The sequence below is a fragment of the Prenolepis imparis genome, unplaced genomic scaffold, assembly GCF_030444845.1.
Source record: "Prenolepis imparis isolate NDT839.2.m4 unplaced genomic scaffold, iyPreImpa1.0 SCAF_14, whole genome shotgun sequence".
Taxonomy (NCBI): Eukaryota; Metazoa; Arthropoda; class Insecta; order Hymenoptera; family Formicidae; genus Prenolepis; species Prenolepis imparis.
In genome coordinates, this window is record NW_028141172.1 from 6,973,597 (window position 1) to 7,225,103 (window position 251,507).

General features: G+C 31.0%; 10 protein-coding genes, 7 non-coding genes and 4 pseudogenes across 25 annotated transcripts in view; 16 read left to right on the forward strand and 5 right to left on the reverse strand.

The window, feature by feature from the left end:
* The first annotated feature begins 43,689 nt into the window (after positions 1 to 43,689).
* Positions 43,690 to 45,357, forward strand: LOC145945599 (uncharacterized; annotated as a pseudogene).
* A 17-nt stretch (positions 45,358 to 45,374) lies between these two features.
* On the forward strand, positions 45,375 to 46,163 carry LOC145945412 (uncharacterized; annotated as a pseudogene).
* Positions 46,164 to 47,087: 924 nt separating this feature from the next.
* Positions 47,088 to 47,207, forward strand: LOC145945754 (5S ribosomal RNA). The gene has a single exon (XR_014426919.1). It is a non-coding gene; the product is annotated as a 5S ribosomal RNA (ribosomal RNA).
* A 655-nt stretch (positions 47,208 to 47,862) lies between these two features.
* Positions 47,863 to 47,982, forward strand: LOC145945761 (5S ribosomal RNA). The gene has a single exon (XR_014426920.1). It is a non-coding gene; the product is annotated as a 5S ribosomal RNA (ribosomal RNA).
* Positions 47,983 to 48,636: 654 nt separating this feature from the next.
* Positions 48,637 to 48,756, forward strand: LOC145945738 (5S ribosomal RNA; annotated as a pseudogene).
* Positions 48,757 to 49,412: 656 nt separating this feature from the next.
* LOC145945767 (5S ribosomal RNA) lies at positions 49,413 to 49,532 on the forward strand. Its single transcript, XR_014426922.1, has one exon. It is a non-coding gene; the product is annotated as a 5S ribosomal RNA (ribosomal RNA).
* A 656-nt stretch (positions 49,533 to 50,188) lies between these two features.
* Positions 50,189 to 50,308, forward strand: LOC145945734 (5S ribosomal RNA). Its single transcript, XR_014426902.1, has one exon. It is a non-coding gene; the product is annotated as a 5S ribosomal RNA (ribosomal RNA).
* Positions 50,309 to 50,964: 656 nt separating this feature from the next.
* Positions 50,965 to 51,084, forward strand: LOC145945737 (5S ribosomal RNA). Its single transcript, XR_014426905.1, has one exon. It is a non-coding gene; the product is annotated as a 5S ribosomal RNA (ribosomal RNA).
* Positions 51,085 to 51,738: 654 nt separating this feature from the next.
* On the forward strand, positions 51,739 to 51,858 carry LOC145945735 (5S ribosomal RNA). The gene has a single exon (XR_014426903.1). It is a non-coding gene; the product is annotated as a 5S ribosomal RNA (ribosomal RNA).
* Positions 51,859 to 52,909: 1,051 nt separating this feature from the next.
* Positions 52,910 to 54,780, forward strand: LOC145945411 (uncharacterized; annotated as a pseudogene). The gene is made up of 4 exons (XR_014426848.1): positions 52,910 to 53,231; positions 53,455 to 53,618; positions 53,683 to 53,965; positions 54,067 to 54,780. The product of XR_014426848.1 is annotated as an uncharacterized LOC145945411 (transcript).
* Positions 54,781 to 56,294: 1,514 nt separating this feature from the next.
* Vha100-1 (V-type ATPase subunit a family protein Vha100-1) lies at positions 56,295 to 75,070 on the forward strand. Of its 5 annotated transcripts, none has more exons than XM_083054364.1 (8): positions 56,295 to 56,636; positions 57,412 to 57,717; positions 60,899 to 61,011; positions 71,251 to 71,377; positions 71,964 to 72,140; positions 72,323 to 72,535; positions 72,609 to 73,990; positions 74,141 to 75,070. In XM_083054364.1, exons 1-8 carry the CDS (start codon positions 56,520 to 56,522, stop codon positions 74,241 to 74,243), a joined length of 2,538 nt encoding a protein of 845 aa, XP_082910490.1. In that variant the 5' UTR covers positions 56,295 to 56,519; the 3' UTR covers positions 74,244 to 75,070. The 5 variants fall into 5 exon arrangements, with proteins under 5 accessions (XP_082910490.1, XP_082910492.1, XP_082910494.1 ...); XM_083054366.1 differs by having other exon boundaries at positions 60,926 to 61,011; XM_083054368.1 differs by lacking the exon at positions 60,899 to 61,011 and adding an exon at positions 65,599 to 65,651.
* A 1,997-nt stretch (positions 75,071 to 77,067) lies between these two features.
* On the forward strand, positions 77,068 to 88,211 carry Gpdh1 (Glycerol-3-phosphate dehydrogenase 1). The gene is made up of 8 exons (XM_083054390.1): positions 77,068 to 77,219; positions 79,466 to 79,643; positions 83,669 to 83,809; positions 84,029 to 84,170; positions 84,526 to 84,638; positions 85,398 to 85,628; positions 86,074 to 86,273; positions 87,514 to 88,211. Exons 1-8 carry the CDS (start codon positions 77,185 to 77,187, stop codon positions 87,557 to 87,559), a joined length of 1,086 nt encoding a protein of 361 aa, XP_082910516.1. The 5' UTR covers positions 77,068 to 77,184; the 3' UTR covers positions 87,560 to 88,211.
* Positions 88,212 to 88,857: 646 nt separating this feature from the next.
* On the forward strand, positions 88,858 to 102,209 carry LOC145945410 (glycerol-3-phosphate dehydrogenase [NAD(+)], cytoplasmic). 2 transcript variants are annotated; one of them, XM_083054400.1, is made up of 9 exons: positions 88,893 to 89,011; positions 89,126 to 89,192; positions 90,346 to 90,526; positions 99,159 to 99,299; positions 99,383 to 99,524; positions 99,674 to 99,786; positions 99,981 to 100,211; positions 101,345 to 101,544; positions 102,036 to 102,209. In XM_083054400.1, exons 2-9 carry the CDS (start codon positions 89,149 to 89,151, stop codon positions 102,061 to 102,063), a joined length of 1,080 nt encoding a protein of 359 aa, XP_082910526.1. In that variant the 5' UTR covers positions 88,893 to 89,011; positions 89,126 to 89,148; the 3' UTR covers positions 102,064 to 102,209. The 2 variants fall into 2 exon arrangements, with proteins under 2 accessions (XP_082910525.1, XP_082910526.1); XM_083054399.1 differs by lacking the exon at positions 89,126 to 89,192 and having other exon boundaries at positions 88,858 to 89,011.
* Tpx-4 (thioredoxin peroxidase 4) lies at positions 91,520 to 98,791 on the reverse strand. The gene is made up of 5 exons (XM_083054401.1): positions 98,610 to 98,791; positions 94,889 to 95,045; positions 94,212 to 94,429; positions 91,957 to 92,032; positions 91,520 to 91,832 (listed from the first exon to the last, which is right to left on the reverse strand). The coding sequence occupies exons 1-5, from the start codon at positions 98,690 to 98,692 to the stop codon at positions 91,704 to 91,706; spliced, it is 663 nt and encodes a 220-aa protein (XP_082910527.1). The 5' UTR covers positions 98,693 to 98,791; the 3' UTR covers positions 91,520 to 91,703.
* On the reverse strand, positions 102,153 to 103,983 carry LOC145945416 (complex III assembly factor LYRM7). 2 transcript variants are annotated; one of them, XM_083054404.1, is made up of 6 exons: positions 103,812 to 103,983; positions 103,203 to 103,275; positions 103,066 to 103,136; positions 102,619 to 102,700; positions 102,392 to 102,532; positions 102,153 to 102,181 (listed from the first exon to the last, which is right to left on the reverse strand). In XM_083054404.1, exons 1-5 carry the CDS (start codon positions 103,833 to 103,835, stop codon positions 102,402 to 102,404), a joined length of 381 nt encoding a protein of 126 aa, XP_082910530.1. In that variant the 5' UTR covers positions 103,836 to 103,983; the 3' UTR covers positions 102,153 to 102,181; positions 102,392 to 102,401. The 2 variants fall into 2 exon arrangements, with proteins under 2 accessions (XP_082910530.1, XP_082910529.1); XM_083054403.1 differs by having other exon boundaries at positions 103,806 to 103,983.
* Positions 103,984 to 106,809: 2,826 nt separating this feature from the next.
* On the forward strand, positions 106,810 to 112,821 carry Eif3b (eukaryotic translation initiation factor 3 subunit B). The gene is made up of 11 exons (XM_083054370.1): positions 106,810 to 106,998; positions 107,863 to 108,061; positions 108,162 to 108,474; positions 108,842 to 109,198; positions 109,330 to 109,472; positions 109,552 to 109,687; positions 109,922 to 110,117; positions 110,707 to 110,887; positions 111,079 to 111,319; positions 111,965 to 112,073; positions 112,243 to 112,821. The coding sequence occupies exons 1-11, from the start codon at positions 106,863 to 106,865 to the stop codon at positions 112,341 to 112,343; spliced, it is 2,112 nt and encodes a 703-aa protein (XP_082910496.1). The 5' UTR covers positions 106,810 to 106,862; the 3' UTR covers positions 112,344 to 112,821.
* A 151-nt stretch (positions 112,822 to 112,972) lies between these two features.
* On the reverse strand, positions 112,973 to 117,475 carry Pgs1 (Phosphatidylglycerophosphate synthase 1). Of its 2 annotated transcripts, none has more exons than XM_083054373.1 (8): positions 117,170 to 117,475; positions 116,496 to 116,697; positions 116,303 to 116,425; positions 115,830 to 116,107; positions 115,207 to 115,481; positions 114,799 to 115,023; positions 114,332 to 114,541; positions 112,973 to 114,065 (listed from the first exon to the last, which is right to left on the reverse strand). In XM_083054373.1, exons 1-8 carry the CDS (start codon positions 117,199 to 117,201, stop codon positions 113,854 to 113,856), a joined length of 1,557 nt encoding a protein of 518 aa, XP_082910499.1. In that variant the 5' UTR covers positions 117,202 to 117,475; the 3' UTR covers positions 112,973 to 113,853. The 2 variants fall into 2 exon arrangements, with proteins under 2 accessions (XP_082910499.1, XP_082910500.1); XM_083054374.1 differs by having other exon boundaries at positions 112,973 to 114,056; positions 117,170 to 117,201.
* Positions 117,476 to 120,364: 2,889 nt separating this feature from the next.
* Oseg2 (intraflagellar transport protein Oseg2) lies at positions 120,365 to 129,712 on the forward strand. Its single transcript, XM_083054361.1, has 14 exons — positions 120,365 to 120,512; positions 120,738 to 120,881; positions 121,041 to 121,153; positions 121,243 to 121,437; positions 121,868 to 122,338; positions 122,578 to 123,189; positions 123,460 to 123,898; positions 123,980 to 124,693; positions 124,798 to 125,254; positions 125,970 to 126,076; positions 126,160 to 126,603; positions 126,677 to 127,000; positions 127,222 to 127,652; positions 128,885 to 129,712. The coding sequence occupies exons 1-14, from the start codon at positions 120,474 to 120,476 to the stop codon at positions 129,606 to 129,608; spliced, it is 5,214 nt and encodes a 1,737-aa protein (XP_082910487.1). The 5' UTR covers positions 120,365 to 120,473; the 3' UTR covers positions 129,609 to 129,712.
* Positions 129,713 to 132,689: 2,977 nt separating this feature from the next.
* On the reverse strand, positions 132,690 to 243,520 carry Irsp53 (Insulin receptor substrate 53 kDa). The gene is made up of 14 exons (XM_083054362.1): positions 243,415 to 243,520; positions 231,980 to 232,187; positions 208,036 to 208,111; positions 184,254 to 184,346; positions 156,892 to 156,953; positions 150,254 to 150,325; positions 149,941 to 150,144; positions 149,559 to 149,750; positions 148,115 to 148,355; positions 145,502 to 145,687; positions 144,622 to 144,724; positions 143,479 to 143,725; positions 141,934 to 142,109; positions 132,690 to 138,009 (listed from the first exon to the last, which is right to left on the reverse strand). Exons 2-14 carry the CDS (start codon positions 232,022 to 232,024, stop codon positions 135,603 to 135,605), a joined length of 4,104 nt encoding a protein of 1,367 aa, XP_082910488.1. The 5' UTR covers positions 232,025 to 232,187; positions 243,415 to 243,520; the 3' UTR covers positions 132,690 to 135,602.
* Positions 204,532 to 204,605, reverse strand: Trnaa-ggc (transfer RNA alanine (anticodon GGC)). The gene has a single exon. It is a non-coding gene; the product is annotated as a tRNA-Ala (tRNA).
* Positions 243,521 to 250,700: 7,180 nt separating the features above from the next.
* Positions 250,701 to 251,507, forward strand: part of LOC145945600 (fatty acid synthase-like) — a 55,760-nt gene continuing 54,953 nt past the window's right edge. Inside the window, 1 exon segment of the mRNA XM_083054657.1 lies at positions 250,701 to 250,770. Coding sequence (XP_082910783.1) covers positions 250,701 to 250,770 — 70 coding nt within the window.

A 251,507-nucleotide genomic window follows, 5' to 3' on the forward strand; every position in this document is an offset into this window, starting at 1 on the left:
TTAGACACCACACATATATAATAAGTTTTAAAAGTAATATTGAAAATTGAATATTATATATAATTTTTTTTAACTATTCACAGATATGCACAGGATCAAGATGTAACATGATATATGTATAATGGGATTAGGTCAATTTTTCTTTGAATCACTGACACTTAGTGCAAGTAAAATATTTTATATGCACGATATACATATAACAAAAATTTTTAACAAATATAACATTTACTATCTTTGTAAAATTGTCGTATTTACGAGTCTCAATGATATTAATCGCTTTTTTTTAGTTTCGATTAAAGTAAAGCAACTATTTCCTATTTATATATTGTGATGCAACGTAGGATAGTATATAAAAAACGAATTAAATACATATCTGAAATGTCGATTGTCGATGCTAATAATATCTTTTGAAATACTACTTTATGCATACATAAATAATATACATATATGTATATATAATATATAATATAATATATAAATATATATATGTAAATCAAGAATATATCTCATAAAATATTTTAAATTGTTAATATATTTATACATGACAATAAAATATTATTGATGAAATAATTAACAACAAATCTCAAAATATATTAAACATACATATGTACGCATATGTACATACATACATATATGTGTGTGTGTGTGTGTATTATCTAGAATATTTTGAAATGAAATTTTAGCACACGTTAAATATAAATTATCGATACGATTATTAACTGACTTGATTAGATATTTATGAAATTACGTGTAACAATTCTCTAAGCGTGAATGTTAACAATATAATTTTTTATTTTTAAATTCAACTTTTAAATGAATTATTTGATCGAAATTTTGACGCATTATTATTGTATATATACTAATTGTAAACGCTGATTCAATGCCAAATAAGTGAAAAAAAAGATACATTTCCATAAAAATAAAAAAATTAATATGTGTCACTTAGCGACTCTTCTAGTTAAATTTATTTATTTTCTCAATATAATACTAGAAATTTAAAAAAATGAGAGAAAAAATTAATTTAAATATATCTGCATTTTCTTATAGTTTATTTTGTAAGTACACTATTTATTCATTTTAATTCTCTTTTCTTCATTTTATAAAGAGCTTCTTACTAGCATTCGAATAATCTAAAATACTGTGTAACTACTGTGTATAATACTGTGTATTATATCTTCTAAAAAAATATTAATTTGAAAATTTTTAATATTTATATCTATATAAGTAATTCGTAAGTGATGAACAACATCTGAATATAAAACTTGCCATATGTTTCTCTGAAGTACTGTATGCAAACAAGTGCTTAATATGAAAGTCACTGCCAAATATCATAAATGTCGCTGCCCAACGTCAATCGCCCCAATTTAATTAATTGAATGAAAAATACGATGTCGCAATTGCATCTGAAATAAACATAATTAAATATAGCGCTCTTTATTGAAAGTGACATGATAATAAGCAGTAAAATATCCGCCTAGAAAAATATAAATATATCTCCATAACTAACAATTGAATTTCCAAAAAATGTAGGTACATCGTTAAAGTATATTGATATATTTGTACAAAAAATGTAAAAACTTGTTTATATTAGTACTTAGGGTAGAACGGGGTCGAAAGTAACAATTTGACTTTAGAACTCGATTATGGAAAAACTGATACAGTAAAAAAAAAACTGTTGATACCCCAAGCTAACATTCATTTCATTTTATGGAAATCATAACATTTTAACCTTGTGATAAATAAAATCAAAATTATCAATCAAAAATGAAAACGGGAGAAAATGTTATAATCGCCCCCGACTACGGGTCGGTTGTAACACTATAGAAACAATTTGAAATAATCAAAATCAAAAGTATTTATTCAACAAAATTAAAATAATTTGTCTTATATTAGCAAAAGTAAACTAAAATATTCTTATACAAATATAAAAAAAAAAAGGAAAATAAAGTCAATCTTTTAAAATTCATAAAAATTTTTTCATATTAATTCTAGAAAATATTGTAGAACAAAACAATTATAAAACAACTTTGTTAATTCAAATTATAACAAAATATAAACATTTTTTAAAATAGAGATTACTCTGAATCACAGTTGTGATAAATATATAAGTCATTTAACTCAAATTATAACAAAATTAAACTTTTTTAAATAAAAATTACTCTGAATCACAGTTATAACTTATTAATACTTATATCTACACGCATTTGACATATGATAAAGTTATGAAACAAGTTTACGTGTAAATGTCAACAATAAAATTATTTTATTTTTAAAATCTACATTTAAATGAAATATTTGATCAAAAAGTTAACGCATTACTATTGAGTAGGAACCGAGCGCCGATGCAATGCCAAATAAGCAGAAGAAGGGATACATTTCTTTATAATAATAGAAAAAAAAATATGTGTCATATAGCGCGACGTTTACTCTTCTAGTTAAATTTATTTTTTTTTCGAATATAATACTGAGAACCTTGAATTCAGTCGATATCTGATATTGTGCTTCAGTCATCGTTTGTATACAAGAAAAGACATAAGAAAAGACATCCGTTACATCCATTTCTCTCGCTGCGAGGAAAAGTTTATCTAAACATATTTGCTTTTTATTATCGTTTATTTTGTAAGTACACTATTCTAATTCTCTTCCTTTTTTAAAATTTTGTAAAGAACCTTTTACTATAGCATTTAAATAATGCAAAATGCAGTGTAATTCATTATTATTTAATAGATAATTTTTATTATTATTGAACTTTTATATTTAAATCAGGGTTTGAAAAAACCCGGGTTTTTTTTTAAAAAGCCCAGCCCAGTGGGTTTTTTTTTAAACCGGGTTTTTTGGGGTTTATTGGGTTTTTTGGGTTTTATTGAGTTTTTTGGGATTTTGTTGGGTTTTTTAATTTTTTTAATTTTATTTTTTATAATTCGCTAATGATTAAGAAAATTGGCTATTTAATTGGCACAATTCCTTATTATAAATTAATTTTTATTTAATTTTTTTTATTTATTAATGTAATAGACCTTCTATTACATTAATAAATAAGAAAAATTAAATAAAAATTAATTAATATTAAATACTTCATTTATAATATTATTAAATTTTTAGCATTTTTGGATGGGTTTTATAAATGGGTTTTTAAGTAAGTTTTTTAAAGTTGGTTTAACTCAATAAAACCCGGTGGGTTTTATTGGGTTGGGCCTACTTAGTCAAACCCTGATTTAAATACATATAATAACTTTTATAAGTACCTTTATATATAAATTACATATTATACAAACACAGTAGCTTAAAACTTAGGAGGATGAAAATCGCAAAAATAATTTCGCAATCTTGCAATGATGCAACTTTCATTCAGTACATATTTATATGTATTTATTTCTCTGTTTTTTGCTTTTCTTTGTAAGTTGTACTACGTATACAATAATAACGAGAATAACGAAAATATCGAAAATTATAGAAATGGATAGACATACAATGAGAGCAGAAATTGCGGCACATCTCGACTTAAGTGATACACTCGAAACAGCTGCAAAAGAAGTTTTAAAAAATGAGTTATCTGAAAGGAAAGCAGCAATAAAACATGAAGTCAATTACTTAGATTTACGTAAAAAAATAATAAATGTGAGATATAAAAACGAATTTTATAAAGAAAAACCAAAAGTCGAGGCAGCAGTAAGAGAAGCTTTAGGAGAACGTTTCTACATCAGCGACATTGCTAAAAATTATGGAATTTCACAAAAAAAGGTATCGAGTGAAACAGAGAAAGCTTGTGCTATAGGGCTTAAAAATTACAAATATGACAGAAAAATAAATTATTCAAATCAATCATTTAACGCATTGACATACTTGGATGAGAAATCACTTTTGAATGATTTGATAAAATGGTGTAAAGATGAAATAGGGAAAATTTGTACTTGCCAAATTTGCGCATTAGAAAAACTAGCAACACTTGTTTTTGAATATGTTCAAAGTAGAGGAATATCACGTCCACCGTCCTGGAATGAATATAAGCGTGCGGATAATAATTGGTTGAAAGAATTCGAAATGAGATACACCGATGATATGTATATCTGGTTCGAGCCTTGTTGTTGGATGGATGAGATAAATTAGTAGTTCTGAGATTTTGCAGCGAACAAATATTAATTTGCTTCAATCTTGTATCGTTAAATAAATGACCATATAAAATCTCAGAATGTAAAAGATATTTTTAATTCTATGGGTTTATAGAAACATCTTTTGTATAGAAGGTAATTCTTAATCAATAATTGAAATTTAACAAACAATGTACATACATATATATATTTGTTTATAAAGAATTCCTACATATAAATATAAAAAAATTATCATGTCTGGACGATCGAAATGATTATAATACGACAATAGATTTAAGACTATTTTGACGAAAATCTTTGGTTAATATTTTAAAAGACATCTTTCTTAAACTATTTTTTATTATTAAAAGGCATAATTTTAACGACGGATTTTTATTCCGTGAAATTAATCGTAGATTAAGCGAATATATAGTAAAAATTATACACGTAAAATAAAGTAACTTTGTGGAAAGTAACTTTTTTCTGCACAAACATATACATACACAAACACTCTTCATATAAAAAATGTTAGAGATTGTAATTATTTATACATCACTTAATGTCAGACTTATTTCATTTACAGATAAAAAATATGATACTAAATTTTCGTTGCTATTATAATTTTTAAACGTTCTAACACGTTACGTCATAGCAAAACAAAATTTTAAACAAGAATATTTATTTTTAATATTAATTAATTTATGTATATACATATATAACGTTAATTCGTGTAAAATAATATATTAATAATAATACCATAACAATAGTAATAATAATAATAATAATAATATATTATATATTTTATATTTAATTACATATTACATTATATTATATAATTATATATTATATTATTATATTATTATTATTTTATTTTAATATTACGATATATTCTACCAGAAATTAAGTTACATAAAAATTTTTCGAACGCTACAACTAAAACTGTCAAAATAATTATATGTATAAAATTGTCATAGAAGAAAAATAAGATCAAGAAATAAAAATGTTTTATAATAAATTAATAAATTTATTTAAAATTTATATTAATTAATTATTATTAAAAATTAAAAATAATTTTTTAATTATAACCATAATTAAATTTAATAATACTGATTTGTACATTTTTAAAAATGGTTTTATTTATGAAATATATATGATATTCTGACAGATGCTTATAATACTTAGACTCTTAGGTATATGCAGTTCTATTATAATGTTAATTTCTTTTAACAAAATATGTGTTAACATTATTATTACCACATATTAATTATCGAATGTATATTAATAAATTAATTGTCACAATTAATTTTTTAATGTAGATGCAAAATTAGAATATTGAGAATTAAAATTAGAATATCGAGAATTAAATTATTGTTAGAAAATATTTTTGTTATTATGGGACGTTTCGCTGTTATGTTCGAATACGTAAAATAATCTGATTGACTCATTTACTTTAACAATCTTCTTTAAAAATTACTGTAATTTGGACATTTTATAATATAAGAATTTAATTGCTAAAAATATCTAAAAATATCAAAACATCTTAAAATATATTACATAATATCGCTAAAATTTCAAAACACCACACATATACATATAATAAGTTTTAAAAATAATGTCACAAACTGCTTATTACATATAAATTTTTTTTACTATTTACAGTCATAATATCTACATATTTTTGTATAAAGATAGAAATTTTTTGTGATTCTGGCTATAATTTTATTCTTCAATAACGTCAATCCAAATAAATGATCGTTTGATATATACTATATATTATATTTATATTATACAATATTATATATTATATATTCTGTTTTAATTATGTTAAATGAGAATGTTTCTTTGATTTGATGAAATGTGATGTTTAATTAGTTTGATTATGTAACAATCAAACATTTGCCAACAATAAATATACTATTAACATAATTTGTACAAAGCTTTCAATGGTTATGCATAAATAACTGAAACATACATGAAGAAAACATGTGCTTTCTTTCGATTGATTTTCCTAATATACAAATTATATGAGAGAACGAGCTAGTTTTATTAAGGTAATTAAGTTTCGACGGAATTATATATAAGTTTACTAACCTGCAATAAAGTAACGCATTAAATTGTTTTCCTAAGAATGACATTTATATTTATAATGGAAGTAATTTATTTTAAATGGAGATCGAACGTAAATTAATATTTTATACACACAAATGTTTAGACTTTCTTGTAATTTCATTTAAACTTTATTTTATAATTGTAAAAGAAAAGTACGCTCTGTAAAAATTATGTAATATAAAGAATGACTGACATTTTAATTACGTTGCAATTATTCAAATGCAAACTATTATTTTATTTTTTCATATGTACTATAAAAATCAAAATCTTTATTCTTCAAATTTGCATGTAACTATATGTATTCCAATTAATAAAATTATTTTAAAAACTTGACAAAATTTAATTTATATATTTTTTTAATTCATATCTCAACTGACTGTTTCTGCAATCCGAATGTAGCACGTATCTATTTGCAGATTTTTCATATTTACTATATGTTTTATTTTGCAGCAGAAATTTATTTATTCTATTACAAGTTTACTATTTAATCCTTATCAAAACTGGATTTCGGTAAAATTGGTTGGCTTTTATCATATGTCGTAGCTTGTGACCTGCTAAATAAAAGATATAATAGCTTCAAAGCTAAATAATGGACAGTTACTGAGTTATTATATATTAAATTAATTATTATATTAAAATAAAAAAACGGATGTTTTCAATATTTTCTGAAATAATTTAAAAGCTTGAGAATATGTTGAGAAACAATATGTTGTTCGGAAAACTAGCTACGTAATATTGTAAATATATAGTATTTTATGAATACTATACAATATTCTAAAAATTAAAACGGAATAAAAAAATAACACATCATATCTTTCGTATCCGAAGTACAGACTATTAGTTTTCTTTATAAAAAAAACTGTATTCTTTCATTCGTTAAAGAGTTCTAATCATTAGCAACGTTAAATAATTTTTTCTTAATTTTAACTTTGCTGGTATAAAGTAAAAACTTAAAGATTTTATATATATATATATATATATATATATGTATTTATGTACTTATATGTATGTACATAAATAAAAATATATATATACGTAAATATGTATATACATATATCAACGACTTTACCGAAATTTAGCATCTACTTACTAAGAGACAATAATATCAGCGTTCTTTAATTTTAGTAATTCTTCTCTTCAGTCAATTAATAACATAAAAAATTATAAAACAACGAAATTCAAATCGGGACAAAATTAATGAGAATTGAGTCTACATTTTCAAAAAGAAAAGAATACGAGATTTTTCTTTTCATCTTCCGAAAATTTATAAATTTACCCAATCATACCTTAAATTTTAATGATCTAAAAATTAATTTATTTTATGCGTTTTTGAATTTTTAACAGAAGTTGCTCGTAAAATTATATCGTGCACGAAATATAATACTAATCTTAACTCAAATAGACAAAACATTGAGTCGCGTAGAAGGGAAATATAATACTATCTTAACTCAAATATAGACTAAAAATTGAGACGCGTAGAAGCGAAAAAACTTTATATAATTAAATTTAAGAAATATTTTATAAAATTATATATAATTTTGCAATAATTACAGATCACTTATATCAATCGTTTTAAAATGTGTGTCCGACTCATGTACTCATGTACTTCTCAATTCATTTTATACGGCCGTCTCTTGAGGAGGGCGAACGGATTCGGCAAATTTATTGAAAACTCCGATAAAGAGGATATTTCGACTCGTTTTATGATAGATCAGCCAGACAGACGGATAATTGCAATTCACGTCGACTTGCTTGAGGTTTGGAGAGGACTCTTGTCCGGTGTAAAACATGGTGATTGCACTCGCGAGGGTGCGTTTTTCCTTGACATTGACATAAGTACGATGGACGGCATTACCGAGGTACACGAAAGATATGTCATCAGCACCTTCTATTTCGTGAATCGCGTTGAATGATATTAATTTCTCGAGACCTAGAGCTAGCAGCAGCTCACGGATTTTCAAATTTTTCTCCACTCGAAAAATCGGCCGCTTCGAGAAGTTTGTATATTCTTGCGATGTCGCATCATGATGTAACAGATGGCGCAATTTGCACATACCATCCTTGGTCGACAATCGTTCGACCATATTGGAAATGTCAGTGTCGGTAGCATCTTTCTTGATCCTGCAGTCACCTGATTGTGAGTCTATTGAAGCAGGTAACAAGATAAACAATGACATGTTATCATTCTGGTAGGAAAACTCGCTCACGTGCATACTTAATTCCTTACAATTGGCTAAAAAAAAAAAAAAAAAAAGAAGTTGAGAATATTATATAGAAAAAAAGTGATCAAGATTGATAAATCAATGAATTCGGAAATATATTCGTCTGATTGCATATAAAATATTGTGCATTGTTGAAAATTCCTACAATACTTGACATTTTAAAAAATTGAAAACCATTTGTGTAAACATATTTTCAACAAATGTTGGAAAATTGAAAGTAAAATGAGTGGCAAATTAATAAAAATCGGAATCTTGTTTTTCAACACTTTCAAAAACATTTAACAACAATTTTTATTATTCTAAAATTTAAACCTTCTGTCAATGCATATTTATTATTTATTATTTTTTATTAACGTCCAGGTACCAATTTCCTGTTTTTTGTTCTGTGACATTTCTTTAGCAGCTGCTGAATATTCTTTTTCGTTATATTTTAGAGGGTTATTTTTAAATACAAAGCTAATTGTATTTTGCTTGGTATAAGAAAAAGTTCGACATGTTTAACATTTAAAGTTGCTTTGGATATTTGGATTTCCGTTCCTTGACAGAAGGGTTAAAACGTTGAGTGCTTTAGAATATAAAATATGTTTACAAAATATGTTTCGTTAAACAGCTTTCAATTAGTTTCGTTAAATATGATACAATTAATTCAAAAAATGCAATTATAAAAAGCTTTACATATACATATATATTTTATAAAAACAGATGAAATTACAAGATGATATTTTATGACATATATCAATGAAAGAGAAATTGTCTGTATTTTTCATGGAATTAGTCAGTATCCAAGATCGATACGAAATAGAAATATAATAACTAACAATTGTTCTCAAACGATTGTTAATAAAAACGTCAAGGTCAAGCAAAGCTTATATTTCTTTTTCCAAGAAAACCATAACAACAACGATATCAACGCATGAGCATTGCGAACAATTGTTAGCCACTTATTTTCTTTCCGCCATCGATTTTGGACACAGGCTCGATGATCAATACTCTTTCCATTAATAAATGGTTTAAAGATTATATTCTCTAAGCTTTCGTTTGTCAGGAATTATCGATTCACTTGGAGCGTCAAATTGACAGGCCGTTGAAATTTGGAACTTTTGCAACTTAAAACGGAAGATGTGCATCAAAATAAATTCCATATCTTTTCTGGCTACGCTCAATTTCATAGGATGAATCATGTAATTCATTAAGTTATATTTTATAGTTCTATTTATGTAATTTATTCCCTGGATAGGAGAATCGATACAATTGAATTTTTCTAAATATTCGTTCATAATATGATAACGCGATGATATTAAGAAATTATCCTCCCTAAGCCAAAGTTTAATATAATCATTTTGGAAGGGGTAAACCACATTACCTTCATTCCGTAACTGAAAATATCAAAGAAAATATTAGTAAGATTTTCACTTATTTCTTGATAAAAGACTTCTGTCATTTTTAAATCTCGTTATTCAAATTTTTATATTAGCAGCCAAAATCGTTTAAGTGCGCGTGTTATGCTCTTTTAAATCTAAAATTAACTCCAAATTGCGCTAAATTACTTTGATTAAATTAATCAAAATGAAAAGTCAAAATTATAAAAATATTTTGATAAGTAAACTTTCTGAAATTTATTAAAGGCTCTATAATTAAATATTCGAACAGTGACAAATGTAAGATGTATCCAAGCTTCAAATATTTTAATTATAATTAAAAATATATTCTCTTTTTTTTTGTAGCCGCTATTAATCTTTCTGAGTGGCAAAGTTTTTGTTGATAGATTGTTTTTACATTTCAATAGATAAAAAGTCTGCTATACAAATTTTGACACTTTTCTTATTGTTTACATTGTTTAGTACAAAAATGATTTATAATTATTTACTTGTAATAAAAATTTATAGTTTAATTTTAATTTGTAGTATTGTAACAACTCATCTTTCGATAAATTTGTTAAATCAAGAATATCTTTTAGCTGCTCCTCGGTGTTACCATGGATTATTAAATAAATCATCATAAGTCCACCATATATGCAAAACGGACTAAAGGCTAAATTTTTCTTGGGGTTGATTTGCATGACTTTATGCAAACCATTGATCGCGAACCCAAAACGCTTCTCCGCCAATGTAGCCTCTGGCAAATAAAAAATACGAGTAAGAAAACAATTAAGCAAAATATAGGAGAAAAAAGTATTGCAATTAAATAGTTACAATAAATTATAATTGAAAATAATAAATTGATCATAACAATTAATAACATATATAATTAAAAATATGTTAATAAATGTATATTGTATTAAAACTTGTTCGAAAATTATTTTGTATGTTGAATATTTTTATTTATTACAACTCAAATTTAATTCTAGAATCGAAATACAGTATAATAAACTATATATAATATATAACAAATTGACGAAAAAAAAAAAAATTAACGAATGTATTCTCATCTATGTTTACTAACATGATTATATATTCAAACTTTGTTTAATATGTAAAAAATATGAAAAACGGTACTTTATTTGTATTACCATTAATTAGAATTAGCACAAAATTCAAATTTACAGAATAATTATTAATATAAATTAATAATGATATTTATTAATACTGACAATGAGAAACCCATTATACAAAAGTTCTATTTATACTTTACTCAAATGTAATTTCTGTCGTTTTTACGCTGACGAAATTACACCTTAAAATTAATCTTATTTTGTGTATATTTAAAACGCGAATCTGTTCGTAAAAATATATTAATGCTGATTTCGAGCAAATTTTGAGAAAAAGTACTAGAATTTAGCTTATTAAAATTTAACAAATGGCAAAATTCTTCAAGTCATGGCTTCTAAATTACAAAGAACTGTATATACATTTGACATTAATATATAAAATTATTCCAGATTATTATCTCTTCAACAAAAAAACTAGAAAAATTATATGGATTTATGCAAGAATATTTTAACTTACCAATTTGTGATATCTGTTCTCGATTCATTTCTATTTATAAAATAGTAAGAGCAGGAACAAACGTGTGGCCTAGATAAAACGCACAAGTCTTATATTTATTAAATATTTCTTTGATCGCAATATTATTTAGCAGCTTTAGTCTCGCTCGCAAATTGTTGTAATTGGCGTTATTATCGGATAAAATTGTTGCATAGCTAGTTGAACCGAGTTTGAAATAGCTTTGTCCTCCCCATATACATTCGTTTCTAATTCTGTTGAACAACTTTTAAATCTGAAGCCGTTCTCTAGCTTTATACAACCTTGACGGAAAAAAAATATTTCTGTCAGAATCAAAGCATGCGCAAATAAATACACACACACACAGTGGTACATATATCAAAACATATTATTTGATTTTAATGTCAAAAATTTACAATTAATTTATAAAAATATTTATACAAATATGCGTTATCTCATACATCTTGACACACTTATGAAAATAAGTAGATATATATACATATATATAATAAATCAAATGAAAAAAGGAGTCAAAAATTTCTCATTAATTCTGTTAATATTTGAAACATGAAGAGAATCATAAATAGAAAATTTGAATATTTGTTTAAAAAATTAAAATTAATACTATCGGCTATAGCAATATCACAGCAAATTTATAAAATAGTGAAGCACATTGCATGGTTATTCATATTTGAGATAGAAGAATATTTTAGTCTTTTTTCTCATATATATTACTACCGTGCAATTAAACTATTTTATAAATTTTGTAAAAATTATTTAAATATGTATGTACACAATAATATACAAATTATAATTTTTGACATTGTTAACTCGTCGAATGTTTTTAAAGTTTTTGAAAAAAATAATTTTATGCCATTTATAGCAGCTATATATTATACATATACATACAAACATGCATATACATATATATGTATATATACAAATAAATTAATGTGCAAATATGTATCAGGGATCCGGACCAAAACAGAATTAGGGTTTGGTTTCGTTTACGGTTACTAAAATATTTAACAACTATTCCGGTTCCAATTTCGGTTTTTTTATTTAAATAAATTTAAATAAAGAAAACCGAAACCGTTTAAATTACGATTTCTTCGGTTACGTTTTCGGTTTTTTTTAATTTTTACTTTTCATTTTTCTAATCAAATTAATTTCTAAATTATATTACTTTAAAAAATTATTATTAATTTTTATGACATATAAATAAACAACACTTCATATTATACATGAAAATATATTTAGTTATAGGTATATGTAATATAGAATATATATAAATATATTTTGTGTATTTATGTAGAATGAAGTATTCATGTATATGAAGTGTTGTTTATTTATGTCATAAAAATTAATAAGTTTTTTAAAGTAATATAATTTATATATATATACTTTTATAAATAATTTATATATATATATATATATATATATGTATATATAAACGGGAAACATAATATCCTCACAGCTATAATTATTGCGATGATACAAGCTTTTCTGAACGTTTAAAAAATAATTATCAGATTTTATGACCGTCATTTCCGTTATTTGCGCAATAAGAGAAAAAAATATTGAAAAGAACCGTAAAACGAAAATAAATTAACGGTCCGGTTATGCTTCCGGTGTTATAAATTCAATAGAATTTCAAAAGGTTAACAGTTTCAGTTCTACTAAAAAAAACGATTGTGGAACGGTTATCGGTTTTGGTTCCGTTTTGATCCGGGTCCCTGATATGTATATATGAATATATGTATATATAAATATATGTATTTATGTACTTATATGTATGTACATAAATAAAAATATATATATACGTATGTACATATTTTAACGACTTTACCGAAATTTAGCATCTATTTACTAAGAGACAATAATATCAGCGTTCTTTAATTTTAGTAATTCTTCTCTTCAGTCAATTAATAACATAAAAAATTATAAAACAATGAAATTCAAATCGGGACAAAATTAATGAGAATTGAGTCTACATTTTCAAAAAAAAAGAATACGAGATTTTTCTTTTCATCTTCCGAAAATTTATAAATTTACCCAATCATACCTTAAATTTTAATGATCTAAAAAATTAATTTATTTTATGCGTTTTTGAATTTTTAACAGAAGTTGCTCGTAAAATAATATCGTGCACGAAATATAATACTAATCTTAACTCAAATAGACAAAAGATTGAGTCGCGTAGAAGGGAAAAAACTTTATATAATTACATAAAACTTTATATAATTATATAATTACATATAATTTTGCAATAATTACAAATCACTTATATCAATCGTTTCAAAATGTGTCCGACTCATGTACCTTTCAATTTATTCTATACGACCGTCTAACTTGAGGCAAGTTTATTGAAAGCTCCGACAAAGAGGATATATCGACGCAATTTATCATAGATCAGCCAGACGAACGGATAATTGCAATTCACGTCGACTACTTTGGTGCCTGGAGAGGACTCTTGTCCGGTATAGATCAAGGTGGCCGCACCCGCGACGGTGTTCTCTTCCGTGACATTGACATAAGTACGATGCACAGCATTACCGAGGTGCAGGAAAGATATGTTATTAAAAACTTGAATTTTGTGAATCGCGTCGAATGATATTAATTCCTCGAGATCTAGAGCTTGAAGCAGTTCACGGATATTCAAATTTCTCTCTACTCGAAAAGTCGGCAACTTTGAAGAACTTGTATCTTCTTTCAATAGCTTATTATTATCTAGCAGATCGCGCAATATGCTCTTTCCATTTTCGGTCGACAATCGTTTGATCATATTGGAAATGTCAGTGTCGGTAGCATCTTTCTTGATGCTCCAATAACCATAGTCCATTAGTGAAGCAGGTAACAAGATGAACAACGATATGTTACCATTTTCGTAGGGAAACTCGCTCACGTGCATTCTTAATTCCTTACAAAAGCCTAAAAAAAAAAGAAGAAATTGAGAATATTATATAGAAAAAAAGTGATTAAGATTTTATATGAATCAACGAAATCGGAAATACATTCGTATAATTGCGTAAAATATATTGTGCATTGTTGAAAATTCCTACAATACTTTACATATTTAAAAATTAAAAAGCATTTGTGTAAACATATTTTAATCAAATGTTGGAAAATTGAAAATAAAATAAGCGGCAAATTAGTAAAAATCGGCATCTTGTTTCCAACAATGTCAAACATTTAAAGCAACAATTTTTATTATTCTAAAATTTGAACCTTCTGTCAATGCCTAATTACTAATTTTATTATTTTTTATTAATGTCCAGGTACCAATTGCGTGTTTTTTGTTCTGTGATATTTCTTTAGCTGCTGAATATTCTTTTCCGTTATATTTTAGAGGGTTATTTTTAAATACAAAGCTGATTGTATTTTGCTTGGTACAAAGAAAAGTTCGACATGTTTAACATTTAAAGTTGCTTTAGGTATTTGGATTCCCGTTCATTTACAGAAAGTTTAAAGCGCTGAGTGCTTTAGAAGATAAAATATGTGTACAAAATATGTTTCGTTAAACAGCTTTCAATTAGTTCCTTTAAATATGTTACAATTAATTGAAAAAATGTAATTATAAAAAGTTTTACATATATGTTATGTAAAAACAGATGAAATTAAAAGATGATATCTTATAACATACATCAATGAAAGGGAAATTGTCTGTATCCTTCGTGGAACTAGCCTGTGTCCAAGATCGATAGAAAAGAATAATATAATAACTAACAATTGTTCTCAAACGATTGTTAATAAAAACGTCAAGCTCAAGCAAAGCTTACAATTCCATTGCCAACCAAAAAAACCATTACAACAATGATATCAACGCATGCGCATTGCGAACAATTGTTAGCCACTAACTTATTTCTTTTCGGCATCGATTTTGGACACAGGCTCGATGATCAATTCCTTTTATAAATGGTTTAAATATTACTTGCCCCATCTTCTACGCCTTATTTGTTTGTCAGGAATTGTCGATACACTTGGTGCGTCAGATTGGCTGGCTATTGAAATTTGGAATTCTTGCTCATGAAAACAGAGCACGGACATCAAAATACATTCCATATTTTTTCTGACTACGCTTAATTGCGCAGGATGAATCATGTGATCCTCTTGCTCATTTTTTATTGTTTCATTTATTGTATTTATTGTCTCGATAGGAAAATTGTCGAAATCATAATTGGTATAACTGTCTACTCTTAATTCACCGTTCAAATAACGAAAACGCACTAACCTTAAGTGTTGATTCCACTTTAACCAAAGTTTAATATAATCATCGTAATCAGAGTTAACCACATATGCATTATTGTAGAACTGAAAATATCAAAGAAAATGTTTGTAAGATTTTCACTTATTTCTAGATAAAAGACTTCTGTCATTTTTAAATCTTTGTATTCAAATTTTTATTCTAGCAGGCAAAATCGTTTAAGTGTTATACTTTTAAATCTAAAATTAACTCCAAATTGCGCCAAATTATTATATTATAATTAAATTTAAAAATGAAAAAAGAGTCAAAATTATAAAAATGTTTCGATATGTAAACTTTCTGAACTTTATTAAAGGCTCTATTAATAAAATATCGAACAGTGACAAATGTAAGATATATCCAAGCTTTAAATATTTTAATTTTATTAAAAATATATTTCTTTTGTAGCCGTTATTACCACTAATTAGTCTTTATCAGTGGCAAAATTTTTGTTTAATAATTGTTTTTACATTTCAATATATAAAAAGTTTGCAATACAAATTTTGACACTTTCTTATTGTTTCCATTCTTTAGTGCAAAAATGCGTTGTAATTATTTTCTTGTGATCGTACGTGATGGTGTAAGTTGAATGTGCGTCGTATCATGTCACGTTTAAAGTTAAAATCATTTGATAAATGAAGGATAACTTTTAGCTGTTCCTCGGTGTTACCATGGACTATTAAATAAATCATCAAAAGTCCCTCATATATGCAATACGGACTAAAGGCAAAATTTTTCTTCGGTTTGATTTGTATAACATTATGCAGGCAATTAATCGCAAACTGAAAATGCGCCTCCATTAATGTTTCATCTGATGAATAGAAAATACAAGTAAACAAAATATAAAGCAAAATATAAAAGAAAAAATTATACCAATTAAAAAGTTACAATAAATTATAATGGAAATTAATAAATTGATCCTAACAATTAATAATATAAATATAATAAAAATTAATATAAAATATAATAAAAAATATGTTTATTGTATTTTGTATTGAAAATTATTCGAAAATTATTTCGTATGTTGAAAATATTTTTTTATTACAACTCAAATTTAATTCTAGAATCGAAATACAATAAAATAAATTATTATATATATACGTGTCCGGTAATAGTCGCATCAACCGTCGTGTGCAGGTAGAGCTAGTTAAACCGAGTAGAAAAGTTCTCTACCATTTTGCGATATTCTCAATAATAAGAGAGAAATAAATTAAAGAAAATCAGCCAATTCGCGCGATGATAAGCGTGCGGCGAGAAGAGACAGCCCACTCGGGGGTCCAGAGTTAGCGCTACTCGTATGGAGTTACTGTCTTTTGTAAAGCGCTCCTCCCCGCTTCATCGCGCGCTTAGCAACCGTGTAACATTATACTGTTTCTTTTCGCCGCATGCTTAGTAACGACATAAAACTGGGCTGTCTCTTCTCGCCGTCGTCACGCGAATTGGCCGATCTTTATTAATTAATATCTCTCTTATTATTGAGAATATCGCAAAATGGTAGAGGACTTTTCTACTCGGTTTAACTAGTATATGTATACCTATATATATATATATTGACAATCTGAAGAGAAAAAGAAAAAGAAAAAGATTCACGAATGTATTCTCATCTATGTTTACTAACATGATTATATATTCAAACTTTGTTTAATTTGTAAAAAATTCGAAAAACGGTATTTTTTATTTGTGTTAACAGTACATAGAATAATCATAAAATTTAAATTCGATGAATAATTGTTGATATAAATTAATAATGATTATTATCAATAATGACAATGAAGAAATTACCCCCATTTCACAATTATTTTATTTATTTATACTTTACTCAAGTATATTTTCTGTCGTCTACGCTGACGAAGTCACACCTTAAAATTAAACTTATTTTGTGTATATTTTTAAAACGCGAAACACAATTTGCTAAAATATAGTTAACGCTGATTTCGAGCAGATTTTGAAAAATAGTACTGGAATTTAAAGTAATAAATTTAGAGTAATAAATAAAAGTATAAAATCTATCAAATAGCAAGATTTTCTTTAAGTTATGGCCACTAAATTACATCGAACTATAAATACTTTTGACATTAATATATAAATTACAGATCATTATCCTTTCGATAAAACAACTCAAGAAATTACATAGTTTTATACAAGAATATTTTAACTTACCAATTTGTTGGAATCTTATCGGTCTTCGATTCATTTCTATTTATAAAATAGCAAGAGCAGGAACAAACGCGTGGCCTAGATGAAGCGCACAAGTCTTATATTTATTAAATATTGTTTTGATCGCAATATTATTTAGCAGCGTTTAGTCTCGCTCGTGTATTGTTGTAGTTGGCGTTATTATCGGATGAAATTGTTGCACAGATAGTTGAACCGAGTGTGAAATAGCTTTGTCCTCTCGATATACATTTAAATTCTATCGAACAATATTTAAATCTGAAGCCGTTCTCTAGCTTTATACAACCTTGACGGAAAAAAAACATTTCTGTCAGAATCAAAGCATGCGCAAATAAATACACACCAATACACACATAGATACACACACACACGCACTCACAGATATTTAAGAAACACAATAAAACACTTTATTTTATATTTATGTCAAAAATTTAAAATTTATGTGTTACTATATAAATATTCTCATATATAGTAAAACAATTACGAAAATTGTAAAAAGAAGATATATTTAGCGTAGGCGTCAAATGAAAGAAAAATCAAAATTCTATCATCGATTTTTAATAATATTCGACACATGGAGAAAATCATAAAAAAAGGATTTAGATAATATATTGTCGAAAAAATATAAGTTTGAATTGCTAATAATTATGGCATAATTAATGGTAAAATTAATAATAAAAGTAATAACAAATTTAAAATAGAGTTAAGTACATGGTATTATGACATATTTGAAAAAGAATGATAGTTCAATATCTGTCCTATAATATTGCCACCAAAAAATTAATACATTTACAAAACTTGTAAGCATTATTTTATTATAATATAAATATGTACACAATATAATACACGGGAAAAATATATTAACTACAATAATGTAAACTTTTTACACATAGATGTCTCTATATATTACATCGAAATTTAATTAATTTTGGCTATGGTATCTAATATTTTTAAGCTTCATTTTAACTTTAACGGGAAGTTTTCCATTGAATTATAGTTACAAATATTAGCCACGAAAGCTAAAATTTAGACATTGTAATTAAATTTCAGGTGCAATATAAAAATACCTATCTGCAAAATTTAAATTATTATAGTTAGTATTTAGTTTCCGCGTTTAAATGTTGAATTTCGGCAGCGAATCGATATTCGCTTCCACATGTTTCTTCAATAGAATTCAAAAAAGTTGAATTAATAATGTTTATTCAAATAAAGAGATATATTGTAAAAACATACATGTAAAAATATTCATTGCACTATCGGAATTTTAAATATTATAAGATAAAAATATCTAATGCTTTCTAATGTAAGTAATGTTTTATCTCCTCCTTAGAGTAAATAATAGAAAAATAAGAAATTATAAAACAATGAAATTTAAATGCTAAAATTAATTAATGAAAATCAAGTATCCCTCCATTATTATATTTTTGAATCAATTTAGAAGAAAACGAGTCTTTTTTACTCGAGATTTCAAAAATTTATAAAATGCAAGCACACATTAAATTTAATTAGTCAAAAAATTATTACATTGATATTCGAATTTTTAACAATTATTGCTTATATAGAAATCGCTTCTCTCGCTTAATTCTTCGTAGACTGAAAATAACCGTTCTATCGGAATTATAACGTGCCGATATACATACGAATACAAACACACTTATAGATACATATAAACAAAATATTCAAATATACCATGTGATATTAATGTCAAAAATTCAAAATTTATTTATAATTATATAATTATATAATTTATCTTATGCATCGTAATACAATTATAAAAATATTCAGAAATAGATAGACACTTATTTATATAGCGTACGTCAAATGAAATAGGAATCAAAATTCATTGATTTTGTTAATGTTGGACCATAAAAAATGAGGATATAAATATAATATATTATATTATATTTATATCCTCATTTTTTATGGTCCAACATTAACAAAAGTAACTAGTGTTTATAAGCTTTGATTTAAGTTTAACGGGAAATTCTCCGTTAAATTATAGTTATAAACATTAGTTATCACAGTTAAAATTTGGACATTGTAACTAAATATCAAATAATATAATATAATGTATTAATAGAAAGGCATCTATCTTGTAAAGGAGTTTGTTATAAAGTAGCCGATTTTTGTTATATTTTAAATATATTATAATATATATATATATATATATATATATATATAATTATTATATTAATATTTAATATATAATATTATTTTTTATATTATATTATATTATATTATATTATATGATATAATATAATATTATATTATTTTGTTTTATATTACATTATATTATATTATATTATTTATAATTATCACATTTGTGAAGTTATCACTCATATTATGCTTATACTTTGATAGCAAACGATTGGCAAAAGTACTTCATCCTACGGCCAAAAACTAAAAAATTATGGAAATTTGTTGGCTTGGGAGCAAAATTCAGCCATATTTACATTCTCTTTTAAATTATGGTAACTAATATTCATATTCTGCGTATAAATGTTGACTTACAGCAGCCAATCAATATCTCACTTGTACATATTTCTTCAATAAAATCCAAAAAAATTGAATTAATAATTTATATTCAAATCTAGAGATATTGTATAATCATATATGTATGTATATGTGTGCATGTACACACACAAATGCACACTCGTATATACATATATGTGTGTATATATGTATATATACTGCTTTATCAAAATTTAAAACACATATCGTCAAATAATAACATCAACGCTTTCTAATGTAAGTTATGTTTTATATCTTTCTTGGTATAAATTAGAAAGGCAAAATATTATAATACAATCAAATAAGGTAAAAGTACCAATGCTTGGACATGCATCTATATCTGAACGTTTTTTTTGGTCTTTAAATGCAGATATCTAAACTTTTAGCCGTAAACATATGTACGTACATTTAATATATATATACATTCCATATTAGAAGTTTAGATATCCATATTAAAAAATTAAAAAAATACCAATGTCCAGATATGCATGTCCAAGCATTGATACTTTTACCTTACAAATGCTAGAATAAATTAATGAAAATTGAGTAATCTACTATATTTATGAAACAACTTCAAAGAATACAAAATTTTCTTTTTTTCTAGAAATTTCAAAAATTTATAAATTTAATGCAAACACACATTAAATTTAAATTAGACCAAAAGATTATTTAATTGGCCCCCGAATTTTTAACAGAAGTTGCTCATTAAAATATATCGCCCACGAAATATATAAATAATGCATGTTAGCTCAAATTGTCAAAAGATTGAATCGCGCGTATAAGATGGAAAAAAAGCTTCTACAATTACATATTATTATGCAATAACTACAGATCTTATCCCAATCGTGTCAAAGTGTCTTTCCGACTCGAGTATTTCTAAACTTAATTTGTATCCGATCGTCTAATTTGCGAAAACAGGCTCTGCGAATTTATTGAAAGCGCCGACAAAGAGAATTTCTCGATGTAATTTCTCATAGATCAGCCAGACGAATGGAAAGTTGTAATTTACGACGACTTTTTTGGTGCTCGGAAAGGACTCTTGTCCGGTGTAGATGACATTGATGGCACCCCCGAGGATGTCCTCTTCCCTTACCTTGATTCGAGTACGATGCACGACATTGCCGATGTGCACACTGCTGCTGGTGCTCTTTTCCATAGTTTCCAGCTCAATTGCTTCGGGCATCAATAATTCTTCGGCACCTAGTACTTGCAGCAGCTCACGGATATTCAAATTTCTCTCCACCTCAAAGATCGGCCATGTCGAGAGGACGTCATCTTCTAATGATGATGCAGTCCTCTCATTATCTAGCAGATTCCACAATTTGGAGATTCCTTTTTTGGTCGTCCATCGTTGAATCAAATCGCAAATGTCAGTACTGGTAGAGTCCTTTTTCATCTTCCATTCACCTGATTGTGAGGTAAATGAACCAGGTAGGAACACAAACAGAGAGGTTTTATCGTCGTAGATGAACTCGCTCACGTGCATGCTTAGATCTGGACAGAAGACTAAAAAACCATTAAGAATATAGCAAAGAACCGAAAGTGGTCAAGATAGATGAATGAAATCCAGAAATATACATTCGTCCTATCCGTATTGTTTTGAGAATCCATATTTTACATTCTCAAGAATGAAAAATCATTTGCGTAAACACATTTTGATCACATGTTGGACAATAAAAAATTAAATAATTTGTAAAGCGGTGAAAATCAGAGTATTTTTTTTCAAAAATTTTAAAAACATTTAACTGCAATTTTTACTAGTCTAAAATTTGACCTTTGAATGCATATTTATTCGCCTTTTCATTAATGTATGGGTACCTGGATACCAATTGTGTTTTTCGTTATATTTTAATAAGTTGTTTTCGTATAACAAAGCTCTGTATATTTTGTTTAAGAAAAATATTCCATCAAATTTTTAATATTTAAAATTTCTTTGGATACCCAGGTACACGTTTACTAGAAATAAAATTTACGCGTTGTGTCTTTTACAAGAAAAAATGTGATTACAAAATATTTTTTTGTTTAGTTTAAGATTAATTGAAAAGATTATAATATAAAAAAATTTATGTAAGTCAGATAAAATAAAGAGATGCTCACAACTATTACGCTTTCGTTTGTCAGGAATAGTCGATACTTTTCGTACGTTAGATGTACGAGTCGTTGGAACTTTCACTTTTTGAACATATATACGCAACGAGGTCATCAAAATAAATTCCATATCTTTCTTGACTACGGCTAATTTCACGGGATCAAGAATGTGATAATCTATCGCTTTCTTTAATATTTTATTGATGTCATTTAATTTCTTCACAGAATTGCTGGATACATCTTTTTTGAGTATTTTGTCCAAAATAGAAAGTAATAGACTAGATAAATATATTTGACGTTTAATCCAACATTTAAACATATAGTGATGGTGGTAATCGCAGAAAGCCACAAATGTATCATTCTAAAACCGAAAATATTGAACCAATATTTGTAAGATTCTTCCTAGATTACAGATTCCTTTACTTTTCAAATTGCTTCATTCAAGTTTTGATTCTAGCAGGCATTATTTTTATGTGTGTTTGCTGTATTTTTTAAAAATTGTGATTACTTCATTTCTGAATGTAAATAGAGTCAAAATTGTAGAGATATTTCGATAGAAGTTGTTTCTGACATTTATTAAAAGATTTATCATCTTAAAAAAATCCTCACTGACAAATTTAACATATGTGTCAAAGCTTCGCGAATCTTTTTTCGATAATATATATTTCTTTATTGTTACCCCTTTATGAAGGTTGTAATCTGACAGAACTTTTCTTACATAATATGTTTTCATATGTTATTTTATACAGTCTGGCATGCAAATTTTGACTCTTTTACCATTATAGAATCTGTCATTTAATGTAAAAATGCAACAGGAATATTTACCTTGTTTATATGGCAGTAATTTATCAAATTAAATTTGCTGATCCTCGATAAATGAAGAATCTGTCTTAGGCGCTTCTCAATTGTACTTTTGACCATTAAACATAATATAAAAAGTCCATTATATATGCAATACGGATTGAAGGAAAAATTTGTTTTTGGCTTAATCTGCATAGTTTCATGCAGACATTTGATCGCAAACTGGAAACCCTTTCTTTATTATATTTTCTAGCGAATGAAAAACATAAAAAAATTAAATTTGAAAAGAAGAATATTAGAAATAAATAGTAATTTAATTATAATAAATTACAATTTGAATTAATATATAGCTTAAATGAATCTTAACAACAAACAATATATATAATCAAGCATATCTTAAAAAATCAGAGCATATTGTATGAAATTGAAATTTATATGGTATATGTATATATATTCGACAATTATTTTAAATCCGTAAAGTTAAATTTTATATAGGTATTACATCTCATATTTAATTTTAAAACCAAAATACGGTTAAATCAATAACATACATATAAAAACAATCGAACCAAACGAAAATAACTGATGTATTGTTGCCAATGTTTAATAACATGACTACGTTTAAACATCATTTAATATACGAATTCAAAAACGATATTTTATTTTTATATTTAGAAAAATAGAATTAATGCAAAATTTCGATATCAATGTATTATATTATTATTGATAAAACTTAAAAGTAATATTTAATCTTTAACAATAAAGAAATTATATTCTGCGATGACTATCTAATTCTAACGTTTTTTGACGTACACTATTTCCCGTGAAAGCTGAGGAAGTAATACTTAAAAATTGAATTTATTATGTATATGTTAAAGGCGAAAAAATTCACTAAAATATAGAAAAGCTTACAAGCTTTCGACAAAATGTACGCGAGTCTATAGTATTTCAATCCAATCTTGCAAGACTTGCCATGCGATGGCCATTAAATTACATAGAAATATAAACTCACTTAACAACAATATATAAAATAATAACACAAAAAAAATATTTGCGTAACTAGATATATTTTATCATTATTTATTCAATAAATAGACTGACAATGAGAAATTACATAATTTTATACAATAATCGCTTTGCACTTACTAATTCGTCTTGTCTCTCGATCTTGATTTAATACCATTTTATTTATAAAATAGCAAGAGCAAGGCCAAACGTGTGGTTTACGTGAAATTTGCAAGTTTTTTCATTTAGTAGCAGCTTTAATAGCAATATTATTTAGCAATTGTAATCTCACTCGCGTATTGTTAATTAACGTTCCTATGTAATGTAAATTTTGCGCTGGTAGTTGAGCCGAATGTGAATTTAATTTGTCTTTTTGGTATAACTTCGTCTAAAATTCTTTTGTATAATTTTTAAATGTTTCACTCGCTTGATTCTTTGTAGACTGAAAATAACTCTTTTATCAGAATTATAACATGCAGTTATACATACAAATACACACACACACACACACGCACACAAATATATATTTAAAAAAACATCAAAACATTTTATATTATTATGATGTTCAAAAATTCAAAATTTATTTATAATTATATAAGTATTCGTTATCTCATACATCGTGATACAATTATAAATATATAAAGATATATAGACACCTATTTATATACATAGCGTACGACAAGTAAAATAATCAAACATCCATCGATTCTGTTAATGTTGGTCTATAAAGAAAGGATTTAGATATATAATATTTTATCAAAAAAATTAAGTATGCTAAAAATTAAGTATGCTAAAAATTAAGTGCTATTTGCTACAATATTATAATAAAATTTAAAGAAATTTTAATACATTGCATAATTACAAACATTTTTAAGAAGATAATTTTTTTCCAATTACAATGCCACCGCACAATTAATATATTTAAAAATTTTATATGCATATAATGAATTCGCTGCTTTATCCAAATATAAAATTGACATATCGTCAGACAATAATATCGCTTACTAATGTAAATTACGTTTTATGTCTTTCTTAATAAAATAAAAGGCAGGAAATTATAAAACAATGAAATTCAAATGCTATAATAAATGAATGAGAATTAAGTAACTAATTATATTTTTAAAGAATACGAGCCTTTTTCGAAATTTTAAAAATTTAAAAATTTAATACGAGCAAACATTAAATTTAAATAACCAAATGATTAATTCGTTGGCCTCCGAAATTTAAGAGAAATTGCTCATAGAGTATATCGCGCACGAAATATAATGCATATCAACTCAAATCGTCAAAGGTTGAATCGCTTAAAAAAGAAAGAAAGCTTCGATAATTACATGTCATTTTTCAATAACTACAGATCCGTTATATCAATCGTTTCAAAGTGTATAACCGACTCGTGTATCTCTGAACTAAATCTGTATCCGATTGCGTCTACTTTGAACCGGAAAGAGGATTGGCGTATTTATTAAAAGCGCCGACGAAGAGGATTTCTTGACGTAGTTTGTCATAAATCAGCCAGACGAACGGATAATGATAATTTACGTCGACTACTTTGGTGCCTGGAGAGGACTCTTGTTCGGTATGGATCAAGGTCATCGCACTTACCAAGATATCCTTCTTTGTGACCTTGACTCGAGAACGGTGCATGACATTGCCGATGTGCACGCTAGGGCAGTTCTCGCTCCTGATGGAAAAACCATGCACATCGATCGCGTCCGGCATCAACAATCGTTCGGCGCCTAGTGCTCGGAGCAGCTCACGGATTTTTAGATTTTTCTCCACATCAAAGACTATGGGAAAAATGAAAAGGCTGTATTGATCTCGTCTGATAATGATATTCTTCTGTTTAGCAGTAGGCGCAACTCGCCGATTCCCTCGCTGCTCGACAATCGTTTGATCAAATCACAAATGTCAGTGTTAGCATCCTTTCTAACCGTCCATTTTCCTGAGATTCGCGAAGCAGGTCTGAACACGAACAGCGACCTTACCGATTTGATAAGGGAATTCGTTCACGTGCATGCTTAATTCGTAATCGAAGTCTAGAAAAGAAATTTAAGAATATAGAAAAACTACAGAAAGTGGTCAAGATAGATGGAATCAAAAATACATTTGTCCTTTCCATATAAAACATTATGAATTTTTGAAAATCTATAATATTTCACATTCTTATGAATGAAACATCTTTTACACGTAAACATGTTTTGATCAAATGTTGGACGATTAAAAACTGAAATAATTTTTAAAGCAATGAAAATCAAAATTATCTCTTTAACAATTTTAAAAGAACATTTAATTATAATTTCATTTATTCTAAAATTTAACTTTTCTGTCATATTTAATTCTTTAAGTCATATTTATTCACTTTTTCCTTAATGTATGGATTCCCGGGTACCAAATGAGTGAGTTTTTGACAAACAGCATCACGACAAATGTCTTATAGCAACTGCTAACGAACATCTTTTCCGTTATATGTTAATACATTATTTTTAAGTACAGAACCCTTGACATTTTGTTTAAGGCAGAAAAATTTTCCAATATATATTTTTATTATATTTTTTAAAACTTTCATCGAGTACCCGGACACAGATTAAAAATAAAATTTACGTATTTCCTTTACAAAAAATATGTTTTATTTAGGACTAATTAAAAACATTATATCATCAAAAGATGTATATTATGTAAGTCAGGTGAAATGAAAATGCTTACAGCTAGTATTTTGTTGGTCAATAAGAGTCGACATATTCGGTGTGTCAGCTTCACCGGCCGCTGAATATTGAAATTTTTTAAATTTGCCACAGATAGTTGTCATCAAAATTAATTCGATATCTTGTCCGACTACGGCTAAGCTCGCGGGATCACGAATGTATCCTTCTACCGCTTTCTTCAATACTCCATTATTAATGTAATTTATTAGCTTCTCAGAATTACTGGACTTACTATCTAGCGATACGACTGGTGAGTGCAATAAATGAAGTAGTGCATCATTTAAACGTATATCATCTTTAATAAAACATTTAACGTCATAATGGTAATGGTAGGAATAAACCACCGATGCATTCTGGAATCAAAAATATCAAATTAATGTTTGTCAAATATTCATTCCTTCCTAGACCAATTATTTATAAATAGCTTCATTAAAATTTTTATTTTTGCAATCATTATATTTATGTGGAGCTATATTCTCAAAATTCGCCAGGTTATTTCATTTTAATTAATCAAAATGAAAAGGAATCAAAATAGTAGACATATTTTGATAAAGAAGATTTCTGAATTTTATTGAAGAATCTATATCATTAAGAAACCGCGCTCACTGATAAATTTAAGAAGTGACAAAGCATTGAATTTTAATATCGCTAAAAAATATCTTTCTTTTTTATAAACGCATCTAACCCTTTATTAATCTCTCAGACTGCCGGAATTCTCGTTACATAATTATATTTACATGTTATTTTAAACACAAAACTGCTATTTTAAAAACTGTTATTTTAAACACAAATTTTGACTTCTTTCCATTATAGAATATATCATCTAATGCAAAAATGCGTCAGGAAAATTTACCTGCGAGTATAATTTATGACGGCCGTAATTTCAAATCAAATCTAATTTGTTGATGTTTGTTAAACAAAGAATATGTCTTAGGCGCTCTTCAATTTCACCTCTCAACATTAAATAAATTATTAAAAGTCCTTTATATATGCAAGGCGGACTAAAGGCAACATTTTCCTTCGACTTGATTTTCATAACATCATCCAGACATTTAATCGCAAACTGGAAACGCCCCTCCTTTATTGTATTTTCTAGCAAATAAAATAGATAAATAAGTAAAAATCGAACTCAAAAGAAAGGAATGTTAAGCATAGATAGTAATTTAATTATAATAAATTACGATTAAAATTTATATATAAAATTCATCAATTAAAAAAACATATTAATATATTAAATCAAAAAGCATAATGTATTGATATATTCGAAAATTATTTTAAGCGCGTAAAGTAAAATTTTATTTAAACTCATATTTAATTTTAAAATCAAAATACGACACAATCAGTAATATACAAATAAAAAAATTGAAACAGGAAAAAAGTAAAAAAAAAAGAAATAAACTGATGTACTGTTATCAAAGTTCAACAACATGACTACGTTTAAACATTGTTTAATACATAACAAATTCAAGAAACAATATTTCACTTACATGTAAAAAAATGGAATTTTGCAAAACTTGACATCGATAGATTTTATTATTGATAAAACTTAAAAGTAATATTTAAAAAATATGTAAAGCACTAAAAAAATTACATTCTGCAATGATTACACATAAATTCTAACGTTCTTTTTTTCCACCGTGAAAATTGACAATGTCAACCTTTAAATTCACAAACTTATTTTGTACATATATATATATATATATATTTTTTCTAAATCTGCATCAACTATAATTTAGCTACTGGTACTGTGTTTTATATATATATATATATATACTGGTACTGTGTTTTATATATATATATATATATATATATATATATATATATATATAAAACACAGTACCAGTAGCTAAATTATAGTTGATGCAGATTTAGAAAAAAAATTAGTCAATCGAATTGCAATACTTGTCACGTCTTAGTCATTAAATTACATCGAAATATAAATTTTTTGAAAAACAATATATAAAATAATAAATAAAACAAAAATTATTTTTATAGCAAAGTATGTTTTAGATTAGATTATCATCTTTCAGATAAATCAACAATTACAACTCAATAATTACATAATTTTATACAATAATCTTTGAACTTACCAATGTATTTTGCCTTTTCCTGACTCATTCTGTTTTCCATTCAGATTTAGTTATAAAATTGCAAAAGTAGACACAAAAATGTGTATCCTACGAAGTTTGCATTTATTTTATTTAACAGCTTTGATCGCAATATTATTTAGCGATTACAGTATTGTTCGCGTATGATAATTAGAATTGATAAAGAATGTAATATTTGCGATGGTAGTTAAGAATGTAAAATTATTTTCTTCTTCTTGATATATCTTCTCTTTCGTCTGTGATTCTTTTGTATGAATTTCAAATCTGAAACCGTCCTTTCGTTCGATTTTTCGTAGACTAAAGATAACTGTTCTATCAAAATCATAACATATACACACAAATACAAACACACTCACTCACAGAAACACAGCAAAACATCGAAATATATAATTTAATATTAATGTCAAAAATTCATAATTTATTTATAATTATATAAAAATATGTCATCTTACATTTCGTGATATTCGTAATTATGAAAATATTAAAAAATAGATAGACACATACATATTTACATATATATATATGTATATATATATAGCGTACGCCAAGTAAAAAAAAAATCACACATTTAATAATTCTGTTAATGTTGGACCATGATAAAATAGATGAAATATTAAATAAAAAATAAATTACATTCCAATTAACATTATTATAGTAAAATTGATATAATGATAAAGACATTGCATAGTTACACATATTTAAGTGAGAAATATACATCTATTTTCCTATTACATTACGATAGTACAAGTAACATTATTTTTACAAATTTTGTGAACATTATTTAAATATATAGACAATAATGTGCAATGTAGTGTTTCAACTACGAATCATCTTTTCGTTTGCAAATATTTTTTCCATAGAATACAAAAAAAATTTATTATTATTTATGACAGAAATACACATACATACATATCCATATGTATATATACATATAAATATGTATACGTATTTATATATGTATATGAATTATATGTATTCAAATGTATGTATATGCATGTAAATGTATATGTATATGTATATTTTCACTGGTTTATCGAAATTTATTAAATATACATATCATTAAATGATAATATAAATGCTTTTCAATGTAAGTGTTGTTTTATATCCTTATCTGTAGATTAAAAGAAAAGTTTATAAAACAATAATGACTTTCATATAATATATAAAATAAATTAGTGAAAATTATGTACCCACCACGCTATATATATTTATAAATATTTTCAAAGCAACAGTAAAAAATAAGCTTTTCATTCAATTTCAAAAATTCGTATATTTAAAAATTTATATATTAGTACATGCACACATTAAATTGAAATGACTATTTCACGATATACGATTATTTCATTGGCCTCTGAATTTTTAACCGAAGTTATACTCATATATCGCGCACAAAATATAATGCATGTCAACTCAAATCGTCAAAAGGTTGAATCGTGTAAGAGAAAATGCTTCGATAATTACATATCATAACGCAACTACAGATCTATTACATCAATCGTTTCATAATGTATAACTAATTTGTGTACTTTTAAACTTATTGTTAATCTCTATCAGGTATATCAAACTCGATTTGCATAATGAAATGGGCCACATGAGAAATTTTGCATTAAATTAAAGATCGCATATTTTTAATATTCTAGAAATTAATAAAATATCTTTTTTTTTTTAAGACTTATTTTTTCAAATCCTGTCTTTTCAAAAGATTTTTTAAAAGTCTCGGCGAGCCGTAGCTTTTACGTTTGACATTACGGCTTGTTTGACTTGCCTGATTTATATCAATGTCCATCGGTACTGTTTGAGAAACGGGCTCGGCGAATTGATTAAAAACGCCAACAAAGAGGATTTCTCGTTGCAGTTTGCCGATGTGCACACTAGGAATGTCCTCTTCCGCGGTGTAAGAATCATCCAGATATATCGCATCAGGCATCAACAATTGTTTGGCATATAATGGTTCCAGCTCACGGATTGTTAAATTTCTCTCTGCATCGAAAATCGGAATAATTGAGAAAAGTGCATTTTTTAACTCAATTGTTCTACTATTTGCGAGCATATTGCGCAATTTACTGATTCCCTTGCTAGTCGACAATCCTTCGATTAAATAAAAAAGGTTCGCGTCGTTAATGTTATCATTAATCATCCATCTACCTTAGACTAACGAAGCAGGTACGAACACAAACAGCGACATGTGTCCATTCTGGTAGGGTATGTCGCTCGCGTACATTCTTAATTTTTGATGATATATAGTTTAAATAGAAACATTAACAATATACATTTGAAAAAATAGAATTTATGCAAAATTTGAGATCGGTGGACTTCATTATTGATGAAATTGAAAATGATATTTAATGTCAAAGAATTCAAAAAATTACATTCTCCAATGATTATATCTAAAATTCTAATGTTCTTTCTTTCTGTCTTCAAAGCTGACGAAATCATACTTTAAATTTAAACTTAATATATAAAACGCTATACAATTGGCTAAATTATAATTAATGCATATTTAAAAAAAAAAAATAAATCAACCTTATTGCAAGACTTGTCGAATCATTGCCATTAAATAACATTAAAATATAAATTTTTTAGGCAACAAGATATAAAACAAATAAACATAAATACAATTATATAATTTTATATAATAATCTTTGAACTTACCAATGTCTCTTGCCTTTTTCTGACTCATCCTGTTTTCCATTCTAATTTAGTTATAAAATTGCAAAAACAGACACAAAAATGTGTATTCTACGTAATTCGCAAATATTTTATTTAATAGCTTTGATCGCAATATTATTTAGTAATTACAGTATCGCTCGCGTATTGTTAATTACCGTTGCTATAGAATGCAATATTTGCGATGGTAATTGAGACAAATGTGAAATTATTTTGTTCTTTTTGGTATATATTCTCTCTCGCGTGAGATTCTTTTGCTTATAACTTTCAAATCGATTCTTCGTAGACTGAAGATAACCATTCTATCAGAATCATGACATATACACACGGATACAAACACACTCCCTCCAGATACACATAATTAAGAGACATCAAAACATATCATTTAATATTAATGTCAAAAATTCATTTATAAATTTATTTATAATTATATAAATATATGTCATCTCACATTTCGTGATACAATTATGAAAATATACAGAAATAGATAGACACACACATATATATATATATATATATATATATATATATATGCATATATAGCGTACGTCGAATGTGAAAAAGTTAAAAATTTATCGATGTTGTTAATGTTGGACAATATAAAAGAAGATTTAAATTACATATTTTATCAGAGAGAAAAATATATTATAATGCAATGAGCTGCAGCAACATTATAATAAAGTTAAAATAAAATTAAAAACATCGCATTGTTGCATATATGTTTGAAATAAAAAGATGTATTAATATTTTTTCTATTAAATTTTGATAGTAGAATTATCATCGCTGTTTGTGTTTGCACCTGCTTTGTTAAGTCAGGTAGATGGATGATTAATGAGAATATTAGCCACACTGACCTTAAAAGTTTGACTGAACGATTGTCGAGCGACAATGGAAGATTTAAATTGCGCAATCTGCTAAGAGATAGCAGAACAACATACCAAAAATTTCCTTCAGATGACTATCTTTTTACGCCTTTTGAAATGGAGAAAAATCTGGCAATCCGCGAGTTGCTGGAAGCATTAGGTCCCGAAGGATATTTCACATCCGATAACTATCAAGTTGGACGTGCACTGTAAAAAAATTTAGTAAATTTACACAAATAATAGGTGTAAAAATTACATGATTAGTCTTGTAAATATAAGAAATCATGTAATTATACAGAAATTATGTAATTCCACAAAATTATGTAGATTTGTCTTTTATTATGTAAATATATCTTCTTTTATATGGAAACTTACGAAATAATATGATATTTTAAAGATTTTATGTAATTATCTAAATTTTTGTAATATTACTCAATACAACAGTAATATTCTATATATCGTGTTTAATAATATGTATAATAATAATATGTTTAATAATATATTGTGTTTAATAATATGTTTAATAATACAATTATAAAAAATATTTTTACATTATCGTTTTATAATTTTACATACATATTGTAAATTTATTTTTGCAATCAGCTTAATTACAAATGAAATTAATTTTACTTGTATATACTGCAAATTTACAAACGCGTGGAAATTTACAACTATTATAGTGGGTCATAAAATTACCCACTATAATAGTTGTAATTTTACACAAAATTTTTTTACAGTGTAGATATGAACGTGCGGATAATAGTTGGTTGAAAGAATTCGAAATGAGATACACCGATGATATGTATATCTGGTTCGAGCCTTGTTGCTGGATGGATGAGTAGTTTTAGATTAGTAGTTCTGAAATTTTGTACCGATCAAATATTAATTTGCTTTAGTCTTTCATCGTTAAATAAATGACTATATAAAATCTCAGAATGTAAAAGATATCTTTAATTCTATGATTTTAGAAACATTTTTAGAAAAGGAGATAATCCTTAATCAATAATTGAAATTTGACAGACACAATGTGTATATATATATATATATATATATATATATATATATATATATTTATAAAAGTTTATAAAAGATTTTTACATTATAAATATTGTCTCATGTCTATGCGATCGAAATGATTATAACACGACAAAAGTTTTAAGGCTATTATGACGGAAATCTTTGGTAAATAAAAAAAAATGATTTTATTTATGACACATGTATGATATTTTTGACAGTTAGATGTTTATAATGCTTAAATTCATATATGCTGTCTTAATGTTAATTTCTTTTAATAAAATATGTGTTAATATTATTATTACCACAGATTAACTATCGAATGCATATTAACAAATTAATTGCTTCAATTATTTTCTTAATGTAGATGCAAAATTAAAACATATCAAGAATTAAATTATTATTAGAAATTATTTTTGTTACTATGGGACGTTTCTCGATTATGTTCAAATACGTATGAATTTGAAATAATCTGAGCGAGAGATTGACTCTAAATAACACAAATAATCTTTAAAAATTACTGTAATTTTGACATATTATAATGTAGAAATTTAATTTCTAAACAATCTAAATATATATTGTATCGTTGAAATTTTGAAAACCACACATATATAATAAGTTTTAAAAGTAATGTCGCAAACTGATTATTATTTATAATTTTTATTATTTACAGTTATAATATGTATATATTTTTGTATAGAGATGAAAATGTTTTGTGATTTTGATGATAATTTTATTCTTCAATAATGTCAATTGAAAGAAATCAACGTTCTGTACATACTATATTATATTATGTTTCAATTTAGTTTCTTCGATTTGTGATGAAATGTGATGCTTAATTAGTTTGATTATGTAACAATCAAACATTTGACAACAATAAATATATTATATTAACATCATTTGTACGAAGTTTTAAATGTTTATGCATAGATAACTGAAACATATATGAAAAAGAAAATGTACTTTCTTTCGATTGATTTTTTAAGACATAGATTGAGAAAAAATGAGCTTGTTTCACTAAGCTAATTAAGATCGACGAAATTATTCGTTTATTAACCTGCAATAAAGTAACGCATTAAATTGTTCTCCTAAGAATGACATTTATATTTATGAAAGTAATTTACCTTAAATACAGATCGAACATAAGTTAATATTTTATACAAATGAGAGATATTTAGATTTTCTTGCAATTTCATTTAAACTTTTTTTTATAGTTGTAAAAAAAGTATGCTCTGTAAAAATTATGTAATATAAAGAATGACTGATATTTTAATTAGGCGTTGCAATTATTTAAATACAAACTATTATTTTACTTTTTCATATCTATATATATAAATGTACTATATAAGAATCAAAATCTTTATTCTTCAAATTTGCATGTAACTATGTACTCCAATTAAAAAATTATTAACAATACTTGGCAAAATTTAATTTATATATTTATTTAAATTTATATTTCAACTGACACTGTTTCTGCAATCCAAATATAGCACATATCTGTTTGCAGAATTTTTATATTTACTATATATATATATATATAATTTTGAACCAGAAATTTATTCATTCTATTACAGGTTTACTAATGCTCATGAAAACTGGATTTCGATAAAATTGGTTGGTTTTTTTCATATGTCGTAACCTGTGACTTGCTGAACAAAAGATGTAATAACTTTAAAACTAAATAATGGATAGTTACTGAATTACAATAAATTAAATTTATTATTATTAAAATAAAAATGGATGTTTGTAATATTTTCTAAAATAATTTAAAAGCTTAAGAATATGTTGAGAAGCAATATGTTGATCGTAAAACTGGCTACTTAGTATCGTAAATATATAATATTGTGAACATTATACAATATTTTAATAATTAAAACGAAATAAAATATAACACATCATGATTTCGGTAATCAAAGTATATATTATCAGTTTTTTTACAGTACAAATCGTATTCTTTCATTCGTTAAAGAGTTCTAATCATTAGTAGTATTATTTAATTTTTTTTTTAATGGGAACTTTGCCGGTATAAAGTTGTAACTTCAGAATTTTTACATATATTTTCAGAATTTCGATTTTCGAAAGTAAATGGAAGTCTATTCTATTAGAATTTTCCTATAATTTAAACATATTCTTTCGCGTTATAAAAAGTTTTAATTAATTCAAGTGTTGATTAATTTCTTTCTAATTATTTTATTATCTCCTGGTTGAAGGTATAATGTCAGAATTTTAACTTTTTTTTCGAGATGATGCTTTCTAATATTGGAAGAAAAGTCTTCATTCAAAATTGTTGATTTACTATATGCAATACTCTTCAAAATTTGTTAATGACGATAAAAACTTTCGAGATTTATTAGGATCCAGTTTCTTATCTCATTTTTCTGTATGATTTCTCACATTTATGGAGCCATTCTTATTAAAGCCATTTTTAAATTACGTAAAACTTTTGTTTATAACAATTTTCGACCATCCCCCACCACCCACATAAATAATCATAAGATTTTTTGTGATCCCTTCTTCCTTTTAGGTATTTTACGGTACTACTAATAAAGTGTCTTTAATTTTTTAACCTATTAACATAGAGATAAATAATTGTTTAAACGTGCGTGATACAAAATTTGAATACATTTATTTTACATGAAAGTAAAATAAAAATGATACTTTATAATTTATAAATTTATTCAATTTTGAAAAGTAAAAATTCTTTTCTTTACAATCGGGTGACTAATGCGGTCGAAAAATACGACGAATAACAGCGAGCTTGGAATAAAATAGCCAGTCCTTAATCGTAAGAGTATAGTTCTTTCGTATTAATTATCTTTGTTTACTATATTCTGCTATAATATAATATATACTATTATTATTATTTTTTAATAATCCTACATATGTACAGTATTGTGCTTAGATGATTTTAAAATTAGCTAGATAAAGATGAGATAAAAATATGTAAATTCATCTTAGATAAGATGAAGATGATTTTGTTTTAAATATGTCTAGATAAAAGATAAAATTATATGACGATTCATCTAGATAACTTCCAGATAATATTATTTATAAAATCGCTTATGTAAACAGTTAAAAAATATAAATAAATAAAAATGTAATGTAAAATTTAAAAAATGGAAATTATAAAAGAGATATAAAAATATATTCATAGTTTTTTATTTATAAGTTTTTATCGTTTACTGCTCAAGTTCTACTATACTTAAAATATTTTCATGTGCTATGAAACTCTAAATCAAATTATCTGAATATTATTTTAGATAATTTAGTAAAGATAATACTTTTTTTTATCTAAGATGCAGATATAGATAATACATTTTTTAATTATCTATATAAAGATAAGATAATGCCAAAATTTCATCTAGATGATCATCTATATAATTTTATTTAGATAACAGCAAACACTGCGTAAATACCTATGTTCATCTACGTGCATTTGAAATATGATTTTGAAAACTGTATGTCGTGTATACGTCTTATTATGCTTTCTCGATAAACTTTCTTATTGATGTATTGATAAGATAAAAATCAATTTTTAAAGATAATAACTTAGGATAGTATTTTACACTTTTCACGAAAACTTTGCGTTGTTTTGGATGTTCCAAAAGTTGTTTCTGCGCACATTAATAAAATTAAAATTTCTTATTACATAACATTACCAAAATATTTATAAAAATATATTTATAAAATTATGCATAACTATTGTATATATGTATATGCGTTTGTCGATACATATATGCTCGGAAGCTTAACGTTACGTGATTATCACATATATATAAATTACCGACAAGAACATCAACTAATTTGATGTACTAATTATTTATAGAACTACGTGTAACAATTTTACGCGTAAATGTCAACAATAAAATTTTTTTATTTTTAAAATCTACATTTAAATGAATTATTTGATCAAAAATTTAACGCATCATTATCTGAATAGGAACTCGCCAATGCAATTCTAAATAAACGGAAGACGGGATACATTTCTTTAAAAATAGAGAAAAAAATATATGCCGTTTAACGAAATTTACTCTCTCCGAATTAAACTTGTTTATCTTCCGAATATAATACTGGGAACCTTGAATTTTGACGATATCTGACATTGTGCTTCAGTAATCGTTCAAATACAGAGTATTGGTTACATCCATCTCTTTCGCCGAAAGAAAAATTTTATTTAACGATATTTGCATTTTATTATAGTTTATTTTGTAAGTATTCTGTACACTATTCTGATTCTCTTTTTTTTAAATTTTGTAATAAACTTTTTACTAAAGCATTCAAATATGCAAAATACAGTGTAACAGTCATTATTATTTATTATTTAAGAGATAATTTTCGATATTATTGAACTTGTATATATAAATACATATAATAACCTTTATAAAAACTTTTGTATAAATACATATACATATATACATATAATAGAAATAGTTTAAAACACAGCAAGAGGAAAATCGCAAAAATAATTTTACAATCTTGCGATGGTACAACATTCAAAAACATATTCAAGTATTAATTTCCGGTTTTTTTTTTTTTTTTTTGCTTTTCTTCGCAGGTTATACTACGTATATATTATAATATCGAAAATGAAAATAACGAAAATTATAGAAATGAATGATTTAGAAAAAATGATGAAAAAAATAACGAGAACAGTAATTAAGGCACACCTCGAATTAAGTGGTAAACTGGAAAAAGCTGCAAAAGAAGTTTTTGAAAAAAAGTCAACTACTCATGAAGCAGCAAGAACTAATGGACTCAGTTACTCTGATTTACGTACAAAAATAGAAAATATAAAAAATAAAAAAGAGTTTTATGAAGAAAAACCAAAATATAAGGCAGCAGTAAAAGAAGCTTGAAAAAAACGTTCCAGATACATCGACGTTGCAACAAAATATGGAATTACAAAACATAATCTATTGCGTGAGGTAGCGAAAGCCCGTGCTATAGGGTTTAAAAAATATTCATATAACAGAAATGTAAATCGTTATACCCCACTTATTAATTTATTGACATATGAGGATGAGGAATCACTTTTGGATAAGTTGGCAGACTGGATTAGAAGTGCATCAGGGCAAACTTGTACTTGCCAAATTTGCGGCTTGGAAAAACTATCAACACTTGCTTATGATCATATTAAACATAACAAAATACAATGTCCTTTAGACTGGATTAGATATAAACGGGCGGATGATAATTGGTTGAAAGAATTCGAAATGAGACATAGCGATGATATTGACGAATGCGATCCTATTGACAGATGTTGGTTTAAACATGAATAAACTAAAGCAAACTACAACTTTTGTCGATGTTTAAGGAGCGGCTTCTAAATTTCAAAATTGTTCTAAGATATTGCAGCGACCAAATATCGATCTGCTTCAAATTTGTATTTTAATTAAATAACCATATAAAGTATCACAATTATTTGTTACAGATTATATATTTAATTGGAATTCTATGAGTTTAAAAATATCTTTGGAATGGAAAGTAAGTTTTAATCAATAATATTGAAATTTAACAGGCAATATGTATAATATATACTCGTATATATATATATTTACGCCTTTAAATAAGAGTTCTTTTAATACTTATAAATCTTATTCTAAATGACTGATTCTATTATATACGAAATTGATACACACACATATATATTTATACACGCCTTTAAATATAAGAGTTTTTCTAATATTTATAGATCTTATTCTAAATGACCTATTATACCTATACGAAATTTGATTATTAATTATAGAATAAACATATATTATTAATTATATTAAAAAACAAAAATTTCTAGAATAAAGGAAATGGTATCCTTAATCCTCTTCTTTCATATAATTTTTAAAAGTTGAATATTTTAGCTATTTATAAAATAAAAACCGTTTTTACTCATTCTTAGCGCTAATCGTTCAGCAAAATGGATCGATTTTGTCATTGTGTATATGTTTAGAAAAAAATTAAATGAGTAGCATTAGTGCATTGGTTCCATTATATACTTTTTTATCGATTTGATAAATGAGCCGTGTACTGGCTAAATGAAGTTCGTAGAAATATACAGCGTCAGTTTGTTTGAAACCGCGAAAGTGATGTAATTATGACAATTACCATAGAACAAGCTTTACATCCTTTGCTTTTGACTTTTTCCGTTCTTGGTTTTGGTGTTTACTTTCCAAAGAAAGCTTACTTAAATATTTTTTATGATCTTTCAATTTGGATCATTTATGTTTGTCTTTATTATTATCTAGTAATCGAGTTAAAAGTAAAAAAAAGGATCTTTGGAACCTTTACTAGAATCAATACACTGATTTCTATTTTCGTAATCATCATATCTGTTATCATGAATATTTATAATAACAAGGTATATATATATTTTTTTTTCAATGCTGAGTTTAATTAATAATAATAATATAATAATTAATAATAATAAAAATAATCGAATATATATAAATATACATATATATATATATATGTATATATATACTTTATAACGTAAAAACTATAGAGATTTTACAATAAAAATTTTTTATGTAATCTTTGTGTACAGTTATGTTTTACATTATAGAAAAAATAAGCACATCCTGAATTGTTGTTTAATATTATTTAGAGATTTCAAATATTTATAAAAAGGCTTGCTGCTGTAGACAATACGTTGGAAAAACTAGGTACTCCAAAAATATATCGTAAACTACACATGTATGTGAAATGTATATTAATCGGATGGTTGGTGTTCATGAACATAATAAATATAATTGATATGTCATGGTGGAAGGGAATAAAAGATCGTCAGAGTTTGATTCCATTCTATATTTATATCTTAAATCATCATTTTCACGTCAATCTGTTTACGGATTTATTACTTGTGACTCTTCTGTGGTAAGTATTATATCTACAAAATATGGAAGTGCATTTTACATTTGTTGATATTAAAAATTATTATTGCCTTAATTAATATACATATATGTATATTATGAAATGATTGGTGTTGATAGAATATTCTTTTTAGAGACAAATATTTAATATTTTATAGTAAAAATAATTAGAAGTCACAAACTAATATATAATTAATTTGTATAAAAACTTAATTAAACACTCACCATACTAAGTATGCGATTAATATTTAGTTTAATTTTTATGTTTTATATATTTTGAGATTTTGTAAGTGCTTTTCTAACACAGGTACATTGGTACTAGATTTGATAAAGTAAACGAATATGTGAGATGTCTATTGGTAAAAGAGGAAAATGAATTACGATGTACGTGGAAAAAAACTGTATTGACCATTTATAGAAATATTATGTGTACTTACTATTACAAACGTGTGCTGTGGACATCAATGTAAATCGATTTACTAATTTGATCAAAAGAATCTTTTTAATTTCTGAAGATTTAATAATAAAACTAATTTAGATTTAATAGTAAAGGTAGTGCAGTTAAAAGTTGATAGAAATTTATGTGAATATTACTTGATAGTTCTTATTTCTTCATACATATACGCGTTTTTCTATGTTCTCTTATTAATAAATCTTATTTCTTAATAGGCATCTTCATTCAGAATTGTGTCAATTATCTCGCGAATTTAACAGAATGTACGGAATACATATGACTATGGAAATGATAAATTATATGATATATTTGATAAGATATTGCAGGTACTTTTACATAAACTCACATGCAAAATTATACTTAGAATACTCGCCATTAAATTGGCTTGACATTCTAATGTGGTTGCTCTCATATGGAACTAGGCTTTTTTGTTTAAATTATGTTTGCGAGAGTGTCAGCTATAAGGTAAATGATAAATTCTTCTATAAATTTTAATAAATATATGTATATATTGATAATTATAAATAAATATATACGAGTATATATAATATATTTATTGATTATTATTATTATTAATAATAAATCATTATTATTTTCTTTAGGCTAATGAAATGGAAAGAATTATTCATCAACTTACAGATTTTCTTCGATATGCTGATGTTCGTCAGGAGGTAAAATAAATTTATATAGCAAAAGGCAAATATTTTAAATAAATTGTTAAAATAATAATTCTGTATGTGTAGATTTATCAGTTTACGTTGCAACTTATATTTCATCCACTAAAATTTACTGGATTGGGCTTCTTCTATTTTGGCAATGGCCTTCTGCGAAGAGTTAGTTTCTCTATATATTTATCTCTTTATATACTTATATATTTTGAGTTTAGAAGTTATGATACTATAAATTATCACAAATTATAGATTTTATATCTTTTTACCACATGTTACATAATATTATTTTTATTTTATTCAATTATTGTATACAAAATTTACCAAAAATTTATATCTTACAAAGGAGGAGGGTCAATAAGGGCGTTTTTGTGCCCCCTCTGGATTTTCATAAAACAATTTTTTTTGTCTTGTATGATCATTAGGAATGTCAAAAATAATCATTAGGTGAGAAAAAAATTCGATCCATATAGCCAAAATTAATCATTAGTTTAGGTGTACCACTATGATATCTAAGTCCTTTTTATGACTAATAAGTAAACTAATGAAATATTTTCGGTCATTATACTGCTTTGCCATAATATTTATGTCATTTTAGACTACAATATGCATTGCCTCATCTTAAGGCAATGCATGTTATAGTTTAAAATGACATAAAAATTATGGCAAAGCATTATAATGACCGAAAATATTTCATTAGTTTACTTATTAGTCATAAAAAGGGCTTAGATACCATAGTGGTACACCTAAACTAATAATTAATTTTGGCTTTATGGATCGAATTTTTTTCTCACCTAATGATTATTTTTGACATTCCTAATGATCATACAAGACAAAAAAAATTGTTTTATGAAAATCCAGAGGGGGCACAAAAACGCCCTTATTGACCCTCCTCCTTTATATTCAGAAATATTGAACTGCTCTCTCTTTTTTTTTTCTTTCCGAATTAATTCTATAATTTATTTATAATATTTACTGAAGTTTCTATGAAATAATTTACCTTATATAATTTTTTCCAGTTTATTATGATATTTGTAACATTTGCGATCTTCATAATACAGATGGTCTCGCTATCAGAGATATACGAATACGCAAGAGAAAGGAACCGAACTATATCGAGCTAAATTGCTAAAACAGATAAAAGAATCGTTGGTTATAAGACAAGAATATATATTTATCATTTTCATTTCTTATATATATATATATATATATATATATATATATACAATTTGAATAAAAAGTTAAATTTTTAACTATATTTATGATTAAAAGTTTTATTAATTTTATTACCGCTAATATTGTGTAGAGAAATCGATCGACTTTATACTACTTTGTGTGTATATGTTCGACTGTATGTGTGTCGAAAGACATTAAATGATTAGCGTTAATGCATTGGTTCCATTATGTATTATTATATCATTTTAATAAATGAGACGTACATACATTAGGTAAATGAAGTTCGTAGAAATATGCAATGTCAGTTTGTTTCAGAAAACGTGGAAGTGATCTAATTATGGCGATTACTATAGAACAAGATTTACATCCTTTACTTCTGACATTTTCCGTTCTCGGTTTTGGTGTTTACTTTCCAGAGAAAGCTTATTTAAATATTTTTTATGATCTGTCAATGTGGATTGTTTATATTTGTTTTTATTATTACCTAATAATCGAATTTGAAGCAGAGAAATGGCTGTTTGATACCTTAAGCATAATCAATACATTGATTTCTATTTTCGTCATTATCATATCTGTTATCATGAATTTTTATTATAACAAGGTGTATATATACATATTCTCAATACTGATAATAGAGAGTGTGGCACACTTTACACTAAAAATTTTCCATGTATATAGTCTTTATGCACAATAATGTTATATATTACAGAAAAATAAGTATATTTTGAATTGTTGTTTAATGTTATTTAGCGGTTTCAAAAATTTATAAAAAGGCTTGCTGCTGTAGACAATACGTTGGAAGAACTAGGCACTCCAAAGATATATGGCAAACTAAACACGTATGTAAAACGGATGTTAATTGGATGGTTATTGTTTATAAATATAGTAAACATTAGTGATATGCCACGGTGAATCGTAATGAAAGATCGTTGGAGCTGGATTTTATTCTTTATTTATATTACAAATTATCATTTTCATGTCAACATATTTATGGATTTGTTACTTGTGACTATTTTGAGGTTGGTATTATATCCAATATATGTAAATACATTTATGATGTTTCTGATAATTATAATATTTTGCTTTAGTTAATATATGTATTATGAAATAATTGGTATTGATAATATATAAAATTATCGTATTATTATTTAGTATTGATAATATAAAATTATATATTATTATATTATATATATAATATAAAACATAATATAAAATTCTTTGTTATACATTATTAGACAAACATTTATTATTTTTTGATAAAAATAATTTTATGAGAGAACTATATAATTCACTTAATTTGGAAATTAAAATATATTTTCTCATAGACTATTTCTTTAATTTTTAATATCAAACTATATAATCAAGTTAAATAAAAACTTAATTATATATTGACTTTATATTTTTAATTTTAAATATATATTTTGAAATTGTATAAGTATTTTTCTAACACAGGTACATTGGTACCAGATTTGATAAAATAAATGAGCACATAAGATGTCTTTTGATAAAAGAGGAATATGGATTGCGATGTACATGGAAAAAAACTGTATTGACCCCATTCATAGAAATATTATGTGTACTAATTATTACAAACGTGTGCTATGGACATCAATGTAAATCGATACGAAAATTTGATTGAAGAATTCTCTTTGATTTCTGAAAATTTAATAATAAAATAATAAAACTAATTTAGATTTAAGTAAAACTAGTGCAGTTGAAAGTTTGATAAAAATTTATGCGATGTTACATGATAGAGATTTCTTTTTATATATACATATTTATACGTTTTTCTCTTGTTCTCTTGTTAATAAATTTTATTTTTTAATTAAGGCATTTACATTTAGAATTGTGTCAAGTAGCTCGTGAAATAAACGGAATATATAGAGTACAGATGACTATAAATATGATAAATTATGTGATATATTTGATAACATGCTGTAGATTTGTTTACATACAGGCACAAACAAAATTTACATTATCGTCATTACAATGGCTTGATATTCAAATGTGGTTTCTTTTATATGGAACTAGACTCTTTTGTTTAAATTACGCATGTGAGAGTGTCAGCGCTAAGGTAAATTTATTTATAAATTATAATAAGTATATACGAGGGTAAGTCAAAAAGTAAAGGGACAAATAAAGAAAAACACATTTATTTTAACCTATGTGGAAAATTTACATATCATTTTTCGACATAATCCCCACCAACATCGATACATTTGATCCACTACTTAATAAGCTTCTGTATTTCATCCTGGAAGAAAGATTTGAGTTGGCGTAGCCAGTTATGCACCACTGCAATGACCTTCTCATCCGAAGAAAAATTTTTTCCTCGTAGTGCTTCTTTTAATAAACCGAAAAGATGAAAAGAAAAAAGAAAAGAAAAGAAAAGAAATACTACGAGAAAAAAAATTTTAGGTGAATGTGGTGGTCAATTTAGAGCAGCTGCGAGGTTGTGGCAAGAACGATACCCAGATCGCACTCCCCATTCGCACAATGTTTTTTCTCGTTTGTCTAAGCGAATTACTAATAAAAGTATTATTCAACCTGATCATAATAAAGGTAGACAAATTCGACGTCTTGACGTCTAACTTGTTAGGGACGAAAGGACGCCAGAGATTCTTGCATTCGCTCAATTGCATCCCCATGAATCCTTAAAGCGTGTAGAACAAGAATCTGGTGTTAGTCGTAGTACAATTTGGCGAATTTATCAGGAAAACAAGCTGCATTCGTACAGAATGACTCTGCATCAAGCATTGACGATTGCCGATTTTAGAAACAGACTCGAATTTTGCAACTGGATACGCCAACAACCGCGAAACTTTCATCAGAAAATTTTATTTTCTGATGAAAGCACATTTACGAGTGACGGCTCTGTAAATACTTGGAACTGTCGTTACTGGGCACAAGAGAATCCTCATTGGTTTCGAGAAATAGACCATCAACATATTTGGAAAATCAACGTTTTTGGTGCGGAATTGTTGAAAAACATATTGTTGGACCGTTTATCTTTGAAGGAAATCTAAACGGTGTTTGGTACGCTAATTTCCTTGAAAATGATCTTCCACCTTTATTTGAAGATATTCCTCTACAATTACGCCTAAACATGTTTTTTCAGCAAGATGGGTGCCCAGCGCATACATCTAGAGTTGCCCGTGAACGACTAAACGACATGTTTCCAGATAAATGGATAGGCAAATATGGCCCACATAATTAGCCACCACGATCACCGGATCTAACTGTTCTCGACTACTATTTGTGGGGAAGAGTAAAAGATCTGGTATACCGCGAACGCCCTACGACAAGAGATGATATGATTCGTAGAATACGTGACGCTATTGGTTCTCCAGACACTGATGAAATTTTTCATGCTACAAATGATTTCGAAAAGAGAGTACTTAATTGCATTGAAGCAAACGGTGGACATTTTGAACATCAGGCCTAATCACATCTAGCCATATCAGCGCACGCACACACCCACTCACCCACCCACCCACCCACACACACACACACACGCGCGCGCGCGTGCGCGTGCGCGCACCGTAGGGAGGGTTTGGAGTCGTTAACTACTGTGGAAGCGACGAACCACAGGGTTCTTATCCCTACGGGGTGCGCACGCGCACGCACACACCCACACACAAACACACACACCTACACACGGGGTCTGATATCTGCCACGTCCTCGTCGTAGATCCTGGGTTATGCCGAGAGCAGATAATGCAAAAACGTTATTTTCGCCAACACACATTTTGAAGGTTGTTTGAAGGACATAAATGACATTTTCCGAAAAAATGTTTGGTACAAAAGTTTCATATTTTTTCGCATAAAATCCGAATCTGCAATAAAAAATACCATGTTCCATTTTAAAAAATGCACTTTCGGTCTAAATCGCCTATTTCCGGCCGGAACCAGAAGTTGAAAATATCACCATTCGATAGAGCGCACCCGATTTATAAAGAAAATGTTTTTACTTTTATGAAATAACCACTTCTCTAGTTTTTAAATGGGTGGTACGGGTGGTCTGAAACCCTGTATATACATTCAAACCTAAAATAATATTAAACGTAGCAGAAAATGACTTTATGTGTGCAATATATACATGGATTTCTAATACATGTTTGATCTGGGATGATTGATAAATGAAATTTAAAATGTCAGTTATTATTCCTCGATAGTCAGTCGGTAATTACCGATATTTTTAATTGCAAAATGAGAGCGTTACTATTTTGTCGGAGTTCGCCGTTCGCTGAAGGATCCCCTTAATAATAATATATAATTTTTGTTTCAAATGTATACTTAAATTATAATGACGATAAAAACTATTTTATTTACAATTGTCTTAAAATTCTCAAGTTATTATTTCTTCAACAACTGAAGATATTACCATCGTCAACGGTCAAACCACGTTGTAACGCACCAGTTCTCGTCCGATCACTGAAGTTAAGCAACATTGGGCATGGTCAGTACTTAGATGGGTGACCGCTTGGGAACACCATGTACTGTTGGCACAATCTTCTTTTTTTTTTTTGCTAATTTAAATCTTAAGGGGACCCTAAAGCCATCTGTTTTACTGATAAGGATATAAACACACGAACTTGCATAGGCGCATAAACGTATGCATAAGAAATTCGATTGGTTTATTTTCTTACGTATACGTTTATGGACTAAACAATTTTCTTATGTATATGTTTATGCGCTATACAAGTTTGTGTTTATACCCTAAAACGCAAAATTGAATTCGACCTCTAATCTTTTCATTGACTACTGATTAAAAAATCCTTTTCCACAATTAAAGTACTAATAAAGTTTTCTATAGTCATTATAATTTAACTATACATACTTTAATTATTCATTTGAAACAAAAAAGAATATCATTATTAAGGAGATCCTAAAGCCGTCCGTTTTACCGATAAAACGCAAAGTTGAATTTGACCACTTGAACACAAGAACAAACTATGGACGCTATTATTTTATGTAAAAAACCAAAAAAATGAAAAAATTACATTTTCTATCAGCCTTCTTTTAACCTTTACGATTTTTTTTACAAAAAATTATAGCATCCGTAGTTTGTTTTAAATTATAATGACAATAAAAAAACTTTATTTACAACTGTCTTAAAATTCTCAAGTTACTATTTCTTCAACAACTGAAGGTATTACCATCGTCAACGGTCAAACCACGTTGTAACGCACCAGTTCTCGTCCGATCACTGAAGTTAAGCAACATTGGGCATGGTCAGTACTTAGATGGGTGACCGCTTGGGAACACCATGTACTGTTGGCACAATCTTCTTTTTTTTTTGCTAATTTAAATCTTAAGGGGATCCTAAAGTCATCTGTTTTATTGATAAGAATATAAACACACGAACTTGCATAGGCGCATAAGCGTATGCATAAGAAATTCGATTGGTTTATTTTCTTACGTATACGTTTATGGACTAATCAATTTTCTTATGTATATGTTTATGCGCTATACAAGTTTGTGTTTATACCCTAAAACGCAAAATTGAATTCGACCTCTAATCTTTTTATTGACTACTGATTAAAAAATCCTTTTCCACAATTAAAGTACTAATAAAGTTTTTTTATAGTCATTATAATTTAACTATACATACTTTAATTATTTATTTGAAACAAAAAAAAATATCATTATTAAGGAGATCCTAAAGCCGTCCGTTTTACCGATAAAACGCAAAGTTGAATTTGACCACTTGAACACAAGAACAAACTGTGGACGCTATTATTTTGTGTAAAAAACCAAAAAAATGAAAAAATTACATTTTCTATCAGCCTTCTTTTAACCTTTACGGTTTTTTTTACATGAAATTATAGCATCCGTAGTTTGTTTTAAATTATAATGACAATAAAAAAACTTTATTTACAACTGTCTTAAAATTCTCAAGTTATTATTTCTTCAACAACTGAAGGTATTACCATCGTCAACGGTCAAACCACGTTGTAACGCACCAGTTCTCGTCCGATCACTGAAGTTAAGCAACATTGGGCATGGTCAGTACTTAGATGGGTGACCGCTTGGGAACACTATGTACTGTTGGCACAATCTTCTTTTTTTTTTTTTGCTAATTTAAATCTTAAGGGGACCCTAAAGCCATCTGTTTTACTGATAAGAATATAAACACACGAACTTGCATATGCGCATAAGCGTATGCATAAGAAATTCGATTGGTTTATTTTCTTACGTATACGTTTATGGACTCATCAATTTTCTTATGTATATGTTTATGCGCTATACAAGTTTGTGTTTATACCCTAAAACGCAAAATTGAATTCGACCTCTAATCTTTTTATTGACTACTGATTAAAAAATCCTTTTCCACAATTAAAGAACTAATAAAGTTTTTTATAGTCATTATAATTTAACTATACATACTTTAATTATTTATTTGAAACAAAAAAGAATTTCATTATTAAGGAGATCCTAAAGCCGTCCGTTTTACCGATAAAACGCAAAGTTGAATTTGACCACTTGAACACAAGAACAAACTGTGGACGCTATTATTTTGTGTAAAAAACCAAAAAAATGAAAAAATTACATTTTTTATCAGCCTTCTTTTAACCTTTACGGTTTTTTTTACATGAAATTATAGCATCCGTAGTTTGTTTTAAATTATAATGACAATAAAAAAACTTTATTTACAACTGTCTTAAAATTCTCAAGTTATTATTTCTTCAACAACTGAAGGTATTACCATCGTCAACGGTCAAACCACGTTGTAACGCACCAGTTCTCGTCCGATCACTGAAGTTAAGCAACATTGGGCATGGTCAGTACTTAGATGGGTGACCGCTTGGGAACACCATGTACTGTTGGCACAATCTTCTTTTTTTTTTTTTGCTAATTTAAATCTTAAGGGGACCCTAAAGCCATCTGTTTTACTGATAAGAATATAAACACACGAACTTGCATATGCGCATAAGCGTATGCATAAGAAATTCGATTGGTTTATTTTCTTACGTATACGTTTATGGACTAATCAATTTTCTTATGTATATGTTTATGCGCTATACAAGTTTGTGTTTATACCCTAAAACGCAAAATTGAATTCGACCTCTAATCTTTTTATTGACTACTGATTAAAAAATCCTTTTCCACAATTAAAGTACTAATAAAGTTTTCTATAGTCATTATAATTTAACTATACATACTTTAATTATTTATTTGAAACAAAAAAGAATTTCATTATTAAGGAGATCCTAAAGCCGTCCGTTTTACCGATAAAACGCAAAGTTGAATTTGACCACTTGAACACAAGAACAAACTGTGGACGCTATTATTTTGTGTAAAAAACCAAAAAAATGAAAAAATTACATTTTCTATCAGCCTTCTTTTAACCTTTACGGTTTTTTTTACATGAAATTATAGCATCCGTAGTTTGTTTTAAATTATAATGACAATAAAAAAACTTTATTTACAACTGTCTTAAAATTCTCAAGTTATTATTTCTTCAACAACTGAAGGTATTACCATCGTCAACGGTCAAACCACGTTGTAACGCACCAGTTCTCGTCCGATCACTGAAGTTAAGCAACATTGGGCATGGTCAGTACTTAGATGGGTGACCGCTTGGGAACACCATGTACTGTTGGCACAATCTTCTTTTTTTTTTTTGCTAATTTAAATCTTAAGGGGACCCTAAAGCCATCTGTTTTACTGATAAGAATATAAACACATGAACTTGCATATGCGCATAAGCGTATGCATAAGAAATTCGATTGGTTTATTTTCTTACGTATACGTTTATGGACTAATCAATTTTCTTATGTATATGTTTATGCGCTATACAAGTTTGTGTTTATACCCTAAAACGCAAAATTGAATTCGACCTCTAATCTTTTTATTGACTACTGATTAAAAAATCCTTTTCCACAATTAAAGTACTAATAAAGTTTTTTTATAGTCATTATAATTTAACTATACATACTTTAATTATTTATTTGAAACAAAAAAAAATATCATTATTAAGGAGATCCTAAAGCCGTCCGTTTTACCGATAAAACGCAAAGTTGAATTTGACCACTTGAACACAAGAACAAACTTTGGACGCTATTATTTTGTGTAAAAAACCAAAAAAATGAAAAAATTACATTTTCTATCAGCCTTCTTTTAACCTTTACGGTTTTTTTTACATGAAATTATAGCATCCGTAGTTTGTTTTAAATTATAATGACAATAAAAAAACTTTATTTACAACTGTCTTAAAATTCTCAAGTTATTATTTCTTCAACAACTGAAGGTATTACCATCGTCAACGGTCAAACCACGTTGTAACGCACCAGTTCTCGTCTGATCACTGAAGTTAAGCAACATTGGGCATGGTCAGTACTTAGATGGGTGACCGCTTGGGAACACCATGTACTGTTGGCACAATCTTCTTTTTTTTTTTTGCTAATTTAAATCTTAAGGGGACCCTAAAGCCATCTGTTTTACTGATAAGAATATAAACACACGAACTTGCATATGCGCATAAGCGTATGCATAAGAAATTCGATTGGTTTATTTTCTTACGTATACGTTTATGGACTAATCAATTTTCTTATGTATATGTTTATGCGCTATACAAGTTTGTGTTTATACCCTAAAACGCAAAATTGAATTCGACCTCTAATCTTTTTATTGACTACTGATTAAAAAATCCTTTTCCACAATTAAAGTACTAATAAAGTTTTTTATAGTCATTATAATTTAACTATACATACTTTAATTATTTATTTGAAACAAAAAAGAATTTCATTATTAAGGAGATCCTAAAGCCGTCCGTTTTACCGATAAAACGCAAAGTTGAATTTGACCACTTGAACACAAGAACAAACTGTGGACGCTATTATTTTGTGTAAAAAACCAAAAAAATGAAAAAATTACATTTTTTATCAGCCTTCTTTTAATCTTTATGATTTTTTTACATGAAATTATAGCATCCGTAGTTTGTTTTAAATTATAATGACAATAAAAAAACTTTATTTACAACTGTCTTAAAATTTTCAAGTTTTAATTTTTTCAGCAACTGAAAGTATCACCATTGTCAACGATCATACCACGTTGTAACGCACCAGTTCTCGTCCGATCACTGAAGTTAAGCAACATTGGGCATGGTCAGTACTTAGATGGGTGACCGCTTGGGAACACTATGTATCGTTGGCACTATCTTCTTTTTTTGCTAATTAAATTCTTAACAATAACATATTTTTTGTTTTAAATATATACTTAGGCTATGTTCCAAAACGTCACCCAGATGCACTCCTTCTCTCTATATATCACTTCTCTCTGAATGATCACTCGACTGTAATTAGCCAATTTCTTATGGCTCAGAGCTTAAATCACTTATTGTGGACCAGACCTTAAATATATGATGAGATTATAAATACTGGTCTATGTATATACGTCAGGCATGTTCCAATGCACTGCCAGTACTGAAAATCTATAGTTTACGTTATGTATATAATAAATTTTCAGTACTGGCAGTGTATATCGGAACATGCCTGTCGTTGCCTTTATAAGAAACTTATGACGTATCTTGTATGAGTTACTCATGAGTTACAAAAGTGAAGAAATTCACAAGAGTATCTATGATTTTATTTGTCAAAAAATCTAGCAAATCTGCTTACTTTTATCATTTTCATTTCATCGTGAGCCACGGACTTACGAATAGAGAGACAGAATCTGAAGTTTTAGTTTAGGAGAGGGGCATGGGCAAAGCCAGGATTTTATCTAGGGGGGGGCAAAAATTTATCAAATAAAATCTAATAACATTTTTTATTATTTTAACTAAACTTTTTATTTATTTTTGTATAAGAATTTATATAAAAATAAATTTAATAATTATGTTAAAGCCAGTCTTCGCTGATCTTCGGAAAATCTTTTTAATATCTCTTCTTCCAGTTTCTTTTTGTTTATACAGAACATATATACTCATTGTCAAACTCTTTATTTGTTGAATTTTGTAAATTGTATTACAGACATCAGATACATTTCTTTACTTTTTTAAAATTACTTCTCTGTGTCAGGGTGTCAGGGGGGGGCAAATGTCCCCCCCTGCCCCACCCTGGCTACGCCCATGGAAAGGGAGGTGTTATTTAAGGCATGCGGAGAGAATCGCTCTCCGCTATATTCTTTCCCATTATCTTACACATAGATATGTACATGGATACGCCTTCTGTGTATCTTACACGCCACTGTGTGAAGTCTTGTATTCACGATACTAGAATTCGGTCCGAGAAGTTTGTAGCCAATAAAATTGCCGCTTTTCCGTAAAAGCTGCAAATTAATTGGCTACAAACTTCTCGGTCCAAGAACTCGGACCAAGTTCTAGCATCGTGGACACAAGGCTTGAGTGCAGTGAAATAGAAGGTTAGATTAGGATGCGAATATTTATGTTTCACTATTTATTTTTGTATATTAATAAAAATGGTGAAATGCATAGTGCCAGGATGTCCAATTACAGATTCTGTAGCGAATAAACATAAAAATATATTACAAAAAACATTGGAACAAAATATTAAAATAAGTTTGCATAGGTAAAAAGTTATGGTAATCTTATTAATATGTAATATATTTTATTTTTCCGAGTATTCTTCTTAATGTGGAAAAGTACTTTTTGTTTTTTGTATGTTTTTGTTGATATCACACCATCAACATCTTTTAATTATTATTGATTTAAAACAGTAAAATATAAAGAAAATTAAATTAAAATTATATATATATATATATATATATATCAATATTTCTTATTATCAACAGGTTACCAAAAAATATAAATAGAAGAAAATTGTGGCTTAACAATATTGGATTAGATACAAATATCAACCTAAAAAAATGCATCAATTTGTTCCTTACATTTTAAAGAAGAAGATATAAACAGAACATTAGACAAAATTTATTTACGTGAAAATGCTGTGCCTTATGTATGAAGTATATTCTACTTTAGTTAATATTATTTTTGCTTTTTAATTAATAATTTTTTTTTAGGCAAATGCATTTGTTGATAGTACACACATTAAACAAGAAAATATTAAAAATCAACAGAATTGTTTAATCTCATCTTTTTCTTCTGTTGATTGTAATTCAGATAACGAATTTTCATATTTAGAAACATCATTTTCGTCAATTGATACACATTGTAAAAAAAAATTAAATACAGGAAATCAAAATGACCATAATTATCAAAAAAGTATATCCATGACTGATGAACAAATGCTTCTTGATGAATGCACTGGAGAATTAATTATAAAAACAGAACCTTTATCAACCGGTTAGTTGAAATTTTTATATAATTATCTTATTTTATTTATATGTATAATATTTATTGCACATTTGAAAATTTTTTGAGCATTGATATGCAATACTTTTCAGATCAAATTCAACAAGATTGTACTATGGTACTCAATGAAAAAAGTTTCACTGACAGGTGTACTTCTCCAATAAATTTGCCTGAAAATTCAAATTTCAAAGTTCATCATTCAACATCTGTCAGTCCTCAACATTTTCAAAATGACCAAGATGACACTATCAAATATTTAAAAGCTTCTTTGGAAGAATATAAACAAAAATCTCAGCAAACAATAAAACGTTTAAAACGCAAAATAAAACAAACTAAAACCTAAAGCAATTTTGATATTGTTATGGTATCTTTAAAGTCAAAATTAAATAAGAATAACCTAGATATTTTAAAGCAAATAGGTAAAAATTTAATAAAAAACTTTTGAAATGTAAAAAAACTATTAATAAATACAGTCCCGAATTAAGGTTATTTGCATTAACATTGCACTACTATAGTCCGAAAACTTATAATTACGTGTAAAAGAAAAATTTGAATGCGTTTTACCTCATCAAAAGCTTTATCTAAAAGATACACTTCTGTAGATAGAAATCCAGGTTTCAATTTGGAAGCTGTTAATTATAAAATAGATAATCAAAATTATTGTGCAAAAATTAAGTGCTGTTTCTGTGATTTTATTTCTACAGGATATTCGGCCAAAAATTCTAAAAGTGGAAGAAAATGGATATTATCCAATTTTAATAAACACATTTTGACTCATGAAAAATACTAAAAACAAAAAACATAAAAAAAATTATAATCCTAATAATACTTTACTTTCATTTATAAAAATACCTCAAAAAATACAAAAATCTAATGACAATTCACTTCCAAGTTCACTTCAAAGTGAGGACGAAATTCAAAACAATTTTTTAAATATTTCAACTGAAATTACATCTGATACTAGTTTGGCCAATACTATTCAGGATGCAGAAATTTATATTTCACCAAATATAGATTCTACAGAATTAAAAGAATGTTTTGCAACCAGCTCGACAAATTCACAACCATTGTGTCAAATACAAGATGAAACCTACTGCGGCGAAATTTCAAGTTTATTAGAATCGGATTTTTATGAACGCAGAATTGTTGAAGAGGCTAACAATTCTGCGACACTAAACAATGAGCCTCAAATTAAAACAAATGCGAAAATAGAGACTGTAACGAGGCTACAACGAAAACAAAAAGAATTTGAAAGATTTGACAAACAATCCCAAACTAAAACAAAATATAATTTTAGAAAAATATGTATTAGTAATAAAAAAAAGATAATACACTAGAAATACTTTATAATACTGCGGCAGTATCGGCAATACTGACAATAAAATAAGAATATTAGGAATAAATCAGCATTATTAACAATACGAAAGCAATACTAACAATACGAAAGCAATACTAAAACAATACGAAAGCAATACTAACAATACAATAGCAATGCTAGCAATAAAATGTTGTATTGCCTAGAAGTGGCAATCACTGTACATTTTTTAGTATAGTGGTTGACCCCTCGGGATTTCTATTAGAGATCTATCCGACATCCACCGTAGAGATGTCATGCTCTGTGTGGCTTACTTTATAAAAAAACACTAAAAAATTTACATGTAAAAAGCATTCTACAATTTTAAACTTTATTATTCTAACTGTTCTTTTTAGACAGAGACAAACAGTAAATAAATTTTAAGCTAACGTTAAAGCTACACGACGTCGATCTGAACGTTTTATTTCACATATACAGGTTCCACAGGTTCTATGTGTGCGAGGTTGGAACAAGTATGGCAGCACCCCTCTCTCCCCTCCGCGAAAGTACCTAACCCCTTCAGCTTATGCGGCTTATGCTCATAATATATAAGTCTGTGCTTATGCTCTGTTCCTCTATTCTCTATTCCTAAAAGGGCCATCACACACAAATTGACATAGCTGCATATGCATAACATAAGACTGTCTGGATCAATGAGCATATTATGTAAATCAATATGGCGATTTTATGCAACTTTATGTTCGATGCTTATTGGTCCAGACAGTCTTACGTTATGCATATGCAGCTATGTCAATTTGTGTGTGATGGTCCTAACAATTAACAAGTCCGTGTCGTGACTCGTGAGCAAACTCACCCAAGATACGTAATAATAGACCTCTAGGCTGCGTTCGGAAACGTCACCCGAGTGCATTCCCTCTCTTTCTATATCGCTGAGAGAGAAATGATATAGAAAGAGAAGGAATGCACTCGGGTGACGTTTCCGAACGCAGCCCTAGTAGCAACCTTGACGTGACTCAACGCGCATGCGCGCGCGCGTTACCACATGATCTGCAGTCTCGTACCGTCGTACCTCGTGACTGTATGGATATCGATTATTATTTGCCTGCCACGATCGCAGTTCCAGGAAAAGGACGTCAAACAAAGGGAAAGTCTTGGCGGAATCCGCAACTTTTGGACGGCCGATAACATCGACGCGATTGTCTTTTTGGCAGATTAATTCCAACATTAAAGATGGGCTCGCTCTTCCGCAGCGAGGAGATGACTTTGTGTCAGCTGTTCCTCCAAAGCGAAGCTGCTTACGCCTGTGTCTCCGAACTCGGCGAGCTCGGGCTGGTACAGTTTCGCGATGTAAGTGTCATATACGTATAATTATCATTAAATCTCATCTCGTTTCTTAATATAGGACGTCTGCTCCCTAAGAGATCCGGGAAAATTGGGAATTGTCAGGAATTTTTTTTTTCTTTACCTTGAAAAATCCGGGAATTCTCGTAGAATTTTATTGATACTCCGAAAATTTTTTTAAAAAATTTATAATTTTATTCTTATTTAGAATTTAAAAAACTTATTTAACATATCTTTGCAATATTTAAGTTTATGTGATCATTTACTGATGACAATTTTTTTAGAATCAAGATCTGTAAGTTTCATAGAAAGTTGTCAAGACGTTTATAATAAATTATTTTTTTGTTTTATATTTTTATTTTATATTTTTGCACATATCTTTAGTGTTTAGATACTGTGATATATTGTTTTTGTCATATTGTCCAAATTAATACGATTAATAAATCAATATTTACTAGAAAAACTACATTCTTGAATCTTTCTTTGCAATCTTTTGAATAAGAAACATTAGAAAACATATACAATAAAGAAACTTATTTTAGAAAGCAGCTTATTTTATTTGGAATTTTGAACGAAAATACTTGGAAGATCGGGAAATTTTTGTTTACAAGATTTGAGTAGACATTTTATAGTAACTGATAATAATTTTCTTCATCATTTTTCATAGCTTAAATTTTTTACTAGTTATCAGATATTAGTCCAATATTTTAAATTTCTATATGTCTGTACTGTCTTAACGGCCTTGTCATTATGTAATATTAATATATTTGTCTCATTTTAGTTAAATCCTGATGTCAATGCCTTCCAACGGAAGTTTGTCAATGAGGTACGTCGTTGTGATGAGATGGAACGGAAGCTGCGTTATCTGGAGAAGGAAATCAAGAAGGATGGCATTCCGATGCTGGACACTGGTGAGAATCCAGAGGCACCGCAGCCTCGAGAGATGATTGATCTGGAAGCCACTTTCGAGAAGCTGGAGAATGAGTTGAGGGAAGTGAATCAGAATGCTGAAGCGCTTAAACGCAACTTTTTGGAGCTAACTGAGCTCAAACATATCCTACGAAAGACTCAGGTCTTCTTTGACGAGGTAAGTCACTAAATTAGAAGTTCTTATTCCGTTGGTCTAATAATCTGGGCGTATGAATCAGAGATGAAGCTACTTGTATTTATGAATTGTCGAGGAATTTGGAAATCTATTTTACCCAAAAAAAAAAAAGATGTGTAATGAAGAATGATTTGAATGAAATTGTAAAAAGGGGTGTTTCGTTCTGAATCTGTTGATTGTTCTTGAATGTAAATCTCAGGGGAAAACTTTTGCAACGGGCTGTAAATATCAGCAATGGTGCTGTCACTTATCTCGAATGAATCGAATACTTTATACTATAAAACGCAATCATTTAGTTTGGCTTTCAAGACTTTTATTTACTGAGCAAGAAACTCTTTTGTTTGCTACAATGTAAATTTTTGCACAGAAAAATAAGATATTGTATTGTAAAAAATATTGTCGCAATTCACGGCCTTATATTTATTTATTTGAGTTACATTTCTGTAAATTAATTAATGTATGAACTCTGCGAGAGTTGAATTATTTTTCGATAAATTAGAAATTGTAATATATGCTTTAGAGAGAGAAAGAGAGAAAGAATTTGAAACATTTATCACTTTAATAAGATTTCTTTCTAAGCTTGCTTAATATTTTCAAGTCTTTAATATATAACATATATTAATTAAAAAATAATATTTATTATTTAAAAATGTCTTTTAATAATATATATTTAAAAAATTGATTTTAGGATTATTAATGTTATTTATTAAAGGATATATATTATTAAAGAATTTGTTGTATTTTTCTAAAGAAAAAGATTGAAGAACACACGCGAGTAAATCTTGTTGAAGTGACTGCAACTTTGCAATGTTTTGTTGAAGAGAAAAATTATTAATCGAAGCATTTAACTACGCTAAAGAAGCAATGAGTTAGTCTATCTCAGCTGGGCCAAATTTTTTCTGGTGCATGAAAAGCTAAAGAATATGCGAATTAGACATATACAAAAGCCTGTTTATGCGCTTGTGCAACTTTAAGCGATTGCAAAGTTACTTGGAGAAAAAATGAGGATGAGATAGGACTGTTTATGAGAGGCACAGTGGGGCTCCACTTTTTTATGAGCTGTCAGACATCAGAATGTCCTTATTGTATGTTACTAATCATATATTGTTGAGTGATTTTAGGATTATTAATGTGTTAGTGTTGCCAACTAACCAAAAGCCATCACTGCAAAGGACACAAGTCATTCGCTCCGCTCTATCTCCCTTTATGTCCCTTGAGAGTTGTCCAGTCCGGTCGTAATTTCGTATAAAGTCATTGTATTCAATTATATTTAATCAATTGTATAATATTAATCTATCTCTAATTACATATAGCATAAAAGAATTTTTTTTAGAGAAAAGTTTACAATGTTTGCATTGTTGTGTTCTCCTTGCGTAGACAATGTTTCAGCACTTCTGCACATGAACTGAGAACTGTTATACGGATTTGTTTGTAAATGTATTTCTTAAAAAGGCAGCCTTTATATACTGTTAATTTTATATGTTTAATAATATTTTAAAATTTTAAATCTTTTTAAATTTAATATTTAATACATTTTCAATATAGTCTTTAATATATAGTCAGTGTTTAATATAGTTTATAATATCTACTTACATCTTTTTTTCCATGGCAAATATCTGACGTTTTTATTTTTCTATTTTACCCCTCTATTTTATTCCATTATTAATCATTTTATTTTTTCCCTTTTTTGCATAAATAAATTTATCGTAATTTGAGAAATATGCATGTTAAAGGACAAATAGTTGCACGTATCGTATTTAATGAAATATTTGCATATAATTATTCAATAATTTAATATTAAAGCAATTTTGCGATAATTCTGTTTGGCAATAACTGTTTAAACATTTTAAGTCACTTTTCTGAATAGAAAATAATATTTTTAATACTAAATAAAATAATAATGCTATAAGAGTTAATAATAATAATAAGTAATGAACGTAATAAATATTAATAAGCTGTAAACTAATGACATGTTGTCATTGAAAATAATATAAAAGATCACCAAAGATGATTATGGATGCGATATGCAGCATGATATCTTTGTAATAAATAATAATAAATTAATGGTAACTTGCATGAACATTGCACTAACATCTGTAACATTAAGCAAATTTGCTAAATGTATATATATATTATTTAAAAAATGTATAATATTATACAAACTAATTCTTTGAAGGCCGCTCTTTTTAATTCATACTTTGCATGGAATATATTTGTTCGAAAATCTTATGCAGCTTCAAATTTTAGAAAATTTCTCTATATAATTAATTTTTTTCTAAAAAGTTATTAAAAAATCCGTGCAGTTATATCAATTATTTTTACTATTTTTATATTATCGATTTTTTTGCAGATAAATTTTATAGAATTTGAATTTTTAATATGATTTATTAGAAATATATAGAGATGCATTGAGAAAATATATATATATAATCGTGACCTTTATTGGATTGTTGAATGGAACTCTTTGCATGTGCAGAGCATGTGTGTATAGCATGTTAGCAAGACTGTAATTCTGTATATGTGATGTATGTTACATCAATTCAATTAATTTATTATAGTTATTAAAGTCGTTATTAATATTTTAATTATTAATTAGAGAATCAAAGGAATCAAAATTGCATGAATATTATAGAATTCATGATGCTTATTTCTTGAAGTAAGTGCCTGGAATCTATGAATATTTTTTTTAACAATGTGCTTCAATTTTTAAACGCTAATTCGATTTTATGAATTCAAACTTTTAGATTCTACAGAATTTTAATATGTAGACATTAAATTTATATTTTTTATTCATATAAAATTAGGAATATTTAGTATTTTCTAATATATAGCATAGTGTATTTTTAAATATATAGTATATATAGTATTTTGAATATATTTACAAAATTAGTTTCATAAAATTTTGTATTTTTAAATGTTAAATCGTTAAAATTAAATTTTTTTACAACATTTTACTTCTTTATTACTTTTTATATTACTAAGCATCATGAATATTTAGACACGGACCAAGCAATGAACAAAACTACGCGAAAATTAAGAGAAGATTGCTTTTTTTTTACATCGATAAGTTGAAGAAAATTTTAAAACAAACAAAAAGAGATTCTGCTACGGCAAATGGAGCGGGAGGTAGGGCGAAAGAGGGGTGACCTGTGTCTGTTGCCAGGCTGAGCATGGAGGTGTCGTGTCGCAGATGGCAGACCCCAGCCGTGAGGAAGAACAAGTCACTTTGTTGGGTGAAGAGGGCCTCCGCGCCGGCGGCCAGGCTCTCAAACTCGGGTAATTAATGTGTGACGTACATCCGTTTGATGCAGAGCATGGCGATTTCTGAGAGACTTCTCAAAGACAGATACTACCACATTTCGATTGATTCTGAAATCGTTAAAATTAAATTTTTGATGCATAACATTTTAAAACTTCTGGCTCCTCACCGACCATGTTGACATTGTGACGTCACAGGCGAGAAAACACACGCCAAAAATTCTTAAATGCCATTTCGAAATAAAAAGATATTTCGATGAAACAGCACTTCAGATGGCTGTAGCATACTCTTAAAATACCTCGAAAACTATCCTTTTCCCTTTATAATCAATCAACAGCTGTAAAATGACTCTAATATGAGGTCCAGTCCGTCTGGTCTTTGCACATGCGCAGTCATTCCGCATGACAAAGTCTGATATCACGATCATTTGACGGTTGTTTTTTGATTGACTGTCAAGGGAAAAGAATAGTTTTCGAGGTATTTTAAAAGTGTGCTAAAGTCATTTGAAGTAGTGTTTCATCGAAATATCTTTTCATTTAAAAATGGCATCTCTAAGAATTTTCAGCGTGTGCTTTCTCGCCTCTAACGTCACAATCTAACATGGCCGCGGCGAAGACCCAGGAGCCTTTTTCGGTCCATTTTTTAATAATCTTCAGCATTACATTAAAAAAAATATTAAGTAGAGAGAAAAAAAATCCTAAAATAAAATATAACATTTTCCAATCTCTGAATTATAAGTTCTTTGATTTTTAAACGCTTGGTTCTAAAAAAAAATTTCGATTAGATCTTTCAAAAATTTCCCTGATAGTTAACAACTATTGGTTTCTATATTTTTTGAAAATAATATATCAATTTTATATATATAGAATTTATTTAATTTTATTTTATAAATCTTCCATATATAGATGTTTTTATTGAAATTTTAAATCTAGATTCTCTTTTTTTCTTTCTCCTAATCCAAGTCCATTCCTAATCTCCATGCTCTGCATTTTTTTAATCTCCACCTGACCGAGAATAATCTTCAGTACGTCATTGCATGCCCACAGTTTGTGTTGTAAAGTAAACATACTGCTGCACTTGCTGCAGCGGCGCATCCATCACTAATGTCAATCTTTGGATTGCCAACACGAAATACAAATATGTGCAGATTTTTCTTTAACAAATTTTGTTAACAACAAATATTTTTATCTTTCTCTTTACATATCTTACATTATCTTATAATATGTCTTATATTATTTATTATTGAAATATTTTATATCTTATTATTTGTATATGTATTTTACATATTTTTCTTTTATAATTTATTTACTATATTTACTATTAAAAATAGAAAAATAATTTGTCGAAATTTAAATGGACTCTATTTTATTGATCGGTAATCCAGGGATTAAAAATGATTTGGAAAATATACAATCAAATAAACGAAACTCGGCAAATATTTTTATATGTATTCTCGGTTGCAATTTTGTAGTACAGGATAGGATATGTCGTAGAATTTCGAAAATAAATCGAGCTTATAACGTACACACATACACATGCAACACGCTGTTTTATATAACATGATTAAAATTCTAAAATTTTTAATTATTGAGAAATCAAATTTTGGAATTTTGAATTTTCAAGATTTTGAGTATTTCTAAAACTCAGATACTTGAAATTTTCAACAAATTTTAATCTTTCCTTTTTAGAACTTTGAATAATCAATCACATAACACTAATTACACAACAACTTTTGTGTATAAAACTATATTTATAATATATATATCTAACATTACTATTTATATCTATTATTAAAAAAATGGTATAACGTTTTACTCTGATTTATATATTATGTTCGAAACTCGGTTTAAATTTTACCCTGCAAAGATTAGAATTGTGCCCAGCATGAAGCTATACATACATAAGGCTCTATATAAAGTGTCCACAATGAAAATGAGGTATAAAACACTTGATCGAGAAATATCGTTCTTTTGAATTCCTTTTACGAGGAATACTTTTTTTTTCTTTTTCTTTTCAGACACATTATATAATTGCTTTATTCTAAAATCATCGAAATCGAGCATTTTCTCTATTCTAAAAATTTCGCCACGTTTATTCAAATAATATTATATACAAAATAAAAATGTTGCAGCGAAATACCGAGTGAAAGGCAGATGATATTTATAAATATATTGTGAACTATATACATATAACACCTCGATATCATAATTATTAGCTGAGTTATAAATTCTTGAACTTTCACAATTTTTTACTTTTACTTTTTAAATGTACTGGTTTTTTTTTGGCCGAGTATTATATATTGGCCTGTATATATATTTTTTTTATTTATTTTAATTATTTATAGCTTTCAAACACAAAAACAATAAGCAACAGACATACTCTATTAAAAGTTACTGAGGATTATGTCTTAACAACGTACAGTCAAACTTCGCTAATTCGGAATTGAAGGGAAGAGAAAAATTCTTCGAATTGTGGGGGGTTTTGTTTTATAGAGTATACATATATAATATATAATGTCAGATATGTCAATATTAACAGTTTGTTTCGAATTATATAGAGGCTTTGTCTTTGAAAATTTACAGACTCTTTGTTTCTGAAGATTTGAATTACAGAAGTCAAACGCCGCTCCAAAAATTTCGAGTTAATCTCGTATTTTTTTTCGACTTACAGAGGTTTTCTCAGGGTAAACGAACATTGTTTTGATTTGTAAAGGTTTTCGAATTAGCGAGGTTCCACTGTATATCAATATCAAAATCATTAGAGATTGGATCATTTAAAATAAATGTAAACTCTATAATAAGTAAAAGAATTGCCGATGCTTCCCAGTGAGCAATATGTTATCAAAAGAAATTCATAAAGTACTCAAGTTTAAGAGTCGGACTTCCGATAACTCCATCAAAATGATAATATTATGATATCAATAAGTCCTCCAATGCGTCGATTTTAGAGGAAAGAAAGACATCACATAAACGACATCTAAAAGAATTCCACAATCTGACTTCTTTTAAATATCAAAAAAAGGTTACCGTTGAGAATTGCTATTTGTAGTATTATATTTTTACATATTTTTATATTTAAAAAAAATATAAATCTTAGTATACATTTCTTTTATAACATTTTATTAAAATTAAAACAGGTTTCAAAATGCCCATAGACTTTGAATAAAAAAAACTTTATGATTGCAACGTGCTTTTTGCAGACATAACCCAACTTCTTTGGTTGGATATAGAGGCAACATAGAACAAATAACAAAAATATATATGAAAATATATAATCTCTATTTTATGCTCAAATACATATTTAATAATATTTATAATTTAAGAAAGAAAGATTAAACGTTAATATTGAAGAACGTAAATGCTATCTCCTTGAAATTCAATTCAGAGCACGCAGTTCACACACGTATTATGTGGCTTGCCCATGTGCGGCGTTCGTAAAATAGCACGCTTGCTAGAGACTCTACAGACATCTATGAATAGACAACATAAAGAGCTCTTCTGAAAGATATCTTACAAAAAGATAACTTACTGATATCATTTTTAAGAGAAATTAATAAGGTCTTCAAAAGTTCTCTTAAAGAGCTCTTCTGAAAGATATCTTACAAAAAGATAACTTACTAATATCATTTTTGAGAAAAATTAATGAAGTTTTCAAAAAGTTCTCTTAAAGAGCTCTTCCTCTCAATAATGCTCACTGGGTTATAATGATATATCTCAATAACCAGAAACAGTCCTCATATGGTTCAAAGAGAGTAGAAATCACTCAGAATTTCACTCAGCAAAATATATCTTAAAACGAAAATAATAAGTGTGGTGTTACTTTTAGGTATTTTTTATTTTTATGTTTTGAAGTGCAAGAAGTAAACATAGTGGAGCAGTAGCGCAATTTTTGCGCAGATTAGTTAAGAATACGGAGATTAAAAGATTACCAATACAAAATCGACATTAATGATACAAAAGTGTTAGACCTATCGCATAATACAAAAGTACAGGCAATAGGAACAGAGAATAGAAGATATCCACAGATAATAGAAACAGGAAATAGATAATATACCCTGCACCTATTTGGTGATATCTTCTATTTCTTGTTCCTATTGCCTATACTTTTAAATTTTGCTATGGATCTTATTGATGCTACAATACTCTTTCATCACGCATAAGGAAATCAACCAATCAGAGTCTTTTCTTTTTATCCTGAGAATAGAAATGAAGGAATTTGATTGGTTGATTTCCTTGTGTGTTATACAAAAGTCTATGCTCCGTCCCAAAGATTGATTGCAGTGAAAGAAGATGACAATATTTAGATTAGGCAGGCAAAAAGGAAAATACTTAGGTTAGGGTTAGGTTAGGGTTAGGTTGAAAGACAATAGGTTTGTACTTTTCAGCTGAACTGGCTGCACTAGTTCAGAGTTTATCTTTTTCCTTCCAATGCGTGGAGTAAAAAAGATAAACTCTGAACTGCAGTTTAGTTGAAATGAATAGACCTAATAATGGAGAAAAATTTAGAATAGAGGATTTCAATTGTACGTATTATAGTCGGTATATATCAAAGGTCAGGTCTATTATAGTAGAGGCAACTTCAGTGTATTCTGTGATGGTTTACAGCATCTATATACTGCGGCAGACACCGTAGGAGCGCATTATAGGAACCCGCTCAGGCAAGCTGTTATCAACGGTTATTTTGCGAAATCTTGTAGTTTGCAAAAATTGTTTGCCTCGATTGTTGTTGCCTAATATGTTTATCTTAGTCCTTTATCGCTCCACGAGCGAAATCGCATCCTATGCGTTGCTGGAGCATCCTTCATGAAGACAATTTTTTTCGAATTTTTTTTTAGAATGAAAAAATCTTTTACTCCTTGAATATCTGTTTTACTCTTCTAATTCTAAGAAATTTGTATATTCTTACAATTTTGTCTTTTTTCTATTCCAATTTTTAATTTAAATCATCTTACATTGAAATGTAAGACTTCTACTGAACTGTAGACTTCTAGAGCCTTAAATTTTCTTATGTCTTCTAAATCTAAATATCCCTAATTATTGCTAAATTTTTGATTCATTGAATTCCAAAATCTAGTGACGTATTTAGGATTTTATTTTAAAACAAAATTCATATTTAACATTAAGCAATGGAGTTTTATTTGTTTAATAAAACAATGTTTTATAAGGACGAAAATGGTGATAATGAAGATAGATCTCGAATTATGAGGAAGGGAGGGGAGAGAGAACGTAGCAATCTTTCTCCTTCCCTGAATACGTTACTATTTAGAGCCACTGATTTCAAAGTAATGTTTTCTTTAGTAATAATAATCAATTTAATATTAAATTTTCAACGTGTATCATCTCCAAACCACATCATCTCAAAATCATGTCCAGTATTTATTTTATATAGCTTTTAGATTCATCAAATTTTCAATAATATTTGAGTAAGATTTTTTTACGTTCTTCGTCTTCGGGGATGCCTCTGCAACTAAAAATACACTTGAAAAACAGACGTAACTGTTCGCTTTTATGAATAACCACCCATTGTTTATTGATCGATTGCAAAAAAAAAAGAAATGGGGGAAAAATCGGCGAGAAATCACGCCGACCAATAACAGTTGATACAGTTTGATACGGTTTGTCACCTTTTTTTTTTTTTTTTTTTTTTATATACCGCTAAAGCAGAAAAATTCAAACTGTATCGAGTATCTTCGATTTATGTAAAAACGAAATGAAATGTCTCACTCGCGCGAGTGAAAAATGTAATAATTTTTCGTAGTGACGCAACGTTGTAAATAACAATAAATGATGATGGTGTGGCCATGGGTATGTATAACAATGTTCTCACTCCTTAACAAAGGATTGTCTGTTTGTCTGTGTTTTTTTAAGCATATATATATATATTGCTTACTCGCATGCTTTTGCACTTGTCCTTATTGTTCTTTGTTACGTTAATCAAGATTAGTATGGATTATTAAATCGTTAAAGACGCCTTGTGTTGGATTCTGCTTTAGAATTTCTTGAAAGGATTTAAAGAAATGAAATATTATAAACACTTGATTTTTTATCAAGGATTTAAAATTCTAATTAAAATTTTTAAATACAAATTTTGAAAGACGTAGTCGTAAAATTTAAGCTTGATTAAGATTTTATAAAAGATACAAAATAAATGGTTCCATAAAATGCTTCATTTAACATTTTAATATCAATATCTTCACGGATTTATATCTCGGATCGATTAAAATTTTCTATAAGATCAGATTCTTGAGGTTTTCTAAATTCTAAAAATAGAAATTTCGAAGATTTTTTTTTAAATATCGAAATTTCGTTTTGACACAAACAGAAACCAACAAAAATACTTTAACGATCTAACGGCTTGGCTTGTGATATGCTTGATTTAAATAAATTGTTTCTATTTCTTATTTCGCATCGTCTGCCAATAATGATCTTAACTTGATCAACTTTCGATTAATTGGGCAAAATTATGAAAATTAGATGAATTTATTAGCATTGTTGATTCTAAAACGATTTGATCGATTGTTCTTTCGAGAAAGTCCTTACAGTATGTATTAAAGATCATTGGACAGAATAATAATGCTTAAATTTTTTTCAGATTCAATAAATAAGAATATTACTATATGTATCTTTTCTAGTATTTATTTCAGCTGAGATCTAATGTTTTGTGACATTATTTAAAATACCTAGTAGGCACGACTGATTAATTAAAATTAATAAACTAAAAATTTTATTAATATTATTATAATAATATTATTATAATAATTTATATAATAATTTATTATAATAATATTATTATAATAATTATTTTTCTATAAATATATGTATTTATATATCTATAATATATATGCAATTTTATTTTTTATTCTATCTTATTTTTTAAACATACAAGTTTTTATATTTAAACTTAAACTATATGTTGTGGAGACATTTATTTGCCATATAATTATATATTTATTTTTTTTAATTATATGTATTATATACGTTTTATATATTCAGGGTATCTGTTAATAATCACCTTTCGCTCTACTTACATACTATGCAATTATTACCGGATAAACTGTTAAAATATTTAGAAATGTATAAAGAATTATATTTCTTTTTATATATATTTGTCTTTAATATAAATTACATAAGCATCTATCGTATGGTCGTGCCTCTGATTTGTCATTAATCATTCTCAGCAACTATTTATTTTTTATTAAATATATTATCAATCGTTATCGTTATTACATACATTTTGAAAATTCATATTTATCTCAATAATATGACGAACTTGAGATATATCGGCGAAATAAATAATTTTCAATGATTTTGAACTGCTTCTAAAATTTGCACATTTTGCAATACAATTTCTAGAATCAAAATTTGAAATTGACAGGAATTCTGTAAGGATTCAATTAGGGATAAAGAAGATATATTCAAAGAAGCTCGAAAATTCTCGAAACATTTAAAAATTCCTAAAAAAACTTTTTTATAAAGATAAAAACTTTAAATAAAAAATACATATATATTTTACAAAATTGCTTGATATGTCAAATATGCATATATGACTTGAAATTTTTGATATTTTATATTTTATTATACGACGATTACACCTCGATCTCTAAATCAATCTATCAATATCTTATTAGTCGCACTTGGAAGATCCATATGAATATTATTAAAAAAGTGCTATTATATAAATTTCTTATCACTATGTTAGTTTCTGAGAGATTTTATCTCTCACGTTAGGGGGAAGAGGGTTAAATTACAAAGATGATCAATTCCATCATCATCATCATATTTTCATTCCTCTCACGAGCATCTTTACTTTGCACTTTACTTTGCATGGAAAATCTTGAGATTACTTACAATTAATTACTCGTAATTGATCTTATTTGCGTTAACGAAGAATATCTCAAGTTCGTTCAAGACAATTAAAATAAACGAGTGAGAGAGAGAGGCGGGGAAGAAAATCCGTGCAAAATAAAAAAAAAACGAGAAAAACACAGAGTAGCGAGTTAGAGCATTGTGGTCGTTTCTGGTGTGGCTAATGTGGTTGTGTCTTGTCTGTTGTATCGTCAGCAAGAGCACGCGGGCTTGAACCCCACCGAGTCCATGACACGCGCGTTGATTAGCGATGATAATATCGCCCGCCAGTCCGCCCTCGGCCCTGTCCAGTTGGGGTACGTACTCCCATTACAACTAATTACTCCCTTCGTCCTGTCGCGCTAGGAATCCAAAGAGTCGAATGTAAATCCAGAATCACTAGAAAATTGACGGAATATTTATTATTTTTTTTTTTTAATAATTAATTTGTTATCATCTAGATAAAGATATTTAGATAATTTAGATAATCTAGATAAGTTTATCTAGATAATCTAGATAAGTTTATCTAGATAATCTAGATAAGGTTATCTACATAATTATTTAGATGAAGCAAATGTATTATCTCATATTTATCTAGATAATAGGATGTATTATCTACATCTTTATCTTAGATGGAAAAATATATAATTTGTCTTAAATTATCTAAAATAATGGCTGCATTTAAATACATAATTTTAATAGATAACACAGCGCCAGTTAAGCGTTTTTTAGTTGTGGACAATATATGTGCCACATAGAAATCGTTTGTCAGATAACACGTTTAAAAAGCTTCTATTTTTAAGAAATGAAAAATTTATAAATACGATTATAAGGTTTTCATTTTTTTCTTAATTTTTTTTAAATCAATGTTATCTTAATATTATTTAAATAGAATGCTTTATAATTTCTCATCTATTATCTCGATAAACTTGAAATAAATTATTTTTATCTTATCTAATAAGAAAATTTTATGTCTTTATCTAGATGATTCCAATATTATCTATGCAAAACTATGATAATAATAAATCTAATTATAAATGCGATCTAAAAATGCGACGTCGGGAGATACAAAAATTCGAGAATCTATAGATCATTTATCTAATGAAAAGTTGAAAACTAATCTTGCCTTTAGGAAGTTTAAGAATTTTATATTGAATTTTTTTTCTTAAGGAATTTTTCTTTTCTTATTTTTCAAGAAATTTCAAGATTATTTTTTGAAATTACATATAATTCGATAATAGAGAATTATCTTCTACGAATTTCAATATTCACAACGTCAGATCCTCGGAGATTTGAATTCTCGGAATTTTCGATTCTTTGGATATACTTGAAATCTTACTATTCCGATATTTTAATTCCTTAGAATCCTAGATCTTTGAAATTTTTTGATCCTTAGAGGTTTGACAATGTTATAAACATTTGGAATTTTGATACACTATATTGAATTTTAAGATTTGCACGCAATCTCTCACATTTAACACTAAATATGGTCGTTTTTATTCATTCAGAGTTTTATTTTTCGTGTGAAGATACATAACCATTGCAAAACCTTTCAGGATTAAAAGATCTCAAAACTTAGAAAAATGCACCGAACAATGTTCAAAAAAAATATAAGAGCTTGCTGCAGATTTTATCCATAAATATAGGAAGATATTTTTATTAGATTGTTGTATATCTCTCAAATTTGTTTATTTCCTCTAATAGAGAGAGACAATTTTTAAGCAAAATTAAATTACATATTTGCGATATTAATTTTAATTTTATTTTAATGAAATTTTCTTAAATTAAAAATAATTCAAAAATCATAATTTATATATATATTTATTTATTTCATTATATATTTTAATTTTATGGAATATAACCTTCGACTATGCATTTTAAAAGCTTAAAACGATTAAAATGCGAATAAAAATATACATACACCAATCTAATAAAAGTATGTATATTTTTCTATGCGTACTTTGCATAATTATGATCCAATGTATGAGCATACCCCGATTTGTTCCTGTGACACACGTATGTTATTTGTTGGAGTTTGTCGTTCAAAGAGTGTGTTTCAAGGAGGATCTCATTGACAGAAGTGCTCGTAAGGTATGTAGACAAAAAAAAGAAAAATAAAGGGAGAAGGACCATGGCTACAGAAATCATCATTTTCTTCTATTTGACTAGCGACTTTTCCGCACAAAAATTCCGCACGAGTCGTTGACCGATACAGATTGAAGATTTTCGTTTTATAACGCTATAAAAAAATGGTCATTACGACGCTTTATTCGAATTTTATCAAGAAGAAATCATAATCATGGCGTAGTTTCCATGCAGTAGTTTGCACATAGACACCTTTTAAGCATCTGATCTTTAACTAAATGTTGGTTATTGTTTATTAATACGATGTTTATGTCGTCATACGAGCAGCTTCGTCGCGGGAGTCATCCTGAGAGAACGCATCCCCGCGTTCGAGCGTATGCTGTGGCGAGCCTGCCGCGGAAATGTCTTTCTACGCCAGGCGGAAATCGAGACACCTTTGGAGGATCCTTCGACGGTGAGTGGATAATGCGTATTTAAGTCGAGAAGGACTTTAAAGGCTCCTGACTCCTCGCCGACCATGTTGGAATTGTGACGTCAGAGACGAGAAAACACATTAAAAATTCTTAGCCATTTCAAAATAAAAAGATATTTCGATGAAACAGCACTTCAGATAGCTTTAGCACACTCTTAAAATATCTCGAAAACTATCCTTTTCCCATTATAATCAATCAACAGCTGTAAAATGATTGTAATATGAGGCCCAATCCGTCTGGTCTTTGCACATGCGCAGTCATTCCGCATGACAAAGAGTCTGATATCACGATTATTTTGCGGTTGTTGATTAATTGTCAAGGAAAAAGAATAGTTTTCGAGGTATTTTAAAAGTGTGCTAAAGCCATCTGAAAAGTAGTCTTTTATCGAAATATCTTTTCATTTAAAAATGACATCTAAGAATTTTCAGCGTGTGCTTTCTCGCCTCTGACGTCACAATCTAACATGACCACGGCGAGGACCCAGGAGCCTTAATCATCATCGCGACTCTTGCAAAGACTTGATTGACGAGAGATCTGAACAATAACTCGGTAATAATGATTATTCAGGGGGACCAGGTGTACAAGTCGGTCTTCATCATCTTCTTCCAAGGAGATCAACTGAAAACTCGTGTGAAAAAGATCTGCGAAGGCTTCAGAGCAACTCTCTATCCCTGTCCGGAAGCACCGGCTGATCGTAGGGAGATGGCTATGGGCGTTATGACTCGCATCGAAGATTTAAACACTGTATGTATATTGTATTTATCATATTTTTTTAGATTATTATGGTTAGACTTTCATGATTATTATAAATAAAACAAAATGGCAAGGAACCAATATACTATACTTCTTAAATCTAAATGACATACACACATAATTAATCATTTAGTCTGCCGAATGAATTTTAATCGAGTAATGTTATTCTTCAGGTCCTAGGACAGACGCAGGATCACCGTCATCGCGTTCTTGTAGCTGCTGCAAAGAATATCAAGAACTGGTTTGTCAAGGTCCGCAAGATCAAAGCGATTTATCATACTCTGAATCTTTTCAATCTCGACGTCACTCAAAAATGCCTGATCGCTGAATGCTGGGTGCCTGTCCTGGACATTGAGACTATCCAACTGGCATTAAGACGCGGAACGGTAATTAACGAATGTGATTTTCAATTCCTTATCGTGAAACGAAAGATCAACTCATATTTCGTATCATATTTAGGAACGTAGCGGAAGTTCTGTACCTCCTATTTTGAATCGCATGGAGACTTTCGAAGATCCGCCGACTTATAATCGGACGAACAAGTTCACGAAGGGCTTCCAGGCATTGATCGATGCCTACGGAGTCGCATCTTATCGCGAGATGAACCCTACGCCCTACACCATCATCACATTCCCGTTTCTGTTCGCGATAATGTTCGGCGACACCGGGCATGGCCTTATCATGTTCTTGTTCGGCGGCTGGATGGTGCTGAAGGAAAAACCGCTGGCGGCTAAGAAGAGCGACAACGAGATCTGGAACATATTCTTCGGCGGTCGTTACATCATCTTTCTCATGGGCCTATTTTCCATGTATACCGGTCTCATCTACAACGACGTGTTCTCCAAATCGCTCAACATCTTCGGCTCAAACTGGTTGATCAATTACAATCGTAGTACCGTTCAGCACAATAAAGACCTACAGCTGAATCCCAGTTCTGAGGATTACGTCGATTATCCGTATCCATTCGGCATGGATCCGGTGTGGCAGCTAGCGGAGAACAAAATCATCTTCCAAAACTCATACAAGATGAAGATCTCCATCATCTTCGGAGTAATACACATGCTGTTTGGCGTGATGGTGGGACTGTGGAACCACATGTATTTCAAGAAGCGTATCAACATCACTTGCGAATTTGTGCCGCAGGTGATCTTTCTCATGGCGCTGTTTTTCTACATGGTACTACTCATGTTTATCAAATGGATCAAGTACGGCCCGAAGAACGACCTGGTCGAAGGTCCCGGCTGCGCACCCTCTGTCCTCATCACGTTTATCAACATGGTCCTATTCAAACCCGCCGCCAAGATTGGCCAATGCGAGCTGTACATGTACGGTGGTCAGGGCGGTCTGCAAAGGTTCTTGGTGGTTGTGGCTCTACTTTGCGTACCGTGGATGCTGCTGGCGAAGCCAATTTTGATGATGCGCAACCGCCAAAAGCAGCATTATCAGCTTAACAATCACGGCGCCGAGAATGGTGACGTGGAAGCTAGCATGGGAACTTTGCAGCAGAGCGGAAACGTTACTCAGAACACCGGAGGTCACAAGGAGGAGGAGGAGAACATGATGGAGGTGTTCATCCACCAAGGCATTCACACCATCGAATACGTTCTAGGCAGCGTATCGCATACCGCGTCGTATCTTCGTCTCTGGGCCCTGTCTCTGGCCCACGCCCAGTTGTCCGAAGTGTTGTGGAACATGGTGATGAGAAATGGTCTGGCGAGAGAAGGCTGGGACGGTGGCATCGTCCTCTATGCCATCTTCGCCTTTTGGGCGGTGCTCACTGTGGGCATCCTTGTGCTCATGGAAGGTCTTTCAGCGTTTCTGCATACACTTCGTTTACATTGGTATGATTTTGTTCGCAAAATATTTCTTTTTTTTTCTCTTAATAAATGTATGCTATTTTCATGTAAACTAATTTATAATCATGCATACTGATGTACCTATATTATTTAATTAATTTATTTTCAACTCTTTTAATTACTTTTTTCTTCCAGGGTGGAATTCCAGAGCAAGTTCTACTCTGGTTTGGGCTACAGTTTCCAGCCGTTCTCCTTCGAAATTATCCTTGACGCCGCGCAGGCCACTACTGAGGATTAAAATAATTAATATATATGGTTAACAATCGCCGTTGATTATTGTTGTTAGTGTGAACGTAGAACGTTACGAGTTCAGTAGTTGCTCCTTTGAACAAGTCAGTTATGAGCCTCTTATGAATAAAAATATATATGTAAAGTTGATTAACTGTAAATGAACACAAACATTTGATAAAACTACGAGATTTATAATAACACAAAGTCATGACAAGAGAATATTCTCGTGATATTATAAGTTTCTTTCTTATATGATCGATAAATTATACAGGATGTTCCAGACCTATCATATAACCTATAACCTGTTAATGCCAGATGTCGAAGGGGGCCATTATTTTTTGCATCCCAATTTTTATCATCATGTATCTTTGTAACTAAATCTCAAATAAAAATTCTATTAAAGCAAACTCTACCTAAAATTAACTGAAGAATGTGGTTTTGTTAATATTTTATTTCCACAAGGCTTAGTTTACGAAAAACTCTTTATTTTTAATCGATTATAACTCGAAAATTATTGGTGCCTCGACATTTTTGCTGAGGATCATCTCCAAATGATCCCAAAAGTTATACGATAGGTCTAGGACACTCTGTATATACAATATACAATTGAATTTGAGAGCGAAAACAATTTTTTTTTCTTTGTCATATCTAATATATATATACATATATACAAAATCTTACAGTTTTCATGAATTCTTATGTACGAGCGGTACAGAATTCTTACACATTGTAGAACTTGTAGATCTGAAAAACAAATGTACGTCAACGTATTGGCGATTGATCGATGTTATTCCGTATATCTATCTATACATAATAAAAAATGTGGTATACAAATGGTGTTTGATGAAAATTTGGTGATTACATCATGCTACTACGACTTGTTAGCAAGACGACTTGTACGCAATTTGTAGAATTTCGCTTCTTAAAATCTGAAAAAATCTTTTCCAACCTTTACCTTCATGTTCCTTTTAACGCCAAATAACACGTTAATTCAAATTAGACTAGCTAAAATTTATAACTAATTAAAAAATAAATTGCAATTATCAAATTTTTTGTTTGTAAGAAACATTATTTTTTAAAATTTTATATATATTGAAAGGAAATTTCTATAATTCTCTGATTAAACGTAATTCTATAATTCTCTCTTTGTGCAAATCAAATTCGTAATAGAAACACTATTGATATATATGATTATTTAATTTCAATTTATCTCATTAACATTTAATATATTATTACACAAATGGGTGTCTACACAAATCTTGTAAAAAAATTCTCTGAGAATTCTCTGATCTTCCAGATATTTTTGTTTAAAAGTCCAGGTAAAATAAGAAAATTTGCATAGATGCAGTTTTTTAAAATAAGTTTATTGTATGCGCTTTCTAATGTTTTCATACAATTGCAAAAAATAATGTATTTAATATTGATTTGTTAATCAATTAATTTGGTAAAATTAATTTAAATAATATAACAAAGTGCAATGTACCACTACATCTAAACGCTAAAGATATATGCAAAAATATAAAACAAAATTTATTATAAAATGTCTTAAGGAGTACTAATATTTAAATGTTATTTAAAAATTGAACAATTTTCTATGAAACTTACATAAGATAAAAAGAGATCGTCAATAAAATCGTATAAGATTTTAATAAAAACTTAAATATATATTGCAAAGATGTGTCAGACATGTTACTTAAATGATATGTGATCTAAGATCTAAAAATATTTTAAAATATTCCAGAAAAACTCTTAATTAAGTTATTTAAAAACCGAGCACAGCCTGTTTATAGTTTAATAATATACATACATTCTCTGCTATTCTAAAAAACAAAATAATAGCTATAAATAATATTTATAAAATCAAATATTTTAAAGAACCCAAAATATTTAATATACGATGTATGTACATATAATCGTTAATATGATTAATCGGCAAATTATCGATCGCTTGCAATATAAGAGTAAAATTATCTGGCACAATTTTAAAAAAAATTTCCCAAGCCTCAATATAAAATTTCACAAGAATTCCTGGATTTTTCAAGATAAAAATGAAATGCGTAACAATCCTCGGTTTTTTCAGAGAGTAGACACCCTGTATTAAAACAAGCCTATATATAATAAAGCTCCATCGTCTCAAGAAATGAATAATATAAAATTTAATATAAAAATATATAAATTTAATATAAAATTATATATAAATTATATATATTAATATAAAAATTAATATTTAATTATAAAAATTTAATATAAAATTATTTGAAAAAAAAGAAAATCTTTTAATATATATGTTTTAAGTTCCACCACTTTTTCAATATTAGTAAATAATAATTCTGATTTCAATAATAATAATAATAGTAATAATCTCAATAATGATAATAATAATTTTAAAAATGATAATATAATAATAATCTCAATAATATATAATAATATAATAATAATTAATATCTCAATAATGATAATAATCTCAATAATAATAATATAGCAATCTCAAAATGATAATAATAATCTCAATAATAATAATATAGTAATAATTTCAATAATAATAATAATAATAATCTCAATGGTGGGTGATGCGATGATGATGATGATGATGATAATGATGATATAATTTTAATAATAATAATAAAGATAATAATAATAACAAAACTTTTTTAAATTTGTGTCATTTAAATTAAAACGCAATTTAAATTCATGAGATTTTCCCTATATTCAGCCGCTTTTTCCAGCTTGGACATTCCTCACGATCCTCCCATCCAGCCCGATGCATTCTTATCAGCCTGGTTATCCTCGACTGGCGTGCGCGTCGCTCATCGGCTTATCCCTCGCCGTCTCTAGGTTCCTCGGCAGTAGTCACTCGTCGGCGCCCAGACGAGGTTCTCGCGTCCTTCTCGGTCCGGTTAATCCTCCTTCTCTCGTCTGCGTCGAACGTCCGTGTCCTTGAACGCGCCATGGCATCCGTGTGCATCATCGGGTCTGGGAACTGGTGAGTGTGGGGAAAAGAGAAAAAAGGGAGCGAGTTTTTTTTAAACGGCGAGAAAGAATATATCTCGAATACATCTCGATGAGAGAGTCTATGTCGACGCGCGCGTGCGATGGCTGGCAATAATCGATTCGCACACGTGCCCTCGCGCACATGCGGACTTCATCGGCGCAAATTTGTTATTTGCACGTGCGCGTTTGCTCCAATATGAGCTGATTTTTTATGATGATGAGTGTTTTGTATGACCAAATGTGGAATAAAATCTTTATGTTTTGTGCAATAAATAATTGATTTGTACAGGGTATTAAAAAATTAGACTGATAAATTTAGATTGATGATGTGTACAGGGTGTTAAAAAATTAGACTGATAAATTTTGAAGGTAAACACTCGTCAACAAAATTAACGCATATGTATTTTAAGTCAAAATTTCGCATAATTTCAAATAAGTATAACTCCGCTAAAAATGATCGTATTTGAAAAATTTTTTTTTCACTGTCAAGCTTGAAGTCTCTCTTTTTTTTTAAATTTGTAGTAAAAAGTCCACATTTTACGATAGTTATAAGATTTGCGAAAAAAATTTATTCCACCCCGTGGAGTGCGTCAAAGTACGCAATTTTTTAGAGACAAAACACGTCCTTACTTTTGAAGCAGTGGCGTACGGGAGGGAAGGATAAATTAAAAATCTGACGAATGGTTTTTAAAGTAGAGACTTCAAGCTTGACAGTGAAAAAAAATTTTTTCAAATACGATCATTTTTAGCGGAGTTATGCTTATTTGAAATTATGCGAAATTTTCACTTAAAATACATATGCGTTAATTTTGTTGACGAGTGTAGAAGACATCAAAATAAATATTCTTATATAAATAAAATATATTAAAATAATCTTATAAAAGGTCTTAACGAGACTATTTTGTGATGTTCATAAAATTTATTAGATAAATTTTGTACATTGTTAACGAGATAACGTTTTAGTACTATAACTTTTGTCTTTTTCAGTTTGCACATACATATTTTTTGTTAATACTATTTTTCTCTACGTTTTTAGTTTTAATACTATATGATACGAAATTGGAATTTATGTCTTCAACAATAAACAAACATATAAATGGAAAAATTAAATTGTATTTCAATCTTGAAAATAACATATGGCACAAATACATAAAAGTGATTTACTATGTTTATATTAAGGTAATATATAAGTAAAGTAATATAACAAAAAATGTTTATTTCGAAGTTTTCTTTTTCTCTTCAAAAGTCTAATTTTTTAACACGTATATATTCAGAAATTATTATTAATTATGAGTGCTATTAAAAATGATGTTATAAAAGAGAAATAAATATTTTGATAATTGATTAAAAATTGAAGAGAAATCTCTTTTTTACCAATGCAAATAGTGAAAAAAATATTGAAGATATATATGTATATTGTAATAAGGTAGTATATATTATAATGAGAATTTGAAAAAATAAATGAAAATTAATTCAACAATGGCCGAGAATTTTGAGAGACTTTAGAATACGAAGACATTTAAGTTTTAAAATTAAATTAAAAATAATAATTTTTCTTTCTCAATTGTATTTACAATAATAATTTTTATTATTAATATTTTAACATTTATAATAATAAATTTTATTATTAATATTATTATTAATATTGAATATTGATATTTTATAATGAAAATATTTAGATATTTAATTGTTATAGATAATGTGTATTAAATATTGTAGATTTTTATATAAATGATGTTAAAATTTTTTATAGTTGGGAGACACATATCTGCCTCACTTATTTTCGCTGATCTGCATAATTCTTTTAATTAACTTTCTCGAAAATTGATTGGAATACTAATCTACTACTACTACTACTACTATTATATTATACTATATATAATATGTATATATTATATATTATATAATTATTATATATTAGATATATTTTCGCTGATCTGCATAATTCTTTTAATTAACTTTCTCGAAAATTGATTGGAATACTAATCTACTACTACTACTACTACTACTTATTATACTATATATAATATGTATATATTATATATTATATAATTATTATATATTAGATATATACATACATATAAAATATGTAAATATTATAAATATCATATATACATATATATTATATAAAAATTATATATAAAATACTATATAAAATACTATATATAAATATTATATAAAAACTATATACTATATATAATACAATAATTAATACTAATTGCAATTGTGAATTCGAAGGGGCTCGGCTATCGCTAAAATAGTCGGCGCGAATGCGAAGAATCAGAGTAGCTTCGCCGATCGCGTCACCATGTATGTTTACGAAGAAATTATCGATGGAAGGAAGTTAACAGAGATCATCAACGAGACACATGAGAACGTCAAATATCTTCCGGGACATACAATTCCTGAGAATGTGGTAAGGTTACATCTCAATATATGTACATATGTATACTAATTTACATATTTTGTGAGATTTAACTCTAACATATATATCTATTGAAGTGTGTGTGTTTACCTTTATTACACGTTTCATTATACTCATATATATATTTCATTATATTTATATGTATCTTTATAAATTTCCATTATTTTTATTTCTTCAAGAGAGATTTATTTTATATTTTTTCCCTTATATTTGTGAATTTTTAAATTAAGTTATTTGTTGGTCCTCAGATTCTTGAAATTTTAGATTTTTTTTTAAATTTTAGATTTTGCAATCTTTCAATGTTTTTATTATTTATCTATTAAATTCTATTAAATAAAATAAGTATAAGCTCGCTATAAGAATTATTATTTTGTCTCGTGTTTTTAATTTCTGATCCTTGTCAAATAAAAGGAGGAATAAATATAAAATGAATTAATTGACTCCAATAATCACAGATATTGATGTGTTATTTCGATTATCAATATAAAACTTCAGAGTTTCAAACTCTGATCGCGATCGAGGGAATTATATCGATTTACTGCATCTTTTGATATCTTTCCCCTAACAGCACACATATCCGAAAGACGTTCAGAGGACATCCAGAGGACATCCCAACATCCTCTGGATGTCCCTTGAACGTCTTTCGGATATGTGTGCTGTTAGGGTCGTTATCACGAATCTTCTTTTCCGGCTCCTAATCTCTTTTAAAAAATTTGTCAGACTAGTCACGATATATAAATCAGTAACAAACATTAAATGGCTTCAGGGATTTAAAGAAAGCATCACAGTTACATATTATAGAAGTTCTGCTTATATAAGGACGAATAATATAATTTGATATTCCACTGATTATTTCCACTGTCATTCAATAACATTTTGTTATCATACTCTATTGATAATTTTAAAAGCAAACACTTATTCATATACATTCACATATTCATTTCTTATCTTCAACTACTTAACACGGCACATCGTCGAAATGTTTGTGTGCTTCGCAAAAAACACATTTTTTATTTATATTCCTTGTTGATAAGTTTCAAATAAACAATGAATGATAAGCTAAAATGTCTTAAAGATTATTCAGAGTTATGACCTTAATAATAATATATGTCAAAGTCTCGGGGTCATTTGGAGTCAAATTGTACATCGATACATTTATTACAAATCTACCTTTTTATAAAATATAAAATTTTCTCTTTATACTTATATAAAGTGTGTGCCATTTTAATCGATATGTTCGAATTTTTCTAAAACTAATTGTAAGTGAGATATATAAAAATGCAATTTTTACTGCATTATATAATTATATTTCGAGAGGATATTTTTATTAAAAATATTAAAAATAGTTTTATTAAAAATATTAAAAATAATTTTTATTAAAAAATAATTTTCTTTAAGTGGAGCTCAAGGTTATATAAAAGTAACTATTTTTGTTAAATGAAATCATAGTTTTTCGAACCTTTACGTTTATAGCTCTTCTTGTAACAAATTCAACGATCTAATTCAAGGTCGTTCAATAGACACAGCACATTTAGTTCACTGACAAAAGGCCATCCTACACGCAAAGTCATTATAGCAGTTAGTTTCTGTGCTAAAAATAGATAATATGGCTGCTTTTGCTTCAATATCTGTAACGGATTAGATTGTGAAATATCATAATTATTACTAATTTTTCGAAAATTAGTCGCAAGAATTATTTACATTTAAATTATATATTATTTTAAATTATATTATATAAATTATATATAAAGAATTATAAATATATAAATTATATATATATATATTGTATATGTACATTTATATTTATATTTTTAAATGTTATTAATTTTAATTAATTTTAATAGTGTGATAGAGTCAAATAATATAATTTACTATACAATTTTATAACACACACACACACACATATATATATATATATATATATATACTATATTGAGCTCTTGGATGCATCTTATTCTTAAGGAATACATTTCTTCATATAGAATATATGCTGCACGTGTATGCGCTTTAGCTACGAATAACATATGTCTTCATGAAACATTTATATTCTCAGAATAGAATATTATAGACTCATTCGCGGCTGAAGCAAAAATATGTTAAAAAGGGCGGAAAAGGGACCGATAACTGAACGTACGTTTTTATCTTGCTTGATTTCTTTAGAAGAATATATAGGGTGTCCCATGCGTTACTATTTTTCAATGTTTTTCTGTTTTTTTTATTTGATGCCAAAATTTTTTCTGTTTCTTCACGTCTGATTGGAGTAGATGAAATGAACATTGTAAATTCGAAAATATAATTGTAAGAATTATGTAAAAATTTTTAGAGATGGCAAATGTTAAGGAAATAAAGTATTAGAAACATTTTAGAAAAGAAAATTTCATTAAATAATTATAGTACAATCAAATAATATAATATTATAAAGAAAAATGTTTACGTTTAAAAGAAAAAATATATAGATAAAAAACAGATAGTGTAGTGATATAGAAGGAAAGGCAAAAAGTGATAATGGGATAAGAATAAATGATGAACTAATGATTTTATTAAAATTGCATATAAATGTTTCTATATCAAACCGGTTTATTACTAATTATGCACTTTCACATCGTTCTGTGTATAATTTCTGAGAGAAACCCTTCTGAGATATTTATAAGTACAAAGTTCACCAAGATATTGTAAGGAGAAATGAAGAAAATAACATCTAAGATCTAAATAAGTCTCTCATAGGAATACAAAGTACAAAGTTCTAGACGTTTACATTTTTACGATGTCAAGAAGTCCAACGGACTTTTAAGAACAAAGGTCTTAACCTTGAATTTATATTTAAGAATTTTTCGCATCTAATATAATAAAATAATCGAATTAATGAGATTGAAAAGAAAAAAGTTAATTTTTTTTCAAAAAATTAATAGAATTTTTTTTTGTCTCTAATGTGACCATTTTTACTTTCGTGGAAAGCGATTTTATATATATTATTTATATAATATATGACATCGTTTTAATTTTTATTGTTGCAATCTGTTGCAATTAAGATTGCTTCTAATTAAAATTCTTCATTGACTTGTTAATAATACTCGAAGAATGTGTGATTTCATCATCTATTTCCTCTCAGAAATTCTTTATCTTTTATCGTTTATTATTCATAGAAATTATGAATAGTCTCAAACATATATATCCTAATCGTCTAAAGAATTTCTGATGAGAACAATCGAAAATGAAATTAATTAATTAAAAAAAATAAAATAAATAATTTTGGAATATTTTGCGTACATGTGTTTATTTTTTAATTTATTTATTTACATATATACAAAGTGCAGTTAAAGTTTTTTAAAGCAAGAAACGTAGAAAAGTAAAATAAATAAGCAAATTAAGATTAATAGATATATTACTCGTTTTAATTTCCAATAAAATTCTTTGCCAGTCATTCCGAGTGATTCAATTGTAAAGCGGTATTCAAGGTCGCTAATTTCCACACTCGCGACGATGTAATTATTATCATTATAAGCGCCAGAAACAAGTCGATAATATTGAAAATACCTCGTCCATTAATTAGATATATAATTCTTTCATATAGTTTATAATATTTATAATGTATATAATATCTCTAAAAAAATCACCAGATTCTGTCTTTTTAATGACAAATTCTCTGACCAATTTGAAGATGATTTTTCTTTAGCGAAAATATCAAGACATTAATAATTATAAAGTTATAAACAATTGAAAAAAAAACTTTTCACAAATTAAACCTTGTAGAGTCGAACGATTAGCAAAACTATATTCTTTGATGGTTAATTATAGATATAATTTACTTTAACAGAATTTTAATTTGATACATTACTATATTATAATATTGTACTATACTATACTATATATAATATACTATACAAACATACATATATACTATACTATACTATATTATATTTTGTATATATATAAATTATAATTTAAACTCAAAGCGACACTTTTTTTATTTATTTCAGACGCTTTCAGATTTTAATATTACGATTAATTTGTTCCAGATTGCGATTCCCGATGTGGCGGAGGCTGCAAAAGACGCAGACATACTTATATTTGTGATTCCGCATCAGTTCATTCGAAGGATATGCAGCACGTTACAAGGAAAAGTCAAACCTACCGCTGTCGGCCTGTCTTTGGTTAAGGTACATTTTGATATTTTTTCTACAGCTTAGAAAAGATTCAAGATTTCAATTAGAATTATTTACTAAATATTAAATTAAATCGTATATCCTACAATGCGTTTTTTTGCAAATATATGTATATATAAATATAGTGTTCTTTCTTTTTTTTTAAGAACATTTTAAAAGTATGTAATAATTTATTCATTGATCTAACATACATATCTGAAACGTTTTTGGCAGGGTTTCGACAAAAAAGAGGGTGGCGGCATTGAACTTATTTCTCACATAATTTCGAGACAACTGCAAATTCCAGTCTCGGTCCTGATGGGCGCCAATTTGGCTTCTGAGGTAGCCGACGAGATGTTTTGCGAGACCACAATTGGTAAGGGATTATAAAATCTAAATAACTATTCAAATTATTGAGTCATTCAAACATTAAAACGCAACGTAGACATTATAATACAATTCACAAATTGAGTTTAAGAAATGCAAATTATATGTTGCAAAATCAGGGCAAACTCTATAACCCTAATAGCACACCATATCCGAAATACATTCTGAGGATATCCAGAGGATGTCCAGAGAACATTCGAACATCCTCGGGATGTTCTCCGAACGTCTTCGGGATATATGTGCTGTTAGGGAAGTCATATTAATATAATTTTTATTCTCCATGAATATATCGATTTAACAGACAATAAACTTCTTTTAATCTGGAACCAATTTTAAATTTACAGGATGCAAGGACAAGACGAAGGCACCGCTACTTCGCGATTTAATTCAGACATCGTACTTCAGGGTAGTCGTTGTCGAGGACGTAGATTCTGTGGAGTGTTGCGGCGCGCTAAAGGTAAAATCGATTGGCTTCAATTTCATTGACTTAATTTTTATCTCAAAATGATTCCTTCAAGTTGCACTATAATGATAAATTTACAATTAGACTTTAATGGTGTATTATTTTCATCTAAATGATATCAAAGTTATCTCATTGTCAGCAAAGTATCGTATAGTATATATAGTATATAGTATAACATATTTATATAGTATATATAATATAGTAAATAATATATAGTGTATACTATATATTTACTATATACATATTATATGCTCTATACAGTATATATAGTATGTATATAATAGAGTAAATTGTATACTATATTGTATAGTGTGTACTATGTATAGATTGTATATAATATAGTATTGTATAGTATATTGTATACATACAATAAGTATACAGTATATAGTATAATATATAGCATGTAGTATAGTATATAGTATAGTATATATAGTATAAAATTTGCAGTATGTAGTATATAGTATAAAGTATGTAGTATATAGTATACAGGCTATATATGTATACTACATATTTTATACTAGATACTATATTATACTATATATTTTATAATACATTATATTAACTGTATTGTATTATAATACTATACTTTATACTATACCTATACTATATACTATAATGTATATAGTATATCTATATATATACTATATATACTATATATATTGCATATACATATGTATATGTATAATATATAGTATATTGTATACAGCACATTATATACTACATACAGTATAGTATGTATTAAATATCTTATAGAATATAGTTGCTTGTGGTGCTGGCTTTGTCGATGGGCTCCGTCTGGGTGACAATACGAAGGCCGCGGTGATCAGGCTGGGTCTTATGGAAATCATCAATTTCGTCAGTGTGTTCTATCCGGGCGGGAAATTAGCGACATTTTTCGAGAGTTGTGGAGTCGCCGATCTAATTACAACATGCTACGGCGGACGTAATAGGAAGGTTTCAGAGGCTTTCGTCAAGACCGGCAAGGTCAGCAACACACAGGATAATATTTCAGAACAAGCCATGTTTCGATTAATTTTGCGTTTTTTAATTTTAGCAAAATTTCTTAATCGCTCAATTTAGTAAAAACTCGTGTAACACTCATTAGAGAATTTTTTTAATAGTACAATTATATTTTTATGATGTAACATACAGGATATCTCACTTTAATTAATATAGTCAAATATTGCTGAAATTATGGCTGTTTGTAACAAGTAAATATTTTATATAAAAGTTAAAAGGTTTTGTGAGGGAGCGAGAGGGGACGGAAAAGTTGATAATCTTGAATTTTAACCAAGGTCATTTTTCAAGATTATTTGAAGGTCAACTTAGTATTTTTAATTTTTAATAGTATTTTTAATATATTCACATATATAGGAATGTTTTTATAATCTTATAAATTGATAAATAACAATTAATCATGTGTTTGTAGTCTATTGAAACATTGGAGAAGGAAATGTTGAATGGACAGAAGCTACAAGGCCCGTTTACCGCCGAGGAGGTCAACTACATGCTGAAATCGAAGAACATGGAGGACAGATTTCCGTTGTTCACGGCAATTCATCGTATTTGCGTCGGTGAGCTAAAACCGACGGATTTAATCGACTGCATACGCAGCCATCCGGAACACATGTAAGCTTACAATAATTGTTATTATAGCATTAAAAAGATGTGAGTTTACTGATTTCAACGTAAGACTAATTTTAAACACAAAATTAGTTCACGCACAGATAAGCTATAGGTTCCTTACAATAATTTTCATCAAGAATAATCTAAACTTTTAAGAGGCTCAAAATCCTGTCAATCGAAACTTTTTCAAACAAATTCTATGTTTATTAGAATTTTAAATCCATATCTGCGATTTTGGAGAGTAGTTCTGTAAATTGAAAACTCTCGATCGTTTGTTGATGAAATTAGTTAATAAAAAGTAATAGTAATCTAAAATAGTTAATAAAAACTTTATGTGAAATCGATTTTGGTATAATCGAAATGGTTTTGATTGTATTCTGATTGCAAAAATGTCATCATGACTTCAAGATTTCGAATTTTGATAATTCTACGTTTAAGAGATTTTTTAAAATCGTATGAAATCAGAATCTTATCAAGAATATTAAATCTTATTTTAATAAATCTTTTCCATAGCTTTGAGTATCTAATTTCTAAAAAATCCTACTGCAAGTTGCTTAAATTTTTACAATTTTGTTTTCATAATGCAACACTAATTTCTTGCAGATTCAAAGGCTCTATAAAAAATAGATTTTTTTATTAATAGGTTTTTCAAAAAGAGATCGAACAATTTAGTCAACAAAATTTCGTATCGCGTTGAAAGCGATGGATTGAAATTGTTACATTTTATAGTAAATATTTAGATATATATTTTATTAAGACAAATATTTTATTCAACGTTTTTCGAATAGATGAACTGCAATGAAAAAGACCTATGGATCCTTGATCATTGATTGTTATATATATGCGTTGACGATTAATCAATACGTAATTATTATGTAAACCAAGAGAGAAGACAAATATACATATAATTAATTATTTGTTGACAAAAAAAACAAAAAGCTCAGCTCTCTTCTGTCCTTCATTTCCTTGAAGTCTTAAAGACATCAGTATCTTTTTCTGTTCTCAAGCAGCAAACTGACGTCATTAAATATCAAATGACGTTATTTTGACGTCTAATGACGTCATCGACATCAAAATGTCGTACGCTTGCTACTTGGGTTGATTTACAATCACACACACAGACACAAACTCAAGAGACTTTTCTAACCAAATAATATATATATTTTATCCGGACTGACGATAAATAAATCGTGGGAATCTATGTCGGCCTGAAGGGGTTAATTCGCATTCGCTCCATATTTAGGGACGAAGACGCCTCGACGATCCTCAAGCCCAAGTGCCATCTTTAGAAGATCCTCCCAACATCGTCCTTCGAGGGAAAGAGACTCGTCGCATCATTAAAAATCAACATCATACTCGAGAGCGTGATGCTAAGTTAAGTGATTCACCAGGCTCGGTTATCAATTATCACAAAAAGCATTAGTCAGCAAGCTAGAACACATACAGATAAGTTGATTTTTGTCACAATATTAATAGTTGGCGTAATCACGACATGTCGACATAGCAATTCCTATTCATTATGTATCTTTCTTATATTTTATATTTTTTTATTGTTTATAGAAAAATGCGTTACTGAACTTGAAAAGCACTTTTTGTCAAAGAACTTGTAGAAGAGCAGATAAAACGAATGAAATGAAGTAAATTCGAAGAAGTTTAGCAAAATGCATTCTTGAATGATGTTTGATGCAAAACTGTGATAGTTTATAGACTTCTGGATCTGTAAACTATAATAGATTATTAAATCATATTTCTCGTTATTTCATATTATATTAGTTATTTTTTTTGCACATGATGAAATATTTTTCAAGGTTTTATCTTACAAAGATAATTTTTGGGGCGATGTTTATTTCTATATAAAGAATCATTCCGTTTAAGCAAAATACGTAATATATAAAATCTTAATTGTAATCATCATTAAATATACATATATGTAATTGAAAATTATTTTAACAAAAAATTAAGCAATTCTTGTAAATATTTGGACAGTTTATAGTTTATGCTGTGACAACTTATATCTCCTAATCTTTCAAATCCTTTGATCTTTAAGTTCTATGATAAAAAAATTAATATATATATTTATATAAACATAAATATTAATATAAATACATATATTTATAGAATAATTAGTATATTAAATATATTTGAAATATTTAACTTTAGATATCTATATATATTATAATTATACTAATAACATATTTTATTTAATTTTAAATATTTAATAAAATTTGATCAAATCTTTTGGACAGCCTGGTTCCAAAATACAAGATAAAAATTTTAAATCTCTAGAAATATTTATATTTATACATATATACAGATCAAAGAATGGTGCGACCTTATTTAGCTTCATTGTCGCCTTTCATTATAAATCTATAAAATATATCGGCGCAAAATTGAACGAAGGACACATATGATGGGGTCAAGTTCGAATTCGTGACCTTAACTCATCGTTATCGCTATTAATCATTATTGGACCGCTAATTTCGTTTCGCGACGCTTTCTTCGTCGTCTGCTCGGTTGGTTCTGGCTTCAATCCAGAACTTGCGCGCGCAAACACTAGAAAATAATTCACGATCGCTGCTAAGGTCAGCGGGCTTCTAAGTCAATCGGTCAGTCAGTCAGGCCTCGCGGTTGATCGACTATCGATCAGGACTATTATTTGGATAACGAAACTGATCTAAAAGAGAGAAAAGAAACATGCCCGACTCGAAGAAAAGGGTGTGCATCGTCGGCAGCGGCAATTGGTAATTTTTCTTTATGCCTAAGGATAATTAATTAATTAATTTTCCATGTGTCTCTGTCATTTTTTTCTCGCTACTTTTCCCTTCTTCACTGTCTTGTATTTATTTTTATTGGAGTGTGCGCACGTGTTTATTGAAATATGAAGCTTCATCTAAGAATGAAAGCTGCATACCTTCTTCTCAGGTAAGTTTATATAACCATATTAAATAATCATTGAACGAAAAATAAAAATAACATAAGATTGGAACAAGGAATTTTATTATATAATATCTAATAATTATTCTTTTTATTTTTTTAGTTAATATTTAATATCCAAAATTGCATTTTTAATTGACAGTTTATCGAAAATTATGTGAAAATATTATATATACACACACACATATATATATATATATATATATACAATATATATTATACACATATTGTATATGTGTGTAAAACAAGCATTTTCTACAATATATTATATTATATAATAATACCAAATTATATATACTAAATTATATATTATATTATATTAAAATTATATACTAAATTTTTATATTATATTATATTATACATAATAATACAAAAATAAAATTTTATGATATATAGACAAAAAGATGTATATATTTTCTTAATGTATTATTTATAAAATTAAAAGCAGGAATATATTATATATTTAATTTTAAACGTTAATAATAGGGCAGATTGCAGTTTTATTTGATCTAATTTGCGCGATGCAAGCATGCCGATGCAAGCATGCCGATGCAATTGTGCTTCACTATCTATTTATTGTTCCAAAATTAACTCGTTGCATTGCGATTTCGAGGACGTGCAACACGCAGCCGCATAAATTTAATATAGATAAAATTTAAGATTAAATATTCCAATTTAAAATTTCACTTTTTTCATCATATAATTAGTATAACTATATATTTCGCTCTATTAAATCATATATCTTATAATCTAAATATAATATTAAAATATTATATAATCATTATATTCGCTAATATATACATTTTTTTACTAATATATGGATTTTGTTACTAATCGATGATGGTCCAAAGGAAGAATCAAAATGTTCAAAATCATTAAAAAGGAATTTAAAAATAATTTGGTTACCCCTAATATCTGCGTCTGGCTCTTATTAATCCCTTTCATATCTGATTTTATATTAACATATGAATGATGTGTTATTAATCAAGAGTTATATTAATCCCTTAACACGCAAGCGCGAAAAAAAATGATGTTTTTGCCACTTTGTTGCAAAAAAAATTGTGCGTTGAGGGATTAATAGATGACAACATATTAATTGTTTATTCAAAGAATTTTACGTATATGCGACAAATCGTTCCAGGGGCTCAGCAATCGCGAAAATCGTCGGGGCGAATGTCACGAAATTCAATAATATATTCGAGACACGAGTGACGATGTATGTGTACGAGGAGATCATTAACAACGAAAAATTGACGGACATAATCAACACTCTTCACGAGAACGTTAAATATTTGCCTGGACACAAACTTCCGGAAAATGTGGCAAGTACCCCGAGTGTATATTAGCTTATTTGTGTTGGCAATTTAAATAATATTCGATATCAATTGCAAAATCAATGATGATTAGGAAAGATCTGACAATTACAGGGTGTTTATTAGTAAAAAACTGGGGATTCTTAGGATTTTTACTTGAAAAATCCGAGAATTTTATTAAAACCCGGAATGTTTTTCAAAAATTGTATCTTTAATAATGTTACTCTTATTCTTTTGCAATATTTAAGTTTTTATTAAAATCTCTCATATGATTTTATTGACTATCTCTTTTTAATATCAAGGCCTTATATAAATTTCATAGAAAAATTTTTAATACTATTATTTAAATAAATTAGTACTTTTTCAGACGTTTATAATAAATAATTTTTATTTTATATTTTTGCATATATCTTTAACGTTTAGATATAGTGATATATTGCACTTTATTATATATATAATCCAAAAATTAATTTTACGATTAATAAATCAATATTAAATGCTAGAAAACTGTATTCTTGATGACTTTTTTTGCAATTGTATAAATAGAAAATATTATAAAGCACATACAATAAAGAAACTTATTTATTTTAAAAATCTACATCTACAAAATTTTATCTAGAATTTCAAATCAAAATACTTGGAAGATCAGGGAATTTTCAGGAAATTTTTTTACATGATTTGAATAGACACTTTGAATTAATAAATAATTTTAGCAATTTGTAATACTTTTACACACACACATAAGAGAGATAAAAAATATAAAAATATTATTAATAGATAGCAAAGTTTAAAATGTAATATCTAAGAAATCGAAAAAATAATCGAATAATCTAGATGTGGTCTAAAAAAAAAAAAAAAAATTTGGGGAAAGAATTTTGCAAAGTTTAAAATGTAATATCTAAGAAATCGAAAAAATAATCGAATAATCTAGATGTGGTCTAAAAAAAAAAAAAAAAAATTTGGGGAAAGAATTTTGATATTTAAAAAGAGTTATAAAAAGTATTTAAAAGTGTTGTTAAACTGTAATTTTTATTAGAGAAACTTCATCGAGAAAGTACAATCTGTTAAAATAATCTATAGATTTTTGCTTTAAAAACATTGAACCAATAAAACTCTTTAGATAAAAAACAATCAGAGGCGCGAGTGTATAGAAAATATTTGTATGTATAGATAAATTCGTTCGCGATTAATAATCAGTAGTAGTGCGAACGTAGACTTTTCCAGACGGCATAGACACACGATCGACACCTCCTGGAAAGAGTTTCGGAAGCTCCTCTTCCTTCACTGTCGGCAGGATCATTACTTTCTCACCAGGCTGTAATTAAACTAAAGATTAGAATCGTATTGTCATTGCAATTATACAAAATTGATACTATTTTCGCCATAAAATAATTCCGCAAGACGTAAGCAATGAAAAAGATAAAATATGAGAGACTCACCACCCAATTGGCAGGAGTTGCTACTTCCGGTCGTCTATCGACCAGCTGTAACGAATCGATCACACGCAATATCTCACTGAAATGAGAAATTAATATTGAAACATTAAATAACTGATTCACAAAGATAAACACAAAACTCTGTCTTGTTTGTATCAGATGCAAACAATTAATGTAGCGGAAAGTATATGCTAAATCGTACCGTTTGTTAAATCGTATACGCCTCTGTATTTTTTAAACAGAGTTAAGGCTCCTGGTACCTTGTCGACCATATCGGAATCGTGACGTCAGAGGCGAGAAAACACACGCTAAAATTTCTTAGATACCATTTCGAAATAAAAAAATATTTCGATGAAACAGCACTTCAGATGGCTTTAGCACACTCTTAAAAAACCTCGAAAACTATCCTTTTCCCTTTATAATCAATCAACAGCTGTAAAATGTAATATTATGAAGCCCAGTCCGTCTAGTCTTTGCACATGCGCAGTCATTCCGCATGTCAAAGTCTGATATCTCGATCATTTTACAGATGTTGATTGATTATAAAGGGAAAAGGATAGTTTTCGGGGTTTTTTAGAAGTGTATTAAAGAGATCTTAAGTGTTATTTTATGCAAATATGTTTTTATTTAGAAATGGCATCTAAGAAATCTCAACGTGTTATTTCTCGCCTCTGACGTCACGATTCCAATATGGCCGCGGTGAGCACCCAGGAGCCTTAAAGTATTTTAAGGTGTTAACCAGTGTTGTGCTTAGATGATTTTAAAATTAGCTAGATAAAGATGAGATGAAAATATGTAAATTCATCTTAGATATAAAATGAAGATTTGATGAAGAAATGATTTTGTTTTAAATATATCATCTAGATAAAAGATAAAATTATATGCCGATTCATCTAGATAACTTCCAGATAATATTATTTTTAAAACCGCTTATATGTAAACACACATAGTTATAAAAAAAATGTAAATTATAAAAGAGATATAAAAATATATTCATACTTTTATTTATAAGTTTTTATCGTTTAACTGCTCAAGTTCTACTACTTAAGTATTTTTATGTGCCATGAACTTTAAATCAAATTTTCTGAATATTATTCTAGATAATTTAGTAAAAATAACACTTTTTTCATCTAAGGTGCAGATATAGATAATACATATTTTTATTATCTATATAAAGATCAGATAATGCCAAAATTTCATCTAGATGATTATCTATATAATTTTATTTAGATAACAGCAAACACGTGTTAACGGCTGTTGTATCGCAGCTAGTCTCACTCGTATACCGCAATGTGTATTTCCTTCTCAAGCGATCCGTTGATGATGAGTGACGTTCATAAATTTATTTTCTGTGATTTTTATCATGTAATATTCGGAACCCTGGCCTAAGCTATCACATTGAGAAAGATAAGCGATTAAACTTATTATTAAAGCATGTTTTTTATCTTATTTAAATGGAAGCATTGAAAAATCGGCAAAATATTTTAAGATTATTTTTTTATTCACAACTTTGATAAAGCAATGGAAGTTCGATAAAACGTACTATTAATTTTTTCCTATATCGTACTGGTACGATTTATTAAATTAATTTTTTTTACTTAGACATTAGTTTTTTTTTTTTTTCTTTATATTTAGATGAACAACCGAAGAAAATATTATCAAATTTTATAATTATATTGAGATAATATTTATTTATATTGTTGTGTGATACAAGTATTTTTGTTAAATTTTTGAAGAGAATTTATGATTATAAATATGCGACATTCTTATATTATGTTTTGTTGCAGACTGAGAACTTTTGTAAAAAATAAAACTTTATTTATGTTACAACTTTTTAATTTTATTGTTAGAGGTACGATTTAAAAACTCATGGGTACAATTTAACAAACCGGTATTGTAAATCATACCAAATACTATTTTTTTTTTAATTTTTAATTTACGATATGAAACAATAATAAATTTGTATAAATATTTAGCGTATATCGTTGACAAAGAATTATAGTTTTAAATGAATAAAAACATTTTATTATTTTTTTTGATAGAGTCACCCAAGGAGAACAGAAAGTCAAAATAATGTCAATTTGATATCATACTGACCAAATTTGGACACAAATTTGATTCAAATGACGTCAAATTGACATCATTTTGACTTACCTATTATTTATTCTCCTTGGGTTTTATTGCAAATTTAATATTTACCTAGGGGATACGATTTAGCATACTTTCCCCTATATATAGTACCTATTTCGTCAACTTACTCGACGTTGCGTCCGGTGGAGGTCGGATATTGCATGGAGAGACGCAAACGATGATCCGGACTGATGATGTACAGAGCCCGTACCGTCTGAGCGGTTTCCGGATCATCCTTGCTCTCCTCGTCGATCATATCCAGTTGCACGGCAAGTTTGCGATCATGATCGGCAATGATGGGATACGGGAAAGCTCCGGGAATGTCTCTGCAGTACGACTTAATATCCTATACAAGGATGCAAATTAATTAGCAATTTTTATAAAGATTATAAATAATCATAAATAATAAAAAAAAATAATGAAAATGATAAATAATGAATTCGAAAGTCAATATTATTATATTTTAATAAATAATTTATACTTTTATTATAATTTATATTATTAAAACATTTTAAAAATATTTTAAAATATATGTAATAATAAGTAATATATTAAACTTAAAATAAAATTTTAAAAAAGAATAAGATAAAATCAAAATTTAATTAACATTAATTTGTTATGATTTATATATTTTATTATTCTCAATTTGAAAATTGAGAATAAAAACAAAGAGGGAATTGTAAAAATTCGGATTTATTGACTTGGATGACTATAGCTTACATAACGATGTATATATAGCTTACATAATGATGTAAAATATCCGTAATTGTATATACTCTTAATATGTAGCATTTAATAAACTCACATTGACCCAGTCCACGTGATCCTTGAGCTTGTCAACTGAGTGAGCAAGCAGCTTGGTATTGCGCTTCTCGAAAAAAGGCTGATGCACGGCAATGCGACCCAATTCGGTAGTGCACACAGGAGTGAAGTCCGCAGGATGGGAGAATAGAACTACCCATCTGCAAAGAATAAATAATAACAAAATCAATAAAAAATTAAAGTTTAAAGAAAAATTAAATTTCTGAGAGAGAGAAAAATTGTCTAAAAAATTTTTTTTTAGTTATATAAATATAATTATATTATTAATATAATTAATATAAAAAATTATATATTATATACATATATATATATATATAAACATAATTTAATATATATAATAAAACAAATCATTTTTTTTAGATTATTACATAAAATTTATAAATTAAGAATTTCAAAAAATATATAATTGTGCAAATAATATAATTAAATTTAAAATATAATTTTTAAATACAAAAGACTAAAATAAAATCAAAATTTAATTAACTTTACTTTTTATGATTTATTAAATAGATTTTTCTTAACATTCTGCATAAAAGTATTAAGGTAAAATTATTTAAAAATTACAATAATTGTTTATGATATATATTTCATTATTATTTATTTTTTTACATGTTATATGCATAAAATATATCAAATCTCTTCTAAAGTCTAATACAAAATATTTACTCAACTTTTCACAGAAAATAATGAATCAATTCATTCAATTTTTATATAAAGCCCAGAAAAAATGTATAATCCTATTTAAGAAAAAACAGAAATAAAAAAATATTTAAATTAAATAAAAACGCATGCTAAATCTGTTACGTGTATATATCATATATTTCCCTCTGCAAATTATGAAATTTTTATTAAAAATATATATTTGTCGATAACTGTATGTACACACATAATAGGGAAATTATATATATTTATATTATATTACATAACTATATATTATATACATTCTAAAACATAACTTTATTGATAGTGTTGTGCTTAGATGATTTTAAAATTAGCTAGATAAAGATGAGATGAAAATATGTAAATTCATCTTAGATAAGAATGAAGATGATTTTGTTTTAAATACATCTAGATAAAAGATAAAATTATATGGCGATTCATCTAGATAACAATTCTTTCAGATAATATCAATATTATTTTTAAAATAACCGCTTATATAAAGACAGTTATAAAAAAAAAGTAAATTATAAAAGGGATATAAATATGGACATTATTCTAGATAATTTAGTAAAGATAACATTTTTTTCATCTAAGGTCCAGATATAAACAGGGTTGGGCAGATACTTCAAAACAAAATATTTAAATACATGATACAAGATACTTTTTGATATATATTTAAATACTATTTAAATACTTTGGTTTTGACATATATTTAAATACTAATTGTATTTAAATACATTTATAAATATTTTTAAATACAATTATTCTTTAAATTTTCTGATTATATATTGAAAGTAGAATTGTATAAAAATAGAATCAAAAGTAAAATCAGCACTTTAAAAGATAAGTTTATTTATTTTAACTTTAAACTTCATAAAATAATAATAATTAAAATAATATTAGACATATAATAGCATATATTATATAATTTATATATTATATATAATAGCATATATTATAGTAATTTAAGTATAGGTTTTTCAATACAGTATACTCTATTTATTTATCATCGCTACAAACTATAACTTTGGTAATTCTTATTGCCTTTTAAAAATACCAATGTTTCAAACATTTTGTCAGATAGAAGATCACGAGTAGACGAATGTATAAATCCCGTAAAAGAAAACAGTCTCTCTACAGGAGCGTAGAAGAACATAGACTAGTATTAAATTTTATAAACGCCTTTTGCACATGTGGGATAATAATGTAATTACATAAATACATTTAAATACAAGATACATTTAGATTAAATAATTAATTACAAAATTCAGGATACTTGATTATTCGGTATTTAAATACTGTATTTAAATAAGATACATATCTAAATACGTATCTCAGATACTTTAAGATACATATCTGCCCAACCCTGGATATAAATAATACATATTTTTATTATCTATATGTATATAAAGATAAAATGACGTCAAAATTTCATCTAGATGATCATCTATATAATTTTATTTAGATAACAAACACTGTCTATTAAAGATAACTAAGTATCAAAATCAATCAAAAATCATGTAATATCATGAATTTTGGTACAACAAGTTTGTTTACGACATTTTATCAGTATTATATAACCGGTCGCGATTATGACTTGAGTGCGACACTTTCAAGCATTTCTCACGTTGAATTTTCACTTTGGCCTTGCGCCAAGGATAACGTTGTTGCAATATCCAATTATTTTAGCTCACGATCGCCCTTCAACTTCTCAATGCAAATTACTAGAACGATCAACTCATTCTTAAATCGCATTTACATTTCGAATATACGCACTCTTATAATTAATTGTATAATTACATTCTCGAAGCATTTCTTACTATAAATAATTAAAGGAATAATTAAGCTCATAAAATAATAATCTAGTGATATAAAAATGTAATTGTATTAATATAAAAATGTAAACTTAATAATTATACTTATTATCAAATAATTATATATATATATATATAATTATATTTTATATATACATAAATATATTATATATTATATATTATATATATTATATATATTATATATTATATAAGATATAGTATTATTATATAATTACATAATTATTACACATACAGTTAATACATACTGAAAATAATCTTGTAAGGAAGCTTGAATTAATCACTATATGCAAGCATTATATAGTTAATTAATATACAAAAAATAATCTTGTAAGGAAGCTTGCATTAATCATTATGTAAAATCCGATTCTAACAATTTTGTTATCTTGTTGTATAACAACCTATCAATAATGAATTATGCTTTTTATAGAGAAGAGGTTCTATTTTTAAATAGCACTTTATTTTGCAAATCATGCGTGCGAACAAATGCAAAGTAAGCTGTTATAATGCACAATAAATCTTATATGATAGGTTTTGTAACCGCTGGGTGTGTCTTTACTGATAGAAAATTATTATAAAAATTGAATAAGATAAAAGATAAGATCCCGCGCGTGTAAAGTTAATTTTGTAACTAATAGTATTTTATCTTGTATTTTTCTATATTATGTTTTCTCTCTCTCTCATGTTAAATATAGCAATGTCGACTTTTACCTTGAGAATTTGGTTCAAATATATATAATGATGCAATTTTTTACAAAACAGTAGTATATATTTTTTAGCATATTTTATCACGTCTTCAAGAATTTGAAAATCGAAAAATATTTCGAGAAAAATATATACAAAATATATAAATGAAAATAAGAATTTGAAAAATATTTAGAGAAAAATATATAAGATAATTAAAATACATATTTATATATATATATATATATACATATATATATATATATATATATATATATATATATATATATATATATATGTAGAGAGAAAGAATACAATTATTATTTTATTCTTATTGTTTGCCATAGTTAATATAGTTATTACATAAATCTTTGTTTTAATTATATATATATATATATATATATATATATATATATATATATATATACTATATATATGTATATATATATTTAAAAAACTATTTTAAAAATTAACTTTATATGTATTTGTATGTGTGTGTAAAAGAGATTATTATTAAAAATGACTTACGAGTTGCCCTGCCATTCGTAAAAATCGATGGGACCCTGCGTGGTCTCGGATTTAAAATTCGGTATGATACTGTTAAGCCTCATATTGCGTTGCCCTTGACTGGATATACTCAATGAAGAAATTGCACGATCGTGTGTCTCGACGGGATGCTTGTGTGACACTGATGACTCGAGAACCGATCCGGTTTGTAACGCTTGTCTATGCGCTTTATACGTACATGATACGCTTGGATCGCTTCTTTAATATGATAAACGTTACATACGTTAAACATGATATCTGCACATCTGATCTTATTGACGTTTGGATGACCAGATAGGGATTATTTGACATTGAACCAGACAGGGATTACTTAATATTCGATTCTCTCTCCAAAATCTCTGATGAAAAGTCAAAATGATGTCGATTTGGACTCCAAATTTGATCAATATGACGTCAAATTGACATTATTTTGACTTTTCTGCTCTACTTGGGCAGGTTTACACACCAAACCGAAAATTTTTCAATTTTTTTCAATCAAAGCTTTAGTTCCAAGTCATGTGAATATTCCAGGTTGCCATACCCGATGTTGTGGAGGCCGCGAAGGATGCCGATATTCTCATTTTTGTCTTACCGCATCAATTTATTCGCACTTTGTGCTCGACGCTGCTGGATAACATAAAACCAACCGCAGTCGGTCTTTCTCTCATTAAGGTATCTATAATTCAAACAACTCTCTTTATTTTTCCATTATTCTAATGTATTAGACTGTAATCAGTTTTCGAATATAAAAAAAGGGTTTCGGACGGGGCGAAGGAAATAATATCGAGTTGATCTCCAAGATCATCGAGAAGAATCTGAGAATACAGTGTAACGTTCTGATGGGTGCCAATCTTGCCAATGAGGTCGCCGAAGAAAAATTCTGCGAAACCACGATTGGTAGATATTTTTATAACATTCCACATTTTTATAAATACATCATATCTGAATATATGAAATACAGATCTTTTAAGTTTTTTCTTTCTTCCCCAATTCCATCCAAATATTACGAAAATTATCTAACAATAAGGAATCGTAAAAAATTGCAGGATGTAAGGATAAACGATTGGCACCGATATTAAGAGACCTTATTCAAACTCCAAATTTCCGAGTGGTTGTTGTGGAAGATTGCGAAACTGTGGAAGTTTGTGGAGCCCTGAAGGCAAGTAGATCACTTTTGAAGAAATTCCTTTCTTGATAATATCTTCTTGATTAAAGATACTTTAATTGTTCAACAGAATGTTAATCTTATATTGGTACAATTAATAAAAAAAAATCAGCTGACACTTTTTCAATTATTTTACTCCACATTTTGTTTATTATTTTATAAACCGAATACATCTATTTTATTCGCAGAACGTAGTGGCATGCGCTGCCGGTTTCGTGGACGGCCTCGGATTGGGGGACAACACAAAAGCCGCGGTGATCCGATTAGGACTGATGGAGATGGTCAAATTTGTTGATACCTTCTACAGCGGTTCTAAACTTTCCACGTTCTTTGAAAGCTGCGGTGTGGCAGATCTGATTACAACTTGCTACGGAGGAAGGAATCGCAGAGTCTGCGAGCAATTTGTCAAGACTGGCAAGGTAAAGTCTGAACCAGCAGGTTCTCGAAGATTTAAGAATAGGCAAAGCGATATGTTTTAGCTCAGGTGTACATTTTATTTTTGACAGTTTCAACCTATAGATAGCAAGCGTATGTCATTTTGACATTTAATGGCATCAGTTTGTTACTTGGGAAATACACTCGGCCAAAAAAAAGCGGTACACTTAAAAAGTAGTAAAAAATTGTGAAAGTTCAAGAATTTATATTCGTAGGGTTTTCGCAGATACAAGTGCGGAGGATATCCATAAGGATTTCCCGCGTAAAAAAAAGATTTTTTTCCTCTTTTTTTTTTTTTTTTTCTTTTTTTTACGGAAAAATCCTCATGGATACTTGAGGAACTCGTGCCGGAGGAAAACCCCGCGAATATCCTACTCGGACTTTGTTTGCGTAAGATGCCCGGTACGATTTGCATCACTTCGAAACATCTCGCGCGCATTCAATGCAACATTCTTGAATAGAATTGTAACGGTTCGAATTGATAAAGATAGCCGATACACATTTTAAATCATAATTTGTCGTTAAAAAACTGACTTTTTTCAAATTAAGATAACTTAGCGAAAAATTATCGTATCGAGTTCCGCCAAAGCGCATTTTAAAGAGAAAAGTTTGAATTTTTACGTGCTTTTTATCCCATTGTGCTACGTCAACTGATTTACGCCGTGCAATTCAGAAAGTGGACCTTCTATTTATCAGTTTTGCAGGTTCTCACTCTGTCATTTGTCATTGCAAAACTGATCATTCCACGTAATCGGCACTAAAATTTTCTCAAACTATACAGACTTCGAGCTTTATTTTCATTTTTTAAACACCTCGATATCATAATTATTAGCTGAGTTATAAAAATTCTTAAACTTTCACAATTTTTTATTATTTTTTAAGTGTACTGCTTTTTTTTGGCCGAGTGTATCTGGAAATCATAGGTTTTAGAAAAAAAAATTTATCAGGCAAAAGTTGTAGGGTTTTAAGTGGGACATAATATCGTGACCTGTCCTTGAGCGATGTTTTTCAAAGTCATTTAAAGGTCAATCTGTTTTAAATGAAATCTGCCGATTTTTAAGCATTGATGCGGTAATGCTGAATGAATCTAATCGTAACGTATGTAATAATGATACAGACTATCAAGGTATTGGAAGACGAACTATTGTCCGGGCAAAAACTGCAGGGACCAGCAACGGCAGACGAAGTCCACGATATGCTGAAGGCGCGTAGCTTGGTGGACAAATTTCCACTGTTTACAGCGGTGCATCGCATCTGCACCGATCAGTTGCGACCAGCAGATCTCATTGATCAGATTCGTAGTCATCCCGAACACGTGTAAGATTTTATACCAAATTCGTCATACTTCATTTTCATTTCTTGCTTGTTATATAGTGTAATCACTTAATTAGCGAACATTTTTTGTAATTAATATCGATCCACCTCAAACTTATCAGTACATATATTATTTTCCCATTTTAATCAAATTAAAATAATTTTGCAAAATCTTAAAAATGACAATTAGTTTCATATTATATAATTATAAACAATTATGAATTTGATATTAATTAATGAAAAAATACTATTTGTACTGATTCTATCCCCTCAGGTTTGCTCCGAAGACCCTTTACATGTATTGAATCCTTTTCCAGCTTACGAGCTCTCTTCAAACTATATCAAGTAAAAATCAAGTAGAAATTGCGATAATTGCTATTCCACAATTATCGTTCCTTGCGCACACAAATAATTATATAATAAGATATATAAAACATAAGATACGCATAATTTCACACAAAAAATATATATAAAGCAATTTCCGCATGTTTCAGAATGAGATTAGAAGAGGGAAGTGCATAGTTCATATAGAATACACTTGATTGTGGACTCTTGTAGGAACAGCCTGAAACATCAGGAAGGAAATGATTTAAGCAGCAAAGACATGTACATACTCTGAGCATCTACTGTAATTTTATTGCTGTAAATAAAGACACTTTAATTGTACATATATGTGATGTTAAAAAATTGCGTCTTTTAATTAAATCCAATAAACTTATATCTCATTTCTGTACATTCATATTCATACAGTATATACAAAAATACAGTATTTATTTACAATAATTCTAAATAATAAAATCTATATATGATTGTAAATTATTTTTAATAAACTTTAAATAATTTTCATTACCTTAAAAACATCATTGTTTCGTATTATTTGATGTCGTACATTTTTCGCAACTTTGAGTTTTATTTTCTTTTCCCGAGTTGTTATTTTTTTTATCTTTATATGGTACATTATCCACTAAGACATCTGGGGTGAGTCGCAGAGCTGAAATGCATATTTCAATATCACTTATTAATTAAATAATGCAATTAATATTGTCTCTATTATTTTTAATATCAATTATGACTTACCTACTCTTCCAGGTGCCGTTTCGACTACTTGAATAACAGTCGTTCGCACCTCATGTTCGACTTCCTGTGCGAACTTATTCAACTGAAACAAATATACAATAATTTCTTCATTGAGGACTCAGCGAATACATAAAACAGAGATGAGGCATGAATTTTTTATGAATTGATCTGTTGAAGATGGTTCAAAGGAAGGACTGAAATGTTTAAATCAAATAGAGAAGATTTTAAGACATGTTTGTCGCTATCTAATTTTTGAATTTCTGTTTAGCTCTTAGTTCATTTTTTATCTAAATTTTTGTACTTAAATATATATGTTTATGTAAGACCCTTTTTAATTTTCGGCAAAGAATCCTTTAAAATGTTTCGCACTTATTTAGAATCATCATATCATTTTATATTAATAAAATGTATATTATTCTAGTTATAGAATTAAATATGTACATGTACCTCTTCAATTGCCGCCTGGTTTGTAACATTTTTATATTTTCTATATTCCTCATTTATCTGTTTTCTTACAACTAAAAAACAGTAAAGTATTACTTAAAAATGAATTATTACATAATAATAACAAAGTGCAAACTTACCTTGCAATGCATAGTCGTCATTTGCAAATGTTTTTAATCTTGTTCTATGAAGTTTCTTAAACACTCGCAGAACCTAAAACCAAATTATAATAAAATAAATAAATCATGAAAGATAAAGAAAATGAAAAAAATTATACTAAGATTTATTATATTAAGAATTATAGTCTTACTAAAATCCCAAACTTCACTAAATCATATTAAAATAGCAAATACTATCTATTCACACAAACTATTTATCTAGTTTAATCAAAAAATTACATTGTTGCTTTTATATATTTTGAATATAATATTTATTATTGATTGATATGGCTACTGCTGTACTTTTTATATGTGCACATACTATATATCTGTAACATAACTTTCTTCCATACTTTACAACTTTCTATACACATATTTATTGAAATTATGTAAACAAACTTTACTCTTACAGATTACATTTATCTATTAGTCATGTAATTATCATTATTTATTAAATCAATTTTTTATAAAAAAAAAATCATAAGATGTCATCGCTTTCAGGTATGAATAATAAATATTATACAAGAGAATAGTCGGCAAATACTCTGAAAAAATAGTGATATAATAAAATAACCTTTTACACACGTTTACCTCTCGTCGCAGAGAATCGCCCATTTATGCGGAAATCTCTTCCTAATTATTCTCTTATAAATAATAAAAGTTAGTCTTTGTTTGTTTACATATCACAAATTTAAATATAATCTTTTTTTAATCATAATACGAAAACTCGTAAAACCACCTCTCCTGACGACCGTAAGGATCATTTCACAATAGATTGCAAATGCCCCCTTGTCAATTGACAAGTTGCTTTGCTCTGATTGGTCAATCTTTTCGGACTGACCAATCAGAGCAAAGCAACTTGTCGGCTTAAGGTCATTTCACAATAGCTTGCAAATGCCTCGTTGACAGTGACAGTCGCGGATTGACCAATCAGCTGACAAGCTGCTTCGCTCTGATTGGTCAATCCGCAACTGTCAACTGTCAATTGACGGAACATAGAACCAATGACGTATATATAGACCCCATGGACGTATGAATATATCTGGACGGAGCTTTCTGGCGCGGGGGGTGAAGATTTTAGGGGAGGAGGGGGCCGCCATATTGTCTGGCGATATTAGTGCTGCTCCATAGGTATAGAACAGTGTCATTGAATTATTTTATTGTGCGAAATTAATTTATTACACGAAAATATTAAAAAATGCCGCTTTGTGTTGCAATCGGCTGTTACAACAAAAGTTATCGCAAAGCTAATGATAAAAATCTAGTCTTTCTTTCCCCGAATCCATAATAACACAATTCTTTTCATCAACCAACTGAGGCCGGTATTCATATAGTCCGTTCTCATTTCAAGACCGTCTTAAGTAATGTCTTAAGATGCAAATACGGCTCTGTGATTGGTTAATCACATCTTAAGATTGTACTTAAGGCAGTCTTAAATATAAGAACCGACTATGAATACCGGCCTGAGATGCAGTGATATATTTTTGTTATTTATATGAAGAACCGTAATTCTCATGATTCAGATTTTTTTAAACGAATTAAGAACACTTTTAGCTATAAAGTGGTCTCGTGGTATTACATATATATGATCAATATTGTTATATAATAAAGTTGATTTTAATGTTTATGAATGTAATTCATATATATATATACTATATATATATATATATATATATATATATATATATATATTTATGTATAAAATATATTTAGGTATAAAGTTATTTTCAATAATTTTTCAAAAATTTTAATAAATTATATTTTATATAATTATGACTTTATAGCTTAAAATGTTTTAATACGTTTCAAAAAAGCCAAAATATGAGGATTATGGTTCTCCATACAAACAATAAAAATATATCATATTTTGCATCATTTATATTAAAAGATATAAACTTTTAATATAAACATAGAAAATTATTTTCAATTGCGCACAATTGTTGAATTAATGTTCTATTCTATAAAAGTCTGTTCTCATGCAATAGAAGTAGAAATAAAATATCATGATATGTCACATTTCAAACAGAGCGCCAAAATGTCGCCAGACAAGATGGCCGATCCCCCGCCGCGCCAGTATCGGTCCCCTCGCCCTAAAACTAACTTTACGCTCCGTCCAGATATATTCATACGTCCATGATAAATCCTCTCTGCACTAGGGAAGCTGATTTTTTTCTAAAGAATCGATTTTTCAGATCGATTCAGATCGCCAGGTTAAGAATCGATTCACGATAAAATCGGACCTAAAAAAATCGATTCGATAAGATCGCGATTCAAAATCGATGTAGAAAAACAGTTTAAAAGCGCATATTTTTATACAAATAAATAATGAAAGATTGACAAAACAAATACAGAAAGTAGAGGAATTTCAATGATAACTCATTGTCAGATTGACATATGTTAAGATTTTGAAAAATTAACTATACTTAAAAAAGTAAAGATTAATAATATTATTTTATATTTTTAAAGGTTATTAAAAGTTAATAATATATATTAATATTAATATACTTTATTAAAAAATTAATACATTGTTATATAATACATACATTGAGAAAAAAAAATTGTTAACTTGACTAAATGCGTTCAATATTTGTTCCTTGTTCTCAGGAAGAATAGAGATAAGGAGGCCGAACTATGGCCGGTATTCATAGTCCGATCTTATATTTAAGATCGTCTTAAGTCCGAGCTTGAGATGCTACGCAGCCATTTGATTGGTTGAATGGGATCTTAAGTCAACCTCTGACCAGACTTAAGATGATCTTAAATATAAGAACGGACTATGAATACCGGCCTATGTGTTTGGGATGTGCGACCAAAACCGAGGCCCGATAGTAGTACCTATAGGTACCTATAGATGGCATTGCAATCACAAGATGCTCGTTAGTTTGAGAAAGAGGAGAGATTGCAGGATGTAGAGCAAGAAGGATAGAGAATGACTAACACAAAAGTCCACCGTGTACGTGTGAGGGTGCCGTCACATGGGGCGTAACTTGCGTAAGCGTAACCAGCGGATCGCCAATCACCGAGTTATTCCGATAGAGCTTGACGAAGGGCTCTATCGGAATAACTCGGTGATTGGCGATCCGCTGGTTACGCTTACGCAAGTTACGCCCCATGTGACGGCACCCTAAGTCCCGTGAGGCAAAAGCGCAATCTTGCGGAGCATTAATAAACTACAATTAGGCTCGACATTTGGTCGCACATTTCGATAATTCCTCAATGCTAGTTCGGCCTCCTTATCTCTATTTTTCATGCTTGTTCCTTATATTTTTGATTGTGCGGGGGCCTTTAAAAATGCAACGATACTTTAGTAAAAATTGATTCACGATCTTTAAGGTGCCTTTTCATGCTGACGCTCGACGTGACCAAAATTGACGAATTGGTATCTTTATTTTTGGTCACGTGACGTCTTTTGACGCTAAAAATGAGCGTCGAGCGTCAGCATGAAAAGGCACCTTTATGATTGTACCACGATCTTCGAATCGATCCAGTGTTTAATAATCGATCTAAAAAATCGATATATCGTGACACAAAAATCGACCTTTAAAAAATCGATGTTTAATCGGCATCCCTACTCTGCACCACAATCAAAGGTGCCGACACCATCAGCATCAGATATCAGATTCGAGATCAGAGGTTTCCAAGATGGCGAAGAAGACTCAAGCGGAGAAAGCGGCACAAAACGAGGAAACCGACAAAGGCAACGACGATCTGATGAACGACGATGAAGAGCCTAACTTCAGCGATCCCGAGGGCTTCGTCGACGATATCACCGATGATGGTGAGTCACCTCTCCGCGTCAAAATACCCCAGGCGGTGACACGTCCGCATTTGTCAGCCGCACTTGTCGCCGCAAGCATGGCGAATCTTGCATTTCGAATGCAGCATGTGCGATCTGATCTCAAAAAGTCCCTCCGCACCTGTTCGGATTCGAGTCGCGATTGATTTTGAAATCCCACCGAATGTCCAATGGATAAGATCGCCGATTTTCACCCAAGCTGTTGGCCGATGTAACTTAACCTATAAACATAAATTTCGGAGCAAATTTAAAATAAATAAAAAAGAATTAAGAGTATCTAAATGTAAATAACTTTCTTGAGTTGGAAGAATTGTAAAAAAAAATCTTATGATTACAGTGTAGATTTGATCCTTTTCCGAGAATCAAGGGAACCTATGCAAGGTTTTTCCTTCTTAAAAAAAAAAAAAAAAAAAAAAAAACCGTGCGATAGAAAATTCTTCAAATTAGAATTACTTTCTCTAAAAAAATTTTTGTTTATTAATATTGCACCAAATAATGGATAATAGTGAATAAAATAGTAAAAATAATGAATCATCTGCTCAGCAGACATCGTAATTTGTTTTTGTGGAAAAAAAAAGATTTTTTATATATTTATGCATTTCTTATTTGATATGCAAATATATCTGTTTTGACAATTTTAGTTAAAAAATGTGAAATAATGCAGTAAATGCTTATAGGGTACTCGTCATTCTCTCTTGTGCGAAGGAGCGGGAGGAGGGGGGATTTTGACACATATTAAAATGTATTCTATACATTAAGCTGAATAATTTGGTGACTTTGCCATGGAATAGATAATAAACAGCAATTAATTATTCTATCGATATTAATATGTCAAATTTGTTGTAGAATTACTTGGTGATATCCTGAAGCAGAAACCTTCGGAAACAGATGGGGTAGAATCGGTGATTGTTGTGGATAATGTACCTCGAGTGGAACCTGATAAATTAGAGAAGCTTCAGTCCGTCATCAACAAGGTGCTAGGAAAATTCGGTACAATTGTCAACCAATATTATCCGATGAATGAGAGCGATGGCAAGACTAAAGGGTGAGAGTTCAAACTGATTTAGATTGGAAGAAAAATTGTGGAGAAGCTTTTTTTTTAATATTTTATGCAAATTTTATCATTTTTTTTTCTTCTTTGACAGATACATTTTTCTGGAATACAACAATCATCTGAACGCTCTCGCGGCAGTCAAATCCACCAACAATTACAAAATCGACAAATCGCATACGTTCAAGGTCAATCTTTTCACGGATTTCAATAAATTTGAGGATATACCCGAAAACTGGGAGCCGCCGATAGCTCAGCCCTTTAAATCTGCCAGCGATTTGCACTATCATCTGCTTGAACCAGATGCTTACGATCAGTTTTGCGTTCTTAGTGGCAATGGGGCAAATGTATCGGTGCAAATCTGGCAGAACTCCGCACCAGAGCCTACTTCACTTGAAGAACGCAATGTGAGTGGTTTTACTCATAAGATAAAAAAAATATATGGATAATAAGTAAGTCCTGATGTAAACTCTTTTTTTTAGTATGTTATTTCTAAAAATACATCACAATTTTTCTTTTTAACTATTTATTTAATATACAGGGTCCCAAAAGTCCTGCAACAGTTAAATATCTAGAAAATAAAGGCTTTTTGAGAAAAATGTTTCAAATAAAAGTTTTAGGACATCCTGTATATTAATTATAATGTTTAGTTTAAGATCTAAAAAATACAAAAAACTATGAAACTTGGAAATTATGGATTCTAATGGTCACATAAGTCTGTTAGAACACGATAATCAAGATCAAAGCTATTTTTCTTTTTCTTTTCCTTTTTAGCGCTGGACAGAGACATACGTAAAGTGGTCGCAGTTGGGCACGTATCTAGCAACGTTCCACAAGCTGGGAGTCGCGCTATGGGGTGGACCACAATTCACCCAACAGGCGAGATTCAGCCAGCGAGGCGTCGAATGCATCGATTTTTCACCCTTCGAGCGTTATCTGGTCACTTATACCCCGCGTACCGACCTCGGACAAGATCAGAAGCGGCTGGTGATCTGGGATGTTTTGTCGGGCCAAGAGAAACGGTCCTTCTTCCCCGACGGATCTTCCGTCTGGCCGATCTTCCGCTGGTCGCACGACGATAAATATCTAGCGCGCATGGGAGAGGATGTCCTTAGCGTTTACGAGACTCCAGTAAGCACCTTCTTATAATTTATATTTTTAAACAGTCTCTTGAATATAGTTTGTACAGTTTTTAACACTAATTACTGCTTTTGTTGCTTTGAACTCATCAGTGAATTGCTGACATTGTCATGTTTTTTCAGTCATTTGGTCTCCTGGATAAGAAGAGCATCAAAATACCAGGGATCAGAGATTTCAGTTGGTCTCCAACGGACAACGTTCTCGCTTATTGGGTTCCAGAGGACAAGGACGTCCCAGCTAGAGTGACTCTGTTAGAAATTCCCAAGTGAGTCTTTAGTCTTGAATTAGCTATCGTATTCAAACGAGAGTGTGATTTTTTCATCAAACGATTTCCTGATTTTCAGCCGTAATGAAATACGAAATAAAAATCTGTTTAATGTGGCTGACTGCAAGATTTTTTGGCAAAAATCTGGTGATTATCTGTGCGTAAAAGTCGATCGCTTTGCTAAGCGCAAGGAAAAGACGGAGCAAAAGTACACAGTGAGTTTTAGCTATTCTTTTGTCGCACATGTATTGATCGTTTTTAATTAATATACGTACTTTATACATACTTTATACGTACTAAATACATACTTTAGCAAGAGCTTTGAATTTTATATTTATATTTTGTAAAATAATTATTAGAAATAAAGAATAATAATTTTATATTTTAAAAAACAGTTTTTATGTGATGGTTAATGTTATCAAAACTTATTTATTTATTTCGTGTTACAGGGTATGTCATATAACTTCGAGATCTTCCACATGAGAGAGAAACAGATTCCCGTGGACAGCGTGGAAATAAAGGAGCCGATTCATGCTTTCGCTTGGGAGCCGGTCGGCAGCAAGTTTGCCATCATTCACGGAGAGATACCCAGCGTGAATGTCAGCTTTTACGAAGTGCGATACGGTCACCAGCCCGCTCTTCTCAGTAAGTGAGAATGTATAGTATTTTCATTATATATGTTCTTTTCGATTTGATTAAGGCTCCTGGCTCCTTGTCAACCATGGAATTGTGACATCAAAGGCGAGAAAACACTCTAAAAATTCTTAAATGCCATTTCGAAATAAAAAGATATTTCGATGAAACAGCACTTCGAATGGCTTTAGCACACTTTTAAAATACCTCGAAAACTATCCTTTTCCTTTTATAATCAATCAACAGCTGTAAAATAAACTGTAATATTAGGCCCAATCTGTTCTTTGCACATGCGCAGTCATTCCGCGTGACAAAGTCAGATATCACGATCATTTTACGGTTGTTGATTGATTGTCAAGGGAAAAGAATAGTTTTCGAGGTATTTTAAAAATGTGCTAAAGCCATCTGAAATAGTGTTTCATCGAAATATCTTTTCATTTATAAATGGCATCTAAGAATTTTCAGCATGCAGCAGAATTTTCGCCTCTGACGTCACAATCTAACATAGCTGCGGCGAGGACCCAGGAGCCTTGGCAAGTGTTTGTTTTATCAGTTTAAGTTCAATATTATTTATAAATCGCTCCTCTGATGTCCTTTCCAGAGAGATTAGAGAAGAAAGCTTGCAATCACTTATTTTGGTCGCCATCGGGTCAGTTTATTGTCCTCGCTGGCCTGACAACGATGGCGGGTGCTCTAGAATTTATCGACACCAATGATTTTACCATCATGAATTCCACTGATCATTATCAAACATCGGACGTGGAATGGGATCCTACCGGCAGGTAGGTTCAAAGGCTGGCATCGAAACAGTCGTCTGTATAAAAAAAGCTAATAACTTGCACAAATATACACATTTTTTTAAATTTACTTCATTTTATATATATATATATTTAGGCATCTCAATTTAAATGTCCACTCACCCTATATATTAAGAAATTGACTTTACCAATTCTCTCATCGTGCTCAATTTCAGATACGTCGTCACAGCAGTGTCCAATTGGAAGACCAGTGTTGACAATGGTTACTGGATATGGACGTTCCAAGGCCGCATTTTAAAGAGAGTCAACCTGAATGCGTTCAATCAATTGCTCTGGCGACCGCGATCACCGACTTTGCTCACCGCAGAACAGATCAAAGAGATCAAAAAGAATCTGAAGAAATATTCGGCGCAATTCGAGAGCAAAGATCGCATGCGGCTAACACGTGCTTCAAAGGTATTTAATAATCATTAATTGCACTTAATGTAATACTTTAAAACGCTCGTCTTTTTACTCTCGATCTTTAAATAATTTCTTTTTATATTTATAATTTACAATTATTTATTATTAATTATTTATATTTACAATTTGTAAATAGTTGCATGTGCGTAGAAAAAAACTTTTCTTCGAAAGTTTCAACAGGTTTCTGGGTGATTTTATATTTTAATATAAAATAATATAATATATAATGAATAATAAATAAATTCAACATATATAATAAATAATAAAATAATAAAAAATATAATAAATTTAAAATATATAATAAAATATATATAATATATATCTATATAAATAATAAATATATAATTAATATAAATATAAATAATAATAATTATATAGATAAATAATATAAATAAAATAAATAATTAAATATATATAATATATATTATACCATATATAACATATATTTAAATATACAGAGTTGTCTTACATTTTTTGTACAATACTTTAAATACTTTATTAGCGTGTTTTAGAGATAAAACAGAGTCAAAAATTCTAATACAAAAATTCGCCCTGTATAAGTTAAAATAATAAATTATATATTACATATATATTTTAATTTTTGATATTTTATATTTTAATAACTGATCAATTTTATAGGAGTTAATTGAGAAGCGTTGCTTATTGATGAAGGCGTTCGAAGAATATCGCACGAAACGAATCGAAGAATGGAACAATCAGAAGAAACGCCGTCTTGAATTACGTTGCAGTAAGTATAAATATTATAAATAATATTAGGCGTCTTTCAAAATATTCTATAAATAATTATAGATGTCTTTGAAATAAAAAAAAATGCATGTAAAAATGCATTATGCATAAAAACGCATAAAATATTCTTTTAACATTGTTCGAGATTAATTGTGTTTGTACGCTTTTAGATATCGACACCGACGAGCTAGATTCAGATTCGAAGAACGTAGAAGAGGAGGTCGTGGAATTTTTCGTCAAGGAAGAAGCGTTTGTAATTGACGATAAATAAAATTTCGCAGAAAAACTGTTAATTGCCGCGTGCTGTCAGTTGCCGTTCTTGGAAATCTCTGAGTACAAAAGTACTCAGGTGGTCGGTTTCCATCTACACAAAGTGTCGCAACATTAATCGTCGTCATCATCATCGATAATTGCAATCGAATCTCGTTGCAATTATCTTGATCTGTGAACCATGAGTGGTTTTAACAGACAATCATCCTTGTATTATTATTATTACTATTGTATTCGGATTAAAGTCGCCTTCGCGTATCCGATGTTACGCAAAAAGCGACGGCATCGTAATAATATTAAATTCTATCATATCCCTTATAGAATAGCCTGCGAGAAAATCATGCCACCTAATTTACTGTCAGATAATTTACGAAATAAAATGCTACTTTATTTATCACTTTACGAGACGACGATTAATTTTTGAATCTTATACGAAAATTTAAATAATAAAGAATTCTATAAGATTCCAAAATCTGAAATCACATTTGTCAGAGAATCATTTATCAGAGCTCATCAGATCTCTTTAAATTCCATAACAGTTTTATTACATTCTAATAAAGAAATTTACAACTGGAGCTTTTATATAAAATAATCTCTTAGAATTTCCAAAATTATATTTAATTGGTCACAAAGTTTGGATTTTTTTTTTATAAAAATTTAAACTACAAAATTAAATACAAATTAAACTACAAAATATTAAGCTATAGTTTTAATCAAAAGAATATACTTGTCACTTTCTTAAATAATTGTAAACTATTTTCATAGCTTAACTCTGTCAGATAAATTTGACTGGCTTTAAATTTATTAATAAAATCTGACCAAACTTTCTGACCAATCTAAATAGAAACAATAATTCTAGAGAACGATAACAATAAAAAAATCTGCGTCGACATTTTTTGTATAAATAATATACAAATTAATCGAGCTTCCTAAGAAGCATAATAATGCGGATTTTTTTTACTTATTGCGCAACAATATTACAGCTAAAATTAAATAAGTATTTGCGTAATTTATCTTATTTAAAACTCTTGGGTCCTCGCCACAGCCATGTAGATTGTGACGTCAGAAGCGAGAATTCTGCTGCATGCTGAAAATTCTTAGGTGCCATTTTTAAATGAAAAGATATTTTGATGAAACACTACTTTCAGATGGCTTTAGCACACTTTTAAAATACCTCGAAAACTATTCTTTTCCCTTGACAATCAATCAACAACCGTAAAATGATCGTGATATCTGACTTTGTCACGCGGAATGACTGCGCATGTGCAAAGACCAGATTGGGCCTAATATTACAATCATTTTACAGCTGTTTATTGATTATAAAGAGAAAGGGATAGTTTTCGAGGTATTTTAAGAGTGTGCTAAAGCCATCTGTGCTGTTTTATCGAAATATTTTTTTATTTCGAAATGGCATCTAAGAATTTTTAGCGTGTATTTTCTCGCCTCTGACGTCACAATTCCAACATGGTCGGCGAGAAACTAGGAACCTTAAAGGCAAGCACATTTTTATTTCAAAAATAATAACGAAAGAAAAGTACGATTGCGCACACCCAGGCTGGCGGTACTCTATCTCGCTGCAAGAAGGTCTTTCTTGTTGTGGGCTTAGCACATGAGAACAATCGTGCCTGTTCCTCGTGCAATGCGTCCTGCAACTTCTCATTCCTCGTTACTACGGCTATCTGCGTCTCAAGATCCCTGTTAACCGATCTGTAACCTAAATTATCTTTTATTTTTCAATATACACTGATTCTATAAATATATTAAAATATCAAGAAAGCTATATTCATTTATTGCGACTTTTCCTCTCATTATTAATATTTATGATATCTATTAGTGATATTTATAATATAAAAAACAACTATTTCAGAGTGTCTATTCCTAGAAAAAACTGAGAAAACTAAGGAAGGAACGTACAATAAGCTGTAGAAAAAGTTGCAATATTCTTTATTGATATTTGAGATTTAGAATTTAGATAAGAACTTATCTTACCAAAATTTGGCGAGCCTATGAGGGTTAATGAAGGTTTTTGCTGATCAGGCAAAGTGAACCAGAGACCCTTGGCGTGGTAAGTCCATCCCGGCTTGATGAACTCCCATAATGTTATCCTGTTCTGCTGATCCATCTTTTCACATAAATCATAGAAAGATTCCTCTATTCTGGTGTACGCTGCCGGAATTCCTCTGGCAATTCCTTTAGCATCTTGAAGATAAAAAAATATTATAAGTAATCGCAAAAATATAAAATAATTATTATAACTATTTATATTTATATAAATTCGTTGAAGAAAAAAATTATAATCTTGTAAAAACAGATGCTATACAAAAATCTTAGTTTACAAAATTAATTCAAAGTTCGAAATAATTTATATTAATGAATTTATATTAATGATATATTAATAAAAATTATATTTTAATTATATTGATTATATTAATAAAAAATATTTAACGATAACATACTGAAAAAACCGTTGGCAGTGGGATGCGCTGTCAAAAGATGACACGTTGCTTGGCAATCTTTAAGCAAAGCCTGGCTGTAATCGAAGGTGAGATTGAAATAACCTGTCGCTAATCTGAGTGTAGCTCCCACTGGAGCTGTTTGTATGAGCTTCAATGTTATCTCGCTGTCGTGATAGACGTCCAGCTGACCCATCTGTACCAATGGAAATATCCATGTGTCTGCATCTGCAAAATTACATTGAATAATTGAATAATCTAATGCAACCTCATAAAGTAATACCACTCCATATTCTTATTTCACTTAATCAGTAATAAACTTAATCAAATTAATACAACTTAATCGATAAAATATTTTTAAGTATTTTTCTTGCTTTGTATTACATAAAACTTGTAAAGAAACGGCATTACCTTCTTTATCGAGATTAGCACGCTTTTCTATTTCATTCTGGAATAGCGTTTGTATCTTGGACGCGGCTTCTTGGATAAAAGTTTTTCTGGATCCTTTGTAAGGATGACAGTTCACAGCAGGATTCAAATCCGTATTGCCGTCCGGTTGTAACAGAAAGCTAAATTCCATCACTTTCTCGATCAAGCTATTATAAAAGTCACAAAGTTCCTTGCAATCTTCAATGACGAAATATCGGTCCTGCCGATTCGTGAAATAATCGTTGCTAAGGTTCGCTCTGCAAAATATATATAACATTTTTAAAAAAATAATCTTATATATATGTATTTCTAAAACACTAAAAAAATTTGGTTGCCATTTTTAATAATCTCCAAGACATCATCAAAAAGGATATTCTCTTCCATAGTAGCAAACTGACGTCATTAGACGTCAAAATGACGTTACTTTGACGTCTAATGACGTCAAAATGACGTTACTTTGACGTCTAATGACGTCATTCGATGTCAAAATGACATACGTTTGCTACCTGGGTTCTTCCTTAGATTAATTATTACTGAAAAATCTTAACAAACCCTACAACTCCTTCTTTTTCGAGCAATTATCGTGACAACAACTGTCAACCTACCCGCTGATGATCAAATCATCATCGATTATGTACAACTTCATGTGCTGCAAACCGATGAGCTCGTTAAAGCGATCGGGGATTGTCGCCTTCATGACGCCACGTAGTTTCGGTGTGTGATAGAGGAAGACCTTACAGCGATCGCCATATTTGCCTTTAAGCAACGGCTCCAGCATCTTTCTGGAGTTCTGCTTGCCACGTGAACCTCTCATGTAGTCCAGGAGAATCCGGACTTGTACGTTGCCATCAGTCGTATTCATCGTTTGCTCTATAACATTCACCTGTGCCAAGAAACGAAACTTCAGAAGGTCGAATTTGAAAGCTAAAAAATTTATCATATGCGTCTCTCTCCCTTTCTCAATTTCAATCTTCTCTGTAATCTTTATAGGTCGTTATTACAGATTTTTTTTATTCCGATTGATTAGCTCGACGAGTTTTTCTATTATAAACCTATCAGCTTTTATTGTTATACCTACCAACTCAGTTTCTAAAGGACCAATACCTAAATACAATGAGGCAAATGTAATTCTCTTCTTGGCGTGCTTGCACTTGTCCAACAGAGTAGTGTAAAATACTTGTGGTTTGTGAATTATAGTAATCTGTTGATGAAAACAGTCTTGTTAAAATAAGATATTCACTTTTTGGTCACATGTATAATTTTTACTTTACCTTGGAGCCATTCACTGGGAAGGCAGGAGCTACGGTACGCAGCCAGGATAGCGAGCTTGTCTCCTGTTGCACAGAAATGTCCAACTCTCTCAACTTCTGATTGTTCAGCATTGCTATCTGCGCTTTGTATCTGACACACAGTGAATGTGTACAATGAATCTTTACTTCAGCCACAGCATCTAGTAACTTTGGTTCGTAAAACCTAAAATAGATATGCATGAATAAATAGAGGCTGTCAAAACAATAGAAATATGTGTATAAATATATATAAATATATATATATATATATTATATAATTATTGCATTAGTAGATTATGACATCATAATTTATTATATTAATTTAATAAAATTATCTTTGTTGTTATCTACAAGATAAGATATTATTTGTGATAGTGCAATATATAATTTATCATAAAAATTATGTATATTGTTTACAAAATTGTTTACAAAATATTATTAATTATATATTTGCCGCAATGTAAAAAAATTTATAATTATTCGTGTTACATTATATTAACGCTATGATTATTTGTATTACATTACATTATAATTATCATTACTATTTACACCGTGTTAAATGTCAAATTTGAATTTGAAGGTTATGCTTCATCAATCAGAAAATTCACGCGAAAAATGAAATGACGCGCTTCGAAAAATATTAAAATAATTCGCACCGTTTAAAAATCCGCAGAGTCGTGCTGTGCATGAGGAAATGCACTTTCCAACGCAGTCATAAGTAATAAACACGAATAAACACACAAATTCACGTGCACGACTTTCAATAATATAGGGTGCGTTCCGTTTCTCGCATGATGCGCATAGGAGCGCACGAGATCGTTCCGTTTCAGTCCATGCGCAGTTCATGCGCGCATGGGAACGGTCTCTCATCACAACGCCGCGCCATGTCGCGCCGCGCATGAGAGCGCACGAGCTGCCTCAGCTCCCGAGGTGGTGTAGTCCATGCGTGGTTCATGCGCGAGAGTTATTTAGGCGGGAAGGAGACTGTCTGCAAAGGGTCTGTTCCGTTTCTCTATGCGCAGTAAGAGTGATGGGAAAAAGGGAACGAGCCAATGCGCTCATGCGATGCGCTGCGTTTTATGCAGTTCATGCGTGAAACGGAACGCACTATAGATTATAGGTGTCAGTATTTCAGTCATGAAGAATAGAGATAAGGAGGCCGAACTAGCATTGAGGAATTATCGAAATGTGCGACCAAATGTCGAGCCTAATTGTAGTTTATTAATGCTCCGCAAGGTTGCGCTTTTGCCTCACGGGACTCACACGTACACGGTGGACTTTTGTGTTAGTCATTCTCTATCCTTCTTGCTCTACATCCTGCAATCTCTCCTCTCTCTCAAACTAACGAGCATCTTGTGATTGCAATGCCATCTATAGGTACCTATAGGTACTACTATCGGGCCTCGGTTTTGGTCGCACATCCCAAACACATAGTTCGGCCTCCTTATCTCTATTCTTCATGATTTCAGTATTCAGTATTGGCAAGCGATGCGGATTTTTCGCGCATGCGTGATGAATAAACAGTACTTAATTATAACGCTGTATTTCTATAAGCTATGTAGCACTGTAGAGCAAAAAAGAAAGAGCTAAAGAGCTACAGAGCTTATATAGAGAGCGAGAATTTTCTTACAGAATATATACCACTATATATATATATATATATATATATATATATATATATATAATCTATAAGGCTGTATATAACATTTAACATTATATAATAATAATTGGATATAATTTGAATAATTTTGTTTATAGCATATATATTATTTTTAATAATTTATTTTACTATATATATGACAAACATGTGTTAAAAAACATATAAAATTTATATAAAATATGAATTATATATAAATACCCAAGGAGAACAAATAAGTCAAAATGATGTCAATTTGACGTCATATTGATCAAATTTGGACATAAATTTGATCCAAATTTGATCAATATGACATCAAATTGACATCATTTTGACTTATTTGTTCTCCTTGGGTATATATATATAAATAATTATAATATAAAAACTTTGCTTGTCAAAATTTATTTAAAATTTTTTAAAAATAATCTTACTGTATAATCTTATCTTTTACAAAAAAGTTTTTGTAACATTTTTTTAATGATAAAAGTATTGAATTTATTCTATCGTAATAAATAATAATGTTAATTTTTTGCATAAAATTTTTTTCTTTTATAATTAAAATAAATGATTAAGGAATAGGCTAATAAGAGCCGGTGCGTCAGAAATAAAAAAAAATAACAAAATTTTGCGTTTCCGACGCATCGGCTCTTATTAGCCTATTCCTTTAATCCTTTATTCAAATATATATTAGTAGATTATCTCCATCATAATTTAATTAAAATAAATATTGCGCAATAAGCGAAACATATATATATATATATATATATACATATACATATATATATATATATTAATGGATATGTATATCTGTGCAACTGCTGACATTTTTGTATATGACATTTAATATAGCTACAAATAACAATATAATAATAACTCATAATATTAATTAGAGTTTATTGTGTATTTTAATTAATTATTTTAAATTATATATATATATATATATACAATATATATTAGCCTTATATATAGTGCATAATAAATTAAAACAATAAGATATTGCTTGATATATTTCATACTTTTATTCTAATAATAAAAAATGAGAAAATAATTTATTGCAGATATATATCCTTCTCCATTATATTGAAGAAAATTGTATTGCACATGTGTAAATATATTCCACAATAATAACTTATAATATACTGTTCCTATTTTATACAGAGAATGAAAAACTATTACACGCAGCTATTTTACAAAGCATATAAAAATAAATTTATAAAATTCCAATATTTCTAATCTACGATTTATATAAATGTATCGCGCATCAAATGGCGATTTTATTGACGGTTCAAAATAAAAATGGATGTATAGTTATATAGTTCCGTTAAAATAGATATAAAAATACTGCTATATGAGATATAAAAAAAGTGTTTTTTGCAAAAAACAAACAGATATGGCCGGCTCTCAGGCTTTTTTGTTGGGTTATTATTATATATAATAATTATATTATATATAATATTATTATATATAAATATGTATATTTTCAACTCTTCTTCTGTTATAATTTTCTTTTATATTTTTCTATTTCTTCTTTTAATTTTTCTATTTTTTCCTTATTACTCTTCGAGACTATATTTCAATCTATTTTATTTATTTTAATTATCTTAAATTATCTGATTTTAAATATTAAATATTTAGATTTTTTATTTCACTTTCTTTCTGAAATTGTATTCTTGAAGAAATGTTCATCTATCTAAAAGATTCTATCTAAATCCGCGCATATATAGAATTAATGTTAATTAAATTCTCTTGTTCACTAACATAAAGTGTTGTACATACATGCGACATTTTTGTTGACGAAATAAATCGAAAAGTTCAAAGCCAATTTTTTTCTAAGCAAAAAAAGATACCATATTAAATAAGTTTCATCCAATTTCATCGTTTTTAGACATGTAAACTATGCGTTGGATAGTATATGAGTCACCAATTGTGAACATAATGTCTATAGAACGAATGGCATTGATTTCTCTCTCAATGAATTTTATTTAATAATTCTTCCTTTATTAAGCATCGCAGAAAAAATAATATAGGATTTTTTGATTTATTTTTCAACAAGGAATTTTGCTATGTACTTAATTGAGCGCAAATTAATTAATCTCTGTATATATCATCTTTCGATTAAATATAAAAGTTGGAGTAGTGGGGTGTTCTGTTGCTAAGCGACCAATGTATACACACGTGGCGCAATTGACAGACACTTGCTTTATATCAGTGGCTGTATACCCACGCTAACGCACGCTTGTAAATAATTAGAATATCTTCTTATTACAAAAAAATAATATTACAATTAAAAATCGATAAAAAGTTAATATTACAATTTAATCGATATGTTGCTGAAATATCTCGGTACCGTTATGCCAGCGCAGGTGAGTAAAACACAATTATTATCTCGAAGCAAAATTTATTGAAAAAAAGCCTATTATTATTAATTTTCTAGAGAGATAGAGAACAAACTAAGTTTTTTAAATAGAGAATGATATTTGTATTTTGTCTCTATTAAATAAAAGTGCTTTTGTGAGAAGTGCATTACGTTGTTATTATACTTGTTATTATTTATGTATAGCTTAAAAATAAATTTATTATATTTATAGGAGAGTGAGAACAAAGTAATTGATATAGCATGGTCGCCAAATAATTTAAAGTTAGCTGTAGCATCCTCAGATCGTTCCATTTATCTCTTCGATGAGAACGGCGTCAAACGCGATAGATTTTCTACTAAACCTGTTGATGTTAAGGTATATTTATTCAATTAATATAAGTTTGATATATGTTATTAATATTACAATCTAATATGTGTACATATGTATTTATAAAACACTTCAGAATTTCTAAATTTTATGTATAAAATTAATACTAATACTAATAAAAACAACATCTTTTTTCATCATTTGTAGTTTGGCAAAAAAAGTTATATGATAAAGGGAATAGCTTTCTCACCGGAATCTACAAAGATTGCAGTTGGTCAAACCGACTGCATTGTCTATGTATATAAAATAGGAGAGGATTGGTAACTATGTCAACATTCAATTTGAAAAAAAGAGAAGAAAAATACGTATAAAAATTGTAATAAATTATTAAGATCAGAAATTATTTCAGGAACGACAAGAAAGTAATCTGCAATAAATTTAAACAAAGTTCTGCGGTGACCTGCTTGATTTGGCCCGCAGAAACCAGAGAAGGTCCAATTATCATAGGATTGGCGGATGGAAAAGTCCGCGCGGCCCTGATCAAGTCGCAGAAGGCGCAAACCTTGTACACCTCTGATGCCATGACGATAGCTTTAGCTAGCAAGTAAATCAAAACCCATCAACTATGTTTTGATCGGCATTAGTTGCTATAATGCAGATCTGCGAGGTTTTGTTATTTGGGAATTATAGGTGGTTTCGTACATAATTTTATGCGTTGAATCTGGCTGCAAAAATTTCCTATCACGTCAGATATTTGAGGTAAGTAGAGTAAAATGGTCCAAAATTGGCATATTGTGTGTGTGGGGGAGGGGGGGGGGGATATAGTCATCTTTATCTCAAAAACCTGACATGATAGACAATTTCTGATAGACAATTTCTGATTCATATTCAACGCAGAAAATTACTTAAGAGAAACCAACTATAATCCTCAAACAACTTTTAACACCTTTAATTTCGCAGGCGTGCGTAATGATTCATAATTACAATTCGTCAAAATTCCAATAACGTTTATAGTTTTTTCTCTCGACTTCCAGCATCCGCGGCAACGGCTTCATATCGAGCCACGCCGATGGCAGTATCATCCGGTATTACATCACCGAGAACGATGGTGCAGAACCATCGGGACGTGTGTGCGTTCACGGAGTACCTGCTTACGCACTAGCCTGGTCGCAGTCGCATATCCTGGCGGCAGGTAGCGACAAGCGGTTGACCGTGTACGATTCGTATGGCAAGCCGGTCAAAACCTTTGATTACAGCCGAGATTCTGAAGAGAGAGAGATCACGGTGGCCTGTTGCAGCCCGAGCGGTCAAAGCGTCGCCGTGGGTTCCTGGGATAAGGTACGCATCTTCGATTGGTCGCCACGACGAAGCATCTGGGAGGAGACTAATGTGCGTGCTCTGCCTAATTTCTACACGATCACGGCTCTCGCCTGGAGGAGAGACGGTTCAAAGCTAGCGGTCGGGGGATTGTGCGGTGGTGTCGAGCAATTCGAAACAATCCTAAGGTGACTGAGGCTTTTACTTATATTAGAATTGGTTTTCGGGTTTGAACCGCGTAGCTTTTTGTTTGATTCCAACGTTTCGTGAACATTTCAGCTCACTTCATCAGGGAGAAACAACCTGATATTGATAGCTTTTACTTATATTGGCACAAAATTACTTCAGAGAGATACCTCTATATCTGATATATCTAGATATCTCTATATCTAGATATCACTTTAAATTTTCCTGTCTTTGTCTTTAGACGCACAGTAGTCCGCGGCAGTCATGAGGTGGCCTATGTAGGTCCCAGCCAGGTAGTGATTCGACCTCTGAACGATTCTTCGCAACGTTCCATCGTTGTCAGATCGCAGACTGGTCTGGAGATCGAAGACGTGCGCGTTTTAGGACGTAGGGACAATAACATTGTGGCACGCACGGCGCGCACTCTGCTGATCGGTGACATCGAACTGGGTTTAATCAGCGAGATTCCGTGGGAAGACCGATCTGGCGGCGGCGAGAAGTTTTTCTTTGAGTATCCAATCGTTTGCCTGATTTTCTATTCCGGTGAGCTAACAATCGTTGAATACGGTCAGAACGAGGCGCTCGGTTCCGTACGAACAGAAGCAGTAAACCCGCACGTGGTCAGTGTACGTGTAAACGAACGACCTTCGATCAGCGGGATCGATAATAAAAAGCTGGCTTATCTACTGGATCCGAAAACCGTCCGCGTGATCGATCTATTAACCAGTGCGACCATCAGCGTAATTGTTCATGATGCTCGAATCGACTGGTTGGAGCTGAGCGAGGCAGGTCATCGGCTACTATCGCGCGACAAGCGAGGTCGCCTTTGGCTAAGCAATGACACAGATGGAAGGTGAATAAATAATGAAACATCTTGTTAGAATTATTAGTATCTGTTATGAAAGATATTTTGTAGATGTTTCAAAGAATTAAAAAATTACAATATCTATGTTTTTAAAACAGAATGTAATATAAGAGATAAACTTTTAGCATCAATTTAATATTTTCATTGAAGATTTAGTTTATTATTAAGAGAAAATCTTTATCAGACTTTATAATGATTTTTTCTGAAGATTCTTTCTAATTATAATTTTAATTTTTATTTATACGCGCGGAACACTAGAGTTTTGCTGGTAACTGGGGCATCCTTTGCATCTTGGGTATCCGGAAGTGATGTCGTCATCGCTCAGACAGGCCAAACCCTGGCCGTTTGGTACAATGTAGACGCGCCAGAAGCTGCCACGCTGACGCCAATCAAGGGCGATGTGATAGATGTCGTTCGCGAAGATGGTCGGACGTCCGTGATAGTAGAGGAGCATGGTGTCAAGGTACCATATGTGCTGGATGAAGGATTGATCGAATTTGGTACTGCGCTGCACGATAATGACTTTGGTAGAGTCGTTCTGTTCCTGGAAAATATGGGCGACAATCCGCAAGTAGAGACTATGTGGGAAAATGTGGCTAGAAACGCGATGAGTGAGAGAAAGCTTATGATAGCCGCCAGATGTTACGCCGCTATGGGCGACGTGGCTTGCGCGAAGTTTTTGGAGGAGACCGCCAAGGTTCTTCTTTTTTCTTTCTAAGTATTTTCGATCTCTTTTTAGATACAGTATATCATATTATCTCTTCTATCATGTTTCAAGATCGGTGAGAAGTATGCTGAAGAGACAGGGAACGATCCAATGGCCAATCCGGATTGTTGGGCCCGGTTGGCCATATTGAACGGCGATTTAAAAACAGCCGAGGCAATCTATCTAGAGCAGAACGAGCTGGACAAGGCGCTAGATATGTATCAACGCTATTGGCACTGGGAGGAAGCTTTGACTTTGGCCAAGAGTCGCGACTGGAGCGGTTTGTCAGAATTGCGAGATCGTCATTTGGCTTGGCTACTAGACAGTGGTCAAGCAGCCCGTGCAGCATCAATCATAGAGAGTACAAATCCCAGGCGAGCCGTGAAGCTTTATCTGGAAGCACGTCGACCTGGGCGAGCCGCCAGATTAATCCTTAGTGACAACGAATTACTGGAAGATGAGCGAGTCGTCGAGGAGGTCATTAATGGCCTTAAAGCTACCGATCTCATGGAACTCGCTGGAGAACTACTGGAGAAAACTGGCGCCGGTTCCGAGGCGATCAGTTGTTACGCTCAAGCTGGCGTGTTTGCCAGAGCCCTCGATCTAGCACGCAAAGTTGATCCCACCTTAGTAGTCGAGCTCGAAAGGGATTGGGGAAAGCATCTAGCAGAAAACGGTCATTACGATGCCGCCATTAATCATTTCATCGAAGCGGGTGAAACGATATTAGCATTGAAGGCTGCTATCAATGCGCGACAATGGAGAAAAGCTTTGCAAATTATACAGGTGCAGTAATTGCATTCTGAATGCATGTCTTATAGAAAATAGAATATTGATAAAAAAATTTAGACTTTGAATCCTTTGTTATTATATTTCTTCTTTCTTTTCAGGTAATCGAGAACGATGATGACCCTGAGATCCGTCAGCAGTGTGAAAAATTGGGCGAATACTTCTCGTCGATTGGGGAACGCAACTTAGCGGAGAGTCTCTTTGTTCGCGCCGGAAATGCGCAACGTGCCGTGGAAGCTCACGTGCAATCGGGTGATTGGTTGCGCGCGCACCAAGTGGCTCAGGAATATATGAAGAGTGATGAAGCCAATCAAGTATTGGCGAAACATGCCGAGAGTCTGCAACAGGCCGGCGAACTTCGCCACGCTGAGGCGCTCTACGTCACCATCGGCGATCACGACACGGCGATCGCGATGTATCGTAAGGCAGGACACCACAGCGACATGATCAGATTGGTCGCCGAGCATCGGCCGGACCTACTTCAAACCACTCATGCGCATCTGGCGAGGGAATTAGAAGCAGCCGGCAAGCCGAGAGAGGCCGAAGAACACTTCCTAGGTCAGTCTCGAATATAAATCAACTGATAGTTTTAAACTACTATAAAAAAAGTTCCTTTTTTTCCTTCGATAAATGAATTTAACATTTTTGATGCAAATCTCAATTAGCATTCCGCTCATATAAAACTCGTTGCGAGTAAATATCAATTATACATCTAATCGTATTATTGCTGTATAAGTACTCGTATCTAATTGTAAAGTATATATATATATATATATATAGGCCCTAGACGGTCAATATTATTGTACAATAATATTAAAGCACACACAGACCCTAGACGGTCAATATTATTACACAATAATATTAATGACACTCTTCTCTATACAGTACATTAACAGTGATATTGCGCAATAATACTTATAGACGATACAATATTTTCAGGTTGCGCAATATATTTCAATAAACTTATTTTGATTGACACAATATATTGCACAAACCTTCAATATAACATACAAACGATCAATAATATTTTGCAATGTCAAATATTGTGCAATAATATTGACCGTCTAGGGCCTATATATACTTAAGAGACAGATCTAAATGGGCACAGCCACTCATATTCACCTAGGATAACTAGCCAATCTGATTGACCAATCAGAAAGTCCTGTGTTTGAAAACCAATAAGCAATGTATTTGATTAGGCGTCACCCGTATCCAAGCACAAAAGATTCAAATTTAATCTACAGTTAATTTAACTTGTATCATTCTATCGCAGGTGCTGGTGATTGGCGCGGAGCAGTTACAGCTTATAGATCTGCCAATATGTGGGAGGACGCGTTGAGAGTTGCCAAGAAGGCTTCGGGAGAAAAGGCAGCACAGCAGGTAAGATTTAAGCTAGAAAAATGCAAAAAAAACATTGTTTTGTCTTTCTTATTATTCTTAGTAAATAAACTTTTTTTTCTTAGGTTGCCTTGATGTGGGCCCGGACATTGGCTCCGGAATTAGGTGCAAGGCTTCTGATGCGACTTAACTATTTGGATCCCTGTCTGCAATTGGCTTGCGAGGCCAGTTTGTTCGAATGGGCTCTAGAAATTGCCAAATATGGCACGGTGGACCAAAAGAAAGAGGTTCACTATCGCCACGCTATGGCGCTGGAAGACGAAGGTCGTTTCGTTGAGGCCGAAAAGGAGTTCGTGCAGGCCGGCAAGATCATGGAGGCTGTGCAAATGTACATACATAACCGCGATTGGGAATCCGCAGAGGACGTCGCGCGATCGCACAGTCAGGAGGCAGTGGCGCAGGTTTTGATCGCCCGAGCCGCCGAAGCTGCCGAGGGACAAGACTACGCCACGGCAGAGGCTCTACTTTTGAGAGCTCACAAACCGGATATGATAATAGAACACTATAAGGTTGGCCTCTTCTCGAAATTTACACAGATTGTAAATGAGAAAACAGAAGCTTTACAAAATTTCTTTATTTCAGACAGCCGGGATGTGGTCCGAGGCGTTGCGAGTGTGTCGAGAATATTTACCCAGTCAGGAAGCAGCCCTTCGCAGAGAATTGGGTCAAAAGAGTGCGGGATTGGACGGGGCAAATGCGTTGGAAGAGGCTCGAAAATGGCTTGATCTCGGAGAAGTGCGAGCTGCCCTGGACACCCTGATCTTGAACCCGCAAGCGCCCAGATCGTATCTTATTCGTGCGGCTGATATTCTTTTGCATCAAGCGGATCCCGAAACAGCATCAGAAATCGGGGGTGACCTAGGTGCACGCTTATTCTCCGTTGGTGAACACGCACTCGCCGCTCAGGTATTTTTACTTCGATTTCAGTTTGTTTTCTTTTTTATTATTACTAATACTAATACTTTCTTAAATATATAATCCAGCTTTCTTACTCTATTTAACATGTCTATTTATACTTGGATCAAATTCTAAATATTAATATCTGAATATAAAGATTAAAAACAAGAACGAGGTAAAGAATTTAAAAAAATGAACGCTCGATGACTGAACGTTTCGTATCATCGCAGGTATTTCTTCAAGCGGATCGTCTGAAGGACGCGGTGAGCTCGCTGGTGGCAGTTGGTGAGTGGGATCGTGCGCGTCGGATTGTTCGCGAGCTCGCTCCCGATCTGGAACCATATCTTGAAGAGAAATACCGGAATGCTATGGCAAATGAGAGTGAAATGGAACGGCTGGCGGAGGTGGATGGCAACGCCGCCCTCGAGATGATGGCGCGCAAAGGTCAATGGAGCCAGGTGTTTGACGTCGCGAGCTCGCAGGGTTCGGAGGTATTGCATAGATTTGTGGCGCGACGCGCCGCGCAATTGCTGAAGAACGATGCCGCGCCGCAAGCGTTACAGCTCTACGCGCAGTATGGCGCGCCCGCAATCTCGCAGAATTTTAATCTGTATGTCCAATTAGCCGAGAGTGTCCTAAATGCGGCGCAGCAGGAATACAGGTACGATATATTGCGGCCAGGAAGAATAGAGATAAGGAGGCCGAGCTATGTGTTTGGGATGTGCGACCAAAACCGAGGCCCGATAGTAGTACCTATAGGTACCTATAGATGGCATTGCATTCACAAGATGCTCGTTAGTTTGAGAGAGAGGAGAGATTGCAGGATGTAGAGCAAGAAGGATAGAGAATGACTAACACAAAAGTCCACCGTGTACGTGTGAGTCCCGTGAGGCAAAAGCGCAACCTTGCGGAGCATTAATAAACTACAATTAGGCTCGACATTTGGTCGCACATTTCGATAATTCCTCAATACTAGTTCGGCCTCTTTATCTCTATTCTTCATGATTGCGGCTAACGATGTTTGCTAGCAATATCTTTTCACACGTAGCTTTCTTCTTTCCTCTATTAGTAGTAGCAATAAGTTATAGTGAATAGTGCTATTATAGTCTCTGACGACACCTCATGATGATCATTCTTGTAGTTAGCTAGGTGTTTCGATCTGGAGTTTAGCATCAGGCTTATTCGATCCAACATTCTTGCTCTTTTTAAGTTCTGGGGACTTAGAAACATTCGTTCCCAGGTTCTGTATTTTTTAGAAATTAGTGATGAACCTGTGAATGAAATTAGTGAGTCCCTGCATGCATAGATGATTTTTTTTTCTAGTAAATTCGAATTGTTTTCGCGATGTTTTCTTCTACTGAAGCTTCTTTTGACCTTTTTATTTTTAAATAAATGTGTTCTGATGTATAGAAGTCGGCCAATAGAGCCAAGCGCGAAAATTAATTTTTAATTTTTCGGAACAGTATCTCTTGGTTTGAGATCACTGAGTTCCATTTGATTAATTATCAATTAACCTCGTACTTACAATGGAAAAATAGGCGAGAAAAATATAGGTCCGAAAAGTCGCTGAAGCGGGAATTGCTTTTTATTTTTGTTATGTTGGAAATTTTGATATTGAAAGATTTATTGGAGAGAGGTTTATTTGAACACATTACAATTGGATACAACCATTTATATCGATCTAAGGTTAGGATTAGCAGGATTAGCACTAGGGTTGAGATTGAACAATGAGAGAGATTGACCAATCAGACAGTCCTGTGTTCAATTGATCAATAAACAAAGGTGTCCAATTGAATGCCACCTGATTTATTATATCTTTTGTTCGTCTCATATGCTGCTGTTTCCTTTTTGCCTCTTCGCTCATTATTCGCTGATTAACTAATTCTTTTCCAGATATTTGGTTCAGCTTCGTGACGTTTTGCACGGTTTCTGCCGCTTATCTCCGCCCTCCGACAGATTCGAGCGGCTCTTAGAAGCTGCGCATTTCTTCGCCGTGAAACACGGTTGTCGTTCGTTCCCGGCACTTTCTGGCATCGTCGTCAAAGTGTCCGTCAGCCTTCTGCGATACACCGACATACTCCACGCCGACAAAGCTTACTACGAAGCTGGCATCACGACGCGTTCCGCGGGTCTTTTGAGCGAAGCTTTTGTCTTCCTCAATCATTTCCTCGATCTGGAGGAGTGTATCGAGGAGGAGGGCGATAGCAACGTTCTCGACGTGGACGATCTACGCGTCACCGATTTTCCGCTAGAAGTCCCACTTCCGGAGAGTCTCGGGGTCGCGACGGATCAACGCGAGGAAGCGAGAGAATGGGTGCTGGCGGTATCTATGGATCAGAAGATCGAGCAGGGTCTGCCGGTCGACCAGAGAGGCGTCTACGTGGGCTCGTTGACGTCACCGACTAACTCCGATGCGCCTCTTCAGCAATGCGTAATCACGGGATATCCGGTGCGCGGTCCGGTCATCAAATTCGAGGAGACCAACCGCGTGGCGGATCGCGACGATTGGACCAAGTTGACCAACACGGCGAGACAAGCGTCTCCGGATTCGCCGCTAAACGACATCCTGGCGTTTCTTCAGGAATGGTGCGGCGCGGTACCCAAGTACTCGTTTTGAAGAGAAAAAATTAAGCTTTAATTTTGATTGAAACGAAATAAAGATGGATAAAGATAGTATAAAAAGAAAAATTGAAATAATAATTAAATTAATTTCAAATAATTTTGTAGTGTTTTGTAGATAAATAAATAAACAATAATAGATTATTTGTTGATATAAGTGTGCTTCCTTTAATGTTCTTACCGAAGCGATTATTTTCTTTCGTTTAGCCGAGACTATGAAGAATACAGTCGCTCTGTTAATATCATTTCGAGAAGAATTTGAAAGAAGCATTATTATAATACGTCAAATTGCTCTCTATTAATCCTTCTTTTTAGCCAGACATTGCGTTCGTTCTGCAGCTGACGAAGGGATTTGAGAGGAGACGGGCAGCCGCAAATGATAATTAACCGCTTGGCAAATATGCTCGGCTTTGGCGCATTCCATAAGCCAAAAAGCCACCCGTGGAATTCAGCGGTTCAAAGTAAAGCAAATACATACACGTACGCACACACGCGCGCATTATATTGATCCGAAATCCTAACGAGTTTAATATCATGCTGCGGGAAACGCGTGTTGTCAGCCGATGACATTTAAACAAGAAAAAAAAGAAAGAAAGAAAAGAACTTCTATACTATAATAACAGTGACTAATTTATTATAAATAAGTGCGAAAAACTTTAGGAAATGATTTGTTGAAAATTAAGGGGGATTTAATATCTCCCCCCTTGAAGAAGTGTAACTCCTCAGGAAGGGATATAGGAGTATATGAAAAACTCCCCATAACTTTCGATAAAGAATCATCTCCTAAATTTGTCGCACTTATTTAGAAACACTCTGTATATTAACTTTTGCTGTATTTTCTAAGCTCTGAGAATATTCTCAAATCTAGGCAAAAAAGTTTACAATTATTTTTTATCGAAAATATTTTTGTGATAAAACAAAATAGAAATGTTATAAAAAGAAAACCAATATAAATTTTTTATTCAAAAAATTTGTTAATATATTATATATGTATAATCTGTTTAGATAAAAAAATTAAATTTTAAAGATGTTAATGTTAAACTTTGTTATTTTTTTATTTTGTTAATCTTTTCAACATTTTATATGTCAAATTATAACGTATTTTGAGTTTTAATAAAAGTTGTTGATTGATTGCATTAATAAGAATTGTTTCTTTTAGTTTACTTTTTTTAAATATTTTGTACAATATTTGAGTTATTGCAGAACTTTTGAATTAAACTAGGTTTACGCAAAATTTCTGTTAATTTCCATTAATTTAAGAAAATCATTAATTATACATTGCGCAATAGAAACATGAATACAGAAACATGAATGCTCGCTCATTTTGACAAACACTGAATACTATTCAACGAACGATTATTATACAAAACTTTTGTTGTAGATATTCCCTTTCAACTATTTCAATAAATGGTATATATTTGATCCTACGTTTATAATTACAAGCACGACATAAATAAATTGCGCTTTATATTTGAATTAGCCTCGTATAACAGCAATAACATTAAAAAACATTATTACTATTCCAAAAAATTAACCAAACTTGATTTATTGTTAGACATCATATACCAAAAAGAATTTCTTAAAAATCGTCAAAAATTGTCTTATATAAACAATAATTTTTAATATTTTTTTATAAAGTAAAAGCAATAAAAAAGCCTGCTTCAAAAAATTAGATGGAATAAGAACGCGATTATGATATGTATTACATATTTCACGATTGTTACTTCAATTCTCGCGTAGCTGCCATCTTCGATTTTCCGATAATTATCACATAAAAACTCTTATACATTTTTCAAACATTTTAAGCAGTCTAAAAAATGCCGGAAAAAAAGAAATAGCAAGAAAACGGCAGCACAGTTCGGGTCCAGACTGCCTTCTTACAAAAGTTCGTGAAAGCGAATTGACTGCCGCTATTAGATACTATTAATTTAAATAAATGGGTCGCCATTATAACCGAGGGAATACTTACCTGTGAAAGATGATGGATATTCAAATGGGGATTTCTTCGTTGAAGAGTCACAAAAGGACTAATCTTTTGACGAATCGTGGGATTTCCTTCTAAAATATTCCGAGGAAGAATTATGAAGGTGGCTTAATTTTAGGATTACATACTGGAAAATTCTCGCCAAAAGAATAGAAATTTCTATTTGATAAGTCAAAATGACACATGAAAGAATTAAACTATGTCCGAAAATAATGAATAATTCGGAATTAATTGTTTTATTTTTACTTGTAATGACTTAATTTTATGAATTTTTACTTGTAGTGACTTAATTTTATGAAGAAGTAACAAAACGAGAAAAGGCGCTTTATATTAATATATAATATAAAAATATAGATTATTTATTATTATTATTATTATTATTATTGTTATTATTGTTATTATTATTAATTTAAGTAATATAATTTTTTTAATATTAGTAGAACAACACAAGCATGCTATTGTTTGATTTTATGTTAAAAATAATTTTAATTTTAAAATAACTAATATAAAGTTTATCTATTTTGCCTATTTTTGTCAATAACTATTAACCCTTGTGATGATAGAATCGAATAACACACAACACAAATCGCGCGAGACAACCAAGCATCGCGGAAAAGACAATGTTAATAATATGCCATTTTTAGAGAGGGAAATATAAAAAAATTCAATCCGAGGTAAAAAATGATATATATATATATATATACATATATGTAACAAGTGTCTTATTTGATCGTTACTGTATTGGTAGAAGTCAATACATATAGTTAGAGTTTTCGAGAAATACTTTGGTTTTTAAACATTTAAAATAATTTTTAACGAAAAACATTGGAAAAATCCATTTAAGAAATTGTTTGTTCTATGTACACACATAAAAAGAAATATATTCTTTAATTTTCTCTGATTTTTATAAAGAATTTTTTCAAGAACTTTTCGAAGTCTGCGAAATATCTTGAACAGAATTCCAATTCAAATTGATAATCGCGGCAGACACACATTTTAAAAATTACAATTTATCGTTATAGAAGTGACATTTTTTCAGAAGATGACATAACTCAGAAGGGAAATGAAAAAAAATACAATATAAGACTGCAAATGCACGTTAAAAAATTGGTGTATTTATAATAACAATAATATATAATATATATAACGTGTATGCATGTATACATGATTCTTATTACAACAATTTTATTTAACCTAATCTAATCTAACCCAAATTGCCGGAATCAGGTTCGGACGATCGTTTATATAATTATATGTATATGTATAATTATAATATATTACTCGTAATATATTAACATCTCTGCATCTTATAGACTTCCTTGAATACTTAACTATCGTATTGTAAGTTACAAAAAAAGGGATGCTCTAAAATTCGCCTTGCGTTCCTCTTCGAATTCAATGTCTTCTTTTTCGTTCATGCTTAAATTACGTTAGAATATTATCTTAAACTAAATCTATCTTAAAATGTTGAAAAACGTTTAAAAACTTCAAAATAGCATGTTATTAGATACAAAAAATCGTGATCTATTCGATATTTTCAGACGTTAACCCTTTCAGTACTAATAAATGTGTATTAAATACACATTAAATAGAGTATAATTAAGTAGAGTTAAATATATTAATATATTAATAGCATAAATGTATATAACAATCTCTTTTTAACTTTAACACTCGTTTCACGAGCTGTCAAGAGATTTCCACTTTTTGTCAGTATAAAAGGTTGTTAGTATAAGATCTATATCTTAGATATAAATTCATGTAGAACCTTATATAAATGATGGACTTGATTCATTTTTACTATGGACTTTTTATTCATTATAGAGAATTATATTAACGTACAATTAAGGCTCCTGGCTCCTCGCCGACTATGTTGGAATTGTGACGTCAGAGGCGAGAAAACGCACATTACAAATTCTTAAATTTCGAAATAAAAAAATATTTCGATGAAACAGCACTTCAAATGGCTTTAGCACATTCTTAAAATACCTCGAAAACTACCCTTTTCTCTTTATAATCAAAAGGTGTAAAATGACTGTAATATGAGGCCCAGTCCTGGTCTTTGCACATGCGCAGTCATTCCGCATGACAAAGTCTGATATCACGATTATTTTACGGTTGTTGATTGACTGTCAAGAGAAAAGAATAGTTTTCGAGGTATTTTAAAAGTGTGCTTAAAGCCATCTGAAGTAGTGTTTCATTGAAATATCTTTTCATTTAAAAATGGCATCTAAGAATTTTCAGCGTGTGCTTTCTCGCCTCTGACGTCACAATCTAACATGACCGCGGCGAGGATCCAGGAGCCTAAACACTGTGAAAATACGTTAATATTATTAAGATTATCCATTCATTCGAGCCCCTTCAGTTAATCTCTTATTAGTAAATATCGACACACAATCATGCTATTCTTTAATTCTTTCTTTCTCACACTATAGAATGTTTTATTTAACATCGTGAGATTACAAACTGTTTTCATACAACGCTGCACATGTTCTAGATGACGCGCATCAATACTTTTAAAAGAAATCATAAAAAAGTATGATACATACAGACATATCCCGCCATATATAAATACGGAAAGGGTTAGCGTCGGTTAGATTTGCGATTAGATAACCGTTTGGCAGTCGTTGATTCTGGTCTCGAGGAGAGAAAGAGTTGCGCGACGAAGAAACTTCTTCTCTAACTTGTTCAACAAGAGGGAGCCACCTTCGTTCTCTTATCGATCGCTACTAGCGCGAAAAACACGTGACCTAGAGAAAAGACTTGTCTCATGACAGTGCTGGCGCCGAACGGTCGTTAGTCTTCGTCTTTCGCAGCTTCACAGTTGCGAATATGTTTGTCCTGAAAGGTGTTAAGTTTACAGTTAATCGGAGCTCGGAATGTATCCGTACTTACTGGATGATCACGTATGATCATACACGAACGACAGAGAGACTTTGAAATTCTAAACTCTACAACTTCTTAAAAATTTTAAACTTGAAGAATGACCTGTGTGTGTGTGTGTGTGTGCTCTCTTTCTTCAAAAGCTCGATGAAACAATTTCTTTTAGTTTGGAGTATCTTTTAATATTTTTTATACATAGAAGTAAATAATATTTTTTTTCATTGATTATGCATGTTTGATTGAAGCCTTTATTTAAATCCTAAATTTACATATAGAGAGAGAGAGAGAAATACGTGTAATTTTTCAAACTAGTTTTCAAAACACTCGAAGCAATTAATAACAATTAAACATGACAAGACTTTGAAACACAATTGCGAATAATCTAGCGAATGCCTTGCACTATGCCAGCAATAAACAAAACAGAAAAAAACTATCGCGTGCAGCAACAATACAAAAGTCACGACCAATGGCGATGTATCATCCGGTAAGGTTGTTCACTCCATTTTGGGATAAGCCTAGATGTCGTCGCAAAAATGTATCGATCGTTTTCTTCGACGATGCTGCAAGCTCCTATAACATCAACAGCCAATCGTTCAAGACGAGAGTATCGCGGAAAGGGATTCGCCAAATACAAATGTGGAATATGGAGTCGATCGTTTACGGAATTAATCTCGTGAAGAAGTGGTTCACAAAAAATTCAAAATAAATAAGATAAACTTAAGATGTTTGAAGTAGAACTGATAACATGTGATAACAATCATATACATGCGGCAACAATTTATAAACTCAATATCTGATACTTTAAATACAAAATCAGATATGAAAAGGGTAAATAAGAGCCGTAGGCGCAATATAAACTTGTTCTTAATTCTCTTATTATTTTAATTATTTCCTTCCTTTGGACCATCTTCAGCAGGTTGACTCAGAAAAATTTGAGTATCTTGCATGTTCTGATCTCTGATATATACAAAACAGTACATAGTCTCTTCTATGTTCTATTTTTCGTTCGATGTTTCTTATTTATGCTTAAAAATATCTTTATCATCTTTGTTTCTTCAGCTCAACATTCATAATTTCAATATCTTCTGTATAATAATCTCATTTCATATCAGCTCATTCCTGTTGGTCTTACTGCTGCTTTTGCTTCCTCTTTTTCTTATTAACGGATGCATCCATGCCCCAGAGATCGTACCAGGGACCGCAAGTATTCCTATCTCGGTCAGACTCCCTTCTCAGCTTAGTTCTCGGCAACAGTGTCTTCTCCGGTATGCTCTGGTCCTTAACAACGATGCAGCTGTACGTAGATTCCTCATCAGAAGCCTCAGTCTCGCTAAAATTCAACGTCGCGTCCTCCTCCTCGTCATAATTTCTCCTGTTGTGCATCACAATCGTCAGTATCTCGTTCCGTTTACTCTCGTTGTTTTCCTTCAACTCTGCCACGACCATATTTTGCTTCGCCTCGAGACTGCGTTTACGCTCCTTCTCGATGATGGCCTTTCGCGACACATTGCCGACAAAGTATGCACGTTCTTCCGGCTGCTGTTGAATTCTATACGCCGACCTTTCCGTGATCTTGGGCCGTTCGGCTGGCGTCGGGAAATCATCGAAGTAATCCGTCTTATCTGGTATATGACTTCTTTCGGCCGGCTTCGGCTCCTCGTGTCGATGTTCATTCGTGATGGTACTCTCGCTATTGCCCAAACTCGAATTCGGGCTACCGCCTTCAGAGTTTCTCTGCTTCTCCTCGTTTTCTGTCATCTTGTGTTCCTTTCGGATCATCTTCGGGATGTCCACCAGCGAACGGTGTTGCCAGAGTGCCATACCTTCTAGAACTTCCGAGTCCCGACGGAATTTCCAGAATGATTTGGTCCGCTTTACGAGTTTCGGGCTCTTCGGTTCTTCGAAGGCTCTGCCGGTTTGCGCGAGATGGCCCATAGCGGTAATATGGCCCTGTCGCGGTGATTTTCGTTCCATCTTGAGTGTGTTGTTATTGGTATCGCCGTTACTTCGCTCGCTACTTCTCGGTGCAACATTTCGCTTCTGAAGACTCGCGTGATAACCGTGTCTCTCGATCACCTTCGATTTTTCCAATTTTGTCTCGAAGTTTGACTCATAACCGCGATCTTTCTCGAGCGAACCTACTCCGTATCTACCGGTTTCTCCATAAATCGCCTCTTCCTTATCGGAGTATCTACGTTCTCGGTAGGGTCCGACTGGCCGTTCAGGAGCCTCCTGCGACGGCGGTCGAGGTCGCTCGAATCGTCGACTGGACATTCGTTCGACCATCCTGTTGTGGTTTTTCTCGAACGTTCGTTCGTAACCCATCATCTCTTTTCGTTGCTCCGTATACGCGCGTTCTTGGTCGTTTCTAGAACGAGCGCGGCTTCGTTCGTACGACTGCGCCTCTTCGCGAGATCGCTGAAAGCTCTGTTTGCTCTCTCGCGAGCGATCGAAGCTCTGCTTGTCTTCCCTCGAGCGTTCAAAGATCTGCTTGTCTTCTCTTGAGCGTTCGAGGCTCGGTTTATCCTCTCTTGCGCGTTCAAAACTGGCCTTCTCTTCTCTCAAACGTTCGAAGCTCTGCTTGTCGTCTCTTAAGCGTCCAAAGTTCTGCTTGTCCTCGCGAGAACTTCGCTCGAGCGAGTGCTTGTCGTCCCGAAGCGTGCGTTCGTCGTTTCGCGAACGTTTGTCCAAGTTCTTCTGACCAGAGTCCCGACTACGTTCCAGGCTCTTATACTCTGCGACGGATCTCTCGCGACGTTCACGCGACAAAGCCGTTTCCCGGGTCTCCCTCTCCAGACTCTTATACTCTGCTGCCCTCTCGCGGCGTTCAAGAAACTTGGGCGGACTATGCTCGCGCGCATATTTTTGCGCAGTTTGCTCGAGTTTCTGCGCAATATGCTCAACCTTACGGCCAGGTTCCGGGATGGTGATGGTGCTCTCATCATCAGATTCCGACGATGAGCTCGAGGACTTGGCATACTTATCCGCTTCGAAGTTGCTTCCTCCTCTTCGCTCCTGTTGGATTTCTTGATTGTTTGCGTAGAACTTGTTATTATTATTATTATTATTATTATTATTATTATTATTATTATTGTTATTATTATGATATTCGATGCCAAAATCCTCTTCGTCTTCCTCGAGTTCCTCCTCCGTCTCTGCCTGCGTCCGCTTGTCCATGATGCGTCGCTGATGATGCGTGACGGATGCATCCGCCATCTTTGTCCGCTGATTCGGGTTGGGTCGCTGCTCGTTCGGCTGCTGCGCTGTCTTTTTACTCTTCCTCTTCTTCTTCGTTACATCGCCGTTCTCCAGCGCGAAGTCGCTGTTCTCCATCTCGAAGTACTTCTTCGAGTCCTCGCCTGTCTGATGATTGGCTTTGGATTCCGCCCATAGATCCATCGCTGTGCGATACAGCTGCCAGGACTTCTCGTCGCGCGGGATTGTCTTCCAGGAATCGTTCTCCCAGTCCTTGGACTGCTTCTCGTCCTTCGGGGATGGACGATCTCCTCCGCTTCGCGGCTTCCGGCGCCGTTGTCTGTATGCGCGGCGCGGTCAATAAAGAAGAAAGAAAAAAAAACAAGGTACGAGGAAAGGAGGGAAGAGAGAGTAAGGTAAAGAGGCTGGGGTGAAGATGCAGAGAACCACCACCACGGCGGTTTATTTCCAGCGACCACGATAGCGCATGCGGTATCTACAAGAAGGAGAGATACAATTTCGAAGAAAATACAGAACTAATTTTCCAGATGGAAGATGTGCGGCGAGAGTTCAAAAAAAGAGAAATGAGGTAATAAAAATCGTACTTATTTGAATTCATATTAAAATGTGCCAAAGGAGATTTAGTATGCCAATCTTACCAAGTAGCAAAATGACGTCATAATGACGGTAAATTTTGGTCACAAAAAGACCGATTAGACGTCTTAATTAGGTCTTATAAGACCCGAAAATGACGTCGATATGTCACATCCACAAGACGTCATTTTCTGACTTCTTATTGACGACATAATATGAGGAATATAATACTTAAAATTGACAAAACTTCGATATTTTAACAATTAATACATGGCATCAGTTTTAGCCCAGTAAGAATAAATCATTCGAATATATAAATACATAATAAATATATTACATATTCGATAAATTAGATAATTAGAATATAAAAGTTTAAAGTATATTTGACAACAGAAGAATGCCTTAACAAATAAATTTACGCGCATACGTAAATTTATTTATTAAAAAGGCATTCTTCTGTTGCCAAGTGTACCTTATAGTTAGAGGTACTTGGTACTTATATGATACTTTTAATTTTAATAGCAGTTGTTTGCCAGCTTTATATAATTCCATGACTAAAACTTAAATACGAGATAGATAGTACATCGCGCGTCGCATAGCGATAAATGAAAGAACTAAATTTGGACGAATTTAAGACGTCTTAAGACGTCTTCAAAATAACGTCTTTAGTTGATCTAAAAAATAACGTCTTATAAACGTTATTAGTCACTGACGTCATAGACCAAAAATGACTAAAAATAGACGTCATAATGTCGTCTTCTGACGTCACTTTGCTACTTGGGTACCAATTGTGCTATTATGCATTATTATGCATTAATGTCAATTTGCTATTGTAAATTTTTTTAAGTCGCTATTGAAAAATTGTATAGAAAACATTATCGCGTTAATAACAAGCCAAATAATATTTAAGGCTCCTGGTTTCTCACCGACCATGTTGGAATTGTGACGTCAGAGGCGAGAAAACACACGCTAAAAATTCTTAGATGGCATTTCGAAACAAAAAGATATTTCGATGAAACAGCACTTCAAATGGCTTTAGCACACTCTTAAAATACCTCGAAAACTACCCTTGGCTCTTTATAATCAAAAGATGTAAAATGACTGTATAATATAAGGCCCAGTCCGTCTGGTCTTTGCACATGCGCAGTCATTCCGCATGACAAAGTCTGATATCACGATTATTTTACGGTTGTTGATTGACTGTCAAGAGAAAAAAATAGTTTTCGAGGTTATTTTAAAAGTGTGCTTAAAGCCATCTGAAGTAGTGTTTCATCGAAATATCTTTTCATTTAAAAATGGCATCTAAGAATTTTCAGCGTGTGCTTTCTCGCCTCTGACGTCACAATCTAACATGGCCGCGGCGAGGATCCAGGAGTTTTAAATATGATAAATCTTTCCGTTTGAATAATATATATAATATATCGCAAAATTAGCTGTCATGCGTGTAGCAACTGACATTAAGTTAAATAATATATATTCTACATAAGCTTCTCCATACTCAAGGATTATGACAATTCGAGATTTTGCTTTAACCATAATTAATTAATTGTCGATATTGCCAGAACCCTCCGAAAGGAAAACATATATCTACAGCATTCATTACCGATCTTCATACACGAACCTTCATTTTTCACAATAACATCACAAACCAATCGAATTGAGTGCGGAGAGCGAGAGAACGAGGAGTTGAAATCGTAACTAATTACAAAGAGACAGCTGATAGAGAGTAGAATGGCAGAGCTATAATGATATAAAGCTTCAAGCTGAATAGGATAAAGCAAAGGCACACTTATCCGCTAATTATCAGAGAGTCTAATGTTGAGGAAGCAAAAATATCAGAGAATCGAAAGGGTCTAAAATATATTATTGTAAGTAATAAGTGATAAGTTTATACATTATACATTATACATTATCGGATTTCTGCGAATAAATAATGATATTCTTAATGTAAATTAAGGATTAAAACAGCGATATAACCATGTTAAGATTAATATCCAAGAGATAGGGAAGACTATATATACATATACAGGGTGTCCCATAATTCGCGAACCACCCGTCAGTTGCAGGTAGAGCATGTTGAACTGAATAGAAAAGTCCTCTACCATTTTGCGATTTTCGCAATAATTAATGAGAAATAAATTAAAGAAGATCAGCCAATTCGCGTGACGACGGCGAGAAAAGACAGCCCAGTTTCATATCGTTACTAAGCATGCGGCGAAAAGAAACAGTATAATGTTACACGGTTGCTAAGCGCGCGATGAAGCGGGGAGGAGCGCTTTACAAAAGACAGTAACTACATACGAGTAGCGCTAACTCTGAACCCCCGAGTGGGCTGTCTCTTCTCGCTGCACGCTTATCATCGCTCGAATTGGCTGATTTTCTTTAATTTATTTCTCATTAATTATTGAGAAAATCGCAAAATGGTAGAGGACTTTTTTACTCAGTTTAACCTACTCTACCTGCAACTGACGGGTGGTTCGCGAATTATGGGACACTCTGTATATTAATATTTGAGAGCGGTTTTATTTCAATTTTTAAAATTTGTTTAACTCTTTTTCTAAAAATTTACATCTGCTTATAAATAATTACATATAATTACTTATAATTAATTCCCATTAATTTTGTTAGAATCTAATTCTTTTTCTTTTTTTCATTATTTTAAAACATTATAATAAAAAAAGAAAATAAAAGCATGTTGTACTTGTTGATACCTGATAATATACTTAAACTCCTTAGATATGTCTAACTATAATAATCTTTAAACTATAATAATCTCAAACCAAGAGATACAGTTCCGAAAAATTAGAATTAATTTTCGTGCTTGGCTCTATTGGCCGAATTTAAAAATCACATTTATTTATAATAATCTTGCTCAAGATGTAAAAAATGAATTTTAAAAGTTAGAAAAATTATATTTTTGTAAATATGTATATTGAAAAATTAAATACACATATCATAAAAGAATTTTATAACATATTAAATATTTTATAAACATTTTATAAACATTTTTTAAAAAATTATGGAAAAGATAAAATTATGAAAATTAAATAACTAAGCATATCATTATTCAAATTGCAAACAGATAATAATGACTAAAAGAAAGTGATGCAATCGAGCTATCAAAAATCTCGTTTTTTAAAAAGATAATTAACATGTCTTAAGATATAATATGTCCCTAAGTACAATAGTCTCCCCTATGTTAAGAAGAATATTTCATCAATTATTGTTTTTTTTTATTATTACGAATTAACATTAAAATCATTTCTGCGTTCCATGTAAATTCAAAATATTATCGGTTTTTATCCTTTGTAGCCTATGTAAATTACGTAAATTCTCTTTTTAATAATAATTATAATAATTCACAGGTCACACGAGAATTAAAAAAAGAATCTCTTTCCAAGAATACATAGACAACTTATAATTTATTTATCTGTAATTATTATTTTTTTATTATTATAATTATTGTTTTGTTTATATTATTTTCAAACAAAATCAGCGAAAAGATTTTTTTATACACACATAAATATAAAAAAACAAAAACTTACTTTTCTCGATATAATTTACATAGCTTACACTTTACATAGAACACGTAGAAGTCTAACTAAAAGTTGGAAAGAAACATGAGTAAACGAAGAATGAAGAAAGCAATGGGTAGCTGTTAGCGACTTACCTCAACGCTTCGTCATCACTGTAATCGACGTCGGGTTGCACTGGGGGCTCGTTGGAAAAGCCGCTATCATTGCTGCTATGGAGAGACGTCATTGCCGGAGGTGGTACCGGGGGTACAGGCGGTTGCACTCTGCGTCCCCCGGCCAGCACTGCAGGCAGTGTACCTGATGGACGGATCTGGACCGCAAACGAAACAATTTCGTATTCCTTTACATTTGTCCCATTCAATCTTATAGGATTGCAATGTATACAAGTACGCATTTTGTAATAAAGCTTATTTCAGATTCTAAAATTCAGATTAATAGTTTAAGATGTACAGTCTCGGTCGCGAAAATGTTAAGAGAAACTATTATCAGCAACTTTTATTATAAACATTACACTAGTTTACAGCCAAAAATTATTTAAACCAGACAAAGTGTTTTTTATAGATTTTTGGATGCTGAAAACGATACCGCAAACCAAATTTCACTAGCACATAAAATTTTCAAAGAGGTTTAATGTGTAAAAAATGGCTTTTTTGTGATATTTGAGATTTTTTTGTGAAAAAAGTTAACATTATCTAGAAATTCTGATCAAATGTCATGAATGTATTGTTTATCCCCTATAAAATGCATTTTTTCAAATTTTGATATCTTACTTTTTAGTTATGTTAGGAAGGATTTAAATACAGAGTTTTGCTGAGATAGCAAATATTCCGTCTGATGATGAAATCATGTAATTATACTCATAATTTGTAGCTACCGATACACATACACAGTGTAACTTTTCGTGATAGATTCTACTAAATATATATTTTTATATAGGGTATCTCATTTTAATTGCCCATCTTGAATTTTTCGAAACAATTGCATTTTCGAAGAAATGTTCCAGACAAAAAGTTGTACGATCTAAAGAGAAACAAATAATGATAAAATCAATTTTGGAAAAAATAATTTTTTCCAAAAAACCTTTTTCCTTCAGGAATATCTGCATATGAGAAGTAGTTTCCAGCTTTAATCTTTCATAAGATAGTTAAAAAATAAGATATTAAAATTAAAAAAAATGCATTTTATAGGAGATAAACAATACATTATTCATGATATTTGATCAGACTTTCCAGATTACTTACCTCAATTATTTCGGAAACCTGATGGTGCTGGTGAAAATTGGCTTGCGGCATCATTTTTAGCATTAAAAAATTTATAAGAAACACCTTGTCTGTTTTAAAATAATGAAAAAAAAAATATATATTTTTGGAAACTAGTATAGTTTAAAATATACAGTCTCAGTTGAAAATGTCAACTATTATCAGCAACATTTATTATTTTTAATTTTTTTATTAATAAACTATAATTAATTTTTTAAATTAATAATGTGACATAATATTGCTATGTAAGAGTATAAAATATTTATAAATTTTTTATTAAATAATATAAAGGAGAGAATGAAAGTTTTGTGATTTATGTGGTGAAACACTAACAATAAGTTAATCGAATAAATTGATGTATATTAGAGAGAGAGAGACGCGTAAAAATAAACGTACATTGTTGCAATCAATTTAGCTCACCGATTTCGATTGACGTGCTGTTGGAGTTGCCAGAACACTCGCATTGTTAGTCGGCGTGCCGACGCAACTACCGTTATTGCTGTTGACATTGTTGTTGTTGGCGGAATTGCTGTTAGCGCTCGTGGTACCCCCGGATGACTCGTCGATACTGGCTGGTGTAACTGGCGGACGAGACGGAGGCGGTTTGCACGGCGGAATGGCTTGCAAATCCGGGGTCCTACCGTTGCTCGTTCCGTGACTCGGTGATCTTCGAGAAATTCGATAATACAATATATAAGTACGTGAAAACCCGGAGTATTAAGGCTCTTGACTTCTCGCCGACCATGTTGGAATTGTGACGTCAGAGGTGAGAAGACACACGCTAAAAATTTTTAGATGCCATTTTGAAATAAAAAGATATTTTCGACGAAACAGCACTTCAGATGGCTTTAGCACACTCTTAAAATACTTTGCAAACTATCCTTTTCTCTTTATAATCAATCAACAGCTGTAAAATGACTGTAATATGAGACCCAGTCTGTCTGGTCTTTGCACATGTACAGTTATTCCGCATGACAAAGTATGATATCACGATCATTTTGATTGTTGATGTCACGATTGTTGATTGACTGTCAAGGGAAAAGAATAGTTTTTGAGTTTTGAGATTTTAAAAGTGTGCTAAAGCTCCATCTGAAATAGTGTTTCATCGAAATATCTTTTTAAAAATGTCATCTAAGAATTTTCAGCGTGTGCTTTCTCGCCTCTGACGTCACAATCTAACATGACCGCGGCGACCCAGGAGTCTTAATAAACAAACTTATTGACTTTTCATGCCACACAATATATAGACGCCATGAAACTTTACATTTAAAAACTTATTTAATCATTCTGTCAATGAACGGATATCCAAAACAACTTTAAATGTTCAAAGTGTGTCAGAACTTTTCTGAAATGCATTAAAAGGTTCGTTAATAATATTTGATAACGCAAAACATCAATTATGTATTAAAAATTTTATGATAAAATTTTTAATGTACTTATTAAAGTGCGAGATATTGTATAACGCGAAATATTTCAAATTGAAAGGGTTGATAACGTGTGAGCGTAAATAAATGCGAAATACCAGCATTATCGTAGTTTGAGGTTTGGGTAAGATTTACTCACCCCAAAGTATCGTCGATTATAATTTCGGTGTACGCCAAGGGAAACCACCCGGAGCTTTGAGTGCGGAGATTCTCGCCAAATTGCCATCCCTTCTGACGGTCTCCTGATAAAATAATAATGAAAAATATGCAAATTTGCAACGCGCAAAATTCACTTATGCTCCATACTCATCAACATGTTTTGCAATTAAGTTTCTTTTTAATTGTAAAAATTTTAAAAATTAAAAAGATGGAAATAAATAATTAATTTATCTTTATATATTTCATATTGTGTTCATATTATTATTATTATTATATTCATTATATTCATTATATTATTATACATACATATATATTTTATTTTCATATTATTATATTTCACTTGAATTTCTATTTTTTATTAATTTTTTAAGTTTCCTCCAATTGCAGCTATATAGAATTTTTTAAATCAAATGTTTCTATTGTAACGTAATACAAAATATCATTAATATTAATATATAACTCAATATTATAATTAAACAATTCTGTTAATTATGGTGTAGTAAGTAACGGTATGATTAGATTATAAATAAATAACTATTATAAATTACAATTATTTCTTAACATATAATAACTATTAGAAATTACAATAATTTATTTAATATATAATAATTATTATTATTAATAAATAATTATAATTAGTTATTATTAAAATCAAAATAAAATATTCTATAATTCAGCAATATTCTTTACGATCTCTTTCTCTGTCTTTCTAAAAAAAAAGTTGAAAGATAGAGTCCTCGTTGATTCTCCGTGATCTCTATAGATTTTGTTATACGCCAACCTCTCACACAATCTTAAGCGCTGTAGTTCCGAAACAATGATGCGTATCGGATCGACGGACATCGCAAGATCGAACTCACCCATCAGAGCGATGAGATCACCCTCCAGAAAACTCAGTTGATTTTCTCCCGAACTAAGGTAGGCGAAGAGAGCTCTGGCAAGAGGGGCATCCCCCCAACCCCCGGCGCCGATTCCGATGCCGCCACCGCTACTGCGGGACGTGGGGGGCGCCATGGATCGTGGTCGGGGTGGGGTCTCTGGAACCTCTGAAAACCAGAAGCGCTGTGTAACTGACCGAGAGTCTGCTGGAGAGGTGGAGAGACATAGAGGGAAGAGGGTGAGTTTGGGGGGAATGAGGATGAGCCCGGGATAATGCGAGGGTAGTTTCGGGGTAAACCAGGACAATTAGGTCAGCGGACGATAGCGATGGTCAGAGTGAATGTCGGAGGATGGAATGGGCATCGCACTCCCTCCTCCTCCCGAAGGGACATTGGAAATAGACGAGAGACAGGTTTTCCTGAGAGAAATATCAGCGATGTATATGTATTATTAATGCGCGACCATTTCTGAAAGCTATGGTAAATTAATTTGACGCAAATATATGATATTAAATGTGAAGCACAGTGGTATATTGTTAAAATTTTCGGTACTGAATTATTTGCGAAAGTATAACGAGAGATCAATTAAGGATTTCATCGTTGTAACAAATATAACGGAATGATTTATGTATATACAAATTATATATATAGGGAAAAGTATGCTAAATCGTACCTCTACTGTATTTCTTAAACAAAATTAAAATATTTTAAGGTGTTAACACTGTTGTATCGCAGCTAGCCTCACTCAAATGTCGCAATGTTTGTTTTCTTCTCAAGCCGTTGATCCGTTGATATAAACAGACAAACTTGCGTAGCGCATAAACATATACATAAGAAAATTTATTGGTCCATAAACGTATGCATAAGAAAATAAACCAATCGCATTTCTTATACATACGCTTATACGCCTATGCAAGTTTGTTCTGTATTTATACCCTGAGTGACGTTTATCAATTTATTTTGTGATTTTCATGTAAGATTCGACATCCCATGTCTAAGCTATTACACTGACAATGAGAAAGATAAGCGATTAAACTTATTATTAAAGCATTTTTTCATCTTATTTAATACTGTATATGGAAGCGTTGAAAAATCGGCAAAATGTTTTAAGATTATTTTTTTATTCACAAATAAATTTGACAAAACAATAGAAGTTCGATAAAACGTACCACTAACTTTTTCCTATATCGATTTACTAAATTAATTTTTTTACTTAGGCATTCGTTTTTTTTCTTTATATTTAGATAGTCAATTGAAGGAAATATTATTAAATTTTATAATTATTGAGATAATATTTATTTATATATTTTTGTATAATATAAAAAGTATTTTTGTTAAATTTGTGAAGAGAATTCATGATTATAAATATGACATTCTAATAGATAGATATTTTGTTGCAGACTGAGAACTTTTGTAGAAAATGAAACTTTATTTTTGTTACAATTTTTTAATTTTATTGTTAAGGTACGATTTAAAAACTCATGGGTACAGTTTAACAAATCGGTATTGTAAATCATATCAAATACTACTTTAAATAATTTTTAATTTACGATATGAAACAATGATAAATTTGTTTTAGCATATATCGTTGACAAAGAATCATAGTTTGAAATGAATAAAAAAACGTTGCCATTTCATTGATAGTTTTACTGCAATTTTAATATTTACTTTAGGGAGTATGATTTAGCACACTTTTCCCCTATATATACTTTTCGTTCATTTATATTTAAATTTAAACTCCCTGTTTTTTATTCGAGTTTGATTTTTATTTCATTCTTTGCGCGGATAATGTAACTTGGCGTAGTCAAAGAGAAACAAATTTACAGAGAGGACCTCATGGAGGCAGCACGTGTAATAACGGGTATAATGGACTAGGATAGCGTGACGCCATGATGAAATACGGGCCCGGGTCGCATTGCACAAACGAAAGCATATTTCGTTTTTTATTGCACGCGGAGACCTGACTCCGTTCGAGAGCTTCGGGTTTCGACGCGAGTCTCCCGAATCTGATCGCAACTGGAATTTATACGATCGGAGTACGATACAGAGCGCTCGTACGCGTGAAAAGGGAGCGGAAATGTCATTGAGACTGGTTCCATTCCGCCGATTTTTTTTCGATCGTTTCCGTTCTCTCGACGGCTCGTTGTTGCTGTCGCATGCGATGTAACAAACGAGCAGTTCAACGATAATTTTATAAGTTTAAATAAAAATCTTAATTTTTTTATATTTATATTTAATCTTCAAATTAAAGAAGAAACATCAATAAAAAAATCTGATTTATGTTTAATAAATGTACAACTGTAATTTTCCTACAATAGCGTGTAATTTAACCATTCAAAGTATACTTACGAGAATATTTGGTCGGATATAAGTGTACAATTTAATTTAAACTAAATTAATTCAGTTCTCTCTCTGATACGATTTAATAAAAATTAATTTACATAGAATTGAGTTCAATTTACTTAATTTCTCGAATATAAAGAAAACGAAAGTTAGGATAGGAAAGTGTCAAACGCATAGCGTAGCGCAAAAATCAATATCATTGTTGTCAAAAAAAAAGAAAGAAAAGGAAAAAGAGCAAGAACAACAACGTACCGGGGCCGAGGGATAATGTCGAGGCGTGCAGATTGGCCTCGGACCTTGCTCTGGAAAGGACAGCGGGAAGATGCGGCATTGGCCCGAGATGGCCGCCGGACGACTGCGGATTTCCGGGTAATGGACCCAATCGCAGTTCCAGGCAGGAGCTGTCCATGCTTCGTGTCTTTCGCAATTGCGAGCTCATCGTCGTCAGTTCGGAGCCACCGTTCTCCTCATCCTCCGGCCAGAATGATGTTTGCTGCCGAGATGTAAGTTTTGCCATGTAAAATTGTAATTTACAATTCTTATTAACGTCGCGCGCGCGATAACACCTTTTATTAATTGTTTGTACACGTAAATTAATATTGTATAATTTGTTAAAATTTATATCGTCCAAATTGAGATATTAGCAGCAGCAGCGCTTCCTCTTATCTGGATAAGAGAAGAAATCTAGATATTTAGACGAAGTAATATTGCTTCATCTTATCTTCTCATCTAACAATAAATAATATATAAAAGCATATATATTAAGCTTTCAGCTTTAGCTTAGAATAAAGAAAGAAATATAAAATAGAATAGAAATATTCTTTTATATTATCTAACCTAACCTAAGTATATATCTTTATCAAAATATGTTTATACATAATTTGAAGAAGATATTTAGGTTATAGGTTAGATAGTATAAAAGAGAATACTTCTCTTTTACTTCTTTCTTTATTCTAAGAATATATCTAAGTTATTCTAACAATAAGTCTTATTTAGAAGTTTATTTGTATAAAATAAGAAATCTAAATAAATAACCCAAGTAGCAAACGTCAAAATGACGTCATTTTGAGGTCTAATGACGTCATATTCGACGTCAAAATGACGTATGCTTGCTACCTAAGTAGTTATTTAGACGAAGTAATTGCTTTATCTTATCTTTATCTAAATATAAAAGCATCTTCATTTTTAGCTTACAATTAGAATAAAGGAAGAAGAAAAGTAGTACATAAAAGTAGTATATAAAAGAGAAGAATTCTCTCTCTCTTCCTTTATTTCTATCCAATTTATATAACCTATCTTCTTCAAAATATTACATTTATAATTAGGTTATAGATTAGATAGTTTATATATTTCATTTTGTACTTATTTCTTTACTCTAGGTTAAAGGTAAAGATATATATGCTTTTATATTTAGAAAAAGATAATATGAAGCCATTACTTTTAGTGAAGTTAGATAAAAAGCTTTATTTTATCTTTCATCTAGATAAATTGGAAACAAGACTATCCTATGAATATTTGATACATAATTTTACCTCATCTAATTTTAATTAAATGTTAAATAATGTAATTATGTTAAATAGTGTAATTAAATGCCAAATTGCATACGAGAGAATAGATCTTCGCGCTCGAAACAATTCGGATCCAGGTGTGAATCATTACGAGAGATTTACAGGATCAACTAGGTCCACGAATTTACCCTGAGTCTGGAAGCGAACATGTCCTCCACCGACTGGGGCAAATATTCCCTGGTGGCGGCAACCTCGCGCCATTTATCAACCGAGGGATGAAGCGCGGCCAGTGCAACCTCATGAAAACTCGCATAGTGCTTTGCCAAGGAGCATTGTCGCTCCAACACGAAACCGTATCGTCGTCTCTCCTGAGTCATCGCCTGTGAAAAGAACGTCGGTAGTGTTAATGGACTCACTCCGTTAATGAATCTCATCGGTATAATCCATCACCTTAGCAACCTCGTTCTAATATATTTATGTATAGTCTGTGTGTAACAATACGGAGATTTCTTTTGATAATTCTCGATAGAAGAGTGATAATCTTTATATAGTCACTCGTTATTTGCTTACATTCTTCAGGCTCTGCTCGCAGAAGGCATCGAGCTTGGTCTTCTCCTCTTCGAGGATCTGCATGTTCTTCAGCTCCTTGTCCATGGCGAGACCGCTCTTATTGGCGGCTCTAGACTTCTTTCTTTGCTTCTTCATGGTCGCGGCCGCCTTGCTGTAGGTCTCGGATCTGGTCTTGTGCTGCTGCAGAAACTTCTTCTGCTCGCTCTGAAAGTCCATCCCCCGGCGTTGCATTATTCATTGTCACCAGAAGTCTCGGGGACTCGGGGACGAGTAATGTCCCTTCCGGGGATCAGTTTCGAGGCGGTTTACTTACCTGAACGACTTTCGTGTCCTTCTCCAGGTTGGTCTCCAGTGGCACCAGCAGATCCACGTAGAATGCTTTTAGCTGAAATGTAAAGGATAATAAGGAAATTGTTGTTACATAATATATAGATAATAATCTATTTCATTCTTTTTGCAACTATAGATATCTCATCAGTAATTAAGAATTTAGAAAATAATATTTCGAATGAAAATTGTAACGTTTAAAAGAGGATGGTATTAATTTTTCAGTAAATATTTAGGTTTTGAAGGTTATTTCAAGTCTACATTATCAGAAATAAAGTATGTAAAGATTGCAATTTGAATTAAAAAATAAAAGATTAAGATGGAGTACAATAAGAATATACAGAGTTTCTCAAAAGTCCTGCAACAGTTAAATATCTCGAAAATATGTTGCAAATTGTATACATTTTCTTAAAAATAACTATGCGTTTTCTTTACACCAATTGATTTGTTTAATTATTTTATGCATGTATTAAAGTAAGATTATCAAAAACTAAATATTTTACAAGATATTTTGTATTTTATGTCAAAATACTGTAAAACTCAATTATAATTCGAAAAACACTGAATGAAAAAAGACTTTATTATAGTGTTTTGAAAAGCTCTCGAGATAAGCTACAAGAATGTGCAATCAAAAATATTTTGATTAAAAAATTTCGAAGTAAATTTTACATGGCCTTAACAATGCTATTTATTATAATCACACTAACATTACTATTTAAAGCCCTACAACTTTTATTTGGAACATTTTTTTCCAAAAACCTTTGTTTTAGAGATACTTGACTGTTGCAGGACTTTTGGGATACCTTGTATAATATCTAAAGTAATTTTAAGTATAATTATGAAGAAAATGATTACGACTAAAAAAACAGAGAAAACGTAATAAAGAGACGTTTAAACTTTTTTTTCAACATTTTGAAAGCAAGAACGATAAAAATAGCGCTTTCTACTGGGCTGATGAAAGAGAAGATTAAGAGAGTGATGTTTCTTTATTTCCGCACCATGTCTCAAGTTCGCTCTACGTGAGTTCTAGGCGTTTTACGAGTCTCTTCTCTTTCCCGAGCCAGACTTAATTTATACTCGTAAGAAGTAGTCTCTGGTTGAATGTACCTCGACGGAAAACGCCATAACGACGACAAAGATGCTCTTTATTCTTTTTTATTAGTATCCGGAGAGAGAGTGGTAAGAAAGAACACTAAAAAGCGACGCGTGAAATTCGAGATAAAGAATTAAAGAAAAAATATACACACAACATATAGAGCCAACTATATATAGGGCAATTCTAAATAAGTGCGAAAAATTTTAGGAGATAAAAATTAAGAGAAATTAAGGGTCTTTCAGGTAAATATATACTCCTATATCCTTCCCTGAGGAGAATCACTCCTACAAAAGAGGAGGCAAAAATTAGATTTTTTATTTCTTTTTCTCTAAATTTTGGGAAAGTAAAAGAATGAAATTTTATGGATATTTTTCTACTAAAAAAGGATATTTATTAATATTTTTTAAATCCTCCTGTATCTTTATAAGAAGATAAAACTAGCAACCCCTAATTCAATTTTTTATTAGAACTTTTTAACTGACCGGAATGTGATTATTTGAAAATATGCGATTTATTTTTATTAGAAAGGTTGAGTCCTTTAGAAACTTACGACAAGTTAAATTTTAGAGTAAAAAAAGCAAGCAAAACAAAACTATAGTAAACGTTGGAAAAAAATAAAACATTTTTTAATAATAAATATCTAATTTTCACTTCTTTTTGGGGAGAAGTGTAACTCTTCAGGGAGAGAAATAGAAGTATATAAAAGACCTCCCTTAATTTTCGACAAAGAATTATTTTCAAAAATTTTTACACTTATTTAGAATCACCCTGTATATACATATAAATAAAAATAATAAAATCAAATTTCCAAATCAACATCAACTTTATTTCCAAAACTCGAAGATCCCGCATTTGGTGAATTCGACATTTTGACTTTCGTCAGCTTGGTCTCTCTATTTGATCAAGAAATCTTGTTCGGTTTCTTTCTCTCTTTCTCTTTCCGGAGATCTCGACTCGAAAATTGGATTCAGCTCGGGAACGAAGCCGTTCGAGAGTTCGACCATCCCTTAAATCTTCATCCGCAATCAAATCGTTATCCTCTACATCCGGTCAAACATCCGGCCGAAACGTCTGCGATGGTATGATTTTCCAACCGCGATAATAATACATATATCTCATGTTTGCCAGCCACTTGGATGCATCAACGTATATTAACCTTTTCACGAAATGCCCCATCTCAACGCGACCCTTCTCCATCGGCGTTTCTTCGAGGGTTACCCTATCATGCCGTTTCTCCTCTCACAACTTCCCCCCACATGTTCGCGAACAAATTGTTTGTTTTACAGTTCAAGCACTCTTTGCCTCGCTTTTTGTACGTTGCTCAAAGGTAGGCGGATTGCAACCGTTCTGGTTGCTATGGCGGCGATACGTGGCAAGAGAGAAAGAGGAGAGGGGGAGGGAGATATCCAACTTTTTTATCTGTTTTTTCCTCCCTCCTCTTCCTCCCCCCCCCTACCCGTTTTGCCGCTGCTCGCGGAATACACGAATCTCTACGCATCGTGAATTTAATCCGCGAGCTTTTAGAGAAACGTCGCCTATTTTTATTGGGAAATTCAGCGCTCTTTATATATCTGATTGTGAATGGCTATGTCGTCGCCATGTTGGGTTCGCGAGCGAGCGAACGAGCGTCTTTTTCCGCTCACTTCAGTTCGGTTTGCTTTGCCTCGCTTCATCGACTGATAATTATTATTATTATAGCGCGTTTTTCCGCAGCACCGACTTCTGGTCGCGCGACCGCATATCAGAAAATCAATACAGCCAGAGTATTAGAAATGTTGGTTTACGATTTCTGTTTGTAATGTTACAAAGAAATAAATAATTGTAAATTTTAGAGAGAGTAATTTGTATTTTAAAACTTTATAATACAATTAATCTTAGAATTTTGAAGAAAACAAAGATCAATAAAGTTTTTTTCTTAAGAAATCATATAAAGGACCCCGCACAAACCTTATGGAAAATGGCTATCGGTAAAATTGGCTGAAACTTTGCCATTTTGTATTTCAAGTGATGCTGATCAAAAGTTACCATTGTCACAAGTCAATCCTATGAGCCATTTTTGTTCCAAAAAGGCTCAAAGTTCGATAATATACGTATCATAGGCACTATTATCTAAAAGAATTATAATTAGATAATTTTGTTTTCAAGTTCTCAAAAAATAATAGATATATAAATTAATAGAAAATTTGTTCATTATTTCTTATTTATTAATATTTGTTACATAAAAAAAAGCATAAAAAATTAATTATTTTGGAAAAAATTAAAATTAAATAATTTTTTAATATATATTTATATAAATTTGACAAAAAATAACGTTCTTTTTTATTTATTAGTATTTTTTAATATAAAAAGAAATACATATAAAAATTTTTTAATTAATTTAACAATTGAATGACATTTGCAACATAATAATTAAAATATCTATATAATTTCAGAAAGGAGGGAAAGAGACTTTGGAAATGGCTCGATAGTAAATTTATAATTTACAAAAGTTAACGAGAAAGTCTCGTGAATTTCGTGAAATTATCGATCGTTCAAGAAGGTACACGCCCGCCAAAAAGCTGCAAAGTAATGCAAGCTACGTGAGTTCCACTCCATATAGTCTCCTCTACCCCACCGTGTGGACTTGGCACTCGTTCCTCTTTTTCCGCGCGTAACACTTCTTCCGTTTGCTTCTTCCGAACGCGAGCTCGAGATAATCTTTGTCTGGAGTACGTTTTTCATCGGCGGATCGTGACGCAGCGCTTTGCTCTTGTTTGTTTCTTTGAAAATTCTTCGAGGATTCAAAGGTCAATGACCTTTTACGCGCGAAATTCCTCCCCCCACCCAATAAAAAATAAATTATTTACTTTATGTAACAGAGCAATTAATTATATAAATTTAGCAGAGGTGACATGTGGCCTCGCGTAGAAGTCGTGGACTGATAGACGAAAGGTCCCAAGTTCGAACCCGGTTCGATCCTAAACACCCCATATGCCTCTTAATCGGTTTTTGAAAAAAGATTGTGGGAGGAGGAGAAGGCGGTTAAGGAGAAAAAAGGAGGATGAGGAAGAAGGGGAGATGGGAGAGAGGAAGGAAAGGATTATAGATAATAAGGTCGCTTATGGCTAGGCTAGGTTTATTAGGTTAAATCAAAGAGATATTGTAAAGTTGTTCGGATTCTCATCTTGCAAAAGGATCTTGTAACCCCAAGGGGATCAAAATAAACGTTATTATTATTATATATATTAATCTATTATACATTTTTTATAAAATTTATTATTATATAAATTTACTTAAATGAGATATAATTGTGTGTATTTTCTAACTATATGCACATATGCGGGTGTATCTTCATTAACTTAATGTTCCATATGGTAATTGCAAATCGCAAACATATCATAGTGAAAAGAGCTAATTAAGTCTTGCCTGTGCTTCGGCGGAAAAAAGCTACAGTAAACTTAATGTTACTTAATTGCCATAGCGGGAAAGAAGCGTTCCTAGTTTCGGATTAGATGAAGATTAAAGTAAAGCTAGGATTAGGTTAGGTTAGGTTAGAGTAAGGTTATATTATGTTAGGTCGCTGGAAAAATATTTTTGCGAAGAGAGGTCGCGGCCCCTCGGAATGAAATTACAAAATGCAACGACGAGAGATGTCCGAGGGAGGGCTGGGGCTGGAAAGTCGTAATAACTACATGTCGTTATGGTCGCAACGAGATTCTACGAGCTCAAACGAAACGCCTGCGGGGGTATAATGTCGCCCCTGAGCCAAGCGAAGGCGAGTCGCAGGATCAAAGGGATTCTCGCGGACTTCCGTATATCGTTCTATAGGATGTCGTAAGATTGACAATGAGAGAACAGAGAGAGACAAAGGAAGAAAGAAGGAAAGTTTACATTTTTTTCTGCAAGAAAATAATAATATTTTCTCAGGTTGTTATAAAAAATAATAGATTAACGGTAGAAAATAGTAACATCAGATACCCTATATATTATATATTATTACGTTTTAAACTGTATTAAATTTATAATTAATAATGTATATGTATACTTTACGACGCTACCGTGTGGCTTGATTAATGATTATTATTTATTATATTGTTATAAACTATTATTTATTTCTTATAAATTTTATTAATTACTCTTTATCTGATTTTTTTCATTTAACTAATTATATTCTGGAGCAATATGTAAAATATAATTATAAAAACTCAATTTATCCTTTGTGAATACAAGATGGACTGAAAATATATAATCAAAAAAAGAATGAATTCTCATGCAAAAATAAATTGAGAATGTAAACTAAAATTTTTTCATATGCTTTGAAAAAAAAATTAACTTCAAAATTTTAAAAATTAATAACATATTAAAGATCATTGAAACTTTAACGAGCGCAAATATGTTATTAATTTTCCAATTTATATGAAGTTAATTTTTTCGAAATCAAAGCTTCGTACAAAAAAGTTTTATTTGATATTTTCGATTTATTTTTTCCCAAGGAATTACTTTTCCCTCTTGATCGTAATACGTTTTTTGCGATCTACTCTATATAGATAAACAAAGAGATGCGAGATGCTTCCAATACATAGGCTTGGCACGATGGCGAAAAGGACATCTTTACGAATCTTGGCAGACGCGACTGTCTGACGTAATCCCCGGAAATGGACGGCGCCAGGGTGAAAGACAGACGGAAAAAATGAGAGAGGCAGACGCACAATGCGCCTCCTCTTAGCTGCATTACGAAATGTCGTGAAATATTATTCGATCGCAATAAAATTGTATAAAGAGAAAATCGCGATAAATAAAAATATTGTTTAAATTACTATATTGTAATAAGAGACATAAGACTAAAATCTTAATTCTACTAAAAAGATGTTTAGAATAAAAATAAAATACGAATCGAATTTTTCTTGTTATAGGCATCTTTTAACAAAAATATTTCTGCTAGTTGCAAATTACGTTTTTTTTTTAACAACTATGAATTTCCATTATACCAATTGATTCCTCTTATTCTTTTGTGTATTATAAAAGTATTGGGGTAAGATAATCGAAAAATAAATATTTTATGAGATATTTCATAGTTTATGTAAAATTATGTCGATCTAAAATATAAAATATCTCAACAATTATTCGTTCTTTTATCGGGTTATCCTACTCTTATAACTTTTTATGCCAAATATTACGAGAAATCAATTTATATAAAAAATTAGGATAATTCCATTTAAAAATATTAAATTGAACTTCAAATGATCTTAAAAAATTACCTTATTGTTAGTTAAAATTCAAGATGATCAATTTTTTATATATTTAAATAGTTTTAATTATATATTTAAATAATTAAACTTTTTATATGTATATTTAAATATATTTTAAAATAGGGCATATTTTTTAAAATAAAATCTGTATATATAATATATATATGTGTGTGTGTGTATATATATATATATATATATATATCATATAATATTAAACTCTATATTTATAATAAAAAATATCTTATTTAAAAAATGTCTTTCTATATTCTTATCATTCTCTATTAATATACATATACTTACGATATTCATCTCCTGATCCTGGATCTCCTTGTATACCTCGACGATTCTCATCAGCGCGAAACCTGCAACATAAAAAGCAGGCCTCGATCAGTCCTCGATCGTTCTCTTAGGACTCCTCTCGCGGGATCGAACGACCGAAACTTTCGTCCTGAATTATTCAGACGCGGTTTGGCGTCGCCGATACTTTAATCCAGCATGGAGCGAGGGAGGGCAAGGGAGTAAAAGTGGTGAACGAGGGTAAGCGGGGCGAGAGACCATGATAGCTTAAAGCGGCACGTTACGGTGCCTGCGGTTGCCCGCCTCGAGTGACTTTCCTGCCGAAAGCTCGCGGAAAGCTCGCCACAAAAAACAAAGTTTTTACGGAGAGGGGAAACTTTTCCCATGGAAACACGTTTCTCGCTTCTCTCTTTCAATCCTCCGTTCAAATTGATTTCTCTCTTTGCTTCTCCTGAACGAGATGTTGGCATGAACTTGGACGAAGATCGATGAAAGCAAATACTTAAAAAACAATTAAAAAATTGCATATTAAGAGACATATAGTAATGTCTTGCGCCAAGTCACGTGTACATCTGTACGCGAACTGCTTAAAGAGTAGATTGAATCTGAGTAGTAATTAAGTATATGTATGTACAAGATATTTATCGTAGATATTTATCGTAAATTAATGTTATAGAAAGGGAAGTTGTAAAACTTTATCTGTATTTTGCAAAAAAATCACAATAATCGTAATTGTGTGAATATGTTCTTATTTACAAAGTCTAATTGGTTTAAATTTTTTAAGCGGCTTTAATCTATAGGATTTGAAGTGCATCGTTTATTTCATACTTTACTTATTCTTTATATAATCTATATAAAAAAGTCTTATAAAACGTATTTCTATAAAATTATTAAACCTATTATAAATAACTTTTAATCACATAGAACATTTTATGTAAAAAATATATTATACATATACATATGTATACAAGATGTCTGGTAATAATATATGTATACATAATATATATGTATATACAGAGTGTTTCTAAATAAGTGTGAAAAATTTTAGGAGGTGATTCTTTGTCGAAAATTAAGGGGAATTTTTCATATAAAGATATGCTCCTATATCCTTCCCTAAGGAGTTACACTTCTCCAAAGAGGGAGGAAAATTATATTTTTATTTTTTTTCTTGAAAATTGATTTTACGAAAAAAATAAAAGAAATAAAAAAAGTTTCTAAAGGTATCAAACTTTCTAACGCATGTTTTTAGATGATCACATCCGGTCCGTTAAAAAGTTCTGATAAAAAATTGAATACGGGTTGTTAGTTTCATCCCCTTATAACGCGCGATACGGGAAAAATTTTTTAAATATTAATAAATATCCTTCTTACTAGTGGAAAATATCCACCAAATTTCATATTTTTAACTTGTCCAAAAAATTTGAGAAAAAAATTAAAAACCCAATTTTCACTTCTTCCTTTGGAGGAATGTATCCTTAGAAAAGAATATAAAAAGGAGTAGATGTTTATATGAAAAACTTAATTTTTGACAAAGAATCATGTCCTAAAATTTTTTACACTTATTTAGAAACATTTTGTATATATATATTAAATATTCTATGTTAAATAATATATTTCCTTCTCGTATTTTTACATGGTTCCTTTCTTATACAGATAAAAAAAGAAATATATCGCTTTTTTTAACGCGTATGAATTTTCCATACGTTTGCATGATTTCCACCGTTACGGAAAGAGCCCGCGCCTTGATGTAGCGTGAAAAGATATTGGCGAGACGACGACTACGGCTCCTAGGTCACGTGCGACAAATATCGCCTACGCGATAACGCACGTGACGGTGGATACTGTCGAGAACTACCATTATATCTTGTATATTTCTCCTCTATTTCTCTCTCTCTCTCTCTCTCTCTCTCTCTCTCTCGCGAAGCGCGATTTTTACTCCCGCGTGTGCCGCGAGTTTTACATTTTATCGAACGAGAACCCGACATCTCGAATATATGTACTTTCGGCGGATGTATTAGTCATTTGAACGTATATTACGCCTGCCGTTGTTCAGAAATACGAGCGCGGAAACGCCATTTTTATATGCGTTTTTCGCGCGTTCCTTCAAATAGCTGACATACAAAGATCGTATCCCAACTCGCGAGTTTCGAAGCAATAGATTTTAGGTCTCAACCAATCAATTTTTTATATTTTATTAATAATACTCTGTTAAAGTTCACTTGAAACCTAACCTAACCTGACCCTAACAATAATAAATATAATATATAATATAATAATATAATAATAAATTTTCACAATATAAATAATTCCCTCTCGAGGGAAATTGAGCCATTCCAGAAATTTCCATTTCCCACCGATCTTCCTACTCTGAATTTCGCATTTGTTTAAAAACCCGATGATCTCGGAAAGCATAAATTTTTGATAGCCGATGTTGTCCGGTGGAATTTCAGTATCTGCGCGAGGTAGAATTCCCCTATCTTTTCCACTTTGCCTTCGGTGGACGGAAACGAACGATGGGGTCACGTGCAGCTGCAGTGACAGCTATTACCTGTTACCTGGTTCTTAAATGAAAGGCTAAAGATAGTAGACAACGGTAGACAAAGGGCGCGCCTGTCGTATATCAACCATACAATATCGTAATCCTCCGCCACGCGAGAAACTCCGAGCCTGGGGAAGTTCCCGTTTATATACGTACGTTGTGTCCAGATATATAGGGTAGTCCCGCAAGAAAATATCGCCGCGGAAAAGCTTTACACATTTGCGCCCGGGATCTGCGGAATATGAATGTCGAATCCACGGATTTTCAGTGTGCCGCAGATTCGAAAAATTTTTCATAGGTTTCAAAGAGTAGAAAAAATCTCTTCTCGGAATCTCGATAAGTCTTTGAAATTCATTCAATCTCGATAAGTCTTTGAAAGTCATAGAATTTTTCGGATTTTTACGGCACGGGGGGATTCTCAAATTCGTAGATTCGTAAATATCATTCTCAAGTAACGTAACCTTACCATAACCTAACCTAACCTGACCTAACAAGTAATTTATTTGTCCGATTTCTGAACAATCAGTCCAGTACTTTAATATATCTGAATTCCCTATGTTTGGATTGAATCAAGAAAACTAAATTGGTATAAAAACAGGTATGATATCTTTATTAAATCTTATAACCAATTTCACTATAACTTTATATAATAATTAAAACTTAAATACGAGATACATAGCGAATCGCGCATCGCATATAGCGGCAAATAAAGGAAGTAACGATTACTGCAAATACTATTTTTTATAATATTCTTGCAATGTTGCTAAACATTTATTCTCATAAAATGTTACAGTTATACGTTCCTAATAATGTCTCTATACAGTGTTGTATGGGGTATCTAATCTAACCCTAACCTAAAAAATACAATTTATGAACACTATTTATATATCTGACTTTATCATTACTCTAATTTTTATGAAATGTATATCATAGAGATATTTTCGTTATGAATTAAAAAAAAAATCACTCTACGATCCCGTATGGGAGTATATCACGTCGAAGCTGTTCGAGGCTTTTCCGCGTGACTTCACCCATCGACTATCCCCTCGGCGGATTTTCCGCGCCTGCCGTGGATCCGTTGTTTCTGCTTAAACCTCTACGCGACGAGCATTAGCCGAAGCCGCACGCTTATGGGTTGGAGGAGAAGGAGGGGGAGGAAAAGCCTAAAGCCCCCAAGCGTAGTTACGCCTCGTTACATCTCGCCGTATACCTATCTATGTATATCCCCCAACCCCCTGCGACACGAGATGCCAAACAACGCGCATCTCGCGATAGAAAATACACGGCATTCAAATATCGTGATGAGATAACTGAAGAATTTGCATAAAGGAAAGCAAAGAAATAAGCAAAATTGTTACTAGAGAGAGAGAGACTCTTTGTTAGGGAAATATTATATTTCTTTTATTTCCATTAAATTATTATAAAAGACTGCTGAATGTCCTTTTTAGATAAAAAAAACTTGCAAAAAGTAAATAAATAAGGTTTGTATAAAAAATTTAAAAACAAGAAAAATACGTTCTTATATTTTTTCAGAATTTTCTCATTATTGTACGAGAAAAGGAGAAAAAAAGAGAAAAAAAATTTTACTAAAACACTAATTATTAGAAATTAAGGCAAATAGTCTCCCTTGTTTTTTAGAGGAATTTTATCTCCAATTCTGAAAATAAAAATATTCGAAATTTATTCAATACCCGGTATATCTCGTCCACATTGTTACCGCAGATTGGCATCAAACTAGAATAAGGATTTTGATAATGTAGGAAGCTTGAGTAATTGAAGATAGTAAGATAATATGATATGCATCTTAGATAGTAACCGAAGAACATCTCAACGAGAGTTCTCTTGTCATGTAACGCGATCGCATTAAGGTGAACCATTTACAACCCCGTTCGATATGAAACGACGTGTAGGGGAGGCCGAGCCCCTTTCGCCGCTCTTCAATCTCAGCGTTAATGCATCCAACCGACTATGATAGGGCAAAACGGGACTCGCGTATGCTTGTCGTGCGAAATTTCTCTCTTGTTACACAATGGGAAGCTTCGCGTTACAAGTGTAAACGGGAGCCAGCAACGCTTGGAATACTACGGAAGCTGCAAAGCTTCCTTTCTCGTATAGAAGGGTGTGTGTAAGTATATACATATATACATACGAGAATGTGCGAAAGTCTTTTCAAAACGAAGACGCCGTTAGACGTCGCTCTTCATAGAGGTGCTTTTAAATATTCATTCGGAATAGAAAAGAAAATTCTTAAAATACTATTATATTATGAGGTCATTAAAGCTGCTAGTTTTAAAACTATCAATTTATCAAAAACTATTAGTTAGTTACTGTTATATGCTGAATATCTTCTAGTATAACTGGTGATACAACTGGAAAAGTAATAATTCTTCTATAAGAAGAAATAAATAAAAAAACGTATAACTTTTTTTTTATTTTAAAGCTTGCGAAAAATTGGTTACATATTATAATATCCTTTTATCTATCGTCGTGATGTTATTATATAGGTTTTTGATGATATTAATGATCGTCTTATGATATTTCTATAGATTCAAGACTTTGAAACGTCCGAGAATTCCGAATTTTAATAACGAAAAATAACCCTCAGCATTTTCAAATTTTTCCCAAGTTTTAATCCGCAAAATTTTAAATTTGCGGTTCTCTTTAAATCCTCGTACTGTTGAAAAATCCGGGCTTATTACGGTCTCTCATTAATCCCTCTACCCCAAACAAAGTTCTCCCCTACGTCGATGGTACATTTGGACGCATTTAAAACGCTAAAAACCACGCGGTGGGGATGAGAGAGTGTAATAAGCAGCATACAAAATACAAATCGTCGGAGGTTAAGTTAGGTTAGGTTCAGTCGCGTCGAGTCAAACGGAATGTACAATTTTGCAGGGATTCGTTTCGGAGTTGCGGATGCTAATATTGATTCGACGGAATGTAAACAGAAGTTGTTTTCGATTTCGACAGGCTTATCGAGTCGGATTTACAAATAGACAATATTTTTTCGGTCGATTTACGAAAAGGCCGATTTACAAATTCGATTCTCTCGAAAGTATTACACTCGAAACTGTCGAAATCATTAGACAACTATATGTGCTTTAAATAAATTACTAAAATTTTTTATAAAAAAGAATGTAGACACTCGTATGTGTATGTTTAAAGTTAAATTTTCATTTTATAATTACCAATTTACGATTAAAAAACGTATAAAGTTTACTATTAATATTTTATTCCAATTATATGCGAGATTCAATAATAATAAACAATAATTAAAATAATTATTTAAATTATTAGATTTTTAAAATGTATTAAATGATTTAATTATAAAAATAATAATTAAGCTCAATGACAATAATTCAGTTATATTTCAATTATTAATCGATCGATGAATTAATCAGAGAATTTACCAAAATCAGAGATAATAGATAATTGTGAAAATAGAAGAATGTTTGATTTGACAGAACTATATACTTCTGTGATATTTGCTTCGAACATTATTATTATTCGCGGTTTTGTTGGCATGGAGCAGCTAATTGATGGAAACGAGGGTGTAACTGAGATAATGAAATTAATTAACTTTCGATTATTACGCGCGGCGATTGAATTGTGCCGCTTAATTGCCGGTCTCTTTTCGGCATTTTACACCAGTTTGTTTATCAATTGCGTTAAACAATGTTTGTTATTAATTGTATGTGCAACTAAAGTCTTTCCATCTTGCGGTCGATAAATTTTCGAAATAATAACAAACCGGTATTTAACGCATATCTCGTATTACGATTAAAAGCATGTCGCGTATTACGATTAAAAGCATGTCGCGTATTACGATTAAAAGCGGATTAAATGGAACCGGATTATCGTATGGCGTATGTTGATAATTAACGATAGCAATGTTAACGCGTAAAAAAAAGAGTTAAAACGACAACGGAATCTTATTATTCCACACGCGTCTCGATTCCACCCATTTACAAATAGAATGTTGTACGTTATTTGTGATTTGCATCGATTTATGCAAATCCGCTTATTCCTGCAAAACGGCACGATTCGATAATTTATCATCCCGGTGCGTCGATTGAATCCAAGTTACGGAAACTCGGAGTGTTGAAGCAAGTTTAATTTTAACTTCTCCGCGTATATAGAGACTCAATATTTTGATTTTTAGCGTTAAATGTTGACATCAATTATATAATAATTATAAAATAATTGTCTAATTAATTGACAAGCATATTTGTAAATTACACTAGTTTATAGTCACAAATTATTTTAAACTAGACAAAGTGTTTCTTATAGATTTTTGGGTGCTGAAAACGGTGTCACAAACTAAATTTCACTAGCACGTCAGATTTTCAAAATAATTCAGATTTAATGTGTCAAAAATAGCTTTTTTGCGATATTTGAGATTTTTTTGTAAAAAAGTTAACGTTATCTGAAAAGTCTGATCAAATATCATGAATGTATTGTTCATCCTCTTTAAAATAAATTTTTCTTTCAATATCTTACTTTTTGCATATTAAACCTATTATTTCGAAAACCTAACTAGTAACCTGTGCTAATGAAAATTGGCTTACGATATCATTTTCAACATCCAAAAATCTATAAGAAACACATTGTCTGGTTTAAAATAATGAAAAAAAAATAATTTTTTTTGGTAAATTAGTTATCAACTTCATGTTAAAATATGATGTCGCTTAATTGTTCCTAAGGTGTAAAATATTAATTGTTACATTTTGTTCAGTCAATAAATAAAAAAAATTCTCTTCGCGATTCACACATTGAATAATATTTATAAATAGAAATTCACACACACATTATATATTCAATATTCGAGTATTATATATTTATTATATATTCAAAAGTTAAATTATATTCAAAATGTATCGAGAATTTGTGAATATCTCAAAACGTTTTGCGGTAATATTCATTTGATTTAGAAAAATTGGATTCGAACGTCATTTCCGGCGGAACTAGTTTCTGAAATACTTCACGATCGTAACGCGCTTATGGCCGTCTATATGCAGGCAATAAATTTCGCCTATTCGGAAGTGCGCCATAATTTCCCCGTCCGCTTCCGTTCACGTGATACGACATTACTGCTGCAAAATGGCGGAATATTGTAAAAAGAATACAACGTGTTCTAAAATAAATTTTATCGACGTGAGGCACAAAGAGTAAAATATATTTAATGATTCAAGAACACACAAAAAAATGGAATTTAAATAAAAATGTTTCAACGACACGATACATAAAGATTAAAAAAAAGAAAGAAGTGATTTGAGAAAAAAATGAGAGTATTCTAAAGAAATTAAAGAATTTTATAAAATACTTTTTTGAAAAAAATTTAGATTTTTTTTCATCTTTGACTCTTTTAGGATATCGAAGCTTTAATTATTTTACTTCATGAAATCTTTAATAGGTTCATTGTAATTTCGAATCGTTATTCGCTTCGCCCATCGAACTCTCATCAAAATTATCTAACACAATGTCCCTTAACCGGTAATAATCCGCCGGTAATGTAATTCGATCACGCGACGGCGAAATCCCACGTTAATTAGTTCGAGACGACCGAGCCAGCTGAAAACTGTTTGTCTTGGCCTTTCTTGCTGGGCCGGGTCAGAATGTTGTCCTAACCTAACCTAACCTAACCCCATCCGGAATCCCTTCCTTCCGCCTCGGGGGTTTCATTCCTTTTCTTTCTCTTCTCTCTCTCTCTTTCACTCTTTCTCGCTCTTCCGTCCTCTCGTTAAATTCTGCAGAACGAGATGCTCGAATCAGTTAAGGTTGAGGAAATGCAACCACTTCTGACTGAACTGCTACTTCAATTTGTCTTAATTTTTTACACGTCCCGCTGACACCCTCAATTATTCCCTAGTTATTTTTTCAAAGCAAGGGATTCGGTTAGAGATATATAAAGTATCTCGCGATAAGATAAATATAAAAAAAGTAAACAAATATATAGAAAACATATTTGTAAGCAACGTTTCTAAGCAATGCAAAATTCGATTTTAAAGAGATACATTTTAAGAAAGAAATAGATGTCAAAAATACAAAATCAAGAAGAAGAAAGAAATTAGATTAATAAGAGACATTGGCTCGAAATTCATAAAATTTATCGAAAAAATAATTATGATAAAGGAATTTTATGAATGAATAATTTTAATTAAACAATTTTATTTCATCAAAATCATATTAAATCCTCAATATATAAATTATTTGAAAAATATCGTGTAAAATATGTAGATATATTTGCTGACATTATATTTTATAATTTATTTATTGAGAATTTAATTTGATGGCAAAATTGTTTTATCCAGAACGATCATTTATTCGACACAAAATTCGTTTATTATGCATATTCATATGTATATATATTTTTATTATATATTTATATATATATATGTATTTATTTATTTAAATAATTATATGAAAGATGTCTTATGTAAATTGGATGCAAAGGTATCCAAACAACAAATTGTTAGTAATATTATCGATTTATGTTAAAATTAAATTGCTCGTTATATAGAATTACTGCAGTCTCACGTAATCTTTTCGTTCCTCCATACTTTCTTCCTCGGGAAGGAGGGATTCTGCGTCCTTTGATCAGATGCGCGTCAAAGGACACACAAAATATGTTGCAAGATGGCGGCGGCTCGGCTGTCTTGGAGTCAGTGAAATCGAGCCACAGGGGTGGTTTCGGTATTCGAAAAGAGTAACGACTCGTGTCAAGGGAGCTGACTAAAGGGTGGGGAAAAAGAGAGACACACAAGGTGGATTCGGGGGATATTCGCAAGATAGAGCTGTCAAGAAGAGAGATGAAGTAGACGCGTGCCGTTTCTCCCTCTCTTCTACATTTCCCTCTTTCGTTATTCTTGAGATGATACGAAGTATGTCGGAGATCAACGGTACTCGGAGTCTGATCTCGCCAATTCTTAAAATATAAATATATATACCGAAGGAGAAACGAAAAAGAAACGCAAGTTCAAGAGCACATTTCTTCAAGAGAAGCTTACGAAGCATTATAAATGCAAGCTTACAAAATAAATAAATAAGCACAGTATATAAATATATATAAAATATATAAAAACTTTAGGAAATGATTCTTTGTTGAAAATGAAGGGAAATTTTTTTTTATATAAACATATATTCCTCCCTATATCCTTTCCTGAAGAGTTACACTTCTCCAAAGGGGGAGGTAAAAATTAGATTTTTAATTTTTTTCTCAAATTTTGAACAAGTTAAAAAAATAAAATTTGATGGATATTTTCCATTAATAAGAAGGATATTTGTTAATATCTTTTTAATCTTCCCGTATCGTTATAAGGAGATGAAACTAACAATCTCTATTCAATTTTTTATTAGAACTTTTTAACGGACCGGAATGTGATCATCTAAAAATATGCGTTAGAAAGCTTGATTCCTTTAGAAACTTTTTTATTTCTTTTATTTTTTAAAATCAATAGTTTTTAAGAAAAAAAGTAAATAAAAACCTAATTTTCATCTCCCCTTGTGAAGAAGTGTAACTCCTCAGGGAGAGATATAGGAGTATATGGTTACATGAAAAACCCTTCTTAATTTTCGACAAAGAATCAGCTCCTAAAATTTTTCGCACTTATTTAGAACTTTTTTGTCTCTTTATAAATTAAGCTTAGAATTCGACGACTTAATAAGAGTTCGATATAAGTAACTTTGCCATACTAGTTTATTTTTTTCGTTTTTCCCAGACTTATTAGTTCCATTCAGTGCTTCAAATAAACAAACACTCGTTGATCTCGTTTTTCTCGTCGCTCAAAGATCCCGTGGGAGAAAGGAGGGAAAGCGAGAGAGAGGAATGAGGGGGAAAACGCGGGGGGACGTTATATCGCGGATTACAAGCGAAACCATCTGTTCGCTGATAAAAACGTCCGTGGCGAGAAAAGCTTACTTTCCGAAACGAGATAGAAGCGGTGGCGGTGACGAAGAGAAGGGTGAAGGGGGGGGGAGCGCAGCGGTAAGAAGGTGAGTTCGGAATTTAATCTAAAGTAGAATCGCACTCCCCCGAGAGTAAAGCTCGCTTACACTTTATTTTATTTCGCTTTATACGTTCTCGCATGCTTCCAATGGCAGCGCGTGCCTCGACGTTGTTACGTTTCGCGAATCCTTAACGCTTTACGGATTCCCCCTCCCCTTCCCCTTTTTCCCTCCCACTCTTCCGAGTTTCGTCTCCGAAAACGATCCCGTGTGTTTATTCGGCGAGGATGTCAGAATGTGGATTTTTCAATCCGTATATAGTTTTTAATTAAAATTACGAGTATGAAAAAATATTTGTTAAAACTCTGTGGATATTCGAAATTTAATACTTGAAACTTTATATCCGTATAAAAGTTTGAATTTCTCAAACGTTAAGAAAAATTCCTGATGTCACAATTTTTAAAATATATATTAAAAATATATATAAAAAATATATATATAAAATATATACATATTATGTATATTAATATATGTATTTTATAAAATATTAAATTATTATTAAAAAATATATATATTTTAGATTTTCTATACTGTGTTCAAAATTCTGATACAAAGTTTTATTTTACTTAGGATCCGCAAGAAAGGTTACATTTTTCAACCCTTTTAAACTTTTGATCTCCCGTGCTTAAAATATTTTATTAAAAAATAACAGCAAAATGATGCGAAACCCAATAATTAAAAACATATGTAATCATTTCATTGCGAAGAATTGTTGAAATTCGCGAAATTCTATGGACGAGGAATTTTCACTGGAAGATTTCGTATCCAAAGCAAATAAATCTTTCCCGAGAAAAGAACAAGAAGACGATGGGGCGGGTCGAGTTATAAGATCGATCGATCGTCAAAGTGCGGAGACGTGTACGTCGTCCCGAATATTCTCGCGTGAATAGTCGTTTTCTCGTGAGCATCTCACGAAGGGTTGAAAGAACCTTTACAAGAGAATTAAGCAGGACGAGTGAACCGCAAATTTTTCGCTGAAATGTAGAAAAGTCTGACTATTCCCTTGAATTACATTAATTTTTTTTCTAAAAGTGTGTATATAATATATTATAATACAAAAATATAAAAATATTTATATATTTATAAAATATGTTTATTATATATATTATATTATTCCTATTATATTATAATTATAATATTAAATATTTAATACATATACATATATATTAGTAGTAATTTTTATTTAAGTTTTAAATATTATAAATTATATATATTATACATTCATATAAAAAATATTTTTTAAAATATTTATAATATTGAATTTCTATTAATAAAAATAATAAACATTTTTTAATTACTCGATCTCTTTACAAAAAAGAAAAAAGTAGGAAAACTGGCTGATTTCCATCGTGCAAATACTAATCTTCGACAGCGCTTTAAAGTGAGATAAAATGCAATCGAAATATTATTGGCAGTGCACACTCGTTTCGCGAGAGCAAATTAAAGTATGTCCGATTAAAACGCGAGTTTCGCGCCGCGCCGGAAATGATACGACCAATTCGCGAATAGAAATTCGCTCGCGTAATTACGTCCCTTGATACTTGAAATCTAGTAAGGAGTTTCGACAACAGCAAGTTCGATAAAAAAATCTAAAGTTGTAAAAATTTCGCAACACGAAAAGGATCTACATTGTAACGATTCGAGAGATCCAAGTTGTAATAATCGAAAGTTTTATAATTTAAACATCTATGTAGGTATTCTAAATTATGAAAATCCACAGATAGAAGAAATTGAAGTTTCAGTACTTGAGTTTTAGGAGTTTGAATATTCAGATATATATATATATCTAACAATAAAAGAGAGAGAGAAAGTGAGATTCAGAGTTTTTACATATTCAAAATTTCGAACATTTAAAGCTTAAATGATCGTAGATTTAAAGTTGAAAAATTTTATGTCTCACAGGGTTACTTATTAACCGAAACTTCGAGATTCCTGACAACCTTTGATATTAATCGCAAAATATTAATCCTGCGCACAATTCGTACGCTAGAAAAATAAAACGTAAGATTAGACACAGCTACTTTAAACATGAATTGCTATTGCAAATCTAAAGATTCGTCCTATTTGAGGCACAAAGGACTCGCGTCTATCCGGAATGAATAAAGACGGGCTTTCGCGAGGACGAGCGAAAACAGTCGTAATTGGCCTCTCGGCTTCGGATAAATGCGTCTAGGGAGAGAGAGAGAGAGGGGGAGAGAGAGAGAGAGAGAGAGAGAGAGAGAGAGAGAGAGAGAGAGAGAGAGAGAGAGAGAGAGAGAGAGAGAGAGAGAGAGAGAGAGAGAGAGAGAGAGAGAGAGAGAGAAAGAGAGAGAAAGATGAAAAGACGGGAGGGCAAAGTGGCGAATCCGAGCGAATCTGGCGAATCGCTAAATTAAATGACATCCTTTTATTACGCGTCTCGTTTCTTCCCTTCGTCCCCCTCCTTCTTCCAGTTTCCGCGTCTTTCCGTTCCTCGCTTTAAGCGAGCTCGTAACTCCCGTCGTTAGGTCTTCAGCTCGGCTTGGCACCGTCATGCAAATACGAAACAATTTAATAACGCCACCGAGATATCGCGTGCACCATTACAAGATAAATATCCCGTTGCAGCGCAGTATCCGCCGCTTGCGACGACGGTATTTACGCAAGAAGTCCCATCATTCTTCGTCTTTCCAATTAGGCAAGTGCAATTTATTTCGGCCGTCGTGAAGCCGTGGGATTACAACTTTTCGTCGAGTCAAGATTCAATATTAACTGCTCCGAATTTGCGAAAGGTGCAATTTTAATATAGCACGCTACAAAGACGACACGTTTTACAATTTGCCTGAATATCTAATTATGGGTTTGTTTTCTATTGCTGCACTGGTGAATTAGTGCACACTGGTGTAATATGTTAAAGTGAGAGAGAGTATATTTTGTTTCATTCTAACTTATTGCACCAGTGTGCACTAGTTCACAAGTGCAACAATAAAGAACAAACCCTATGTGTCATCGTGTGTATCAAGTTGTATTCGTACTTATAAAGGAATATTAGGTTAAACCAAAAGATCGGATTTTATCAATAGATGGCTGGAAGTAATCAACAACCCACTTCATTCCTAGCATTGTATATGATCTTGACAGGTGACTCTTTCTATTGTGTTTTAGAAAAAGGCTCTTGCAATTGGTTAAGTAATACTTGCGCAGTGTGAATTGGAAAATGGAAGACACTAAGGAAGCATTTCCGCCATCTTATGTTCTTTTTTTTATCGGAAAAGAGTAAAAATTCAAAATCCTAATCTAACTCATTGTCAGAAAAAATTGTGCAATGTATGAAGACGATGCTGTGATCAAACGAGGGGTATATTGTTAGTCCACTTCCTAGTGTACAAATGCAGCTCTTGATCCTATGTAGTGCCGATGTACCCTGAGCAATACATATCAAGAAAATAACCAAGTGACCAACAAGAATTGTGTGTCCCACTAATAATCGAAAAATATTATAAGCACATAATGTGCTACTCATATAAAACAGTTGAATGACCTTCGGTTTGCGTCCTAATAGATTTTTAGATTCACTGAATACCCTATCTATGTACCAGAATACCAGTTCGTGGATGCTATAAATAAGGCACGCTGTGCCATATAATTTTTAAGAAAAAGAAGAAGAAATCAAACGAACGTGTCAGAAGTGGTTTGCAGAGTTTCGAATTGAAGACTACTTTAAAACATACCCCACGATCAGGAAGATCCTCCACGGTTGTTAATGATCAAATCATCACATTGATTCCAAGTTATCAGTACAACATCACAAGAGAAATTGCTGAGACACTCTAAATTTCACAAACCATAGTTGTAAGGCATTTGAAGAAGCTTGAATATGTGAATCAATACGATGTGTGTTTGGACCCTCCATAATTAAAATCTAAACAAATTTTTAGTTCAACCCAATTATTAAGGATGCGCATCTTCAAGGATTTTAAATTTTTAGAATTTATAGAATTCAAAGCACCTCAAAATTTTAAAGATTTGCATACACATACACAATGAGGGAGAGAGAAAAAAAAGATTAAATAAAAAATATAAAGTTCCAAGAAAAAAAGGAATCAAAAGTTCCTAGTCTGGGAAAAGTTCTGAAATTTTCAGAATCCCTAAAAGTGTCTTTTAAAATTCTCGAGCTCTAAAGTACAAGTTATCAAAATTCGCATTCTCTCTAAGCTCCACGAGAATGCATTAACATTTGCATTTTTGTAAGCCGCGTTTTTAACGCGGGAAAAAAGCGCCGCGATATGGCGGAATTCGGCGTCGGCTAGTCTCGCCGCGGAGTTTCGAAACAAAAGGGGTTTGCAAGTTCCCCCTCTCCCCCCCACTTCGCCCCTCTTCCCTTCGTGCCAGTTCGCTACCCGGATCGCTACTGCATCGCGTAGATATAAAGCGGGGGTTGGGGGGAAGGGAAATCTTCGGTTGCATTTCCATTTCATGCGCTGATACGAGCGCTAGCTAGCTTGCATCTTCGCGTCGGGTTTACAAAACACGATGCAATCTCGCGTAATGAAACGCGCCGCGAGGAGAGAGGGAGGGGGGGGGGAGACGAGAGAACACTCGTACACCGGATGCACACTCGGCCCGCATTTACGAGGGTGGCAAAGACTTCCGGTTTTGATTAGATCTCGAGACCGAAACTCTTGTCCTCGCACACAGACACACACAAATGTGGAAGGCTTCAATTTCTTACTGCATAATTTTGCCAATTTCGAATAACGAATTCTAGGGCGTATTCCTTATGTCAAAATAAAGAAAAAAGTTTATATTGTATATATCCATTGTCAAAAATGAGTGGTTGCGAAATTATAATAAGATAAAGTTCATATTAACGTTATTATTATAAAATAATCACAAGTAAGTAAATAATTCATAAGAAATGCTCAAAATGGCCGCCATTGGATTGAAAACAGCTAGATTTTTATCTATGAGAACATTTAAAACGTCTACTCGCAACTTAATATTGATAACGAAGAAACACATTATTAACTATATTAACTATATTAACACAATATTAATGCTTGTGACATTACATGAAATCTTTGAAATGGTTTGACAGTTCTTACTCTGTCATGTCAATGCCTGTTTCCAATCAAATGGCGACTATTTTGAATATTTTTTATGTATTAAAAGTGCTTACTTATGATTACACTGGTCAACTGATTTTATTGCTAATTATATTAGATCGATTTTAAGGTAACTTTGTGATTCCGAATATGGCATTTTTCTAGATTAACTCTAATTTTTAAGATAATGGGTACCTCATGAAAAACATAAAAAATGCAAAAAATGTAATGGTCAGGTGTACCCTATCCCCAAATTATATGGAAACTGTTTTAAAAATTATACAAAAGTATATACAATATAATAATAATTGCGTTGTATTCAGTAAAATAAGTAAAAACAAAGTAAACTGATTCAGATGATTACAATTAATGCATAGAAAAATGCTGTTTGTACGATTATTTTCTTTTATATATATCATCAGGATCATGTTGGAGATAAAAACAATGTTAAAAAATAAAAAGACATACCAAAATCTTGCTGCATATGTCAGCGGCTATATAGATCGTATTGGGGTAAAATCATAATTTGAATATCCATTGTCTCAAAAACTAGAGCCAATTCGTCAAAAAAGTTGTCATTTTTGGATTCAGCATCCCCTAAAGTACCCTAAATTCGTTCAAACATCCTTAACAACTAAACAAAAATTTATTCTTGTTGACCAGTTATTTAATAATAATGTTAACATAAACTTTGTTTTACTACTAACTTAGCAACCACTCATTTTTTACTATGGGTATATATAAACTTTCTTCTTTATTTTGACGTGAGAAATACGACCTAGAAGTTCATCCACCTTCTTTCTGAAACACCCTATATACGATAACGTAATACTTGTAATGCTTTATATTTCCGATTCGCGCAACCCCCTTCCCAACGTTTTCTTATCGCGCGACGGAGCGTTAACAAAAGCTCTCGTTAAAGTGATTAACGACGATGAGATTGCACAGGGGAGTGGGGGAGGGAGGAGAGACCGCGATACAACCGCGAACGCCATTACGGGGCTTTATTAATTGCCATCGTCGCGTAATTTGCTCGCGCGCGCGCAAAGGGGACGAGAACTTGGTCGATCGCGCGTTCTACCTACTTAATTGCTGCTTTCATTAGGACCGTCATGTCACGTTCTTTCAACGAGGCTGCCATTCGACGCTGCCGCGAGAGATTGGCGTCTCGCCTGATTTATGGAACGACCGGATTTCAACCCTTTTGCCACCATCGCTCTCTCTACATGTACTTCATGATTATACGAGGAAAAAAATTTTATCACTTCATCCTTCTCTTTTTTTATTTACTTTCTAAATATGCCGCCGTGTTCGTATATATATTTTTTCTAAATCTTCTTCCAAGTTTCTTCTATGTTTCAAAATATTTAAATTCGAGCACTTTCCTGCTCGAAACAAGTACAGAGTTCTTGTGCGAGTTTTTCCCTTCTCTCTCTCTCTCTCTCTCTCTCTCTCTCTCTCTCTCTTTCTCTCCAGTTCAACATTTTTGCGATCTCAATTTTATTTCTTTTTTAGTCCCTTCTCACTTTGAATACTTCACTGAAAAAATTGTACTATAATTTTAAGAATTTCCCATTTATTTTTAAAATACCCTGTTTTAAAATAATCCAAAAGAATCCTCTTATCTTAAGAGGGGAATTCTCTAAAGATTATAATATCAGATATTACCAATTTATAAAAATGTTAATAAAATGGGATTTAATTTTATATTAACGAAAAAGTTTACATTATTTTAGATACAAAGAAAGAAAGCATTATAGACATAGTACGTATAGAATACAAGACATACGTGGATCTTGAACGATTAAATTACGTTACTTACTCGTGAATACTTCTCTCAAGTCTTCTTTTGCGAACCACTTTATTAATAACTTCATCCATACCTGTTAAGCGAGGGATTTTATAGTATACAATCCTCTTACTTTAAAAATGCAATTTTTTCATTAATAATTATAGACACACACAGGTATATCAGAAAAAATTAATATTTTTCTTGCTACATATTTATATAAACATAATTCTTTCTCATTATTTTATTAGAAGAATATTTCGTCATGTTAATAAAAATCCTAAAATATGTCGAGCCGAAGTAAAACGCGGTCCGCGATAGCGAAGAAGAATGAAAAGCGGGAGGGAGAGGGGAGGACTTAAGACACGCTCGAAGCCTCGAAACGCTAACGATTCAAGTTTCGGACTCGGAATTTCAGAGCGTTCTAACCTTGTCGGCTGTGACTGCGAGCGCGTCTGCAGGAAAGTGGCCACTTTCCACGAAACGACGTTACGAGGAAGCTGAACGACGATTCGGAGGACGACAACCGCAACGACGAAGAATATATGTTGACCTGTGTTTGCGTGCAGTACACGTTCATCGCTCTATAAAAACCCACGTGCCGACCCGAATAGCGCTCGTAGACGACACGCGGTGGATCCCGAAGAGAAACATTAGAAAGATAGCAGGGAAAGAGAAAAAGAGAAAGAGAGAGAGAGGAGGGGGGAGAGAGGGGGAGAGAGGGGGAGAGAGGGGGAGAGAGGGGGAGAGAGGGGGAGAGAGGGGGAGAGAGGGGGAGAGAGGGGGAGAGAGGGGGAGAGAGGGGGAGAGAGGGGGAGAGAGGGGGAGAGAGGGGGAGAGAGGGGGAGGCAAGAATATTAATTCCGGACTCCTTCAATTTGATAGAACATTTTCATAGGATTTTTTTATCAAAAGAAGAATGCCGCAAATTACAATACGTTTTGATTCATAGTTTTTGAGATATTAATTTTTAAGTTACAATAACCAATACTTTTATCACAACAATTGGTACTATATGTATTACATTTAAAAGAGAAGTATCCCCTCTGCACCCTTAGTCTGAAAAAATTCTAATCTAACCTATTTATGATTAAATTAAAATAATAATTTAAAAAAAAAATTTTAATCTATTCCTAACCCATTTTTCTAACCTGAGGTTAGGTTAGGTTAGAATTTTTATTTTTTGGGTTAGGGATTAGGTTAGAATTTTTTATTTTTTAAATTAAAATAATATTTATAAAAAAATCTGAATGTAAAAAATTTCTATGAAAATTACCTCTTGTTAAAAATTTTTAAGTTTTACATTTTTTTAAAAAACGAAATAAAAATTTTGAAACATCTCAAAAACTAATGATTATAGCGCACCGTAGTTTGTGACATTCTTTTCTCGGTAAAAAAATTTATTAAACACACCTATCAAATTGAAAGGTTATAACATTCTCGGAAATAACATTCTCCCCGGAGGAAGGGAATGAGGAAGGGAGGGGAGAATGAGGAGGGTGGGAGAACTCGCACGGGAGCTGTACTTGTTTCGAGCACAGTAGCAGAACGTGCTCGAATGTAAATATTTTGAAAGATAGAAGAAACTTGGAATGTGATTTATAGAAAAAATATATACGCACGAAATTACGCGGCATATTTAGAAAGTAAATGGAAAGAAAGAGAAAGAAAATAGAGAAAAGAAAATTTCTTTTGTATGATGAAAGTATTGCGAAAATGTTGCGAGTTTACACATCAGAAATATAGGAGAATACATTATAAAAATCGCTAAATAAACCATCAAGAGGGAGAGAAAGAGAGTGAGAGAGATTTTTCCCTTGTTTTACAATCTGTTTTACTCGCCCCCTTCTCCTCCCAATTTCGCGACGCGAAATGTGTGTTTCCGACAACAAACTGACTGGCGGCAAGCGCAGTCCATAGAATCCAGCCCAATATCGAATGCAACAATAATTATAATAATAACCGTGCAACAAACGAGCCCTTGTTTGTGCAACTAGGGTGAGAGGGAAAGCTGGCGAATTACAGTCTCTCATCGCACGCGGTGGAGGAGGAGGGGGCGAAACCTGTCCTATTATATTGCGCGACCAGACGCAATTAAGTGGGAGATAGCGCGTTTCCCGGTACTCGAGAGACGAAGACTTTCCTCTCCTTCTCTCTCTCTCTCTCTTCTTTCTCTTTCGGAAAAGGACCGGCGAAACGTGCCAGCTGCAAGGAACAGTCCGATATCCTTCACGGCTCGTGCATTTCTCTCCCATCCCCTTCTGCTTCCTTCTTCCCCCTCCCTACCACTCTCTACCTCTCTCCCTGCCTCCCTCTATCCCCCTTTCCCCCTTTCCACTGGTTCTGCACGCTTCGCGGTGCGTAGACGCGCTCTCTGCTTTTGACGCGTCCATCCGATGCCGTCCGTTTCCACTGTCTGTCGCGCTTCATCCCTATCTACTCGCGAGTCTGATTCATTCCAGTCCATCGTATCGTCCGAGCATTGCTCAACCAAGAGAGAGAGAGAAAGAGAGAGAAGGGGGGGGGGGGGAATTTATTCGGAAAATTCAGGAAATAACATGCACGCTTATATTATTGTGTAAAGTGAAATTGTACGTGTAAAGTGTTCGTAAAATAATTATGCAAATTAATAATTTTAAAGTTACACATATATACACAGGCGCACTGCATAATAGGATTTTTGCACAAATTATTAATAAGTTTATGAAAGTATAAATTTGTATGTAAAATTTGAATTATTTTGTGTACGATAAAAAAATGCCTGAAAAAATTTTCTACAAATTATACGTGGATTGTATTAGAAGTGAAATATGGAATATATATATATATATATATATACTAATACGGACTTAGGAGTAGAGTCAAATATGTTTAATAATGCAGATAATTAGAAGCAATAAAGTCAGTTATTTCGCATTTCAATTAATTACATTTTGGTTCTCTCTCATTTAATCTCTCTTTAATATAAAATTATAATACAAATAAGCACATGCATAATAAGTAGAAGTGGTCATAAGCCGTAAACAATTATGTTCTTGCTGATGAAAATCCTCCTGCGTTCGTCGAAAGTACAAAAAAATCGGAAACTATCTGTTGCTATGCCATTTTTCTCAAAAACGCGGAAGAAGATAAAAAAAAACTTTCACATTCCGGATGCTTATTTCTAATTTTGATATTGTAATTTAGTCTTATTAAGTAATATGGAAATTTAATCGCATTTATGTAAACGTAAAAATTATGCTTCAATTAATTAATATTTTTAAACTACTAGTTTTTATTAATTTTTATTTTATTTATTTAAAATTTAAAATATCTTTGGAAGTGTAAACCTTTATATAATCTAAAAGTATCTTGGCATAACCTTTGCATAACTTAAAAAACTATCTTTGTGTAACCTTTGCATAATCTAAAAATATCTTTGCATAAGCTAAAAAAGTATCTTTGTATAACTTTTGTATAGCGAATCTTTGTACTAATCACCAACGCATTTATGTAAACGTAAAAATTTTGTTTTAATTAATTAATACTATTTTTTAAACGATTACAGTTTACTAATTTTCGTTAATATGTTTTCCTCACTTTTCCACGAAACAATTCCGTAATATATGCCGCGCGCGGTCCCCGTCTATCCGTCCCTCTTTGTTTTCCTCACCCTCACGCTTTGTCCGACCGACACGTGGCACGTCCACTGCCAGCTGCGGCTGACCATACGCGGAGTCGCGCTACGACTCTGACTATATACACGAGGGTCGACGACGGATTATATTGTGGTCGGAAAACAAAATAAAACACGAAGAGTAACAAAATTCTCGAGCAAAATTTATCTACGAATTAAAAGCAAGAATTTTCTTGAAAGAAACGTAAACGCGGGAGAAGGAGGAAACTCGCAATCCAAAAAAATTATAACGTTAAATATATACAGTTAAGTTAAATGATATTTTAAATGAAATGATATATATATATTTTTATCTTGTTATTATTTTATTATATATTATTAATTATTATTATATTTATTATTATATTATATATTATTAATTTGAATAATATACTCTGGTATAATGGCTCAGTGCAAGATATTCGATCTGTCACGCTAGAAATTCAAATTCGAATTCATGAGCATCGGCAAACTATATTATTAATTATTTAAATATACAATTTAAATTTAGATTACATCTAATAACATTTTAATTTAATAAAGCTTTAATTTGATATATTTTAATAAAATTTAATTTTATAAATATTTTACATCTTATTATCATAATCCATATGTTTATTTATTTTTACATTTTATTATCATAAACATAGTTTATGTAATAAACTAAGATGTAACATAAACTATATGTTTATAATAAAATTTGAAAAATAAATAAACGTAGTTTATAATAATAAAATTTAAAATAAAAAATATATAAAATTAAAAAATATATTAATTGAAGAAATCGAATCTTCATTCCCGAAAAATATACTACATAATATATAATATAATAATATATAATATATTACAATAATAATATATATATATATATATAGATAATATAAAATAAAATATAATATATATCTCCTGGAAGCATATGCATAGGAGAGAGAAGTATATTTGAAAATTTCTGTTCCGTTCGTTGTCGTCAATTCCAGCGAATTTGCCGGCAAGAAGGGAAAGATTGACCGGGATCTCCTCGATCTCTTTTTACCGTCGGAAGGGAGAGGGATTCGGCCGGGAAAGAGGCGGAGCGAGGAAAATCCGGGGTGACGATATTGGCAATTTTGCTGTCGCATTTTCATTTCGCTCTGCGCTAACATCGTGAGCTACGAATTTTCGCGGCTCCCCTTCGTGACTGAATGGGAAAGTTGATAAAGAGGAAAGAGGGGATAGCGAAAACAGATTTCTTCGTGCTTCCTGCGCGAATTTCTATCGATGTAATCGCGTAAAGGTCGACTCTTTCTTCCTTCGCCGCGAATGCAGCAGTTTTGTGCGAATAAAGGTTGCACAAAAATTCGTATTGTATACTAGAAAATATCCGAAAATTCTTCATACTTTATAACATCAAAGATATAACTTCAAAAGTTATATTATGATAATTTTACATTTAAAAATTAAAGGGTAAAGCCATACTCGCGCGTTCTAAGAGAGATTACAAATACAATTATAATCTTAAATGTGCCCAATTAAATTAAATGTCATTTTAAACTAATTTTATATTTATTATTTTATTATATATGATTAATTTTTAAGTATAAGTTAAATAAAAGTTTAATAAAAGTTTTAATTTCGTAATAAGGGTTAAAATTTAATTTTAGATATTTTACATTTTATTACCATAACATAGTTTATGATACAATAATTAATAAAAATTTAAATGTATTAATTTAAATGTATTTAAATGTATTAATTTAAAAAATCAAATTTACTTAAATTAATTATTAAATTAAATCAATTTTATTAAATTTAATCTAAATAGTTATATTAAAAAGATATATAATAATATACAATATAAAATAATAAATATATAAAAGTAATTTAAAATAACATTTAATTTAACTGTGCATATTTACATTATATAATTATATATTCTAATTTTATCTTGTCTAAATATAGTTTTTCTTTTTTATTCAAATAACTCAGTGAAACACGTTCATCACGAAACGATTATAATACTTAGGAGGTGCAAAGAGGATAAGAAAATGAGATGTTTATTCAATTCGCTATTTGCGAAGCACTTCTTACCGGTGCTTTCGGAGAAGGCGAAGACTTCCAGCGCGGAATTAAAGTTGCAGGAAGAGGGTTTCTCGACGGAGTCAGCGCGCGAAAAGCGGATGATGATGAGCGTAAAGCAAAGTCGGATACATCTACCGTGGAATAGAATCGTACACGTTATAATCGATGATTACAAAGTGATCGAAGTATCTTTTATTTCGCGAATGATCTTCATGCATCCTGTCATACAACGGTTAAAAATCGTATCTCTCTAACTGTTGCGCGAATCAGAATACATAGAGGAAAAAAATAGTTTTAATTACGGTATTAATTATTAAAATATTAATATATATATACAGTGTGTTTCTAAATAAGTGCGAAAAATTTTAGGAGATGATTCTTTGTCGAAAATTAAGAAGAGGTTTCATATAAACGTATACTTCTATATCCCTCCTTATGGAGTTACACTTCTCCAAAAGGAGAGATGAAAATTAAGTTTTTATTTTTTTTGAAAACTATTGCTTCCGAAAAAAATAAAAGAAATAAGAAAGAGTTTCTAAAGGAGTCAAGCTTTCTAACGCATATTTTTAGATGATCACATTCCGGTCCGTTAAAAAGTTCTAATAAAAAATTGAAGACGAGTTGTTAATTTCATCCCCTTATAACGATATGGGAAAATTTTAAAAATATTAATAAATATCCTTCTTATTAGTGGAAAATATCCACCAATTTCATTTTTTTAACTTGTTCAAAATTAAAAAAAAAATTAAAAACCTACTTTTCACCTTTTCCTTTGGAGGAATGTAACTCCTCAGGGAGGAATATAGAAGTGTTTATGTTTATATGAAAAACCCCCTTTAATTTTCGACAAAAAATCATCTTTTAAAGTTTTTCACACTTATTTAGAAACTTCCTGTAGATATACACCTCATAGAATTTTAATCTACAATCTTGCGCCGCAAAATACAAAAAAATACGGCGATAATTCTCTCTTTCTCTCTTAACTCTTAATATTTTTTCTTTTATACTTCTTATATTTTATTATATATTTTTATAGTTCATCATAAAACCAATAATAGCATGGACATTTTAATCTAAATATGTGTGCAATTTTATTTCTATATACGTGCTAAGAAATTCTATTGTCCCAGCGCGAAATAAAATCGTTGAATTGTATATTCATCATACGTAAAATTTAACACAATATAGATTTGTTCATTATAAATTTAATTACAAATTTTTGAGTTTGTGTGCAAAGACAAACATTGCGGGCAATGGCATTTTAATAATTAACGCGACTAGACGTTCAGGAGATTTTTATTTTTGCTGGATGCAAATTGTTCGATAGAGTCAACATGGCAGCTAAATTACCGCGCCTGCAGATATATACTTAGGTGAACCATATATGGTTGTTTTATGTAAATTACATTGATGTTATATGTAAATTAATTATTGTAAATTATATTGAATTTTATGTTAATTATTAACAGATGTATGCGTAATTTTTAAACGCGAAACATTTCGTTTTTGAAATAATTCTTGATAATTGACCGATATTCATATTGTTTGTGTCTTTATCTTATACATATATTGTATTTTGAAATTTATTCTTCGCGCGCTCTTAATCTATATTAATATACTAATAGTATAATATATTTTTGAAACATTTTATTAAATATTGGTAGCTGTAATAATTAACTTATTTAATTAGGAATGTAATTGTATACAATTAATTTGTATAATTAATTATATATAATTATTGTATAATACACAAGGTATTTAAATTGAAACACCTAAATATATATAAAAAAGCACAATAAAAATAAATATTTTATATAAAAGTTGTATTTTATGTGATGATGCTATTGATTTGACCTTCGAGTAAAGGTGTCAAGATAAAATAAAGATAAATTTCAAATTTTTTAATGAGACTTTAATTTTTCAAATATTTACGTTTGTAGCTTTTTTTATGACAAATTCAATGATTATACACTCAAGATCATTGAAGATTAAAACGAAGCACTGATTCATATAATTAGTTGTATCCATGTATAATATTTATTCTCTGTACTATTTTTATATTACTTTTAATTATTATGAGAGTTTCACAAATTATCACTGATCAAAAACATAATAATTGATTGCTCGCACAAACAAAAGAGAAAGAAAGAGATTCGAAAAGTAAAGTAAGTGGCGCGACTGAAACAGAATCGTGCGATTGCATAATAATAAATTGCAGAGTGTGCAAACGCGATAAACAATATTTCCACGTCAAATAAAATAAAATAGCTAATTCGAAACGCGCTAATTAATTATGCCCGAAACAACAATCGCTCGCGTGCGCATATTTTCGTGAGCAGAAATCATACAGATAACTGAATCGGCGAATTTATTAATTCGATTAATTGAACGTTCCGTTTCGAGACAACGTGATGATTCTCTCCTCTCTTCTCTTTCCCCTCTCCATCGCTCTGTATATGTATAAACTCTAACGCATTATCGTCGCGCGGTACAATTTGTCGCCAAAATATTGAGAATGATCTTCGTCGGACGACATATGCGTTGAAAACTGTTGATATCGCGAAATTATATATAAATTAGTACATTTCTAAATGCAAATTGGTACATTTCTAAATTGTCGTACGAATCAAAAGCCATATGAATCGTACCCAGCTTTAATATTTCATAACATGACTAACAAGAAGTAAGATATTAAAATAAAAAAAAAGTACATTTTATAGGGGATAAACAATACATTCATGATATTTGATCAGACTTTTCAAATAACGTTAACCTTTCTTACAAAATCTCAAATATCGCAAAAAAGCCATTTTTTTTACATATTAAACCTCAATTATTTTGAAAATCTGACGTGCTGGTGAAATTTGATTTGCGGCATCGTTTTCAGCACCCAAGAATCTATAAGAAACACTTTGTCTGGTTTAAAATAATTTTTGGCTGCAAACTAGTGTACTTGTGTTAATTTTATTCACTCTTTGCGCAAGAATGCCTGTATGTGAATAAAAGAGAATTTATTTTTTAGTATATGTGTCAAAAATAAAAGAGAGATTGTCGAAAAGTCACAAAACAAGATCAAAAGATTAAAAGAAAAAATCGATCCCGAAGAAACTGCGAGAGAGAAAGATCTCAATCGAGGATTTCTATCCTAGATGATCGGATTCCGCCTGTCCCTCCTCCCCTTCTCCTTTTATTCTCGAGAACAAATAAGGTCGTTGGCACTCGGAAGGCTTCCTAAGACTGTGTCTTAGCCTGCTTTAAAAGATTCGCAAGCTTCACTCGCGGGTCACCGACCCGACCTTAATACGTACACTTATCACGCTGCAATGATCTTGTTAGCAACTTTAGTTCGTCGGCATCTAGAGCTGAGAAGGGTGAAGGGAGAAGGGGGGAAGGAAAAAAAAGGAGAGAAAGGGAGCTTTTGGGGAGCTTAGAGACGGTTAAACGCGCTTTATTGGCTTTGGAAGCCACGGAAAAGCTCATCCCCGTTCCGGAGCGATGCAAACTTCGAACTCTTGAGAACGGAAAACCGCTTTATTTGCGCTTTGTTTCGACGGAATAAATCGAAGAGAATACACGATGCTCTACGATTCGATCGCGCGGATAATTAGTAGAAAAAATTATAAAACTTTCTACACATTATAATTATAAAATAGTTATAACATAGTTATAGTATAGTTGCAGTATAGTTATAGTATAGTTATTGTCATATAGTTATAGTATTTATATAACTATATAATTATAGTATTTATATAGTTATAGTAGTTATATATGTAATTATATAGTATAGTTATAGTAGTTATATATGTAATTATATAGTATAGTTATAGTAGTTACATAGTAATATTAGTAGTTATATAATTAGAGTACTTATTACGTATATAGTAATTCTAATTAGTAATTATATTATATATATACATATATATAGTTTATTTACTAATTATAATTACAACATCCTTTTTTGTCACACATTATTTTTCAATGGTGATCCTTAATGCAAAGAGTCTACTGTTTTTTAAATAATTTTAAAAATGTACTATTCTTCACAAATTCGAGTTTTACTCGCGGTTACTAAACATCATGCAAAGTCTTCTTCTTCACAGTTTCAGAGAAACTTCTAGATAAGCGTATTTCTTTATTTATGCCATTATCGCTTCTTCAAGCATTTTTTTTCTCAATTTATGTCAATTGAATATACTGAAGCAAGTTATATTTTATGCTCTTCGATTCGAAATAATTAATTTGAAGTTTCTCACTTACCAACATCCTTCGAACCGCCCCATGTTCCCAGCTGAGCTTGACGAGCCAATCGGGACAAAGCGTCAACGTAAACTCGCGACGCCGCCGCAGCTCCTGAACAAAAAAAGTTGTTGTTAATTATAGTGCTTTTTTATTACATATTTATTTATTATATATTTTTAATATCAATTTATAAATAGTAGTGATTGTAAGTATAAAAATATTAAAATGATAGAAAATAATAAAAATATATTAATGATCCTTTATTAGGAACATATCAATAACAGTTTGTTACTAGAAAAACTAATTATCTCTTTTGAAATTTAATCCTTTATTTCAAGAATTGTTTCAATATTTGTACACACACATGTCAATTTAAATATTTATCTCAAGCGTTTTCCATCAGCATGATGGACGCAACACGAGCAAAATAATATTTGCACTGAAATAGGACGCGAATATTGTAGGATTAAAAAAATACGTTTCTGTACGTGTTTCCTCTGTTGTGTTCATAGGTGAGATTCATTGCTGATCGAACTATCATGTCGATAAAATAAAAAACCCACTCGCAGTTATCAGTGAAAAACGATCCCTCCTCCAAGACTCAGCTCTCGTTAGGCGTTATGGAGCAGAAAAATTGGGACGATCCGGAAAAGAAACGGCGGGGAAAACGAGTGATGAAGAAGCAAGGGGAGAGATGGCGATATATCGGTGGAAATGGTGTGTTCCATCCCCGCGAACAAATCCCTCATAAATAGCAGGCTCGTGCGCAACAGACTCGAAGAACGAGAAGAGAAGAAAAAAATGGGAGAGGAGAAGAGAGATGGACAAGTAGTGGAGCTGGTCGGAAAAGGTGCTATGTCTCGGGAGAAAAGGACTCGGGAAAATTGAAGACCTTTTCTCCATGATCATTCCCTTTCGACTTCCTTTCATTATCGAAAAATCGAGCCATGCTTGCATTTGTCGTCTCTTTAGAATCTAATTTATTCACGAAGCGCGCAAGATTGCGATGTGTCTCGTAGATCTCGAAATTTTTTTCAATAAATTTTTTTCGATAAAAATACTACAGTTTTTAGAAAAGAATGTTATTTCCGGGACCTCTCAATTTGATAAGTGTTCGATAGATTTTTTATCAAAAAAAGAATGTCGCAAATCAATAGTTTTCGAGAGATCAATGTTTCAAAATTTTTTTTTTGTTTAAAAAATATATCGAGATTTTTGAATCAAGAGATCATTTTCATAGAGATTTTTCATCAATTTTTTTTAAATATAATAAACCTAATTTTAATCTAATCAAAAATTGATTCGAGTTAGGTTAGAATTTTTTCAAGGGGAGGCGGGACTGCTTTTAGTTCATTATTTATAATATTCTTAAAAAAAAATCAGAAATCTCAGAGTTTAATTCGAAAAGCGTTAATAATATTATGATTTAATTTTCGTTTCGGGAAAAGACGTCCGTTGTCTTCAATTAAAGTTTCTGAAACGGAAAATTCGCCGAGATGCCTCTCGCGCGGCTAAACGTTAAATTCCCTCTCGGCGATGGATCGCAAATATAAGGGATGGAGAGAGTACAGAGTGAATTTATGCTTCATTCGTACATGTTAGGTATACACGAGGAAGAAACGAGTGGAGCGTAAATTATGGCACTCTTGAAGCTCGTTCCACCTTCTTCTCCTCTTTTCCCTCCACGCTTCGTCCTCTTTCGACCTCAGGCACAGCGTTCGTTTTTCCAAAGAGAAGTTTTTATATTTATTATTTTATGTGCTACTGAACACGCCATTCTTTGTGCGGCGAGAAAAGTTTTACTCAAAAAAATTAATCAAATAAATATGATACACAAAGCACACTGTTCGCAGTGGACTACTAGTTAACATTGACCTATTCAGGATATTTTCTTTGAAGATAACTGGAATTTTTTCATCAAATTTTATATATACAGGGTAATATAATTGCGTCACTTCTCTCTATGCAGGTAGAACGGCTCGAGTAGAAAAGACCTTTACCGTTTTGCAATCTTCGCAAAAATTAACAAGAAATTAATTAAAAAAGATCGGCCAATCGCCAAGCGCACGATGAAAAGTTTTCTCCCACCGCTTCGTCGCTTAGCAACCACGTAAACATTAGACTGTTTCTTTTCACGCACCTAGAAACCGCACAAAGGACTGTTTTTTTTTCACGGCACACTTGTACTCGCGCGGATTGGTCGATCTTTTTTAATTAATTTCTCATTAATTATTGCGAGGATTGTAAAACGGTAGAGAACTTTCCTACTTAATTTAACTCAGTCTACCTACACACGAGAAATAAGATATTACACTAGTTTACAGCCAAAAATTATTTTAAACCAGACAAAGCATTTCTTATAGATTTTTGGGTGCTGAAAACGATGCCGCAACCCAAATTTCACTAGCACGTCAGATTTCCAAAATAATTGAGGTTTAATGTGTGAAAAATAGCTTTTTTGCAGTATTTTTAGATTTTTTGTAAAAAAAGTTAACGTTATTTGGAAAGTCGGATCAAATATCATAAATGTATTGTTTATCCCCTATAAAATACATTTTTTAAATTTCAATATCTTACTTTTTAGCCATGTTATGAAAGATTAAAGCTGGGAACCATTTTTCATATGGAGATGCTCCTCAGGAAATAAAGTTTTTGGAAAAAAATTATTTTTTCCAAAATTGATTTTACCATTATTTGTCCTCCTTTAGATCATATAATTTTTGTCTGGGATATTTCTTCGAAAATGCAATTGTTTCAAAAAATTCAAGATGGGCAATTAAAATGAGATACCCTATATAAAAATATATATTTAGTAGAATCTATCACGATAAGTTACACTGTATATGTGTATCGATAGCCCTAAACTACAAATTATGAATATAATTATATGACTTTATCATCATAGAGAGGTAGAATATTTGCTATCTCAGCAAAACTCTGTATTTAAATCCTTCCTAACATGACTAAAAAGTAAAATATCAAAATAAAAAAAATGCATTATATATGTATATATAAATAATACATTCATGACATCCGATCAGAATTTCTAGATAATGTTAACCTTTTTCACAAAAAAATTTCAAATATTGCAAAAAAAGCCATTTTTGGCATATTAAACCTCAATTATTTCGAAAACCTGACGTGTTGATGAAAATTGGCTTGCGACATCGTTTTCAGCCAAAATCTAATAAGAAACACCTTGTCTGGTTTAAAATAATGGAAAAAGATATTTTTTGTAAACTAGTATTATTATCGAACACCCTGTTATAATATTACAAAAATTATTTTATTTTGAAAGCTATTATTAATTTATAAATTCAACATTAATATTTCGCCGATAAAAGTGTTATTTTAATATAGTTTTTCTATTTATAAACAGTGTTAAATAATAAACCCTTACGATTTAAATTTCAAAGATAAAAACGTAAAAACAACACACCCTATAATTCTCTTATTTATTGTATTTTCTGTTGTGCATGTTGCATTTATTATTCAAAATTATACGCTGTATTTATTATTGACATGTGCATTAGCATTACTGTATCATTATTGTTGTAAAAATGCTAATAACGAAATTTGCCCGCTTCACCGTTTTAATGTTTCGTTGGCAATAATTTCGCTGCGAGGATATAGCCGCGCTTCATATATTCGAGTTTCACGATACAGAATTTTGCAACGGCATCGAAACTCGCACGTCGACAGCTGTCGCCGCCATTTTTCGCGTATGTTTCGTTGCAGCCTGCAGCAAGACACATGTGAACTAAAAAAAAAGAGAAAAATACGATTTTTCCTTGTATAACCATTTCTCCTTTTTTTTTTTTTACTTTTATTACGAAACAAAGTCCGAAAGAAAATTTAACTGCGAGGTAAATTTGACCGTAATTTTCCACGTTGTCAATTTCAATTATTGTCAATTACTTTCGTTTTCTTTTTTTCTTCTTCTTTTCGACGTTTCGTAAACAAACTCCTATGTAGATCGAAAAATCGAGAATTTTCACAAAAACTGTTATTCATTCATTATTTCATTTCTTATTTAATTTACTATTTTATTTGTGTTATGGAAAATTTTATTTAATAAGAGAACTTTTTCATCAATTCTTTTATTAACATTTCTTTAATGTTTTAATTTTGATTTGAAAGAAAGATAAGTGAAAAAATATACAAATGCAGATCAATTTGCAAATTGTTATAATTATCCGATATCTTATATTACTTACTCTTATAGTAGTTACTTTTTGTTAGTCTTTTTATAGTTACTTTTATCTTATATATAATTTCTATAATTATGTTTCCATTTAATATATATTTATACAGGGTGTTTCTAAATAAGTGCAAAAAAGTTTAGAAGATAATTCTTTGTCGAAAATTAAAGAGGGTTTTTCATGTAAACATATACTCCTATATCCTTCCCTGAGGAGTTACACTCCTCTAAAGGGGGAGATAAAAATTGGATTTTTATTTTTTTTTTCTTGAAAACTATTGATTTAACGAAAAAAATAAGAGAAATAAAAAAGTTTCTAAAGGAATCAATCTTTCTAACGCATATTTTTAGATGATCACATTCCAATCTGTTAAAAGGTTTTAATAAAAATTGAATAGTTGTTAGTTTCATTTCCTTATAACGACATGAGAAGATTAAAAAAGTATAAATAAATATCCTTTTTACTAGTAGAAAATATCCACCATATTTTATTTTTTTAACTTTTCATATTTCATTTTTTCATTTTTGTCCAAAATTTGAGAAAAAAATTAAAAATCTAATTTTCAATCAAACTTCCCCCTTTAGAGAAGTGTAACTCCTGAGAAAGGGATATCGGAGTATATGTTTATTAGGGTGGTCGTTATATGGGTTTTTTCAGAATTTTAATGTTGGATAGTCGTAAATCGGCTTTAAATGTGAAAAAAAAAATCTCTAATTTTTTCAGATTTTTATTTTGAGTCCTGAGTCTCCCTGTTGGCACGTAATTTTCTTTTTCATTTAAAAAATATTTATTTAAGTTAGTTCTAGTCTAAAATAGCGACATTTTATGAAATACGTTTCATTGCCGTGAAAATAGTAAAACATCGTATATGAGGTATTTCATTCGAGTTGTGTGTGTTATACTACACACAAATCGAGTGAAAAAATTTAAATTATTATTTTACGGAGTAATCAATATATCGATTAATTTATTATTTTCCATTGATTTTTTTTTATTGAAGATATAATTTTGTTTTGTATTCTTTTTTAATACAGCTTATTTTCTTGTATTGGTAGTCCTGATGATACATTGGGCTTTTGTTTTAGGTATTTCACATGAGAGCTTAATATCTTAACACCACAGTTCTGCAGCTGCTTCTGTCATCAATTTTTTTTTCTGTTATCAATTTTTTTCTAAAAAAAAAAAAAATTATCGAAAATTTGCGCTTAATCATTGAGCACTGGAATTCCCTACACATCTTTTTCCTATATAGTCGAAAATAACGACGATTTAAAGTTCAAGGAAGATTCAAAAAAATATAAAATACGTCGTTATATTGCTTGAAAAATGGATAAAAAATAATTAACTGAATTAAAAACACCCACGATTCGTGTGGAATAGCCCATATACGATTTTTGACTATCTTTTATGAAAAATTGAATAATTTTGTTCACTACTTTTGCAGCTGACTCCATCTAGAACTGAAGTAAATTAGTATTTTTTTCAAATTATTAAAAAATATCATATAAATAATATTTAAATAACATATAAATAAATAAATAAATGAATTGATATAAGAATATAACATAACACACAACTCGAGTGAAATACTCCGTATACAATTTCATGCTATACCTCACGGCAGCGAAACTTATTTAAATCAGGTTTGTTGATTCTATTTTTAATCTAAAAATTACTTAAATTGGTATTTTTTTAAATGGAAAAAATCCACGTGCAAACAGGGAGACTCAGAGCTGAAAATAAAAATCTGAAAAAATTTGAGAATTATTTTTTCTACATTTGGAGCTGATTTATGACCATCCAAAATGATCTTCCATTTAACGACCACCCTAATGTTTATATGAAAAACTCCCCTTATATAATTTTCAACAAAGAATCATTTCCTAAAGTTTTTCGCACTTATTTAGAAACACCTTGAATATTTTTAATAAATAATTTGTGCAATTATTCTTTCCATTTCGCGGAAGATATTTCATTAAAATTCTCCTTGTGAAAAATTCGAGCTTTAAGCAGCCCCCTAAAGTAGTGGTGGCACATTATTAAAACGCCAACTATCGAACGTCACGAAACAACGCGATATACATAATTGTAAGTAGAAATATTCAGCGCTTCGCGCCCTCTCGACGCTTGGGAATGCGTAAACCATTTGGGACGTGGAGATGAAGGGAGGCGAAAAAGGAAGGGAGCGGTGGGGTCGATGGTAGAATTGCTGACTACTCGTCCCCATCCCCCTTGTTTGCGGCTGTTCCAGCAACCCCCGAGAGCGACTCCAGGGAAGCTGGCCGAGTTCGTCATCAACGACGCACCCCATTGTCCGTTTGGTCATCCCTCGTCTTCCCCCAAACTGTCGGCAAACTTCAGACTGTCCTGTATCAACCCTTCACCGCAACGTTCCTCGTCTCCAAGCTCGAGACGCTGGGAGACATCTCGATATCGATATATATACACAAGGTATATCAGGTTCGAGAGAGGGGCTGTCTCTATACCTACCTACAGCTTCCGCGAGACGAGAATTCAAGACGTTTCCATATCTGAGGATATGAACAGTATTGAATATTCGGGGCTTTGGACATTTGTCTCTCCTTGCCATTTCGAGAGAGATTGCGTGAGATTTAAAATATCTAAATAATATTTAGAAACGTGGGTATTTATCAGAAAAAGCTTTAAACCTTCGAAACATAATATAACATTTAGTATTTAAATATTTGGGAACTTAGTTACTAGAAAATCGTCGGTAGAATTTTTGAAAATATAGTATTTTAAATGTCGAGTTCTTAAAACCATCTCTTCTTTCTATTTAAAAATTTGTTTTATTGCTTTTTTAAAAAAAGGAATAAAACAAATAAAACAACAAAATAAATAAATAAAACAAATTAAAAAATCTAAAATAAATATTTTAAATTATTTTATAAAAATTGAAGAATAAAGGAGAAATTCTTGCAATATTAAATATTAAAAATAAATAGATTATATATAAATATATGTTAAAATTTAAAGAGTAAACATTATTTAAGCAAAAAGTAGAAGAAAATTAAAAAAGATATAAATATAAAGATTAATAATAAGATAAGAGAGTAGGAAAATATATAAATTAAGCAGAATACAGGTTTAAAAATTTTTAAATATTTATCTTATTTAATTAGTGTGAGAAAATAAGTTAATAATATTTTTAAAAACTAGTTTAAGGTTATGGTATTAAATAAAAAAGCTAACTAACGGGGGAAATGGGCTATTAAGAGTCAGGCGCAGTTAGCGGAGCGCAGATTCTTTTCTTCTCATGAGAGTCTATTGATTAATTCTGTAAATGTACGTTTCGGTCTCTGGTTGGTCCAGGAATGCGCTCCGCCAATCGCGAATGGCTTTTAAAATTAAATAAATTAATTTTTTTTAAAACTAGAACAAGTGAACAAAAATAATCATTAAATATAAAAATATAAATATAAATGTGCTATTTTCAATAATTGAAAAAATAATTTTTTTAAATAAAGAAAAGAAAGAAACAAGTATCTAAAAATAAAAAAATTAATATCAAAATTTATTTATATAAATGAAAAAGAATTAATTCTGTTTCTCGTCGAGATGAATTTTTTTCGGATTCTTGAAAGAGCGCGAATTACATCTTTCAAATTATTCTAAATTTTCTTGAAGCGTTGTTCAAATATAATACTCCGAGTGAGAGAAACTCCGAAATGCTTAAAGCGTAATTAAGGAGCCGCTTTGAAAGACAACTTCTTAGCTCGGCGCGTCGTTTATCAGCATGCTTGTGCGAGCTTGCTTAGAAGGGACAGAGATAATAAATTAACGGCGGAGTTTCTCTCTAAGCGGCTTAATTGCTTATGAGTGTTTACCAGGGCCCTTAGGTTGCCTTCCGCTAAACGCAACAGGCGCGAATAAGAGGGTCTGTAGCAAGATTTCGCTCAGCATTAATGTAGATTAATGGAAAACTTCGCTGACCATTTGGGCTGCAACTTTTCCTATTACTTCGCCGACAGTTTTCGCGACGAGCTATCGACGATTATTAATGAATCCACCCTCCCTGACTTTAGCGCGTTTTCCTTGTCTCTTTTTCATCCCCCAAGATTCCCCATCCACCTAACACGGTAACTCCTTACTACAGACTTTGGGGAGAGAGAGGTTGAGTCTCTTATTTTTGTCATTTTATTTTATGCAAAAGTTAGATATATTTCTGCATCTAAGAAGTAAAGAAATAAGTACGCAAAGTTATTTTCTCAGCGAAAACGTAATTCCTGGCGAAAAGAACTTTTTCATAAATAAAAGGATTATTAAAGAATAAAAAGTTTTTCTATTATCGCTTTACGTACAACAATTTCTAGAAATATTTCTCTATTATGCAAATTATATTTTATTGCTTAGAAATATAAATAATAAGCAAATTTATCCTTTCTCCGTCCAGAAAAATCAAATATGTTAAAATAAAATAGTCTCTCTCTCTCTCTCTCTCTCTCTCTCTCTCTCTCTCTCTCTCTCTCTCTCTCTCTCTCTCTCTCTGTCCTCTTATTAAAGATTCAATAAAAATATATATAATATATAAATATATAAATAAATATAATATATAAAATATAATTATATATTATATATAAATATTTATTTATAATTAATAATTATATACATATATATAAATATTTATTTATATTTAATATAAATATATAAATATAAATAATATAAATAATAAAAATAATATACTATAAATAAATAATTATAATTATTAATAATATAATATAAATTAATTAATAGAAATAATATAATATAAATAAGTATATAAAAGTATAATATATTATAAAAATAATATAAACACATCTTGACAATATAAATACGCTTTCTCGTCATTCGCCATTTGCACCCTCTCTTAAGAATAACGAGCATTCTTAGCGAGTGGCGTTAATGTGCTTTCACCCTCGGGGCGGTATTTCAAGGGGTAGTTTTAATATGGGTTTCGCATGAGATGCTGCTATGTCGGAAAATGCAGCGGCACGATGAGAGAGGAGAAAAGCAGCAACATCCAAATTCCGAACCGTCCCTTCGATCGATTCGAATGAGCACGTTTGAACATATCGCGCGCAATAACATCTAAGATGGCGGCAAGTCAAGAATTATCAATTTGTCGAAGATGTCTTCTCATATTTATAATGATCAAGAGAACCAAGTAGATTAATATCAAATAATTTTGCAATTTAAAAACAGATATTTAGAAAGAAAAAGAGAAAGAGAAAAAAATTGTACAGCATTCAGAATATAAAAAATAATAAATTTAAATTAATAAAATAAAATATTTTTCAGGCGATACCAACAACTTTTAAGACCAAACACCAAATAGAAATGTAATTCGCGTAGTTGCGGGTGTTCGAAGCACGCGAGAAGGGTTTAAAACAACTGAAAAAAAATCTAATAAAAAAAAAGAACGTAAGTGTTAACCGACGTCGCCATTTTGCATTCCGGAAGTGAATACCGCGGTGGACGATAATCGTGAATTAAGAGGTGCCGGCTAATCGACACACCCACCCCTTTCAATTTCCATCCCTGGCTTGTAAAACAACGCTCTTGCCGTGTTGCTAGAAATACGAGGGACGAAAGAGAGAAAGAGAGATAGAGAGAGGGAGAGAAGGAGCGATTGTCTCCCCGGTGATTATGGGTTTCCGGAGTTGTTTGCATTTAGGAAGCCATCAACGCTTAATCGCATTCCTTCCTGCCTCGGGAAATTGCAGTTTTCGGCGACGAAAACGGAGAAAGGGGGCAAAGGGCGGGTTAGGTTATATACAACAACCGCCACATCTGTCCCTTTCATACATACATCGACCCGCCGGCGCGAGGATAAAAAAGTAGCGCCGCGACGCGGAATTCCGCCGGCGAGATTGCGCGGAAAACGCAGCGCGCAAAAATTCGTTAAATATCTGCATCGAGCAAGAGGGCGACTAAATTTTGTGCAAATGGCGGCTTTTTGCGACCTTTCCTCCAGGCTTTTCCGGGAATTTCCAATCAAAGACCCTCGTCGTTCGATAAAAAAAATACACGATGATAATATAGAGGAAAGTATGCTAAATCGCGTACCGTTGGTTATATCATACCTCTACTGTATTTCTTAAACAGAGTTAAATTATTTTAAGGTAATAACGCTGTTGTATCGTAGCCTCACTCGAATGCCGTAATGTTTGTTTCCTTCTCAAGCGATCCGTTGATGAGTGACGTTCATAAATTTATTTTCTGTGATTTTCACGTAATATTCGGCACTCCGTGACTAAGTTATCGCATTGAGAGAGATAAGCGATTAAACTTATTATTAAAGCATTTTTTCATCTTATTTAATCCTGTACATGAAAGCGTTGAAAAATTGGCAAAATGTTTTAAGATTATTTTTTATTAACAAAGCAATGGAAGTTCGATAGTACCACTAATTTTATCCTATATCATACTGATACGATTTACTAAATTAATTTTTTTACTTAGGTATTAGTTTCTTTCTTTATATTTAGATGGACAACTAAATAAAATAATATCAAATTTTATAATTATATCGAAATAATACTTTTTTATATTTTTGTCTGATACAAAAGTTTTATTAAATTTTTATTAAATTTTTTAAGAGAATTTATGATTATAAATATGACATTCTTATAGATATGTTGCAGGCTGAGAACTTTTGTAGAAATTAAAACTTTAATTTTGTTACAATTTTTTAATTTTATTGTTAAAGATATGATTTAAAAACTCATAGGTACAATTTTTAGCAAACCGGTATTTTCAATCGTACCAAATACATTTTTTTTTAATTTTAAATTTACGAAGCAATGATAAATTCATTAATGTTTAGCGTATATCGTTAAGATACAAAGAATTAAAGTTTTAAATAAATAAATAAATTTTATTTCTTTAATAGTTTCATTGCAATTTTATAATTTACCTTAGAAAGTATTTAGCATACTTTTCCCTACATATATTATACAATAATATAGAGTGTATCGTATATATAATTACGAATAAAATAATAAAACAACAAAATCTAATTAAAATGACAATCTAAATTTCTACCTACCTAACCAAACTTAAATTTCACGTTTTGCATAATACAACACAGAATGTATTGCATATATAATTACAAATAAAATAATAAAAAGCAACAAAATCTAATTAAAAACAACATAAATTTCTACCTAACCTAACCTAACCTAAGGGTTAGGTTAGGTCGGGTATTTCCTATATCGCATTTTCCTATATCGTATACAAACCTTAATCCGCGGGTACAAATATTTCTTTTCTTTTTCCCCTCATATATCGAGAGAGAGAGAGAGAGAGAGAAAGAGAGAATACCAGTTAAAGGCGAGCGAAAATGCTTTGCGCGGAAATAAACCGCGGGAGGTGAGAAAAAGGCAGGACGGTCTTTCGAGAGGGAATAATGAAATTAGAAGCGTCTGCCACTCCGACCGCAACGAGAAGGAAGGGAGTAAAAAGGGCAGGGAGAGGAGAGAAGCCAGCAGGGGCAGGAGGTTGCCCGGAAGCGTCTCGTCGAGGCTGAGCAAAAATAATTGAATCGCACTGCGCGGGGTTGCACTGTCCAGAATAAAGTTTACGTTTCACAACTTCTCCTCCCTCGCAGCGCCTTTATCTACTCTTCATCCCTTCGCCCCCTTCTTCTTCTTCTATTCTCTTCCCTCTCATCCTTCTCGGCTTTCCCTTCCCTTCCTCCGCCGCTAAAGTGCGCAACCTCCCCTCGATCGCCACCCTGTTGTCTCATATTTCCATCTTCCTTCAGGAATTTCCAGAAGGGGTGTGACCACCCTTTACCTTTTTGCGTCTCGCTCTCCGGCTCAATCCTCCCGTGAGATTCCCACGAGTACGCAGTAGAATAATAAAGGAACGAAAACGACTTGGAAATGGATGAGAGGGTCATTCTCTCTTACTCTTGCATTCGTCCGCTATTTGTTTTCACGCGGACAATGTCGGTCGTTCTTTCGACACAGCTCAGAGTACTAAAATTTGGATCTTCTCTTGTATTGTGTATCAAATAAAAGCGACCTCTGAACAAGTTTCTGAGAATAGGGAGTTGACTTGAAATTTATTATGTTTGAAAGATAGTCTTAGAGACCTTCAGTATAATATAATACTTTTAACATAATATTAATTATATGTTACTATATTATATACATATAATTAGAGAGAGAGATATATATAGTTAATATACAGGGTGTCCAATTTTAATTGACCATCCTTAGAAACATTGTTATTTTTGAATGTACAACAAAAGTTGTTTGATTTGAAGAGGGACAAAAGATACTGACTTTTCTGAAGTGTTTTTCAAGGTTATTTGAAGGTCATTTATGTTTTTTTAAAATAAAACATAATTTTTTTATATAAACCAATTCCTCAAAATTGTCGACATAAAAAGTTATAAGGGTAAAATGAATAATTTATAAGATATTCTATACCTAAATTTGAGGCACTAAAGATACTATAAGTTACATTATTACAGTAGCATACATATATAGTATATAGCATATAGTCTCTAATATAATAGTATATATCTTTTTTATGCACATTCATAAAAATATATATATTTTATGCATTGCTCTGCAAATGTTTTATACATTTTTGTAGAAAAAATTCCATCATCGTTAAGCAGTTCCTTACACAATATCAGTGTTCTTGAACAACGCTTTGTCGTGTGTTCTAACGATCGGAGTGAAGGATCCAAATGAGGAAAGAATTGAGGATGATTTATGGGGTGCATGCAGATGTTGACGTAACAATATTATTGTAAACTTCGCCGATTGCGGTATTGTCAGAGTACACCGAAGGAAGGTAGGCTCTGTCGAGCAAACGCGCGAATAATGAGGGGGTAGTTCGCGTTTATTTGCGCTCGTCTTCGTCGTCGTCGCCGTCGTCGTATGTTTTTCGTTAACCGGATATTTCGATATATATGGAAAGGGGAAATACTCGAGAAGGGGAGAGCGAAACGACTCCAAAAATGAGAAAAGAATGACTAGCAGTCTCGGCTGTTTTGTTCGCGATGTATAAAGAGGAGGTTCAAATCGTCGTTATTGCGAGATAATCAAAATGTAGTCACGATGAAGGGATTAAAATTGAAAAAATTGCAGCTTGTAAGACAATTAATATAATTAGATAAGCAATAATGTACACATTAAAATAAAAACAAATATATACATATATATATAATTTTTTACATATATATAAATATACAGGGTGTTAAAAAAAAGGGTAAAATATTTTAAAAAGATTTAATATGCCCAAAAACAAGTCGAAAAGTCTTAATAAACATGGATCCGTAAATAAACTGTTTTTGAGATATTTTTTTTTTTTTATATATTTTTTAATTTTTATAGTTCTTATTTTTTCTTTAAAATTTTTATTTTTATTATAATTTATGCAAAATAATAACAGCTAATATTTTACCTTATCTTAAAGAAAATGTTCAAATGATCTCCTTCCATGTCTATGCAATGTCTATGATATTGCAAATATCTCAACAATGACTCATTAACAAATGTTTATTAAGACTTTTCGTCTTGTTTTTAGACATACTAAATCCCCTTAAAATATTTTACCTTTTTTTTCAACACACTGTATATGTATATAAATAAAAATATATATATATAAACTGTTATAAATTAATAAAATGAAAGACAAAATATATAAACATGTATTACAGATTCATTTTCGTGGTTGTTAATATTTGCAAATTTTTACACGGGAAAAGAAAAATTCCACGTGAAGAAAAAATGGTGAAAGAATCTTAGGGGTGAAGCTGAGGAGGAAAATGAAGGGAAAAAATCAAGGTGGAAGAACGCGCGCGATATCGCGAAGGATAATATTTAAGGATTACTCTCCGCCTCGCGAACGCAAGCTATTCCGATCCATTAATATCGCTCAGCCGGCAAATTGGATTAAAGGGAATCCATTTAAAGAGATATTAGAGAGGACCCTATCGCAAAGAAAGCCGGGGTTCCCCGCGATTTCTTTTCACTCCGTGAACGAACCGCGAGATAAATCGAGTTTCCTCGAACAGTTGACATTCACAATCGAATGCTGATGACTCTTCTGCTGTAATTTATTATCAAGCCGCGCGGTTTTATAACGTCGCAACATCGAGTATAAAAAGCGATTGGTCGATTGCGATTATGTTCGTGGCATATTATATATCATCGAAGCGCTACCAAGTTCAAGCGACATACTGTTTTCAGACTTACATAAATGTATGTATTTCATAATTTGTAAAAATTTTTGCATCATCCAAATAGAATAAAAAATTGATTATATAAAATATGTGCACATCTTTTTAGAAAAATGTTTTAAAAGGAATTGTTTATTGTGTAATTTTATATCAAAACTAATCTCTATTTTGAATTCTGAGGCAAGAAAGAATTGCAATCAATCTCATTAAATTCGAGTTTGACTGAACGTCATTTGTTTGCAAATCAAAATTATCCACAAGTTTTATATCAATCAAAAACGATAATTGTATGCATACATCTCTATAATTAAAAGAGATGTATATTATTTGCTAAAATCAATACATTTTGCGATTGATAGTACGAGGGAAAAATTTTTCATCCAAACCCGAATATTCGCCATTAATTTTCGAGAAAAAAAATAACTCATTCCGCGCAGACCCCACATAGAAATTAATACTAGCTCCATTAGTTGCCATTAATAACCGTCGCGCTGTGAAAATTAAATCGAATTCGAAACACGTTCGTTCGATCGGGAGAGAAGGGGATCGAAACGCGATGGAAGGGGAGGAGGAGGAAGGTGCAAAGGGGGAGGAACTGGACTTCCTATTCCAGGGACGACACGTCCTAGGTTAGGATTAATTAGCGGCGCGGCGTGCTACGATTAGCCGAACGCGATCGATCTGGAACTGCGTGACGGTTCCATTAACACACCCGGTATGCAGGTATCCGCTCCGCTACGCGGATACGTAAGGTATTCGCTATTAACCGGGGTGATCCCGGCGAATTCCAGGTGATGCTCCAGCGGAAGCTCCCATTTATCCTTCTCTCGCCCGCGCGCGCGATATTATCACGATCATTATCGTAATTCGACGAACGTAACATCCAAATCCACTTAGAGCGGAATTATGCATCCATTAAGTCACCGCGTAAGTTCTCACGTATATCTCTCACAAGAAATTTCTCTTTGTCGAAGCGATCTATATTCCTGATACATATCAGCGTTCACCTTTAGAAACATATCTTTTATATTTCCGTTACACGATCGCTATCAATCTGAAAGTAAACATATCGAGCTTTATACATACATAGGGTGTCCCAAACGTCCTGTCACAATTAAATATCTCGAAAACAAAGGTTTTTTGTGAAAAATGTTTCCAATAAAAGTTGTAGGGCTTTAAGTGGCGCATTAAAGTAATATTAGTGTGACTATAAATAGCATTGTCAAGGCCACGTGAAATTTACTGTGAAATTTTTTAATGGAAACCCCTATTTTATATATTTTGCATATTCATATGTAGTTTATCTTAAAAACTTTTCAAAACATTATAATAAAGTTGTTTTCCGTTAAGTATTTTTCGAGGTATGAGGCTTGAAAGATATAGTACTTTGACATAAAATACAAAATATCTTGTAAAATATTCAGTTTTTGTAATTACCTTAATACTTTTAGGCATAGAATAATGAGACCATTCAATTGGTGTAAAAAAAACGCATAATTGTTTTTAAGAAAAAATAAGTTGCAAATTGTATACTTTTCTTAAAAATAACTATGCGTTTTCTTTACACCAATTGATTTGTCTAATTATTTTATGCATGTATTAAGGTAAACTTATCGAAAACTAAATATTTTACAAGATATTTTGTATTTTATGTCAAAATACTGTAAAACTCAAGCATTATAATTCGAAAGCACTGAATGAAAAAATAATTTATTATAGTGTTTTGAGAGGCTCTCGAGATAAACCACAAGAATGTGCAATCAAAAATAGGGATTTATATTAAAAAATTTCAAAGTAAATTTTATATAACTTAAACAATACTATTTATATAGTCACACTAACATTACTATTTAAAGCCCTACAACTTTTATTTAGAACATTTTTTTCAAAAAGCCTTGGTTTTCGAGATATTTGCTGTCGCAGGACTTTTTGGACATCCTGTATATTATATATTATCGGTAAATAATTTTGAGACACGAGATGTCAATTTATATATATCTTGAGATTTGTCAGTCAGTTTTTTCAGTACATTCAACCCCGCTTGATTCCGGGTCGGTTAAATTATCGCGCGATAAGGCGCACTATCTCTACACTATCGCTATTCGAGTTTTCGCGCGCGATAAGGTCGCCCGTCAAACTTTTGACGGGGATATACATTTTACGCGACGCCCTCTCGCGTCGCGCGAGAGGATCTCCCCGTTGTCAGTTTACGCGCGGGAGATCGCGCGCTCTCTTTATCTCGTGCGCATAATTCACCTCCCTCGCGTTTATTACACGCTTTATTTATGCGCATTACGCGCGTCGGCCGACACGATGCAAAGCGGCGTCGAACGTTTTTTATGCAAAGCGGAGTCATTTTCGCGCAACACGACTCGCACCCTCCCTCACTTTCTCTCTCTTTCACTCTCTTTCGCTCTCTTTCGCTTTTTTTTCACTCTCTTCCGCTCTCTGTCGCTCTCTCGATCGCGTAATATTCGAGAAAATAACTTCCGCCGCTTTTTCCGCGGTGAGATTTTCGCCGTGGTGCAAACTACAGTTACGCGAGAGAACACGAACGGAATATATTAACTGTTAGATTTTATACATCGTGCTCGGGGTCGTTAACTACACGATATTAAAGCGTACACACAGAGTTCCCTAAAAATATCAATTTTTTTTTTTAAATTAAAATGCTCTATTTTTTTCTCTTTAAAAAAAAATTTTTTTAACTAAATGCCAATTTTATTATGTTGGAAAATGTATCTCTAAAAAAATCGGTTAAAAAAATTAACATTATTAAATTCGTATTAATCTTTAGAGAAAGAAATCGCAGAAAAGTTACAACTTTCTGATAATAAAATACTATTTTATCTTACATAAGACTTAGTGTATCTCTAAGAATTTTTAATATCATTGATTATTTATGAATCTGAAGTCAAAATCAAAATAATAAATCAAGGTAGTAAATATGGCGGTAAATTTGATAATTTTTGCAAATTTTTTTGTGTGTGCGCGCGTCGATTTGCACTAAATCTATATTTATATGTTTTTGAGATCGCAGATCAGGAATTTGAGATTAAAATTATAAATTTTTTTGAAATTTTTCGCAAATTCTTTGCAGTATTGAGATCAGTCATATTGATTCCGCCATTTTCTCTCTCAATTTATATTTTCATCTATAATTAGCGACTCGAAAAAACCTATAAATACCAGTATTGATAATTCTATGAAATTTTAAAATTTTATATACATATAAAATCGAAAAACATGTTATAACATCTCGAAATTTTGTCGCATATCTTGCAATAAATTATATAATATACATATATATACTGTTTCCTAGAATAAAATCTTCATAATTTCAAAAATAAATCCTATTTTTAATCTAATAAAGTATTAACTACAGAACAATGTTAAACAGTTTTTATAAAATGCGAATAAAAATGAGAAAATATTTATAAAAATAAGGTATTTATAATTTAATAATATAGTACAAAACTTTCTTCTCCTCCTTTAATTAAACTAATATTTTCTCTCACTTTGCAATTAAAGTGCTCCAAATATGTATTTATTTCTCAAACTGTATATCGGTCGTTATTACACGAACAGTGTGGTCCGCGATGATGAACATCTCGCGCCCCTCTCCCCCATCGTCAAATCCCAAAGCGGTAAAACAAATGACAAGGTTTGACAGTTGCGAGTGCACACGTTAACGATACTCATACGATATTTTCGACCCTTCGAGAGGAAATCGATATTAAAGAGCGACCGGCCGGAAGGGGGAAATCAACAGAGAAGGGTGGAAAGGAGGGAGGGAGAGAAAGGTAAAGAGATAGCGCGAAATTGAAATTGCAGGGACCCGCGGGACTGAATCTATAGAGACGGGGAGGGGGCAGTATTGAAAAAAAAGTGGAAGGGAGGGAAGGGAGACATATGCCGGCGGGAAAATTGAGCGTTTCACCTGCACCAGATTCCATAATTAAAATCAGTCGGTACTCGCGAGCGCTCGTCATTGTCCGTATCACGCGGACGTTCACCCCCTTTCCTCCCCCTTGCTCCCCGAGATCACTGTCATCCTTTCTGTCCACGTTCGACGACGTCTCTGCGCGCATTTTTGCGCTATTTAACGAGAAAACTTTTCAAATCACATTCGCCATTACTCGCAGTCACATTTTCTGTGAGCCTTATTCTGCTCGTTTCTGTCGTTCCTCACAAAAATGTTTTTAACAAATTTAATTGGAAATAACAATTATTACGAATAATATGTATTTAGGGGAAAGTATGCTAAATCGTACCCCCCCCCCCTAAAATAAATATTAAAATTGCAATAAAACTATCAAAGACACCATTTTTTTATTCATTTGAAACTATGGCCTTTTATCAACGACGTACGCTAAATAATAACACAAATTTATAATTGTTTTATATCGTAAATTAAAAATTAAAAAAAGTAGTATTTGGTACGATTTACAATATTGGTTCACTAAATTGTATCCATGAGTTTTTAAATCGTATCTCTAACAATAAAATTAAAAATATATAACAAAAATGAAGTTTAATTTTCTACAAAAGTTCTCGGTCTGCAACAAAACATATCTATAAAAATGTTATAATTATAATCATAAATTCTCTTCAAAAATTTAACAAAAATATTTTTTGTATTACACACAAAAATATATAAATAAGTATTATTTCAATAAAAAAATTAAATAAATAAAAATTATAAAATTTGATTATTTTTTCTTCACTTGAAATCTATCTAAATATAAAGAAAACAAACTAATGCCTAAGTAAAAGAATAAGTTTAGTAAATCGTACCAGTAGAATAGGAAAAGTTAGTGGTACGTTTTACCGAATATCCATTATTTTGTCAAAGTAAATAAAAAAATAAGCTTAAAACATTTTGGAAGGGGGACGATTTTTCAACGCTTCCATATACAGGACTAAATAAGATGAAAAAATGCTTTAATAATAAGTTTAATTGCTTATCTTCCTCAATGTAATAGCTTGAGCACGGGGTATCGATTATTACATGAAAGTCATAGAAAATAAATTATAAACGTCGCTCATCAACGGATTGCTTGAGAAAGAAACAAACATTGCGGCATTGGAGTAAGCTGCGGTACAACAGCGATACAACAGCGTTATCATCTTAAAATATTTTAACTCTGTTTAAGAAATACAGTAGAGATACGATTTAGCATACTTTCCTCTATATACATTATTATAAATAATTTGGCCACATATAATTGGTTTTTTATTATCTATAATATTATTTCAACTAAGAAATTAGTAAGACTTAATTTCAAAGACAAATTTAAATTATAGCAGACTGATAAGAGCCAAACGCTAATGATAGCGCGCGTCAGTTTCAATAACAATAAATATTTTTCATTGAAAATACTATTTTCGTCTTTTTAGGAGAATTAGAGAGAGAGAGAGAGAGAGAGAGAGAGAGAGAGAGAGAGTTTATTAGAAAAAATAAATCTGGAGTGTTGAGATTTATTTTAATTACTTGATATCGCACCAGGAAAAATTTATACTCTGTGCAACAAATCAGTTTCAGTGAAAAATTAATTTTCATTCCAGCCGATCAACATCTATGTTTGACCCCCCCCCCACCCCCTCTTACTGACAAGGGTCTGTTGAATTTTAAATTTGTATTTATTATTATTATTGTTATTAGCATTATTATTATTATTGTTATATATTAGCATTATTATTATTATTATTATTATTAAATAAATAAATATGATGTTTTAGAAGTCGGCCAATAGAGCCAAGCGCGAAAATTAATTTTTTAATTTTTCGGAACAGTATCTCTTGGTTTGAGATTACTGAGTTCCATTGATTAATTATCAATTAACCTCGAACTTACAACGGAAAAATAGGCGAGAAAAATATAGGTCCGAAAAGTCGCTGAAGCGGGAATTGAACCCGCGTCTTTCGCTTGCCAGGCGACTGCTCTTACCACTAAGCTATTCAGACCCCCTCGATTCCATATTCTTCATTTGCCTTCTAATAGATGTTAGTAAATAACGCCATGATTAGGCCCAGGCGTAAATAAATATATAACTTAAGAAATATTTTTTTTTTTTTTTTAATCGGCTCTCAATATTAATAAATAATAAATAAATAAATATGATGTTTTAGAAATCGGCCAATAGAGCCAAGCGCGAAAATTAATTTTTTAATTTTTCGGAACAGTATCTCTTAGTTTGAGATTACTAAGTTGAGAGCCGATTAAAAATAAAAAAAATAAAAAAATAAAAAAAAATATTTCTTAAGTTATATATTATTATTATTATTATTATTATTATTAGAATCCAAACGAGTTTCCTTAAATGACAGCATTCACCGTTCTAAAATTTCATCCGTCTCATGGCGCTCCTTAACACACGTAAAGGGGAAAAGGGTGGAAGGGAGAAGAGGATGATATTCTAAAGAACGCTTCGTACGTCCTTCAATCGACTGGAAATGCGGAACTCTTGATATTTAAGTGGCGTCCTTAGAAAGCGAACGGATGGCGCAGAGTTGGAGAAAGGATGCAGGATAAGGACGAAGGAAGGAAGGAAGGACGCAAAGTTCCTGCGGGATTTTGAACGGAGCCCTCAAAGTGCCTCGACGACTCGCTATAAATTGTCGCGTAGTCGGCTCCTGATAGGGCGCAAAATATAGCAAGGGATCAGGACTGGATATAAGTTCGACAATCGGAAGAATTTCTTTTAGTGGAACAAATTGATTCTGTGAATTAAGCTAACGAATCGCGTTTTGATAGCGCCGGAAGTCGATTAATATATTTAAAATATCGAATTATTAAAATATTTAAAATATCGATATTCAAATAATTTGAAAGAAAATGTAATTTAAAAGAGCGAGAGAAAATATTAAAGAAATATTTATTATACAGCTGAAGAAAATCAAATATTATTCGAGAAATGAATAATCTCTTTTCGATTTTAATAAAATTATATTACAGAATATTTTTAAACAATGCACATATTGTATTTATATTTATATTTATATTTAATACACAAAATGATATATATAATATAAGTATATAAATATTAATTATATTTATTATATTATTATATGTTTTTATTTTATATTTTTATTTAAAATCTTAAAAAATGTATTGAAATTTTTTCAAAACCGTTAAAAATCTCTTTAAAATCATTGAAAGGATAAACGGTAAATCGAAGAAGTATATTCCGCGTACTTTTTAACATCGAATAACGCGAGGGAAAATTAAAAATCTGCCAGTGTCTCTCTGAGGGATAATCAGATGCAATTCGCTCCTTCGAAGAAGAGCCTTCGGTTTCACTTTAATTTCCAGCTTTTTCCTTTGGCCGCTTCCTTCCCCCATTCCATTCGAAGAAATCTCCCCTTTGTCTTGTCAAAAATTAATTCCTAATCGAATTAGCTCTCTTTCCCGGCGCGGGAACTCGTTAAGGAAGTTGCACCGTCCTTTGTGCGATCCAGAGCCTCCGGTTCGTTCCCCCCTCACCCCTCCTTCCTCTTGCGTTCTCAAGCTTTTCGCAACCCTAATCGCGTCGAGATAAAAAAGTTCGCGCCGTCGCCGCCGAAGAAATTATCGCGGTTCTCTGTTTGTTCCAACTTTTTCATAAAGCGAACCGCGCAAAGTTGCCGCCAGCAAATTCGCGTCGCGAATACGCGCTCGTCGCATTCTACCTCTTCTTTAAAAGCGGAATCTTATCGCCGACAGTGCACTCCTTCCGCGGACGTTTATTTGTTTTTCGAGAAGTTTTGGTATCTTTATGGTAGCTCCGAAACTTCCTATATCGGATAGCAATAACATAATTTATCTCTCTTATCGGCTATTCTAAGGTAAAACTTTTCCAGGATATTCCGGGAAGGAGTGATATTACTGCGTAGAATAGCTGAATGATACAGTCTAAGGTTCAAAGTTTATAAAATTAAAAATAAAATTCGAAAAAAATTAATTATATATATATATATATATAAAATTTTGTCGCGCAAGAATAGCGGCTCGATTTTCATCCGCCGGAAATAGCGTGTCTCCCCTTCCGCGAGAGCATCTCGCCCTCTTCTCTCGACACGGTAATACTGTTACATTAAAGGTCGGCGGGAAACTTTTAAGTCACTTTTAATGTAAGGTCGACTGTGCCGTTACGCAAACTACTTTCCGCCGCAGGGGGAGAGTACTATTTTCCCCGGTGCTTCTTAAACAAATTTTCAACCATCAACAAGATCCGCGCGGAAAATTCTCAAGCACTCCGCAATTTGCGAATGTCAATTACGATTTTAATTGTAAAATTGTTATTTGTAGTTATTACTACTCATCATAGATTAATTATACTAATTATTATAAATATCACGTGTGGCGCAGAGAGTTGTACGTTTGCTTTCTATGCCCGAGGGCCCGGGTTCAAATCCAGTCAGAAATACACAATCTTACAATTAAGATCTATTCGCTCGCCATCTCTCGGCAGGTAATGTAAAAAAGGTCTCATATGTGTCTGCGGAAAGGACTATAAAAAGGCGCACGAATAGATAGATACATATAAAGGGATCGATCACACACAACTCTCCGTCAAGAAGTGTTATGGGCTGAAAAGAGATGTTATACATATATATTGTTATTAATATAATTACGTTTTCAAGAACTGTTTCTTCTTTCATGCAAAGTTTAGCAAAAACTGCTAGACACATCATGTAAATCGACATTTCTACTCTCACACGACAAAATAATTTCCAAGAACAGGGGGGGAAAGGAGAGAATATCCCACGCGAGTGGTACGCGACCCACATGAAGACGATGCACGAACGTTCGTTTTAAGGTCAGCGGGTTAATTCCCAAGGGGTGACTGATTCGAACAGGCCACGAAAGGTCTAAGGTGCGAAAGATAGAAAGTGGAATACAGAAATACAGTGCCCCTGAACTGGAGATGTCCTATATATTCCACTTTCTATCTTTCGCACCTTAGATCTTTCCTAGAGAGATATATACAAACATAAAATCAAACTAGAAATTTTTTTATTAACAAAATTTAATCCAAGACTTTTACGCGACGATCTTACTGATCTCGTAAATTAAAACAGGTACGGTATACTCGGGGTATCTCTTCTCAAAGAAAACCTGACTTGTCTGGTCAAAAGATATGGATTAGAAATGTATATTTCAGCTTTTACAGCCTTTATGAGACTCTAAACACATTTCGCTAAATCGCCAATCTTTTCGTACGAGATAAATCAATCAGTGAAAAGACCGGAGGTATAAGAGCAATGCTAACAAGTTGGCAATTCGATTTTACAACAGGGTCCAAGGGACTAATGGCGAGTTTGTCCCCGTTGTTCTTCGAAAGCTTTGGCCTTCTTTCTATCCCGTTTCGTTTCAATTTTTGTTTTCAGCTCACGCTCAATTTAATTCACTCACCGTGAAGGGCCTTCAGATATGCCTTGCCTGCATTAATCAGCTGCCTGGCGCCAGGATTGAACTTGTCCAAGATGTTCTAAAAAAAAGCAAAAGATATTTCGCATTAAGCTAAGCCTGAATATGCTGAAGATCAAAAGTATAATTTTTTATTTCTTATACTGATAAACACGATGCCAATACAAGAGTCACGAGTAAACAACTTTGTTTCATTGGTAGATAATTATAATTCCTCTGTATGGAAAAATACTTAAATACAATAAATAAAACATTTGATCATTGCCGGAATTAATAAACGGATATCAAAATTTAAAATAATTGGAATTTTGCAAAAATGTATACATATGATTGTAAAAATTTATGTATATATTTCGAGTATATGTATATTATCAATTTTAATACTAGCTATCTAACAAATTCTTAATTTTAAATAATTGAAATCTATTTAATAACTCCTTAATTCGTAAGGTCTTATATATTTAATCATAAAGATCTTATTAACTATAACCGACACAAATTCCTTTTGAAAGGAAATTCCAACAACATGCTGAGAAAACTTTGACTGCGACGAAATTTTGTCAACATGTCATAGCTATAAAATAGTTTTTTTTTTGCAACTTTAATCGTAAATTTCTTAAAATTGTGTTGAATCAATTTGGATGTAGAAATCATATTTAGCGACAAAAATAATTATAAGAAATTATTACTCTAGCTGTTTTGTATTCGGGAAAAAAAAATTTTTGTTATGTGTAGTTGACGGTAGTAGCATTAAATTGATGGCATCGATGCTCATCTCTGAATGTAATTATCATTTTAAAATCGATTCGCTCGTCTTTATCGATAGAGAAGTTATAATGGACTTTTGATAGAGATAGTGAATACAGAAATTGTTTAGGAGTAGACAACTGGTAACGCGATAACATAAATTGCCTATCAAACTTTAGGCACGTTCACGAAACTTGGCTACTGAAGTTCGGAGGATCGAGAATGCTGAGTTTAAGAATTAAACTCTTTCGTGTATCAAGATATTCCTCGAATCTTCGCGCAATCTTCTAACCTTAGTTCCGCACAATATATTTCTAGAATATATAAGAAAGTTTAAAAATTTCGATTAAGTTAGCTTTGATTCATGCTTTTTCCTGAATTTTCAAAAAATTGCTACAAGTTATGAGAACTTCGGGTAAACTTTAGGTTAGATCTAAAACTAGCGTAAAGTTTTAAGTGTTCGCAAATTGTCGATTTAGGTGTCTTAATTAAAGAAAATTCGTAGCCCGAAGAATATAGATCTCGTAATCCCAGTTAAATCAACCTCTAAGATTGATATTTTCCCGTAAAATAAATTTAAAAAAAGCATCCAAGGCATCGCTCCGTCGCTTCCTTCAAGGCAGTTTCCGCCATATTGCCCCGACGTCTCGACGGCAAGTCAAGCGTCGTTCCGGAAGTGAAATCTGGTTTGGGGTTTCCTTTCCTTTCGGCGCGTCGCGTCGCCCGTCGAAGTTAAGGTGGCACTCACGAGGCGTAACTCTGTTGATGCGGTTACGATGTATCGATCCTGGTAAGAGCGTGACGGCTAAATTAAACTCGGCTCAACCCCGGTCTTCCGTATCGCCTCCGGGCGAGAGGAGGAGAGAGGTATAAGAAGAGGCCATCGCGCGTCAGGTGCGTCGGAAGGTAACGATGACGTCGACTCTATAGCGCGTCAATTATTTCCACGTTTTCGTACCCTGAAAATCTATGTCGCGTTGCTCGTGAAAGCCAGAGTGTTCTTGCGATCTCTGCGACTTCATTAGCGATTCGTGAAATCAATTTACCGCCAGCACGACCGGTATTTACATATGTATGTACATATATTTGTGTTCAGTTTAGTTTATGCATTTGAGTTTGTGCTTAATTAAAATGACCTTGGAATAACCTTGACAATTGTCGTTCAATACGCAAAAAATAATGCCAACATTTGTGTCCCTTTACATCTATAACGTCTATAAATTTTGTCTATAAAAGCCTCTATATCTCTTGTCGGATGAAAATATTTCTTTTCTATAAAACTTATAAATATTAAAATACAGAATAAGTTTCTATAATAAAAATAGTTTAAATAGCTCGATTTTAAAAAATGACCTTGAAATGACCTTGAAATGACCTTCAAAATCGCCATTTATGATTATAAGAAATAACAATGCCAAAAATAATCTCTTAACATCCTATAAGTTTTGTCATCAAAATTCAATTTTTAGAGAGACAACTGACTGATTTATTTGTGGTTCTATATACAATATATATATCAAAGAAAAGAGGTTTAATAGGATAAATAGCCACAAGCCTCCTTTCTTCGAGAGCAGGATCGCATATAAATAATATATATGTATAATTACTAATGTAAGCTCTGATGATCTTATAAATCAGATTTTGAATATCTTCATTGAGGAGAAGGAGAAAGGAGCGATATTGTGGTGTACACAAACCGGTCACATTCTTACATAAGTTTGACGTACTTCGGAACGCTTCGGGGCAAAATCGCCGTTGTCGTAGAGGAGTGTATACGAGGTGAACGAACGATAGAGAATCGACTGGTGCTCCTCTCTCTCCGTTTCGCTGTGAGATGAAATATCTCGTAGCGGTATGCGCGCGTATATAACACGTACGCAGATATACGTACACGTCGGTCGAGCCCATTAAGCCGCGCGTGCCAGGACTCAACGATGCATTACGCAAACGCGGTTGGACCCTGGAATTCGCCGTAATTTTCTCTCAAGTTACGCGCTTTTTCCTTTTTTCAAATTTCCACGCATTTCGAAAGAGCGACATTGCACTTCGAGATCACAACTTATTCATTCGTTCGGCTTTTTTTTCGCAAAGAGGACTTTATCGTTGATCTGCCTTTTGTTATTGATGTCATTTGCGTCGCTTATCGACTTTATTTACGACGTCATTCGTTTATTCCCTCTCCCCGCGAGAATTCCAACGCGGGATTATGATACAAAGTGTGCGCGCCATAAATCACGGCGGGTCGATTTGTTTTTTCGAGATTTATACGCCCCGAAGAGAGTAAAAAAAATGTCGTTGCGCTCTCGGACCAGTTAATGGGGATCTACCAAGGTCCGAGTGCTATATGATCGATAAAACTGCGGTAAATTCAGTCGACCGATTCCGTTACATAAGCAAAATGGACGTAGCCCTTTCTAACCTCTCTTACATTGGCGAACGACCACATCTCGAAGAGACGAGAGGCGGAAAGAGAGACTGAGAGAAAAAACACAAGAAGAAGACGAGGAAAACCGGAGATGATGTCGAAGCCGATGAATGTCGGCTAACGGGATAACGTTGCATGAATTTCGAGTATATGTGTGTGTATGTGGCCGCGCGTAAACATCCGCGTGCGAATTCTTCGTCTTATTGTCGACGGCCACTCCTATACTTATTATAATCTATTTTTTCCATACATATGCATGGTATATCATCACATAATATGCTAGCGTACTCAATTCAAGAATAGATCCTTCAATTCATTATTCTTTTTTAACAAGAATTTAGGAGAGAAATATTTTTCTCAATTTTCAAAATCAAATATATTAATGGCGCCAAATTTTGAATTTTATAAAAACTTGCACAAAAAGCAATGTCTGCTTACAATTAAAAATAATGCAACTTTGATTAATTATACAGGATTCAGAATCAGAAATTATAACTGTGATTTGCTGTTAATAACATTAGTTTACAAACAAATTTTCTTTTTCATTATTTTAAACCAGACAAGGTGTTTCTTATAGATTTTTGAATACTGAAAACGATGTCGCAAGCCAATTTTCATCAGCATGCCAGATTTTCGAATTTTCGAATTAAGATTTAATATGCAAAAAATAGCTATTTTGCGATATTTAAAATTTTTTGTGAAAAAAATTAACGTTATCTGGAAATTCTGATTAGATATCATGAATGTATTTTTCATCTCCTCTAAAATGCATTTTTTTATTTTGATATTTTATTTTTCACTTATGTTAGGTAGGATTTAAACACGGAGTTTTGTTGAGATAGCAAATATTCCGCCTATGATGATGAAGTCATATAATATATAATTATACTCATAATCTGTAGTTTAGGGCTATCGATACGCATACACAGTGTAACTTATCGTGATAGATTCACTAAATTTATATATAGGGTGTCTCATCTTAATTGCCCACTTTGAATTTTTCGAAAAAATGTTCCGGACAAAAGTTGTATAATCTAAAGGGGGACAAATAATGGTAAAATCATATATGGGTAAAGTAATAAGTAAGTAAAGTAAGATATTGAATTTAAAAAAAAATGCATTTTATAGGGGATGAATAATACATTTATGATATTTGATCAGACTTTCCAGATAACATTAATATTTTTTACAAAAAATTCAAATATCGCAAAAAAAAAAACATTTTTACACATTAAACCTCAATTATTTTGAAAATCTGACGTGCTAGTAAATTTGCGGCATCGTTTTCAGCACCAAGAAATCTATAAGAAACACTTTGTCTGGTTTAAAATAATTGTTGATTGTAAACTAGTGTAATTATTTTGATTGCAATTGTTCAAATTATTATAAACATACCAAAAATTATTATCAGAGCAGTGGCATTTAAATAATAATCAATTTCTCTATCTCTATTCAAAGAAAGCAAGAAAGAAAGAGAGAGAGAGATGGGGAAAGATTCACCGAACGACCCGCTGACCTCCTGAGCGGGGATTTACCGGTGGACGGTCTTGTCCGAGAATCCTCTCGAAGGAGTGAATCCTGTGGTCGTAATTCACCGCGGTTACCGTTAAACGGGGGAAAGAGCCTAACTGCGGCAGCGAGAGAGAGAGAATGACGTTGCCGCAGCGAACGTACAAAAATGCAACTCGCCTTTCTAGTCGGGAGAATGAAAATGGCCGCAGTGTCTCTCAACTACAATGATTCGTGTATTTATGTGTAACTATTTTATAATAATCAATCTTTTTTTTATTTTTTCAGCATTATCTCATACGTTAAGCCAAGACATTGTGGCGAAAAATCACTTTATTTTGCACATGATGATGATGCTAATATAACTTTCATATTTTGCACGTTATAAATGTATGAAAATTATCTCGGAAACTGTCTCTCGCAATATGTTTTCTCTTTTTCGTCATTTTAAATAACTTTATTTTCTATATATCTTTATACAGTCAAGTCTAATTATTTATTTTCATTCCTTCGTTTCTTAATATTAGTTCATCAAGTGGAACGAAAGAGCTGTATTCTGCTAAGACTAGCAATGTTCTCTTTTCACGATTAATAATTGTAATGTTCTCGAGATAATTATCTTGTACCATGTTCTATCGGCTTCCTATTCACAATTTGCATACTCGTAATTCGTGCGATAGAAAAAAGAGAAGAGAGAACTATATATCAGACCTAGATGATCTAGGCTAGATCAAGGATAAACGATTTGCAGAAGAAGAAAAACTAACCACAGTAATATCTATTAAAAAGGAAAATAGAAATGCAAAAATGCAGAAAGAGAGAGAGAGAGAGAGAAAGAGATAAGGAAGTCGTGTTTATTCACCTGGAACGACCTGTAGAAGGTGGAAGCGATAGCAGCCGATATACCGTTAGCACCGAGGAAAACCAACGTGTCGAACCGGTCGAATTTTTGGCGCGCGTAAGTTGCGGCATGTTTATTTCGCAATCTTATGCAAACGTAATCGCGCGCGCGTATGAAGCCGGAGTTGTTGACAAGGGTCAACGCGCTCATTTCAGGAATCAACCTCACTCTTTTTAAGTACGAATTATTTAATTCATTATTTTTAATTAACAATATGTAAGATGTGATTTGCCAGTCGAATTTTTAAACAAGGTTTAAGATTTTATTGACCAACACTGACTAAGACTAATTCTTATATTATAAGACTTTATTTGGGAATAATCTCAATTCGAGATTTATTTCCCGACTCCCCTCTAACCCTAAAATTTTTAATTAATTTTTTTTTCATCAGACAGCGGCAACAAAACTCTTGTTTTTACGTATTTTATTTTTTAAAGTACATAACCTAAAAATAATATCGCTTATCGATATTGATTGTACAAATTACACTAGTTTACAGTCAAAAATTATTTTAAATCAAAGTGTTTCTTATAAATTTTTGAGTGTTGAAAATGATTCCGCAAACTAAATTTTACTAGCGTCAGATTTCCAAAATAATTAAGGTTTAATGTGCAAAAAATGACTTTTATTGCGATATTTGAGATTTTTTTGTAAAAAAATTAACGTTATCTGAAAAGTTGATCAAATATTATGAATGTATTGTTTATCCTCTATAAAAGGCATTTTTTAATTTCAATATCTTACTTTTTAGCCATGTTATGAAAGATTAAAGCTAAGAACTACTCATAGGAGATGCTCTTGAGAAAACAAGGTTTTCTAAACAAAAATTATTTTTTTCAAAATTGATTTTACATTATTTGTCTTCCTTTAGATTTTTAGATCACACAACTTTTATCCGAAACATTTCTTTGAAAATGCATTTCTTTCGAAAAAGTCAAGGTGAGCAATTAAAATGAGACACTCTATATATAAATATACATTTAGTAAAATCTATCACGATTATTGTGTATGTGTATCGACAGTCCTAAACTACAAATTATGAGTATATAATTATATGATTTCATCATCATAGGCGGAATATTTGCTATCTCAGGTAAACTCTGTACTTAAATCTTTTCTAACATGATTAAAAAGTATAAGATATAAAAAAAACGCATTTTATAGGGAATGAACAATATATATTCATGACATCTGATCCGAATTTCCAGATTGGTAACGTTAACCTTTTTCAAAGAAAATCTCAAATATCGCAAAAAAAAACCATTTTTTGCCTATTAAACCTCAATTATTTCGGAAACCTAACATACTGGTAAAAATTAGTTTGCGGCATCGTTTTCACACACAGCATCCAAAAATCTATAGAAAACACTTTATTTGCTTTAAAATAATGAAAAAAAAATTTTTTGTAAACTAATGTTATTAATTATTTTTTTGCAGACAAAGACAGTGGCAGCAAAAAAACTCTTGCTTCTGTGTATCTGTATTTTATTTTCAAAAATATATAATCCAAAAAATCGCTTGTCAACTCTGTATTCCGTTGTTATTTATTTTCATCGAAATATATAATTTCGCGAAAACGACGAAATCAAATTGAGACCGAAGTTCGATCTTGAAATAGAATTGGACAGAAACAAATGTAAATCCTTGTCTGCTGCGGGATTACTTAATTACTCACCAAGAACGTCATCCGCAAGCAGCGCCCTTATAATTGCGCATACGTTACCGACAGCGGACGCCGTTTAATCGTTTTCGTTCACGAACGAAACGAAAGCTCCCTACGCACTCTCGGGCGTCGTCTCCCCGACTGACAAATTAGAGACACTCGCAGGCTCTAATGAGTTTCGGTCCTAATTAAGCCCCGGACGGACTCTCGAGCGAGCGTCAATACGTAAAGTTAACCGAACGCGCGCGAATAATCCGGGCGTACGCGATAACGCGCAATTATCATTAATTGGCTCTTGCGCGGATAATCGCGTTAGCTGCCGGAATTAACGAAAGAATTTTTCGCCGACGCGATGCGATGGCAAAACTTTTACGACTCTTGCAAAGCGCAGACTATGTATTAAAAAAAAATACTACTTTCTGCGGTAAAAAGCTACGAAGAGAAATTATTTTTATGTCACTTTTTAGCTTTATTTGGGATGTAATTGATGATACTATAGAAGAAGGTAAATCATTTTACATTAAAAAATGAGTCACAGAGATATAAAATAACATTTTTCGTAGAAAACTTTTTAAAAAAATTTGATTCGAAAATTAAAAAATTAATAACATATTGTTTTAAGTTTGAACGATCATATTATATGTTATTTCGTTAATAATTATTAAAATATGTATAAAGAAATATTTTTTCTATCGAAAAAGTAAAACGTATCTAATAGATATCTTATGTAAAATTTCTTCGGTAACGTAAATTATTTTAAACTGCTTTAGTAAATAAAATGTATTTTTGTATTTATATTATATCAAATAAATTTGAAGGCATTTATTATTTATTACTTTATTTATTATTTTATTACTTTAATAATTTATTAATAATATATTACTTTAATAATATATTATTTATTACTTTAATAATTTTTATTTATTAATTACTTATTAATATACACATACATACACACATAACACTAAATTATTCTACCAAATATATTCTTTCTTAAATATACATCAATTGTTGTGGCGAAAGTATTGCTATTATTGTGTTTTTTAAAATCAATATCTCAAAAATTATGGATCGTAGTGTATTGTTCTTCTATAAAATATCCTATAAAGATTTACCAAATTGAGGGGTCTTGAAAATAACATTCTCCCCGTTATTAGAGATCATTCAAACTTCGAAAAAGCGTAAAGATGTTATTAATTTCCTCATTTCTAAAATCAATTTTTTTGCAAACAAAATCTTAAGAAAATACTTTATTTTATATTTCCGGCTGCGTAAGTATCTTCTCAAGTGGAATCATTATCCTCCCGGTCATTGCCGCTAGTTACGAGACATCCTATATAAGCGACTTGAAGAGGAGAGATTCTTAAGATCCAAGTCTCGGGAACGTTAAGGAGAATCCAGGAACTTTGATTTCGAAACTTTGAATTTTCACGCGCGTTTACGCGAGAGTAGAGGTCGAGGCGCGTCGAAAATTCATCGGAGAAAGCGGAGAACTCTCCGGGCGGGCCACTTCGGAACGAATCGAGCGAAAAGTTCCGGACAAAGTTGTCCGTATCCGACAATGGACCGAAGAAATAGCGGAGGATAGAAATAGAGTGAGGTAGAGCGCCGCTTTTTTCGGAAAAAAAGTCCGCGGAGATTTACGCTCGCTCGAGACGATCGGAAAAATTGAGTTTCCCCGAGAGAAGATCCTTTTCTCCCCCGACTCTCGACTCCCGCTTCCCCCACTCCTCATCCTCACGTCTCTCCCTCCTCCTTCGCGCGTTCATTTATTTATCTTCTTCGCGAGGGATGCGCGAGCACGTACACGATCGAAATAAAATTTTTAATAAATAAATAGCGCGGGCGCGGCAGAAATTCGTGAAGATAAACGCGCGCATCGGCAAAGGAACGTGCCCGGTTTCCCAACGAGATAGCTTGAAAATTGCATCATCCCGACGCCCCGAGCATCCCCGACGAGTCGAGATTACGGTTATAACCTGCGAAATTAACGACCTGAAAATCGACTATCGCATTTTTGAGCTTTTGCGAGTATCAAAAAGTCCACGTGCATATACGTTTACGTTATTCCTGCATCCGTGATATCAAAAAGATTTGATATCCAGCTGCAAGAATTTATTCAGAAAATAAGAATATATGATGCAGATTGAAAATTAATCTCGAATCTAAATCTCGTAGAATCTCGCAGAAAGTCCTTTGAAATTTAAACAAATGTAAATGTTACATAGATAGATAGATTTTATTTAATCCCAGGTATTTGCCAAGGAATGGACTTGGTTTACAATCCTTTGCCTTAATTCATACATTCATCCACACCATATTATATCTCTTATCCTTAACATCTAAACCTATTCACATACTTAAGCCTATAAACTGTACATCAACCATCTGTTCCTTTTCTTATTTCTCTTTCTTTACAATTTTTTATACCTTTTAACCACTTATACTTAATTATATCCATTTTCTCTAATATTTAATAACCTTTTATACAGTTATTTATCCTTTCCTTCCTCTTACCACCTTCTGAGTCCATTTACCCTCTTTTTCTTTTCCAACCTTTTAAATACATTTCGAGAGGTCCGGGCCACGACGACAGATCGTGTCCAAGTCCTCGTGCCGGTGCTCTCCCGTTTTTCCACTTTCAGTCGGTAGTATTACAAGATTCAAAATTACTCAATTCCAAAATATCCTATGCGTGTAGGTTATTCCTTTCTTCCTTCCTTTTACATTACCTAGTACCTTACCTTATATTATTCTTACATTGTCTTTATATATTACATAGGCTATTTCTACCTTATTCTTACCTTATACTTTATTTTATCTCATACATTTATACCTTATATACTATTCCAAACAGTAAATCCTTTTCTATTCTTTTAACTATTCCTTAATATATATGTATCTTTACACATTTCTTTTATACCTTTCATTTCCCTTTACATTTATTCCTTATATCTGCGTTATTCCTTAATTTTTACTTACACGTACAACGTATTTAGCTTATATCTTCTTAATACCTTTATAATATTCTTAACCCCTTTTACCTTTTACATTACTCTTTTCTTATATTTATCTTTCCTCTATCCTTGCCCCGTACTTATTCTTTTCCTACATGTACATGTTACATACCAGGTGTCCCATTTTAAACCCACTCAAATATCTCATTGTCAGAAACACTGCGTTAAATCGAAAAATGTTTCCTACAAAAGTTGTAGGGTTTCGAGGGGGACATAACATAGTAATATTCATATGACCTTGGGCGGCGTCTCCAAGGTCAAATGAAGGCGAGAATGAATTTTGAAAACAAGAAAAAATATTAGGAAAATAAAAAAATGCTTCAGATAAAAGTTGTTCAAATTAATTAGTAGAAAAAGATGTTATAATAAAAAATATGGGTTTCCATTTAAAAAATTCATTCTCACCTTCACTTGACCTTGGAGGCGCCGCCCAAGGTCATATGAATATTACTATGTTATGTCCCCCTCGAAACCCTACAACTTTTGTAGGAAACATTTTTCGATTTAACGCAGTGTTTCTGAGATATTTGAGTGGGTCCTTTAAAATGGGACACCCGGTATACAAATCAATCTTGAAAAAAATTTAGAAATTTTTATTTTTTCAAAAATTCTAAAAATTTGAAGCTTTACCTAAAAAAGATCTAAAATCTTAAAATCATATTTCTTGTCTAAATTTCAACCAATCGGATAATACTGATAGAATGGAGAATAATAAATATGATGATAAAGATAAGAGATTTTAAGATGTTGAAATCACCGATATATTAATTATAGCTCCTTTAGATTTGAAAGAGATAACTAATAAAAGTAAGTAACTATTATAATCGAGTGAATAGTTTTCTTATCATCCTTAAGTCTTAAACAGTTAACAAGTCGTAAACAATTAAAATAAAAATTTAATTAGTTTAATGTTTTTTACCTTAATATATACGGGAAAGTATGCTAAAGTAAAAATTAAAATTGCAATAAAACTCAAAGAAATGACATTTTTTTATTCATTTAAAACTATGATTTTTTGTCAACGATATACGCTAAACATTAACACAAATTTATCAATGTTTTATACGTAAATTAAAAATTTTTTTAAATAGTATTTGGTACGATTTACAATACCGGTTTGCTAAGTCGTACCTCTAACAATAAAATTAAAAAATTCTAACAAAAATAAAGTTTCATTTTCTACAAAAGTTCTCTCTGCAACAAAACTATCTATAAGAATATCATATTTATAATCATCAATACTCTTCAAAAAATTAACAAAAATACTTTTTGTATCACACAAAAATATATAAAGAAGTATTATCTCAATAAAAAAAAAAAAATTATAAAATTTGATAATATTTTCTTCGGTTGTTCATCTAAATGTAAGAAAAAGTTAATAGTACGTTTTACCAAACTTCTATTGCTTTGTCTTTGTGAATAAAAAAATAATCTTAAAACATTTTGGGCCAATTTTTCAACGCTTTCATGTACAGGATTAAATAAAATGAAAAAATGCTTTAATAATAAGTTTAATCGCTTATCTTTCTCTATGTGATAACTTAGTCTCTGAGTTGAATATTACATGAAAATCACACAAAATAAATTTATAAATATCACTTATCAACGGATCGCTTAAGAAGGAAATACACATTGCGGCATTTGAATGAGGCTAATTGCGATACAACAGCGCGTTATCACCTTAAAATATTTTAACTCTGTTTAAGAAATACAATAGCGGTATGATTTAACGAACGTTAGCATACTTTCTCTTTTATATAAAAACAATAATAATAAAACTATTGGCAAAATAGGCACGTATCTTATTAATACTGAAAAAACATAATCTAAACACAATAATATAAGAGAGAGAGTTTCAATGATCGAGAGGTATTTCAATAATTTAGAGTTCAGAGGACTTCAACGTCCCAAAGCTCACTAGCTTCTAATTGTAAGTTGCACGAGCAGATAGAAAAATTGTGGACAGTAATTTCTCGCCCGTCATTGCGTCGGGACTGGTTGTGCAACTGGAGCGCAATCGCGATGTACGAGTTCAGCGTAGCAGAAGGTCGTAAGGTGGTCCCAGGTGGGTCAGTCGACCAACTGGTTTCCAGCGGTTTCGCGGAACCTACCTGGAAGACCGCACGCTTCCGGCAAAATAAACATTGCTTGACGCAACGCGCTATTTCCTCCTCCCTCTCCCTTCCCTTCGAGAAGAATTTTCTCGATACGACGAGGTAACATTACAATTTTTATTCATACAAGTCCCCAAGTAAATGTTATTTTTTTTTTTTTGTCAAATTCATCGTTAATTCTTTCGCAATGTCTCGCTTAGATAACCTTGAAATCATTGTGAATGCTTCGTGAATTGTAATGTTAAACTGTACATAACCTTAAAATGTAGATGAAGATGAAATATACAAGGTGATTCATTTTAATCTTAACAGGCAAATATCTCGAAAAATACGAAAAAATGTTTCATACAAAAGTCGTAGGATTTGACCTCAAGGTCAAAGTCAAGGTCACCATCAGATGTCCCCCTCAAAATCCTACAACTTTTGTATGAAACATTTTTTCGTATCTCCCATATTTTTCGATATTTGTCTGTTAAGATTAAAATGAATCACCCTGTATATGTAAATATATATCGTATATTGAAATGTATATAACCTTGAAATGGAGAGAAAGATAAAATAAAAATTATTTTTTAATTTTTCAATTCTCCAAATTGGATCTGATTAATCGTACAAAACCGAAATTGCAAATATTCGCGAATCTCCAATTGACTGTAAGCACAAAGTGCTCGCGACTTTGATGATTTATAGGACTTTAAATGGTCACGAGCATTTTCGAATTAGAAAGCATTGTTCAAAGTTGAAAATGTTCGAAGTTGGAACCTGTCGTTTGGCGCGAGAAGCGATACGGAATTGTATAGAGCGCGGAATGCGAATGATCGCGCAGAACGACGAGAAAGTCGCTTTCGCTCGGCCACTCGAGAAGAGATCAGCAAGCAACTTCTCGTGGTGAATTGCGATTAAAACGAGGCCTCGCGCGATACGCAGGGCCGCACTTTCTACGACATGCCGCGATCCTAAGTACCTATCCCCTTTACATAGTGATGTACAAAGAAGCGATATATTGCGAAACTTTCAACGAACGGAAGCTTCATTTCTCGATCTGCGTTTTCATGTTCCGAGTGAAAATTTAAACTTTTAAACGCATGCAAAGTTCTAAGGATTTAAAACTTTTCGATGACTAAAGTCGCAAAGTTCTAAAATTACAATTAATTTTTCTAGTTGCAAATTACATATTTTTCCTTACAAACAACTATATGTGTTTTTTTTTCCAATTGATTCTTTTTTATTTTCTGCATAAAAGTATTAAGGCTCCTGGGTGCTCACCGCGGCCATATTGGAATCGTGACGTCAGAGGCGAGAAATAACACGTTAAGATTTCTTAGATGTTATTTCTAAATAAAAACATATTTGCATAAAATAACACTTAAGATCTCTTTAATACACTTCTAAAAAACGTCGAAAACTATTCTTTTCCCTTGACAGTCAATCAACAACCGTAAAATGATCGAGATATCAGACTTTGACATGCGGAATGACTGCGCATGTGCAAAGACCAGACAGACTGGACCTCATAATATTACATTTTACAGCTGTTGATTGATTATAAAGGGAAAAGGATAGTTTTCGGCGTTTTTTAGAAGTGTATTAAAGAGATCTTAAGTGTTATTTAATGCAAATATGTTTTTATTTAGAAATGGCATCTAAGAAATCTCAACGTGTTATTTCTCGCCTCTGACGTCACGATTCCGACATGGTCGACGAGGTACCAGGAGCCTTAAGGTAAAATCATCGAAAAATGAAATGTAAAATTATGTCAAACTTAAGTATAAACTATCTCATTTTTTGGTCATCTTACATTTATAACTTTTTAAATATTACGAGGAATCGATTTATAAAAAAATTAAAATAGTTCCATTTAATAAAACATAAATGACCTTCAAATGACCTTGAAAATCGCGCATTTGGAAAAAGTAGCGCCAACTTTTTTCTCTCCTCCTATTTCAACTTATATTAAAATTATGAATAAATTTTTATTTTAAATTTTCTATTTTTTTATTTTGAACTTCAGGATTACAAGAAGTTCTGATGATTCAAAAAGAATCTTGCACGTTTGAAAGATCCAATTTCTGAACATTTAAATTGCTTTGTGAAATTCAAAGTATCATGGATCTGATGGTCACTGAACGTAAGAGAATTCAGGCATGCAAATGGCCAGGCTTAAGAGATCGTTCGAAATGTTCCAAGACTTGGGAAATCAATCGGAATGTCTATTGCCTATGGCGCGCCTGTAACGAAGGAAATAACATCGACCAGTCAGAATAAGGCAATATCGTCGAATTGGAAACTGCTGTATAGACTACTATCGCAAGCGAAGTCGGTTACGTCCGATTTGTTGCGGGGTGAACAATCTCTCGTTACAGCTTTATGTCCGCGTGATTACACATCCGCGACTATATATACAATACAGACTGTATCGTGAAAGCAGCCGGACATCTTTAATTATAAACTTTCTAACAATAAGCGTCAAACGCGCGGAGAAGCCACATCGCGTTGCGAAACGCTATTTAGTTTTCCATGGAAAATACTTTTCGACGTAACTGCAAATTTGTTTCACCTAACAATTCGCTCATAACAGAGATAGTATATCATTCGAGAGAATTTCGAATATAAATCAAGTCTGCAAATAAAATTTTATATATGAATGAATAATTACACTATTCAACAAAAAATTACTTTTTTTCGAACACCGGAACGAGACTAGTCGTTTCTTATAGGTTTTTGGACGCTAAATCGAGTTTAGCGTCCAAAAACTAACGAATCCGGTTTCCAAATTGCTCCATCACGTCACAATTTTGAGAAAGTTGCAAAAAAAGAGCTATTTTCACGAAATTTGTCATATTATAGCTACAATATGTGACGTGCTGGGAAAATTGTATTGCAATCAAAATAAAGTATGTTGTTAGGACTTTCAGCATCTAAAAACTATAAGAAACGACTAATTTTGTTCCGGTTAATTTTTTTTGTTGAACAGTGTTATAAGTATGTAATATTATATACTTAATTATTATAATTATATTTAATAAATTCATTTAATAAATTCTAATATAAAATATATTATATATTATATTATATAATATAATTTATTTATATAATATAATATATGATATATGATATGTATTATATAATATATGATATATAATATATAAATATATATTATATAATATAACATATATGATATAATATATATTTATATAATTAATATATATTTATATATTATATAATGTAATATAATATGTCATAATATATATATAATGTATTATATAAAAATTCTTTATATTTTTCATTAAGACCAAAAAGCATGATTAATGTTTTTTGTGTTAAAAATAACTCATCATTCCCTGAGTTATTTCTTGGTTACTTCAATTTGCTCGATTGACCTTCCCGCGATCGTAAACAGTTACTCCTATATGACTGCCCATTACGTTTTTTCTCTACTGTGAGATACTGAGGTTTTATCTCGATCATCCGCCGTTCCTCCTTTCACCGAACGTTATTACAGTTATGGTTGCAGATTTCAGAGCTTTGCAACCGTGTTAAGCAGTATTTCATCTCTTATGCAAAATTGAAATTATCTTCAAATTTTTCAGTAATATTTGTGCAAATAGACGCTTTTGTCGTATGTCACATTATAATTTAATAAAATTAATAATTCATCCATTCATTATATAACACGAATATATCACTCATTTATTAATTTAGTAATAATAACATGTGTGTAATCGATAATAATAATTTTATTAGCTCAACGATAGTAATATTCAAGCGAAATCTCCATATTATTCTGTGATAATATATTATATTAATAATTCACCATGTATATACATTATATTGCGCCACAATTTAAACATTATTAACGGCTGTTCGAGTTTAAGCATAATTTTCCGCGGGGAAATATAAATATAAATAAAGCATCAATTTTCTTTTTTGGGTAATCCATGCATTTTCTCGAAAAAAAACTTTATACATATCTCGTTTCTTTTTTTTCTTCCGGCGCTTCCATAAACAGGATGTTTTTTTAACTGTCAATTGGAAAAGAACGGCAATGTCGAACGACCATTGTTGGATTTACTGCATTTTCGCTTTCACCGCCTTCGTGATCCGCGAGACCGCGTATTTTCACTGTGCAGTAAAATTATTACGATCCGATCTTTAAAGCGTGACTCTCGCGTATCGGTTGACTGTGCAATTCTTTCACGATATATCCTCAACGTTTCAGAACTTGCAATCTTAAAACGATTATTTTTTTAATAAACAAAAACAATTTTTTACTTATGCTTTAAAATTAAAATTTCGTAAAATTTAATTTAACTAGGCAAGAATTATTAATTATAAATATATTTATTATTAGTTTTCTATGTGTTTTAAATACATATAGTATATGTGTATATATTCAATATTATAGAATTATAATAAAAAATTTTATTTACTTAATAAGATTAAATTAATTAAATTTTATAAGACAGTCTATATACATAAAGATAATCTTTGTTTATTAAAAAAATATTTGTCGTTTTAAGATTGCAAATTCTAGAAAATTGGAAACATAATGTGAACACATAGCGTTGAAAGAGAAAAAATAATATTTTTATTATTATATAGATATATTTTATTAATATATCAATAACACCCTGTACATTTTCTTCTATCGGATAAAATCTCTTTCATCGCTTTTTTCATTTTTCATAAAAATATATTTATTAATATCTCTTTATTAATATATCTTAGAAAAAGAAAATAATAACAAACAACCTATATAAAAGCAGCCATAATCAACCCATAAAGATAAAAGTTTATTCCGTTAAGGCTCCTGCATACTCACTGCAGCCATCTTGAATTGATGACGTCAGAAGCGAGAAAATATACCATGAAAATTCTTGCGACTTACGCTAAAATAAAAATGTTTTTCAATAAAATAGGGTTTGTAACCGATAGAACCGACTTGTAAAATATACCGAAAACTCTCCTTTTGTTTGGGTAAGCAATAAATAACATTGTATATGTCGAATTGAATTGAGCCTAATCAAGGACGAAAACCAGCTGTTTGACAGGTATCGAAATGAAATAAATATTTGCTTTTACATATTAAATTATAACAAAATAAGAGTCTTCGGTATATTTTAACACTATAACAATTACTTTAAAAATAGAAACACTGCACTAAAATGATAAATAACGCTGTAAGTCGCAAGAATAATTTATGTCATTTTCACGCTTAATAGTTTATAGTTTTGCCAAATGTGGCGCTGTCGTACAAATTTTACGGACTTGGCAATCGAGTATGCAGGAGCCTTAAAGAAGCTATGATTTGAAAAATTCGCGTCGGAAAATTCATGTTTTCGTTTAAAACGTGACCTCGCAATGGAGATTTTCTGTGAAAAAAATCATAATTCCGCCATTTTTCTCCGCCGTTGGTTCGTGTTCTCCTATTGGTCGGCCGCGAAATTACCGAATGCACACGTGCGCTTCTGCAGAAATGGATGTTTTCCTGGCTTCAGGAATCTCGTATGAATATTTATAAGCGACCATCTCGACCTGGGCGCGGTGGATGGAATCTACATTCCTCCTCTCCCAGCTTCTCCCTTCGTCTCTTCCCCGTCGCCCCTCTATCTCACCCCCTCGCTCGCATGACAAACTTCTTTCCTTCTCTCTTCATAATCTCCTTCCGTCTCTCTCTTTCTCTGGTTTGATTAGTCATAAAATCGTAGTATATTTTCTTACCAAAGTACCCTTGAATCGAGAAAGTAAGGCTTCGGGAGAGGGGAGTAAGAGGGGAAATTCTAAAGATTCTACAAAATCTCTCGAAGTCGAATAATTTATACCATTAATGTCGTGTCGAATTTTAATTCGTCTGACAAACTTGACCTTTGAAATATTTTATCTATCCTCGGATACAAGTTTGACGAGATTATATTATATATATCTTGTATTATGTAGTATCTTAGAAAATAGCAGAGAAAAAAATGTCAATTTTATTCTTGTCCATAATTTTGTGCAAAATCGACATTTATTGCAATCTCTAACAATTTATATGTGTATGCATCGTGTTTCTATCACAAAAAAAATTTTTATTTTAAGAATTTCCTACTTAGTTTTAATATAATTTGTGTTAAAATAAGCGCCAAATCTTCGCACCTCCATCCCAAAAAAATTCTTATTTCTAATTACTAATTAAAATTAAATTCGTTATATTGAAAAATTGGATGAAAAATCTCCACGAAAATGGCCTTTTGCCAAAAATTTTGAAATTTCAATACATTAGAAAAAAATTAAAATTTTGCGAAACATCGATATCTCGAAAAATATCGATCGTAGCGCAACGTAGTTTGTGACATTCTTCTTCTCGGTAGAAAATCTATCAAACACTCCTATCAAATTGAAAGATCCCGAGAATGATATTCTTCCTAGGTGTTCAAATAAAAAAACGTAGAGAAAAGTATGCTAAATCGTACCGTTGATGAAATCATATCTCTACTGTATTTCTTAAACAGAGTTAAAATATTTTAAGGTGATAACGCTGTTGTATCGCAGTTAGCCTCATTCAAATGCCGCAATGTTTGTTTTCTTCTCAAACGATCCGTTGATAAGTGACGTTTATAAATTTAGTTTGTGTGATTTTCATGTAATATTCGGCATTCCATGCCTAAGCTAACACAATAAGAAAGATAAGCAATTAAACTTATTATTAAAGCATTTTTTTATTTTATTTAATGCTGTATATGGAAGCGTTGAAAAATTGACAAAATGTTTTCAGGTTATTTTTTTATTCACAAATTTGATAAAGCAATGGAAGTTCGGTGAAACGTACTACTAACTTTTTCCATATCGTACTGGTACGATTTACTAAATTTATTTTTACTTAGACATTAGTTTTTTTTCTTTATATTTAGATGGACAAAACTAAAGAAAATATCAAATTTTACAATTATATTGAGATAATATTTATTTATATTTTTGTGTGATACAAAAAGTATTTTTGTTAAATTTTTGAAGAGAGTTTTATGATTATAAATATGACATTCTTATAGATATGTTTTGTTGTTGCAGACTGAGAACTTTTGTAGAAAATAAATTCATTTTTGTTACGATTTTTTAATTTTATTGTTAGAGGTACAATTTAGCAAATCGTATTGTAAATTGTACCAAAGATTACTTTTTTTTAATTTTTAATTTACGATATGAAACAATGATAAATTTGTGTTATTATTTAGCGTAGGTACATCGTTGACAAAAGACTATAGTTTCAAATAAATAAAAAAATTTTGTCATTTCTTTGATAGTTTTATTGCAATTTTAATATTTACCTTAGAGAGAGTACAATTTAGCATACTTTCCCCTGTAACGTATAGGTTCAGGTATAACACAAGAGGCCATCTCCTCGCTTCGCGGCGTTTTCTAGAACCAATCCCGACTCGTCACGCGGTCGCGCATTTTGCCTAGGCGCGTCACGCGTTTTTATTGCAATATTTACATTCTGATTTCGCCCGTCGACGCACGGCATTTTATCCCGATGCAAAACAGAAAGCGCGCCGGGGCGACCAGCGAAATATTTACCCTCCAATTCGGACATGTAATAACTCCGGATATTTCACAGTCCGCACTCCCCCCTCCCCTCCCCCTCTCTCTTCCCCGACAGTCCGTTTATGCAGTCCGATTATGCCCCCTTCTCTCCTCCCCCCTCGTACCCTCTCTGTTTGATTTCCACCGGAATATTTTACGTTTACGTCGATGACATCCTCTCTTGCGCGGTGTTTTTCGATAAATCGACCGAGCAACGAGTGTTAAGAGAAAAAAAAACGAGTCGTTAAATATTTGTATGCAAATTTGCATGTTTGAGTTGCATTGACACATTTTTTTTTTATGTAGGAAAAACACACCGTGAACACGTGTGTATATAAATCTTGAATAGATAAAAAGAAACAAAGAGAGAGTATTATGAATGTATGTGGTAAGTGAAGCTTTCAAAATATTTACGTTTCATTTATTTGGTGTTTCGGTATTTTTATTGCCGCTCCACGCAAACACATACACGCATACATACAAACACAGTTTCGAGCTATCGATAACATATAGAAAAAATTTCACGATTCTAAAGTGACCATATCGAATTCGCTCAGATCGACCAGATCGTGTCAAATTTCCCCTTCCCCCCTTCCCCCCCGAAACGGTCGTAAAATTTCGAGAACGTTATTTCTTTTTTTGCACGATGGAATCGAAACGTTAAAGCGCAAATAATTTCATGATAAATCACCGTATTCGTTTTCCAATGCGAATTTCGCGTGCGATTGCACGATTTACGATTTATATTTTCAATGATCGAGCAATTTTTTCTTGTTTTTTTTTTGTTTGTTTGGTTTATCTCAACTTTGTGCATAGTATATACATATGTATATCGTAAAAAGCAAGAATTATCGTTTAAACATTCGCCCATAAATTAGGAAATGTGGGCAGCGACACAAAAATAAATCAAACTCGGAGGAAAAGGTTTGTTTTTTGCAAAAGAAACGTTGTTACGGTCGATGAACTTCGTCGTAACCACGCCTTGATTAATGCAAGAAATATTTAAATCACGTATCCATTCCGATTACATTAATGCATAATGCATGCTTCGAGGTAAATCGCGGCAATTCCTTAATAAATCGCGATGCTTTCAAAACATGGTAAATCCTATGAAATTAAATAATCATTTTCATAATTGCGAACGGAGAAGCACTTGACGCAGAAATTTTTCAAAAGTCTCTCTCTGCATTTATAATTTATAAAGTAAAATTTGTATATAATTTATTAATAAAAAATATATATATAATGTAGTTTTTATAAAATAAAAATAAGTATAATAATAGAGGATAGTTTTTATATATAAAGTGTAGTCATAAAATATATAGTTATAAAGTATAGTTTTTATACATAAAAAAATTATAATTATATAATACCTATATATAATTATAATTTTTTAATTATACAATTATAATTTATTATAACCTTTATTATGTATACAAGTTATGTATTATCATTCTTATTACATTACTTTATTATGTAAATTTATATTGTATATTATATTATATATTGTATATTTTTTGTATAGTATATTATAATATATAAATATTTTTTTTTATATATAAATATATATTATATATTCTATATTACATACAGGGGGTGTTCGAATAATAATATTAATATAAAATAAAAATAAGAATTATCATAATATAAATATTTTTTACCCGATTTCAATCAAAGGATGATTGCGTGTATTTCTTTAAACGATGATGATTTGCGTGTATTTCTTTAAACGTAAAACGTCTCTTAACTGAGTAGTCTCTGATCAGAGTAAATCACTTTCCTGGAGGAAAAGGAAAAAAAGGGAAAAAAAGGAAATCGCGATCGCGCGCCAGTTATTGCACCCTGTAAGCGCCACATTGCGACATGCTAATGAATTTTTTCCTCCGACGGCAGGAGAACGAAAAAAAAAGATTAATTCACCGCGGATGCCTCTCCATCTGGTAGAGGGGAACCGGAGGTAAAGGGAGATATTAAAAATTAATCCTCTCGGCCGTTAAGGACTCCAGGGTTGTTCCGGGGTGGCGACAAGTGGTCGTAATGGACGCTCTAATGAACATGCACAATGAGCACGGCCTCGTTAAGCCACGTGGATCGATCGATCATTAACACGTGGCCTCCTTTTTTTAACTATTAGGAACCAACGACAAGGGATGAAACGAGAGAAAGATGGACATAAAGTTTCATGTACCATAAAAATGGAGCGAAAGACAGTTTGTCCCTTCTTGAGGGCGATAAGTTTTCGCGACCTGGAGATTTGCGGAAAGTTCTATGATTGTGGAAGACTCTAGAGGGATTCCAGAGGTGTGCAAGTGAAGTCTCTGAATATTTCGGACAAGACTTTCTCAAGGGATTGCAAAGAATATATAGAAGTTTATCATAAGAGCATAAAGAAATAAAGAAGAAAGAGGACATTTTGTAGATGCGCAATACACAAAATAGAGGAAAATATGCTAAATCGTATCCCCTAAGGTAAATATTGAAATTGCAATAAAACTATCAAAGAAATGACATCTTTTTATTCATTTAAAACTATGGTTTTTTATCAAATATATATTAAACATTAACACAAATTTATCATTGTTTTATATCATAAATTAAAAATTTTTAAACAGTATTTGGTACAATTTACAATACGGTTTGCTAAATCGTTCCTCCAATATAATTAAAAAATTGTAACAAAAATAAAGTTTTATTTTCTACAAAAGTTTGCAGTCTGCAATGAAACATATCTATAAGAATGTCATATTTATAATTATAAATTCTCTTCAAAAATTTAACAGAAATATTTTTTGTATCACACAAAAAGATATAAAGAAATATCATCTCAATAAAAAAAAAATTATAAAATTTGATAATATTTTCTTCCGTCTAAATATGGGAAAAAGTTAGTAGTACGTTTTACCAAACTTCCATTGCTTTGTCTTTATCAATAATAAAATAATCTTAAAACATTTTGCCTTTTGTTCAACGCTTCCATATGCAGGATTAAATAAGAAAAAAAATGCTTTAATAATAAGTTTAATTGCTTATCTTTCTCAATATGATAACTTAGGCATGGGGTGCCGAATATTACATGAAAATCACACTGTGTCTGTGTGTGTACTATTTATTATATATACTATATTCTTCTATATACGCCTCTATATACTATATTATCGATTTTATAAAATTAATATATATTGAGTATGAAAAAAATGTGCGATTATAGAAGGACATTTAATGGCGGCGCTAGCGTCCTCTACATATTTCGATATAGGAACCGACGGCACGCGCTAAAGGGAGGGGAAGGGAGAGGGGGAAGGGTGCAATCTCCCCTATCGTGTAGATCGGAAGCCAATTAATATCCACCACGCATTCTACTCATCCCCCATTCCCCCTTTCGTACACCTGCTGAAACATAACTACCCGCGTCGTGATATACTCGCGCCATGGGGCTCGCTTGTCAGCGACGGGACCCCATAAACTACGGACCGTCGTGATAACCGGAGTTAATCGACGGTTATCTCGTTATCGCGACGCGATCTCCGCGAGATCGTAACGATGAGGCGTCGTCATTTCACCGTCGTGGCTTCACCGAGTACAGAATACCGAGTGCCGCGATAATTAACAGGCCGATGGCCTAATCACGAAGCTCTAATCTCTGTCGAATAATCTTTTTAAAAATGCCGATTTCGAACGCGATAACCGTCAGATTTATTTCATCGAATTTGAAAATAATCAATTATTATTAATAATAATATATAATAATTATTAATCTATTATAATTATTAATATTAAAATAATTATAATTTCTCTTCTCTGGGACAAAAATCCAAATACTTAATTCGGTTTGTTCTCTCGATTAATTATATAATTTGTAAGAAATTTTATTCCTATTGTTAATTCAGCTTCAAATTTGAATATCCTTTCTCTCTATTCAAATGATATTTCTTTGTTCATTGAATCGTTAATTAAATGTTAACTTCTCTGAAATCGAAAGGATAAATCACTCACCTTGTAAATCTCGTCGACGAGTCTGGTGAGCTCTTCGGTCTCCATGATGTGACCTCTTCTTAGATGAAAATTCTGTTTTTTTTTTCTTAACTTTGTGAGATGCTCATATTTTTCCGTCCTCTCGAGACCGGATCTCACGTGATCGCTCCGCTTTCCCGAACTCGATCCACTACACTCGATCACCCGGTTGATATATCGCGCTCCGAATCTGGAATACGAAGGAAATCAGAACAGAAAAAATTAGAATTGACTCACTAGAATTTGTTAAAATGAAAACATATGTAGATGCAGGAAAAAAGCATTTAATAAACTAATTTTGAAGTTTTTAAGTATCCTCATAATCATATTTTCTACATTAATATTTTAATACAATAAGTAATAATTAAGATATATAAAAAATATATAATATTATATACAGAGTGATTTTCACAGGATTTAAAATAAATGTACTAAGCAAAAGTTGTAGGATTTCGAAAGGAACATAATATCGTAACTTAGAATTGTCTTTGAATGGCGTTTTTTAAGATCGTTCTAGTTTTTTCAAGTGAAATCTTAATTATTTTTATATATCGATTCCACTCGCAATATATATGTATATGTACTAACAACTAATAAAGTAACAATAATAAATTTAAAAATTAATATTGCATCTTTATAAATTAAATAAATATATTTTACACTTATAACTAAAAAAAGAAGAATCCATAGAATCTTCAGATGTATGAAAAATCTTTAAACACATAGATTTATAAGTTCGCAGGTCTTTGACTTCACTGGTATTCCGCATCGAGTATCCACCCAACTATTTATCCGTTACTATGTTTTTTATGATAATAATCGCTAATAGAAAAGTGCATTCCTCGCTCGATTATATGATCAATCGACAGGAATGGCCGACTGGAATCTCGGAACGCCGCCGCTTAGGCTAAGCTCGAGCTAAGCATTACTCATACACAGACATCGAGAGAGGTCACAAGTACTTTCATTCCGCAAGGACACCCGGTATGCGCGAACGACTATACGAGAAAACACCGCATAACTTCGCCTGTAATGTGTTTCTCGACGCGGATCTACGGATCGCGCGTCGAAGTGGTTCACTGATTGCAGATCGAAAAACCAGATATAGTATAATACTATATATAGTAATATATTTCATATATATATATATATATATATATACACTCTTCAACAAAATTAACGCATATGTATTTTAAGTCAAAATTTCGCATAATTTCAAATAAGCATAACTCCGCTAAAAATGATCGTATTTAAAAAATTTATTTTTACTGTCAAGCTTGAAGTCTCTACTTTAAAAACCATTCGTCAGATTTTTAATTTATCCTCCTCCCCCGTACGCCACTGCTTCAAAAGTAAGGACGTGTTTTGTCTCTAAAAAATTGCGTACTTTGACGCACTCCACGGGGTGGAATAAATTTTTTTCGCAAACCTTATCATAACTATCGTAAAACATGGACTTTTTACTACAAATTTTAAAAAAAAGCAAAGTTCGTACGATTTTTTTTCGCGGAGTTATTACATATGAAAGTTACCCATACATTTTTTTCATTTACCACCAGCATTAGTATTACCCGACACGCACCACGAGATTGCTGGTTGGATTTGGCGCATAGTGTGTGTGTGTGTGTGTGTGTATGCGCCCACACGTGCATGCGTGCGTGTAAATTTGGGCTCAAATTCTTCAAACAACAATTAGACCATGCATTAATATGCGTGAACGTATAGAAGAAGTAATCTGAAGACGAGGCGGGAACACACAATTTTGAATGAGAACATTCCTACATTTCCCTCTCCTAACCATACGCACGCACGCATGCACACATATACACACACAGCAGAGAGGGTTTGGAGTCATAAAATGGAAAAAATGTATGGGTAACTTTCATATGTAATAACTCCGCGAAAAAAAATCGTACAAACTTTGCTTTTTTTTAAAAATTTGTAGTAAAAAGTCCACATTTTACGATAGTTATGCTATATAAGATTTGCGAAAAAAATTTATTCCACCCTGTGGAGTGCGTCAAAGTACGCAATTTTTTAGAGACAAAACACGTCCTTACTTTTGAAGCAGTAGCGTACAGGGGGGGAAGATAAATTAAAAATCTGACGAATGGTTTTTAAAGTAGAGACTTCAAGCTTGACAGTAAAAAAAAAATTTTTTTCAAATACGATCATTTTTAGCGGAGTTATGTTTATTTGAAATTATGCGAAATTTTGACTTAAAATACATATGCGTTAATTTTGTTGACGAGTGTATATATATATATATTATATATATATATATATATATATGTATAATTATATTATGACTATATATATTATGTATGATTATGTATATGATTATATTATTATTACTATATTATAGTTTACATTACATATACTATATATAACTATTACATATTACTATTTATAACTATTACTATACATAATAATACATATATTTATAGTAAATATGTATATATATATATTATATATTTTATATATACAATAATACATACCTATATATTTTTAATAGCAATATATTAGTATATGTGCAATTACAATAATAAAATTAATTAAATTAATTACCAATAAATTAGTAGTTGATTAATAGTTATTATAGTAATAGTAATTAAGAGTTATATTATGTTATTATAGTAATATCGTTATTACAGTAATATATTGTAATAGTTATTATATAGTAATATATAATCATATTATATGATAATAAAATTATTGTATAGTAATATAATTATTACATAGTAATATAGTTACTATAGTAATAGTTATAAGAGTAATATTATAGTAATAATAGTAATAATTATTATAGTAATAGTTATTAGAGTATTATAATAATAGTAATTAATAATAATAATAGTAGTTGATATAGTAATAGTAGTACAATAATAGTTATAACAATAGTAGTTAATTAAATAATAATTTAATAAGTATTTATTCTTCATGATAATGCAGTAAACGTCATTTAAAATTATTGCAAGTATTATTAACAATACAATTATTAACGTTAACAATACAATTCAATAGAATATATTACCTTTCGCGCGTGTGTCAGACATAATAATGAGAACCTTTAATCAATAATTTGTTGAAAAAAATCTCAACCCGTGGATCAAAGATACTTTGCAGACATAAAATTTATGACATTCCCTGAAATTCGTGTAATACAATTTACAGAAGACGCCTGTTTACCAAAGGGTTTACTAAACGTTTGCGAATAATTGCGAATTACGTCGATATAATGGCGGGAGCGATTGTGAGAGTGTCACTTGCGAAATAACGAAAGAGCAAACTGGCAATTGCAAACGAAATATCAATCGCGCAGCGACTCCGGCGCGTACATATGTGTAACATAATAGGCTCGTTTAATAATAAAGTGGCCGCTCTCGCGATTCACACCGTCGAGTTTGTGTGTGGGCGCGCTTAATTAATAAATTGACGTTTTCATAAATTAATCCGCGACTGTACAAAGTTCGCACAAGGACCGTTTACCGACTTTATCAATAATCCCGAGTGGTCCAAGTAATATTTGTTTAAATCCTCGCTATATATATTTTTTTAAATAATTTTTTAGTATTAATATTTTCTACAATAATATAAAAAATATAAAAATAATAATATATGTATACTAAAATAATAAATTTTATATAATAATTTTAATATTTTTCATTAAATTGTGTGAGATAGAATTGTGATAGAATTGATAGAATTGAGAGAGAAAATTTTAATTTTTAATCAATTAAACGATATCAAGTCATTTCTCGCAGTCGATTACAAATTTCGAAAATAAAAAACGAATAAAAGTTTCAAGATATACATATACATATAGTTGTATATGTATGTATGCACGTCTATATACATATATGATATACTATAGAGAGCGCTATCGAAATTATCAATCCATTCGAAATGTGTAATCAAACGATATCCATGATTCGATCAACGAAATGTTGCGCGTACCTGTGGAGGGAAGGGCACGGGAAGGGGAGGGCTCGTCTCGGATTTGTTAAATCATATCGATCGACGCATATGCGCAAACGATTCGATCGCGATCGTTAATACAGAGCGGAAGATTCGATTAAACGATGAAAGCGCCGCAAAATTCAACATGGCCTATCAAACTCCCTCCCTCTCTCTCTCTCTTTCTCTCTTTCTCTTGCACGCTCACGAATATTCGCTCGCCCGCGATTTTCGCCGACACAAGCTTCGCAAACGCTCGCTCACCCCGAAAGCTTTCAGGCGAATTAAATTCTCTCGAATCGTTTACGATAAAATGTTTCCCTTTAATCTCTCTAATCACCGACGCACTCGGCAAACTTGCGAATTCAACCGATGGACGACGGACTAGGAACGTTTTGAAGTATTCGATACTCCATGTTCGATCACTAATATTGAAGTCTCAGATGCCCGATTGTTCTAGGCGATGAAGGAGTAAACTCGACAATAAGAGAAATAAAATAAATAAATATATATAAATAATTATCGGTAAGTCAAAATAAAAAAAATCACAATTCATACATTATATACCTTATACATATACATTTCGTGAAAACGTATACTACAATAGAATAAAAATTAATCAGATAATAAGATAATAAAATGTAAATATAATAAAAATAAAATAAAAAATATATTTAAAAAAAGTATAATAATAAAAATATAATAAATATAATAAAATATAATAATAATATATAATAATAAATATAATAATAAATATAATAATAAAAATATAATAACAATTAATCAGATAAGATAATAAAATGTAAATATTATAGATATACATTCTTTAATTATTTATTATTATCGAGAATCACAAAATGCATCGACACGTACTTGTAAATTACATTAATTTAGTAATTGTAATTTAATTATAAATACAAATCGAATAGGAAATCAAAGATAGATTAATGAATGAAAACGTGTATATTCATGTGCGCCAAACACGATTTCTCTCTCGGCGTTAATTATTATTGTTCGTCGAAATCGTTCGTTCTCGAAACTCTCCTCTGTCAGGCCGAATAACGCGCTATCAATCACGTGCATCGACGATAGGTGCATTGAACTTACTTTCTTCGTTACGTAATACAGTATTGTTACATCATGCGCACACCGGCGTGAATATTTATTGTTTATTAGTGCACGGTCGACAACCCACACCCTCTCTCTCTCGCGCTCCCTCCTCCTCCTCCTGCTCTTTCTCCGAGATTAAATATTCCGAGCTTTCCCCGAGTTGACTTGTGTCGAAGCGATATTTACATAAGTTACGCGCGTCAGAAATGGAAGGGCGACAATGTCACGCGGGCTGCCATCACAACAACCTGACCTGCATTGGGTGCGAAAATTTTATGCAGAAAGGAGATTTTTAGAATTTTTGTCATCTTTTTTACCATCAATCTCTGAAATAATACAATATTCGAACGTAAGGTCTAAAATTTTTTCCCCTGACATCGCAAATAGGAAAATGTCATTTCTATTTAAAAAAAAAAGAACGGATCCCATTTAATTATATATCTAATACGCTTTTCAAACGATTCTCTTGATAAGAACTTTCTTGTGCTTTTTTACGAATCGGTGATTTTAAAATCTGGTCAGTCTATAATGTCCGAGTTAAAAAAAAAAGAAAAAAGAAAGAGAGAGAAAGAGAGAAGAAAATGCCTCCTCTTTCTTTCATCACGTCCAATTGAGCTAAATGATGGCTTAAATGAAAGTTTATGTCTAGTAGATTAACTCTAAAAATATTATGTTGACGCAAGCAAGCGTTTCAAAGAAATAAATGATCCAAAAAATCTTTTAGTAACAGATGATAACACTTAAAATCACAACAAATCAAACAAAAAAGTATAAAAAGCATTTGTTTGAACAAGCACATTTTAGTAAAATGTTTGAATGTTATTTTTGTTCGATTTGTAGAAATTTTAAGTAGTGTCATATGTTGCTAACGAATTTTTTGAATAGCTTATTTCTTTGAAACATTTGCTTGCCTCAATATAATACTTTTAAGGATTGCTTGTCATAAACTTCCATTTATAAGCCATCACTTAGCTGAATTGGAGGTTGTAAAAAAGAAGCTTTTTTAATGGAAATTTGATCACACTCTTTTAAGAAATCTAATATATAAATATATTGATTTATAAATATATTGATTGAGAAAGTTATTTTTTATTTTTCTTCTTATTCTCAGAGAGTTTTTATTATTAAAATATCAAATATAATATTTAATATTAATATTTAAATTTTCCACGACTCGACAGTCTAAGAGAAGACTCAACACGGGAATCGTCAAAAAAATATATATATCATCAGGATGTTCACACTTTCTGGAAAATCTTGGAAAACCTAGACTTCTCGAGGATTTCTTTTTTATCTAGAAAAATCAAAGAATTTTCGTAAAATTTTATTGACTCAAGAAATTTAAAAAAAAAATTTTTTTTTGATTGGCTATTGCAAATAGTTGACATTCTTCGGTTGTAATTTCTAATAATAAAAAAAATAAAAAAGTTAAAAATATTTATCTTAAATAAAATTAATTGAAAATTCTTTATTTTCCCTTTGTATGAGTAAAAAGCATTAGAAAATGCATACAATAAAGAAATTTATTTTAAAAAATTACATTTGAAAATTCTCTAATTTTACTTGGAACTTCGAACAAAAATACTTGCAAATTCGGGGAATTTTTTTTTAAACAAGATTTGTGAAAATGGACACTCTGATTATTAATTCCATATTCCTTCCGGTATATATTATGCACAAAAACATAATATATTAATACATTTGTAGCAATGACAAAATATATATGTAATATCGAGAGTAATTTTATTAGCGACGCGATAATCTTCTTCTTCTTCAAGGCCAGCGAGGCGCGAGGGGAAAAGTTTATGGGACTAGTTCCATAAACGAGATTCCACGAGCTGTAAATTGGTGTGAAAAAAAGCACACGCACCTCTCGAAAGCAGTCGTTTTATCTCTTTTTTTTTCTCTCGCGAGCTAAAACATCCTTGGCTTTCAAAGCCACCTTCTCCCCTCGCGCTCCACCATCCCGTTTCATCATCATTTCCTCCCTCTCTTACGTCGTAGCTTTAATTATCGCCTCAAAGGGTCCCGCCCCTTTGCTTTATTTATCCATCGATGACGTTCCCTTATCCTCCGCGCCGTCAAAGAAATTCTTATGGACGTTAATTAACCTCCGAACGCAAAAAAACGGGTGCAAAAACGAACGGGAGCGCCCATATTCATTGCGATAATGAGGAAGGAAACTATTCTTTGTCCCCTTTCATCGTATGACCCACCGTATTTCGCTCCCGACAAAGTAATAGTATCTTCATAGCTTCCATTTTAAATATACATATATCCTTAAAATAGAAGCATATATTCCTAAAATGAAGGCTATATCCCTATATGTAATTATATACATATGTAATTCCTAAAATAGAAGCTATGAAGATATAAAAAACTTTGTATGTAATTATATATATACAATACATCTGTAATTATATATGTAATTATCATATAGTAATTTATATATTTCAAATTAATTAATAAAAATATAATTTATAAAAATGTAATATACATACAAACACACAAATAAATTTGGAAAATGTAACATATTTATTCCTCTTAAAATATTAAATTATATTAAATTAATCTCATTAAAAGCATGAAAAGATGTATAAGAAATAATATTATACATAATTATATGTATAATTTTATATATATAATATATATATATGTGTGTGTGTAATTATCATATAATTTGTTTTAAATTAATTAATTAATTATTTATATTAATAAAAATGTATCATTTATGAAAATGTGTCATTAATGAAAAAGAAATATATAATATATATATCTAAGTGGAAATAAATTCGTAATATACATATATTGATTTATCTTAAAATATTAAATTATTTTTATCTAAAAGCATAAAAAATATATCAGAGAAATAATAAAAAAGTATTTTTAAATCGTGTGATTTATAACTTTATAAAAAAAATTTGGAAATATAACTTAATCTGTTTCTTTTCTCTAATTGGTAACAATAAAAAAGAAGCAAGAGATCAGTCATTAAATATTCTACTCATTACATTCTACTCATTAATCAATTTTAGAGTACATTTTATGAGTCTGAAAAAAATAGGCGTTTACATAACGCAAATAAAGGAAAGCTGTATCAAACAATATGTTGAAAAGTTGGTTAGAAAGGATAGGAAAATGCGCGCACAGGTGGAAAGTAAAAGGAAATTTATATTGTGACGGAAATCAGTACGCAGTAAAGCGTTAACGACAAATTACGAGCTGCAATAGATCCCCCAATGATCTCAACCCGTGAATTATCTGCCGCTTTGCCGAGACATAAATTCCGATTTGCAGCTGACATTCGGTTCAAGCCGGTTCGAACTCAACGCGCTTATACATTTTTTTTTTTTTTTTTTTCAAAACTCCAATAATGGCGAAATGGACTAGCTATTTTGCGCGATCGACTCTAAGAGACGCGGCAATAAAAATGGGGAGAAAAAAAGAAGTAGACAAGAAAATTCGAAAGAGGCATAGTTTTGTAAACTCTTTCAATTTTTTTATATATGTATACTCAAATCAATATATTTAATAAAAAACTATAATAGACATAAATCAGACTTTAATTTCGGATTATATTAGCGTAATTTTTATTTTTTCCATTAAGCAAAAAATTTAATTCCAAATAGCATGCATATAAGTCAAATTTTTAAACATTTTTTAAAATGTTTAATGTTTAAAATGTTAGCAATTTGTTTTTTATTTTTGTATGTGTATGTGAATATAGTAGAGTAGGTTAATATTTCATCTATATTGATATTAAATTAAATTCTTTAAAAATTCACTAAAAATATAATATTGTGTAAAGAATATCATTTCAAGGCTTTTCTCTATAATATAGAATATAATATAATACATAGATATAAAATATAGACTAAAATTTTATAATATTAAATTTAGAATATTAAATTGAATAAAGAAAAATAGCTTTATGCTAAATTGAGAAATTAATTTTTGTTTGCGGTTGTTTGTTCTTTAACTATGTTATGACAATGTGTTTTAACCGCGAAACATAAGCGTGCTATATGTTGTAGCGCATACATATATGCACATATGTTATTTAAAATGTATAGAAAATCAAGCTGAACAATGTTTTTTTAACTTCTAGCATTAAAATCAATAATTTCAGTGTCATAAAAAAGAATTTAAATGTCATTTTTTATTTAGTATTATTTTTTTTAAAAGATAGTATTTTTACGTGTCTCCAATATATCTCTTATTTTGTATTACTCTTGTGTTTGTCAAAATGTCTGTTTCTATTTTTATTTTACTCTTGTTTGTTGGCTCGATAATCGTCATTATTTTGTTTTGTTCAGAAATAATTTGAAATGCATTCCATGCAAAACAATACCGACTTTATATCTCTGATCTGCAACTATAGATATAAACCCGGAAATAGATATAGGTTATTACTTGTAATTTACTTTGTTATTTACATTGTAATATGCAAGAGCGTAAATTATTTTTACTGTCCTCTATGGAAATATAAAGTCGATAACTCTTCCAAAAAACCATAATACATTATAATAGAAATTTTAGAAATTTTTTGTGTATGTTGTATTTATATATAATTACTGTTTTATATTTTTTAGTTTAGTTTACATATTTATTATTGTTTTATATTTTTAGTTATTTTTATATTTAAATAAAATATATATGAAATATATATGGGATATACATCCGATATAAATATATTAAATATTAAATAAATATATGTAAATTTATTGTATGAATATATAAATACATAAATAAATATCTCCGATCTAATATTCGGGCTTGAATTATGAATCATTGATATTAATTGAATAAAATTAAAAAATATAAAACAGTATAATTATACATAGGATATACACAAAAAACATTTCTAAAGTATTCTTTACTTACGATTGATTATACATGTTAAATATTTATTTGTCATATATTTGATATCTTTCTAGATAAAAAATATTAATTTTTATTTCACTAATGTTATTTCCTTGTTTTTTCTATGGTGATTAATTTTTTGAATATGATTTTTTTCTCCATTATATATAATTGCGTATAATTCTTTTCGTATTTTAAATTATAAATACGTTTCACGTTTAGTAGTAAGCAAGAGGAAGAACGATTTTCTTTACATTTTACGAATCAAACCTTCCTTCAAGATATTTCCATGCGATTTACATTGTACGCAATTTCCAATTCTCCGATTTATCTCGCATATATACGGAAATACGTATTTCCGTAGATTTCGTTAGATTCGCAATGTCGGCATGACTGCACAAATATCCGGGGCACATCGACAAACTCTTTCGCCCGAGACATGAGATATATATTTCGTGCGTAAACTCTACGCGTACAAATTCTCGTTCGCATTTCACAAGATTTCTTAAATTCGTCGCATATTTTTCGAGCATATTTTCGACCCGAGCACAAGAGGAGAGCGGGAGAAGGAAAAACACACATGCGGAGATCCTGAGAATCCTACGAGATTGTAAACATTGGGGTCACAAAACATCACGAAGCATTCAGGATCTAAAATGACTGTGGGGTCTAAATATAATTGTGTAATAACAATTGTGGCCACGACTCGTATATATATGGCGTGATTCAGGAAGAGCAATATCAGAAATACCGCGATATTTACGAGACGGGAGAAATAAGCGTCACTCAAGAGTTTTTGTGTGACTTGAAGACGTAGAAAATATGATGTGTTATTTATTGTTATGTAATTTAATTGTGGACATTGCGTGCTCGCTAAAATTATTTAGGGAAAATGTCGTATCAAAATTTACAAAGGTTTCTTAATTTATTGTTATTTCACGGGTATATCATTATAATTGTAAAATTATTGTTAATCATTTTTTTATTCCGCACAATTCACGCAATTGTTGCAATAAACAAAAGTAATATAAAATTTTATGTTTATATGTGTCGTGCAAAATATATAATTGAGATACATACATGAAGAAAATAAGACAAAAGAAAATATTTTTTATGAATAAATTTTTGAAACTTTGGAATGAAAGTTTAAAATCTTTCTCCTGCGTATTTAATTAAAATAAAAACACTTTTCCTCAAGCAGTGTATTTCACAAATATCTAAAATTAAAACAATTGTATTCAATAATCTCGACGCGCAAACCCGAGCATCTTTACTCCGATAATTCGAGATACAAGTGACAAACGAGAGTTACAACAATCCTTAACTCCAATTTCTCAATTGTCTCAAGCTTTCTATCTATCACGTAAATTACTTTTAAAGCCCCATTACTAAACTAATCCCACATTCAGGAATGTTGTGTAATTCAGTCCCGATTGACTGTAATCCCCCTATCTCCCCCCCCCCCCAAGCGATTTACAGGGGCTCACCTGAGATCCCCGTCGGGGAAGTCCGGATCACGAGAAGGGTAGGTGTTCGGAAAGGTGACAACGCGCCACACGAACAACACCGAAACGACACGCTCGGTTCGACGCACGCGAGACCACTGGCGTGACGCGAGACTCGACGCGGGACGAAAGCCGCCGAACGCGGCCGGCCGGCCGCGTTCGGCGCAGCCCGACCGGCGCACGAGATATCGAGTCCTATACTCTTAACACGTCGCGCCTTAACCTGTTTTAAATACCATGAACACATGTCATAACGGTATATGTACGAAGAATTTTTATCACGGTAAAAAATGTATGCGACACATACAGTGTTTGCTGTTATCTAAATAAAATTATATAGATGATCATCTAGATGAAATTTTGGCGTTATCTTTTATCTTTATATAGATAATAAAAATATGTAGGTATTATCTATATCTGCATCTTAGATGAAAAAAAGTGTTATATTTACTAAATTATCTAGAATAATATTCAGATAATTTGGTTTAGAGTCATAGCACATAAAAATACTTAAATAGTAAAACTTGAGCAGTTAAACGATAAAAACTTATAAATAAAAGTATGAATATATTTTTATATCCTTTTTATAATATACATTTTTTTATAATTGTGTTTACATAAACGGTTTTAAAAATAATATTATCTAGAAATTATCTAGATGAATCGCCATATCATTTTATCTTTTATCTAGATATATTTAAAACAAAATCATCTTCATCTTATCTAAGATGAATTTACATATTTTTATTTCATCTTTATCTAGCTAATTTTAAAATCATCTAAGCACAACACTGGACACATGTAACACAATAATTTTGATTTCCATAAACACACATGTATAATTACACACAATTCGATAGAAAGAAAGGATAAAAGATAAAACAAGACTGTAATTATTATCTAATATTTCTTTATGTTAAATACTCCTAGATTTCTAGTGTTTTTTGTGTTAAATACGATTCCGGTTTTCAAAACTGCATCGCAACCTCACAATTTTGAGAACTATGCAATTAAAATTGTAAAAAACTATTTTAATGTATTTTGTCATATTATGTAGCTATTTGACAAAATTGCGATTAAAATTGAATATATTGTTAGGATATCGAATCTATATATTCTTAACATTGTGCCTTAACCTGTTTTAAATACCATCACACACGTATATGTACAAAGAATTTTTAGCACAAGAAAAAATTTGTGCGACACGCATCGACAATTTTATTGTCCATGTATGTACAAACAATATAATTACAGAGTTCGATAAAAAAATGATACGCAAAAACAAAAAAAAGACTAGTTACTTTCTACTATTTTTTTATATTAAATACGATTTCGGTTTTTAAAATTGCATTATAAATCATAACCTCATAATTTTAAGAAATTTTCAATTAAATTGCAAAAGATTTATTTTAATGTATTTTGTCATATTATATCTATGATATAACGACCAATTTTATTACGATCAAAATTGAATATGTTGTTAGGATTCGATATCGAGTTTGTATACTCTTAACGTCACGTCTTAACCTGTTTTAAATACCATTAAACACGTCATAACGGTGTATGTATGAAGAAATTTTATCGCAGTAGAAAATTCATGCGACATATTAACAATTTTGTTTTTCATGTATAAATAATATAATTACATAGGTCGATAACAAAATGATACACGAAAACAGGCTTGGGCCCTTTCTAGTATTTTTTTATGCTGAATACTTAATTCCGGTTTTTAAAATTGCATCATAATTTTATCATATTATTGCTTTAATATAACGTACTCGACAAATTATATTACGATCAAAATTGAATATGTTGTTAGAACTTTTAACATTAAAAAGAAATTTCTTGTGTATCGACTATGATTAAATAAAATATTCATGGTTAAATATGAAGTCTATTGCGGAAAGTTGCAAATTAGATAATTGAAGATGTATCAAATAAATTTTAATTGTATTCATTCAAATTCATTCATATTCATTCAAAGGATTTTTCAGATTGTTGAATACGAATTATAATGTTAAATCTGGCAAATTTAAAATGACGGATTTAATATAAATGTTTACAAAATTTTGCAAATGCATTTTTAATTTATCAATTTTGACATTACATTTGTATTCAGCGATCTGAAAACCTCTTAAGTTTGAATAAATATATAAGTTAAAATTATATTTATGATAGATTTTCAATTATCTAATTCATAACTTTTTCGCAATAGAGATCTCATAATTAACTACAAATATGTTATATTAATTATAATCGATACAACAATTTCTTTTGAGGCCTGAAAGTCCTAATAACATGCTTAATTTTGATTGAAAAAAACTTTTCCAATACCTCATATGCTGTAATAATTAAAATAATCTTTTTGGAATTGTGATAAAGTAATTTGAAAACAGCGATTAGTGTCAGAAAAATATAAAAAGTAACTAGTCTTGTTCTTATGTTCGAAAAGAAATTTATATTATATATTTTTTATTTAATTGTATTATATAAATATATATATATATATATATATATATATATAAGCATACGAAAAGTTAAATATGTGCTAAAAAATTTTTTAATGTTATCCAAAGCGCATAATTATATTATATGAAGTTGTATATTATTTTTATTATTTCTCTAGGGAACTTTAATATCTTCAGAAATTGTAATATATATGTATATACATATACATATACTGAAAGGTGTTACGGAAACACAAATTGCGCGGTTACACAAATTGTTAAGATTACTTTAATTTATTAAAGTAGGATATTATAGATTGAGAGAGATTTCTCGGATGAAAGCTTTTCGCGCAGTTCTTCAACTGGATTCGGTCACGTGACAAAAATATTCTCGTGCCTATAATTTATAATATAATAATTTATATTTCAGACGCGATGCGTAAACGCAAAATATAGATTTTATGCACCTCTATCTCGAGAGTCGCTATAAAATTTGAATTTCTCGCGTACACCTTACATGTACATCGTACAATTTATAGTCGACATTAACAACGAATTACTCCATAAAGTTTTAATCGAAAACGCAGCAACATTTAATTAAACTTTTTCTCCGTGACTTTCTCGGGAGAGAGACGGAAGGGAGGACGAGGAATTCAATTAAAAAGTCCTATGTGCGTCTATATATGTTAATATAAAGTTAACGGGGTTTTATCACGCATTTACGACACGCGTGTAGCCTTCTAATCTTATCTTTACTATATAAAATATAATCGGATATTAATAAATACAAGAATCATAATATATCACAAATTAGCAGAATATATCTGATAAAAATTATATAATAACATTAGTTTACAAAAAAAAATATTTTTTTTTTTAGTATTTTAAACCAGACAAAGTTGTTTCTTATAGATTTTTGAAAGATGCTGAAAACGATGTTGGAAGTCAATTTTCACCAGCACGTCAGGTTTCCGAAATAATTGAGATTTAATATGCAAAAAATGATTTTTTTTGCGATATTTGAGAATTTTTGTGAAAAATGTTAACGTTATCTGCAAATTCTAATCAGATGTCATAAATGTATTGCTCATCTCCTATAAAATGCATTTTTTTAATTCGATATTTTACTTTTTAATCATGTTAGGAAGGATTTAAATATAGAGTTTTGTTGAAATAGCAAATATTCCGCCTATGATGATGAAGTCATATAATTATACTCATAATTTGTAGTTTAGGGGCTATCGATACACATACACAATGTATCGATAGCCCTAAACTATAAATTATCGTGATAGATTTTACTAAATGTAAATTAATATATAGAGTGTCTTATTTTAATTGCCCACCTTGAATTTTTCGAAACAAATGCTTCGAAAAAAATGTTCCAGACAAAAGTTGTATTATTATCTTAAGGGAAACAAATAATGATAAAATCAATTTTGGAAAAAATAATTTTTTTCCAAAGAACCTTTATTCCTCAGGAGCATCTCCATGTGAGTAGTTTCCATACAAAAAAAATTTTGTCTTAAAATTTACTCTGAAAATCATGGTAATTGTGGGACAATATGGTATGGAAAGAATTTTATGAAAATTTGTCTGATTTATCACAATAAAAAATAATATCTATCACAATAAAATATAAAATGTTTGATTAATTTTACTAAAAGTAGAGTAAAATTTACTAAAAGTAAGGTAAAATTAATCAATTCTTTCCATATCATATTGTCTCACGATTGCTATAATTTTCAGGGTAAATTCTAAGAGAAAATTCTCTCTGTGCATCTTTAATCTTTCATAACATGGTTAAAAAGTAAGATATTGAAATAAAAAAAATGCATTTTATAGAGGGAATAAATAATATATTCATGACATCTGATCAGAATTTCCAGATCACGTTAATCTTTTTCACAAAAGAATCTTAAATATCGCAATGAAAGCCATTTTTTACACATTATAAACCTCAATTATTTTGGAAATCTGACGTGCTAGTGAAATTTGGTTTGCGGCATCGTTTTCAGCACCCAAAAATCTATAAGAAACACTTTGTCTGGTTTAAAATCAATTTTGGCTGTAAACTGTAATATAATTATTCTATTCAGTGTTGTTCTTAGATAATTTTAAAATTAGTTAGATAAAAATGAGATGAAAATATGTAAATTCATCTTATTGTTAGATAAGATGAAGATGATTTTGTTTTAAATATATAAGATAATTATATGGTGATTCATCTAGATAACTTCCAGATAATATTATTTTTAAGATCGCTCATGTAAATATACAGTTATAAAAAAATGTAAATTATAAAAGGGGGATATAAAAATATATATTCATATACTTTTATTTATAAATTTTTATCGCTCACTGCTTAAGTTTTACTACTTAAATTTTTTTATGTGTTATAACTGTAAACCAAATTATCTGAACATTTATCTAGATAATTTAGTAAAGATAACACTTTTTTTCATCTTAGATGCAGATAATACATATTTTTATTATCTATATAAAGATAAAATGATGCCAAAATTTCATCTAGATTATCATCTATATAATTTTATTTAGATAACAGCAAACATTGATTCTATCATATGGCGTTTACAAAAGTCGTGTTACTCGATATCGAAAGCGCGCGGTATAATAGTCACAGTTTTTATGTCGTGTGTATGTATGTATGTGTATGTGTGTATCTGCCGCTGATGATCTCTCGCAGCGAGTTTTCTCGCCGAGAACGCATCTTCGATGCGCGCGCGGTCCGAGAGTTTATTTTATGGGGTCAGCGACGAAAGAAAGGAGGACTCTCGTACCATACGGTGGAATGTGGTAAAGGCCGGAATGAAGGTCGATTCCATATATATACTCTCTATACCGGGGAGACTCTCGACCGATTGGTCGATCTCTCGTTGGCCGTGTTTCCGATAATGGACTCGAAAATAGGCAGATCGAGAATTCCCGCGCCAATTCCTCCTCTCTTCCCCCTTCCCTCCCACCCTCATCCCTTCACCCCGTCCCAAGTTCTCTCGGCTCGCTTAACGGCGCTAATTAATTTTACAGGCCGTTCGACTAATCGAAACCGCGTTCGCCGAATTCTCCCAATAAACAAATCGGTGAAAGGGCCATGTATATATGGTAACGACACATATCGCGCGGTATTTAATTATTTCCACTACTGTATAATTACGCACGATTTGCAAAATAATCGCGATTAAAGTAATCGCCGTTATAAAAAGATTAATCAATCGGATTGATATAGCATACATACATTTGCTAATTTTCATGGAAGAATTTTATAATTAATATTTATTTGCTAATTTTCATATTTTCGCTTATTTTACAAAAAAAAAAAATTTCAGGGAATTTTTCGACGCGCGGCAACAAAAATTTTTTAATTTAATCTAACAAAAACTGAATTTAATTGCGAACCGCACGGATACGAAAGGAATAGGAAAATAAAATAAAATAAAAAAAAATCGTTGGTATAGCATTTATCCGCCTCGTCATAGCAATCATCGTTCAATTTCCTGGTTTTTGTTCGCTCGCCGTTGGCGGTTTTCGAATTTTTCGGAAGCGCAATGAAAAATAACCAACGAATTGACGTGCAACTCGAATTATATTGAAATACGATCATCGCCTCGGTGTGGCGTAATAATTCTTGTTCAAAGTCAAAATTGTGCGGGATCTCTCTTTTTGTTTTCTGTACCATGTATTTCCATCTTATGTTTCTCTTTCTAAGATCAAAGGAAATTTGGAATAATCGCGAAACGCAAATAAATAATATGAATTTATCGTTTAATGTTATTTGGGATTTTTGATTTTTTCAAAAGTCACTTGAACAAGATTTGATCAGTCTTTCGACTTCTTTCTTCGTAGTTTCAATTATCGATCACAAAAGAATCAATATTTACACAGTATATTTTACTCAAAATATTTTTCTTGCTAAAGGAAAACGATCAAGACTTTCTCTACACACTTGTTATGAAATATACCATAATTATTCTGTGCAACACGCGAATCGAGAAAAACTTTCTTTCGCCAATTAGCAATAATTAAGGAAGAATCACGTAGCGTTGAATGCTTGTTGCTTTTGCGTCAGATTGTATTATTAGCAGTGTTTGCTGTTATCTAAATAATAAATTATATAGATGATCTAAATCTAAATCATCCAAATCAGCTAGATGAAATTTTGGCATTATCTTATCTTTATATAGATAATAAAAATATGTATTATTTATATCTGCACCTAAGATGAAAAAAGTGTTATCTTTACTAAATTATCTAGATGAATACAAATATAAGTGATAGGGCCTTAAGAGCCGAACGCGGATGTTGATGCGTATTCCAACGAAATTTAATTTATCTAGATGAATGTTCAGATAATTTGGTTTAAAGACGCCATTTTCTGTTTTATCGATAGAAAAATGAGGTTAGATTCGACCATAAATCTATTTATTGGCTATACAGATTGTTTTTTACCTGAAATTATAGCGCTCCCCCGTTTGTTAATATTAATACTTTAATTGTATAAAAAAATTTATCAATCTGTATAATCGCAATCAAAATATAAGTAGTTGAACTCGTAAATTTATGGTAACGACACTAAATCACCATATAATTTTATCTTTTATCTATATTATATATATAGATTTATTTCAAACAAAATCATTTTCATTTTATCTAACAATAAGATGAATTTACATATTTTTATCTCATCTTTAGCTAGCTAATTTTGAAATCATCTACACACAACACTGTCTATTAGATATAAATAAGCGAGGATCTCTATTTTAGCGAATCGAGAATCATTTCCCTCTAGGCCCCTTAGGTCACATGTCACTTGGTGCGGAAATTTCCGCGTTGTTTACGGAAATACAGGCACGTTCTCTCTGGGGCGAGTCGCGTAATTCAGGATTCCCTCCTTGCATTATTTATGCCAGCATGCAAATATACGTGTGTCTGTTATGAATGACCCGTATGTATATACGTGCTAAATACCGCGTTGAGCGCGGAAAATAATCCGCTTCCGGAAATCGCATTTACGCAGAATTAATTATCAGAGGAGAGTGTCCGGAGGAAAGAGAGAGAAAGAGAGAGAAAGAGAGAGAGGGGGGAGAGAGGGGGGAGAGAGGGGGGAGAGAGGGGGGAGAGAGAGAGAGAGAGAGAAAAAAGCCACATTTATTAGCTCACATTTTGTTGGAAGAAGCTTGGAAGGAGCTCATCTTGCGAGATGGGCATCTCTTTGAAGCCTTCTGAAATTTGACTCCCAGTTTCATTATACGAAATCGTCCGGGAACCTTTGAAATGGTTCGACAATCCAATTTTATTATACAGGGTGTCTTATTTTAAAAGATCCACACAAAATCTCAGAAACTTTGCATTATCTGAAAAAAATGTTTCAAATAAAAGTTATTTGTTGTTGAGAGGGTCATTATCTGTAATGATGATCTTCATTTGACCTTGGATCAAAGTCTAGAGGGTTATTTCAAGGTCAACTTTATTTTTTTTAATGGAATCACTATAATTTTTTTTAATATAAATCAATTTCTTTTAATATTTTAACGCAATCCAAACATATCATGTCCAAAATTAGGACATAAGACATCTTTAAGAAGAGTACTCTGCGTTGATACACTGCTT

What these genes read in the sequence shown, in the direction of transcription:
- Vha100-1 (XM_083054364.1), top strand. Translation starts at nt 56,520, where the DNA reads ATGGGCTCGCTCTTCCGCAGCGAGGAGATGACTTTGTGTCAGCTGTTC. An exon ending in CTCAGGTCTTCTTTGACGAG is followed by an intron (nt 57,718 to 60,898) that starts GTAAGTCACTAA and finishes GTCTGTTGCCAG; the next exon opens with GCTGAGCATGGAGGTGTCGT. An exon ending in GGCCAGGCTCTCAAACTCGG is followed by an intron (nt 61,012 to 71,250) that starts GTAATTAATGTG and finishes TCATACGAGCAG; the next exon opens with CTTCGTCGCGGGAGTCATCC.
- Gpdh1 (XM_083054390.1), top strand. Translation starts at nt 77,185, where the DNA reads ATGGCATCCGTGTGCATCATCGGGTCTGGGAACTG. An exon ending in GTTTTGCGAGACCACAATTG is followed by an intron (nt 84,171 to 84,525) that starts GTAAGGGATTAT and finishes TTAAATTTACAG; the next exon opens with GATGCAAGGACAAGACGAAG. An exon ending in CGCAGCCATCCGGAACACAT is followed by an intron (nt 86,274 to 87,513) that starts GTAAGCTTACAA and finishes CTCCATATTTAG; the next exon opens with GGACGAAGACGCCTCGACGA.
- LOC145945410 (XM_083054399.1), top strand. Translation starts at nt 88,965, where the DNA reads ATGCCCGACTCGAAGAAAAGGGTGTGCATCGTCGGCAGCGGCAATTG. An exon ending in ACAAACTTCCGGAAAATGTG is followed by an intron (nt 90,527 to 99,158) that starts GCAAGTACCCCG and finishes TGAATATTCCAG; the next exon opens with GTTGCCATACCCGATGTTGT. An exon ending in AATTTGTCAAGACTGGCAAG is followed by an intron (nt 100,212 to 101,344) that starts GTAAAGTCTGAA and finishes ATAATGATACAG; the next exon opens with ACTATCAAGGTATTGGAAGA.
- Tpx-4 (XM_083054401.1), bottom strand. Translation starts at nt 98,692, where the DNA reads ATGAGGCTTAACAGTATCATACCGAATTTTAAATCCGAGACCACGCAG. An exon ending in TACGAATGGCAGGGCAACTC is followed by an intron (nt 95,046 to 98,609) that starts GTAAGTCATTTT and finishes TATTCTTTGCAG; the next exon opens with ATGGGTAGTTCTATTCTCCC. An exon ending in ATCACGTGGACTGGGTCAAT is followed by an intron (nt 94,430 to 94,888) that starts GTGAGTTTATTA and finishes ATCCTTGTATAG; the next exon opens with GATATTAAGTCGTACTGCAG.
- LOC145945416 (XM_083054403.1), bottom strand. Translation starts at nt 103,835, where the DNA reads ATGGGCGATTCTCTGCGACGAGAGGTAAAC. An exon ending in CTCTGCGACGAGAGGTAAAC is followed by an intron (nt 103,276 to 103,805) that starts GTGTGTAAAAGG and finishes ATTTGGTTTTAG; the next exon opens with GTTCTGCGAGTGTTTAAGAA. An exon ending in TGACGACTATGCATTGCAAG is followed by an intron (nt 103,137 to 103,202) that starts GTAAGTTTGCAC and finishes ACTGTTTTTTAG; the next exon opens with TTGTAAGAAAACAGATAAAT.
- Eif3b (XM_083054370.1), top strand. Translation starts at nt 106,863, where the DNA reads ATGGCGAAGAAGACTCAAGCGGAGAAAGCGGCACAAAACGAGGAAACC. An exon ending in AGCGATGGCAAGACTAAAGG is followed by an intron (nt 108,062 to 108,161) that starts GTGAGAGTTCAA and finishes CTTCTTTGACAG; the next exon opens with ATACATTTTTCTGGAATACA. An exon ending in ACTCTGTTAGAAATTCCCAA is followed by an intron (nt 109,473 to 109,551) that starts GTGAGTCTTTAG and finishes CCTGATTTTCAG; the next exon opens with CCGTAATGAAATACGAAATA.
- Pgs1 (XM_083054373.1), bottom strand. Translation starts at nt 117,201, where the DNA reads ATGCACAGCACGACTCTGCGGATTTTTAAACG. An exon ending in TGCTAATCTCGATAAAGAAG is followed by an intron (nt 115,024 to 115,206) that starts GTAATGCCGTTT and finishes GTAATTTTGCAG; the next exon opens with ATGCAGACACATGGATATTT. An exon ending in CATAGGCTCGCCAAATTTTG is followed by an intron (nt 114,066 to 114,331) that starts GTAAGATAAGTT and finishes GAAAAATAAAAG; the next exon opens with ATAATTTAGGTTACAGATCG.
- Oseg2 (XM_083054361.1), top strand. Translation starts at nt 120,474, where the DNA reads ATGTTGCTGAAATATCTCGGTACCGTTATGCCAGCGCAG. An exon ending in AGCAATGACACAGATGGAAG is followed by an intron (nt 123,190 to 123,459) that starts GTGAATAAATAA and finishes GCGGAACACTAG; the next exon opens with AGTTTTGCTGGTAACTGGGG. An exon ending in GCGGCGCAGCAGGAATACAG is followed by an intron (nt 127,653 to 128,884) that starts GTACGATATATT and finishes ATTCTTTTCCAG; the next exon opens with ATATTTGGTTCAGCTTCGTG.
- Irsp53 (XM_083054362.1), bottom strand. Translation starts at nt 232,024, where the DNA reads ATGGAGACCGAAGAGCTCACCAGACTCGTCGACGAGATTTACAAG. An exon ending in GCGAGCAGAGCCTGAAGAAT is followed by an intron (nt 149,751 to 149,940) that starts GTAAGCAAATAA and finishes TTCTTTTCACAG; the next exon opens with GCGATGACTCAGGAGAGACG. An exon ending in AGTGATGACGAAGCGTTGAG is followed by an intron (nt 138,010 to 141,933) that starts GTAAGTCGCTAA and finishes CCGCGCATACAG; the next exon opens with ACAACGGCGCCGGAAGCCGC.